The sequence below is a fragment of the Lepidochelys olivacea genome, assembly GCF_965140295.1.
Source record: "Lepidochelys olivacea isolate rLepOli2 genome assembly, chromosome: 17".
Classification (NCBI taxonomy): domain Eukaryota; kingdom Metazoa; phylum Chordata; order Testudines; family Cheloniidae; genus Lepidochelys; species Lepidochelys olivacea.
The window spans coordinates 23,354,538-23,603,454 of record NC_140427.1 but is presented as its reverse complement, the minus strand read 5'-3'; the positions used below and the strand labels follow the sequence as shown (position 1 = coordinate 23,603,454).

Genomic DNA, 248,917 nt, shown 5'->3' with positions numbered 1-248,917 from the left:
CCCTCAAACACCTGGGAGTCAGCAGTGCTCCTCTATGGCAGAGTCACAGTTGTTAAGGCAAGAAGGGATTGTTTTGATGATCTAGTCTGACCTCCTGTATAACACAAGTGAGAGAATGTCTCCCAGCAATTCCTGCATCAAACCCTTTACTTCTGGTTGGGAAAGAACAGTAATTCACGCCGTGTAGAGTCAAGCACAGGAGTTTATTACGCACAGCACTGGCGGAGTGTCACTTTGCTTATTAGGCTCAGAGACGCTGCAGAACAATTAATTACAATAGATTTGGTGCTCACTGGGTGGAGAGAAGCGACAGGGATGGGTTTTCCCAAGCCCCTGGATAGGTTCTAGCAGCAAGACAAGATAAGCACAATAAGCCAGTGGTCTAAAAGATTACATAATGGTTCTGCCCATGGCCCAAATTAATATATTGCTGACACAGAGGTAATTACCCCCAAACTATGTCTATTAAAGTGTATAGGTTAAATCTTAATTTTGGGGTCCAGGGGGATGAGGTAGCAGCTTTCCCAGTTGACCAACAGATACATTCCTGGAGATTTAAAGCAAAAGAGCAGTAATTAGTATTTAACATTAACAATTGTTTATAAGTTTACCCTTGCATTTCTGTGGGCTAGGATTTGCATACATCTGTGAGGAGAGGGTGTCATAACTCATGTCAATCATATTAGGCCTCTCCCCGAACTCTGTCTGGGATCTGAGGGGTATTGTACCACTATCTCCTCCCTGCATTAGGGAGTAACCGTGAGGCCCTTCTCAGCGCTTCATGTGTCTATAACTCACAATAAGGATGCCCAATTACATCCGGAGTTATGCTGACTCTGTTTACTGACTTGAAACACACAAGGTTATCTGTTTACCGCAGCTTTCTCTTAGCCATGTATTGTTCTCTGTTAGCCAGCCCCCATGGCCCAGGCCAAGCTGTGGGCTCCAGGCTGGTATGAAAAGTTCTTAGCAGAAACTGTAGTTAAGATCCACATCCACAGCAAATGGATTTGGCCCTTCAGCCTAGCCTCAATGTCAAGATTCATGGAGTCGTTGAGGATCCACCCTGTCCCAGGTAAACTGTACCCTGACCCTTCTTATTACAAGTTTGCACCTGATTGCCAGTTTGAATTTGTCTAGCTTCAGATTCCAGCCACTGGGTCTTGTTATGACTTTGCTAGATGAGAGAGCCCTCTAGTATCAGAAATCTTCTCAGGAGTGCTAGTAGTGAGCTCTTTGTATTCCCACAGCGCCCACAGTATCTCAGGTTTCAGAGTAGCGGCCGTGTTAGTCTGTATTCGCAAAAAGAAAAGGAGGCCTTGTGGCACCTTAGAGACTAACCAATTTATTTGAGCATGAGCTTTCGTGAGCTAGTTAGTCTCTAAGGTGCCACAAGTACTCCTTTTCTTTTCGCAGTATCTCGGAGCACTTCATATAAATGTAACAGATTATAAAGTGAGGGATCACTATAATCATTGTCTGACCCCCTGCAAACAAAGAGAACACACTGGAATTGCTGTGGTCCCCTCTGAGCAAAACACAGCTAAACTCCAACTCACAAATCGCATTGTGCCTACCTTACTTCTTCCTGCAGTTCCACAGAATTCGTTTAAATGTGCACGGCAGCGTTATACAAGAAGTTAGGACTGGAAGTGAAAACGTCTGTACCCTATTGAAAATGCAGGAGGAATTGAGGGATACAGAATGTAACTAGGGACTTGGAATTTAGCCAGAACACAGGAGTCCCTTCCTCTCATGAACAGGGCCATGGAATTTTACTAACTAGTGGGTATCTTTGTTTTGTCCCCTCTGAATGAGGAGAACACTAGCAGGAGAGCCAGCCTCATGCTCGCTCACTGAGTCTGTAATGGGAAAGATCTGCAGTGTGTCTGTGCTGAAGAAACCCACCTACAGACAGTTTGTTTTTTGTTGTTTTTTTTTTTACCATTGTACCCAGGGAGGTTATGCCTACACTGTAATTAGACACCCACGGCTAACTCTGGCTTGGGCCAAGGGGTTGTTTTAATTGTGGTATATACCTTAAGGCCCAGGCCCTTCCCACCACAGATCCTGGAGCCCAGGTTGTAGCCTGAGCTCAAATGTAATTAAACCGCGCGTGAAACAGCTGGCACAGGCCACCCTTAGGTTTTTAACTACAGCGTAGACATACCCTGGGATAGCCTCAAGACACAATTCCTCCTTAGAAGGGTCCCAGGAAATCAACACTAATGTAGTGTTATCCTAGTCTAGTTCAGCATCATGCAGATGCTTGCTCTACAGTAGCAATCATTGAGCAGGTACAGTTCCATTTACACTGGCAAAGTTTCTTAGAGATCAAATGCTTCTGAAACCCAGGCAGTGTCTAACCCTGCAAAGTGCAGCATGGGGGCGTTGAAGAACCTCTCAGCAGGATCAGGTCCAATAGTGGTGTCTGTTTTAAGCCAGTAATGCTGTAGCACATTTTGGCCCTTCCTGAATGTGAGACGTCAAGCGCGCAGCATTAAAAAACCAGGAAACACTCAGTTAAGGTCTCTTTACAAATCCCCAAAAGAATCTTAGTTACCAGAAAAAAAATACACCACAAACTTATGAAAACTAAGAAGTGCAGTTAGAGTTCTACTTCTCCCACACTATAACCACCCATCCTTAACCCGACCCCCACGGTGATGGCAGTACCCCTTATCGTTCTTTTGCGAGTGGGGAATATTTACCTAAATTGCAGGAAATTCCCTAATGCTACACAGGTCACATTGAGGTCCAAAGGCTGTCGGACTTCATGAATAGGAGTCCGACTAGAGATAGGGCCAGAGAAATGTTAGGGGAGTAAGATACTGTGATGTTTCCCATTCTTCTTGCCATCCCTAAAAGGGTAGAGTTAAGGTCTGTGAAGCAGCACCTTGCCTGTGCATTTCCTGGTTTTCGTAAGCTTGTGGTTTGTTTTTTCTTATCACACTCATATTCTTTTTGGCATTATAGAGAAAGATCTTAACTGAGCAGTTCTTTTGTTTTTTCTCATGTTTGGCTTTATCTACAATAGAAAAATGCATTGTGTTAGAAAACCGGTTAACTAACATATTAGGAAAGAGCCTGGTTGATATATTCATAGTGATAATGAAATACTTTCTATTCCAATAATAACTAGGGAGGCTGTTAAACATTTTAGAAGTGTAGGGCTAGATAGCGCACTCCCAAGAGTTTTAAAAAACTTAGCTGATGAGCCCTCTTATCATAGAATCATAGAATATCAGGGTTGGAAGAGACCCCAGAAGGTCATCTAGTCCAACCCCCTGCTCAAAGCACGACCAATTCCCAGTTAAATCATCCCAGCCAGGGCTTTGTCAAGCCTGACCTTAAAAACTTCTAAGGAAGGAGATTCTACCACCTCCCTAGGTAACGCATTCCAGTGTTTCACCACCCTCTTAGTGAAAAAGTTTTTCCTAATATCCAATCTAAACCTCCCCCACTGCAACTTGAGACCATTACTCCTCGTTCTGTCATCTGCTACCATTGAGAACAGTCTAGAGCCATCCTCTTTGGAACCCCCTTTCAGGTAGTTGAAAGCAACTATCAAATCCCCCCCTCATTCTTCTCTTCTGCAGGCTAAACAATCCCAGCTCCCTCAGCCTCTCCTCATAACTCATGTGTTCCAGTCCCCTAATCATTTTTGTTGCCCTTCGCTGGACTCTCTCCAATTTATCCACATCCTTCTTGAAGTGTGGGGCCCCAAACTGGACACAGTACTCCAGATGAGGCCTCACCAATGTCGAACAGAGGGGAACGATCATGTCCCTCGATCTGCTCGCTATGCCCCTACTTATACAGCCCAAAATGCCATTGGCCTTCTTGGCAACAAGGGCACACTGCTGACTCATATCCAGCTTCTCGTCCACTGTCACCCCTAGGTCCTTTTCCGCAGAACTGCTGCCTAGCCATTCGGTTCCTAGTCTGTAGCTGTGCATTGGGTTCTTCCGTCCTAAGTGCAGGACCCTGCACTTATCCTTATTGAACCTCATCAGATTTCTTTTGGCCCAATCCTCCAATTTGTCTAGGTCTTTCTGTATCCTATCCCTCCCCTCCAGCGTATCTACAACTCCTCCCAGTTTAGTATCTGTACGAATGATGTTGATATTTAACAAACCTTGGAAATTGGGGCATCTCCAGAGATCTGGAAAAAAGCTCAGTTAGTACTGATGGGATGACCTGGGTAACTAACTATAGGACAAAAAGAAAAGGAGTACTTGTGGCACCTTAGAGACTAACCAATTTATTTGAGCATAAGCTTTCGTGAGCTACGGCTCACTTCATCGGATGCATACCGTGGAAAATACAGAAGATGTTTTTATACACACAGACCATGAAAAAATGGGTGTTTATCACTAGAAAAGGTTTTCTCTCCCCCCCCCCCCACTCTCCTGCTGGTAATAGCTTATCTAAAGTGATCACTCTCCTTACAATGTGTATGATAATCAAGGTGGGCCATTGAGAAAATCTGGATTTGTGCTGGAAATGGCCCACCTTGGTTATCATACGCATTGTATGGAGAGTGATCACTTTAGATAAGCTATTACCAGCAGGAGAGTGGGGGGGGGGGAGAGAAAACCTTTTCTAGTGATAAACACCCATTTTTTCATGGTCTGTGTGTATAAAAACATCTTCTGTATTTTCCACGGTATGCATCCGATGAAGTGAGCCGTAGCTCACAAAAGCTTATGCTCAAATCAATTGGTTAGTCTCTAAGGTGCCACAAGTCCTCCTTTTCTTTTTGCGAATACAGACTAACACAGCTGTTACTCTGAAACCTAACTATAGAACAGGAAGCCAGACACTGATCCCAGGCAAAATCATGGAAAGGCTGAAATGGGATACAATCAGTAAAGAATTAAAGGATGGCAGCGTAAATAATGCCAATCGACATGCTTTTATGAGAAGCAGATCTTGCCAAACAAGCTTGATTTTTTTTGAGATTGCAAATTTGATTGACAAAGGTAACAGTGTCGACATAATGCACTTAAACATCTCTAAGGCATTTGACTTAGTACTGCACGATATTCTGACTAAAAATTAGCATTACACAAAATCAGTGTAGATATATGAAATGGATTAAAAACTAGCTAGCTGATCTCAAAAATTAATTGTACATGCAAAAAGAAAAGGAGGACTTGTAGCACCTTAGAGACTAACCAATTTATTTGAGCATAAGCTTTGTACATGGGGAATCGTTACCCAGTTGGGGTCTTTCTAGTGACCTGTTCTTGGCCAAATGCTATGCAATATCTTTATCAATGATAGGGAAGAAAAAAATCATTATTGGTAAAGTTTGCAGCAGACACAAACATTGCTGGAGTGGTAAACACCTTTTAAGGCTAGGGCTGTTACAAAGTCCAGTCTGGATTGTTTGGTATACTGGGTTCCCTTAAAGAATACGCATTTTAATGCAGCTAAATCGAGTCGTGCATCTAGGAATTAAGAATGGAATCATATGCGAGGAGACTGCATTTTGGAAAGTAGAGACCGTGAAAGGACAAGGACTGTGAGGATAAGCCCCTGGCTGTGGAGGCCACCTGCCTATTAAATGGCTCCAGCCCTCCATAGCCAGGGGCTCATCACTGCAGGTGGGTGTGTGTGGGGGGGGGGGTGCGCGCGTGTCCGTCCATCCGTACCACCAGGACTGTACCCTGCCCTGCACCTTCCACCTGCAGGCATTCAGTGTCACCGGCCTTGTGGCCATGCCAGACAGCCCTCTGCAGCTCCACGGTCACTCCCCTGACAGCAGGGCTGTAGCCAGCTCTCCGCAGGGCTGGTGCTACCCAAGCCCTGCACATGCAAGGTGCGCTGGATTCTTTTTGGGGGGTCGGGGTGGGGGGGTTCAGTGTGTCAGCTGAAATTGACATTTATGATACCTGCAATTTAAATCAAATCCTGTCAAGCCTAAGGTCCAGTAATGCTGTATAAAGAGAGAATACCACCTCTCATACATATTCAAGGATTTAATTTTCTCTGCCAGCCATATCACACCATCACTCTTAAGGTCCTTTCACAGTCTCTACTTTCCAAAATGCAGTCTCCTCGCATATGATTCCATTCTTAATTCCTAGATGCACGACTCGATTTAGCTGCATTAAAATGCGTATTCTTTAAGGGAGCCCAGTATACCAAACAATCCAGACTGGACTTTGTAACAGCCCTAGCCTTAAAAGGTGTTTACCACTCCAGCAATGTTTGTGTCTGCTGCAAACTTTACCAATAATGATTTTTTTCTTCCCTATCATTGATAAAGATATTGCATAGCATTTGGCCAAGAACAGGTCACTATCCTCATTCTGGCCAGGCATCTCTGTTGTGCCCTCCCAGGACTGCAGCCTTTGCCCTCATCTTGTGTCTGCCAGGATGTAGTATCACTGGCTCTGTGTCCATGCGAAGAGCCCTCTGCAGCCCTGCTGCCAAGGCCGAGCTCACTCACTCACCCGCCACAGTGCAGCGGGGTATCCCTGAGCAGAAACTGCTTAGCTGTGGGGTGGCTTCCCCCACGGCCAGGGACTCATCCTCTTCCTTGCAGCGTTGACTGGGGGTGTCTACTCTGTGAGAGCAGGACCACAGCCTCCTCTGCACCTTGTGTCCAGGTGTCTTGGACCCCATGGCCACGCAGGGAGCCCAGCTCTCAGGGCTGTCCTAACCCCAACCTTACCTGCCCTTCATTTCCCACAACTGTACAAATTAAAATTGTTAAAAATTAAAAAAATAAAATCTATATTGAAATTTCAACAAAAAAATCAAATTCTGCCAATCCTATAGATACTGTGGCAAGAACTGAGCTAAAAGGGGTTACAGTGGACGAGAAGTTGGATATGAGTCAACAGTGTGCCCTTGTTGCCAAGCAGGCCAGTGACATTTTGGGCTGTAGAAGTAGGGGCATTGCCAGCAGATCGAGGGACATGATCATTCCCCTCTATTCGACATTGGTGAGGCCTCATCTGGAGTACTGTGTCCAGTTTTGGGCCCCACACTACAAGAAGGATGTGGAAAAATTGGAAAGAGTCCAGCGGAGGGCAACAAAAATTATTAGGGGACTGGAACACATGGCTTATGAGGAAAGGCTGAGGGAACTGGGATTATTTAATCTGCAGAAGAGAAGAGTGAAGGGGCATTTGATAGCTGCTTTCAACTACCTGATCGGGGTTCCAAAGAGGATGGATCTAGACTGTTCTCCCTGGTAGTTGATGATAGAACAAGGAGTAGTGGTCTCAAGTTGCAGTGGGGGAGGTCTAGGGTGGATATTAGGAAAAACTATTTCACTAGGAGGGTGGTGAAGCACTGGAATGGGTTACCTAGGGAAGTGGTGGAATCTCCTTCCCTAGAGGTTTGTAAGGTCAGGCTTGGCAAAGCCCTGGCTGGGATGATTTAGTTGGGGATTGGTCCTGCTTTGAGCAGGGGTTGGACTAGATGACCTCCTGAGGTCCCTTCCAACCCTGATATTCTATGATTCTATGAAAAGGATTTGAAGTCTGGAAAATCTGTGTTATGTGAGAGACTAAAGAAGCACAATCTATTTAGCTTATGAAAGAGATAGTTAAGTGACTTGATCATAGCTGATAAGTAACTACATAAGAAGATGTGGGTAGTGGGAGAGCTCTGTAATCTAGCAGACAAAGGCAGAACAAGGTCCAAGGGCTAGAAGCTGAAGTTAGACAAATTCAATCTAAAAATAAGGTACAATTTGTCAATGAACCATTGGAACAACTGAGCTAGAGATGTGGTGGATTCTCCATCACTTGGAGTCTTTAAATAACTTCCAGTTAAACTGGGATTATGGGATGGATACAGTACTCACTGAAAGAAAAACGATGGCCTTCGTTATGTAGGAGGTGAGACTAGACTCCGGGGATCTGAATGGGCACTCGTGGCCTTATAATCTATAAAGAAGCACCATGTTAAAGAGGATTGTGCCCTTAGTGCTGACAGGGACACTCATGTCTGGAACATGTTAGCGTGACGTGGTTAACTGTAACGTTTTCAAATGTGACAGACCTCTGTACTCAGGACAAACCTGTGTTTTAACTAGCACAATATTAAACATTGTTTATCATGCTTTCTAACCCTTTAGGGTTTTGAAATCCCGAATTCCTGGAGCATACAGGGAGCAGAGGCCCTGTAGGGCAGCAGCAATTTAGCACTATTATAACAAAATTTTCTGTGTCAATTTCCTTTCTTTTTAACATATAATAGAGCCTGGCCGCCAGGAGCTTCTGGCATCTCTCTAACAGAAGAGTGGTTTCACGCTCTCCAGGCTAGCCTCTCCAAACATTGCAGACAGCATTCGACGTCACTCAGAGTTGGGGACTCCGAGCCACTGGACTATGGGACAGTCTGATGTAGGGGTGTCTCCATCATTTTTGTTGAAGCTGTTCTACTTTTTATTAAATAATAATTGGGCTAGAGAAAGAATGAGACTGACTCTATAGGCTGGGGGTTAGGGCACTCGTCTGAGAGGTGGGGAACCCCCGTTCAAATCCCTTCTCATCAGACAGAGGGGGCAATGGAAGTGGGGTACCTAACCACTGGGCTCAAGGGCTCATCTCCCCATCCCCAGCTAGTGGGTGGAGTTAAGCAAATGCTTAAGCTATTCTCTCAAGAAGAGACACCCCATCTGCCTGACTCCAGGAGAGGGGATCCTGGGTGTGGGGCTCAATCAGAGATCGGTGCTTCTTGGCAGCCTGAAGTGAAGAGCTGAACTGTGAGAGGGGGTGGGGCTTAGGACACACCCCTCTTGGCAGCATCTCCCATGGGTGAGCTTAGATGGCTTCCCAACTAGTAGGCTGGCTTTTGTGGATCCCTTCCTCAGATGCCTCTCTCACCCTCAGGCACTGTCCAGGGAGCCTAGGTACCTAACATAGGCTTTGTGGTTTCCCGGGGTTAGGTGTTAACACTGAACATCACAATACCTAAGTTCACTGGTGGATCTGAGCTTTAAACTTTGCAAAACGTGACTTAGGGGCCCTGCTGCCCAATGGAATTCACAACCCTGAGTTAGGTACCCAAGCTCCCTATACAGTGCACAGGGAGAGTTAGGTACCTAAGAACTGGATTATCACAAGCCAATAAAATGAGCAGGAAGCAGCCTAAGCTAGCTCGTAGGAAATGCTGATGAGAGGAGCCCCTTTCCCCGTCAGGAACTACCCTCTCCTGGGTTTAGGTGCCTAAGCCAGGTCAGCCCTTTCTCACGGGGCAGACACACCCACATCCAGCCCATATAACATTTCTGTCTGGCCTCCTCTTCCCCACCACAAGCTCTGACTCCGAGCCGCTAAATGTCCCACGCAGAGCGCTCAGGCTGCCTGCCCGCCGTGGCCCCACGCTGCTCCCAGAAGCAGCTGGCTGCTGCTAGCACGTCTCTGCACGCCCCGGCGGGTGGGAGACGGCTCCGTGTGCTGCCCCAGCACCATCCTCACAGTTCCCATTGCCCAGAAACCAGCCAATGGGAGCTGCAGGGGCAGTGCTTGTGGGCATGGGCAGCGCACTGAGACCCGCTGACTCCCTTCCCCCAAGGGGCGCACAGAGACGTGCCAGCCACTTCCGGGAGCAGCGTGGGGCCACGGCATGTAGGCAGCCTGCCTGAGCCCTGCTGCACTGCTGGCCAGGAGCCACCTATGGTAAGGGCCTCCCAGCCAGAGCCTGAACCTTGCACCCCCTCTCTCACCCCAACCCCCTGCCCCAGGTCAGAACCCCATCCCAGAGCCCACACCCCTCACCCTCTCTTGCACCCCAACACTCTGCACCAGCCTGGAGCTCCCTCCATTAATATAGTAGAAATGTGCGGCCCGTGACGACTTACTGAAAATCGTGGAGTGGCCCCCCGTGAAAATTATTGCCTACCCCTGGGTTAGAGCATTCATCGGGAAGAACTGATTTTAAATCTCTACTCTGGAAAAGGGACTTGAACTTAGGTCTGCTACCTGCCGGGTGTATGCCCTAGCCCTGGGGCTATAGAGTCCATATCTCACTAGCCCACTGAATATTTAGTTATTTAGACAAAGTGGAACAGCTTCCACAGGCGACAGAGATGTATACCCATCCCCATACCATCTTGGGGTTAGGGCTCAACTGGGATGTGGGAAACCTGGGTTTCAAGTCCCTGTTCCATATCAGCCAGAGTGAGGATTTGAAAAAGGGTCACTCACATCCCAGGTGAGTGCCCCAAATCACTGGGTTATTGGCTATTCTAGGATGCACACTTTCCCAATCTCATCTGTGACACCCAAACTAAGAGGCATGATCGGAGCATGTCTACCAGATCCAGAAAGATCAGTGGGGGAATGCTTAGCTGGAAAATCCCACCAGGGCTTAGATGGGAGTGAGGGCACTGAGCATTTCGGGGACTCAGGTGGCTACAGAGTTAGGCAACAGCAGAGTAGGGGTTTGAGGCTCTCAGTAGTCTGTAAATGTCGGCATTCTGGCTCCAGCTCGAGGTGCTTATTGTGAGTTTTTATAGATGGCTGGGATGGGAATGCTATTAACCTGGTACCACCCCAGCTCAGAAAGACCATGTGGGTAACTAAAGAACCTTACATAATACAGGCCACTAGGCCCACAATATGATCAAACAGCTCCTCCACTCCTCCTCTGTACTCTCAAAGACCCCATACAGTTTGCCTCCCTCACAGCCTTGGACCGCGCCTCCAGAAGTTCTCCTTTACGTGACCTTTTCAACATTACAAAGCAGGGAGTAGAACTCTGCTCTGGACCCAACACCTTAAACCCAAGATTACCCCCTTTGTTCCTCGTGTAGCCCTTGCCTCAGCTGCTAGACAAATCTAGCTCTTAGTGCTTTGCACAGCTGGGTGTGCAGGGGACCCAGTGTAAGGACAGTCTGGTTAAGTAAAAAGCTTTGGTCCACATGGAGGGAATGCAATTTAAAGGGGAGGACATGTGACCACCCCATGTGTTTTCCCTGCCCAGTGACTCCCCTTGGCCCTGCACCCAGCCCAGGGCCGTCATGCTCTCCCTGTCCCCTGTTACCTGTGGGGAAGCAGAGGGGTTCTGTTCTTCTCTCCCTGCACGTCCCACCCCCCTGCACATTCAGACACTCTCACTGGCAGCCAGATGGGGTGCGGGACAGAGACGTTTCTGCCTGAGAGAGACTGGCTGGGAGACAGCGGGCTCAGGGAGAGAAGGAGCCCCTCTCCCTCCACACCCCTGGCAGGCCAATGGAGGGGGAGGCACTTGACCCTACATGCAGGGGCTATGTTTTGCCTCTGCTTTGATCTGATCAGTCTGAGAAGCAGTACAGATAAGAATTAGTCCTACTATATGAGGAAGCTGGGTGTTGTTGCTGGCTGTGCCAAAAGTGACCATGTGAAACCTCTGTCAGACACCTGACTTGCCAGTTTTCAGGCCTATGACTCTTTTTGGGTAGATTACAGAGAAGATGCAATATTTGGTTTTAAAGAGAAAATTAGCTACAACCTTAAATAAACTGAAAGGAAAAAAGTTTTAGCATATGAAGCTATAATGACTCCTCACAGTGGCAATATCAGGATTTAAACATACAAGCTTCATATCCACCCTACAAAAGTTGAGTGAACATACTTTACCAAGACCTTGCTCATCTGTTTGCTAGATAGCAGGGACTGTTATGACTCAGGTTTCCCTTTCCAGAAACAGGCATTGGCAGAGGCATGCAGCACAACGGCTCTTTTAAGAGCCGCCATGTCACCAAAAGAAAGAGCGCATTCACTGCTGAAACTTTTAAAATGCTTTACATCAAGCACACACGAAGGCCTTCAGCATATTCAAACATCCCCTGGCTGTCTCCCCATTGTGTGCTCCTCAGAGCTCCCTCTGAGTGCTTTCAAGATGAGGTTATGAATGTAAAGTTCTTTCTGGTTCCCTAGCCCAAGCTAGAAGACGCCTCAGTCCCAAGTGGCTCCTGAAATGAGCCAGAATCGACTGCTCAGGCCAAACTAGTCTACTGATGGGGAAACTGATGCACAAAACACACCGGGTACGTCTCGTAATCAGGACTTGCATCAAGGTTTCCTGGGTTCTAGATCAGTGCTTTAACTGCAAGACCACTTTTCTTTCTGACGCTTTTGCTGCATGTTCTCTAAATGAACCTCGGACATCTAGCAACTTCCACCAATTCTGGTTTAAATTATCCAGAACAGCACACAGTGCTTGTGGGTCCCAGTCTATTGCCTTAACTTCTGGACCGTCCTTTTTTGTCACATGTGCATTTGCCTCACTTGCTACATGCAGTCACTATACTGGAGGTCCATCATGTTCAAGAGATGTTAGTACAAGGCACTGGTGAGACCTCATCTGGAATACTGTGTGCAGTTCTGCTCTCCCATGTTTAAGAAAGATGAATTCAAACTGGAGCAGGTACAGAGAAGGGCTACTAGGACGATCTGAGGAATGGAAAAGCTGTCTTATGAAAGGAGACTCAAAGAGCTTGGCTTGTTTAGCCTAACCAAAAGAAGGCTGAGGGGAGATATGATTGCTCTCTATAAATATATCAGAGGGATAAATACCAGAGAGGGAGAGGAATTATTTAAGCTCAGTACCCATGTGGAAACAAGAACAAATGGATATAAACTGGCCATCAGGAAGTTTAGACTTGAAATTAGATGAAGGTTTCTAACCATCGGAGGAGTGAAGTTCTGGAACAGCCTTCCAAGGGAAGCAGTGAGGGAAAAAGACATTTCTGGCTTCAAGACTAAGCTTGATAAGTTTATGGAAGGGATGATATGATGGGATAGCCTAATTTTGGCAATTAATTGATCTTCAACTATTAGCGGTAGATATGCCCAATGGCCTGTGATGGGATGTTAGATGGGGTGGGATCTGTGTTACTACAGAGAATTCTTTTCTGGGTGTCTGGCTGGTGAGTCTTGCCCACATGCTCAGGGTTTAGCTGATTGCCATATCTGGGGTCAGGAAGGAATTTTCCTCCAAGGCAGATTGGCAGAGGCCCTGGGGGTTTTTCACCTTCCTCTGCAGCATGGGGCACGGGGCACTTGCTGGAGGATTCTCTCCACCTCAAAGTCTTTAAACCACGATTTGAGGACTGGAGGGGAGGGATAGGATACAGAAGGACCTAGACAAATTGGAGGATTGGGCCAAAAGAAATCTGATGAGGTTCAATAAGGATAAGTGCAGGGTCCTGCACTTAGGACGGAAGAACCCAATGCACAGCTACAGACTAGGGACCGAATGGCTAGGCAGGGATTGTTTAGCCTGCAGAAGAGAAGAATGAGGGGGGATTTGATAACTGCTTTCAACTACCTGAAAGGGGGTTCCAAAGAGGATGGCTCTAGACTGTTCTCAATGGTAGCAGATGACAGAACGAGGAGTAATGGTCTCAAGTTGCAGTGGGGGAGGTTTAGATTGGATATTAGGAAAAACTTTTTCACTAAGAGGGTGGTGTAGAAACACTGGAATGCGTTACGTAGGGAGGTGGTAGAATCTCCTTCCTTAGAGGTTTTTAAGGTCAGGCTTGACAAAGCCCTGGCTGGGATGATTTAACTGGGAATTGGTCCTGCTTCAAGCAGGGGGTTGGATTAGATGACCTTCTGGTGTCCCTTCCAACCCTGATATTCTATGATTCTATGATTCTATGACTTCAATAGCTCAGACATAGATTAGAGGTTTGTTACAGGAGTGGGTGGATGAGATTCTGTGGCCTGCATTGTGCAGGAGGTCAGACTAGACGATCATAATGGTCCCTTCCAACCTTAAAGTCTATGATTCTATGACTCTAAGTACAGGCTAAGTCAATGCTATTGTTTGGCTCTGCGCTTTGTAAAGGCAGCACAGACAGTGCACACACACATAGAGATTTAGTCTAACCTTTGCCTGAGACAGCGTGGATCAGAATTGGCTGTGCTAAACGAGGAGGCTTGGTTCTGTTCCTCGCTCTATCAGCAACGATTTTTTTTACAGGACTTTAGGGCTGAACTGTATTTGCTTCTTAAAATTTTTTTTTTTTTAAGTTTAGTGGGGGTGAATAAATGTAACTCACCAGTTCAATGTGCCTACAGTGATAGGTCCACCTACGAGTAAAAGAACCTATTACCCCTACTTTAGCACCAACTAATGGTCGGTGCTGTGGTCCTGGAAGCTGGAATTCAAAGTCTGCTGTGAGAAATAAGCATTTAGCATTTACCCTGTCCCATCTGCATTCCTGTGTTTGCTGAGAGGGGAGCTTTGTAGCAAAAAATTTTCTGGCGTCTGTGCATAGTGTACTCCTGGGGGGATTTTGCACCACTGCACAATGCAGAATTTTGCAGATATTAATGTTGGGTGCGCAGAATTTCCATTTCCCCCCATAAAAATAGGTTGCAGAGATAGTGGCAGCCACTAGGGGCCACTAGACCTGGAAGAGCCCGGCTCACAAATAGATGACAAGACCCGGAGGAGGGAGAGGGAACTGGAAGGTTCCCAGCAGCTGCAGTTCCCAGCATGTCCTGAAGTAAGGAGGCAGTGGCCCATAGGAAACTCTGTGCAAGGCTGGGACCCAGCATCAGGCTGTTTCTCCCTCTGGAGGCTCCCTGGGCTCTAGGAGGGCAGGGTCTGTAAGTGTCTGGACTTGGGGAGGCCACAGCTGGGTTCTGGGAGGTAGGAGTAGGTGGTGTGAGTGTCTGGGCCGGGGGGGGGGGGTGTGGCTGGGCTCTGGAGGGGAGGGGGTGTGAGTGTTGGGTGGGGTGAGTGTCTGGGCTGCGGGGGAAAGGGTGTGAGTCTCTATCCCCCTGGCTGGGCTCTGCGAGGGGAGGAGGCAAAGAAGCAAGAACTGGCTTGTCATAGGGGTTTCTTTAACTCTCTGCTCCTGGGGGAAATTTTGTGTGTGTGTCTATATTGTTACAGACATACTTGCTGACAGGTATTTTGAAATAAATTATCAAAATAATTGAAATTGGCGTGATTATATAGTGTTATTTTGACAAATAAAATTTGCAGAATTTCAAAATATTGTGTTGCAGAATTTTTAATTTTTTGATGCAGAATTCCCCCAGGAGTAATGTTATTTCCAGTTAAAGTTTATCCAGCTTCAGCTTCCAGTCACTGGATCTCATTATGCATCTTTTGGCTACACTAAACAATCCTCTACTATTAGACAGCTTCTCCCAGTGTAAGTACTTACTGATCAGCGGTTCTCAACAGGGGCTCCATGGCCCAGTGGGAGGCTGTGAGCAGGTTTTAGGGAGTCTGCCAAGCAGCACTAGGGCCCAGGGCAGAAAGCTGAAGCCCGAGCAGCTTAGCTTCCCGGGGCCCCCCGTATTGTGGGGCCACAGGCAATTGCCCAGCTTGCTACCCCTAATGCCAGCCCTGGCTTTTATATGTAGAAAACCAGTTGTGGCACAGGTGGGCCATGGAGTTTTTATAGCATGTTGATGAAGCCTTAGAAAGAAAAAGGTGAAGAACCCCTGTTGTAGACCATTATCGAGCCATCTCTTAGCCTTCTCTTTGATAAGCTAAACGGACTTAGGTCCTAAAGTCTCTCACAGAAACACAAGCTTTCCAGTCCTCAAATCATTCTTCTGACTCTTTCTTGAACCCCATCCAATTTTTCAATATATTTTTGAAGTATGGACACTGGAACAAGATAAAATACTCCACTACCAGTCCCACTAGTGCCTTATAACCTCCCTACACATTCTTGATATCTATGCATCCAAGGACTGCATTAGTGCTCTTAGCCACAGCATTCAGACTCATATTCCTAAGCTAAAAAGGACCACTGTGATCTAATCTGACCTTCTGTATAACATAGATAAGGCTACGCTTTTGTCACAGATATTTTTAGTAAAAGTCACAGACAGGTCATGGCGAAAAAGAAAAATTCACGGAAGCTGTGACTGTCTGTGACTTTTACTAAAAATACCCGTGGCAAAATGACTCTATAGTCCAATGCTGAGGCACCGACCTGGGAGGTGGGAGACCCAGCACCAGCCCCCCATCTCCAATCACTCTTTCATTATTTATCCATAGTGGAACAGCTTCAACAGGAGAGTCTGAGCACCTCATATCAGACTATCCCATAGCCCAGTGGTTAGACTATTCTCCTGAGAGGTCTAGGAGACTCCTACTCAAGTCCCTCCTCTGCCTAAGTGGGAGAAAAGAATGGAATCAGGGTCATCCCAGGCACATGCTCTAATGACTGTGCTAAAAGGTCAGGTGGGCAGGGGCACCACCTGCTCTTCCTCCATTCAGATTATGAATAATACCTGGTCTGGCACATGGCCTCTGAGCACACCTAGTGGATTGAGTCCCATGGGTGAGATAGGTGCCCCTCCACTTATCTTCCCCCCAAGCCTGTGGATGCCCCTGGTGCTTAGGTAGGAGATAGGAGTTCAGATGCCTAGAGCGAGGCAGAAGCGTGATGCCCAGAGGCAGAAACAGGCACCTAGGGACCATTTACCCTGAACATTTAGGAACTGAGTCAGTTTGGGTGGCAGCCAAGCAGTTTTGTGGATCACAGTGTACCTAAAACTGGGACTTAGATGCCGAAGCTTTAGGCCCCTCTGCCTATGGCCGCCCACACACAACTGCCTGTATGCCCAGAGCTAGCAGGAAGCACCCTGGAAAGTCACAGAGAGATCAGTCTTTAAGAGCCACACCAAACAACACAGGTAAGGAAACTTGAGCTATACTTGTGACTTGCACAAGATGTTGGATATGTGACACCAAGTGTTTATTAGCCATGATTGTGGCTAGTGTGAAGGGCCTGGCTTGACAGTGGAAGGTGTGAACCATTGCTTCTGACTGGTTTGTGCTGGGACTGCAAGCCTGAGGTTAGGGTGAGCAAACAGATGATTTTGGCTTGTACACCACACTTGCTTTCTAAGCTGTTGTTCCACCCACAATGTATTAGGGGAGGAGGATGCAAGGGACTTGTGTTTCCGGATGGTGAGCAATGCTGGGGGCTACATGCTGGTGGTTCTGGTTTGAGTGATATGACAATAAAACTAACAAACCCAGTCTATGTATAGTCCATTTAAGTCTTATGAACTATGAATTGTTACACTCAAACTTAGGAGTGTGTGTGTCTTAAAATCATTGCCCAAAGTCATGGAAAGAAGAATCTGATGAATGCTGAGAACTTTGTTTTGACAGTTGAACTTTTTGGGTATGTTTCAAGGCTGTCTTAAAGGCTGATTTATTTACAAGTTTGTGTTAAATGACTACTGGAAAATTCTGGAACGGACAGTTGTAATAATTTTCCATTAACTAAGGGAGCATAATATCCAGATCTTCCTGGAAGTTAGCTTCATCTCTGCTTGCTACTTTTCCACTTCTATTGGTCTAATGGGTCCAGCTGAACCTCAGGCATAACAACATTTCTCGATGGTCCTGGATTTGGTCTTTGCCCATCTATCTGACCATGTTTCTGCTGGTTCCTGCCATCAGGAGAGAGGAGGAAACTTCATTCAGTAACTGGCCCTCAAGTCAGATCGACCAGGGAATCTGCCTGTCTAACGAAAGAGCCCACCACCCCTTTGGCCTGAAACTGATAGTAATTATAAGTCATTCACCTGGAACAAGAGACAAGAGCACCTATATTTGGTTTTGAGTGGTGAAGTTCTGTTTAGATATCTACGGTACTTATACAATGAGGAGTCCAGTGGCACCTTAAAAACTAACAGATTTATTTGAGCATAAGCTTTCATGGGTAAAAAACCTACTTCGTCAGATGCATCAGATCTGAAGAAGTGGGTTTTTACCCACCAACGCTTATGCCCAAATAAATCTGTTAGTCTTTAAGGTGCCACCGGACTCCTCGTTGTTTTTGTGGATACAGACAAACACAGCTACCCCTCTGATAAGATACTTATATAGCTCCCATCACCATGGTATCTGAATACCTCACAATCTTTAATGTATTGAGCATCACAACACTCCTGAGGTAAGAAGTACTATTATCCCCATTTTACACTTGGGGAACTGAGATCCAAAAAGGCTAAGTGACTTACTCAAGATCACACAGGAAGTTGGTAGAAGAGCAGGGAACAGAACCCAAGTTTCCTAACTCCTAGGCTACTGCAGAAATGCCAGCCTTGCTCTGAGACTTTTAGGGATGTTTATGAAAGTAAGTGGAGAAGTTACTGGAACCTCTCTCCCTCCCCTCTCCAGGTCAAAGGGGGCCTGGGCTGCGCCCCCCATTGTGTCAAACCCCCACCACCAAGGGAGAAAGGAGGATTTGCCCCAGGAAAACTGCCCTCTTATTCCCCCTAAGGTCCTTAATTACCTTGACAAGTCCTGGGCCTGGACCTCCTCCCTCTGCCGCAAAAGGGGCAGGTGTCTGGGATAGAAGTAAACCGTGCCAAGTACACGCCTGTGCTCACGGCTCCATGAAGGAGCTGCCAACTGATATCTCCAGTGGGCCTTGGGACCAAGGTGGAGTATAGGCTGGCCCACCGGGGTTCCTCACCCTCCAGAGGTAGCAGGAGGTCCCACCATTTTGTATCGGGATGGGACGCGAGGGTGAGGACGTGAAAGGTGTGGAGCATGAGCGTGTCTAGATGTTTCCTTGGCACGGTCTGGAAACAGACCGGCTGCAGCTCGTGCAGCCGGCTCACGGTGAAGGGGTAGGGGGGTCGGTTGGGTCTACGGGGCAGGAGCCTGATGAAAAGGTCCAGCGGGCCTGGGGTGGAGGGTGGGCGGGACGCGCCCTCGTGCAGGACCCGGTCGAGGTAAACCCGAGCAGTGGGCAGCAAAGCGGCCCTCACCTCCTGAAGTATGCGCCAGGGAGTACGAGGTCTGGAGAACCCCATGTGCTGAGCGAGCGTCAGGGGATCCAGCCAGTCTCCCCGGTCGTAGTCCAGGAGGTCTCCGACTCTTGTGACTTCTGCCAGGACCAACCTCTGGCGCACTGAGGGGGACTCCGCTACCTGCACGCGGAGCTGGGGGTTGTGTAGGAGGGGCTCTGCGAGGAGATCTGCCCCCTCGGTGGCCACCATGGACCTGGTCATTGAAAGCAGTTTCCAGGTCCGGAGGAGGTCCTGGTAGAAGCCCAGAAGCCCAGAGAGGTCTTGCGGAAGACCTCTCAGATGGAGATAAGGAGCTGCCAGTCGTATCGGAGCCCTCGGAAGTGGCGCAGGAAGGCTTTGAGCAAGGGTTGGACTAGATGACCTCGTGAGGTCCCTTCCAACCCTGATATTCTATGATTCTCTGAAGGCGTGCGTCAGTATGCTCCACACCACGCTACCTGCACCATAAAGGAGCCTCTGCAGGCCTGGAGGCGGAAGACATGGACCTGAGTGTGCAGACGTTTCAGGCCCTGCCCTCCCTCCTCCAGGGGTAGCTGGAGAACCCCTGCAGGGACCCAGTACAGTCCTGACCAAAAGAACTACATTAGCCTTTTTCCAGTCATCCGGGACTTCCCCCGTTCGCCACGAGTTTTCAAAGATAATGGCCAATGGCTCTGTCAACCTCCTACAGATGAGACAGAGGAAGGGCTTGATCGCCAGAGCATACAGCTGGCCCAAGAGGGGGCACCCCTGCCATACTCCTCGCCCAAAGCTGACTGGTTCGGTCAGGGTCCAGTTGAGTCTGACCAGACACTCTGCGGAGGTGTACAGCACCCGGAGAAAACCCACAAACTGGGGTCCGAAGCCAAATGCTCGCAGAGTGCTCAGGAGATACCCGTGGTCCACCCTGTCAAACGCCTTCTCCTGATCCAAGGACAGGAGGGCAAATGACAGACCATCCCGACACCCGAGTTCCAAGAGGTCCCGGACCAGATACAGGTTGTCAAGGATGCTGCAGCCCAGGAAGGTGTAGGTCTGGTCTGGGTGGACCATGTCCGCCAGCACGGTCCCTAGCCGCAGCGAGATGGCTTTTGCTACGACTTTGTAGTCCATGCTGAGGAGCGAGACAGGATGCCAATTTCGTAAATCGCGGCGGTCCCCCTTCTTCGGCAATAAGGTGAGCAGGGCTCGCCTGCACGATAGAGGGAGGACCCCGCTTTGCAAAGACTCGGCCCAGATGATGACTAGGTCTGGGCCAAGGACGTCCCAGAACACACAGTAGAACTCCACAGTCAGCCCGTCCATGCCCAGAGATTTATTGGTGGGCAAGCGAAGCAGGGCTTCCGAGAACTCGGCCAGAGTGAGAAGCAGCTCTAGCCAGTCTTGGTCACCCATGCTGACCGTAGAGAGCTCCTCCCAGAGCACTCTGCAAGCGTTAGGATAGGTCAGATCTGGGGAGAAAAGGCTTGTGTAGAAGGCTCTTACCCTCCCGCACATCTCTACTGGATCCATGAAGGGGGGGGCCGTCCTCTGCTAGAAGGCAGGTGACATACTTCTTAGCATCCTCCCTTTCTCCAGGGCGTAGAAGAAGCGGGTGCTGCGATCCATCTCCCGAAGGAGATGGATGCAGGATCAAACAAAGGCGCCCCAGGCCTGATGATCTTCGAGAGCCCAGAGCTCCTCCCGCTTCTCCCGGCACGCTCTGCAGAGGGGCGGATCCTTGGGGCTGGTGACCAGATGCCTCTCCAGCTCTAAGACCTCCCATTCCAACTGCTCTACCGCCACATCCCTCCATCGGCTGGCGCCCTGCCCCATTTGCCCTTTGCAGCTTTTGCCCCAGCCCCCCTTACTAACTTCAGTTTGTTTGCCTGCCCCACCCATTTCCCTCTGCAGCCTTTGTTTATTTGCCCTGCCCCAGCCTCTGAAGCTAGCCCCTTGGTTTCCCTGCCCTAACTCCAGCCCACTTAGCCCCTTGCTCCATGCGTCCATGCCCCCTCCCATGCGCTTGTGCCACTCCCCTTTTTAGATTAAACCCTCCTCACTGCACCCCCAATGCTCTTGTATCCCCCCCTCCCCTAGTGCAGCTAGAGGAGCTGGAATCCCACCCCGTGTGGGCCACTGACCCCCTAACCCCTGTTTTGTCCCCCCATCCAGCCGACCCCTTTTGGCGCCCTCCTCCCCTGCCTGAAGCCTAGCAGGGAGGTGTGGTTGACCTGCTTCCCCTTTCTCCTCCTCCTTCTGGTGTCTCCCCTTCCCTCCCTGCTCACGATGGCGGGGGATGAGATGGGTGGGGCCCCTCCAGCAGCCCCAGCTGCCCCTCCCCCGCCTGCCCCTCCGTCACCCCCCCAAGCTTCTACCTCCGCTGCTGCTGCCAAACCACCTGCCACCACACCCGCGATGACCTCCGCTGCGGCCGCATCCCTCGCCCCCTCAGATTCAGGGGGAGCCCCCCCCAGCCAGTGGGAAGGGCCAGGGTAAGAAGAAGGGGAAGGGCCCCACTAAAAAAACCAGGCCCTCCATGGCAGGGGCTGCCCCCTCTGCCGCGGCCCCACCACTGGCCGTGGCATCCCTCCCCGCTGTCCCCTCCACCAGCTCTGCGGGTGTCCCTCCCCCGGCCTTCAGGGTGTATGCCCAGGTGGTGGCAGCCCCCCCCCCACCTGCCGCTACGTCATCTCTCCCACCCACCGCCTCCGCTACCATCTACAGCGGCTAGGACCCCTTTCCCACGATGACCAGGAAGGACGGCGTCCATTGCCTCCTGGTGCCCGCCTTGCCCCATGTGGAGACCTATGTGCGTGCGTTGGCGCGGGTGGTGGGGCCCTCGGCCATTGTGGCGGCCTCCAAAATGTACGGGAAGGTCGTCTTCTTCTTAGCATCGGAGGCCGCCGCCCTGGAGGCAGTGGAGAAGGGCCTAGCAGTGAGGAGGGGGGGGTGTTCGTCCCCCTGGAGCCGCTAGAGGATCTGGGCGGCCGCCTGGTCCTGACCTCTGTCCCTCCCTTTCTTCCCAATGTCGCCCTGTTACCCGCCCTCTCCACCCTGGGGAAACCCATCTCCATTATCAGCCCTCTCCCACTGGGCTGCAAAGATCCTGCCCTCCGTCACGTCCTCTCTTTCTGCCAGCAAGTGCAGCTTCAACTGCCGCTGGCGGTGTGTGACGGAGAGGCGCTCGAGGGGTCCTTCCTGGTCCCCTACCAGGGGGCCCATTACCGGGTGCATTATTCCACGGGGGAGGCCCGGTGCTACCTCTGCCGGGTGATGGGGCATGTCCGGAGGGACTGCCCCTTGGCCTGGCAAGGAGGGGCATCCGGGACCCCGAGCCCCAGCAGGGTCCCGGCACCCCTGGCTGCCCGGCACCCAAAGCCTCCCCTCCTCCTTCCCAGTCAATCACTGTTCCCCCTCGGTTACACCTTCCCCGCCCCCGCTGCATGCAATCTGGCAGGGCCTGTGGAGGAGGGTGCGGCAGGGACACCGCCGGGCATGGGAGAGGGCCCACCCCAAGGGGAATCTTCCCTCCCTCGTGCTGCCCCACTGTCACCCCCTGAGTCCCTGAGCCATCGCCTCTGCCCCCTGACACGACCCCTGCTAGCCAGCCCCCAGATGATGCCATGGATGGCTGGGCCCTAGTACAGGGGAAGCAGGGCCAGCGGAAGGCTCAAGCTCCGCTCCTCCCATCTGATGCGGAGGCCCCCCGGAAGACCGGAAAGTGGGCACCGATGCCGAGCCTTCCACTTTGCCTACGGGTGTATTCCAACCACCGGTGCCAGCTAGGGAAGACGTGGCAGCACTGAAAGGCAGTATCTCCTCTCCATGGGAGTCCCTCCCCTCCGAGGCCCCCGAGGGAGCCCCTCCTGCCCTGGTACCATCTGAAGCCTCTGTGAGCCCCGAGGCGACTGTCGCGTCAGGTGCCACCGGGGAGAACCCCGGGGTGGCAGAAAGCCGTCTCCCATCCATATACAAGGAGATCAAGGCCCTAGGTCTGACCCCGGTCACATTGGGGAAGATGACCCTATGCCAGCGGGCCTCAATCTGGGCGACTTCACTCCAGCCCCCCTTTCCCCATGCTCCCTCCCCCTCACCGTTGCTTCCACTTCTGCCTCCGAGGAGCCCCTGGACTCTTCCACCAACCTGGCTGCAGATGGCACCCCGCTGATGGCCAATGAGCCTGCTGGGGCAATGGCCAGTGCCATGCGGCCAGGACCCGAGCCACCAGCGGCACCCCTCGTTGATTGCTCTACGCTCACCTCATTCCCGGTTGGGGGCCCTACAGAAGGCAGTCCATCTCCTGCTGCTGTGGCTGCCAAACCCACCACGGAGCCTGCAACTGACATTGGTGGGAGCCCTCTTCCCATCCCCCGAACCCTTGAGCCTGTCCAGGAAGTGCCACCGCCCAGTTGCTTGGCTTCTGGAGCCCAGACTCTCACCTCTGTCCCTGTCCCTGCTCCTGATAATGACCCTGTCCCTGCTCCTGATGCTGACTCTGTCCCAATCCCCTCCACCTCCCATGTGTTAGGCGGCTTATTCCTTCACCCGCTTACTTCCCTGGTCCTTCTCACATGAACAGAGAGCAACAATACCCGAAGTCCAAAGATGCAAACAATTTGATGTTTATTGGGGTGAACTTCCAGCAAGCACGATTCCAGTTTCCAATACAGAAGTTAGGATTTCACATCCCAGCTATTGATAAGTGAGTTCTTGCCAGACAGGATGCTATCAAACTAAGTTTCCTTTTACATTTTCTAGGCTCTTCCCTTTCTCTGGAGGCGATAGGCATAATCAGGACAGGATTGCATTCCTAACAGCCCAATAGCACCTGATTTCAATGTGACTAGGTTGGAATGTAAGGATGTGACCATTCACTTCCCAGCTTATGGCTGCTTCTGCTGCTTAGCTAAAGATCTGAGCCTAAGCACAGGGCCTCAGACTGTCACAGTAAGAGAAGGACCTTACACCGGCAGACAGTGATTTTGATTCTTGCTTTTATACCTCTAAAACTAGCTAAATTCTTAGAGTATAGGCCTTTACAGACAGGCCTGAATATCTATATCCTAACACCATGATGTTATTTGCCGCCCCGGGGCTGTCTCCTTCCGCTTTCCAGAAGATAACCCCGAGGGAGCGGCCTTTGTGTTTCCCTGTCCTGACCCACTACGGGCTGCTATCTTCCCTCCGCCACCCCCTATTGACCCAGGGTTTGAGGTGGTCCACGTGGCACCAGCTCATCGGGCGCCACGTTGGGGGTCCATACTGTGCCTGCCCATCTCGGTGGGCCATGGGGCTGTGTCAGGGGCCCCACCAGAGGATGGTCAGCAGTCAGTAATCCCACCCCCACAATGCGCTGCGAGAGGAGCTGCTGGAGTTTCTTGAAGACATCAGCGGCTCCCGCAACAAGGTACAGCTTGCTCTCCAGCAATGGGGGGACTTTCATCAGATCCTCCAGGCTGCAAGGGCCCTTATGGGGGAGGGTAAAAGGACCGGGAAGCAGACCACCACAGCCTACCAGCGGGTCCACGGCTTCCATGACTCATTGCTCACCTATTGGGTAGGTCACAGTTTTCTGCGTGGCCCAATGGGGGCCATGAGCGTCCATGCCGGCAAGGATCCCCCCCAGCCCTCCTCATGGCACCACTCATCATCGCAAAGTTGAACACCCAGGGCTGTAGGATGGGTCTCCGCAGGTTCCAGGTGCTCTCCTTCCTTCGGGAGGGGGGGTACTCTGTGGTTTTCCTGCAGGAGACCCATACGGATCCGGCCGCCAAAGACAGCTGGAAGCGGGGGACAGGGTCTACTTTAGCCATCTCACAGTTCGTACGGCTGGAGTAGCGACCCTGTTCTCCCCCGACCTACGGCCCGAGGCTGTGCTGGGCCGCCTGCTGCACCTCCGGGTCCATATGGAGGGGCTCGTGGTCAATCTCGTTAACATCTATGCCCTGACATTGGGCCCGGACCAGCTACGATTCTATCAGCAGGCATCCGCCTTCTTCGGCGCCTTGGATCACTCATGAGTGCCTGGTCCTGGGTGGGGACTTTAACACCACCCTCAAGGAGTGGGACCGCTCAGGGACCGAGCAGTGCCCAGCCGCTGTGGACATCCTCCAAGAGATAGTCTAACACTACTCGCTGGTGGATGTCTGGTGCGACCACCACCCAGACGACATTTCGATGTTCACCTTTGTCCGGGTGGAGGCCCATCAGTTGCGCCACTCCCAATTGGACCGCATTTATTTATCACGTTTCCACATTTCACAGGCCCACTCCTCCAGCATCTGGCTGGCCCCGTTCTCTGATCATCATCTAGCCACCATGACGGCCTCTCCCTGCGCGGAGAGGCCGGGGCCGACCTATTGGCATTTCAACAACAGGTTGTTGGAGGATGTGGGCTTCATAGCGTCCTTTTGGGAGTTCTGGCTGGCCTGGCGAGGGCAGCGGTGTGCCTTTCCCTCGGCGCAGCGGTGGTGGGACCTGGGGAAGGTGCACGCCCAGCTCTTCTGCCATGACTACACCCGGGCAAGGGGAAAAGCTGTGAGGTGGGCAGTCCGGGGGGGGAGGCACGTGCGCCCACATGTGCTTGCACAAAGTCAATTTGGCTGGCTGCTGCTGCTTCTGGCCCAAAGGGTGGAATGAGGGCATGGCAAGCCAAGCAAACGGCTGAGTCCAGAGGCAGGAGCTGAGGAAGATGGTATATAGCCAATGGGTGTGGTGGTGGAGGGGGCAGTGGTGGTGGTAGTGGTGGGTGGGGGGGACAACACAGATGGATCGGGAGGCAGCTCCACACCACACCCCCAGTGTCCCTGCAAACACAGTCAAGACCTCCACCGCAAGAGCATAGTTCAAAAGATACTCTGTTCCAAAGGCCCCCTCCATGGTGGTCTGCAAAGTCTCTAGGTGCTCCCCCACTGGTAGATCGTCCTCTTCTTCTCCTCCTCAGGGCTTCAGCAGCTCCAGGCAGCAAGCTCCACAGCAGCAGCTCCAGGAACTCCAGGTGGTGGTTCAGGCAGGCAGAAAGGACCCCTCTCAGGTGGTGGTGGTGTCCACAACAGCAACGGCTGGAGCTGGGGTCCCTCACTCCCCTCTTCTGGGGAGCGGGCCAGCAGGCTCCCCACCCAGGGGCTGCAGGTGGAGCAGTGGCAGCACCCGAGGGTGGGGGTCCAGCAGCCAGCCAGCAACCAGGTAGCAGAGAAGGGGGTGTGTGTCTGGCCCAGCCAGAGGAGCAGCTGGAGCAGAAACAACAGTAGCCCTATTGGGATCCGGGAAGTGGCTGCACGAAGCCTGTCCACTGCTAAAGGACCCCCACCCCCAAATCTAAGAGGGGATCCACAGGACCTGGACACCAAATAAATCCGGGGGACAACTAATGAAATAACAGGGACAGGAGTGTGGTCAAAGGGTCAAACGAAGGGAACCGGATGGGGACACCGAGCAGAGAACCCCGGACAGCGCCCACTACTCCTCAAAGGCGTCAAGGGAGTCAGTGGATGCCGCCCAGAGGAACTCTGCCCGGATACGTGAATGGATCGAGGATCGGAAATAGGCCTCACAGTCACAGGAGACTCCATCGGCCAACCTCCTCACTCTGGTTTTATAGATGGCCATTTTAGCTAGGGCCAGGAGGAGGCTGACCAGGAGATCCTGTGACTTTGTGGGGCCACGGATAGGGAGTGTATAAATAAGAAGGTGAGGGAAGAAGTGCAACCAAAAACGTAATAAAATATTGGTGAGGAGCCGGAATAGGGGCTGCAGCCTGGCACACTCCAGATATACATGTGCCAGGGTTTCCTTCACACCACAAAAGGGGCAGGTGTCTGGGATAGAGGTGAACCGTGCCAAGAACACGCCTGTGCTCACGGCTCTGGAGGGCCTCGGGACCAAGGTGGAATATAGGCTAGCCCACCGGGGCTCCTCACCCCCTAAAGGTGCAGGAGGTCCTGCCATTTTGTATTGGGGCAGGACACGAGGGTGAGGGCATGTAGGGTGTGGAGCATGAGCATGTATAGATGTTTCCTTGGCGTGGTCTGGAACCAGACCGGTTGCAGCTCACATAGCCGGCTCACGTGAAGGGGCGGGGGGGGGGGGGGTCGGTCAGGTCCATGGGGCAGGGGCCCAATTAAAAGGTCTGGCGGGCCTGGGGTAGACGGTGGCCATGCTCGCCTTAATGCCGAAGAAGGAGGCCCTCCCCGATTTATGAAATTGGTGTCCCATCTTGCTCCTCAGCATGGACTACAAAGTCATGGCAAAAGCAATCCACTAGGTGGATCAGCAGAGACTGCGGGGATTGTTCTTCTTCCTTTTCCCCATGCTGGCCAGTGATGAGGCTAACTGAGTGAACAGCAGATTTGAGGCATGAAAGTGGCCAAACTGGGGGCTGCTGTGAACCTCTGAGGCAAGCAAATCCACCAATAAGTGCAGGGCCCACCAAGGCAGAGGAGGAACTTTGTCACACAGGCTCACATACGCTAGTTCAAACTGGAATATCCAGAGACCAAAGGATTAAGAAAGGACTTTGGGATAAACAGCCTGATTTTAAACTGATTCAGTGCCTTCTTTCTGATCCAGCAAATGGACAGGACCTTTTGTCCAGTGACGGCCATAACCATTCCTGGGAAGAGCGGGAAGGACTTTGGCCTACTGAAGCCTCACAAGACTGATGGGTAACCTCTGGTAAGTTTTTATCATGCATATAGGAACTTGTATTTTTTTGTTTTTTAAAGTTCTCTGTAATGCTTTCACTTTAAGAATAAGGACCAGAGGGGGAATACAGATGCAGCTGGCCTGACTTGTGACACTGAACACACCCCAGAATGACATTACCCTTTTTTCCCCCAACAGTACCACATTGTTGGCTCGTATTCAATTTGTGATCCACTATAACCCCCAGATCCTTTCTACCACTATTACTGCCCAGCCAATTATTCCCTATTTTGTAGCAATGCATTTGATTTTTCCTTTCTAAGTGTAGTATAGTGCACTTGTCTTTACTGAAATTCATCTTGTTGATTTAAGACCCATTCTCCACTTTATCAAAATCCTTTTGAATTCTAATCATAGATTCCTATGTTTCCAGGCCAGAAGGGACCACAGTGATTATTAGAATCATAGAATATCAGGGTTGGAAGGGACCTCAGGAGATCATCTAGTCCAACCCCCTGCCCAAAGCAGTACCAATCCCCAACTAAATCATCCCAGCCAGGGCTTTGTCAAGCCTGACCTTAAAAACTTCTAAGGAAGGAGATTCCACCACCTCCCTAGGTAATGCATTCCAGTGTTTCACCACCCTCCTAGTGAAAAAGTTTTTCCTAATATCCAAACTAAACCTCCCCCACTGCAACTTGAGACCATTACGCCTTGTTCTGTCATCTGCTATCACCGAGAACAGACTAGATCCATCCTCTTTGGAACCCCCTTTCAGGTAGTTGAAAGCAGCTATCAAATCCCGCCTCATTCTTCTCTTCCGCAGACTAAACAATCCCAGTTCCATCAGCCTCTTCTCATAAGTCATGTGTTCCAGTCCCCTAATAATTTTTGTTGCCCTCCACAGGGCACAGTACTCCAGATGAGGCCTCACCAATGTCAAATGTTATCTTTGAAAACTCGTGGCGAACGGGGGAAGTCCCGGATGACTGGAAATAGGCTAATGTAGTGCCAATCTTTAAAAAAGGGAAGGAGGAGGATCCTGGGAACTACAGGCCAGTCAGCCTCACTTCAGTCCCCGGAAAAATCATGGAGCAGGTCCTCAAAGAATCAATCCTGAAGCACTTACATGAGAGGAAAGTGATCAGGAACAGTCAGCATGGATTCACCAAGGAAAGGTCATGCCTGACTAATCTAATCGCCTTCTATGATGAGATTACTGGTTCTGTGGATGAAGGGAAAGCAGTGGATTATTGTTTCTTGACTTTAGCAAAGCTTTTGACACGGTCTCCCACAGTATTCTTGCCAGCAAGTTAAAGAAGTACGGGCTCGATGAATGCACTATAAGGTGGGCAGAAAGTTGGCTAGATTGTCGGGCTCAACAGGTAGTGATCAATGGCTCCATGTCTAGTTGGCAGCCGGTGTCAAGTGGAGTGCCCCAGGGGTCGGTCCTGGGGCCGGTTTTGTTCAATATCTTCATAAATGATCTGGAGGATGGTGTGGATTGCACTCTCAGCAAATTTGCGGATGATACTAAACTGGGAGGAGTGGTAGATACGCTGGAGGGCAGGGATAGGATACAGAGGGCCCTAGACAAATTGGAGGATTGGGCCAAAAGAAATCTGATGAGGTTCAATAAGGATAAGTGCAGGGTCCTGCACTTAGGACGGAAGAACCCAATGCACCGCTAGACTGGGGACCGAATGGCTAGGCAGCAGTTCTGCGGAAAAGGACCTAGGGGTGACAGTGGACAAGAAGCTGGATGTGAGTCAACAGTGTGCCGTTGTTGCCAAGAAGTCCAATGGCATTTTGGGATGTATAAGTAGGGGCATAGCGAGCAGATCGAGGGATGTGATCGTCCCCCTCTATTCGACATTGGTGAGGCCTCATCTGGAGTACTCTGTCCAGTTTTGGACCCCACACTACAAGAAGGATGTGGATAAATTGGAAAGAGTCCAGCGAAGGGCAACAAAAATGATTAGTGGTCTGGAACACATGACTTATGAGGAGAGGCTGAGGGAACTGGGATTGTTTAGTCTGCGGAAGAGAAGAATGAGGCGGGATTTGATAGCTGCTTTCAACTACCTGAAAGGGGGTTCCAAAGAGGATGGATCTAGTCTGTTCTCAGTGATAGCAGATGACAGAACAAGGCGTAATGGTCTCAAGTTGCAGTGGGGGAGGTTTAGTTTGGATATTAGGAAAAACTTTTTCACTAGGAGGGTGGTGAAACACTGGAATGCGTTGCCTAGGGAGGTGGTGGAATCTCCTTCCTTAGAAGTTTTTAAGGTCGGGCTTGACAAAGCCCTGGCTGGGATGATTTAATTGGGTATGGGTCCTGCTTTTGAGCAGGGGGTTGGACTAGATGACCTCCTGAGGTCCCTTCCAACCCTGATATTCTATGATTCTATGAAATAGAGAGGAACGATCACGTCCCTTGATCTGCTGGCAATGCCCCTACTTATACACCCCAAAATGCCATTGGCCTTCTTGGCCACACTGTTGACTCATATCCAGCTTGTCGTCCACTGTAACCCGTAGGTCCTATTCTGCAGAACTGCTGCCGAGCCATTTGGTCCCTAGTCTGTAGCGGTGCATGGGATTCTTCCGTCCTAAGTGCAGGACTCTGCACTTGTCCTTGTTGAACCTCATCAGATTTCTTTTGGCCCAATCCTCTAATTTGTCTAGGGCCCTCTGTATCCTATCCCTACCCTCCAGCGTATCCACCTCTCCTCCCAGTTTAGTGCCATCTGCAAACTTGCTGAGGGTGCAATCCACACCATCCTCCAGATCATTAATGAAGATATTGAACACAACCGGCCCGAGGACCGACCCTTGGGGCACTTCACTTGATACTGGCTGCCAACTAGACATGGAGCCATTGATCACTACCCGTTGAGTCCGACGATCTAGCCAACTTTCTATCCACCTTATAATCCATTCATCCAGCCCATACTTCTTTAACTTGCTGACAAGAATACTGTGGGAGACCGTGTCAAAAACTTTGCAAAAGTCAAGGAACAACACGTCCACTGCTTTCCCCTCATCCACAGAGACAGTTATCTTGCCATAGAAGGCAATTAGATTAGTCAGACATGACTTGCCCTTGGTGAATCCATGCTGACTGTTCCTGATCACTTTCCTCTCCTCTAAGTGCTTCAGAATTGATTCCTTGAGGACCTGCTCCATGATTTTTCCAGGAACTAAGGTGAGGCTGACTGGCCTGTAGTTCCCAGGATCCTCCTTCTTCCCTTTTTTAAAGATGGGCACTACAATAGCCTTTTTCCAGTCATCTGGGACTTCCCCCGATCGCCATGAGTTTTCAAAATAATGGCCAATGGCTCTGCAATCACATCCGCCAACTCCTTTAGCACTCTCGGATGCACTGCATTTGGCCTCATGGACTTGTGCATGTCCAGCTTTTTCTAAATAGTCCTTAACCTGTTCTTTCACCACTGAGGGCTGCTCAGCTTCTCCCCATGCTGTGCTGCCCAGTCAAGCAATCTGGGAGCTGACCCTGTCTGTGAAGACAGAGGCAAAAAAAGCATTGAGTACATTAGCTTTTTCCACATCCTCTGTCACTAGGTTGCCTCCCTCATTCAGTAAGGGGCCCACACTTTCCTTGGCTTTCTTCTTGTTGCTAACATACCTGAAGAAACCCTTCTTGTTACTCTTAACATCTCTTGCTAGCTGCAATTCCAGGTGTGATTTGGCCTTCCTGATTTCACTCCTGCATGCCCGAGCAATATTTTTATACTCTTCCTTGGTCATTTGTCCAATCTTTCACTTCTTGTAAGCTTCTTTTTTGTGTTTAAGATCAGCAAGGATTTCACTGTGAAGCCAAACTGGTCACCTGCCATATTTACTATTCTTTCTACACATCGGGATGGTTTGTCCCTGTAACCTCAATAAGGATTCTTTAAAATACAGCCAGCTCTCCTGGACTCCTTTTCCCCTCATGTTATTCTCCCAGGGGATCTTGCCCATCAGTTCCCTGAGGGAGTCAAAGTCTGCTTTTCTGAAGTCCAGGGTCTGTATTCTGCTGCTCTCCTTTCTTCCTTGTGTCACGATCCTGAACTCGACAATCTCATGGTCACTGCCTCCCAGGTTCCCATCCACTTTAGCTTCCCCTACTAATTCTTCCCGGTTTGTGAGCAGCAGGTCAAGAAGAGCTCTGCCCCTAGTTGGTTCCTCCAGCACTTGCACCAGGAAATTGTCCCCTACCCTTTCCAAAAACTTCCTGGATTGTCTGTGCACTGCTGTATTGCTCTCCTAGCAGATATCAGGGTGTTTGAAGTCTCCCATGAGAACCAGAGCATGCGATCTAGTAACTTCTGTGAGTTGCCGGAAAAAAGCCTCGTCCACCTCATCCCCCTGGTCTGGTGGTCTATAGTAGACTCCCACCACGACATCACCCTTGTTGCTCACACTTCTAAACGTAATCCAGAGACTCTCAGGTTTTTCTGCAGTTTCATACCGGAGCTCTGAGCAGTCATACTGCTCTCTTATATACAATGCAACTCCCCCACCTTTTCTGCCCTGCCTGTCCTTCCTGAACAGTTTATATCCATCCATGACAGTACTCCAGTCATGTGAGTTATCCCACCAAGTCTCTGTTATTCCAATCACATCATAATTCCTTGACTGTGCCAGGACTTCCAGTTCTCCCTGCTTCTTTCCCAGGCTTCTTGCATTTGTGTAGAGGCACTTGCGAACTCGCTGATCATCCCTCTTTCTCAGTATGAGGCAGGAGCCCTCCCCTCTCACGCGCTCCTGCTCATGTTTCCTCCCAGTATCCCACTTCCCCACTTACCTCAGGGCTTTGGTCTCCTTCCCCCCGTGAACCAAGTTTAAAGCCCTCCTCACTAGGTTAGCCAGCCTGCTTGTGAAGATGCTCTTCCCTCTCTTCGTTAGGTGGAGCCCATCTCTGCCTAGCACTCCTCGTTCTTGGAACACCATCCTATGGTCAAAGAATCCAAAGCCTTCTCTCTGACACCACCTGTGTAGCCATTCATTGACTTCCATGATTCGACGGACTCTACCCAGGCCTTTTCCTTCCATGGGGAGGATGGACAAGAAGACCATTTGCGCCTCAAATGCCTTTATCCTTCTTCCCAGAGCCACGTAGTTAGTCTGCAGTGATCCGCTCAAGGTCATTCTTGGCAGTATCATTGGTGCCCACGTGGAGAAGCAAGAAGTGGTAGTGATCCGAGGGCTTGATGAGTCTCGGCAGTCTCTCCATCACATCGTGAATCCTAGGTCCTGGCAAGCAGCAGACTTCTCATTAGATGTCATTAGTCTGACATCTTTTATAACACAGGACATAGAACTTCCCCAAAAGAATTCCTAGAGCATTTTTTTTAGAAAAATATCCAATCTTGATTTTAAAATGGTCAGTGATGGAGATTCCACCAGCCATTCTAATGGTTAATTAGTTTCACTATTAAAAAATATGCCTTATTTCGCGTTTGAATTTGTCTAGCTTCAACTTCCAGTCATTGGATCATGTTATATTTTTCTCTGCAAGAAAAAAAAGTGGGTACCACCCCTCATTGAGGAGCCCATTATTAAATATTTGTTCAAGTATTTATAAACTGTAATCAAGTCACCCCTTGGCCTTCTCTTTAAGTTAAATAGAGTCAAGGAGCTCAGTCTATCACTATAAGGCATGTTTTCTAATCATTTAATCATTCTTGTGGCTCCTCTCTAAACCCTCTCAAATTTATCAACATCCTTCTTGAATTGTGAACAGCAAAACTGGACACAGTGTACCAGCAGTGGTTGGTTGCTTCAGTGCAAAATACAGAGATAATATAACTTCTCTACTCCTACTAAAGAGTCCCCTGCTTATGCATCCAAGGATCACTTTTCAGCCACAGCGTTGCACTTGGAGCTCATGTTCAGCTGATCCACCAACCCCTTTTGCCCCCTCTAAATCTTTTTCAGATTCACTGCTTCCCAAGATAAGAGTTCCTCATCCGGTCAGAATAGCCTGTAATCTTTATTCCTAGATGTATATGTGGTGGGTTTCTCATGGGGTGTCACCTGGAACTGGGATACCACTGAGCCCTTTGAATCACGAGCCTGGGCTCCCTCTCACACTGGGCTGCCGTGACAAGCTGCAGACCCACTCCTGGTCCTACACTTCCACCAGCAGTCACACAGGCAGGGACACACCCAGTTGCAGTTATATGCAGGCTCTCTGACCAGCCACTGCATGAACCAACAATAGAGAGGCTACAGCTAAGATAACCCACAGCTCCCCAGGCACCCCCCTCACTAGGATAATAACCCAAAATTATCCCGTCTTGCGCTGCACAGGGAACTGTGCAGCATAATCTCAGAGTTCGCCCCTCCCTCAATGTGGAGAGGAAATGCAACAGCTCCTGCCCCTTGAGCTACAATTCCCAAGCACTTCACTCCAAACTTACTGGTTGAGATTGAAACACAAAATAAAACTTTATAAACTATAAAAAAATATATTTTAAGTGATTATAAGTAACAGCAAACAGTTATACAACTCTCAAGTGTTACCAAACATTGTAGTGTCACTCACGGGTGTTCTTGCAAAGTCCTGTGTTTCTTTTTCCAGGTTGCCTGAAAACATTCTTTTCTGTAGCATTATTAATGCAATGTAGATATCAATATCTTTTAGAGTGTAGGTGTCTTGACATTTAGCCAGCAATGCCATGAGGTGATGTGCCTCACTTTTTCCCTCGGCAGACTAGGTTTGTTATGGTTTCCCTGCTGTGCCAAGCTCTAAGTCTGTTTACAGGTATTAGCTGAGAAGCAGTATCCTTATAGGACTTCCTTGACACCACTCCTACCATGTCCAAAAGCTTTTTCCAAAAATCATGCATTGTCTGGATTCCTTCCCAACTCTGAACTCTAGGGTACAGATATGGAGACCTGCATGAAAGCCCCCTAAGGTTATTTCTACCAGCTTAGGTTAAAAACTTCCCCAAGGCACAAATCCTTTGTCCTTGGATGGTACGCTGCCACCACCCAGTGATTTAGACAAAGAATCAGGGAAAGGACCATTTGGAATTCCTATTCCCCCCAAAATATCCCACTACAGCCTTATACCCCCTTCCTGGGAAGGCTTGAGAATAATATACGAACCAAATAGATAAACCAGATTCTTAAAAAACAGACCTTTATTATAAAGAAAAAAAGTAAAAGAAGCACCTCTGTAAAATCAGGTTGGAAGATAACTTTACAGTGTAATCAAATTCAAAACACACAGGATTCCCCTCTACGCAAAACTTTAAAGTACAAAAAACAGGGATAAACCTCCCTCTTAGCACAGGGAAAATTCACAAGTTGAAAACAAAAGGTAATCTAGTGCGCCCTGCCCTATTTACTTACTCTTTTTGCAATATTGAGACTCACTTTAGGATGGTTTATAAAAGAAGAAGTTTTCTGACCTGGTGCTTCTCTGCTTCCCCAGAGAACACACCAAACACAAAGAGCACAAACAAAGCCTTCCCCTGCCCAGATTTGAAAGTATCTTCTTTCCCCATTGGTCCTTTTGGTCAGCTGCCAACCAGGTTATTTGAGCTTCTTAACCCCTTACAGGTAAGGAGGAATTCTAGGCTACCCTTAGCTGTATGGTTATGACATGAATGTTACAACTTTTTATAGAATTTACCATCAGTACCCAATTCTTTGTCATAAGGTTTCCATGAGCAACAAACTCTGTATCATGAGATATAACACCACCAAATTTTTTTGGTCACAGGTAGGTGTTTCCAAATATCTTTATCATACCACACCTTTGATTTAGACAGTCTGGTTTGTTTAATACATCAGAGCCTTAGGCGCATGGGACCCCAGTAACGAGCGAGTGCTGAGAGAATGAGGAATTGGTCAATGCTACGCTTGGCTGATGTGGCAACTCATGGTGTTGGACGCCATTAGGTGGTCAAGGGACATCTACATAGAACACATCACTGGACATTGGCAATATCAGGAGGAATGAGCTGGAGTGCCGAAGAGAAGCATAGTCAGGAAAGTAACAAATACTTTCCTAGTGGATTGTATTTTCTAAATGGAAAACCAACCTAATTCTCAATTACTGAGGGACAATCTCCACTTATTGATATATTTTGCTTTCCACAACCAAATCTCTGTACATCTTTTCATGAGTGATGTAACCCGAGTATTTGGATTCTAATATCTAAACTGTACTGTTAAATCTATTCACCTAAATTTGGGTTACTACTGATTATGTACTCTATATATCATGTGACTTTAAAAACAAACTTTATATTTGTGGATAATCTAAGACAAAGGAGGCCAGCCTGAGAAGGAGCCAGAATTTACCAATGTACATTGCCAAAGAGCCACAGTAACATGTCAGCAGCTCCACAACAGCTTCAGCTCCCCATCCCCCAGCACCTCCCACCCACTGGCAGCCCCGCCGATCAGTGCCTCCTCCTCCCTCCCCATCAGCTGTTTCCTAAACCTCCAGGAAGAAGGCCAGTACCCCTTAGTTAAAAGGTGAAGATGAACTGGGCACGTTCCAGGTTCTCCCATAGCTCATCTGTGGGTGGCATTGGATAGTTTTTCTGGGCTAGTTATGGATTTCCCCATCTGGTTTGGCAACCAAAACCACTAGAGAGGCCTGTGCACTCTGAGGGATGGATTACACCCATCTTTGTAACATGTCCTTGATTTCCCTTTTTATTATGGATTTGGTTTGAGGAGCCATCTGGTAGGATTGAGCTCTAACTGGGCGAGCATCACCTGTGTCAATGGAGCGGTATGCCCATTCTGTCCGTCCTGGGGTGGCTAAAAACTTTGGCGCCAAGCTGGTGCACAGCTCCTGGATTTGCTGTCGTTGCTTACACCCAAGGGTCATGGAAAGGCTCACCTCTTCCACGTCACCGTTGATTTTCCATCATAGTAGACTCCTTCAGGCCACTCAGCGTCATCTGTCTCCCAGTCTGTAAACCGGAGAACCTTGATTTCTCAGGAATCAAAGGGCTTTAGAGAATTAACATGGTATACCTTAAGTTTTAGGGTAGGGTCTGGGAATGCAATGAGGTAATTAACAGCTCCCAAGTGCTCTTGGACCATAAGTGGGCCCTCCCATGACGCTTCCATCTTATTGGCCTGGAGTGCTTTCAGGACCATGACTTGGTCACCTACTCCGAAGGAACACTCTCTGGCATGTTTATCATACCAGGCCTTTTGCTTTTGTTGAGCATCCTGTAGGTTTTCTTGAGAAAGGGCTAGAGAGTCTTTGAGGGTGTTTCGCAGGTTGGTCACAAAGTCCAAAATGTTAGTTCCTGGAGAAGATATAACCCACCCTCCACCCCATAGCTGCTTTACAAACTGTAATGGCCCCTTAACTTTGTGGCCATAAACAAGTTCAAAGGGTGAAAACCCAAAACTGGGATGTGATACAGCCCTGTAGGAAGGGGCAACTGCTGCAGGTCTCAATCATTGGAGCGCTCATTCACAAATGTACGTATCATGGCCCCCAAAGTTCCATTAAACTTCTCCACCAGGCCATTTGTTTGATGGTGGTATGGGGTGGGAACCAAGTGGTTCACCCCATAAGCATCCCACAGGCTTTTCATGGTCCCCGCCAAGAAATTAGTTCCCGAATCCGTAAGGATGTCAGAGGGCCAACCTACCCTGGCAAAAATGTCTGCCAATACCTGGCTCACGCTTTTAGCCCTGGTGTTGCTTAGAGCTACTGCTTCCAACCATTGGGTGGCAAAATCCATGACAGTCAACATGTATAGCTTTCCTCTGGGTGTCTTCTTAGGGAAAGGACCCAGAATATCCACAGCTACATGCTGAAATGAAACCTCAATGATGGGGAGTGGCTGGAGAGGAGCTGTCAAGGTTCCTCCCCCACTCTGAACTCTAGGGTACAGATGTGGGGACCTGCATGAAAACCTCCTAAGCTTACTTTCACCAGCTTAGGTTAAAACTTCCCCAAGGTACAAATTAATTTTATCCTTTGTCCCTGGATCTCCACTGCCACCACCAAACTCTAACTGGGTTTACTGGGAAACGTAGTTTGGACAAGTCTTTCCCCCCAAAATCCTCCCAACCCTTGCACCCCACTTCCTGGGAAAGGTTTGGTAAAAATCCTCACCAATTTGCATAGGTGACCACAGACCCAAACCCTTGGATCTGAGAACAATGAAAAAGCATTCAGTTTTCTTACAAGAAGACTTTTAATAGAAGTAAAGAAATCCCCTCTGTAAAATCAGGATGGTAGATACCTTACAGGGTAATTAAATTCAAAACATAGAGAATCCCTCTCGGCAAAACCTGAAGTTACAAAACAGACAGACAGACAGGAATAGTCATTCTATTCAGCACAGTTCTTTTCTCAGCCATTTAAAGAAATCATAATCTAACACATACCTAGCTAGATTACTTACTAAAAGTTCTAAGACTCCATTCCTGTTCTATCCCCGGCAAAAGCAGCATACAGACAGACACAGACCCTTTGTTTCTCTACCTCCTCCCAGCATTTGAAAGTATCTTGTCTCCTCATTGGTCATTTTGGTCAGGTGCCAGCGAGGTTACCTTTAGCTTCTTAACCCTTTACAGGTGAGAGGATTTTTCCTCTGGCCAGGAGGGATTTTAAAGGGGTTTACCCTTCCCTTTATATTTATGACAGGAGCCTTGACCTGGTCTTGGGGCTTTCCCACCCTCTGGCACACCTCAGAAGACTGGACATAGGTGGAAACATCCTTACCCATCCCCTCCTAGTGGAATGACTTCCCCAAACAGTCCTTGGTCCTGTTCACCCCAGCATGGCCACTAGGGTGATCATGGGCTAAGCTCAAGAGCTTTTACCTATACTTAGTTGGAACTACCAACTGTCTCTGAGGATGCCAGTCCTCCTTGTGCCCACCAGAAAGGGTGTCCTTCTATAAGTGTCCTCCTCCTATAACAACCTGGACCTATTAGAAAAGCTGAAAGGCAGTGGGTCGCTCCGGGCCGCTGTCCAAGCTCCCTTGATTCTCTCATCTGCTTCCTGCTCTGACTGGAACTGCTCCCTTGATGCTGGAGACATTAGTTTCTTGTTGGGTTGTGGACTTGGGCTTGGTCCCGCTGGAAGCGATGAAGGTGATGGGGTTCTTTCCATTGACTGTGAACCACTCTCTGATGGTGCACTAGGTGGTATTTCAGGCTCTGGTTGAGCTTCTTGTGCCGGTTGAGCTGCTGCTGCTGCTGCAGGTGCAGGCTCTGTGGCTCCCTTTGGTGCTAGCTCCTCTGACTCTGGTGGGGTTGCAAACACAGGCTTTGGTGCTGACCGCTCCACCAGTTCTGATCCTTGGGCTGGTTCTGGCTGGGTTTCAGGAACTGGATCTACAACCGCTGTCGAAACCAGACCCCAGACCAGAGTCTACACCACCTCTAGATGGGTCCCCAGAACTGTGGTATCAGGGGACACAGACTGGGTCCTTGTAGGAAGCTCAGGAATGGAGTTAGGTGTGGAGGCCTGTTTAGCCGGGCTGCAGGTGACCATCCCCACACTTTTTGTTAGCCAACTACGTGAGGCTAAGTCTTCTCCCAGCAGCATGGGAATGGGATAATTGTCATAGACTGCAAAAGTCCATATTCCTGACCAGCCCTTGTACTGGACAGGCAACTTGGCTGTAGGCAAGTTAAAAGAGTTGGTGTCATAAACATACAGCTAAGGGTAGCATAAAATCCCCTCTTTACCTGTAAGGGGTTAAGAAGTTCAGATAACCTGGCTGGCACCTGCCCAAAAGGACCAATAAGGAAAGAAGATACTTTCAAATCTGGGGGAGGAGAGGGGAGGTTTTGTTTGTGCTCTCTTTGCTGTTCCTTCTGGTTGGTTAGAGAGAGAGAGAGAGAGAGAGAGACCAAGCATGTAACCCAGCTTCTACTGAAATGATACATGTAAAATTACAGAAATTGTAAGCAATAGCAAGGAAATGCATTATTTTATCTTTTGTTTTAGGTTGTGAATTTTCCCTATGCTAAGACAGAGGTTTATTCCTGTTTTTGTAACTTTGAAGTTCAGCCTAGAGAGAAATCCTCTGTGTTTTAAATCTTTTTATTACCCTGTAAAATTACCTTCCATCCTGATTTTACAGAGGTGCTTCTTTTACTTTTTTCTTTATAATAATAGAAATATAAGAAATATAATAATATATATAATAAATATATTCTATAAAAATAGAATATAATAAAATTCTTCTTTTAAGAACCTGATTGGTTTTTAGTGTCCTAAAAACTAAAGGTCTGGTCTGTACTTTTATTAAAGGCAGGAATGTGATATGCTGGCTCATAATGTGTTTAACATTGCAAAATAACCCCACGTTAAATGTATGCCTGGGTTTTCCCCCGTCCCATATTGCAAGCATCTATACACAACTAATAGTATAATAGAATCATAGAATATCAGGGTTGGAAGTGACCTCACCAGGTCCTCTAGTCCAACCCCCTGCTCAAAGCAGGACCAATCCCCAGCTAAATCATCCCAGCCAGGGCTTTGTCAAGCCTGACCTTATTAAAATCCTCAAAGGAAGGAGATTCCACCACCTCCATAGATAAACCATTCCAGTGCTTCACCATCCTCCGAGTGAAAAAGTTTTTCCTAATATCCAACCTAAACCTCCCCCACTGCAACTTGAGACCATTACTTCTCATTCTGTCATCTGCTACCACTGAGAACAGTCTAGAGCTATCCTCTTTGGAACCCCCTTTCAGGTAGTGGAAAGCAGCTATCAAATCCCCCCTCATTCTTCTCTTCCGTAGAATGAACAATCCCAGTTCCCTCAGCCTCTCCTCATAAGTCATGTGTTCCAGTCCCCTAATCATTTTTGTTGCCCTCTGCTGGACTCTTTCCAATTTTTCCACATCCTCCTTGTAGTGTGGGGCCCCAAACTGGACACAGTACTCCAGATGAGGCCTCACCAATGTCACATAGAGGGGAACGATCACGTCTCTCGATCTGCTGACAATGCCCCTACGTATACATCCCAAAATGCCATTGGCCTTCTTGGCAACAATGACACACTGTTGACTCATATCCAGCTTCTCGTCCACTGTAACCCCTAGGTCCTTTTCTGCAGAACTGCTGCAGAACCATTCGGTCTCTGGTCTGTAGCGGTGCATGGGATTCTTCCGTTCTAAGTGCAGGACTCTGCACTTGTCCTTGTTGACCCTCATCAGATTTCTTTTGGCCCAATCCTCTAATTTGTCTAGGGCCCTCTGTATCCTATCTACCTCTCCTCCCAGTTTAATGTCATCTGCAAACTTGTTGAGGGTGCAATCCACACCATCCTCCAGATCATTAATGAAGATACTGAACAAAACCGGCCCCAAGACCGATCCTTGGGGCACTCCACTAGATACCGGCTGCCAACTAGACATGGAGCCATTGATCACTACCCATTGAGTCCGATGATCTAGCCAGCGCTCTATCCACTGTGATAAAGTTCCTGCTCTACCTTGGTGGGTCTTGCGCTTATTGGTGGATTTGCTCGCCTTGGAGCATCACGGCAGCCCTCAGCTTGGCCGTTCTTCTGAATTCACAGTCCAAGTCGACTCCTCCTGTGTCTCACCAGGAGTTGGAAGGATTTGGGGGGAACCTGGGCCCGCTCTCCACTCCAGGTTCCAGCCCAGCGCCCTGTGGAATGCAGCTGTCTAGAGTGCCTCCTGGAACAGCTGTGCGACAGCTACAACTCAATGGGCTACTTTCCCATGGCCTCCTCCAAACACCTCCTTTAACCTCACCACAGGACCTTCCTCCTGATGTCTGATAATGCTTGTACACCTCAGTCCTCCAACAGTCCACGTTCTCACTCTCAGCTCCTAGTACCTCTTGCTCCCAGCTCCTCACACACCCACACCACAAACTGAAGTGAGCTCCTTTTTAAAACCCAGGTGCCCTGATTAGCCTGCCTTAATTGATTCTAGCAGCTTCTTGATCGGCTGCAGGTGTTCTCATCAGCCTGTCTTAATTGTCTCCAGAAGGTTCCTGATTGTTCTGGAACCTTCCGTTACCTTACCCAAGGAAAAGGCACATACTTAGCCTGGGGCTAACATATCTTCCTTCTATTACTCTCCTAAAGCCATTTGGCCCGACCCTGTCACACCACCTTATAGTCCGTTCATCCAGCCCATACTTCTTTAACTTGCAGGCAAGAAAATTGTGGGAGATCATGTCAAAAGCTTTGCTAAAGTCAAAGAACAACACGTCCACTGCTTTCCCCTCATCCACTTCCTCCAGACTCACCCTTCACCTTCAGTTTCCTTCTTGTGTATCCCTCTGTTATCTACTCATGTGTTTCATTCTTCTTTTCGTTTCAAGTCTGTTAAATATATGGCTAATAATATGATGTATAAAGTAGGACTATCTGGATACTTGGCACCATCCCCTGACAATGCTACACTAATGACAACCTTGAACTGTTGCACAAAAACAACCTATTACATCATGTGCTCCTGTTCTACCCTTTGCCCGCGTCCTCTTCCACTGTTGTGAATGTCCTTCCTCTTGCAAATGGTGAAGTTGCTGTATAAGTATCTGCTATCCAGTGGTGTTTCGTCACCACTGCATCTTATTACATGTATGGACCATTACAGTGCCAGGCAAACGCTTCCATGTGCCTGCAAATTACCAACTCATTTACCCTAGGTAACATGCACCTCCCTGGCAGTGTGTTCACTAAAATGACAACAGCTCCTTGGTAAAAGAACATCTATACCTAAACAATACACCATTTTAACTGGCCAAGAAGCTACTTCTCAAAGTGATCCTGGCTGCTGCATCTGTGTTCACTACCGTTCATAACCATGTCACCAAAGGTCGCATTCAGGTCCAGCTCTCCAATCAGACCATCACCAGACTGAAAAATTCTACTTGTAACGTATCCTACAGCCCCATTTCCTGGTGGACAATTGTCCAAACAACAGCTACTGCTGCTTCTATATTTGTGTTATTAACCTCTCTGGTCACGTGTGAATATTTTAAACACATGCTTAAAAATCTTACTAGGTTTCCTACCTTTACCCCCTACCCACAATTCCCCTCTCCCTCCCACCTTCCTCGGACAACCGTAAAACAAATCATATATATCAAAGCATTTGAAGTATTGACTTTATCTCACCTAGAAGTCTGATTTGTCAAAAGGAGGGAATTGTCAGGAAAAAGTTAAAATTTAGCCTGCAAAAAACCCAAAAGCTGCTAAAAAGCAAGGACATAGCTAAATTATTATGTATTGACAGAAACTAACAGCTAAAACAAAAACTGCAAAACAAGCAGAAATATTTCAGTAGCTCAAAAGGCACTAACAACTAACTGTAAACAATTAATAAGCGTATATGGTCAATGCCCGCCCAGTAACTCAGCTCTTAAAACAGAATAAACCCTCCTTTCACAGCCCATCGAATATCTGTAAGCATGCATCCCTTCCCCCCTCACCCCGCCTCCTTCCCCTGCAAGGTAGTCACAGACGCTTAATGCAATTAAAATAACCTCTATATGTATGTACTGTTTTTATTTTTATCTTTGTTCAGGGTTCTCTCTTGATTTGTAACAATGTTAATCTCTATATGTACAAATAAATGCAAATAAATTAATAAAAAAATGTATATAACTGGCCACTATGGCACCATATTTTTGAAGCTGCTTGTCAGTCTTCCCGGTACAGTGAATAACCCCCTTCAGTACGGTCTGTGCTTGCCTGATTCTTAGGGGGAAAAAAAAATCTTTTTGCCTAACTGCACAAACCTCTTAGAATACCAAAAATTCAATCCTGTTCTTAAAAAAGGTAAATTTTATTAAAAACAGAAAGGAAGAAAATACATCTGGAACTTAGGCTTTTGCTAGATTTTAAAAGAGCAATTCCAAAAATTAAGTACCAAGAATAGCTTTCTTGGGGTCCAGCTTAAAAGTTACAAGCAAACAAAAGCACCTGGGAGTTAGCACAGAGGAAATCCACAAGTCAAAATAAAGAAATAAACCTGATCCATCTATTTAAACATTCCCTGTCCCAATGATTCTTCTAAGTATGGAAGATGAATTTTCATACCTGGTTCAAACCTTACACAGCATTCCTGCTTATAGCATTGCTGCTCCATGTCTTCTTTTTTCCACTTTTTAAAAGTTCTAGCCTTCCCATTAAAAAAGGAGTACCTGTGGCACCTTAGAGGCTAACAAATTTATTTGACCATAAGCTTTCGTGAGCTAACGAAAGCTTATGCTCAAATAAATTTGTTAGTCTCTAAGATGCCACAAGTACTCCTTTTCTTTTTGCAGATAAAGACAAACACGGCTGCTACTCTGAAGCCTTCCCATTGGCTCTTTTGGTCAGGTGCCCACTCTCTTTTCTTTTCCTGCAGGACTTTTGAACCCTTTACAGGTAAAGCGAGTAGAGAACAGCTACGAAGAAAGATTTTACAGCTAACTGGCTGGCTGGGTGTCCATAAAAGGGAGCTACACAGGGGGTGTGTGATAAATGAAGGGGGGGTAGCTCCCTTTTATGGACAGCCAGCCAGTCAGTAGCTCTGAGATCCCTCTTAGTAGCTGTTCTCTAATTGCTCTACCTGTAAAGTCTCACTGCTATACATAGGTAAAAGGAAGTGAGTGGGCACTTGGCCAAAAGAGCCAATGGGAAGGCTAGAACTTTTTAAAAGTGAAAAAAAAAACCTCCCCCTTTTGTCTGTGGTTGTTCACCCAGGGAGAGGCACATAGGCAACAGCTATGCTGTAAGAAGCTTGGGCCAGGTATGAAAAAATCATCAGAATCATACCTAGACACTACTCATTTAAAACCCCAGATATGTAAGTAGATCAGAAAATCTCTAGGAAGACATAATTAGGTTTATCCCTTTTATTTTGTTATGGCTTGTGGATTCCTCTGTGCTAACCCCAGGTGCTTTTGTTTTGTTTGTAACCTTGAAGCTGGACCCCAAGAAAGCTATTCTTGGTGCTTAATCCTTGTAGTTACTCTTTTAAAAATCTAGCAATTGCCTGAGTTTCCAGATGTATTTTCTTTATTTTTTATTAATAAAATTTACCTTTTTTAAGAACAGAATTGGATTTTTGTGTCTTAAAAGGTTTGTGCACTTGTTTAATTAGCTGGTGGCAACAGTTGATTTTCCCCTCCCCCTTTTTCCCAGCTCTTCCCTGGAGGGGGAAGTTTGAAAGGGCTTGAGGGTACCCCACAGGAAGAAATTCCCAAGTGCGCCTTCCTGGGCTCTTAAAGGGGTTCTGCACTTGGGTGGTGGCAGCCTCTACCCGTCAAAGGTCAGAGAAAAACTACCAATGTTACAGATTAATACGAGCCTGGAGTGGCCAGTATTAATTTTTAGAATCCTTGCGGTCCCCACCTTCTGTACTCAAAGTGCCAGAGTGGGGAGTTAGCCTTGACACCATTTAATGTTTTTTCCAGGGTCCCCTTCAATAAGGATTCTCAGTTTATGTACGTCTTTGGGGTTCTGGTGACGTAAGGATGTGATGGGACCTTGCATGCTCACTAGCCGGCCCTCTGTGAAGTTGCATTTGATCTCCAGGGCTATGCCCATACAAAAAATCCACCCCCCATCTTGGGGTTTCCTTATGATTTCTACTCCCAGCACTGGGACTTTCCCCACCCCCTTTTTCTAGAGGAATGTTATGATCTTTCAGCACCTTTTCCTTAGCTGCTTGCTGTATCTTACAGATACTGCTTCCTCCTCCCCTTTCTCAGGTGGGTCATTAGCATTTTCACTGACACTCAAGTCTTTAGTAGGATTCCCGTCCTGTCCTAAAGAGATAGCGTTAGTTTCCACAAATACATCAGGAACAGAATTTTGCAAAAGAGGGACCTGGATTGGAATATCCTGTCACCCCTCTCTCTGTCCCCAAGAGGTCAGTTGTGTGACTGCTCCCATCTAGGAGATCAGTTACACAGTTCTCTCTTGCAGGTTGAGTACCTGGGTACACAGACGCTGGAGCAGCTGCTCTGTTCTGAGCAAACCCTCCCATGTAATCAGTGAGGAGACAAGTTGCAGTGGGGGAGGTTTAGATTGGATATTAGGAAAAACTTTTTCACTAAGAGGGTGGTGAAACACTGGAATGCGTTACCTAGGGAGGTGGTAGAATCTCCTTCCTTAGAGGTTTTTAAGGTCAGGCTTGACAAAGCCCTGGCTGGGATGATTTAACTGGGAATTGGTCCTGCTTTGAGCAGGGGGTTGGACTAGATGACCTTCTGGGGTCCCTTCCAACCCTGATATTCTATGATTCTATGATTCCTGTGCTCCCACTAATTCTCTCTCAGCTTCCTCCTCTGGGCCCCCCTCGAAGACACACACCTCTGAGCTCTCTAGAGTGGGATCTATCCCCTGTCCAGATGTGAAGATCTCACAGCTAACAACCTGAACAGTTCTTTCACTGGCTGGCACTACACCCTCCTCCCTCTCTGAGTTGGGTTTGATTCCAGCTACAGAGTCAATAGAAGCCCCACCCACCTCAGGGGTCTCTACGATTCCATCACCTTCTCTGTACCCTAGAGTGAGGTCTGTCCCTTGCTTAGTTGCAGCCTGCTGGCAGCCAGCAACCTGGACGGTTTTCCTCATTGCCGCAGCACACTGCACGGACGTCTTCAGAGAACTATCCACGATGACTCCAAGATTTTTTTCTTGATTAGTTGTAGCTAAACTAGTCCCCATCATATTGTATGTACAGATGCACAGAGTGAAAATTACAGATGCAGGCATTATTATACTAACACATGAAGAGAAGGAAGGGAGTTACCTCATAAATGGAGAGCCAGTGTTGACAGGGCCAATTCCATCAGGGTGGATGTAGTCCACACCCAATAATTGTTGAAGAGGTGCTTTTGTAGTGAGCCAGCCACTCCCAGTCTCTAGTCAAGCACAAATTAATGGTGTTAAATTTGGAAATGAATTTTAGTTCTGCAATTTCTCTTTGAAGTCTGTTTCTGAAGTTTTTTTGCTTAAGTATGGCTACTTTTAAATCTGTTATAGAATGTCCAGGAAGATTGAAGTGTTCTCCTACTGGCTTTTGTGTGTTACCATTCCTGATGTCTGATTCCTGGGTTAGTGTTTCTGTGGTGTGTAGTTGTTGTTGAGTATTTGCTTCAGGTTGGGGGGCTGTCTGTAAGCGAGGACTGGCCTGCCCCCCAAGGTCTGTGAGAGTGAGGGATCATTTTCCAGGATAGGTTGTAGATAGTTGATGATGTGCTGAAGAGGTTTTAGTTGGGGGCTGTATGTGATGGCCAGTTGTGTTCTGTTATTTTCCTTGTTGGGCCTGTCCTGTAGTAGGTGACTTCTGGGTACCCATCTCGCTCTGTCAATCTGTTTCCTCACTTCCCCAGGTGGGTACTGCAGTTTTAAGAATGCTTGATAAAGATCTTCTAGGTGTTTGTCTCTGTCTGAGGGACTGGAGCAAATTCGGTTGTATCTTAGGGCTTGGCTGCAGACAATGGATTGTGTGATGTGTCCTGGATGGAAGCTGGAGGCATGTAGGTCGGAATAGAGGTCAGTAGGTTTCCGGTATAGGGTGGTGTTTATGTGACCATCATTTATTTGCACTGTAGTGTCCAGGAAGTGGATTTCTTGTGTCAGTTGGTCCAGGCTGAGGTTGATGGTGGGGTGGAAATAGTTGAAATCCAGGTGGAATTCTTCAAGGGCCTCCTTCCCATGGGTCCATATGATGAAGATGTCATCAATGTAGTGCAAGTAGAGGAGGGGTGCTAGGGGACGAGAGCTGAGGAAGCGTTGTTCTAAGTCAGCCATAAAAATGTTCGCAAAAGAAAAGGAGTACTTGTGGCACCTTAGAGACTAACCAATTTATTTGAGCATGAGCTTTCGTGAGCTACAGCTCATTTCATCGGATGCATACCATGGAAACTGCAGCAGATATTATATACACACAGAGATCATGAAACAATACCTCCTCCCACCCCACTGTCCTGTTGGTAATAGCTGATCTAAAGTGATCGTCAAGTTGGGCCATTTCCAGCACAAATCCAGGTTTTCTCACCCTCCACCCCCCTACACACAAACTCACTCTCCTGCTGGTAATAGCCCATCCAAAGTGACAACTCTCTTCACAATGTGCATGATAATCAAGGTGGGCCATTTCCTGCACAAATCCAGGTTCTCTCACCCCCTCATCCCCCTCCAAAAACCACACATACAAACTCACTCTCCTGCTGGTAAAAGCTCATCCAAAGTGACCACTCTCCCTACAATGTGCATGATAATCAAGGTGGGCCATTTCCAGCACAAATCCAGGTTTTCTCACCCCCCCACCCCCATACACACACAAACTCACTCTCCTGCTGGTAATAGCTCATCCAAAGTGACCACTCTCCTTACAATGTGCATGGTAATCAAGGTGGGCCATGTCCAGCACAAATCCAGGCTCTCTCACCCCCCCTTCCCCCCTCCGGGGACACACACACACACACACAAACTCACTCTCCTGCTGGCAATAGCTCATCCAAACTGACCACTCTCCAAGTTTAAATCCAAGTTTAACCAGAACGTCTGGGGGGGCGGGGTAGGAAAAAACAAGGGGAAATAGCCACTCCCAGTCTCTATTTAAGTCTAAATTAATAGTGTCCAATTTGCAAATGAATTCCAATTCAGCAGTTTCTCGCTGGAGTCTGGATTTGAAGTTTTTTTGTTTTAAGATAGCGACCTTCATGTCTGTGATCGCGTGACCAGAGAGATTGAAGTGTTCTCCGACTGGTTTATGAATGTTATAATTCTTGACATCTGATTTGTGTCCATTTATTCTTTTACGTAGAGACTGTCCAGTTTGACCAATGTAAATGGTAGAGGGGCATTGCTGGCACATGATGGCATATATCACATTGGTGGATGTGCAGGTGAACGAGCCTCTGATAGTGTGGTTGATGTTATTAGGCCCTGTGATGGTGTCCCATGAATAGATATGTGGTCAAACTGGACAGTCTACGTGCTGCCCAGCTACGGCAAGCTCGTGCCTACCTGTTTCTACAGCGTGCTGTGCCCCAGAAGCAGCCAGTAGCGGGTCTGACTTCTAGGAAGGCGGGCCATGGGACTCTGTGCGCTGCCCCCAACCCCAAGCACCGGCTTGGCACTTCAATTGGCCGGTTCCTGGCCAACAGGAACGGGGAGGGGGGCGCGAGAGTTGCATGCCTCTGCCTAGAACCTGGACCTGCTGCTGGCCACTTCCGGGGTGCAGAGCAGTCTGTGGTGCCAGGACAGGCGGGAAGCCTGTATCTGCACCCTGGCTGTGCTGCTGACTAGGAGCCACCGGAGGTAAGTCCGCACCACAATCCCCTGCCCCCCAACCTGGAACCCCTTCCTGTACCCCAAACCCCTTATCCCCAGCCTCACCCCAGAGCCTGCACCCTGAGCCAGAGCCCTGACCCCCTCCAGCACCCCCAACTCCCTGCCCCAGCCCTGAGCTCCCCCAACCCAGAACCGCTTTCTGCACCCCAAACCCCTCATCCCAGGCCCCACCCAACAGCCCTCACCCCAACCCTCTGCCCCAGCCCTGAGCCACTCCCACACCCCAAACCCCTGATCCCCAGCTACATTGGGTTGCAGGCATCAACAATTTTCTTCCTCAGAAAAAAAGTTTGAAAACCACTGCACTAGGCCAGGAACCCTGTCAAAAAAGAAATTTTTGAATTAGCATGATTTGTTCTTGACAAATTCATGTCAGCTACCGTTTATCACTATTATTTGCTAAGTACTTACAATATTTTTTGCTTAATAATTTGTTCCAGTATTTTTCAAGGTGTCACAGTTAGGCTGACTGGTTTATAATTCTCTGGGTCCTCTTTGTTCCCCTTTTTAAAGGCAGGTACTATGTTTGTCCTTCTCCAACCCTCTGGGACCTCCCCTATCCTCCATTACTTCTTGAAGATATCACTAATACCTCCAACACTGATTCAGCTGTTCCTTAAATATCTCACGATGAATTCTGTCAGGCCTTGTTGAGTACAATGCATCTAACTAAGTATTCTTTAACCTGTTCTCTCCCCCTTGTTGTTAATAATTATGTTAAGGGTCTCATCACAATTAACTCTTTTAGCAAATCAGAAGTAAAATCAGTATTAAACAGCGTACTCATCTCGGCGTTGTTCTGTTAGTTGTTAGGTAGTGGGCCTACATCTTCCTTCAGCCCTCTCTTGCTCCTCACCTATTTTAGAGCCTCTTCTTATTGCCTTTTATGTCAAGTGCTAGGGGCAACTCACCTTGTGCCTTGGCAAGAAGCAGGGTGCTGATACTACAGCAATTTTGGCCCCAAAGTTGTGGGGGACTGAAGGCTGGGGTGCCCTCAGTCCCTACAGCACCCAGGCACACTCCAACCCAGCACACAAACCCCACTGCCCTAAGCAGGGGATGCCCCAGCAGCACCTCAAATCCCCCAACCCACCTCCCCAACCAATCCACCCAGACCCCGGCTCTGAAACTACCTGGTCAGAGCCACCGGCTCTGCCTCCCCAACCACCCCAGCCGCCCTGTCCCCCACCTCCGCTCTCGCTTCCCCATCGCTCCGGCTCCTCCCCACCTTTCCCCTGGGAGCGTGGGGGGGCTGGGAGCCCCTGCCGAGCCGGCTCCCGGCGCCGCTAGCTGTGGCCGGCGCGCAGCCCAGAGAGTGGCGCGCTGCGGGCAGGGTGGCCGCCCAGGCGCGAGGCCGGCGCGTGCCGAGGTGTTACAGGCCTCGCGGCGAGCGCTGATTGGCGGCCGCCACGGTTGGCGGCCGAGCTCGCGCGGCGGCGGTTGGCTGTGACGCGCCCCTCGGCCCCTGTCCGCCATGGAGGAGCCTCTGCTGGTCGCCCCCATCAACCCCAACAACTTCCCGGCCAAGCTGTGGCGCCTGGTGAACAGCCCGCGGTTCCGCTCCATCCGCTGGGACACCCGCGGCGAGGGGCTGCTCATCGACCAGCCCCTCTTCGAGGCCGAGCTGCTGGGCGCCGGGCCGGGCCTCGGCGCGGGGCCGGGGGGCGACGGGGCCGCGGCCGCCTCGGCCGAGCTCTTCAAGACCACCAACTTCACGAGCTTCATCCGGCAGCTCAACCTGTACGGCTTCCGCAAGGTGGTGCTGGGCCCGCCGGGCGGCTCCTCGGCCGCGCCCGGGCCCGCGGGCGGCGGCTCCTCCGGGCCCCTGCACCACTTCCACAGCCCGCACTTCCGCCGCGACCGCCCCGACCTCCTTGTCCACCTCAAGCGACTCACCAGTGCCAACAAGGCCAAGCTCGCGGCCGGCCTGGAGGTGACCAGCCGCCCGCCCAACCGGTTCCAGCGGCTGCTGAGCACCTCGCTGCAAGGCGACCCACTCGTGCCGCCGCCGGGGCCCGGCAAGGCGGAGAAGCCCGGTGAGGCTGGGGGCGGGCAGCGCCGGGGGCACGTGGTCCCTGCGGGCGCTGTATGCAGCGAGGGGGAACATGGGGAGGGCCGGTGGGTCAAGGGATTCACACTGGGGTAGTGGGCCTGATGGTAGCAAGGTACGTTTGGCCTTCCTCGCCTGAAAGGTTGTTTAGACCGCTGGTTAGCTACACGCATGAAGTTGGGAGAACCTGTGCAGAGAGAGGTGATGGTTTTGAGGGAATAGTGAATTGGCCAGTCTGAACAGACTTAGCGTTCTCCAGTGTGTTTCTGTGTTGAAAATAAAAATTGTACTTTATCAATTGATGTTTCTGTGTAGTCAAACATCTGTCTACAGACTAAAACCGCTATCATATCCATAAGCATGAGTAGCTTTATGCACATGACATTGGGTTCAGGATGGTTTCTCAGGTACATAAAGTTACTCATATGTATAAGGATCTACAGGATCAGGGAGTAAAATAAGTTTTTATACTGTTATCCCTGCAGAGCTTTCACAGATGGATCTGGATTCTGTTAGTTCTTACGCATCTTGTGTGTATTGCTTGCTAAGTTCCAGGTACACACGTACAACCTCTTGTCTTCCATGGGTTGGTCTGAATGGTAGCTAGGAGTGTGATGGCCATTTTGTGCTAAGGAACAAAGATGCTGGAGTAATAATTCTGCAAAATCTCTTAAGGAGAATTGAAAGTTAAATAACTTTCTTGAGAGGAATAAATGAGTTGGGTGGAGGTTAAATGGAGTAAATATGATTTGAAATCAGTCTTCTCAGAGGGGTTACTCACTGTCCAAGTGAAGTTTTGAAGAGCTCCCCACTTCTTGCTTTTTCCACCCCCCAGAGAGGATAGGCAAAGGTGAAAAAAATGAGTGGGTTTGATGTGAAAAGAAGCTTGAACTTCTTTTGGTCAAAGTTTTTTGTTGTTTTGGGGTTTTTTTTGGTTTGGTTTACAATATAAATTGAAATCTTGTTCATCCTGTGTTTTCTCGAAGACTCAATGGACAACTGGAAAACTATTAGGGTTACAACACCTTAGATACCGAGGAAGTAAAACTTGAGAAAGGAAGGGACTCCTAAATTAGACTTCTTGTTTAATTTTTGTTTTGTTTAACATAAAAGATCTTTGTTGAAGATTTAAAAGATAGAGGGAACCATTGTAATTATCTAATCTGATCTCCTCTATAATACATCATAGAATTTCGCATCATAATTCCTGCATCAAGCCCATAACTTCTGGGTTGAGTGCTCTTAGTTGGAAGGACAAGGACTGAGAAAGCTCCCACTGCAGGTCTCTGGTTCTCCAAGAACACCTCCAGAAAAAACAGGGAAGACAAAGCTGGATAGTCTTGATTCCTCCCCCGTCCCCCGGTAATAGATAAGCAGGATAAATACTACTTAGGTTTTCTTTGTACATCATAAATAAATAATAAAAGGGCACAAACAATCATAGAATATCAGGGTTGGAAGGGACCTTAGGAGGTTATCTAGTCCAACCCACTGCTCAAAGCAGGACCAATCCCCAACTAAATCAATCGCTAAAATCCTTCCATTCTTTTCTATCCTTACTGCTAAAATATTTTTTCCAAGCTGTTTTTTTCAGTCTTATAATTTTGCAAGTCTGGGTGGATTTTCATAGGGGCAACAAAAAACACCTGTCTTTCCTCAAGGTGTTCCCCCACCTCGACAAATTTCTAGTTCCTAAATTAAAGCCTGGGCACCCTAGAAGCTCTAAACAAAAAACTTCCTTTGCTTGAATTAAGATTCTTAGTACATTTCCTCCTGTCCTCATTTTTGTAAATGACTTAGAGGAGATTTTGGAACAAACTGATAAATAGTAATAAGTTACCAGGACCAGATGGTATTCACCCAAAAGTTGTGAAGGAACTCAAATGTGAAATTGCAGAACTACTAACTGTAGTCTGTAACCTATCATTTAAATCAACTTCTGTACCCAGTGACTGGAGGATAGCTAATGTGACATCAATTTTTAAAAATTTAAAATGGGCTCCGGTAATTACAGGTCAGTAAACCTGACTTCAGTATCTGGCAAAGTGGTTGAAACTATAGTAAAGAACAAAATTGTCAGACACATAGATGAACCTAATTTGTTGTGGAGGAGTCAACATGGTTTTTGCAAAGGGAAATCATGCCTCACCAATCTACTAGAATTCTCTGAGGGGGTCAACAAGCATGTGAACAAGGCAGATTCAGTGGGTATAGTGTACTTAGATTTTCAGAAAGCCTTTGATATGGTCTCTCACCAAAGGCTCTTAAGCATGGTAAGCTGTCATGGGATAACAGGGAAGGTCTTCTTATGGATTGGTAACTGGTTACAAGGTAGGAAACAAAGGGTCGGAAAAAATGGTCAGTTTTCAGAATGGAGAGAGGTAAATGGTAATGTCCCCCAGGGGTCTGTACTGGGCCCAGTCCTATTCAACATATTCATAAATGATCTGGAAAAAGGAGTAAACTGAGGTGGCAAAATTTGCAGATGATACAAAACTACTCAAAATAGTTAAGTCCCAGGCAGACTACGAAGAGCTACAAAAGGATCTCTCAAAACTGGGTGACTGGGCAACAAAATGGCAGATGAAATTCAATTTTGAGAAATGCAAAGTAATGCACATTGGAAAACATCATCGCAACTATACATGTAAAATGATGGGATCTGAATTAGCTGTTACCGCTCAAGAAAGAGGTCTTGGAGTCACTGTGGATAATTCTCTGAAAACACTCACTCAATGTGCAGCGGCAGTCAAAAAAGTGAACAGAGTGTTGGGAATCATTAAAAAAGGGATAGGTAATAAGACCGAAAATATCATATTGCCTCTATATAAATCCATGGTACACACCCCCTCTTGAATATTGCATGCATATGTGGTTGCGCCATCTCAAAAAAGATACATTGGAATCAGAAAAGGTTCAGAAAAGGGCAACAAAATGATTTGGGATATGGAATGGCTGCTGTATGAGGAGAGATTAATAAGACTGGGACTTTTCAGCTTGGAAAAGGGACAACTAAGGGTGGATATGATAGAAGTTTATAAAATCATGATTGGTGTGGAGAAAGTAAATAAGGAAGTGTTATTTACTCCTTCTTATAACACAAGAACTAGAGGTCACCAAATGAAATTAATGGGCAGGAGGTTTAAAACAAACAAAAGGAAGTATTTTTTCACACAGCACACAGTCAACCTTTGGAACTCCTTGCCAGAGGATGTTGTGAAGGCCAAGACTATAACAGGGTTCAAAAAAGAACTAGATAAGTTCATGACTATTAGCTAGGATGAACAGGGATGGTGTCCCTCGTGTCTGTTTGCCAGAAGCTGGGTATGAGCGACAGGGCATGGATCACTTGATGATTACTTGTTCTCTACATTCCCTCTGGGGCACCTGGCATTGGCCACTATCAGAAGACAGGATACTTGGCTAGATAGATGTTTGGTCTGCCCCATATGGCTGTTCTTATGTAACCATTTTTGCGGAAACTTTCTACACAAAATTCAGCCTGGGGCAGAGTCCCATCATTGAAAATTTCCACCTATATGTTTAAATTTAGCAAAGTTTTAAAAAAATGAAAACAAGGTTTTGTAGTGGGAAGAGTTGGATAACTGTAGCTGTAGTCACATTGCTGCCAGCTCTGCCTGTTATAAAATAAGTATCTCCTCTTTTGCAGGTCACGTTTAACAACTATTCCCTGTCTCACTATTGCCACCTCCTATCTACAGTCTATTCCTTAGATTGGTTAGTAGAGGTTGAGTAATTTGCAGCTTTCCCTTTCTGCAGTGCTGACTGTGCTTCCAAACCTTACTTGCAGAGAGCAAAAAGCTGGTATCAAGAGTCCTGGGATGTCGGACAAGAGGCAGAGTGTTGTATAATCTAAAGCCCAGTGTTTAGAGTTTATTATTAACTCTTCCATCTTTGGATTTTTCTTTTTCTTTCCATCAGAAATTTTGTGATAAAGCAATTAAGCTAAGATTTTCAAAGCCGCCTAGAGGATTTGGACACCCCGTTTCCAATGGCTTCTCTTAGGTGGCTTTGAAAATCTCATCCTAGGAATCTTGTACTCCATCTTGTCTGACATACTACTTCATGCTTGTTTGCTATACCATATGACTTACGAAAATGCAGATTCTAAATAATTCAGATTTGGTTTGCTGGCTGACTTTTCAAAGAATTACTTTCCAAGTTGTGGGGCTGGGAACTGGCTGCTGAAAGTTTTTTTTTTTTTTTTTTTTACAGGGGATTGAAATGCTGCATTGTCAACATTTAGAGCCAGATATTACTTTATTTTCATATGGTGAAATACAATCTGTGTGTGGATTGAATGTTCTATTTTATGATCCTTTATTTATTTTATAACCATGTAATCCTAGTAAATATATTCTTTTTCATGCAGGAGCACTGACAATAGGACAGTTTCATCGGTCTTTTCGGCGAGACAGTTTATCTCCTTACTCCTATGTATCTGCTTCATCCCACAACCACAGCACTTTATCATCAAAAGGTTCAGATCGGACTCCAGTCCCCCCCAGAACATGGCAGAACTCTCTTGGGATGCTTCCAGGGCAGGTGGAGACTTCCCCAACATTTTCAGACAAAGGGGTTCCATTTCCTGTACTTCAGAGGTTTCCAACAGAGGTCACGTACACTCTTCAACCCAGTGCCACCTCTGTGCACATACAACAAGGACCTCAGACAATGGCCAGTTCTTCCCAGAAATATAGCAACTACACACCTTCAGCACAGTACTCCCAAACCTACTACCCAACAGGTATGATAAGGGTCTAGCATTTGCCTTTCATCAAGATATTTTAAATCAACAAATTATTTTTCTGCAATGCACTTTAATGTATACATATTAAACAAGACTTAGAATAGAAAGGAAGAGTATCAAACCTAAAAGAACAGGGAGAACCTCCTAGCAAGGCAAGTTCTTAACATTTATTCTTTACTGTCCCTGTTCTGAAGTCTAGACATGCCTTCCAGATTTTCTGGCAAGCCACTTTGACAAGTTTCAAGGGTAGAGGAGAGCATGGTCATTCTTGGTGGGAAGTTTGGACATGTACTTAGTTTATTTGAAGTTGACTTGGAGAAAATGTATTAAAGGATCTCCTAACAATTCCAGATAGGATATTTCATCCTGCTTGAAAATCTGTGTCACCGTTTTTGCATTTTCTCAAATTCTTTCCTATTGAGCCATTCATACTGTAATCTGTGCACCTTCAGATGGAAAGTGACATCTATCCCTCCATAGAATCATAGAATATCAGGGTTGGAAGGGACCCCACAAGGTCATCTAGTCCAACCCCCTGCTCGAAGCAGGACCAATTCCCAGTTAAATCATCCCAGCCAGGGCTTTGTCAAGCCTGACCTTAAAAACCTCTAAGGAAGGAGATTCTACCACCTCCCTAGGTAACGCATTCCAGTGTTTCACCACCCTCTTAGTGAAAAAGTTTTTCCTAATATCCAATCTAAACCTCCCCCACTGCAACTTGAGACCATTACTCCTCGTTCTGTCATCTGCTACCATTGAGAACAGTCTAGAGCCATCCTCTTTGGAACCCCCTTTCAGGTAGTTGAAAGCAGCTATCAAATCCCCCCTCATTCTTCTCTTCTGCAGGCTAAACAATCCCAGCTCCCTCAGCCTCTCCTCATAACTCATGTGTTCCAGACCACTAATCATTTTTGTTGCCCTTCGCTGGACTCTCTCCAATTTATCTACATCCTTCTTGTAGTGTGGGGCCCAAAACTGGACACAGTACTCCAGATGAGGCCTCACCAATGTCGAATAGAGGGGAACGATCACGTCCCTCGATCTGCTCGCTATGCCCCTACTTATACATCCCAAAATGCCATTGGCCTTCTTGGCAACAAGGGCACACTGCTGACTCATATCCAGCTTCTCGTCCACTGTCACCCCTAGGTCCTTTTCCGCAGAACTGCTGCCTAGCCATTCGGTCCCTAGTCTGTAGCTGTGCATTGGGTTCTTCTGTCCTAAGTGCAGGACCCTGCACTTATCCTTATTGAACCTCATCAGATTTCTTTTGGCCCAATCCTCCAATTTGTCTAGGTCCTTCTGTATCCTATCCCTCCCCTCCAGCGTATCTACCACTCCTCCCAGTTTAGTATCATCCGCAATCATTCTTGTAGTACCATAGTTAAGGTTGTATGCATTCCAGTCTAAGTTTTATTTTTGACTTTTTTCTTCTTCCTCCCCACCCCAAAAAAAATTGCCTCAAAAATTCTATATGTATCTTCAGACCAGAGCAGATGTTTTGTCCAGAAAGTTTGAAGCAAATTGTCTAAGACCCTTGTTTGAATTATAGGAAAAGAGAAAATTTCTTTTTTGTAAATGTTACAAATAGAGGTATTTAATTTCTGAGTGTATGTAACTCAGACTTCTGGGTTTTAAGAGTTCCAATTTGTCGTGCTTTCATAGCCATTTAATTAATTGGGGTGCAAAATGCCCAAGCTACTGATCCCTGGTTCAGTCTCTTAGGTGGCTACTTAAGAAATTGCTTCAGAGATTTGAAATTGGTGAGGCACTTAGAGAGAGATACTGATCTGGGCTTTAATAAAAATCTTTCTAAGTATAATCACAACACTGTTAAGGCATCAAAAGTATAAAAGAACAACCCGCATTATGCATACTCACAAAACTAATCTGGAACACCTGTGTCAGGTGGGGGATTCCCAGGGTTGGGGGAAATGATTGCAGGTCCTAGCCATGCACCTCTAAACAAACACCAAACCTCCCTCTTAGGGGAGGTCAGAGTTAATTCCTGTATCAAGCACCACGGTAACAATAGAAAAACGCTTTGATCTAACCCAGGCAAAGCCAGGAATAGAATGAGGTACGGATTTCTAGCAGGAGTTATGCAGACTTCCTTGCCCAGATACAGCATGTCGTACATAACCCGCCCCACACACACACTTGGCTAGACACACACAGACTCTGCCCCATGCCAATGCGATCCTCTCTTTCTCCTCCCCACTTGGGTCAGTCCAACCTGTCTGTGCGCTCTGGTGCTTGTATACATTGTTAAGCTCAGACTGGTGAGTCTTGCTGTCTGGTCTCAGTCGAATTGTCAGCTCCAGGCTGTGCATCCATAAGAGTTGCAAGCACCAGTGCAGCAGCTGGCTGTCAAGCAGCTCCTCATTCAGACACTGCACCCTCATGTCTCTCTGCCACAGCTCAGTGCTGCTGCTTCTCAGCTCTTTCTTTGTTCTCTCTCTACATCTTCCTGGGCTTGTTCCCTGTCCCGTCCCATCTGTTCATTGGCTCAGACCATCCCAGAAGGTCCACAGTTAATTCTGTGTCCTTGTTTTGTAGTGGCACTCTCCTACCAGTTAGGTTTGTGAAGAGTAGCAGGGAGGGGAGATAAAGGGGAGAGAAAGAAACGGGAAGGGGCTCTCTACTCAGTTTCTTGTCTGCGATGAGGAAAGGAAGAAGGAGCCCATCTTTCCTGGGCTTGGTATTAAGCTTTCCACAGTCCAACCTTCTCAACTAAGTTGGAAATACACCTTTCCCTTACATCCATGTGTGTCTGGGACCATAATTTATTAAGTGTCAGTCCTCTGCCCATGTTTGGTATTCCAGGGACCAATTTTAGGGTTCTTGCATGACCAATTTGCATCAGTGATTTCAACATGTCAATGTAGTTTCAGGTGTACCCAGAAAGTACATAAAATATGCTATTTTGAGCCCAGATTATTGTTATTGTGGCTTATGTGTTTATAACATGATACATATTGCTAAATCTTATTACCTTTGTGTCAATCACTCATGCTATTCAGGCCTTCTGTTAAATGCCTCAAGTGTATTTCTAAGCCTGTTTTAAGACAGTCCTTCACTTTAGCTGTAATGCAATTAGGAGTACACATAGTGATTATTCATTACTGATTTCTTAAGCATCTTAACTTTTCCTAAAGGTATAGTCCATTGCCCACGTGTGATTGACTTCTCAGGAGACACACATCAGGGATAGACCCATAGCAGTAGATTCTGGATAGCCTAAGTACATAGAATAAGCATTATTATTAAGATAATAGATGTGAATCTTACATATTTTAAATCCGTTATGGAGGTAATACTAGATTTCTGGAAGTGAGCTGGCAGTGCCAATATTGAACAGAGGTTCTAGAAATTTGTTAACTTTTCTGTTTGGATTCTTTCCAGCTGTGTTACAGTGCTGCTCACCTACGACTCACCTAGATCCTCTTAGTTGCTGTGGCAGTCCTACAGCCTCAACCTACACACACTGCAGCTATTTCCAGGTGAGTGCACTAAGTTGAAACAAGAGGAAGCCATGTGACCTAAGTTCCCTCTAAGCCACGCGGCCGTGCAGCAGGCTATCAAGGGCCGCGCAAGTGGGGAAAGGCGTTCCTCCCCCAGCCCAGCCAGAGCTGCTGCAGCCGTGGAGAGCGCCTCTCCCCTGGCCCTGCCCAGCCGGAGCTGCCACGGCCATGGAGAAGCATCTCTCCTCCGTCCCAGCCCAGCTGGAGCTGCTGCGGCCCATGGAGAGGTGACCTGACCCGGTCCAGCTCAGCCCACGGGATCTGCCGCGGCCGTGGAGAGGTGCCCCTTCCTCGGCTTGGCCTCGTCCAGCCCAGCCCAGACAGAGCTTATGCAGCCGTGGAGGGGTGCCCCTCCCCCATCCCCCAGCTGCTGCGGCGACAGAGGGCTGGGGCACCCCAGAGAGAGGGCACCCCCAGCCAGAGCCCTCACCCCCTTACCCCAACCCTCTGCCCCAGCCCTAAGGACCCTCCTGCACCGCGAACCTCTCATCCTGAGCCCGCACTCCCAGCCAGAGCCTTCACCCCCACCAAACCCAAACCCTCTGCCCTAGCCCTGAGCCCCGTCCTGCACCCCAATCACCTCATCCCCGACCCTACCCCAGAGTCCACACTCCCAGCCAGAGCCCTCATCCCCCTGAACCCCCTCCCACACTCCAAACCCCTCGGCCCCATCGCCGTTGCACATCGCCTCCATATTGGTGCACATAACAAAATTCATTCCGCACATGGACAAAAAATTATAGGGAATGCTGCATGGAGTTACAGTACTGTGAACTCTTGGGGAGGGGGGATATAGAATTGAAAGAGGATGACTTTGAGAATACATACAATTAACTTGACTGTAAAAATACGTGCAAGGACAGCTGTATATAAATGTGTGTTTTTTGTAACTCTCTGATTAGTCCTCGGGTAAACACCAGGTCAGGTGTTCCACTCTGTGGAGCTACTTGCTCTGGGTGAGGCAACCACAATATAAAAGAAAACATAGCTGATTTCTCCAACGTTTCTATTTGTCTTTGTTAATGAACCTCAGTATTTCAGATTTCAATATTAATGTTGATAAATCTGGAGTATTAGTGGTCCTCCAGGGATTTCCTAGGTTGGACAATGAGTTTTTCATAACACTGTGAGATCTCTCTAGTCTGCATACCAAGTGGGTTTCTGATTTGCATTTCTGCAACTTTATCTTGTGCTTAGCAAAATCAAAGATGACTTATCAAGTTGGCTTCTTCTCTCTAACCAAATTAAAATGTCAATATTACCTAAAATTCCTTATTTACTGAAAATGCCCCCATCTGATTCTGACAAAGAGGGAAGTATCTGACTTGGAGGGCCTGTGTTTATTGGATATCAAAAGGTCTAAAATGGGAGGAGACCTTATACTTTTTTGTATGAGACTAGTGAAGTGAGATGTACTGAGAAAGTATATGCCTCTGTGCTCTGAAAAGGGGTTGGCTTCTCCAAACCTGATTATCTGGTTGTCTTTCTTGCCAAATACACAAATCCCCATGTATATTAATTATAATCCTCTAGTCAAGAACCTTTATATGGTCTTCTTGGGTGGCGTGTGAACTGCCACCCAGGGCAGGCTAGCCCCCAGCCATGCCCCTTCTGCCCGAGCCCCGCCCTTGTGCGCCCCCTTCCGGAGCCCCCCCACTGCATCTGCTGGCTCCAACTCCAGGCTAATGCCCTCAACCTCCCCGAGTCCTGGAGCGGGCAGTGTGGCCGCAGCGCCTCCCCCCCTCCCTGAGCGCTGGGAGGGCAGCGTGGCTACACGCCCCCCCTCAGCCTCCCAGGGCCTGGTGGGCTGCGCGGCCGCAGCCCCGGAGCACTGGGATGGTGGGCAGAGCACCTGGAGGGTGGATGGTGGGCCCCAGTTCTGAAGCCGCACTGAACAGAAGTGGGGGTGGGGGGGGGGCTAAGGGGCAGAGCATGGGCAGGGCTACACCTGGCTGTTTGCGGAGGCACAGCCTCCCCCAGTCTTCCTGCCACCAATGATGGTCTTACAGAAACTTACGTAAATTCAGGGCCAAATTGTGGTCTCATTAATGTAGTGGTGGAGGAGTATAAAGAGGCACTGGTTAATCACATTGTGGGTAGCAATGTAGAAGTAAAAGCATGTTTCGCTGAGCTGCTATTCTCTTCCTTCACTGCCCCTGACCTCCACCTCCTCGGAGCTGAGGGATCTTCTGCCCATATGGTCCTCAGTTGTAATGGGACGCTGTGGTCCATGTGTTGGTTTGGTGGTGGGGGAAGCCTGGCTCTCTTCACCCCCTTCTGCTACAGTTTCTCCAGCAGCTCACAGGTATTCTTGGTGCGTTATCTGCTGCTACTACTTTGGCGCTGGTGTGGCCCAAACTTGGAATCTTCAGTGATTTTTGGCAGGCTGATAATATTTCCCTGAGGAACCAAAGGGAAATAGTAATCTGGCAGAGACAAAGTGTGAATAGCATTTCACAGGACAAAGGACAGACACTTCTCTACCCTGAGGGGATTCTCCCTTTTGAATATTATATACCTGCTTCAAATACCTGCTGTAAACAATAGAGTTTTGAGAGATTCTCAAAGAAGAGATTCAGGGTGGATAAAAATTAATGATTTAAAAACATAAAATAAAAAAAATTGAATTTTTTTTATTTAAATCGGATTTTTTTGATAAAATGCTTTTGAGGAAAAAACCTATCTAAAGATAGTTTTAATTAAGATACATTATAGCTCAAAGATGGAACCATTATGGAATAGGTATTATACATTCTAATTCTATAGTATGAGACAATATATTCATGTAATGTTTAAGAAAAGTTTTGTAAATGAGTTCCAATAGTTCATGAATTCAGGACCCAGTTTTATGGGGTTCCCGGGGCTTCTGTATAGATTATTTAAGTTAATCTTTCTATCTACCCAATGGGACTCCATGCTCAGTCTAGAACAGGGGTCCGCAACGTGATGCCCACAGGCACAATGGCGCCCGCCTGGGCGGTTGTGTGCGCCCACAGGGCACCGCGCCGCTGAAATGCCGCCTTTGAGTGCGGCCACTGGAGAACCGCCCACTGAAATGCCGCCAAGAAGCATTGCTGTTTCTCGGCGGCATTTCGGCGCCGATGCTTCTTTCCGCAGCTGCTTCTCGGTGGCATTTCAGCAGCGGGGTGTCTGGTGCCCGCCACAGTCTTCTGGGAATAGGAATGTGCTATTCCCACAGAAAGGTTGGGGACCGCTGGTCTAGAAGATACCATCAGAGATGCCTAATTTTGCAGTTCTCAGACTGTGGATTTGTGTCTCCAGAAGTAACATGCTTGTTAACAGCAACAATGTTTTAAAATAAATAAATATAGAGAAGTGAGAAATAACAGACCTCAACCCTATTGTCCCTCTGCAAGTTTGTGTACACAGAGTCAATCCCTTACCTCTTTCTAAAAGTGCAAAGTTTCAAAAAGTTCAGTGAATTGAAGATTTTTGGGGGCGGAATAGATCTGAACAAGGAGAAGAAGTCTGGAGATAAATGTGAGAAGGGAGGGACAGGCAGTAGAAGCAAAAGTGAAACTGTTTGAGCAGCGTATTCTAGAAGTCTTGAGGTCTTTCTGAATGTAACCTTCATTGATTTGAGGTCTACCATACCATTCTCTCATTAGAAGGGAAAACCTATAATGGTAGCAGGCTGTAAAAGAGACCCAGTTTGGGAATATTTTACTGAAGTTCCTCTAACTGTGGGTAAGAGACGCATGTGTGAAAAATGCAAAAAGTGCAACAAAGAAATGCAACGCCTGGTTGCTCAAATGAAACAACATTGTGAGAAGTGTTCCATCTCAGGAGGAAGCTGTGTTGAAGATGATGAAAGGAACATGTCTGAACATGAAGGATTTTCAGGTTGGTAAACTTTTTTATTTCATACTTTTTTCTTAAGGACTGCCTGTCTTCCTTCTGGACTATTCTTGAATTCTCATGTTTGAGCAAAAAATATAGTTGTTACTCTATGGTACTATCATTTTAGATGCAGTTGTGATAAAAAATAAATAGCTAAAATAGGCAGATCTTCCTTTTACAATTTCACCTTTAAAGTAGTACTGAGTGTCAGTGAGTGCAATGAGTAATACTAAATGAGCAGGTTGGTAATAATAATTAAATGACTGCATTGACTTATTTTGTTTAGGAGAATCCATCCTCAACATACAGGATTCTGAAGACTATCCACCTTCAAGATCACCATCATTTTCTATAGTTTCAGAGTTATCTGCCAATGATAGTGTTTCAGTCACATCATGTATGTCACATAGCCACAGTATATCACCTGTAGGAAAAAGAAAAAAAAATCTCCATCATCCAGAAACAACCATAGATAAGTTTGTGATAAGAACCAGCAGATTACAAAAAGAGGTCATTGATGAAAAATTTGCTCGGTTTGTTTATGCAACAAACTCTCCTTTCTATATGATGGAGAACCCACACTTCATTAACATGGTTCAGTTACTGAGAACAGGATACAGTCCATCTAACAGAGCAGATGTTGCAGGCAAATTGCTGGATAAAGTGTATGAAAGAGAAATTGAGCAGTGTGCAAAAGGTCTAGAGGGTAAAATTGTTAACCTGAGTCTTGATGGGTGGAGCAATGTCCACAATGATCCTGTTGTACGTGCTTGTGTGACAACAGAAGAAGGGAATGTCTTCCTTACAGAAACAATTGATACATCAGGAAATGCACACATAGCAGAATATTGACAAGAAGCAGGAGTAAAAGCTATAACAAACTGTGGAAAAAAAAATTGAAATGTCTAGTACGCAGCTTGGTCACAGACAATGCTGCAAATGTATCCAAGATGAGAAGAAATTTAGAAGAGAGTCCCAAGCTAATAACATATGGTTGCAGTACTCATTTGATGCACCTCCTAGCCAAAGACTTCAGTGTTCCAGAAATAAAGGCTAATGTTGTTGAAATTGCAAAATACTTCTGTAACAACCACTTTGCAGCAGCTGCTCTGAAAAAAGTGGGAGGAACCAAGCTAACTTTCTCACAAGACGTGTGATGGAACTCCGTAGTAAGCTGTTTTGAGCACTGTATCAAGAACTGGCCTAATCTGATGACAGTTTGTGAACAAAAGCATGAAAAAATAGATGGCACTGTCACAGACAAAGTTCTCAACATTGGGCTTAAGAGAAATGTTGAACACATGCTGAGTACCCTGAAGCCTATTTCTGTAGCCTTGAACAAAATGCAGGGAAGTAACTGTTTTATTGCTGACACTGTTGAAATTTGGAAGGAACTGAGTGAGATCTTAAAAAGAGAAATAAGCAATGACAGAGTTAAATTACAAGCATTAAAAAAACAAATGGGACAAGCACTGTCTCCAGCTCATTTTCTTGCAGATATTCTCAATACTCGGTGTGACGGTGCACCCCATAAGGCTTTATGGAAATATGCTTATGAATGTGTATATATATATGGCATAACTGGAATATGTTTTATGTTACGTATGCCATATAACATATCTATGTAAAGGTTATGATCTACTGGATATATTCTTCCTATTTGTATGCATGTGTCGTTGTATTCAAAGTTATGAATATTGGCTGTATACTTGTTTCTCATGTTGACCTGGCTGACATAGTCAATTTAATTTTTTTTTTTTTAATTTCATTTAACTATTTTAGGTAAAAACAATTTTAACAAAAACAAACCTGATTTTAAAAAACTTGAATGTTTAAATTCAAAAATTCATATGCTTGTTTTGTTAAAATATTGTTTGCTGTTGAAGAAAAAAATCCAGAATACATAATGTTGTTTTAATTAAATAAAACAATTTAAATGTCTGTCTGGTGATGTTCTCCTAATACAGCATGGCAAGAAAATCCTCCAGATATTAATGATTAACCTGTTGAACTGGAGATAATTCACCTCCCAATGACTTCATAAATATCTGCTTCAGTTACCTTTGGTAAATGAAATAACCAAACAATCATTCATTTTCTGATATAGCTGTAAAAGTAATCTGAAAAGTTTTCAAAATAAATCACTTTAAAAATGTATAGTGTGTACCTTTTTAAAATGAAATCTACATCTATCTCTGAGTTGTGAAGAATATGTATTAAGGTTATAACCACCAACAAGAATACACTTTTATGTAGAAATCCATGATTAGAGTCTTCCTGAATAGTGATTTAAATCATGATTTAAATCACTAATCAATTTGGTTTAAATCAAATCCACCCTGAAAAGATTACAAGGATTCTTTATAATGGAAAGGGTTATGCACCCTAAATATAGGAGTTACTACCAGCTACTGCTAATATTTGTGTACACTTGGTGGTATTATAGCTGTGAGGGCCAGGTTTTCCAAAGGTATTCAGGTGCATACTGGGACTTTTGAAAAGTGATTAAGCAGGTTAAGCCACCTGCAGAAGTACCCACCTGCAGAAGTAAAGAAACAGATTGATAGAGCCAGAAGAGTTCCCAGAAGTTACCTACTACAGGACAGGCCTAACAAAGAAAATAACAGAACGCCACTAGCCGTCACCTTCAGCCCCCAACTAAAACCCCTCCAACGCATTATTAAGGATCTACAACCTATCCTAAAGGATGACCCAACACTCTCACAAATCTTGGGAGACAGGCCAGTCCTTGCCTACAGACAGCCCCGCAACCTGAAGCAAATACTCACCAACAACCACATACCACACAACAGAACCACTAACCCAGGAACTTATCCTTGCAACAAAGCCCGTTGCCAATTGTGCCCACATATCTATTCAGGGGACACCATCACAGGGCCTAATCACATCAGCCACACTATCAGAGGCTCGTTCACCTGCACATCCACCAATGTGATATATGCCATCATGTGCCAGCAATGCCCCTCTGCCATGTACATTGGTCAAACTGGACAGTCTCTACGTAAAAGAATAAATGGACACAAATCAGATGTCAAGAATTATAACATTCATAAACCAGTCGGAGAACACTTCAATCTCTCTGGTCACGCAATCACAGACATGAAGGTCGCTATCTTAAAACAAAAAAACTTCAAATCCAGACTCCAGCGAGAAACTGCTGAATTGGAATTCATTTGCAAATTGGATACTATTAATTTAGGCTTAAATAGAGACTGGGAGTGACTAAGTCATTATGCAAGGTAGCCTGTTTCCTCTTGTTTTTTCCTACCCCCCCCCCCCCAGATGTTCTGGTTTAACTTGGATTTAAACTTGAAGAGTGGTCAGTTTGGATGAGCTATTACCAGCAGGAGAGTGAGTTTGTGTGTGTATGGGGGTGGGGGGGATGTGAGAGAACCTGGATTTGTGCAGGAAATAGCCCAACTTGATTGTCATGCACATTGTGTAAAGAGTTGTCACTTTGGATGGGCTATCACCAGCAGGAGAGTGAATTTGTGTGGGGGGGTGGAGGGTGAGAAAACCTGGATTTGTGCTGGAAATGGCCCACCTGATGATCACTTTAGATAAGCTATTACCAGCAGGACAGTGGGGTGGGAGGAGGTATTGTTTCATATTCTCTGTGTATATATAAAGTCTGCTGCAGTTTCCACGATATGCATCTGATGAAGTGAGCTGTAGCTCACGAAAGCTTATGCTCTAATAAATTGGTTAGTCTCTAAGGTGCCACAAGTACTCCTTTTCTTTTTAGGCACCTAAATACTTTGAAATCTGGCCTATAGTGCCTAGTGACAGATAGAGTTATGATTGCCTGCGTATCTCCATTCCAAAAGGCCTGTTTTCAATTTCTTACAACTTTGTCTGATTTACACTTTTCAGGATGAAATTTTCTAGGTTTTTCTCTACCCGGAAGAGAATATTCCTGTGGTGTTTAAGCAAAAACAGTTTTACTGGTTCTTGGTTTTCATTTCCTTCTTTAGAAGGAAGTGAGTGACAAAAAATGTTGGTTGTCTAGTTTTTTTCCTTAAAAAACAAAACAAACAAAAAACAACTTCTACCAACTCATAGGGAAAGTAGAAACTTGAAATTTGGTACAGTGGTAGTCCATAGATTGGACATATGCCTTTCAGTGGTCTAGTAAAAATCTCTGATTTGGATGAATAAAAGGACCTGTTTCTCTCTCTCTCACACACACACACAGAGTTAAGTTTTTTAAAATAACAATAAGGGTCTTTTTAATAATGATATCCTAATATTCTGTTCACACTTTGTGTGTAATGATGCCGTGTCGAATTTTGTATCTCCTATCTGTGCTCAAGTACCCCTGTTTCCAAAAACTTACAGAATGTGAAGAGGACAGCTTCAGCCCTCAAGGTTTGACACTGTTTGTCCAATATTCCGTGTCCTGCATTTCACTTGTGCAAGATGATACCTTGTTTTTTCTGAGGTTATATTATGCCTGGAATGCTGAATCAACTTCCTATCATTTTACATGTTAGAAGTCTGTCTTTTTCAAAAATACAAGAGCCTATGCTCTCCTTTGTATTTTTCCACTGATGCTGAAACAGGGTTGTAAAAGTCTTCAAAAGACCAAGAACAGTGCTGGTGTTTGAAAAATATATCTGACGCCTTCTGCTAGACTTTGGGTGGATAGAGAGTAAGAGAACCTTAACATACCCATTATTGGTCAAGCCTAAGTTGTAAGTATGATGCATTCTTTCCGGAGCAAGACCTTGGAGTTTACTGACCACAAAGACTCAAAGATCTGAGATCTTAGTTCCACAGCTTTTCAGAGTGGACCTTTACACTTCCGGAGAGGGAAAGGGTGACAAGGATCAGTAGGAAGACTGTAGGTCCAGGTTACATACTGCCAGTTGTTAATTTTTGTATTAGTGAGGATGGCATCTAGCACTTGAGTTAAACCAAGATACCCCAAAATAGCTTTAAAATATTAAATTCGGGTAGGGGGAAAAATCTCAAAAGTCCTTTGAAGGCAATATGAACCCCTGTTAGGAAAATGTACAGAATGCAGATAACATAACTCTATTGTAAATACTTTTTAAAAAATATGATAAAATGGGTTAGGATGATAATATCCTTGACTGGTAGAATCACAATGGTGAAAATGACGCTTCTCCCTAGGATTACATTCTTACTGCAAAGACTTCTAAAAGAAATCCCTATCTAATTACTATTTATGATGTTACAATTTATTTGGGGGCAAACAAAATTCCTAGGTTTAATGTAATAAAAGATATAGTATAAGCCAATATTGGAAAGAGGATAAGCAGCCTCAGATATTGGGAGGTGGAGGGAATATTGGACATCACAATTATGGCCTTCATTCTGTGGTGTTATGAAGTTTTCTCTCTGCTTTAGTGACAATAATTTTCTTCTCAAACTATCTGAGACTTGCTTAAATTTCTTTTGCCTTACTGAAAAAAAGGGAGCGAGAGAGAGAGAGAGCGAGCACGCTAGCCCTCCACTAACAAAAATTAGATGCTTCCCTCCAAAGTTCTCAACATTGGGCATAAGAGAAATTTTGAATACATGCGGAGTACCCTGAAGCCTATTTCTGGAGATACAAATGGGGCAAAAGTGGACCTGCAAAGAGTAAGGCAGGTGTTTAAGGGGAAGTAATTGATGGACCTGAGACACTACTAAGAACTTGATGAGAACACAGGTTTGGCTGCTAAAGATAATAGTGTTGATGTAATAGACTAAGAGTTCTGTAAGACATTTTGCTTGGTACTGCATGACAAGAAAGATGCAAAATTAACATGGCATACATTAAATGGATTAAAAGCTGGCTAATTAATAGGTCTCAAAATGTAATTGTAAACGGGGGATCATCCTTGAACAGGTGTGTCTCTATTGGGATCCTGTAGGGATCAGTTCTTGGCCCTATGCAATTTAACATTTTATTAATGATCTGGAAGAAAACATAAAATCAACAGTTACAAAGTTTGCAGATGACACAAAAATTAGGGGAGTAGTAAACAATGAAGAGGAAAGGTCACTGATTCAGACCTCTCTAGATTGCTTGGTAAGCTGGGTTCAAGAAAACACTACATTTTTATACGGTTAAGTGTACATTTATACATCTAGGAAAAAAGAATGTAGATGTACTTACACAATGAGGGACTCTGGGAAGCAGTGACTCTGAAAAAGATTTGGGGGTTGTGGTGGATAATCAGCTGAATATGAGCTCCCAGTTTGGTGCTGTAGCCAAAAGGACTAATGCTTTCCTTGAATGTGTAAACAGGGAAATCTCAAGTAGGAGTAGAGAGTTATTTTACATATGAATCTGGCACTGGTGAGACTGCTGGTAGAGGACTGTGTCCAGTTCTGTTGTCCACACATTCAAGAAAAATGTTGATTGATTGGTGATGGTTCAGATAAGAGCCAGAGAATAGTTAAAGGATTAGAAAACATGCCTTTTTATAGTTACAGAGTCAAGGAGCTCAGTCTATTTAGCTTAAGGAGAAGGTGAAGGGATGACTTGATTAGTCTATAAGTACCTACATGGGGAGCAGATATTTGATAATGGGCTCTTCAGTCTTGCAAAGAAAGATATAACATGATCTAATGTCTGGAAGTTGAAGCTAGACCTATTCAGACTGGAAATAAAGTGTAAATTTTTAACAGCAAAAGTAATTAAGCATTGGAACAATTTACCCAGGGTCATGGTGGTTTTCTCCATCACTGATAATTTTTAAATCAAGATTGGATGTTATTTTAAAGATGTGCTCTAGGAATTATTTTGGGGAAGCTCTAGTGTGCCTTCTGGCCTTGGAACTGATGAAGCTAAGAAACTTTGAATATATCTAATATTGTAGTAATATTTTTCTTATTACAGTCCATTGCATTTTGTTTTCCCAGAATCCTCCAATGCAGTCATCATACCCAGTTGAATTTTTGCCATCTAACTGGCCATGCAATACAGCTGATGAAAACAAGAAGACAGAAGTAAACCTAGAGGCTGTCTTTCAGATTGTAGATGAGATGCATTCATCCCCCAAGTTAGAGATGGTGAAGGTGGAACCTGTGGAGAACCAGTGTCCAACCCCACAGCCTAATGCAGGCCAGCAATTGATCATTAACCCTGGGAATAATGATGCACCTTCCTCGAGTCACGCCAGCCAGCTGGAGCCTCTTACACCTGTAGGTTCTGATATTACATTTATGGTGGGAACAGATCAAGCAATAGCCTGTTCTTTGCCACAGTCTTCTGAATTTATTTATACTATCCACACCACCGAGCCTGTAGAGAACACTGCTGCACAAACGGTGCAGGAACCTGCAGACACACAGGAAGCACATGCGAAACTGAAAGAACAGATGAGCCATGCTTCAGCTCAGTCTTCAGTGGTGTTTCTTCAGGAGGGACTGCCATTCAGTCCACAGCAGGTATGGGGTAAAGGAACACTGCAATATGTGTTCCTGTACTACAGGATATTCTGCTGTGATAACTACGCTATACTACAGTGAGGGCCTGGTCCTACAAACTTCTTGTGTGAGTAGTCCCATTGAAGTAACTTACATAAAACTGTGAGAAACTAAAGGGTTGGCTGGATTGGACTTCTAGGGTCAGATTCCCAGCCAATGTAAATCCGCATCACTCCATTGTGATCTGTCCCTTAGTATTTACTATGTCTTATGTCACTAAGGGCAGGTCTTAAGGGGTTAAGTCGACCGAAGGGATAACTCAGTGGTTTGAGCATTGGCCTGCTAAACCCAGGGTTGTGAGTTCAATCCTTGAGGGGGCCAGTTAGGGATCTGGGGCAAAAATTGGGGATTGGTCCTGCTTTGAGCAGTGGGTTGGACTAGATGACCTCCTGAGGTCCCTTCCAACCCTGATATTCTATGATTCTATGATTCTAAGTTACGCAACTCCAGCTACGTGAATAACAGAGCTGGAGTAGACGTACTTTAGGTCGACTTATTGCGTTGTCTACACGGCGCTGGGTCAACGGGAGAAATTCTCCCGTCAACTTACCTTATGCTTCTCTTTCCGGTGGAGTATTGGAGTCGACGGGAGAGCGAGTGGTGGTCAATTTAGCAGGTCTTCACTAGACCCGCTAAATCAGCCCCTGGTGGATCAATTGCTGCAGCATCGATCCATGGTAAGCCCTAAGCTTTTGTTTACACTGGAACTTCTTCGGCAAAACTTTTGTTTTACTGATGAAAAGAGCCGGTGTGAACAGCTCTTTGTCGGCAGGAAGACTTTCCTGCCGACAAAGTCGCTGCTGCTCGTGGCGAGGTGGAAGTTTTTTGTCAGCAGGAGAGCTTTCTCCTGCCGACAAACAGCAGCTGCACTGCATGCCTTTTAGCAGCATGGCTGTGGCAGCACAGCCGTGTCACTAAAAGCAAGGTACTGTACACAAAGCCTTAGTGTTATTCCAAAACACTGAGCAATTAATTTGAGTGACCATTAGTATTCTTAATTTATGCACACTATTTAACTCAATTTTTTTGGTTCATTGAGGAAAGATTTCTCTGAACCTTGTGTATTGTAATATCCCATACTTGGTTTGATTGTTCTTTCTAGACATACAAAGTAAAGATGAGCAGGACAGGATGTGCAGGGGACATGTATCCTGTATTAATGAGAGTGCTGGTGTATGGCTGCCAAGTTATTTCCGCATAGAAGTGAGGCCTGAAATGTGAGATACAGGGTTAAACACCAGTTTATCAAGAGATTGTGACTAAATCCAGGTCTTTCCAGACATGCCCACTCTGTCTACTTCCATCTTTTACACATTACACTGGAGAGAAAGGCATGAGTGCTTAGGGGGCTACCACTCAAAGCAAAGATTTATCCCTAGCATTTAACCATGGCTGGTCAAAAGCTTTAATCTAAACGGTTTTTGATGGGAAATTGGGTTTTCCATTAAATGGAATTTTTTGTATTAAAAAAAAATCTGTCTACTTTCCATGGAAAACTTACATGATTATTTAACCAAAAAACTGAAATATTTTGATACAGGTATCCTATTGTGCTATCTCATGGAAGTTGAAATTTGGTTTCCTCGTGTCCCCATTCTCTATGGGCTAAGCTTCCCAGCTCAGCTACATCTCCCATGATTCATCATGACCAGAGACTCCCCTGGTGAAGCTGTCTCCCTACACCAGGAGAGGAGAGGTGTATCAGGTGAGATGTCTGACCAGGGAGCCCAGCCCTTGGAGGAGAAAGGGAGCACGACAGCACTTACAAATCAAAATATTTTGGATTTCAGATTTTCACCAGGATCTTACTTTCCATGGAAAAGTTTGCTCAAACAATTGTCTTTACAAGTTGTTGCAAAATTTTTAGCAGGGGAAAAGCCTATATTCTGTCTAGTTCTTCATTTAACCTTATTTGGACCATGAATCTGCTTCCATTTATGCTTGCACTGCAGAGCAACATCTATTCACATCTTTGCAGCACTTATAGAATCATAGAAGATTAGGGTTGGAAGAGACCTTAGGAGGTCATCAAGTCCAACCCCCTGCTCAAAGCAGGACCAGCACCAACTAAATCATCCCAGCCAGGGCTTTGTCAAGCTGGGCCTTAAAAACCTCTAAGGATGGAGATTTCACCACCTCCCTAGGTAACCCTTTCCAGTCCTTCACCACCCTCCTAGTGAAATAGTTTTTCCTAATATCCAACCTAGACCTCCCCCACTGCAACTTGAGACCATTGCTTCTTGTTCTGCCATCTGCCACCACTGAGAACAGCCAAGTGCCATCGTCTTTGGAACCCCCCTTCAGGTAGTTGAAGACTGCTATCAAATCCCCCCTCACTCATCTCTTTTGCAAGCTAAACAAGCCCAGTTCCCTCAGCCTCTTCTCGTAAGTCATGTGCCCCAGCCCCCTAATCATTTTTGTTGCCCTCTGCTGGACTCTCTCCAATTTGTACACATCCTTTCTGTAGTGTGGGGCCCAAAACTGGGCACAGTACTCCAAATGTGGCCTCACCAGTGCCGAATAGAGGGGAATAATCACTTCCCTCGATCTGCTGGCCATACTCCTACTAATGCAGCCCAATATGCTATTAGCCTTCTTGGCAACAAGGTTATACTGCTGACTCATATCCAGTTTCTCGTCCACTGTAATCCCCAGGTCCTTTTCTGCAGAACTGCTGCTTAACCAGTCGGTCCCCAGCCTGTAGCGGTGCATGGGATTCTTTCATCCTAAGTGCAGGACTCCTGCACTTGTCCTTGTTGAACCTCATCAGATTTCTTTTAGCCCAATCCTCCAATTTGTCTAGGTCACTCTGGACCCTATAGGTTCCAGGCCATTTTAGCATTACATTAATTGTGGTTAAAGAAACAACCCCTCTATTTTTGATAGTTATTAACCTTCAGAAAAACTTGTTTTCAAGCTGAAATTTTTCATGAGTGTTCTTAACACAACGGTATACCTAGTGTGAGAGGGTTGGGCCAGATGGCTACAGGAGAGTGATCGAAGGCAGGTATATTAGCCCCAGGTTAAGTCGGTCCCTTTTCCCTGGGTAAGGGAGCAGGGAAGGTTCCAGAACAATCAGGAACTTTCTGGAAGCAATTAAGGCAGACAGGCTGATTAGAACACCTGCAGCCAATCAAGAAGCTGCCAAAATCAATTCAGACAGGCAGGCTAATCAGGGCACCTGGGTTTAAAAAGGAGCTCACTTCAGTTTGTGGCGTGCGTGCAAGGAGCTGGGAACAAGAGGCGCAAGAAGCTGAGAGTGAGAAGGTGTACTACTGGAAGACTGAGAAATACAAGCATTATCAGAAATCAGGAGGAAAGTCCTGTGGTGAGAATAAAGAAGGTGTTGGGAGGAGGCCATGGGGAAGTAGCCCAGGGAGTTGTAGCTGTCGTGCAGCTGTTACAGGAGCCACTGTAGACAGCTGTAATCCACAGGGCCCTGGGCTGGAACTCAGAGTAGAGGGCGGGCTCGGGTTCCTCCCATCCCTCCATCTCCCCAACTTCCTACTTGATACCGGAGGAGTTGACCTGGACTGTGGGTTCCACCGGAGGGGAAGGTCTCTGGCCTGATCCACTGGGTAGATCAGAAGAGACTGCGGGAATTGTTCTTCTTCCTTTTCCCCATAGCCAGTGATGAGGCTAACTGAATGAACGGCAGATTTGAGCCATGAAAGTGGCCAAACTGAGGGCTGCCGTGAACCTCTGAGGCGAGCAAATCCGACAATAAGCGCAGGACCTACCAAGGCAAAGGAGGAACTTTCACACTAGATATCAACAAACAATTTTGGCCAGACATCCTGTCCCCTTATTGCATATACTCTCAAACCTGTTTATTAATAGGTTGGACAAGTTCTGGCACTTTGAGACTGCAGCTGACAACTATCTTGCTGAATGATAACATCATTTGAGATATGAGTATATGCTGATACAATGAAAAAATCTGAAAACTAGTTTTTATTTTGTAATATTTACTTAAACCGAATAATGTTACTGTGTAAAATATCACTTTGCTTAAATACTAGACTTAGAGACATTTTTAGAAATGCACATAGAATTGTGGCAGCTGTGCATGTAAGTGGCTAGTTAGATGCCTTACTAGTCATTGGAGTATACAGTTACACCTCTTTAGCACTCGTTTAAAAATCTGACCTTGAAGATTTTTTTTTGTTAAATATTATGTTAGGATGGAGCTCAAATTGCTGATGTCATAAGTGATATTACAGATCACCAAGATGCTCAGAAATACCAATTTTAAAAAAAGAGAGCTTTTATTTTTACATTTATTTTACACAGTTTATACCTTATGAAAATCAGACCAGTTTTCTTTAATGGCATTTAAGCTCCAAGTAGTGTTTTCTGTTTGTAGAATGTCCCTTGAAGTGGATGTTCCATGAGAGAGAGAGCTATTTATCTACATTAAATCCCCTAAAGTGATTACAGAAAGTATTGAGTGGGTTTTGATTTTTTTTTAAAGGTGGATCCCAGTATTAAGTGTCAAACCAACCCATCAGAGACAGTTTTGTCTTCGGAGCAGGTAGGATTCCTTATTTCAGATGTGGGACCTGTGAGCAAATCTGTCAAAGACACAGCTTCATGCATACAAACCAGGTGCAGAGAGAGAAGAAGCAGTTCACAGAAGGGCAAGTCTCCTGGTAAGAATTGGGTCCATAGCTTTACCAGTGTTTCCTGTGACTGGTGACTAAGGAGCCATGTAGTCAAGACAGAGAAAATGATGAACAGTGTAAGGCTTGGTCTACACTTGAAAGTTATACAAGTATACCTATTTTGCATAATTGTGTACTGTTTTTTTAACTGAAATAATTATACCAGTACAACCACTGATATTGCCTGTACAGTTGTACAGGTATAAAGGTGCCTTATACCAGTATAGCTTATTTTCCTTTCCATACAGGAATAAACTGTACCATAGAATCATAGAATATCAGGGTTGGAAGAGACCTCAGGAGGTCATCTAGTCCAACCCCCTGCTCAAAGCAGGACCAATCCCCAACTAAGTCATCCCAGCCAGGGCTTTGTCAAGCCTGACCTTAAAAACTTGTAAGGAAGGAGATTCCATCACCTCCGTAGGTAACCCATTCCAGTGCTTCACCACCCTCCTAGTGAAAAAGTTTTTCCTAATATCCATCCTAAACCTCCCCCACTGCAACTTGAGACCATTACTCCTCATTCTGTCATCTGCTATCACTGAGAACAGTCTAGATCCATCTTCTTTGGAACCCCCTTTCAGGTAGTTGAAAGCAGCTGTCAAATCTCCCCTCATTCTTCTCTTCCGCAGACTAAACAATCCCAGTTCCCTCAGCCTCTCCTCATAAGTCATGTGTTCCAGTCCCCTAATAATTTTTGTTGCCCTCCGTTGGACGTTTTCCAATTTTTAAAAAATCCTTCTTGTAGTGTGGGGCCCAAAACTGGACACGGTACTCCAGATAAAAAGAAAAGGAGTACTTGTGGCACCTTAGAGACTAACCAGTTTATTTGAGCATAAGCTTTTGTGAGCTACAGCTCACTTCATCGGATGCATACTATGGAAAATACAGAAGATGTTTTTATACACACAGACCATGAAAAAAATGGGTGTTTATCACTACAAAAGGTTTTCTCTCCCCCCACCCCACTCTCCTGCTGGTACTAACTTATCTAAAGTGATCACTCTCCTTACAATGTGTATGATAATCAAGGTGGGCCATTTCCAGCACAAATCCAGGGTTTAACAAGAACGTCTGAGGAACAGTGTGGGGGGGGAAGGAATAAACAAGGGGAAATAGGTTACTTTTTATAATGACTGAACCATTCCCAGTCTCTATTCAAGCCTAAGTTAATTGTATCCAATTTGTAAATTAATTCCAATTCAGCAGTCTCTCGTTGGAGTCTTTTCGAAGTTTTTTTGTTGAAGGAAAGTCACTTTGAGATCAGAAATCGAGTGACCAGAGAGATTGAAGTGTTCTCCGACTGGTTTATGAATGTTATAATTCTTGACATCTGATTTGTGTCCATTTATTCTTTTACGTAGAGACTGTCCAGTTTGACCAATGTACATGGCAGAGGGGCATTGCTGGCACATGATGGCATATATCACATTGGTAGATGTGCAGGTGAACGAGCCTCTGATAGTGTGGCTGATGTTATTGGGCCCTGTGATGATGTCCCCTGAATAGATATTTGGGCACAGTTGGCAACGGGCTTTGTTGCAAGGATAGGTTCCTGGGTTAGTGGTTCTGTTGTGTGGTATGTGGTTGCTGGTGAGTATTTGCTTCAGGTTGGGGGGCTGTCTGTAGGCAAGCACTGGCCTGTCTCCCAAGGTCTGTGAGAGTGTTGGGTCGTCCTTCAGGATAGGTTGTAGATCCTTGATAATGCGTTGGAGGGGTTTTAGTTGGGGGCTGAAGATGACGGCTAATGGCGTTCTGTTATTTTCTTTGTTTGGCCTGTCCTGTAGTAGGTGACTTCTGGGAACTCTTCTGGCTCTGTCAATCTGTTTCTTCGCTTCAGCAGGTGGGTATTGTAGTTGTAAGAAAGCTTGACAGAGATCTTGTAGGTGTTTGTCTCTGTCTGAGGGGTTGGAGCAAATGCGGTTGTATCGCAGAGCTTGGCTGTAGACGATGGATCGTGTGGTGTGGTCAGGGTGAAAGCTGGAGGCATGCAGGTAGGAATAGCAGTCAGTAGGTTTCCGGTATACGGTGGTGTTTATGTGACCATTGTTTATTAGCACTGTAGTGTCCAGGAAGTGGATCTCTTGTGTGGACTGGACCAGGCTGAGGTTGGTGGTGGGATGGAAATTGTTAAAATCATGGTGGAATTCCTCAAGGGCTTCTTTTCCATGGGTCCAGATGATGAAGATGTCATCAATATAGCGCAAGTAGTGTAGGGGCGTTAGGGGACGAGAGCTGAGGAAGTGTTGTTCTAAGTCAGCCATAAAAATGTTGGCATACTGTGGGGCCATGCGGGTACCCATAGCAGTGCCGCTGATTTGAAGGTATACATTGTCCCCAAATATAAAATAGTTAGGGGTAAAGACAAAATCGCAAAGTTCAGCCACCAGGTTAGCCGTGACATTATTGTGGATAGTGTTCTTGACGGCTTGTAGTCCATCTTTGTGTGGAATGTTGGTGTAGAGGGCTTCTACATCGATAGTGGCCAGAATGGTGTTTTCAGGAAGATCACCGATGGATTGTAGTTTCCTCAGGAAGTCAGTGGTGTCTCAAAGGTAGCTGGGAGTGCTTGTAGCGTAGGGCCTGAGGAGGGAATCTACATATCCAGACAATCCTGCTGTCATGATGCCAATGCCTGAGATGATAGGGCGCCCAGGATTTCCAGGTTTATGGATTTTCAGTAGTAGATAGAATACCCCACGTCGGGGTTCCAGGAGTGTGCCTGCGGATTTGATCTTGTGCTTTTTCAGGGAGTTTCTTGAGCAAATGCTGTAGTTTCTTCTGGTAACTCTCAGTGGGATCAGAGGGTAATGGCTTGTAGAAAGTGGTGTTGAAGAGCTGCTGAGCAGCCTCTTGTTCATATTCCGACCTATTCATGATGACAACAGCACCTTCTTTGTCAGCCTTTTTGATTATGATGTCAGAGTTGTTTCTGAGGCTGTGGATGGCATTGTGTTCTGCAAGGCTGAGTTTGTGGGGCAAGTGATGCTGCTTTTCCACAATTTCAGCCCGTGCACGTCGGCGGAAGCAGTCTATGTAGAAGTCCAGTCTGCTGTCTCAACCTTCAGGAGGAGTTCACCTAGAATCCTTCTTTTTTTAGTGTTGGTAGGGAGGTCTTTGTGGATTAGTATGTTGTTCAGAGGTTTGTTGGAAATATTCCTTGAGTCGGAGACATCGAAAATAGGATTCTAGGTCACCACAGAACTGTATCATGTTCGTGGGGGTGGAGGGGCAGAAGGAGAGGCCCCGAGATAGGACAGTTGCTTCTGCTGGCTAAGAGTATAGTTGGATAAGTTAACAATATTGCTGGGTGGGTTGAGGGAACCATTGCTGTGGCCTCTTGTGGCATGTAGTAGTTTAGAAAGTTTAGTGTCCTTTTTCTTTTGTAGAGAAGCAAAGTGTGTGTTGTAAATGGCTTGTCTAGTTTTACTAAAGTCCAGCCACGAGGAATTTTGTGTGGAAGGTTGTTTTTTATGAGAGTATCCATTTTTGAGAGCTCATTCTTTATCTTTCCCTGTTTGCTGTAGAGGATGTTGATCAGGTGGTTCCAGTACTCCAGATGAGGCCTCACCAATGTTGAATAGAGGGGAACGATCACGTCCCTCGATCTCCTGGCAATGTCCCTACTTACACATCCCAAAATGCCATTGGCCTTCTTGGCAACAACGGCACACTATTAACTCATATCCAGGTTCTCATCCACTGTAACCCTTAGGTCCTTTTCTGCAGAAATGCTGCCTAGCCAGTCGGTCCCTAGTCTGTAGCGCAGTGCATGGGATTCTTCCATCCTAAGTGTAGGGCTCTGCACTTGTCCTTATTGAACCTCATCAGATTTGTTTTGGCCCAATCCTCTAATTTGTCTAGGGCCCTCTGTATCCTATCCCTACCCTCCAGCGTATCTACCTCTCCTCCCAGTTTAGTGTCATCTGCAAACTTGCTGAAGGTGCAATCCACACCATCCTCCAGATCATTAACGAAGATATTGAAGAAAACCAGCCCGAGGACCGTCCCTTGGGGCACTCCACTTGATACCGGCTGCCAACTAGACATCGAGCTGTTGATCACTACCTGTTGAGCCCGACAATCTAGCCAACTTTCTATCCACCTTATAGCCCATTCATCCAGCCCATACTTCTTTAACTTGCTGACAAGAATACTGTGGGAGACTGTGTCAAAAGCTTTGCTAAAGTCAAGGAATAACACGTCCACTGCTTTCCCCTCATCCATAGAGCTAGTTATCTCATCATAGAAGGCAAGTAGATTAGTCAGGCATGACTTGCCCTTGGTGAATCCATGCTGACCGTTCCTGATCACTTTCCTTTTCTCTAAGTGCTTCCGAATTGATTTCTTGAGGACTTGCTCCATGATTTTTCCGGGGACTGAGGTGAGGCTGACCGGCCTGTAGTTCCCAGGATCCTCCGTCCCTTTTTTAAAGATGGGCACTACATTAGCCTTTTTCCAGTCATCTGGGACCTCCCCCGATCGCCATGAGTTTTCAAAGATAATGGCCAATGGCTCTGCAATCACATCCACCAACTCCTTTAGCACTCATGGCTGCAGCGCATCTGGCCCCATAGACTTTTCCCAGCTTTTCTAAATAGTCCCCAACCACTTCTTTCTCCACAGAGGGCTGGTCCCCTTCTCCCCATGCTGCGCTGCCCAGTGCAGTAGTCTGGGAGCTGACCTTGTTCGTGAAGACAGAGGCAAAAAAAGCCTTGAGTACATTCACTTTTTCCACATCCTCTGTCACTAGGTTGCCTCCCTCATTCAGTAAGGGGCCCACACTTTCCTTGACTTTCTTCTTGTTGCTAACATACCTGAAGAAACCCTTCTTGTTACTCTTAACATCTCTTGCTAGCTGCAACTCCAGGTGTGATTTGGCCTTCCTGATTTCTCTCCTGCATGCCCGAGCAATATTTATATACTCTTCCCTGGTCATTTGTCCAATCTTCCACTTCTTGTAAGCTTCTTTTTTGTGTTTAAGATCAGCAAGGATTTCACTGTTAAGCCAAGCTGGTCGCCTGCCATAGTTACTCTTCTTTCTACACATCAGGATGGTTTGTCCCTGTAACCTCAATAAGGATTCTTTAAAATACAGCCAACTCTCCTGGACTCCTTTCCCCCTCATGTTATTCTCCCAGAGGATCTTGCCCATCTTTTCCCTGAGGGAGTCAAAGTCTGCTTTTCTGAAGTCCCGGGTCCGTATTCTGCTGCTTTCCTTTCTTCCTTGTGTCAGGATCCTGAACTTGACCATCTCATGGTCACTGCCTCCCAGATTCCCATCCACTTGTGCTTCCTCTACTAATTCTTCCCGGTTTGTGAGCAGCCGGTCAGGAAGAGCTCCGCCCGTAGTTGGTTCCTCCAGCACTTGCACCAGGAAATTGTCCTCTACAGTTCCCAAAAATTTCCTGGATTGTCTGTGCACCGCTATATTGCTCTCCCAGCAGATATCAGGGTGATTGAAGTCTCCCATGAGAACCAGGGCGTGTGATCTAGTAACTTCTGTGAGTTGCCAGAAGAAATCCTCGTCCACCTCATTCCCTTGGTTCGGTGGTCTATGGCAGACTCCCACCACAACATCACCCTTGTTGCTCACGCTTCTAAGCTTAATCCAGAGACACTCAGGTTTTTCTGCAGTTTCATACCGGAGCTCTGAGCAGTCATACTGCTTTCTTACATATAATGCAACCCCCCCACCTTTTCTGCCCTGCCTGTCCTTCCTGAACAGTTTATATCCATCCATGACAGTACTCCAGTCATGTGAGTTATCCCACCAAGTCTCTTTAATTTCAATCACATCATAATTCCTTGACTGTGCCAGGACTTCCAGTTCTCCCTGCTTCTTTCCCAGGCTTCTTGCATTTGTGTATTGGCACTTGAGATACCAGACGCACTTTACACTGGTATAACTTGTTCATACTAGGTGGGCTATATTGCTTTAACAATATGGTATAGTTAAACTACGCTGATTCGGTTAATTCAGAACAATTTTTATCTATAAAGAAGCCCTAAATAGTTTCAATGTTTACTTTCAAGTGACTTTTTTTGGAATATTTCTTGTTGAAGTAGAATAATTAGCTCAATCTTAATTTCATGCTAATTACCACACAAACTTTTTAAAAGTGAAATTATCAGTAATTGTAATGCCTTTCAAGGATATTCAGGGTTGGTTTGGGTTTTTTTGTTGTGGTGGTGGTGTGTGTTTTTTTGTTTAATGTAAACCCCCAAAATTTGGAGTTCAAGTGCTTGCATATGTCCGCTCCACTCCAGGAATGTGCGCGACCAATGCATTGGTGCTGGAGAGTTTTCCCTAGTGGTACCAGCCCTCCTTTTCCTCCTGCTTGAGCTGTGATATAAAGAGTGTAGCTGCTCTGCCCCTCCCTCAGTTTCTTTTTACAGTGTGTGGCTGGTAGTCAGAGTGGAGCATTCACTATGCCTTTGCATATAATCTACGCTTTTAGAATTTTCATAGAATCATAGAATATCAGGGTTGGAAGGGACTTCAGGAGGTCATCTAGTCCAACCCCCTGCTCAACACAGAACCAATCCCCAACTAAATCATCCCAGCCAGAGCTTTTTTAATTTTGCTAGTGTATAGAGTAGGGCTGTCAAGCGATTAATTGCACTGTTAAGCAATAACAGAATACCATTTATTTAAATATTTTTGGGTGTTTTCTATGTTTTCAAATATATTGATTTCAGTTACAACACAGAATACACAGTGTACAGTGCTCACTTTATTTTTTATTACAAATATTTGCACTGTAAAAAACAAGAAATAGTATTTTTCCATTCACCTAAGACAAGTGAGGTAGTGCAATCTCTTTATCATGAAAGTTGAACTTACAAGTGTAGAATTATATAAAGAAAAATAACTACATTCAAAAATAAAACTGTATAAATCTTCAGCACCTACAAGTCCACTCATTCCTATTTCTTGTTCAGCCAATCGCTCAGACAAACAAGTTTGTTTACATTTGCAGGAGATAATGCTGCCCGCTTGTTCACAATGTCACCTGAATGTGAGAACAGGTATTTTCATGGCACTGTTGTAGCTGGCATTGCAAGATATTTACATGCCAGATGCACTAAAGATTCATATGTCCCTTCATGCTTCAACCACCATTCCAGGGGACATGTGTCCATGCTGATGACGGGTTCTGCTCGATAAAAATCCAAAGGATTGCGGACCGACGCATGTTCATTTTCATCATCTGGGTCAGTTGCCACCAGCAGAAGGTTGATTTTTTTTTTTCATGGTTTGGGTTCTGTAGTTTCCGCATCGGAGTGTTGCTTTTTTAAGACTTCTGAAAGCATGCTCCACACCTCATCCCTCTCAGATTTTGGACAGCACTTCAGATTCTTAAACCTTGGGTCGAGTGCTGTAGCTATCGTTAGAAATCTCACATTGGTACTTTCTTTGCATTTTGTAAAATCTGCAGCAAAAGTGTTCTTAAAATGAACATGTGCTGAGTCATCACCCAAGACTACTATAACACGAAATATATGGCAGAATGCAGGTAAAATAGAGCCAGAGACATACAGTTCTCCCCCAAGGAGTTCAGTCACAAATTTAATTAACACATTTTTTTTTTTTTAACAAGCGTCATCATCATGGAAGCATGTCCTTTGGAATGATGGCCGAAGCATGAAGGGGCACACGAATGTTTATCATATCTGTCACGTAAATACGTCACAATGCTGGTTACAAAAGTCCCATGCAAACAGCTGTTCTCACTTCTGGTGACGTAAATAAGAAGAGGGCAGTATTATCTCCTGTAAATGTAAACAAACTTGTTTGTCTTAGCGATTGATTGAATGAGAAGTAGAACTGAGTGGACTTTTAGGCTCTAAAGTTTTGCATTGTTTTGTTTTTAAGTGCAGTTATATAACAACAAAAATCTACATTTGTAAGTTGCACTTTCATGATAAAGAAGTTGCACTACAATACTTGTATGAGGTGAACTGAAAAATATTATTTCTTTTGGGGGAGGGATAACTCAGTGGTTTGAGCATTGACCTGCTAAACCCAGGGTTGTGAGTTCAATTCTTGAGGGGGCCATTTAGGGATCTGGGGCAAAAATTGGAGATTGGTTCTGCTTTGAGCAGGGGGTTGGACTGGATGACCTCCTGAGATCCCTTGCAACCCTGATATTCTATGATTTTGTTTATCATTTTTACAATGCAAATATTTGTAATAAAAATAATATAAAGGGGGAAGTATACGCTTTGTATTCTGTGTTGTAATTGAAGTCAATATATTTGAAAATGTAGAAAAAATAAAAAAAATTAATAAATATCAATTAGTATTCTATTGTTTAACAATGCGATTTAAACTGCGATTAATTACGATTAATTTTTTTGAGTTAATCGTGTGCATTAACTGTGATTAATTGACAGTCCTAGTATAGAATTATTAGAATCACAGAATCATAGAATATCAGGGTTGGAAGGGACCTCAGGAGGTCATCTAGTCCATCTGTAGATGCTCTTTAACTTTTAAGTCATAAGGACACACTTTTTTTTTTTCTCTTTTTTTTTCTTATTTTTTATGTAGTTGATTTTTTTTATTGTTTGGGCTCTGCTTGGTCCTGGGAGTGCTTATGTCAAAGTCTCCTGGATTTAAATATTACTTACAGTGTTGGGTGTTGTTGCCCATTAGTGACCCTCATTCTCATTGGTCAGGAGTGTGTCACTTAGAGGTGTGTTCTGTTTCCAGAGGTATTAAGAAAAAGACACACAAGTGGAGGGACATGTGTCTCAGGGGTTACCTAATGCAGTGATCCTCAACCTTTTTTTTTTAACCTAATTTTAAATAGACAAATCTGCAGATCCCCAACTTCCTCCTCATTATTTTGTTGCTCATAATTTGTTTTTCATGTTACTTTAATAGTTATCACACATATTACTGTAGATAAATTATTATTTGACCAGTTCAACAAAAAGATAGCTAACTTAAAATATTGATATCTTACCTGGTACTCATGATAAATTATAGCATTGCTAGGTGATATTTGGGCGGGTGCTGGAGGGGGCTTGTGTGTGTGTGTGTGTGTACTGGGACAGGTACCTGGGTGGGGGCTGGAGGAGGGACCTGAGGCGACTGCAGCGGAACATTCGGGGGGGCTGAGTGAGCCCTATGTGGCCAGGCTTAGGGAGGGAGTGCCACCTCCACCCCCGACTCACCTCAGCGGGCAGTCTGCAAAGCAGGTATCTAGAAGTGCTGGGACTCCAGCAGCAGGGAAGGAGAAGCAACCCCATGTATCAGGAAGAGAGGGGGCTCAGCCCACAGTCAGCCTCCTTGCTGCTTCCTCCTTCCCTGCACGGACACATGATGAGCGTGGCTGCCAGCGGGAGCTGCTGCCTCCTCTCTGCTAGGCATTGCGGTGAGAGGTGGCCTGAGGCCTTGTCCACCCACTGCCCTGTCGGGCAGAGTCTGCAGTAGCCCCTCTGGATGGGTCCCGTTGGAAGGCAGAAATCTGTGCGGGGGCCATGTGACCCTGCGTGCCCCTTATGCATTGTCTTTGGGAGGGACCAATCAGTTCACAGACCCCCTTGATTATACTGACAGACCCCTGAGGGTCAAGAGTCATTGACCTAATGGACACTGCACTTCAACTAGCACTGGAGCTCACTAGGTTAGTGCAGGGGAGTTCATGCACTACTCTGTCAGTAGTGCCTTGTATCTTACTGTTCTGACTATGGAAGAAACAGAAATCTCCTTCTGTGCGCTTTCTGAGTAAGAAACACAAGCATCTGGAGCACTCTGGGGCTCCAAAGCCTAAGAAGAGTACTTTTTTTGTATTGGGACAGAATTAAGAGAGTGGTTGTTATCTGAGTGTAGCTTGTTGGGAAAGTGCAACATTAACTTTGAATTTCCTAGGTTTCAGATGTTTGTTTTCTTAATTCTAAAATTTTTGAAAGGCAGTCTACAATCTGTGGACCAGATTTTTAGAGGTTTTTCAGTGGGAGATAGGCACCTTGGAAAATCCACTGGGCACCTCCTATCTGTATTTTTAGACACATCTTTGAAAATCTGGCCCTATGTTCTTTCAACCTTGAATTCACTAGATCTGGTTATTTTTTAAACAGCCTTTATAACAAAAATGGGGGAATTTTCTTTTCTGTTACAGGTCATAGAACCATAGAATTGTAGGACTAGAATGGACCTTGAGAGATCTAGTCCAGTCCCCTGCATTCAAGGCAGGACTATGTATTATCTAGACCAGGGGTTCCCAAACTTGGTTCGCAGCTTGTTCAGGGTAAGGCCCTGGCCACCGCTTCCTGCAGCTCCGATTGGCCAGGAACGGCGAACCGCAGCCACTGGGACCTGCGAGCGGCTGTACCTGCAGACGCTCAGATAAACAAAGCTTCTCACGGCCCTCCAGGGGCTTACTCTGAACAAGCTGCAAATCAAGTTTGGGAACCCCTGATCTAGACCATCCCTGCCCGGTGTTTGTCTAACCTGCTCTTAAAAATCTCCACTGACAAAGATTCCACATAATACCTTAGTAATTTATTCCAGTGTTTAAGTACCCAGACAGTTAGGAAATTTTTTCTAATGTCTGACCTAAACTGTCCTCACTGCAATTTAAGCCCATTGCTTCTTGTCCTATCTTCGGAGGTTAAAGAGAACAACTTTTCTCCCTCCTTCTCGTAACAACCTTTTATGTACTTGAAAACTGTTATCACGTCCACCCTCAGTCTTCTCTTCTCCAGACTAAACAAACCAAATTTTTTCAATCTTCCCTCACAGGTCATGTTTTCTAGACCTTTAATTATTTTTGTTGCTTTTCTCAGGATTTTCTCCTTGCCCACTCTTTCCTGAAATGTGGTGCCCAGACCTGGACACAATATTGCAGTTGAGGCCGTACTAGCACTGAGTAGAGCAGAAGAATTACTTTGTGTATCTTGCTTACAACACTTCTGCTAACACATCCCAGAATGATGTTTGCATTTTTGGCAACAGTGTTACACTGTTGACTCATATTTAGCTTGTGATCCACTATGACCCCCAGATCTCTTTCTGCGGTACTCCTTCCTAGACTGTTATTTCCCATTTTGTATGTGTGCAACTGATTGTTCCTTCCTAAGTGGAGTACTTTGCAAGTATCCTCATTGAATTTCATCCTATGGAAAAATCATGGAGCAGGTCCTCAAAGAATCAATCCTGAAGCACTTGCATGAGAGGAAAGTGATCAGGAACAGCCAGCATGGATTCACCAAGGGAAGGTCATGCCTGACTAATCTAATCGCCTTTTATGATGAGATTACTGGTTCTGTGGATGAAGGGAAAGCAGTGGATGTATTGTTTCTTGACTTTAGCAAAGCTTTTGACACAGTCTCCCACAGTATTCTTGTCAGCAAGTTAAGGAAGTATGGGCTGGATGAATGCACTATAAGGTGGGTAGAAAGCTGGCTAGATTGTCGGGCTCAACGGGTAGTGATCAATGGTTCCATGTCTAGTTGGCAGCCGGTGTCAAGTGGAGTGCCCCAAGGGTCGGTCCTGGGGCCGGTTTTGTTCAATATCTTCATAAATGATCTGGAGGATGGTGTGGATTGCACTCTCAGCAAATTTGCGGATGATACTAAACTGGGAGGAGTGGTAGATACGCTGGAGGGGAGGGATAGGATACAGAAGGACCTAGACAAATTGGAGGATTGGGCCAAAAGAAATCTGATGAGGTTCAATAAGGATAAGTGCAGGGTCCTGCACTTAGGACGGAAGAATCCAATGCACCGCTACAGAGTAGGGACCGAATGGCTAGGCAGCAGTTCTGCGGAAAAGGACCTAGGGGTGACAGTGGACGAGAAGCTGGATATGAGTCAGCAGTGTGCCCTTGTTGCCAAGAAGGCCAATGGCATTTTGGGATGTATAAGTAGGGGCATAGCGAGCAGATCGAGGGACGTGATCGTTCCCCTCTATTCGACATTGGTGAGGCCTCATCTGGAGTACTGTGTCCAGTTTTGGGCCCCACACTACAAGAAGGATGTGGATAAATTGGAGAGAGTCCAGCGAAGGGCAACAAAAATGATTAGGGGACTGGAACACATGAGTTATGAGGAGAGGCTGAGGGAGCTGGGATTGTTTAGCCTGCAGAAGAGAAGAATGAGGGGGGATTTGATAGCTGCTTTCAACTACCTGAAAGGGGGTTCCAAAGAGGATGGCTCTAGACTGTTCTCAATGGTAGCAGATGACAGAACGAGGAGTAATGGTCTCAAGTTGCAGTGGGGGAGGTTTAGATTGGATATTAGGAAAAACTTTTTCACTAAGAGGGTGGTGAAACACTGGAATGCGTTACCTAGGGAGGTGGTAGAATCTCCTTCCTTAGAGGTTTTTAAGGTGAGGCTTGACAAAGCCCTGGCTGGGATGATTTAACTGGGAATTGGTCCTGCTTCGAGCAGGGGGTTGGACTAGATGACCTTCTGGGGTCCCTTCCAACCCTGATATTCTATGATTCTATGACTCTATTTACTTCAGACCCCATTTCTCCAGTTTGTCCCGATCATTTTGAATTTTAATCCTATGCTCCAAGGCACTTGCAACCCCTCTGAGCTTGATATCCTGGGCAAACTTTGTAAGTGCACTCTCTGTGCCATTATCTAAATCTTTGATGAAGATATTGAACAGAACCTGGCCCAAAACCGATCCCTGCAGGACCCCGCTCGATATGCCCTTCCAGCTTGACTGTGAACCATTGATAACTACTCTCTGGGTACAGTTTTCCAACCAGTTATGCACCCATCTTATATTAGCTCTATCTAGATTGTATTTCTCTAGTTTGATCATGCTTGACAGTAGCAAAAGCCTTACTAAAGTCTAAATATACCCCATCTACCGCTTCCCTCCCCCTCCACAAAGCTTGTTACTGTGTCAAAGAAAGCTATTAGGTTGATTTTACATGATTTGTTCTTGACAGATCCATGCTGTTACTTATCACCTTATTATCTTCTAAGGGCATGTCTTCAGTAGCAACATTAAAGCACTGCCGTGGCAGCACTTTAACATGGCTTGTGTAGTTGTGGCATAGTGCTGGGAGAGCTCTCTACCAGCGCTATAAAAAACCACGTCCATGAGGGGAATAGCTACCAGCCCTGGGATCGCGGCTCCCAGCGCTGGTGCACTGTCTACACTGGCACTTTACAGCGCTGAAACTTGCAGCGCTGGGGGGGGGGTGTTTTTTCACACCCCTGAGCGAGAAAGTTGCAGGACTGTAAAGTGCCAGTGTAGACAAACCCTACGTGTCTGCAAATTGATTGCTTAATTATTTGCTCCATTATCTTTCCGGGTACTGAAATTAAACTGACTGGTCTGTAATTCCCTGGGTTGTCCTTATACAACTGCACCTGTATATTCCCCTTATAGTATACCACAGGCACCTGCTCTAGGCTCCTGCCTTCTCAGCAGTCACCTCTTATGGGTAGAGACCCGCATCGCTCTCCCTCCTGACTGGGGCTTTTCTAGATACACATTTCCTTGCCTACACTGTGGTTTCCCCAGTAAACCAAACTACCTTAACAGAAAACTATCTGCACTTTGCTTTCTCTTCAAAGGCTATGAACAGCATGATAGCCAGCAGTTATAAGTTACCACACAGCTGTTTCTAAACAAGCACATTTATTCTTAAAGTGAAAGCATTACAGAAAAAACATTTAAAAGCAATAAAAGAATAAAAGAACCTACATGCATGCTAATAACCTTACCAGAGATCACCCCCCTATAATCCCAGCAGGGGCTCTGAGAGGAGTAAGTCTCAGTTCTTCAGACTTCACCAAGGGTTTTTTTCTGTTGTTAGTCCCTAAAGAGTGGCCAAGTCTTTACCAAGAGTCCAATTCAATTGGACTCACTGGGCAGAGTTCATGATGTGAAACAGGAGCGCTGGAGCCCACAGGCTCAGGGCAGGTCTACATGTAAACACTGAAGTGGCATATCTGCACCGGTGCATCTGCATTGCTGTAGCATTTCACCTCCATGAGAGATGGTAGACATGTTAATGGGAGAAGCCCTCCCATAAACATAGTGCTGTCTACACGGGGGGTTAGGTTGGTGTGATAGGGCCTTTGGTGGTCAGGTGGCCTACTGACTAGATCATTAGTCAAATGGGGTGGTGGGAGGACCCGGACTCTCCCTCTCTACTGGGTCCCAGCCCAGGGCCTTGTGTAGTTCAACCCCTAAACAGGGGAGATGAGTCTCTCTCCCAGCGGGGAGGGGCTGGTCAAGATCAGTTTCCCTGGTCTATTTTCTACTAAAGTCTCTTTAGTTTTGGACGTGGCCCTGCTAGTCCAGTGTCCCTGCATTTGGGGCTTATCTGTAGGCTCCCCTTGGCAGGGGAAGGCTTACTTGCCTCCAGTGGTTGTGCCGGCTGGCAGATTGCTTCATCGGTCTCTTTGGTCAGGCAAACAGACAGCTCCTGCCTCCTCACAAGTCAGCCCCCAACAGAGCCAGGCTCCCTTCTTTTTCCCCCCACCCAGGCTTGGCATTACCTGCAGGTATAGTGGAACAAGACTAGCTGAACCCAACGGTTTTCTTTAACCCCTGCTGTGCCAGGTGGCAGTTTCTCTGCTCCCTCACAGTCGGTATAACTATGTCGCTCAGGAGTCTAGATTTTCCACACTTTTGCACAACATATTTATACCAATGTAAGCTTTATAGTGTAGACCTGGCCTCAGACTAGCAGGCAGTAAGTCTGCAGGGCCTACCCTGAAGGAAGAGTGGGATTTATTTTGGGTCTGCCTGTATGATGTGGTTCTTCCGAGAGACTACTTAAAAGCTAGGACATAGCACAAATTGTGTGGATTCGTGACAAATGACAAAACTATTCTTTTCACTCTATGTATATTTTTAAATGGCTGAACTGTTCTTACTCAACATTTTCAGATATGCTCTCTCAGGCAAAAAGTAAACCTGGAAAATTTCAGCTCCAAAAGTGAGATTTTTGACAGTTTAAACCCACTCAAAATGGCATTTTAGAATGGAAACACTTAATTAAACACCTAAATTCTAGCTGTTCCTACATGCCCAGCTCAGTGGTTTGAGCACTGGCCTGCTAAATCCAGGGTTGTGAGTTCAATCCTTGAGGGGGCCATTTAGCGATCTCGGGCAAAAATTGGGGATTGGTCCTGCTTTGAGCAGGGGGTTGGACTAGATGACCTCCTGAGGTCCCTTCCAACCCTGATATTCTATGATTCTATGATAAGTCTCTTCACTAGGAGGGTGGTGAAGTACTGGAATGGGTTACCTAGGGAGGTGGTGGAATCTCCATTCTTAGAGTTTTTAAGACCTGGCTTGACCAAGCTTTGGCTGGGATTATTTAGTTGGTGTTGGTCCCACTTGGAACAAGGAATTGGACTAGATGACCTCCTGAGGTCTCTTCCAACCCTAATATTCTATGATTCTAAGTCCTTGGTCCTCCACAGCATCTTCTTCAGTTGGGGATATCTGATGACAGATCTATTTGCAACAGGCTACAAGCTTCTTTGAAGTTTAAGAAATTCTGTTTCAGAGGAGGCAGGAGACTGGGTTCCGTCACATACTTCTTCCTTATCTCTTAAGTTTAGGTAGGTCTTATGTAAGCTTTTCTGCTGATACCCATGCTCATCAGGGTGGAGATCTGCTCGAACCTAATCTAACAGCCTGACCTGAATCTGATTAGACCACAGCTAATCCCAAACTCAACCTGAGCCCAACACCCAATCCAAAAACCTTCTCAAATATAATAATCCCAAAATACATGCTTCAAACTAAAGGCATATCTACACAGTTAGTTGGCAGCAAGCTGTGGTGTGGAACTACCCTCCACTAGCCTACCACAGACTGACTGGCTGTGTGCGCCCTGCAGAAGTCACATTTACAGTTTTACGCTTTTTGATATAGGTCCATTTTATATCAAAGAGGACTAGTTCAAAGCATATTAACTAACTTAATGCACATCAGCAGTGCCCATGTGAACAGTTATTCCATGGCACGCTAGTGTGAGGTAGATTCACACCTCAGCTTGTAGCAAACTAACATTCTTGTAGACATGACCTTGAGCGGATCACTGCAGACTACGTGGCTCTGGGAAGGAGGATAAAGGAGTATGAGGCGCAAGTGGTGTTCTCGTCCATCCTCCCCGTGGAAGGAAAAGGCCGGGGTAGGGATCGTCGAATCGTGGAAGTCAATGAATGGCTACGCAGGTGGTGTCGGAGAGAAGGCTTTGGATTCTTCGACCATGGGATGGTGTTCCAAGAAGGAGGAGTGCTAGGCAGAGACGGGCTCCACTTAATGAAGAGAGGGAAGAGCATCTTTGCAAGCAGGCTAGCTAACCTAGTGAGGAGGGCTTTAAACTAGGTTCACCAGGGGAAGGAGACCAAAGCCTGAGGTAGGTGGGGAAGCGGGATACCGGGAGGAAGCACGAGCAGGAGCGTGTGAGAGGGGAGGGCTCCTGCCTCATACTGAGAACGAGGGGAGATCAGCGGGTTATCTCAAGTGCCTATATACAAATGCACAAAGCCTGGGAAACAAGCAGGGAGAACTGGAAGTCCTGGCAAAGTCAGGGAATTATGATGTGATTGGAATAACAGAGACTTGGTGGGATAATTCGCATGACTGGAGTACTGTCATGGATGGGTATAAACTGTTCAGGAAGGACAGGGAGGCCAGAAAAGGTGAGGGAGTTGCACTGTATGTAAGGGAGCAGTATGACTGCTCAGAGCTCAAGTATGAAACTGCAGAAAAACCTGAGAGTCTCTGGATTAAGTTTAGAAGCGTGAGCAACAAGGGTGATGTCATAGTGGGAGTCTGCTATAGAGCACCGGACCAGGGGGATGAGGTGGACGAGGCTTTCTTCCGGCAAGTCACAGAAGCTACAGGATCGCACGCCCTGGTTCTCATGGGCGACTTCAATCATCCTGATATCTGCTGGGAGAGCAATACAGCGGTGCACAGACAATCCAGGAAATTTTTGGAAGCTGTAGGGGACAATTTCCTGGTGCAAGTGCTGGAGGAACCAACAACGGGCGGAGCTCTTCTTGACCTGCTGCTCACAAACCGGGAAGAATTAGTAGGGGAAGCACAAGTGGATGGGAACCTGGGAGGCAGTGACCATGAGATGGTCAAGTTCAGGATCCTGACACAAGGAAGAAAGGAAAGCAGCAGAATACGGACCCTGGACTTCAGAAAAGCAGACTTTGACTCCCTCAGGGAAAAGATGGGCAAGATCCTCTGGGAGAATAACATGAGGGGAAAAGGAGTCCAGGAGAGCTGGCTGTATTTTAAAGAATCCTTATTGAGGTTACAGGGACAAACCATCCCGATAGAATAGTAAATATGGCAGGCGACCAGCTTGGCTTCAAAGTGAAATCCTTGCTGATCTTAAACACAAAAAAGAAGCTTACAAGAAGTGGAAGATTGGACAAATGACCAGGGATGAGTATATAAATATTGCTCAGGCATGTAGGAATGAAATCAGGAAGGCTAAATCACACCTGGAGTTGCAGCTAGCGAGGGATGTTAAAAGTAACAAGAAGGGTTTCTTCAGGTATGTTGGCAATAAGAAGAAAGCCAAGAAAAGTGTGGGTCCCTTACTGAATGAGGGAGGTAACCTAGTGACAGAGGATGTGGAAAAAGCTAATGTACTCAATGCCTTTTTTGCCTCTGTCTTCACGAACAAGGTCAGCTCCCAGACTACTGCACTGGGCAGCACAGCATGGGGAGGAGGTGGCCAGCCCTCTGTGAAGGCAGAAGTGTTCGGGACTATTTAGAAAAACTGGACGTGCACAAGTCCATGGGGCTGGATGCGTTGCATCTGAGAGTGCTAAAGGAATTGGCGGATGTGATTACAGAGCCATTGGCCATTATCTTTGAAAACTCATGGCGATCGGGGGAGGTCCCGGAAGACTGGAAAAAGGCTAATGTAATGCCAGTCTTTAAAAAAGGGAAGAAGGAGGATCCTGGGAACTAGAGGCCGGTCAGCCTCACCTCAGTCCCCGGAAAAATCATGGAGCATGTCCTCAAGGAATCAATTCTGAAGCACTTAGAGGAGAGGAAAGTGATCAGGAACAGTCAGCATGGATTAACCAAGGGCAAGTAATGCCTGACTAATCTAATTGCCTTCTATGATGAGATAACTGGTTCTGTGGATGAAGGGAAAGCAGTGGACGTGTTGTTCCTTGACTTTAGCAAAGCTTTTGACACGGTCTCCCACAGTATTCTTGTCAGCAAGTTAAAGAAGCATGGGCTGGATGGATGCACTACAAGGTGGGTAGAAAATTGGCTAGATTGTTGGGCTCAACGGGTAGCGATCAATGGCTCCATGTCTAGTTGGCAGCCGGTATCTAGCGGAATGCCCCAAGAGTGAGTCCTGGGGCCGGTTTTGTTCAATATCTTCATTAATGATCTGGAGGATGGTGTGGATTGCACCCTCAGCAAGTTTGCGGATGATACTAAACTGGGAGGAGTGGTAGATACGCTGGAGGGGAGGGATAGGATACAGAGGGACCTAGACAAATTGGAGGATTGGACCAAAAGAAATCTGATGAGGGTCAACAAGGACAAGTGCAGAGTCCTGCACTTAGGACGGAAGAATCCAATGCACCGCTACAGAGTAGGGACCGAATGGCTAGGCAGCAGTTCTGCAGAGACGGACCTAGGGGTGACAGTGGACGAGAAGCTGGATATGAGTCAACAGTGTGCCGTTGTTGCCAAGAAGGCCAATTGCATTTTGGGGTGTATAAGTAGGGGCATTGCCAGCAGATAGAGGGACGTGATCGTTCCCCTCTATTCGACATTGGTGAGGCCTCATCTGGAGTACTGTGTCCAGTTTTGGGCCCCACACTACAAGAAGGATGTGGAGAAATTGGAGAGAGTCCAGTGAAGGGCAACAAAAATGATTAGGGGTCTGGAACACATGACTTATGAGGAGAGGCTGAGGGAACTGGGATTGTTTAGTCCACGGAAGAGAAGAATGAGGGGGGATTTGATAGCTGCTTTTAACTGCCTGAAAGGTTGATCCAAAGAGGATAGATCTAGAGTATTCTCAGTGATAGCAGATGACAGGACAAGGAGTAATGGTCTGAAGTTGCAGTGGGGGAGATTTAGGTTGGATATTAGGAAAAACTTTTTCACTATGAGGGTGGTGAAACACTGGAATGCGTTACCTATGGAGGTGGTGGAATCCCCTTCCTTGGAAGTTTTTAAGGTCAAGCTTGACAAAGCCCTGGCTGGGATGATTTAGTTGGGATTGGTCCTGCTCTGGGCAGGGAATTGGACTAGACGGCCTCCAGAGGTCCCTTCCAACTCTGTTATTTTATGATTCTATGATCACTAAAGTACATTCTGTGTTGACATTAACGGAGAAGTGCAACACACTTATAGCTAGAATGAGATTATAATTACAGGGTGGCACCCTTGTTAGCTGCGATGTCATTAAGGGGTTACAAATCATATGATGATATTGTCCTCTTGGTTTCCAACTCCAAAAAGAAAGTCCTTCTCTAAGACATGTCTTAGCACTAATGAGCAAAATTCTTAGCCTTTAGGAACAGCCTTTTATGGATGGGGGGGAAGCAGTACAGATAAAAGCAAAGCCAAAAGAAAGCACAAATATATCCTGCTCTTAATCATCTCAGGAAGATGTTTCTTCATCTTTATATTTTCTGAGATTAAAAAAAAAGAAACTGAAGAGTCTTATATACAATGTTGTTGTCATGTCGGTCCCAGGATATTGGAGAGACAAGGTGCGTGAGGTAATATCTCTTATTGGACCAACTTCTGATGGTGAGAGAGACAAGTTTTTGAGCTACACAGAGCTGAGGAATAACTCCCTGTAGCTCGAAAGCTTGTCTCTCTCACCAACAGAAGTTGATCCAGTAAAAGGTTTTACCTTGTCACTGAAGACTCTTGGTATTTATTAAAATTTTGAGATTCATGTAACATTCAAAGAACAAAGTTAATATTCAATAAAAACATATCCCATCTGTGGCTTTTAAATACCATTTTTTGCCATAAACTAGGAGTTATACTGTGTCCATCTACTTTCAGTAATTAAGTAATCCCAAAGGTCTTTACTGATGTATGATAAATATAATCTTGGCTTTGGGCAAGTTAGACTGGATAGGTAAAGTTATTAAATTCCTCCGAACAGAAAACAAGGCAAAATAATTAATGGAAAAAGCTTGTTTATAAAATGTCATTTAAGAAAATAGTCAATGGCTGATTGCTTGAGGATAGTCCTCTGCCGATCAGTCATCTTTCTATCTACAGTGAAGTTCCTTTTCCTGCTGCTACTGCTGGCTGGAATATGTAGAATATTTCTAGCCAACATGATCAATTTGGGGTACACAACACTGTGTTCCTTCCAGTAGTTCAACACATCCTGTTCATGTTCCATTATGGCCTTTTATGTTGTATACTGCTGCACTTCATCATCATGTAGATTCTCCCGTTCTCCAAAGTCAGACAGTGCTTTTTCATCAGCTGTTGGTAGATTATCAGTAATGTTGCATTGTTTTACAAGGTCTGTTCCATCTCCTTTCAAGTTTTTAATTAGCCTGCACACTTTGGAATTAACCTTTTTCATGTTCATGGTCAGACAGCATTTGACGCTGATTAAATTTAGGCCAGGGAAATACTTCTGTCTTGTGTAGGTCATGTATTTCTATTTATTTTTACAAGCCACTTGCGGTGACGTTGCCTGACGTATCCTAAGAAAGAGGCTGACAATGTCATTTAAGTTTCTCAAACCAAAGCATTACTGAGTTCAGTGTAGAATACTTGTCTCCTTCCAGTTCCCTCTGAGCTTCATAAAATGGTCAGAGGAATGACACCACTTCCCCTTTTCCAACCTTTAGCTTTCCCCTCGCTCTTTTAGATTCTCTTGCAGCTCATGGTAAATCTCCTGAATTGAATTTAGTGTCAGATACACCATGCTGAAACTTGTTTCTGTCATTTGAATCACAGTTTTAGACAACAGTGCTGTGATGCCAGATTTCAGAGTAGCAGCCGTGTTAGTCTGTATTCGCAAAAAGAAAAGGAGTACTAGTGGCACCTTAGAGACTAACCAATTTATTTGAGCATAAGCTTTTGTGAGCTACAGCTCACTTCATCGGATGCATTCAGTGGAAAATACAGAGAGGAGATTAATGTACACACACAACATGAAAAAATGGGTGTTGTTATACACATTGTAAGGAGAGTGATCACTTAAGATGAGCTATTACCAGCAGGAGAGCAGGGGGGAGGGGGGAATAAACATGGGGAAATAGTTTTACTTTGTGTAATGACACATCCACTCCCAGTCTCTATTCAAGCCTAAGTTAATTGTATCCAGTTTGCAAATTAATTCCAATTCAGCAGTCTCTCGTTGGAGTCTGTTTTTGAAGTCTTTTTGTTGTAATATTGCGACCTCTAGGTCCTTAATCGAGTGACCAGAGAGATTGAAGTGTTCTCCGACTGGTTTATGAATGTTATAATTCTTGACATCTGATTTGTGTCCATTTATTCTTTTACGTAGAGACTGTCCAGTTTGACCAATGTACATGGCAGAGGGGCATTGCTGGCACATGATGGCATATATCACATTGGTAGATGTGCAGGTGAACGAGCCTCTGATAGCATGGCTGATGTGATTAGGCCCTATGATGGTGTCCCCTGAATAGATATGTGGGCACAGTTGGCAACGGGCTTTGTTGCAAGGATAGGTTCCTGGATTAGTGTTTTTGTTGCGTGGTATGTGGTTGCTGGTGAGTATTTGCTTCAGGCTGGGGGGCTGTCTGTAAACAAGGACTGGCCTGTCCCCCAAGATTTGTGAGAGTGATGGGTCGTCCTTCAGGATAGGTTGTAGATCCTTGATGATGCGTTGGAGAGGTTTTAGTTGGGGGCTGAAGGTGATGGCTAGTGGCGTTCTATTATTATCTTTGTTGGGCCTGTCCTGTGGTAGGTGACTTCTGGGTACTCCTCTGGCTTTGTCAGTTTGTTTCTTCACTTCAGCAGGTGGGTATTGTAGTTGTAAGAATGCTTGACAGAGATCTTGTAGGCATTTGTCTCTGTCTGAGGGGTTGGAGCAAATGTGGTTGTATCGTAGAGCTTGGCTATAGATGCTGGATTGTGTGGTGTGGTCAGGGTGAAAGCTGGAGGCATGTAGGTAGGAATAGCGGTCAGTAGGTTTCCGGTATAGGGTGGTGTTTATGTGACCATCGTTTATTAGCACCATAGTGTTCAGGAAGTGGATCTCTTGTGTGGACTGGTCCAGGCTGAGGTTGATGGCGGGATAGAAATTGGATAGGAATTCCACCATGATTTCAACAATTTAGGCATCTGTATGGTCTTAGAGAAAGCACTATATTAGCTCTGTGATCTGTCACTCACGTTACTGTATATAAATTAGTTGGATGAAATCCAAGTGTTTTCACCAGCCGCTTTAAAAGTTCACACCTAATGTTTTCCCTTTTTTTTTTCTTCTAAAGATGTGGTCCCCAAACCTTTTACCTTGCCCCCGCCCCCCAGGGGCAGGAGCTAGGCCATGGCTCTGGGAAGGGGGACATGGACAGGGGTAAGGGGGCCAACTCTGGTGCCATAGCTTGAGGCAGGGGTGGGAGCATAGCTTCCACCAGGGACTGAGGCCGGCAGCCAGACCCTGGGTGCAGGGCTGCCAGCTGTGGCTGGAAGCGGAGCCCCAGGAGTGGGGCCAGCAACTGGGAACCTGGGTGCGGGGCCAGCATCTGGGGCTGGAGGCAGGAGTGGAGTTGGGTGGTGCTCCCTCCCCGCCCCCACTGGGCCCAGGCCCCAACCATGCCCCCCCTCTCCCCGGAGCATTCCTTTCCTGTGGGGGCACATCACTCAGACTGGGGACCTCTGTTCTAAAGGAAACAGCAGTAGCTGAACTCTGGCTTTAAGTGTAAAGTCTGGTATGGCAGGCGTATCTCAAGTGCTGTGATGATCAATACCCCACTCAACACACCTTTCAAGATACATGGGTCCTATATATGCATATCACAACATGTGGTGTACCTTTTCCAGCGTATCAGATGCCCCAGTAACAGCTGTGTGGGTGAAACCAGACAACCACTATGCTCTTGAACTCACCAAAAAATGATGAAAGACAAAAACACTCTGTCACACAGTGGCAATCATGCCATATCTGATCTATCAGTCCTCATTCTCCAAGGAAACCTGCACAACACCTTCAAAAGATGAGCCTGGAAACTTACATTCAAAACTCTGCTGGATGACAAAAATCATGGTTCTTCTTCATGAGTGATTGTTCATGTTGATTCCATTCTAGGTGTGTGCACCCCACATGCACAGTTGTCAGAGATTTTTGTCTTAGCAGTATCCGTGGTGTCGGCTGTAGTGCCCATGGAGTGCCGGGCTCGTGCATTGGTATATTAAGTGCTGCCGACCCTACTCCATCTCAGTTCCTTCTTACCACCCGTGATGGTTGGTTGGAGAGCCTTGTCTTGCATCGCAAGAGCGTTCTTACAGTCCATTGTTCTGTCTTCTTTGTTGGAGACCCTACAGATACCACTAAGGCAAAAATCTCCGACTGCATGTGGGTGCACAAACACCTAGAATGGAATGGACATGAGCAACACATCTCAAAGAACAACAGTTATGAAAAGGTAGGTAACCGTTTTTTTCAACAAAGGCACTGGCTTTATGGCTCATTACAGTTAGTAACCCAGTAACCCTCCTTTGTGCTATGACTGCAGAGGTGTTAATTACCCACTTCATTTTAAATGGTTTCTTGCAACGTGTTAATGCTGTATTCTTAACAGTCTGTCCCACAGATTAGCTGTGATATTATGGTTACCTTTTCCAGACCTGAAGAAGAGCTCTGTGAAGCTCGAAAGCTTGTCTCTTCCACCAACAAAAGTTGATCCAATAAAAGATATTACCTCTCCCACTTGCCTCTCACATATCAGTTGTCATGATACCCACCACAATCACATTTTTCAGTATGTCATCTGATAAATTTGTTCTTTCCTATTCAGCTAAATCATATTATGCCCTTGAAACTGTACTTGGGAATGGTAACACACTGTTGGCTGATACTCAGCTATAGGTATCATCTGCAGTAATCAGCTTTTGCAGGAGTTCGATGAACCCATTGTCCAAAGACAATCTGAGACGGTCAAATGTCCTTGCAATTGGGACTCAAACATTTGCTTGTAATTTCTGATTCTTCTTCCCTGTGGGTGCTCCTCTTCAGGTGTGCATGTACCCCTGTCCTATTGTTCTGTGCCTGTGATCGGAATTTTTTTGGTAATACAACCCATTTGGTCCATACATGTGCTCTACACATCTCGTGCCCAATAGCAAGGATGTATAGACTGCAGAGATGAACAGCTCTCAGTTCCTTCTCTTCGGCCTGAGACAGAGCGTCAAACGTGTCTGCTTCTACAGAGTGCTTTAGTGTGTTGGGATTCCCTCTGAGACTTCTTTCCACTACGCTTCCCCAGAAATCCGTTCAACTCCAGACTTTAACACTCACGTATCTCTATTTGGCATACAGCAATGCTATACTTAGTTGATTAGACTCAAATGTTGGAGGTGTGGATGCAGGGTACCTCACAGCTCTAAAGTTACACACAAACACTCTCCCTTTATATACATGACACATCTCTTTGCATTTACTGTGCATTGAATCACACATTTTTGGATTGGATTGGTTATTTTGCAGGAACCAATCCCTGTGCAACATTGCAAGTTGCAGTGGGGGAGGTTTAGATTGGATATTAGGAAAAACTTTTTCACTAAGAGGGTGGTGAAACACTGGAATGCGTTACCTAGGGAGGTGGTAGAATCTCCTTCCTTAAAGGTTTTTAAGGTCAGGCTTGACAAAGCCCTGGCTGGGATGATTTAACTGGGAATTGGTCCTGCTTCGAGCAGGGGGTTGGACTAGATGACCTTCTGGGGTCCCTTCCAACCCTGATATTCTATGGTTCTATGATTCTATGCTCCGTCCAAACATTGTCCACGCTCGATGTACTCTTTACCTCATCTCTAGATTTCTAACCTATCTTGTCCATTGTTATCTTGTTGATAATAAATGATTCCCTTGGTGTTCTCCCTCTTATTTTAGATGGTTCAGATATTCTGTCTGTTTAGCCTACTGACCTATTTACTTACTTTATTTAGCACAAACGTCCTGCTTTCAGCCTGAAGATTCATTTACCTCCCTATCCTGTCTTCCAAAGAATGAGGCCTCTCCTATGTGTTTAATTGCTCAGGCCAGGCCTAGCTATAAAGTGTTAGGTTAGTTAGGTTTTTTTTGGGTGTTTGTGTCTGTTTCCTTGTACTTTGTGTTTCCCCAGTTACAGGGTCATATTTTCTGGGTTATGCCATGATCCCCAGTCTTTAAATATTGTCTTTCCTGATGGGAGGCGATCCCAGTTAATGACAGGCGCTCTGTGTCTGAAGTGTTTGGGGGATACCCATATTCTCTCAAAGTGGAAGATCTGTACTTCTTACAAAATCCAGATTTCAAATGAACAGGGAGATTAGAGAGAGCCTTAAAACTGGCTTCAGACCAACACTCTCTGAGGACACCCCTGTATGTGGTGCCCTGTCTACCTTAGGATCCTGGTCACTGAGAGCTTCAAGGAGTTTTCTGCTATCCTTTCTATCTTAGGATCTCAGTCACTGAGACCTGCAAGGGAGAAGACAGCTGCTACTCTGGCCACCTCAAGATACCAGTCACTAAAACCCATGGGGGCTGAGGCACCTGCATCCATCCATGCTAACAGTACCGAGAGCCTCACATTATAAATTGATGGATAACCAACCAAGGGGAGCAGGAGTGTTAGATCTCCTTCAAAGAAGCCTTGGTCACCAGAGACCCCAAGAGGAGTGCTATTGAAGCTCTGAGTGTTTCTGGTACTGAGAATATGTCTAAGTCTGCTTCTAAGAGTCATGCTTCTACCAAGGAGGACCTGACACCAAAGTCATCCTCCTACTTCCATTGGTCATGTCCATGCAAACAGGAGATCAGTGCCATCAGACTCTTCGGTACTCTTGGGGTTATTACATCTGAGTCTGTGCTTGGGCATGTTCATCCCTGAATTCAGACTAGACAGGTATCTACCTCAGTATCAATACTGACTTCCAACATAACCCTGGTACCACAGGAATTCAGATACTCAATGGACTTCGTCTCCAATGAACCAAAGTCTCTACTGCCTACTTATACTGTGCACTTCTCGGTACCAGTATCTTCTGGGTCAACAATTACTTGTTTTTCATTGAGACCCTCTACTTTTCTGACTTCCGCCATCCAGGGAGAATACGTATCATCTATGTGGAAGAGGACTCTGATTCGGATTCATAGCTTTCTGTTCAAGAGTCTTATTTATTCAAAGATACATTACTCTCCTCCGCACACAGAGAGAAGGGAGGATAGGTGACCTCCACCTTCGAACAGCTGAGATGACCAATGGTAGTATCTCCTATGCCCTATGGTCCTCCTCAATGGTCTCACTGCGATCCATGGGCCCTATACCACCAACAATTTTTAAGGGCCCTGAGTCCCTCTCATAGGGAGCATGGCAGTCTCATTCTCCTGTGCCCTCGCCCGCTCCTCACTAACCAGAACCGCTGTAGTAGACCTTAAAAGAACAGAAGGCAAGGACTGACAAGGAAAGTAACACCTCTCACAAATATTTCATTATCATCACCAGATGAGGCTGTAATGCCTCCGCCACCTTCCGTGGTGGATGACTTTTGATAGTTCCATGAGCTGATGAAGCGAGTGATGGATACACTTCATATTCCTTTTGAGGAAATCCAGGACTCCCATCATAAACTCCTGGAGATTTTACATGCCTCAGCTTCAAGATGTACGACACTTCCAATTAGTGAGGCACTTTTAGAGCCAGCCAAGATGATCTGGCAAACTTCTGCAACAGCACTCTCTACATGCAAGTGTGCCGACAGAAATACTATGTCCTGGTCAAGGAGTCGGAATTTTTATTCTCACACCTTAAATAGAATTCCTTGGTTCTGCAGTTAATAAACATGGGAGGCAGTACAACACCAAAGATACTGTATACCAAGGACCAGAAGCATCTTGATCTTTTTGGATACAAAAGGTACTTGCCACAGGAGCACTGTGAAGGCCATCATAAATGAAGGTCAGCTCTTGGCCAAGACTTCTTTACAGGGCTCCTTAGACTCAGCTAAGACTGCATCCCAGTCCATTTCTACTGCAGTCATGGTGTGATGACCATCTTGGCTCCAGCTGTCCAGATTCCTTAGGAGGTACTATTGTAGAGGACTTTTCTTTTGACAGTCACAAGTTTTATTTTTGAATTCTACTGACAATTCCCATCACACTTTGAAGGATTTGAGGGCAACACATAGATACCTTGGGATCTATACACCTGTGAATAAAAGAAAATTTAGCAGATGTCAAACAGCTCAGAGATCTCTCCCAGCTCACTTTTCTACTTTCTGTAGACCTCCTGAACCTCCAGCCAAGAGACCAAGGTATTCCAAGAAGCCAGCTACCGTCACAGCCACTTCATCCTAGCCATCCAATTTTGATGTCTTGGTTGAGAGACTGACCCACCCACTCCACAGGGATAACTGCTCTATTCCATCCTCTCTCACCACCACCCCCCCTTTGGATACCATGTCTCCCAATTTCAACCTGTATGTCAGGCCATAGCATCCAGCAAGTGGGTTTTGTCATAAGGTCCAGTTACTCCATCCCCTTCACCTCCATCCCTTCCTCTTACCACTGCTTCTCCATCCCTTTTCAGGGACTCATCTCATGATCGATTGCTTAGACAGGAGGTTGCCTCTCTTCTACACTTAGGAGCTACAGAACCCATTCCAGTACAGCTCAGGGGAAAAGGGGTTTTACTCCAACTACTTTCTGGTTTCCAAAAAGAACAGGGGATGGAGGCCAATATTAGATCTCAGATGTCTGAACAAATATGTAAAACAGCTGAAATTCAGGATGGGGACTCTTGCAGCTATAATTTCCTCCATAGATTCTGGGGATTAGTTTGTGGCTCTCAACCTTCAAGATGTTTATTTTCAGTCATGATTCATCCCTCTCATAAGAGATTTCTTTACTTTGTAGTCAACTGTGACCACTACCAGTATTGCACCATCCCCTTTGGCCTCACCTTTGCCCCAAAGGTATTCTCAAAGATCATGGTAATTATAGCTACCCACCTATGTCTTATGGGGATAATCGTCATCCCTTATCTTGACAATTGGTTGCTCAGAAGTCCCTCTTATCAAGAGGTATTTTCAGCAGTACAAGTGACAAGGTCACTATTCCACAGTTTAGGCCTCCAACTCAATCTTGAGAAATCCACTTTGACACCAGTACAGCATATCTTTTCAGGACTTCTGCAATTTAAGATCCTCCTACCATTGTCGCACCATCAGACCCATCCTTCTTGGGTTAGGGCAGGGATCTCAAACTCAAATCTCCATGAGGGCCACATGAGAACTAGTACATTGGCCTGAGGGCCACATCACTGACACCTTTTCATATAAAGGTGCAACTGCCCCCACTGCACCCCTTCCATGAGTCCCCGCCCCTGCCCTGCCTCTTCCCACCCCTTCCCCACCCCCATTCCAACCCCTTCCCCAAAGTCCCCACCCCAACTCTGCCCCCTCCCTGCCCCTATTCCAACCCGTTCCCCAAATCCCCGCCCGTGTCCCGCCTCTTCTCCGCCTCCTCCCCTGAGAACACAGCTCCCCGCTCCTTCCCCTTCCCTCCTGGAAAGCGCTAAGCACCGCCAAGCAGCTGTTTGGTGGCAGGAAGCACCTGGAAGTAGGCAGAGGAGCGGGGATGCAGCGCTTTGTGTGGGAGTGGGGGCAGCGGGTGAGGGGAGCTTGGTGGCCGCAGGAAATAACTCCGGCGGGGCCCAGGGAGCTTGATGGGCTGCGGCCTACATACCATGTGTTTGAGACCCCTGGGTTAGGGGGTGCATCTGAGGTCAGACACAATCCAGGACAAATAGTCATCCGAAGAAAGGCTTCTTCATATCAATCTTCTAGAGTTGAGAGCAGTGAGAAGTGCTTGTTATTCACTTTCTTTCTCTGATCAAAGTCAAATCCATCAAGATCATGACAGGCCATGTGGCCTGCATATTTTACATGAATTGTTGGGGCAGGGTGTGTGTCCTCTTACTTGCACTGGAGCAGTAAACTGCTGGAATTGGTGCCTCGCCAACCAAATAGTGATCTCAGTTTCTTACCTCCCTGCTATACAGAATACCACAACCGATGATCTCAGCAGGTAGTTCTCCTGTAATTACAAATGGGGACTTATGAGTCCTCAACACCATATTCTTACCTTGGGGGTTTCCAGAGGGGGTTTAGAGCCCTCACTCACTAGGAGATGTTTTCCTTATTTCCTGGGCAAAGAGCCTACTTTACAAGTATCCACCAACACCGTTGCTCTTCAAAGTTTTGAGCAAGATAAAGAAGCACAAAGCCATAGTCATTGTGAGTGCACTGATGTGGCCAAAACAAGTTTGGTATCCTGACCTGATTTGACTCACTTCTTGTCCACTGCTGAGACATTACCTGTTGTCTCAGGAGACTGGTTTGTTACTTTATCCCGGATTAGAAATTTTGTGACTTCAGGTGTGACTCCTTGATGCTTCTTGGGGGTAAAGACTTCCTGTTCAACAGAGGTGCAACAAATATTGTTACATAGTAGAAAGACATTTACATGAAATACTTCAGAAATGGAAGAGACTTCACCACTGGTATTCCCATTATCAAGATTCTCCTTTTCACTCTCATCTTCCCACAGTTTTAGTCTACCTGTTGGAATTGAAAAGATCTGGTCTCCTTAAGAGTTCTCTCAAGCTCCTCTTGGTGGCTTTGTACCTTTCACTCACTGGTAGAAGGTTTTTCATTTTTTTTCTGACCCCGGGACCGTAAGGTTTCTGAAAGGACTGATGAACCTCTTTCCACAGATTAGAGAACCTGCTCCACTATGGGACTTGAACCTCGTTCTTAATTGCCTTATGAAACACCCCTTTGAACCATTAGCTACATGTTTGCTGCTTCTCGTAGCCATTGAAACTGCTTTCTTGATGGCCATAACTTCTGCTTGGAGGGTTGGAGAATTGGAGGCTTTAGTGGCAGATTTCTCCCCGCCCCCACCTTTTACAGTGTTTTAAAAGACAAAGTATTATTGTGACTACATCCCAAGTTCTGACCCAAGGTGTCTTCTCAATTTCATATAAATGAAACCATCCATATCCCATTTTTCCCCCTCAAAACTACATCAGACTTGGCAGGAAGCTACCTTCCATATGTTAATTGTCAGATGGGCATTAGCCTTTTATCTGAGCAGAACCAAACCTTTCCAAAAGTCTACGAGGCTGTTTGTTTCAACTGCAGATGGTTCATGGGGATCCACTGTCTCCACCCAGAGACTCCCCACTCACTCTGTATTTTAAGGCAAAGTTTCACTTACATGGGATGATTAATAGGCAAACAAGGAATTTGGTTGAGGGCTTTAGAAACCATGCCACATAGTAATGCACACAGAAGAAAAGGTGCCTTAGTAAGGAAAGACTCACTGGCTTAAAATGGCAAGCAGTAGTGCCATAGTCAGATGTTGCAGCAGCATGCACAGGGCTTGCCAACATTAACATTTATCTTAGAGGCAAGCTGGGGTGTGAACCTCTTCTGCCAGCAGCTTGCTGGGGACTATCTGTCGGTGTGGCCCCTGTTGACACACACACGGTTTGTTAATGCACTGCGATCAAGTCCCATTTCAAAGGGAATTAGATCAAAGCATGTTAACAAACTGTTAATAGGTGCACCAGCAGGGTGCACATGGACAGTTAGTCCATGGCAGGCTAGTGCAGTCAGGCTAGATTCACGCTCCAACTTGTCACAAACTAAGGCTTTGTCTACGCTATGCGCCTTTTAGCGACATGTCTGTGCCACTACAGCCATGCCTCTAAAAGGCGCACAATGTAGCTGCTGTTTGTCGGCGGGAGAGAGCTCTTTACTGCCTAGCCTGCAGATTACAGGAAGTTTGAACAGCCTGCCAATATAGCCTGTCGAGCAGTCGTTTTGGTTGGTGCACTCCCAGCTACTGGAGCCAGCAACATGGAGGCACCATTTGAAGAACTTCTCTTGCTTGCACTTACATTCCTGTGTCAGGAAACTGGCAGAGCATCTGTGAGGTGCTGGTGGATATTTCAGTGGTGTTTTCTGTCCCACCCAAGATACCTGATGGATTTCCTGATGGAGAAGGAGGAGGAGTACCCTCGCTTGGCAGACTCGCACTGGCAGATGCTGCTCAGTACAATTGGCATAGCTGCTGATGCCCCCTATGTAGAAGCACAGACTGGTGGGTCACATTGTCCTGTAGACCTGGGTTGATCAGCAGTGAGTCCAAAACTTTCGTGTGAAGAAAGCTACATTTCTGGAGCTTTGTGAGCAGCTTGCTCCCACTCTCCAGTGTAGAGACACAACTGAGGTCACCCTTGCTGGTCCAGAAGCATGTTGCCAAAACCGTCTGGAAGCTGGCTACCCCGAACTGCTACAGATCCCTTGCCAACCAGTTTAGGGTTGGAAAGTCAACTGTGAGTAAGGTGGTGGTGGAGGTATCTGGAGCAATTACGTGTGTGGTTTACCCTGTGTGTGGCGGGCATTAAAGATATTCCGGAGGTAATTGCTGGCTGAGAGAATAGGGTTTCCTAACTGCTCTGGGGCAATTGTTTGCCATAATTTTCCCTCCACAAGGAGAACATGAGTACATAAACCACAAAAGTTACTACTTCATTGTTATGTGGCCCCTTTTAGACCACAGAGGCCAATTTACAAGCGTCAACGTGGGCTGTACTGGAAAAATTCACAATGCCAGAGTTTTTTGCTGCTCAGGAGTCTACATTCATAAACAGGCTGGGACACTATTCCCACTAAATGACATTGGCATAAATGGAGTTACTTTCCCCACCATTATTCTGAGGGACCCCGCATACTCCCTTTTGCCTTGGGTTATGAAACCATACCCTGATTTCAGAGGCCCTGGAAAAAGAAGGTTTAATTACATTCTTGGTAGGTTTAGAATGGTTGTTTAATGTGCTTTTGGTAGATTAAAATGATTAGTTCTAGGCAAAAACTGACATTCTGCTTATTCTGTGGTTCATAAAATCATTTCTCTCAAGGTGGCATGGACTACCTGTAACTGAAATAGACTAGATATGGAAATAGAAGACTGTTCCCCAAACACACACAGTGAGTTCACCATTTCCAGGCAGCTCCATAGACCAAACAGGAATGGTTACAGAATGGCACATTTCAAGTCCTTACTATTGAAAGGAAAACATGAGTGACTGACTAACAAACGTCTGTGACTTCACAGTGAAAAGCCTTTTTACAGCTGTTATGAATGTTTGAAATTTCCAGTTGCCATTTTGAACTCCATGTGGTCAGGAAACCTGGTGGGGTGGGTGCGGGACATCAAGGCACTCTGATACAATCCACCATTAGCAGACACGTGCTAGTAGCCAGGGCTTGTCATAACTTTTGTGTTGCTTCTTAGAGCAGAAATCCCTCCAATTACTGTAATAATAAACTGTAAATTGGAGTCATAAACTTACCAGGCTCTGGGGCAACTTCTGACTCCATTGGGTTTGCTTTGGGCTCAGCAGCAGACATTTGGGCTCAGGCTGGCTCCTGGGCTCTAGGATGATGGGAAGTGGGAGGGTCCCAGAGTTAGGGCTGCAGCCCAGGCCCAAAGGTCTACACCGCAATTAAACAGCCCCTTAGCCCGAGCCCCACAAGCCAGAGCCAGCCACAGGTGTATAATTGCAGTGTAGACATACCTACATGGAGTTCCTTCTCAGGGTTGTCTCAGACTTTCACATTAGCCAATCTATTCATCCTCCTGTTTTTTCCCCCAAACCTCTTTCTTCCATAGCCAAAGTAAAACTCCACACACTAGGTATGCTTAGAGCAGTGTCCGTTTACATGGACTGGACTACATCACTTAGAGCCTCACCAAGACTGTTAGCTCTATTTTGCGGAATAGATAACGGGACAACCAATGCCTTCAGAGTCGCTAAGTGGGTTTTGGACTGTATACATACCTGCTATGTGCTAACAGAGATCCTCCTGAACATTTGACTTGAACCCACATAGTTTTCATCACCTCCCTCAATAATGTGCCATTGACTAAGACTTTTAGGGAGTCATAGCATGCAAGTCACGGGAGGTGACAGTACCATTCTACTGATTGTTGGTTAGGCCTCAGCTGGAGTATTGTGTCCAATTTTGTTCACCAACACATAGAAAGGATGTAGAGAAACTGGAAAGGATCCAGAGGTGAGCAACAAAGATAATCAAAGGAATGGAATGCAGCCTATATAAACAAAGGCTAAAGTAACTGGGTTTGTTTAGTTTGGAAAAGAGGAGATTAAAGGAGTGGGGGAATATGATAGCGATCTTCAAATACTTGAAAGGCTGCCATAAAAAAGATGGAAAAAAGTTCATTCTTGCCATGGAGGGCAGTACAAGAGGCAAAGGATTCAAACTACAGCATAGCCGATTTACATTAAATCTTAGATGGGGGAGGGATAGCTCACTGGTTTGAGTGTTAACTTGCTAAACCCAGGGTTGTGAATTCAATCCTTGAGGGGACCATTTAGGGATCTGGGGCAAAAATTGGGGATTGGTCCTGCTTTGAGCAGGGGGTTGGACTAGATGACCTCCTGAGGTCCCTTCCAACCCTGATATTCTATGATTCTCAGGAATAACTTCCTAACTGTAAGAACAGTAGGACAATGGAACAAACTTGTGGAAACTCCTTCACTGGAAGATTTCCAAAAGATGCTGGAGAGCCATCTGTCTTGGATGGTTTTTCCTCCAGATCAGATTGGCAGAGACCATGGGTTTTTTTCACCTTCCTCTGCAGCATGGGGTATGGGTTGAACTAGTGTAAATGCAGGTTTGAACGAGTGTAAATGGGGGATTCTCTGTAACTTGAAGTCTTTAAATCATGATTTGAGAACCTTAGTAACTCATCCAGAAGCTAGGGGTTTATTACAGGAGTGAGTGGGTGAGGTTGACTAGGTGATCATGATGGTCTCTTCTGACCTTAAAGTCTATGAGACACAACAAATCCTGCATCTTGGCAGGGGGTTAGACTAGATGACCCTCATGGTCCCTTCTAACCCTGTGGTTCTCTGATTCTGCAGCCAAGCCAGATGGTGCTGAAGGCATAGCAGAGGAAGCTGTTAGACCCACAATAGGGGCCTCCTTACAGGATGGGGAAGCAGGCAGATACCGGACACAGTGTTGGTATATAATACTGTAAGTACTCTTTATTGCTTACAAAATAAACCTCATTCACTCCACATTCATACTCCAAACATATTTCTCCAGAGTCCACAGATCAGAATGAAGTCCTGATGGCAAGTCGAGGTTCAATTAGATCAGATCACAAGATGTGGGGAGCCGGCAGAAAGACCACATCTATATCCAAACAGGGCTCTGGTTGTTGAAAGACTTCAAATTGCAAATGTTAGAAGCCTCCATTTATAGTCCATTTTGTGACGTCATTACTTTTTTGTCTCTGTTGTTTGGGCCTTTCACCCACAACTCAGTTCCAGGCAGGCCTCTAGAATCCAAGGCGTGCCATTTCCTCCAATTCTTATACATCTTTTTTATAGCAGTCCAGCTGGTGGTGTTTCTGTATCTGCTGATTCTCCATATATTTCCCAGGGACATAACAGTTGTTTTATACAATAGTCCTTGACCACTTGAAACCTCAAGGTTTTTGCTGCAGTTGCCAATACGCAACGTACGTACTCATGTCAAAACACAGTAGTTCATCCACAGTAGGCCTCCATGGCCTATAACATATTACATGGATATATGCATTATATATGCATATATATAAATCCCAACGTTTCCTCCCTTTGATACATGATTAATACCATTAATTATTGTAAAAAGAAAAGGAGGACTTGTGGCACCTTAGAGACTAACAAATTTATTTGAGCATAAGCTTTCGTGAGCTACAGCTCACTTCATCAGATGCATTTCGGATGCATTCAGTTTTCCACTGAATGCACCCGATGAAGTGAGCTGTAGCTCACAAAAGCTTATGCTCAAATAAATTTGTTAGTCTCTAAGGTGCCACAAGTCCTCCTTTTCTTTTTGCGGATACAGACTAACATGGCTGTTACTCTGAAACCTACCATTAATTATTGTATCACTTTATAATTTTGCAAGCAATTCAATTTTATATATTATTTGCTCCAGAACTTCTTGTCACTTTCTTATTTGGCAGTATAGACATAGCATAATAAAGGTTAACAAAATCATTAATGCAAATAATATAACAATAGGATGTAGCATTAAATTTAGAAGAGCTGTAGCACTGGGAGACCATCCTTTAAAGACATCATACCAGTGATGGACTGTCAATTGTTCTCCTTCTTTCCCCAGTTTTAATATTTGACCATTGTGGACCAGAATGTTAATTTTTCCCAGCTGAGCAGATTTAGATACATCTTTTGCATATTGCCTGATTTTTTTCACTTTCATCAATCAGTTTTTCCCATTGTTCTCAATGTATCCCCAAATTAAAGGACCAGTCCGCATCTTTTGGTATCCAAACAATTTCCTTTTTTAAAAATAGAGGACCTTGGAAAATAATTCCATCAATAATGACTTCTGTTACATTACATTTACATGACTCAATTGGGCTTTTTTTGGTCATTCTTCCCCAAAATACATGTTTTTCAGTGGTTGCCACACAAATACACCCATTGCCTAAATCAAACACTCTTGTGCTATTAGAGGCTAAATTTTGCATAGTACAGTGTCTGCTTCAATGGTTCAAATGACATCCCTCTAGGGACCAAGTTATCTGTGGGCACACTCATTTATTTCGCTCCCACTCCTCACAATGTTGTGTTAATTCTACTAATTTATAACTCCCTTCTTCTTGAACTAGGTGGGTCCCACTTATTTCTATTTGCCATAATTCTCCATTAATAATTTTTGGCAACCCCCAGGCCATTGCTGCTTTTCTCTGCTTCCCTGTGTTGTGTAACAGCATTCTGCCTTTCCACTCTCCTCTCAGAGTGGCTTGATTCCAATTAAACTCCTTATATTTCTTCTATCCTGCAACTCGTTGACTCCGTATATGAGGATCTTTGAACCATTCAAAAGGCCATTGCCCATTACTTGACAGATTGACCATTCTCTCTCTCTATTGTATCCCATAAGTTTGCATCTGTGCACATCGTTTTGCTAGTACAGATTTATTGTTAATTTCAGACACACCAAACAGATTTACATATAGAGACATTTCCAAGGCTTGGGCTTGTTTCAACTGGAGCTCCACACTTCTTATTCCTTGCTCTGATAATGCACCAAAATTTTGTGTTACGTGTCTGTATAACCCCCAAAATCTTACCCAAGGCTGACATTTTCCCTTGTAACGTCTCAATATCAAATGAGTTTAAAACTCCAGCACCAATGCCACTTACAATATATTCCCCTATATCTCTTTTATTTCATATAGTCCCATCTCCCCATTGTTGTTGCCACTCTTATAGTAGAGGTAGGGCATATAGCACATGCTCCGGATGTTGTGCACTTATGTTTATTTGCATTCTTTCCAACCAGATCGTTTGGTCTACAATAGTTGGGGCTTCAATTACTTCTCCCCTTCTATTTTGGTGTTCATCTGCCATGATTCTTGGTGCAATCTTCATTCATTCTACTAGATTCTCTGAGTTCAAGGACATTCCTGCCGAACTAGCGATTCCGGACAATTCACCATCCATGTCTGGCTCTCTGCTCTCATCCTTCTATTACAATTCAAGTATTCTTGAAGTTGTTAAGTCATATGGCCACATGCACTTACATGCTCCAGCATGCAAGATTGTACCTTCACCCTTTTCAAGCCTTGTTGGTTGGTCTGTCGCCCAAAATGTCAGGTATTCGACGGGCTGGTCTGAGTGCCTCCAGCAATTCTGGACTCCCTCCAATGGTGGACAGTTCAGAGCAAAGTATACTAGAGTTTTCCCTTTGCTGATTCTTTTCCAGACAGGACCATAGTCACAGATGTTTCCACAATAACACGGTTTGTGGTTGGAGCAGGAAGCATCTCTTCATATAAGCATTCTGGAGCTTCAGGCTGGTTACAATGCACACAAGGAATGTTGAGCACAGATCAGGGGCATAGTGGTTCACATGCTCACCGACAACACCACAGCAATGTATTATGTGAACAAACAGGGGAGATCACTCCTATCAGCTTTGTCAGGAGGCAGTAAAGTTCTGCCAATTCTGCATTGAAAAGAACTTCATTCTCACAGCCATTCATTTACCAAGTGCCCAGAATCACGTAGCTGATCATCTCAGCAGGAACTTTTCTCAGAATCACGAGTGGTCTCTGAAGAGCAGTGTGCTGAGGTACATATTCGGAGAATGGTGCATTCCTGTTGTTAACCTGTTTGCAGCGAAGGACAACAAAAAGTGCCATCAATTTTGCTCTCAAGTGGATCTCAGTCTGGATTCCATGACAGACACATTTCATCTGAGTTGGGGATTAGCTCAGATGTATACTTTACGCTGAGTCCTGCTCATTCCTTAGGTAATCCTCAGGCTAAGTAAGGATGGATCATGCCAGACTGATTCTCATTGCATCAGTTTGGCTGAGACAGTGTTGGTTTTCCAATCTCCTCGGTCTTTCTGTTCTTCCATCCATTCCTCTTCCTTGTCCCGATGGATTGGTTTCATTCCATGGTCAGATTTCACACCCAGCACCGAACAGTCTACACTTCCCAGCATGCATGCTGTGTGGCTAGACAAGGAAGAGAAGTCCTGTTCCGAAGCTCTTTGGCAAGTTCTACTGAATAGTAGAAAGCCCTGTATTAGGACTCTCTGTGTGGCAGAATGGAATTGTTTTTCGATCTGGTCCCTCATCTCAGGGACTCAACAATACAGTCATGTGTTCAGAACATTGTGGAATACTTGTTATACCTCAGTCATCTGGTTTGTCTTTCAGTTCATTCAATTTTGGTCCTACATTCTCCAGTTCAAGGGGAAATCAATCTTCTTGAACTCCTTGATAGTCAGATTTCTGAAAGGGCTCACTTGTCTCTTTCCACCAGTGAAGGAAGTGATTCTCAGTGGGACTGTAACACTGTGTTGGCCAGGGCTCTACCAAATTCATGGTCAATTTTGGTCAATTTCACAGTCCTAGGATTTTAAAAATAATAAATTTCATGATTTCAGATACTTAAATCTGAAATTTTATAGTGTTGTAATCATGAGGGTCCCAACCCCAAAGGGTGTAATAGGGAGGGGGGTTGTGATATTGCCACCCTTGCTTTTGCACTGCTGCTGGTGGCAGTGCAACCTCCAGAGCTGGGTGCCCAGCCAGCAGCCGCTGCTCTCTCACCGCCTCCAGCAGCACACAGAAGTGAGGGTGGCATAATACGGAGGGGGCTTCACTTTTCAGGGGGGACAGGGCTGGCCTTACAGGTGGGGGATGTTGGGGGATTCCATGATCACCTCTCCCTGACACACAGCCAGCTCAAGGCCTCTTTAACCCCTGAGCACTAGGGCACTGGGCTTGGGGAGGGGCAGGGCTCAGGGCACCCTGGCTGAAGGCTCCTACTGTACACCAGGCTCCAGCTGCTGGTCCTAACCAGGCTGGTGAGGGACAGGACTTCCTCTTCCCCTGCAGGGGCTACTCCCAGGGCTGGGTCAGACCCACCTCCAGGAATCTCCCCCAGCTGCAGGAAGCTCTGGGGCTGCTGGCTGGGAGCCCATTTCTGAAGGCAGTGCAACTGCCAGCAGTAGTGTAGAAATAAGGGTGTCATGACAGAATATTGCTACCTTTACTTCTGTGCTGCTGCAGGCTGCATCGCTACCTTCAAAGCTGAGGGGCTCTCTCATCTGGGAACTGATTAAGGAGGTCAGACTGAGGCTATGTCTACAGCCTATGTCAGCATAATTTATGGCACCTTAGAGACTAACCAATTTATTTGAGCATGAGCTTTCATGAGCTACAGCAAGTGAGCTGTAGCTCACGAAAGCTCATGCTCAAATAAATTGGTTAGTCTCTAAGGTGCCACAAGTACTCCTTTTCTTTTTGCAAAGACAGACTAGCACGGCTGTTACTCTGAAGCATAATTTATGTTGCTCAGGGTTGTGAATAAAACCACCCTCCTGAGCAACATACGTTACACTTACATGAGCCCTTGTGTGCACAGTGCTGTGTACAGCGCTCGAGCGGGTGCAGATGTGCCGATACAGCTGCACTACTGCAGCACATCTGGTGAAGACGCTCTATGCTGGAGAGTGTCTTCACTAGATGTGCTGTACATATAGACGTTTTCTGAGAGAGACAGACAGAACCTGAAAATTGAGTTTTACTACAGCTTGGCTAGTACTCAGGGCTAACCAGAATGCTTTAACCTTTATTCCTCTGTGTTGACCTAAGGGTTTTCTGTGCTGTATTCCAGTTGACTTAATAAGCCCTTCTGTTTTGAAAATACTGCTTGAGTGTCACTGTAAATGCTTGGTGAGGTGCATTAATTCCTGAAGAGTGTACAAGTCTCTACCAGGAATCTATCTGAGTTGAACTTGCTGAGCAGAGCTCACAGTGTGAAGCAGGAGTGCTAAAGCTCAGAGGTTCAATCTCAGGAGGTGGTGAGGCTGCGTGGCCTTCCCTGAAGGAAGCTTGGGACCCCTTGTGAGTTGAGCACATCAAAGAGGTTCCTCCAAATGACTGTACCAAAGTTGAGGGCATACCACTGATCCTGTTAATCCATGGCAATGGGTATTCCATGACGCACTCTCTGGCCCCTCAGCATTAGAGTCTAAATTCTTGATGTTTGGTGTGGAGGAACTGAGGGGGGTCAGCGTGGCGCCACCCTTAAATAGCCTGGGGAGTAGCTCAGGACCAGAGCATGTGTGCCACCCCTATAGATACTGCTGGGGAAGTTCTTTGGCTTTAGTGCCCTTTCGCATGCACACCTGAGTGGAATTCATTTCTGCATCCTCACCTTAAAGAACAACAATTACAGTACAGGTAAGTAACTGTCTTGTCTGCTGACTTCACTGCATCAGTACACTTGAATCATATTTTCAAGTTTTTCTTTCCTACTTTGAGGGCTAGGAAACGCTTTAAAAAAATGAAAGATGAATTTCTAATGTAATCACATGACTCAATGAGCTGGGGCCCTAGGCATTTAGAGATCCTATTCCTTAATCCATCCCCATGGATACATCCAGAATATCTTCACTCTGCTTAAGAAATGTAAGTTTCAGAGAGGAACATTGGTCCATGTTTTTCCCAAGTTAGCTTCATTTGAGGACAGTAAATTGTTGATTTTGAACACTGCTTATGCTTTTCCTAACTGCCCTCTGTGTACAGGATGGTTGTGGACACTTCATTTGTATTGTAGGAGAGAATAGGAAACAGTAGATGCATAAGGGCTAAAATTCTGGCAAGTAGCAGCACAAATAAACTAACAATCAGCTGTGAAATGTTTCACCTCAGTCTAGATGGGTGCATTTCAGATAAAAATTGTTTAGAAAGGTGCAGATGCCCAAAGTCTGAGCACTTGGCATTCCTTGGCAATGGCCAGCAAACTCTTGAAGTTTAGGCTGGCTGTGGCTACATTTTATATCAGCTGCCAGAAAGTAGATGAAAAGAGACTTGAGAACCCTGCCCTATATGTGGTTAGGTAAGAAGCACTCATGTGTACTGCATAACTGCTCCTTTTTTTCCTCCTAGATCTCCATCTACTGGTGGATGTAGCTTGCAAACAGGAGCACTTTCCAAAAGAAGAATTAAGAGAGTGAGAAGTGGGTGACAAGCATGTGAAAATGTGCATTAATTGCCAACTGGGTTCTCCATATCAGACCCCAGAGGCAGTGCTTTGCACACAATATGCACTTTGGAACTTTTCAACTGTTTTAAAAAAATCTCTTTCCTTTTGCTTTTGTTAGTTTTATGGGGAACTAGTCACTCCACTGTTTACTGCATCTCTTTTGTTACATTTTCTACTTCGACAGGTTGTAAAACATCTAGCGGCTAGGGTGTTTAATATGCAGTAATTGTTTACCTGCCTAAAATTGCTTAGAAACAAAAAGCTTGGACACTGTAAACAGGAAACCTTAAAAGCCTCTACAAGACTTTCTTACTGGGGAGCAAGCTGTTTCTCCTGTTGTATTTGGAATCTCTCTACTTCACTTTGTTGGGGAGTGTAGTCAGCACATCCCCAGTTTTGTGCTAATAGTGTGTCTCCTTTGAGTTATACTTGCCCTTTAAAGGGAATTGTGTGAGAAACAAAAACATTGGGAGGTCACTAGATTCCAGGTCTGAGTGGGTCAGGGATTCCAGGAGAGCATCTCTGGGAAAAGTGAGCTAATTTTCTAAGTGATTAATCAGGGAAATGCTCTTCCATCCAAGCACAGTGCTCTGTTTCAGCAGCAAGTGTGTCTGACCGATGAGCATCCACCACACACAACAGCCGCTGGATCTTTTACATAAATGAAACATTCTTCTGTTTTAATAATTTCTTTTAATTCTAGTGATATCTATAATGGTAAGTCATCTGTTTGTTTACTATTTTAAGTAGGTCTTCACAAGGCACTTGTTTAATATAATTTAATATATTGACAGTAGAGTTAAGATTTTTAACAGCTATGTATTTGTATTAATATTTATTAATGTTGAAATACTGACAGAAGGATAAAGGATGCATATGAAATATTTGTTGTGTTAGGATAATATATGTGAATGAGGCAGCATTGAAAACATGTAACTCTAATTGATTCCTGCCAGTTCATGTATCTTTATAGTCAGTGAGACTCAGTCCAATATAATTGGGAAAACGCACAAGGAAGAAGCAGAGCGAATAGGCCTGCTATTTGTCAGAACCCGAGTTATGGCCTCTAAATCTTCCTACAGTGTACAGCTATGTTCATTACCTCAAAGACAAACTCTGGATGGTAGGATGAACCAAGATCAGACCTTTTAAACCCCTGCCAAGGCTTCAGACCAGAAAGTTGGAAGCTGGGGGATGCTCTTGGGTCTTGGGACACTAGCAGGAGCACTACTATACTGACCTTCCTCAGAGCTGCCATTTTACATCTTTTGTCATATGCATACAGCAAGTTTTCAGAGGGTTTGAATGTTTTAGGGGGTTGCATCTTCTCAGGCCCTGCACTCAAATTAGAATATGTTGAAACCCAATAGCAAAAATGGACTTAATGCATTCAAATAGTTAAAGGGAAAAGGAGTTCAGCAATACAGCAGGATCACTGAAATCTGAGTTTGGTTTGTTGCTGGCAGGGTTTGGGACTACTTCAGAGGATGCTGTTGGAATAGGGGAGAGCTTCATTACCCTCTAGCAATTTCTGCCGTTAAGGGAATGGTGACAGGCTTTGAGGAGAGTCCTGTCTAGTTCAACTGCCCTGACTGAGAAGTGAGTATGAAGTCATAGGGATCACTGGAATTCTGCATTGCCAGACTGGAGCTGTTACATATTAAGTAAGGAAGCTTCCTGTCTTAACTTTCTCAGTCCTGTCTACACCAAAAGATGTGATGTTCTTTTGGAGAGGTGAGTCAAGGAGCCTTGGCATGGTTTAAGGTTCTACTTTTTAATGATTAATTACGAAATCCTAGTATTTATTACCTTTCTGAATTAAAAAAGGCCATGGAGCTGGATCTCCTGCCATACTTTACATGCACAGTACTATCAGCTGTAGCTTTCCTTATCCTTAATTAACTCTCAGGCACATTGTGAGAGGGCAGAAGAGAAAAGACACTCACTGTGTAAAGAAATCCATATAGTATTGCACAACTAACAAGTCTCAGGTAACCCAGCATACTGGACATCTCAATATTTTAGCACTTTTAGCATGGATGTATTTCAGTCAGTAAATCATAAAGTGTGACTGCTCCAACCAGGCACATTGTTTTACTATTTTCTTGTTAATGGGAACAATGTGGAGTTTGGTTACACTGAGATGTAAAATTACAGCAGCACATAAAGAACATAAAGTTATTAAAGTGAAATAGATGTTGCATTTATATTCTCAGTATGTGTGTTAAACTTTAAAATGCAGATATTTTAAAATAAATATTTTATCCAGTAGTTCCTGATAGCACCTTTATAAATTAAAAAAATCATTGCCACACTAATAGGCTTCTTAAAAGTATAGTCTACCAGATTTCCCCCTTGGGTAACTGCATTGATTTCTGTGGAGTTCACCAGGGATGAATTTGGCTCCATGTGTATCCAAAGGGTCACTATCTGTCATGTTTTTGAGTGCAATTCCTTTCTCATAAGCACCATGTTTTATAGAGGTTCTCTCCGAACTAGCCTAATGAGAGGCTGGATGGATAGGATAGCATATTTTCTGTATGGTATATACTAGGAAGTTTTATATGTCTTCCTCAACACAGATCCATCACATGCCTAGTTACAAACTTCCACTTGCAACCTAACTTTGAGGTTATAGGTCTGACCTATAGTATTATTTACCTCCCAGTGATGTCAGAGGAGAAAAACAATTGAATTCCAGACCTCTGACATCAACCTGACCTGAAACGTTCTTGCAGTAGCAACTAGAAAAGGGCTACTGAATCTAAATTAGCAAGAACTGAAGAAAAGCTGTGCGTGAAATGGACGGGTCCTTCCCAGGGCCAAAGACATAAGGCTGCAATAAATCAGTACATTCTACAGAGGGGAGTTGCTTCAGATACTGGCTTGACGCCATTCAGAGTGTCACGGGAAGGCTGGGAAAGTGCCTGCCATCACACTGATAAATTCCCTACTTCATTTGTTTATTGATCTGACTTTGCATTTTAATTTATTTTATTATTTATTTTTATCTTTGCTATGTTCGACACAGACTTTGCTTTAATGTCAGTTTGAAGGACCAGTTAATTACCCTGATTTATATGTGATAGGTTAATCAGTAAGATAATCAGGGATGTGTTGAATGCAGTTTAGCTGTGGATCAGGAGAGGGAGTCCAGGAGCTCTGAGAAACAGACATCAAGGGGGTGGGGTTGTTGCCTATGGCTGCTCCACCCTCACTTTGTCAGCAGGTAGAGAGAAAGCTTGCAGTCCCAGGGGAGGGAGGCAGAGAGCTGAGGAACACAAACTGCAAACCACAGGCTTCCTCCTCCAAGGAATTGATCCAGAAGTGCTTTTCTGGAGGGAAAGCTCTTCCACAACATCTACATAACTTTTCAAGTCCACCTCAGGATTCAGAGTCCTTGCTTCTGGGATCTATTGCCTACTTTGTACTGATTGCAGTCTGCCTACGTTTGCTGCTGGATTTTTGCTGATATTTCCAAACTTTGTTTTCTTTCTCACTCCCCACATTTCGAGCTGATCATTGTATGTGCTGTAAGGAGAAGAGAGACTCTTTTATTTGAACGGAGTATTCAGAAATGCTTTTGGATTCATTCTAAGGTCTTTCGATTGCATTTGGACACTTAACTTCAGCCATGCCTGGCCCAGGAACTTTCAGCCTGGAGTAAATTTCTACCTTTGATCTTGTTAGATTGTCTTTCCGGCTGTGGAATTCCATTCCTATCTACCTGCATTTTGTGTGTGTGTGTGTGAGAGAGAGAGAGAGAGAGAGAGAGAGAATTATGGGACACTTTTTGCTAAGCTGTTAGAAGTTGGTTTTGTCCAGGATTTATAGAAACATTTCCATCTGTTTCAGCCCCTGTGGATTCGTGCAGGCAGACTACTCAACAGGTTTGCAGATCTCTCTTAAAAATCCATATCTCCCTTCTCAGGAGAATGATCAGTGTACCAAGTCATTTTAGTTGCCAAATTTCCCTGTCCTCTCTACAATTATGAAGATTCTTCAGTACTTTTTATGTGACCTTTGGGTAGCTCATATGGATTTTTTATTTTATTTTGCGGGGCTTTTATTTATGATTGTATTAACATGTGCTTGAAAGCAATTACAGAAGTTCCTGGGCGTGCACAGGAATAGCATAAAACAAGGACATGTTGGTAACTTTTTGCTCAAAGCCTGTGCCTAAACTTTTAAAATGTTTTGGGGGCCTTTTTACCTCCTGGGAATTTGAAAATGGGTTGAGAAGACTCTTGTTCATCTAATGAATTTTGGAAACTGAAGATCAGAAGATATGTGTTTTAAAACAGACTCCAAACACAGATTACTAGTAATTTCCTATCCTTATGCTGAAACAGGAGAATAAATCTTGATCCCCAAGCCCAAGTGAGCGAGGCATTTCTAACAGAACAGGGATGTCAGGGATCAAATAAATTTGGAGGACAGCCCAATAACAAACACTATTATTTATACTGAACTTTAAAAATACTGCTGTAATTATCAAAGGGAAATATACTCTCTCCTCCAACATTATTCTTTAATATGTGGAGTTGATGGAGGACACTGATACTTGTAATTAATATTAAATCGGAAGAGCTCGTGCTTTTGGGAATGAGATATGTGGAAAAGATAACTAGCTGGAGAAAAGGGCAAGTACATCTAAGATTGATCCGTTCAACCTGCTGATCATCTTGAAATGTAATCCTGAAAGGGCAGGAGCTGTAGACACACTTCTTGCATGGCAGAGACTCGCTCTGTGATTAGCTCAGGCAGGACTGAAATGCTACATAGTGTTGTTGTGTGTCCTGGCTGGGTTTTTTTAATGCCCATTTGTTCAGTTTATGTTGATCTTTCTGGATTTATCCATTGGAGGAGAAGGAGAAACGCCTAATTTAGATTGTTGGTGTTTGGTTTTTATTTTGTTAAGGCCCCACAGGCCTTTGGGCACTTGGCACCAAGGAAGAGAAATGATTATGGTGAGAAACAGAAGAGGAACCCAATAAGGAGTGCCAGGAGGAAGGGGCTGTAGGTTACTGAGCCCCTCTCCCCTCCTTCCCATCTGCCCCACTTGAGTGGAAACACACAAAAGCTCTAAACTTAACCAGCTCTGTCAACTGTTGGAACCTGCTGGTGGGGTGAGGACACATTCCTGAGCGATATGTGTGGCCGAAGTGCACTGCTGCAGCTGGTAGCATGAGTGCTGGCCCCCAGCTGCAGCTGGCTGTCCTCTGGCCTTGGCTGCTAATGGCTACACTGCAGGTCAGACTTGGCCTTACTGGGCTGGCAGTGGCAGCGGCAGTGGAGTCAGAGAGATCAGCAGCACAGAAGGCTATCATTAGGGTGATCCCCTTAAAAGTGGAGCCAATCACATTGGAAGGAGTGTTTGCTGATGTTGCTGAGGTTACTCCAGCAGAAGGAAAACTGCTGCAGGTAAGAGAAACTTTATTCTATCCCATTCCATTGGCCTTATGCTCCTAGTGCTGTGTGCCTTCCCTCCCCTTCCCCCCCACATTGCTTCAACTCCTAGTGCAGTGGAATCGTCTTTATTTCCCACGTGTACATCTGTAACCAGAGGAACCATGTGTTTTTTCTCTCTGAGCTGCTCACCTGTTTGCTTTGTAGTATAGTAATGTATCCTGCTGCTCTTTAACCTTTCACACTGTGTCTCTTAAGATAATTTCTTTTATAACTGTTTTTTCGTCCTGTCATCAACTGTAGTTGTATACTAATGCTGCTAGTGTACTAATGCTGAATGTATGGACATGGTCAGTTGCTCCTATGGGGATTATTACTTTCTATCATAGTTGGTGATACAATGCAAAGTCTGGTGAGCCACTTTCCATGTTGCGCAAACACCGCTCAAAGAGGATGGGCTTTCCTCTGATAGATTTCCCCTGCCTCCCTCCTTACTTTTATATTTCTAATGGAGCTGAGGGATACAGGTGGATTCTGTCCTCCATAATTATTGATCCAGAATCTGAGTGTTGGCTCAGCTAAGGAGGCAAATTATCCTCAATTCTCAGGTTCCCCCCACATCAGTACCTTACCTGTTATAAGTGTAATCAATATCTGTTTCTAACATCTTGATCGAAAGAGAGAGGAGAGCCTCTGAACGGATTATGGCAGCAGAGGCTGTGACAGAAGCACAGTTGTGCTGGTCAGTGAGCAGGCTGATTGCTCTCATAACGTATCTGTAAAGTTCAGTTCATTGTAGCAGAGCATGGTGCGCTACTGGAGTACCTTCATGTGCCATCTTGTCTGTCAGTGACTTGCCTTGTGTGTCTTTCTCACACACAACTGAGCTCCTTGTTCAAGAACCAGATATTATAAAACTCATGAAGACAGATAATTTTTATTAATTTCAGTTCTGAAGTCGTATTTAATTCTGAAAAGCGTTTGGCTGTGGTGACTTTCCAAATGTGACACTGACTCTTCAGTAACTAAAACAGTAAATTGTTCGTACAGTGGGGGAACAGAAAGATTTTTGAGCCAGTCTTGTAATATATGGTCCTCAAGCTAACAGATTAGAAATGGACAGTAATACAAGATTGAGGCACTGAGGCATTTTGAAGCTTAATTCAGGTTTGTAAAGCAATTTGAACTCGGAATGAAAGTGCTAGAGCAGAGCAAAGTATTATTCTATTAAACCATATTCCCATTATGAAAAGTATCCTCGAAAAATATACTTGATGACCAGTTCTGTCCTCAAGCAACAGCCATGAAGTCAATATCAATGCCATACCAAAATCTACAGTAGTACAGTATGTAAGTGCTGCATTTGAGCATACAGGTCTTCAGATGTTCAGCCCAAAATATAGAATATTGAAAGGTTTTAAAAAGAGGATATCCTGTGTTGCATGGAAGTTCGAACATTTTACAGTGTTTCAAATTGTTATCCTTTTCCTATAAGAAGGAAGCTGAACCCATTCTAAGATACCATAGAATGAACTATTTTGAGAACTAAACATTGGTAGATTGGAGTGTTAAATCTATGAGAGAATAAAAATATCCACAAAATGAAAAGGTTGGAGAAACTCTCAGTAATCATATCTAATGTGTCTAGTGTATGTAAACATACAAACAATACAGTTCAGTATCTGATTTTAGGCCAAAAGAAAAGGAGTACTTGTGGCACCTTAGAGACTAACCAATTTATTTGAGCATAAGCTTTCGTGAGCTACAGCTCACTTCATTGGATGCACTTCATCGGGATTTTAGGCCCTGATTCTGCAACTAGATTTGTACAGGTGGACATTTCCCACCCTCAGAGTCTCACTGAAGTCAATAGTATTCCATCTGTTTGCAAAGGTCCATGCACGTGTAATTGGTTTCAGGATTAGGGCCTAAGATTAAATTTGTCTTCATTTACAGGATGTTTATACCACAACTGCCAGAAAAGCTCAGTCAATTTTAGCTCTGACTCATTATGTGTATGTATAATATGATCTTTAATTACGTTATAACATACTAATACTCAGGTAATACAATATAGTGCCATTTAAAAAAAAAAAGGCAGATCTTGCTGTAGGATCCATGTGGTCAGGCCCCTGTGACAACATGGATCCCATTGCAAGAGTTGAAATCTAGATACACAGTTGTAGCTTGTTGTAAGAGCAAATTCACTTTATTTCCTCAAAGTACACAATGAAAAGGGTTTAAGTAACTCAAATATAAGAAACTAATAGGATGGCCTATATATGGGTTCACATTTAAATAGGGAAATAATACATCTTAATTATGATATATTGGAATATCTTACTGTCTTTATATTAATAACATCCCGATCCTGCATGTGTTTAACTTTGGCATCAATGGGATTACTCGTGTGAATAAAGTTAAGCATGTGTGCAAGAATCTGCAGGTTCAAGTCCTTATATATGATTTAGATACTAAACGCAACATTATATTTCCATCAGCTAATGAGAAAAGCTTTTTTTTTTTTTTTTACCTCCAAGTTTAGATCTAAAGTTGTTACTACATGGGTACATTTCAAAATCAGTAACGTACAACCAGTGAGTCATCCACAACTGTACATAAACTATCAGTGTTACCACTGAAGAGAAAAATGTCTGAACGGTCCTTTGTGAAAAATTGTAGTTCTACTAATAAAGCTAAAGACTATATAACAGCCTTTTATGGATAAATGAAGTTTACTAGAAAGCTACATACTGCAAACTAAAAAATTGGAAAATATAAACTGTTAATACAATGATACAAGATTCAGCTTCAGAATTAATGTAGTAAAATGTTAAGCACTTATGTAATCCTACAGCCCTTTCTTCCATGGGTATTGCCTTTCAGTTCTGTAGGATTACTCATATATAAGGGGCCAAGGGCTGCAAAATTAGGCCTCACGCATTAAAAGAAAATTCTCTATCTATGGTACACTTAGATTGACCAAAATAATTACTGTGAAAAAGGCAGTTTATTATATAAAAGAATTTAATGTAACCAAACATGTAAATATCACTATCAGAATATTTTTTTTATTTTCAATATATATATCAGATTCTGTAGGTGCATTAAAAATGTTTAACAATCAACATTAATCCTAACGTATCAAACAGACTTTATAAATACGACTTCATAAATAAAGCTCTCCCAAGTCCAGAACAAACTCAGTCCTATACCCACCCTCCCCTTATCACAGCATCATCCTTTCTGTTTATACCAGAAAAAGCCTGGGAAAACACTGAATTTTGCAGCATGTCCCAAAGGTCACCAAATCCAGGCTCCTGTGAACAGGGAGGGTATAGGGGATCAAGATAATTCCAAAGCAAAGGATCCCTCACTGAGAAGTCCCTGCCATCAGCCCCCTCCAGTCTAAAACAGAGAACAGTTAGCTCTGGCACTCCAGAGGTAGTATGTCACAAAGAGAGAATAATCTCTCAAGTGCACAGGACCACTTTAGACATTATAGGTCAAAACCAACACCTTATACTTCAAATGGAAATAACGTGCTCTCAGCATGAAACATTGCTTAGTAAGTGGGCAGCAGCATTCTGCACTAGCTGCAATTTCCAAACGGTGTGAAGGTGCAGCTCCATGTAAAGAATGTTGCTGTAATCTATCTTTGACATGAAAAAGTCTGGGTAATTGGAGGAAGTATCTTTACTTTAAAAAGGAAAGGACATAACCTTCTAGACAAGCACATTAATAAAAGCACTTTGCAGCTAACTGGAGATCCAGAAGCATCTGAGATCCAAAATGCCCACCAGTTTCTAACCTTAGAAATGTTTGGCAGATGAGCTGCCTCAGTTGTGTTTACTAATAAAATTTCTATCACTACTTCTCGTTTTCTCTATTCTGTAATTTTTATCAGTCTCTGTGACTTGTCTCAGCCAGTTAGCTTTTTCATTCATGCCCCAATCTCCATTAGATGTTGGGTAAATCATTTAGTTTCACTGGTAGGGTTTGAAAAGATAGAAATATCAGATTTCCCAGAAAAAATGGGATAGAGCCATACTCCAGATTGACTCTGCCTACTTCTGTTAGAGATTTAGGGATAATGAAATTTATTTGAGAAATATGTGATCATGTAATTAAAGAATGTATTGAAAAGCATACATCCATGGGGTGCAGAATTAAAAATTAAACATTAATGATCATTTCTTTTTGGGATGTATAACTGTTCAAACTCATGTAGAAGTAGGAACATGGTATTGCCTTTATATATGATATTAATGAGATCAGTATTAAGAATTCTGTATCCAGTTCTGGTGTCCACATTTTAAAAAGAATGTTGATAGATTAGAAAGGGTAAAAAGAAAAAAAAAAAAGAGTGATCCAAGGTCTGAGAAACCTGCCAGATAGAGAGACCCTTAAGAAACTCAAATTATATCTATAATTTTATGCAAGAAATAGTTAAGAGGTGATTGATCATAGTCTGTAGAAACCAACATGGGAAAAAGATTTCTCATAGTTGAGAGCTCTTGTAATTTAGCGGATAAAGATATCAGTGTTGGCAACTCTTGTGATTTGACTACAAGTCTCACAATACTTGGTGTTTTTCTTAAAATCCCAGTTGCTAGAATCAGAAAATAGCATGAGAAACTCATTTTTTAAAAAAATAAAAAATAAAAATAAAATAAAATATGCTTTTAGTTCTGATGATTGCAGAGAAAAACTTGAAAACAAAAAGCAAAACATCCTAAAGGCTCAGAAGGCAAAGAAAAAACTCAAAACTTCATATCAAAAAAACTTAATTTTAAGTCAATGACATGATGGGGGGCTGACTCATGATTTTTGAACACCTAGGGTTAGCGATACTAAATAAGATCCAGTGGCTGGAAGCTGAAACTAGATTAATTCAGATTACAAATAAGGTCAAATTTAACAGAGAGATTAATTAACCAGTGTAACAAGTTACCTACAGATGAACCAGATCCAACATTACCCCCAGATTACAAAGTTTAGAAATGGAGAGGGTTCCCAGTATTGGAGTTCTTAGTACATTTGGGAGATGATAGCTCTGAGTGAAGAGGCCCACTCAGTTAAATGTATATGGATACAAATCCCAAGCTTTAAGAAAGTAAATATATTAGTAGGACTATATGGTTGATCTTTGGATCAACAAAAGGATACGGAATGCACAAAGTCTAACAAAATGATAATAATGGGTGACTTCAACTACCCACATGTAAACAGGTCAAATGGTACAATGGAATGAAGTTCAAAGAAGTAATTTCTTGATACTTTTAAATATTGATTGTTTCTTGGAATAACTAGGTATATCTAGAGCACACAAGAGGAGTTTAGGCTATGTCTACATGAGCACTTTTGTCGGTATAATTTACATCATTCTGGGATTGTGAAAAAAACATCCCCTGAGCAAGCTATGTAAGTTAAACCGACAGACACACCAGTGTTTACAGCGCTATGTCAGCAGGAGACACTCTTCCGCCAACGCCGCTCAATGTAGGTGGTTTAATTATGTCTACAGGAGAGCTCTCTCCCATTGGCTTAGAGTGGCTACGAGCGATCTTACAGCGGCACAGCTGCATTGTTATAGCTATGCCGCTGTAAACTCACTAGTGTAGACATAAAAAGAAAAGGAGTACTTGTGGTACCTTAGAGACTAACCAATTTATTTGAGCATAAACTTTCGTGAGGTACAGCTCACTTCATCGGATGCATACTGTGGAAAATACGGAAGATGTTTGTTTTTATACACACAAATCATGAAAAAATGAGTGTTTATCACTACAAAAGGTTTTCTCTCCCCCCACCCCACTCTCCTGCTGGTAATAGCTTATGTAAAGTGATCACTCTCCTTACAATGTGTGTGATAATCAAGGTGGGCCATTTCCAGCACAAATCCAGGGTTTAACAAGAACGTCTGGGGGGAGGGGGGGTTAGGAAAACAAGGGGAAATAGGTTACCTTGCATAATGACTTAGCCACTCCCAGTCTCTATTCAAGCCTAAGTTAATTGTGTCCAATTTGCAAATGAATTCCAATTCAGCAGTCTCTCGCTGGAGTCTGGATTTGAAGTTTTTCTGTTGTAATATCGCAACTTTCATGTCTGTAATCGCGTGACCAGAGAGATTGAAGTGTTCTCTGACTGGTTTATGAATGTTATAATTCTTGACATCTGATTTGTGTCCATTTATTCTTTTGCGTAGAGACTGTCCAGTTTGACCAATGTACATGGCAGAGGGGCATTGCTGGCACATGATGGCATATATCGCATTGGTAGATGTGCAGGTGAACGAGCCTCTGATAGTGTGGCTGATGTTATTAGGCCCTATGATGGTGTCCCCTGAATAGATATGTGGACACAGTTGGCAATGGGCTTTGTTGCAAGGATAGGTTCCTGAGTTAGTGGTTCTGTTGTGTGGTATGTGGTTGCTGGTGAGTATTTGCTTCAGGTTGGGGGGCTGTCTGTAGGCAAGGACTGGCCTGTCTCCCAAGATTTGTGAGAGTGTAGACATGGTTATAGTCTAAAGTAAGTAACATACAAGTTCTAATTCAAGAATTAACAGTAGTTGAGCCACTAATAGTGACCATCGTGTAGGTTAAACATCCTAAAAAAAGTACCAAAAAAGGACCCGGTGACACTAAACTTTAGAAAGAGAGACTTCAATAAAGTCTAGTCAAAAAGACCTTGAAGGAAAAGAAAAAAGTCCTTGGATGTGGCATGGATGCTACTTAAACTAAAAGTAGAATCACAGAAGGCCTGTGTAGCCACTGAACAAAAAGGAGAACCAGGAAGTAAATATGACTGTGGGTACATCTATGCAGAAAAAAAAAAAAAATCCACAGCAGCAAGTCTTAGAGCCTGGCTCAACTGTCTCAGGCTTGTGGGTCTTGTGCTGTGGGACCTAAAATAGCAGTGTAGATGTTCGAGTTTTAAAACCCAGGCTCCATCCTGAGCCTGAACATCTACACTGCTATTTTTAGCCCTGCAGCTTGAGCCCTGCAAGCCTGAGTCCATTGACTTGGGCTCTGAGACTCACTGCTGCTGTTTAAGATACCTACTGTTTAAGATACTAAAACTTAATTCAGTAATGTCTCCCAAGGATATGACAAGAAATTGCCATATGTATCATAAAGATAAATCAGGAGTCTTTGTTCTCTCTGTCCCATAACACATGAACAAGGAGACATTCAATGAAACTGAAAGATTGTAAATTCAAAACTGATTAAAGGAAATACTTTTTCTCACAACATGTAATTAAGCTGTGGAACTCTTTGCCACATGATGTCACTGAAGCCAATAATTTAACAGGCTTCAAAAAGGGTTGGGATATTTATCTGGATAACAACAATTTGTTATAATAATGCTAAAAAAAGATTGGAAATTATATAAAACCTCCTGCTTCAGGGTTTCAGCCCATCTCTACTAGGAATTAGGATGAGGGGACAGATTATCCTTCATATGCCTCTTGTGGGGTTTCTTGCACCTTCCTCTGAAACATCTGAGGCTGGCCCCTGTCAGAGACAGGTTATTGGACTATATGGACCATGGGTCTGATCCATTGTGGCAATTCCTATGTGCTGATGTCTGTTACTGAAAATTTGGTAGAAATTTCATAAACAATATGCACCAAAGCCAATTTTGAATGCAATAATATTTATCAATTATAATTTTTAGTTATTCAAGTTTTCAGAAGTAGCAAAGAACCTATTTAAGATCTAGCCACCTGCAAAGTTTGAAATTGTAAAGTTCAGCTGAGTATACTTTTGTACAAAATTATTTGTGACTGTGCTGTTTATAAATAAATAATATATATTTAGTTTACCCACTTTTATGACTCAAAAGTGGCTATAAGATTTTCTTCAAACTTTCCTAAAAAATCCCTTTCCTTTGGGTTGAAACAAAAAAATATCAACCCAAAAAGGAGAAAGTGATGCATGTGTGATACAGCATGGCCAGAAGACAGCAGGAGAGTGATATAGGAGAGATATGTAAGTCCCAGTATGAGGAGAAGCCTCATTCCCTGTAGAGGGAAGAAACATTTCTATAGATTAAATAAAAGCACCTGAAGCCAATTAGAGCACCTGAAGCTAGTCACCTGATAAAACCCCCCTGCTTCAATCAGCCAGGGAAAGGAGTTGGAGCAGAGAGCAGTCTGAAGGAGTTGAAGTAGAGGAGAGTTTGGAGACGTGCCGTGGCTGGCTAGAAGACCAAGACTCTAAGTAAAGAGACACCCGGCTTGTGCAGAGACGGGGGGCAGGAAGCCCCACAAGCTGAAGAGCAGGAGAGGGAAGTAGCCCAGGGGAAGGAAGCACTAGTTCAAGTGGTTTACCACTATCCCTAGGGCCCCTGGGCTAGGAGTAGAGGGCGGGCCCGGGTCCCTCCCTCTCCACTACCCTTCTCTGTGTTAATAGTGGGTCAGTAGATACCCTAGTTCAGGGGCAGGAAACTGCGCCCTGAACCCTCCCCCCCCAAGAAGAGGAAGCGCGGGACCCATCATAATCGGCAATTTGCCACACATGAATGAAAGTAGAGATGTCTAATTATGTTGTAGCCTTAACTGTAGTATTCACTACCATGAAACCTGGTATAACGATACAATAGCCTAGAATCAATTGGGTTTTTTAAAAAGCAAAACAGTAGACAGAGTGGCACAGCATTTTAAGGAATCCCCCAGACTGTAAGAGTTTAGATAGCATCACAGTCCCAAATGTCCTAGCAGATTACTTTTTCTTGTAGTTGATCTGTAACAAAGTACTAATCCCTAGAGAGGGGGTGTGAAATTATTTCTAGTGGGGATTGATGTGAAAAGTCCCAAGATGTGTGTATCAGCAGCAGAATGGAGGTCAACTTCAGATAGAATCTAATGCATTTGTGAGTTACAAATTAAGTGCAAATCAGGGATCATATGATATTTTTGTGTCTGCAGCCCAGAATGTAAGTATCTGAATTTAGATACAGCAGGGGTATACACCACACACTCTCTCCAGTTACATGAGAAACAAATCACAGAGTAAAAATGCAAGTTTGTCTCAAGGGGTGATGTTAAGGATCCCACACTTTCCTTTGTGCATTGGTCTGAGTCAAGAATTCTGAGCACCAAATTACATATTTTAATGAGTTGGGTTTTTTTAACCAGACTGACCTGTTTATTTTGTCTCAAACTCTTTTTCGAGGTCATGCCCCAAACATGACTTTTCTGGTGGGCTCAGAAGGGCGCCATACAGGGATGAGAAGTGAGGATTTTGTAATGGCTAAATTCATTACAAAATCCTTAGTGCTCTGAGTATTGTTGATAAATTGTATTTGAACTGAAGCATGTTCTAGTCCTGGAAAGGTGATAAGGAAGTGAGCAATCAGAAAATAAGCAGCTAGGGTGGCAGTAGGAAATTCCTGTCCTAAAGTTGTTGGAAAGGAATGAGCCCATTCATGTCATTATGGACTTGGATAAAAGAAACACTTTTACTCTCAGTCCCAAACTTAGTTCATGGAAGTCAGAATTATCTCTGAACAAGAGGACTGAAGTGGGGGGATGTTTTCAGTGTGAGGTGCTTGTGTGCACACAGTGATATTGATGCTTTTACAGCCATTCATGAACAATGTTCAAAGGAACAAGAAAGTGTTGCAGGTAAATAACTGAACAGGGCTGAGCAAAAGTGATGAGTGTTGAAGGGAAGGAGCTAAGTGTGACTATGAAGTCTCAAAGAGAGGATTGGAAGGAGCTGGATCTGTGAGATGAGAAGGGGAAGAAACCTATCATTTGTATTCTGGTAGTACCTAGAGGGCTGTCAGGATTGGGGACACATTGTGCTCTAAGCACTAAACACATCATTGCTTACAGTCTAATTAGTAAAAGTAACCACGATACCACAATGGACCAATAATCCCTCCAGTCTAGTATTTCTGGCTCCAGAAGTAGGCTGCAAGTAAAGGCAAAAACCACCATAAGATTAATCTGTTCCAAAGCCAGAAGGGACCACTGTGATCATTTAGTCTTATCTCATGTATAACACCAGCCAGAGAACCTGGCCTCCTGTATAACAGACTATAGAACTTTCCCAAAATAATTCCGAGAGCATATATTTTAGAAAAACATTGAATCTTGAATAAACATAATACACTTGCTAGTGTATTCATAGATATTAAGGTCAGAAGGGACCATTATGATCATCTAGTCTGAGCTCCTGCACAATGCAGGCCATAGAATCTCACCCACCCACTCCTGCGATAAACTTCTCACCTATGTCTGAGCTATTGAAGTCCTCAAATCATGGTTTAAAGACTTCAAGGTGCAGAGAATCCTCCAGCAAGTGACCCGTGCCCCATGCTGCAGAGGAAGGTGAAAAACCCCCAGGGCCTCTTCCAGTCTGCCATGGAGGAAAATTTCTTCCTGACTCCAAATATGGCGATCAGCTGAACCCTGAACATATGGGCAAGATTCACCAGCCAGATACCCAGGAAAGAATTTTCTGTAGTAACTCAGATCCCACCCCATCTAACATCCCATCACAGGCCATTGGGCCTGTTTACCATGAATAGTTAAAGATCAATTAATTGCCAAAATCATGTTATTCCATCATACCATCTCCTCCATAAATTTATCGAGTTTAATCTTGAAGCCAGAAATTACTTTTGCCCCCACTGCTGCCCTTGGAAGGCTATTCCAGAACTTCACTCCTCTGATGGTTAGAAACCTTCATCTAATTTCAAGTCCAGACTTCCCGATGGCCAGTTTATATCTATTTGTTCTTGTGTCCACATTGGTACTGAGCTTAAATAATTCCTCTCCCTCTCCGGTATTTATCCCTCTGATATATTTATAGAGAGCAATCATATCTCCCCTCAGCCTTCTTTTGGTTAGGCTAAACAAGCCAAGCTCTTTGAGTCTCCTTTCATAAGACAAATTTTCCATTCCTCGGATCATCCTAGTAGCCCTTCTCTGTACCTGTTCCAGTTTGAATTCATCCTTCTTAAACATGGGAGACCAAAACTGCACACAGTATTCCAGTTGAGGTCTCACCAGTGCCTTGTATAATGGCACTAACACCTCCTTATCTCTACTGGAAATACCTCGCCTGATGCATCCCAAGACTGCATTAGCTTTTTTGATGGCCATATCACATTGGCGGCTCATAGTCATCCTGTGATCAACCAATACTCCAAGGTCCTTCTCCTCCTCCGTTACTTCTAATTGATGCATCCCCAGCTCATAACTTAAATTCTTGTTATTAATCCCTAAATGCATGACCTTACACTTCTCACTATTAAATTTCATCCTATTACTATTACTCCAGTTTACAAGGTCATCCAGATCCTCCTGTATGATATCCTGGTCCTTCTCTAAATTGGCAATACCTCCCAGCTTTGTGTCATCTGCAAACTTTATTAGCACACTCCCACTTTTTGTGCCAAGGTCAGTAATAAAAAGATTAAATAAGATTGGTCCCTAAACCAATCCCTGAGGAACTCCACTAGTAACTGCCTTCCAGTCTGACAGTTCACCTTTCAATATGACCCGCTGTAGTCTCCCTTTTAACCAATTCCTTATCCACCTTTCAATTTTCATATTGATCCCCATCTTTTCCAATTTAACTAATAATTCCCCATGTGGCACCATATCAAATGCCTTACGAAAGCTAGGTAAATTAGATCCACTGCGTTTCCTTTGTCTAAAAAATCTGTTACTTTCTCAAAGAAGGAGATCAGGTTGGTTTGGCACGATCTACCTTTTGTAAAACCATGTTGTTTTTTGTACCATTTACCATTGACCTCAATGTCCTTAACTACTTTCTCCTTCAAAATTTTTTCCAAGACCTTGCATACTACAGATGTCAAACTAACAGGCCTGTAGTTACCCAGATCACATTTTTTCCCTTTCTTAAAAATAGGAACTATGTTAGCAATTCTCCCGTCATACGGTACAACCCCTGAGTTTACAGATTCATTAAAAATTCTTGCTAATGGGCTTGCAATTTTATGTGCCAGTTCCTTTAATATTCTTGGATGAAGATTATCGGGGCCCCCTGATTTAGTCCCATTAAGCTGTTTGAGTTTTGCTTCTACCTCAGATATGGTAATATCTACCTCCATATCCTCATTCCCATTTGTCATGCTACCATTATCCCTAAGATCCTCATTAGCTTTATTAAAGACTGAGGCAAAGTATTTGTTTAGATCTTGGGCCATGCCTAGATTATCGTTAACCTCCACTCCATCCTCAGTGTTAAGGGTCCCACTTCTTCTTTCTTTTTTTTCTTCTTATTTATATGGCTATAGAACTTTTTACTATTGGTTTTAATTCCCTTTGCAAGGTCCAACACTACTTGACTTTTAGCCTTTCTCACTTTATCCCTACATGTTCTGACCTCAATAAGGCAGCTTTCCTTGCTGATTCCTCCCATCTTCCACTCCCTGTATGCTTTCTGCTTTTTCTTAATCACCTCTCTGAAATGCTTGCTGATCAAGCTTGGTCTACAACTCCTGCCTATGAATTTTTCCCCTTTCTTGGGATGCAGGCTTCCGATAGCTTTTGCAGCTTTGACTTAAAGTAATCCCAGGCCTCCTCTGCCTTTAGATCCATAAGTTCTTCAGTCCAATCCACTTCCCTAACTAATTTCCTTAATTTTTGAAAGTCAGCCCTTTTGAAATCAAAAACCCTAGTCGCAGATTTATTTTTATTTGTCCTTCCATTCAGTTTGAACTGAATTAGCTCATGATCACTTGAACCAAGGTTGTCCCCTACAACCGTTTCCTCTGTGAGGGCCTCACTACTCACCAAAGCCAAATCTAAAATGGCATCCCCTCTAGTTGGTTCAGCAACTACTTGATGAAGGAATCCATCAGCTATTGCATCTGGGAAAATCTGAGCCCTATTATTATTACTAGAACTCGTCCTCCAATCTATATATGGGCGTTAAGTCTCCCATGATCACGCAGTTTCCATTAGTATTTACTTCATTAAAAACATTAAAGAGGGCTCTATCCATATCCAAATTAGATCCCGGCGGTCTATAGCACACCCCGAGCACTATCACAGGGGAGGCTCTAGTAGTTTTCTTCCCTAATGTGATTTTTGCCCAGACGGACTCTGTCTTATCCATTCCATCGCTTCTTATTTCTTTACATTCTACCTCATCATTGATATACAATGCTATTCCACCACCTTTACCTTTATTTCTGTCTTTCCTAAACAGCACATGCCCTTTGCAAGGTCCATCTTTAAAAAAGGGAAGAAGGAGGATCCTGGGAACTACAGGCCAGTCAGCCTCACCTCAGTCCCTGGAAAAATCATGGAGCCAGGTCCTCAAGGAATGAATTCTGAAGCACTTAGAGGAGAGGAAAGTGATCAGGAACAGTCAGCCTGGATTCACCAAGGGCAAGTCATGCCTGACTAATCTAATTGCCTTCTATGATGAGATAACTGGCTCTGTGGATGAGGGGAAAGCGGCGGACGTGTTATTCCTTGACTTTAGCAAAGCTTTTGACATCATCTCCCACAGTATTCTTACCAGCAAGTTAAAGAAGCATGGGCTGGATGAATAGACTTTCAGGTGGATAGAAAGCTGGCTAGATTGTCGGGCTCAATGGGTAGTGATCAATGGCTCCATATCTAGTTGGCAGCCGGTATCAAGTGGAGTGCCCCAAGGGACGGTCCTCGGGCTGGTTTTGTTCAATATCTGCATTAGTGATCTGGAGGATGGTGTGGATTGCACCCTCAGCAAGTTTGCAGATGACACTAAACTGGGAGGAGAGGTAGTTACGCTGGAGGGTAGGGATAGGATACAGAGGGTCCTAGATAAATTAGAGGATTGGGCCAAAAGAAATCTGATGAGTTTCAATAAGGACAAGTGCAGAGTCCTGCACTTAGGACGGAAGAATCCCATGCACCGCTACAGAGTAGGGACCGAATGGCTAGGCAGCAGTTCTGCAGAAAAAGACCTAGGGGTTACAGTGGATGAGAAGCTGCATATGAGTCAACAGTGTGCTGTTGTTGCCAAGAAGGCCAATTGCATTTTGGGGTGTATAAGTAGGGGCATTGCCAGCAGATTGAGGGACGTGATCATTCCCCTCTTTTCGACATTGGTGAGGCCTCATCTGGAATACTGTGTCCAGTTTTGGGCCCCACACTACAAGAAGGATGTGGAAAAATTGGAAGACGTCCAGTAGAGGGCAACAAAAATGATTAGGGGATTGGAATACATGACTTATGAGGAGAGGCTGAGGGAACTGGGATTGTTTAGTCTGCGGAAGAGAAGAATGAGGGGGGATTTGGTAGCTGCTTTCAACTCCTGAAAGGGGGTTCCAAAGAGGATGGATCTAGACTATTCTCAGTGGTAGCAGATGACAGAACGAGGAGTAATGGTCAGAAGTTGCAGTGGGGGAAGTTTAGGTTGGATATTAGGAAAAACTTTTTCATTAGGAGGGTGGTGAAACACTGGAGTGCGTTACCTAGGGAGGTGGTGGAATCTCCTTCCTTAGAAGTTTTTAAGGTCAGGCTTGACAAAGCCCTGGCTGGGATGATTTAGTTGGGGATTGGTCCTGCTTTGAGCAGGGGGTTGGACTAGATGACCTCCTGAGGTCCCTTCCAACCCTGATATTCTATGATTCAATAGTTGTTGTCCAGTCATGACTACTATTCCACCATGTTTCTGTTATCCCTATAATATCTGGTTTCACTTCCTGAACCAGTAGCTCTAATTCCTCCATTTTATTACCTAAGCTCCCCACATTGGTGTACGAACATCTTAATTTTTGCTGTTTGGCCTCACTCACATTTTTTACCCGATTAGGCACGGTCATTCTACAGCCAGTAGGACCTATTAGAGTGGTATCCACACTGCCCTTCCTCCTTATGTCCATTCTCCTACCCACAGCTGTTTCCTTTCTTACTTTGTTTTCTTCCCTCTCAATGCATCTCCCAACCATCTCCCCCAAATTCCTACTTTAAAGCTCTCTTAATCAGTTGTGCCAGCCTCCATCCTAGAAGTCTATTTCCTTCCCTACTCAGATGAAGTCCATCCCGAGAGAACTGTCCTCTGTCCATGAATGCCTCCCAGTGGCCATACTTCAGTCCTGCTTCCATCTGCAAGTCTGAGCTTTTCCCTTCAGCTGCCTCATGTCTTTGCTCCATAATCCACTCGAACCCCTTCTAAACTCAACCAGACTTTCCACTTGCGTCTCCAATCCTCTGATCTTTTCTTCCATCAGCTCTATCAGACGGCATTTCATGCAGATAAAACTCTTACCAGGTACCCCCTCCAGGATCATGTACATACCGCGGCTTCCACATCCAGTCATCTTCATTGTGTCTTCCACTACATGGGTCACTCTCACTGCTGCCTCTGTATCTGTCATAGCCTTCCCACCTAAATCCTATTAATCTGGGAAACACAAACCCACTGTATTGCTAGTGTAATGAATACTAGGATGGGAAATTTCATACTCATTTCAGCTAGGTGATCTGAGGATCGATCTGCTTTTGCACTGAAGCATAACAATTCATAGCTCTTTTAATTATCACCCCAGTGTACTGTAACTGCTTATGTTGAGCCATTTTCTCCTCTTTGGGTGACCTTCCATGAAGTAGCACCAATATGAGCAAGAGCAGTTTGTCCTGCTATTCTCCTTAATCTTACTGAACTCATAAAGCACTTTTCAGTGCTAAAAATAGATCTAAAATAAAATGTTTTGGGTTTTAAGTTTTCTCTAGGTCTCACAAAATACGTTACTTCCTACTTCAAAATAACATGAAACCACCATGTAGCAGAGATGCTCTGCTTCTGAAATAGCTTGATAACGGCTGTCTCACGCAATCTTTAGTCACTCATATAAACTAGCCGCTTCATGGCTGGGCATTACTATGGGTGCGAAAGAACAGGAGGGAGAGCTAAAACATCAGAAAATCTAGGAGGACCTAAGTAGGTTGGTTACGGAGCCGATACAAAGACAGATCAATCAGTGTTGAAAAGTGTACAAAATTGTACATTGGAGGGGACAACTTAAATATTTCTACAGAGACTTTCAGTTAACTGTAGGATTATTTAGTTTGGATAAGAGAAGTATGTGAAGTAATCAGAGATAGAGAAGGCAATTTGGGGTCTTCTGTTCCCCCAGATATGAGAGTGAATTCCTTCATTCCAAGTGTTCGAGTCCCCTCTGTCTATTTACCTCAATCCTCCACTAATTTTCAATTAAATCCATGTGTGGAAAAATAGACTAAGGGCCCCTGCAAAATCACACCAGTCTTGTATTCTGGTTTGGGAAGATAGACCTAAGCATGGCAGAAACCCATTAAATAACTTTTGTTCATATACAATCGTTGACACAAAGAATTTGTTTGTCTGTTAAAGCATAACAATGCTTCTTCTTTGAGTGATTGCTTATGTGCATTCCAATAGGTGGGTGCACGTGCCGCATGCACAATCTCCGGAAAGCTTTTCCCTAGCGGTACCCATCGGGTCAGCTGTGGAGACCCCTAGAGTGGCACCTCTATGGCAGTGTATATATGTCCCTGCCGACCTGCCGCCTTTTCAGTTTCTTCTTACCACCCGGGATGATCGTTGGAACAGTTCAGTCTCTTGCTTCTGCAAGCGCCTTACCTAGTGGTTCCCTTGTTCTGTGTAAATAGTTGTTAGTTGTTAATAGTTTAGTTTACTTCAGGGGGTTCCCCCCCATTCTACTCTCCCTGGCGTCAGGGAATGCCTCGGTCGCAGGGGTTTAAGGTGTGCGAGAGGTGTGCAAAACCTATGCCAACAAGTGATCTGCATGCTGCATCTCTCAAGGGACTCGGGAAGGGCCATCAGAAGATAAGTGTCCTATTTGCAGGAGCTTCAGACCCAGGATTAAGAAGGAGCAGGACTATCGCCTGAAGCTCCTCCTGATGGAGTCGGCCCTTCAGCCACAGCCTGAGCCAACGCAGGCATCTTCAGTGCGCAGCTCACCTGCCTTGTTGCGGGATGTCCTGGCATCGAGGAAGGACTCCACCAGGGAGCATCGACACCGCTCCCTAGCCCGCAAGGTCAGTGCCACGCGGCGGCACCATTCACAGTCCCCGGTGCCACATAGGAAAAAACAGACAGGGGACGTTCCCCTGTCAGGAAGCCAAGGAGGGATTCCAGTGGGGTGCGTCTTACGCCAGGACACCCTCGGTCTGGTCCCCAAGAACTGGCGCCATTGACTTCCAGTCCCAGTTGCAGAGCAGTTGAGTCCAGGACACACATGAGGCTGATGGAGGAGCACTGGGGGCCGATACCACCGATACTGGCCTTGAGTCTTGGGCGACTCTGATGTCTCTGGGGCTACACACCCCAGTGCCTCAGAGAAAGCCCGTTAGACCTCAGCCCCTGTCCCGCTTCTACCCCAGGGCCCCCTAGACGAGATCCATCTAGGAGGAGGGGCAGAAATAATAGGAGGCGCCCACCGCAGTCCTCCTTGGGCCAAGGCCAGGGTTCAGCCAAACAGCCCCCTGGCCACAAGCCCAACTTTTAAAGATGCATCTGAAGACAGTGCACCAGTCGCCATCTTGGATCCTTCCCCTCCCTTTGTGAATCGACTTTCCCGCTTCTACCCTGCTTGGTCTCAGATCACGTCAGACTGCTGGGTCCTCAGCACGGTAGGGGTGAGATATTCTATCCAATTCTCTTCCCTCCCGCCCTCCCACCCACCTTCTCCATCCCTCTTCAGGGACCCCTCTCACGAGCACTCCTTTTACAAGAGGTGCAATCACTCCTAGCTCTAGGGGCAATAGAGGAGGTTCCTCAGGAATTCAGGGGCAAGGGGTTTTACTCTCACTATTTCCTCATCCCCAAGGCCAAGGGCAGGCTGTGGCCTATCCTGGACCTACGAGATCTCAACACATTCATTAAAAAGATGAAGTTTGCATGGTCTCTCTGGCCGCCATCATTCCCTCCCTGGATCCGGGAGACTGGTATGCCACCCTTGACTTGAAGGATGCGTACTTTCACATTGTTGTTATCCCAGCCCACAAACGCTTTCTCAGATTCGTGGTCAGTGGCCAGCACTACCAGTTCAGGGTGCTTTCATTTGGCCTTTCAACGGCCCCCCCAGGTGTTCACCAGGTGTATGGCAGTAGTGGCGGCATTTCTCCACAGACGACAGGTGCAGGTGTTCCCATATTTGGACGACTGGCTCATCAAGGCTGAATCCCAAGCACAGGTGGCAGAGCATGTACCCCTGGCCCAGGCTACGTTTCACAGGTTGGGACTTGTATTGAACGAGCCCAGGTCCACACTGACCCCCACACAAAGAATAGAGTTCATCGGCGCTCTCTTGGACTCCACTCACGCGAGGGCATTCCTTCCAGAACTGCGTTTTAAAGCACTCGTGGACATTGTCCAGACCTTTCTCCACTTCCCCACAATCACGGCCAGAAATTATATGAAACTACTGGGGCACATGGTGGCCTGTACATATGTGGTACAGCATTCCAGACTGCACTTTCAGCCACTCCAGGTGTGGTTAGCGCAAGTACACAGGCTGGGCAGAGACCCATTGGACTCAATTGTGACCCTCCTGCCTCAGATTCTCCACTCTCTCCACTAGTGGCTGCAACCACAGATGGTTTGTGCAGGAGTACCCTTTGCAAAACCCCAACCCACTCTTTCCCTGGTCATGGATGCCTCGGCGCTCAGTTGGGGAGCACATCTGGGCAATATCGGAACCCAGGGCCTCTGGTCCCATGAAGAGCTATTGCTGCACATCAACGTGAGGGAGCTGAGGGCAGTTCACCTGGCATGCCAAGTGTTTCAGGCCCATCTTCAGGGCATGTGCATATCAGTGCTCACGGACAATACTGCAGCAATGTTCTATATAAACAAACACGTCTCTCAGGAAGCCCTCGCTCTGTGGGACTTTTGTGTCGCCCACTCCATACACCTGCTGGCATCCGGGGGTGCGGAACAAGCTGGCAGACCACCTCAGTTGCTCGTTCCATGGACACGAGCGGTCCCTCAGACCAGACATTGGTCACTCGATTTTCCAGAGGTGGGGCTCTCCCCACATGGACCTTTTCGTGTTGCGGAGCAACAGGAAGTGCCAGAGATTCTGCTCCTTCCTGAACCGTATCCCAGGCTCTACCATGGACGCCTTTCACTTGTCATGGATGGGTCACCTGCTGTATGCGTTCCTGCCATTCCCCCTCGTACACAGAGTGCTCCTCAAGACTCGTCAGGACAGTGCGTCCCTGATCCTCATAGCGCCAGCGTGGCCCCGCCAGCACTGGTTCACCATGTTACTGAACCTCTCAGTGGACAGACCAGTAGCTCTCCCTCTCTGTCCAACCCTAATTACACAGAACCACGGCAGTCTACGGCAGCCCGCCCTGGAGTCCCTCCACGTCATGGCGTGGAAACTCCATGGCTGAACCCTCTTGAGCTTCATTGCTCACACTCAGTGAGGGAGGTCCTGTTAGGAAGTAGAAAACCCTCCACTCGAGCCACATACCTGGCTAAGGAGGTCCACTTCCTAGACACCACAGTACAAATAAGTGATGGTAATGTTAACACCACCCTATACCAAAAACCCACTGACCACTATGCCTACCTTCATGCCTCCAGCTTCCATCCCGGACACACCACACGATCCATTGTCTACAGCCAAGTGCTGAGGTACAACCGCATTTGCTCCAACCCCTCAGACAGAGAGCAACACTTACAAGATCTTCACCAAGCATTCTCAAAACTACGATACCCAGACGAGGAAATAAGGAAACAGATCAACAGAACCAGACGTCTACCCAGAAGCCTCCTGCTGCGAGACAAGCCCAAGAAAGAAACCAACAGAACTCCACTGGCCATCACATACAGTTCTCAGCTAAAACCTCTCTGACACATCATCAATGATCTATAACCCATCCTGGATAACGATCCCTCACTTTCACAGGCCTTGGGAGGCAGGCCAGTCCTTGCCCACAGACAACCCACCAACCTGAAGCATATTCTCACCAGCAACGACACACCACACCATAGTAACTCTAACTCAGGAACCAATCCATGCAACAAACCTCGATGCCAACTCTGCCCACATATCTACACCAGCGACACCATCACAGGACCTAACCAGATCAGCCACACCATCACCGGTTCATTCACTGTCCACCAATGTGCCATCATGTGCCAGCAATGCCCCTCTGCTATGTACATTGGCCAAACTGGACAGTCCCTATGTAAAAGGATAAATGGACACAAATCAGATATTAGGAATGGCAATATACAAAAACCTGTAGGGGAACACTTCAATCTCCTTGGACACACAATAGCAGATTTAAAGGTAGCCATCCTGCAGCAAAAAAACTTCAGGACCAGACTTCAAAGAGAAACTGCTGAGCTTCAGTTCATTTGCAAATTTGACACTATCAGCTCAGGATTAAACAAAGACTATGAATGGCTAGCCAACTACAAAAGCTGTTTCTCCTCCCTTGGTGTTCACACCTCAGCTGCTAGAAGAGGGCCTCATCCTCCCTGATTGAAGTAACCTTGTTATCCCTAGCCTGGTTCTTGCTTGCATATTTATACCTGCCTGTGGAAATTTCCACTACATGCATCTGACGAAGTGGGTATTCACCCACGAAAGCTTATGCTCCAATACGTCTGTTAGTCTATAAGGTGCCACAGGACACTCTGCCACTTTTACAGATCCAGACTAACATGGCTACCCCTCTGATACTTGATACCGGGCTAAGTGGAAGAGTTCCTCCATTTGGTCTTCACAAAGGGGAACTGGGTCACAATCAGCCCCAGTTCCACTTATTTTGGACTATCTTTTATATCTCAAGCACCAAGGGTTAGCCGTATCATCCCCGAGGGTAAACCGTGTGGCCATTTCGGCCTTTCACCTGGGAATGGCGGGGGGATCAGTGTTCGGTAATCCCATGATGAGCAGGTGTCTTTAGGGCCTTGACAGACTTTATCCTCCAGTACGGCGGCCTGTTCCCCACTGGGACCTCAACCTGGTCCTGTCCTCACTCACTGGGCCCCCCTTTGAGCCCATGGCCGCCTGCCCTCTCTCCTACCTGACCTGTAAGGTGGCTTTTCTAGTGGCTATTTTTACCCGTGTTCTTTCCTAAACCCCATGCCACTAACAGGGAGTGCATGTTCCATTCCTTGGATGTTAGACGTGCCTTAGCACTTTACATTGAACGCACAAAGCCGTTTCGTAAGTCACCACAGCTCTTTATTGCTATCACAGAAAGAATGACGGGACTCCTGATCTCATCTCAGCGCATCTCATCATGGATCATGTCCTGCATCAGGACTTGCTATGACCTGGCTAAAGTTCCAGCCCCGCCGATTACAGCGCACTCTACCAGAGCACAGGTGGTGTCCGCAGCTTTCCTGGCGCAGGTCCCTGTCCAGGACATCTGCAAGGTGGCAACCTGGTCTTCAGTCCACACCTTCACTTCCCACTACGCCATTACCCAGTAGGCGAGGGATGATGCTGGGTTTGGTAGGGCAGTTCTGCACTCGGCAATTAGGTGAACTCCGACCCCTTCCCCGGGATAACTGCTTGGAAGTCACCTATTGGAGTGCACATGAGCAATCACTCAAAGAAGAAAAAATGGTTACCTCTCGTAACTGTTCTTCTTCGAGATGTGTTGCTCGTGTCCATTCCAAATCCCGCCCACCTCCCCACTGTCGGAGTATTCCAGCAAGAAGGAACTGAGCAGGCAGCTGGTCAGCAGGGACATATATACAGCGCCATAGAGGCGCCACTCTAGGGGTCTCCACAGCCAACCCGATGGGTACCACTAGGGAAAAGCTTTCTGCCTATCGTGCACGTGGCGCGTGCACACACCTATTGGAATGGACACGAGCAACACATCTTGAAGAACAACAGTTACGAGAGATAAGTAACCATTTTTTCCCAAGAAATTGGGAGCTATATGTGAACCTTAAAATTCAAGTTTTAGAATTCTCTTGTCCCAATTGAAACCCAGTGGGGCATCAAAGGTAGGGGAGGGACCTTTCTCATCTGGGATCTGACCTTTCTCAGGCTATCCACTTTCTGTAAAGGAAGAAGAACAACAATGGAAGCATACTTTATGATAGGCAAGTAAGAGATCAGATGTATGAAGTAAAGATATCCCCTTATATACTAGAATTGAAATTTACAGTCCTTGGTCACTGGGGCAAGAGGCAGGGCAGTCTGACACTTGTAGAAAGAGCTTTGGCTCTTTGTGCTATAAGTTGCAAATTGTTCTTAGGACTGCGTTACTGCTACAGTCTGTGCTTCATCTTTTCCTAAAAAGAGCAAAATAACCAAATAATGGAGCAGCGTAGGGATGATGAGTACTGGGACTGAATAAGGATTTTGGAAGACTGCTATATGGTAAGATAGAGAGGGAAATCTGTTCATAGTATGGTGAGTAGATAGCATCAGTCCTTTACTCAGTGCGGTGTTGTGCACAACCACCTGTAGCTCACTTACATTGCTTTATGGGGTTTTGAACTAGGAATAGGGACAGATGTTGATCCCAACAGGCCAGCCCTATTCTTACCAGCTATCTTAAGGATCTGGAAGAAAACCAAATAACCAACATTTAAGGTGCAGTATAGTGATCCCTATAATTCTTGGACTAAAACCTGAATCAGAAATTCATGCCTAAAAATTAATCATAAGATCTCTTTGGGAAATCACCCAAAGAAATACGAGATAACTAACCTTTTATCAGTCATTTGCTGAAGATGGAAATGATGAAGTGTATGTATATCCCTTATTGCTTCAGTCCGCCTATTTGTCTAAGTGTGGAGAAGGGAAGAGGGAGGAAAAGGAAATAAACTAATACAGCATCAAATGTCAAGGCAATATTAAATCTTTATTAAGTGATCTTACATCTCACTTATCATTTGGCTTACCAATTTGACCAAGACAGCAAAAAATACCCTGAAACTTGCTTATATACATATTTCAAGAGAAAGTAAACTTTCCCACTGCTGATTATCAGAACTGGAAACTGGTCATATGCCTATTGAACAGTTAAATAATGGAACCCCTTCCAGTGCTAGTGCTGCAAGCTTCTATGCTCTCCTCTTTCAAACTCTTCCTTAAAATGCACACCTGAAAAGCCATTGTCTAGTCACTTGCCATTTTGTGTGTGCATCACTGTATATATTTTGGAGTTTTTAAAATAGATTTTAAGCTTCAGGGAGTAGGGACCATGTTCTCTCTGTGGTACAGTGCAGCACTGAACACACCATGCTCAGCAAATAATAGTAATTCTATGGAAGTAATAATACTAAATATTGTTGGTAATATCTACACCATTGGTTCTCAGCCTGCAGGCCACTTGTGGCCTAATCAACACAAAGCTGTGGCTCATGTGAGATCCTCAGGGCCATAACTAGGGTGGGGTGGGAGGGACACCTGCCCCGGGCGCAGAGTTGGTGGGGAGGTGCAATAAAGGGGGTGGTGCAGGCTTGGACCCAGCACCAGCCCTCCCGGCAGGATTGGGCCCAGTGGCATTGGCAGGAAGCCAGGGTACTCGATCCCCCCACCACCACCACTCTGTTGAGTGCTGGAGAGGGCAGTCCTGGGGGAGAGGGGCTTTCTGCCCTGGACAGGACATCCTGTCTCTGCAGGGCAGGCATGTGTGCCAGCCCAATGTTAGGGGGTGGTCTGGATGCTGGGGGACAGGGGGGTTGGGTGATGGGGGGCATTCCCTGGCTGGGTGGCAGTCTAGGGAGAGGCTGGGGAGCCGTCCCTGGGTGGGAGGGGCTGGGTGCATGAGGAACAGTGCCTGGCTGCGGGTGTGCCCCATCTTTGCAGGCAGACTCCATAGCTGCGCTCTCCAGGTGCTCAGCCCAGCTGTGCCACCAACAGCAGCATGGAAGTGAAGGTGGCAATACACCATTCCACGCCACCCTTGCTGTAAAGTAATTAATTTTAACAGTTAATGTTTTTACTTATTTTGCTAATTTAAAATGCTCTTGGTAGACATTTGCCAGTGTTGAAATGAAAGGTACTATGTTGATTTGAATCATATTGCTGTCATATAACAAATACTAAACATTCTTTTTTTTGTAGATGTACAGGTAGTATATATGTTATGTGGATGTGGCCCACATAACACAGAGAGCTGCATATGTGGGCCACAATGGTAAATAGGTTGAGAACTACTGATCTGCACAGTACTACTGAACCCCTCACTCTTATTGGAGTAGAGTGAATTTGGACTTTCTCTGCTCCTGTAGAACTTAACATTAGTCACAAATCTTAAGGAAACAGGAAATGGGGGGGGGGGGAGTGACGGAAGACAGAATGTAACTTTCTGAATGTTCTGGCAGGTTGACCCTCAGCTACTTGTCATCCTTTCCAGAAAAAACACCAAATATTCCATAATGTGTAAGTGTCCAGAATTTTCTCATTCATTTCAAATTCTACTTGGCATTTTCTGTACCCAGATTAGCCCCGTATTACGTTTACATTCTTCATCTGTGGCTGTATTATATGGTCTCACTTTTGTCAGCCAACCAAAACCAGTCCCACATCCAAAATGTATAATTTGCTGTTTGAGAACTATGTAGAGTTTAGGATACCACAGAAGAGCTGCATGTCCATGCACAAATAAGTGACTTTAATTTCCAGACAGAATTGTGTTTAAGGTAATTAAAATTGTAAATTTATGTCAATAATATGTGGGAAACGCTTACATGATGGATATGTATTTTGGAAAGCAGTGACTTAAAAAGACTTAGGAGTCTTGGTGGATAATCAAGTGACCGTGAGTTCCTAGTGCAGTATGACAGGTTTCAGAGTAACAGCCGTGTTAGTCTGTATTCGCAAAAAGAAAAGGAGTACTTGTGGTACCTTAGAGACTAACCAATTTATTTGAGCATAAGCTTTCGTGAGCCACAGCTCACTTCATCGGATGCATACCGTGGAAACTGCAGCAGACTTTATATACACACAGAGAATATGAAACAATACCTCCTCCCACCCCACTGTCCTGCTGGTAATAGCTTATCTAAAGTGATCATCAGGTTGGGCCATTTCCAGCACAAATCCAGGTTTTCTCACCCTCCACCCCCCCACACAAATTCACTCTCCTGCTGGTGATAGCCCATCCAAAGTGACAACTCTTTACACAATGTGCATGATAATCAAGTTGGGCCATTTCCTGCACAAATCCAGGTTCTCTCACCCCCTCACCCCCCTCCCAAAAACCACACACACAAACTCACTATCCTGCTGGTAATAGCTCATCCAAAGTGACCACTCTCCCTACAATGTGCATGATAATCAAGGTGGGCCATTTCCAGCACAAATCCAGTTTTCTCACACACCCCCCACCCCCATACACACACAAACTCACTCTCCTGCTGGTAATAGCTCATCCAAACTGACCACTCTCCAAGTTTAAATTAAATTAAATTAAAGTTTAATTTCAGAGTAACACAGCTGTTACTCTGAAACCTATGTTTGGTAATGGAGTTTTTGTGAATTGGGGGCAGAGAGATTGCAAAATCTATGCAGGCCTTAGAAAGTCCAGTCAAGCCCATGTGGAACATATAACCACCACAAGAGTCCTTGTGTGGTTTATGAGTTCTGTAGACATGAGTGCATTAACCCAGATTTGAGAGGGAATCAAGGGGGATTATGCATGCATTTGGTCTTAGTGTGTGTGTATCCTGGTGGGAAGGTCTCATTTTTGCCCCATTCTGTACCATTTCAAAGTCTACCAGACCTTAAGGCAAGTTTTAAAAAATTCTCTAATCATCTGTGGATCATAAAGTCAGTCATCACCTTGGCAAATGCCAGCTCCTGAAAGGATTTTTTTTTAAAGGAAAAATGGCATGACCAATCATACTAGCAATCATTTTCTATTTTGAAGACTTTTCGCAAGGGAAATGGTTACAGACTTACTTGTTTAAATGAAAAAGCTTCATTCTCGTCCAATCATTTGGTAAAGATTTAGAGTCTACTGTAGCCCAAGGAATTATTCTGACAGTCCTGATTTACAATTAGTAATTCCAGTCCTCAGTTCTTGTGGCTTTTCTCTGAATTCTCTCTGTTTTTCCACATCATTTCTGAAATGTGGACACAAACACCGAACACAATATTCTAGTAATGGTGCCATGTAGAGGTTATATGGTCTATATTCTCATCCTACTTGATAGTCTCCCATTGTTGCATCAAAGGGTCACATTAGTCCTTTTGGCCACGGTATCACACTTTTTTCCAATCCCCCATCTCACCAATGTAGAGAAAGCACTGACCTGTCATGCTGACCAATACAGTCTCACTGTTTCCTTGTACTCCCCAATTGGTCTGTCTGTATCCCTCTGCTATCTCTTGTTTTATATTGGATTGGAAGTTCTTTTGGGCAGATACTGATTTTGTTCCATGTTTGTATAGTACCTAGCACAATGAGGTTGTGGTCCATGACTAGAGGTCCTATGCACTACAGTTATACAAATGTGTGTCCTACATTCTTTGTTCCTATATATATGACTTTCATAGAATATCAGGGTTGGAAGGGACCTTAGGAGGTCATCTAGTCCAACCCCCTGCTCAAAGCAGGACCAATCCCCAATTTTTGCCCTAGATCCCTAAATGGCCCCCTCAAGGATTGAACTCACAACCCTGGGTTTAGCAGGCCAATGCTCAAATCCCTGAACTATCCCTCCCCCCCCATTTGGCCATACTAAAATGCATGTTTGTTTGTGTCCAGTTTACCAGAGATTACTCAGGATCTGTGCCCCGTCTTCAATTTTATCACTTCACCCATTCACTTCCGTGTCATCTGCTGACTGTATCAGCAGTGATTTACTTTCTTTGAGAACTGATAGTAATGGTTGTATTGAACTTTTGAGGAAGTTTTTATCTTGTAGTGATAGATCTACAGGAGCAATCTAAACATCCCCATTTGATTGACTTCTACATTTAGTTCGGTAATTGTAGACTACAGCATCTCTATTTTCCATTTTAATGTTTATATTCTGCTGAGAAGACCAGAGCTGGGTGAATACTACATAATCCTTTCTGTGAATATTCACAATCAGATTCTGAACAGCTGTTCATCTTGTTGTGCCTGAAGCACCTGGGCCATCCCTTGAGGGCAACTGCTCCCTAGTTTCTTGTAGGAAACAATGGCTGTGTCAGCAGAATCGTCCTTGTCGTTCTACCATGTATGCTGTTATGTGGAGGATGTGGTATATTCACATTTTGCAGTAAATTGTGAAAATACCCATCTGACAAACTGAGATCCATGATACCTTAAATTTCATGATACCATGACTTCTTGACACCTTAAATGGCTGCTTCTTGGAGCAGCTAAGCCTGGAACCCACAAAAGGAGAGGCAATTCTTGATTTAGTCCTAAGTGCAGCACAGGATCTGGTCCAAGAGGTGAATATAGCTGAACCACTTGGTAATAGTGACCATAATATAATTAAATTTAACATCCCTGTGGTGGGGAAAACACCACAGCAGCCCAACACTGTAGCATTTAATTTCAGAAAGGGGGACTACATAAAAATGAGGAAGATAGTTAAACAGAAATTAAAAGGTACAGCGCAAAAAGTGAAATCCCTGAAAGCTGCATGGAAACTTTTTAATGGCACCATAATAGAAGTTCAACTTAAATGTATACCCCAAATTAAAAAACATAGTAAGAGAACCAGAAAAGTGCCACCATGGCTAAACAACAAAGTAAAAGAAGCAGTGAGAGGCAAAAAGGCATCCTTTAAAAAGTAGAAGTTAAATCCTAGTGAGTAAAATAAAAAGGAGCATAAACTCTAGCAAATGAAGTGTAAACATATAATTAGGAAGGCCAAAAAAGAATTTGAAGAACAGCTAGCCAAAGACTCAAAAAGTAATAGCAAATTTTTTTTTTAAGTACTTCAAAAGCAGGAAGTAAACAACCTGTGGGGCCTCTGGACAATCAAGATACTAAAGGAGCACTCAAGGACAGTAAGGCCATTGTGGAGAAACTAAATGAATTCTTTGCATCGGTCTTCATGGCTGAGGATGTGAGGGAGATTCCCAAATCTGAGCCATTCTTTTTAGATGACAAATCTGAGGAGCTGTCCCAGATTGAGGTGTCATTAGAGAAGATTTTGGAACAAATTGATAAACTTAAACAGTAATGAGTCACCAGGACCAGATGGTATTCACCCAAGAGTTCTGAAGAAACTCAAATGTGAAATTGCAGAACGACCAACTGTAGTCTGTAACCAATCGTTTAAATCACTTTCTGTACCAAATGACTGGAGGATAGCTAATGTGATGCCAATTTTTAAAACGGGCTCCAGAGGTGATCCTGGCAATTACAGGCCAGTAAGCCTGACTTCAGTAACGGGCAAACTGGTTGAAACTACAGTAAAGAAAGGAATTGTGAGACACATAGATGAATATAATTTGCTGGGGAAGAGTCAACATGGATTTTGTAAAGGGAAATCATGCCTCACCAATCTATTAGAATTCTTTGAGGAGGTCAACAAGGAGGTCAGTGGATCCAATGTACTTAGATTTTCAGAAAGCCTTTGGCAAGGTCCCTTACCAAAGGCTCTTAAGTAAGGTAAGCTGTAATGGGATAACAGGGAAGGTGCTCTCATAGATTGGTAACTGGTTAAAAGATAGGAAACAAAGGGTAGGAATAAATGGTCAGTTTTCAGAATGGAGAGAGGTAAATAGTGGTGTTCACCAGGTCTGTACTGGGCCCAGTCCTTTTTAACATATTCATAAATGATCTGGAAAAAGGAGTAAACAGCAAGATGGCAAAATTTGCAGATGATACGAAACTACTCAAAATAGTTAAGTCCCGGGCACACTGCAAAGAGCTACAAAAGGATCTCTCAAAACTGGGTGACTGGGCAACAAAATGGCAGATGCAATTCAATTTTGATAAATGCAAAGTAATGCACATTGTTAAACTTAATGCCAACTATACATATAAAATGATTGGGTCTAAATTAGCTGTTACCACTCAAGAAAGAGATCTTGGAGTCCTTGTGGATAGTTCTCTGAAAACATCCATTCAGTGTGCAGCGGCAGCCAAAAAAGTGAGCAGAATGTTGGAAATCATTAAGAAAGGGGTAGATAATAAGACCAAAAATATCATATTGCCTCTATATAAATCTATGGTATGCCCACATCTTGAATATTGTGTGCAGATGTGGTCGCCCCATCTCAAAAAAGATACTGGAATTGGAAAAGGTTCAGAAAAAGGCAACAAAAATGATTAGGGGTATGGAACAGCTTCCGTATGAGAAGAGATTAATAAGACTGGGACTTTTCAGCTTGGAAAAGAGATGACTAAGGGGGGATATGATAGAGGTTTATAAAATCATGACTGGTGTGGAGAAAGTAAATAAGGAAGTGTTATTTACTCTTTCTCATAACACAAGAACTAGGGGTGAACAAATGAAATTAATGGGAAGCAGGTTTAAAACAAACAAAAGGAAGTATTTTTTCACACAATGCACAGTCAACCTGTGGAACTCCGTGACAGAGGATGTTGCAAAGGCCAAGATTATAACAGGGTTCAAAAAAGAACTAGATAAGTTCATGGAGGATAGGTCCATCAGTGGCTATTAGCCAGGATGGGCAGGGATGGTGTCCCTCGCCTCTGTTTGCCAGAAGCTGGGAATGGGCGACAGGGGATGGATCACTTGATGCTTACTTGTTCTGTTAGTTCGCTCTGGGGCACCTGGCATTGGCCACTGTCAGAAGACAGGATATTGGGCTAGATGGACCTTTGGTCTGACCCAGTATGGCCCTTCTTATGTTCTTATGAATGGTTCACCCAGCTGTAGAGAAGCCCGTCCATTTTTGCTGTGTTCAAACTGGGGAGAAAAGAAGTTGAGCACCTCCTTAGAGCACTGCCCCTAAAACAAACTCCTACTTGAAATGTCAGAGTGAGATTCAGCTCCTGAGAGATCCTCGTCATATCATCTTCCCTGTCCTTTCTTTCTTGCTTTGATCAGGAATGGAAGAGTTAACAGTACTGCCCTTCTGAATTATCATCATCAGACTTCAGCATTATCATCCCGTGAAATGAACAGGGACACTTCACAGTTGTCAGAGCTATTGTTTCAGGCTGTATGAAGACTGCAGCAGATATCACTGTATTGGTCACATTTATTGCACATGTGCAGTGTTTTGATGGAGAATCTCCTTGAACACTTGAGTCTTCCTCATGGGAACTATTCTTGCCTTCATTTTTAGATTTTGGTATTTAAGAGGCAGTGAGTTCAGAAAATTGTTCAACAGAATTTCAAGTAAATTTGCAGAGAAGCCCAATGAAGAGAGATCCTTCATTTGTAACCATAGGCTTTGCCTGCAGACTGACCTGTTTTGGTTTATCTTCCTATTTTACAGTTTCGTCCACCATTCCCCTCAGTCCTTTGCTAGTAATAAAGCTGTATATTTCTTGACCCTTTGCAAAGATTGTCTTCCCTAGTAACTGATTCCCAGCATGTTTGTTTTTTTCATGTATTTTGTACATCCACACCAGAAAAGAAGTGGTGTTAAAAAAACCAAACAAAAACACTAATCAAATTAATACTACAAGCAAGATATGAAAAATTTCACAATCCACCAAATGGAAAAAGGACTGAGTCTCCCAGCTCAGCCCTCTAACACAGACCTTGCAGTGTGTTTGGAAGGTCGTCAAGATCAGACTCGGCGGTGGGAACTGAGTGAATTCGAAAAGCCCCTGTCTTGGAAAAATCCAGGCCCCAGAAGATTAAATCTAGGCATTGTCTTCTGAGTGCTCCTGCCTCATCTCAACTATTGAGGAACAACATGAAAAGAGGGGTAGGTCTTGAGGATAGGCAGGGCTCAAACCATAAAGGGATTTACAGGTAAAACCCAACACCTTGAGTTACACATTGAAACAAATTGGAAGTCAGTGCTGTCCCTGGAGCCAAGCTGTAATGTGCTGTCTGTGATAAGCACTGCTAAGCAAGTACATGGTCACATTCTCCATCAACTTAAAGATTTCATTTGTAAGTCTAAGTAGAACACATTGCAATGATCCAGCAAATGACTGGTGAGATCTGCGGGTGTCAGGAAAGCTCATAGCTCAACAGAGATATAAATACTCTTGGACACTGCTGCTACCTGGCAATTCAGAAGCACCCTAGGATCAGATGAGACCTCTAGGAGTATGTCTACATTGCAATTAGACACCTGCGGCTGGCCTGTGCCAGCTGACTTAGGCTCACGGGGCTAAGGCATGGGGGGACTCTCTATCCTCACAGGGTCCCAGAGCCTGGGGCCCAGCCAGAGCCCAAATGTCTTCACCCCAATTAAACAACTTAGCCCAAGTCAGCTGGCACAGGCCAGCCATGGATTTTTAAATGCAACATAGACATACCCTAAGTTGCAAACTTGAGTAACAAAAGGGAGGCTGAGCCTCAGTGATCAGGGTAGATAACACCCCTGCTCTTTCCTCCCATTGTTTCCCCATGCCCAGCAGTATCATCTCACTCTTATCTGAACAGACTTCAACCAGCTAGCTTTTATACAAGCCCTAATCCTGCCCGACATTGGCAAAGTCAAGTCAGCAAGCTGTCTGATTAATTTTTACAGCATGTCTGTGTGGTAGGCTTGTAGGTGTTATGCCGATTTTACAGGTGCAGAATTTGAAGCACAAAAAATTTACAGCCAGGTTTCAACCATCAACGTAAAGTCAAGCACTTAGATCTAACATTTGGAATCTAAAAGAGTGGTCTGATTTTCAGAGTGCTGTGTAAGCAGTGGGAGCTGTGGGTGTTCTGTATTGCCTTTGACTATCTAATGTGGATTGAAAAATGTTGACGTAAGTGACTAGCCCAGGGCCAGGCATAGAGGCAGGGTTAGAATTAGGTATGCTGGTATAGAATAAGGCACTGATCAGATGTCTCTAGCTCCTAATCTCTGCAAATGTTAATAAAAGTATTAAGCAGGCAACATGTTTCCTCTTGTTTTTGTTATGGTTGAATTTCACATGCAACCAGCATGCCATCTACCCAGTTTCCCTTGCTGTCCTTTCAAACCAGCAACCACTTTCCTGAGCCCTAGATATCATGAGCTCTGACTCTTATTCAGTCCTTCCCCAGGGAAACTTCCCAGAGTCTCACAACTATTCTCCAAAACACCGCTCGTCCTCCCTGCTTCTCCAGGCCCTGCACTTTATTCTCAGTTCCTGTCATGCTCTAATCAGGCCTTCTCTGTGCTCTCTTTGCATGTCCCCTTCCCCTCTACAGTCCTTAACAGAGGGCTGAGCCAATCCCTTACATATCCTGCTTTGCTCCCTCAAAGTCCTGAACCACTTCAGCTGGATCCCACCTGCCTCCAATCTACACACACGGACACAAATAGGCTGTTATGTAGCTCCAACCTACAAAGAAAGGCAGCAGCTGCTGGAGTTCTGAAAGAGAAGCTGAAGAGTATTAATGTACTATAGGGTCTGTACATAAACTTCAGGTGTGAAGGGAACAAGGAAGAACTAGGGGCTGCTCCTCAGCTAGAGCTGCAAAGCATTCAGTACAGGTTGGGAGGAGGAACATAAAGGTGTCCTTTGCATCCTGTCCCAATCCTGGGCCATCTGGCTGCTGTGCTGGTTCCTGGCAGGAAGTAGAGTAGCTTGAAGCTGCCCTGATTTACTGCGTGCACCAGCGACCAAAGGTGAAAGGGGCTATTGTGGTAATGATCACTTGAGTGCAGGGGCACTGTGGCACCCTGATTTTTCCTTGGCCAGGAGAGGATTGGCAAAGAAGCATCTGTATCGCCTGATAAGACTGTATATGCTGCCTCTATGGTTGCTTGTGCCGCCAGAGAACTGGGCCCATGATAAAATCATAAGTGACAAAAATTATGGTCTAGTGGACAAAATAGACACATTGCAAGAGGATTCTCAGAAGTGGACTGTCAGTGCAGATGAGGATGAGCTACACAGCATGGATAGAAAAAGCAGTGGAGAGGTGCAGGGCTTGTACTGTGTGCCAGCCGTATCTGTAGTGCCAATGAGATACCATTAAACCAAAGAGTCTGGGGGGTGGCACTCTGGGTTAGGATGCAAGGGGTGAAAAACAAAGATGTTCCAGTGCAATCTTCTTCAGACCCCTGGGCTGTGGACAAGAGCAGAGAACTCCCTAGCCAGGTCTCAGCATGCTTGAAACCGGGATAAAGGGAGAGTTCAATAATTACTTGGAGAACTGTGGGTTGATGAATACAGCCAAGCATGCCTCACCAAAGAGACTGCTCAGGTACACAGATGGCAAGGGAAGGGGTTCTCTCCCTCTGACTTGGCCCTCTATGCTGTGCACCATAAAGGGACCATAAAACCCCCTTTGTTGGTGGGGGAGAATGCCCTGGTGCAGGAACTGCATAACATGCTTTGGTGTCGGGAGAGCTGTATAGGGGTTGGTGGGGACACAGCACATGGCACTACAGAGATTTCAGGCAGTGCTTTCACAACAGGTAGCCAGGGATCATCTGCTGTAACTTAGAAAGCCCTGCAGAGCTCCCCAATTTCCATTGGGAGCCACACCAACTCCTGGAATAAAGCAGAATCAGGGGGGAACAAAGATGGCTTAAAGCCCCTGGGCTGCACCTTCAAGAGGCATAGCACATGCACCCACTGCTATGATCCAGAAACAGCATCTAACCTAAGAAAGCAGCCCCGTGGATCTGCATTTGCTTCTTACTGGCTAGTAGGAACTGAGACTAGCAGAACAATGGGGAAGGTTGGGCCCAGGGAGTATGTGCTATTATGGCACAGTGAGGCAGGAGATAGCAGAACTTATTGGTTAAGGGTGGGGGCTGATTTAAAGAGAGCCCATTTGGGGGACTTCCATTTAGTGCATAAGACTGAAGGGGGCATACAGGGCCCTTGAATGCATGTCATGCTGTTATGATTTACCCATAACTCAGGACACTTTAAATCTTCACATGCAGAATTTCCATGCACTCAAAAGATTTGTTTTGCTGTTGGATTTTTTTTAGTGTAATGTTTTCTGTGACGTATGCTTTCATTTAAAACACTTGTTTCTAGCCTTTCTGAATGTGAGCTGAATTAGTGCTGTCTGAATCTGCAAACTGAAACAAGCTCTGAAATGTGTGTGCTCGGCACTGTTCTTCTCAATTCTTAATTCTGAAACCTAATGAAGATTTCTTTTTTTTTCTCCACTGCTGATTATTTGAGCAGAAACATCATTCTAATGTTCTTATTCAGTGTGGTTGTGGTATTCATTTGGAAGGGATCCATAGGAAGAAGGTTGCAAATGATAAAGTTGCAAATAAAGTCTATCAACTATTTGATTTTTATTTTTCAGTCCTCAATTTTAGGAGTCTGTGAGGGAGACGGAAGATTTAGGTGGGGAATAGGTAGTAAGTCTGGGGGGTTGGAATGTTTCTGGTGATGGCACATACAGCACAGTGCCCCTATCATGTTTCTGGGGCCTAGGTTCAAGACTGGCTCAAAGGGAAATGTGTTAACTAGTGAATCACCAGCCTCGCTGCCTGCAGTTGCTCAAAGGGCTATAAAAGCATTGACTTTGGCCATCACTGTTTAGCTTGTGAGGTCTCCCAGAGTGGCCGTACTATGTGGTATCCTGTTCTCCTCTTTTTAGCTGGTCTGAGGGGTTCCCTGGTCAGGATAGTTGTGCCAAGTTGAACCCGACAGGCTGCGGAGCAGGCACGCCAGGCAGCCATTGGAGGATGTAAGGCAAGATTTTGGCTGGACAAGTGTGGTGCTGCAGGGGGCAGGTTTCTCCTTGGGGACATGCTCAGGGCTTGGGTACTCTTGGGGGCAGACAGGAAAAGCTGTGTGGGACAGGTGTGTGCAGTGGGGGGGAGGGGTTTGTCAGGAGCATGCCTGAGAGCTTGAGCGGGTTGGAATAGTGCATAGGGGTGGGGATAGTTCTCTGTGGGCTATGGAAATGGGGCTATTTGGTGTGCTCTGATTAGAAATGGCATGCTGCTAATAAATCCTGTACATCCTGCAATGTCTCCATTGGCAAGAAAAAGGCAAGAGGCTGGTGTGCTGTTGCCGTCAGCCATGCACACACACAGCTCTCCCAGGCCTGCTGCTCCAGCAGCCTGTACGGACAGGCCTGCTCCTTTCAAAGACAAGGGATAAGATTCTTTCCCCCAGGGGGTTTCCAACTAGCTTGCTGCTCAGAAAAGTCCTTTTTTCTCCTGCTGTTCACGCCCTGCAAAGAATGTTTTATTAATAAAAGAAATTGTTTTCTAACCAACTGCTGTTCATCCCCAGTCCTAGGATATAAACGAGGTTTAAAGGGACTGGAGAAATATGTGGGTCCTAGAATAGAATTTGGAGAAGGCATGAAAGGCAAAGCACTAACACTCTGACATGGATGGCATCTGTGCAGGGCTCCATCACTCGGGCCCTCAAAGCCCCGCAAACCCATCACCGTCAACACAGAAAACAGCAACAACCAGACAAGGAGGCAAGAAAGGGAAGGTCCCTTTGGAGACAGGAGGCGGGAGCCCTCACCTTCCTGGACTGGGTATACCCTTTGTTTCTTCTGTTCTCAGCAGGCTGGGGGATGCTGGACATTCCTTTGTATGGGCCATCCCATTGCATGGTGATGCTGGTAATCCCACTGCAATCTGACAGTTTTATTAGTATGGAATGCCCTTGGACTAGCCCCCATTGTCACTGGGGCGATGTCAAGCATATAGCACCTCATTAGAACAGCATGAGTTAGTGCTCCTGGGGCAAAAGCTCAGCAAGCTGAATCCAATGAAAGGAGCTTGCCACAGAGGATTGGCTGCTATCCGCAGACAAGGTGCAGAAGCAGCATATCCTGAGCAGCACATGAACTCTGATCTGCAGGAAGGAGCACAGCTGCCTGAGATCAGAGGGCTGGAAGAACATGCTCTCTGGAGAAAGTGCTCTGGGCCTTGCTGTGCAATGCTGCAGTATGTGGATGTGAGTGATCACAGGACTCCTGGCTGTCTCCTTAAATGGAGATGTTACAGCACTCTTCCAACCGCAGCCATGACTAAGGGATTCGGGCAGAGTTTTAAGGCAGGGTTTGCCTTTTGTGGCCTGGCAGCCGTGGATGTAAGCCCTGTCCATCCTCTCACTGGACTGGGACATGCTCTGGTCTATACAGCAGGCTCCACCTGAGTCAGAAATGGAGACCAGGGCTATGCATCTTGCGGGACAGTCACCTGTTTGGCAGCTCAGTCAGATGGGGGTGGGCAGCTCAGTCAGCTTGGCGGGTGTGTGTGGAGAACAGCCTTGTTCTACACACCATAGCCTCAGGCTAGGAGACTGTGAGTTCCAATCCCAGCTATTACTATGTTCATGCACTTTACAGCTATTATTATTAGCCAAGGCCTCAGCCCCCTCCCTTAAGGCAGGCAGCTGCCATCCACTTGTTTGCATTTCTAGGAGGAAGTTAAATATATCTTCCAGCATCCCAGGGCCCTTTAAACAACATGTACCAGGTCCGAGAGGAGAATTTGGAACTCAGACAGAGAGTGCAGTTGTTGCCACAGATTGGAGCCGTGATTGTGGCTGTAAGTGGTGCTCACCCCAAAGCTCTTGCTGCCTCTCGAAGGTAGGTTTCTCTAGGTGCAGCTGAGGGCATGGTAGGTGGCAACACAAGACTTTGCTCCTGAAATTCAGAACTTTTTGGCCATAAGTCAACTGGAGTCCAACATCAGCTTAGCATGAAGCCAGAGCCACTCCAGTGAGGCAAATTGGACAGTGCAAAGTACCAGTCATACAAACACCCTGATACAGAAAGTGCTCGAGATGATGGAGGACAGTGTGGAAGGCCCTCCCCAGTTATAGTGCCAAATGATGGCACCCAGGTGCTGACTAATTTAAATTACTACTAGGAGACTTTCCTGCTTCCCCAGCAGAACTGGAACAATGTGGGCCTGATCCAGTGGAGTCTCTCCATTGACTTCAGTGCTGGCTGGATCTAGCCTGTAGGGCCTCCTATCAGCATCAGGATGTGGTGCTATGACAGCTCCAGATCCCACAGTTAGATTGTTGCAAGGCAGCTTTCACTTGCGTTTGGGCTACAAATAGCTTCCATTAGATCTCTGATGATGCAGCCAGTACTTGTGCGAGATGAGTGGGTTCTTTTATTTAAGAGTTGGATTTACCTGGCTGATTTTGTTGGCTTCCGTAAGTATCCCAAGCAGCAGGCAAGTTTGAAAAGGACCTTACTCTGCTCAGGAAAGCTGGCTTCAAAAGCCAAGCAGCAGTAAATGATATTTTTCCTAGCAGAAAGCTGGACCCAGAATACCAAGCAGAGGAAATCAGTGAGCTGGTTGATAATGCTGCCATCTGAGACACTTGGATGATTTGTAAGCATTTGGATTTTGCAGAAAGACCAACCTCAGTGTTTGTCCTTCTACTTGGGGACTTTCTGTACAATGAGCAGAATACGCCTTTGAGGTGTCAAGTCAGAATTGCATACTCGTGTAGTTGTAAAATGACCCCATTCTTACATCCAAGGGGTCACCACATGTGATGTTCAGGAAGTGCCACTTGGTGTTCAATTTATAACAATGAGACAGCATCAGAGGTAGGTGGACAGTTGAATGTAGAAGCAGGAAATTAAATGCCAACAAGAATAAATACTCAGTCACAGCATAGAATGTCTGGCAGTGTAGAAACTCTTAAAACGCTATAAATTCTATTTATTGGTATACAGAGAGTACCAAGTATTGCTCTGTTTCAGAGTAGCAGCCATGTTAGTCTGTATTTGCAAAAAGAAAAGGAGTACTAGTGGCACCTTAGAGACTAACCAATTTATTTGAGTATAAGCTTTTGTGAGCTACAGCTCACTTCATCGGATGCATCCGATGAAGTGAGCTGTAGCTCACGAAAGCTTATGCTCAAATAAATTGGTTAGTCTCTAAGATGCCACTAGTATTTTTTTTCTTTTTAAGTATTGCTCTGGCTCTCAGGGAGTCACCAACCGGGTGTCTGTAGAGATGGCTGCTTAATCTATCAGAATACAAATTCATAAATCCAGCACGGCACACTCAGATGCAGGCACATTGTGTTGCATTGCAGCTGTACCACGAGGAAATGGCTGTGTGTTTGGGATGAATGGATGGAACAAATGAGGGCTGGTGACTCTGCAGGGGCCCACATCCTGAGAAACAACCACATTTGGACAGTACAGCCAGCCTGATAGTGCTGTCTGTGATTTAAGTGATCCATGTAATGATGCAGTTGGCAAATGAATGTTTTTCTGGGTAGACAGGGAGGAAGATATTTGTGCTTTCACTTTACTTCCACTGCTGGGGGTGCACTTTATTATGATTGTTTAATGTGTAGTTGGTTCCCAAAGTTTTCTGGGCACTTTACAGACCTATAAGAAAACAGTCTTTTCCCCAGAGAGATCACAGTCTAGGGAAGAAAGTATACAGAGTCTGGGGAGGGGTGAACTGGCTGTGATATCAGTTCACGTATATTGGACTGGGTCAGGCAGCATGCTTCCAGACTGTTATTTTTAAGGTAACAGACAAGAATCTGAATACTCCTCTGGCGAAAAAGCCACCCCCACTAAACCATGACAGTTTGTCCAAGTTGACCTCAATGGTCTATTGCCAGAAATACCTGTGAACAATAAGTGGTTGTTAATGATTTATCCCTGCGTTCCCAAGTGCTGCACCAATTTCTGACAACAGAATTGAAACTGGCAGCAGTGCTCTGAGGCACCAGGCCTTAGTTACACAGCTAAGTTAGTCTCGACTGTGTGGGGTAAACCCAGAGCATGGTATGCTGAGCAGTGTAAATGCACATTAGATGATGCTCCTTTTGGAGAACTGTTGATAGGGTAAGCCAGCGGAACCGGGATTAAAACTTTCCTCTCATAGTGTTTATGGATGACAGTATCAAACAGGTGACAACAAACTTTTCCATAGATATTTCATTGCCTGGATGTTGCTCTTGATACCATTTTCCAGGAAATGGCTGGAAAGTCAGGCATCGCAGATGTCCCTTGCATGTGAACTGAGCTCTGTGCACCTTTCCATAGGATTGGGGGGAGGGGAGTGTATCTCTAAGCATCACAGGCTCCCAGGCACAACCATAGATTCTGATGATGTTGGAAGGGCCCAGGTACAACACAAACAAGCTCAGCAATGTTCCCTGTTCAGCAGCAGGCCCTCTGTGGAGCATCACAGGTTGCTGAGCTGCGCCACAAGGAAGAATTTCTGAGGAAGATAGCAACCAGCAGTGGGGCCTCTTATAGCTGCAGCATCCTTTCCCAGGTAGACTCAGCCATATACTCTAGACAGGGCTCAAATGGAACAAGAAAAAACGGTGATGATGCTCTTCCAAGCACCACCCACAAGCCAAGCTTCACCCACTGGAGAAGCCAGAATGGGACGCTGTTCACAGTGGATTGTGCAGATGTTGTGCTGATAGGTCTAAAGATGTAATTATAAATTGAGAATCATCATTGAACCAGTATGTTTCTAATGGGGTCCCACAGAGGTTGGTTCTTGGCCCTGTGCTTTTTAACATTTTTATTAATCATCTGGAAGAAAACAAAATCATCACTAGTAAGGTGTGCAGATGACAAACATTGGGGGAGTGGTAAGGAATGAAGAGGACAGGTAATTGATTCAAAGCAATCTGGATCACTTGGTAAGCTGGGTGCACGCAAATAATGTGCATTTTAACATGGCTAAATGTAAATGTATACATCCTGAAACAAAGAATGTCGGCCATACTTACAGGATGGGGGACTCTACCTGGGAAGCAGCGACTCTGAAAAATATTTGGAGGTCATGGTGGATAATCAGCTGAACATGAACTCCCAGTGCAACACTGTGGCCAAAAGGGCTAATGCAACCCTTGGATGCATAGAGGAATGTCAAGCAGGAGTAGAGAGGTTACTTTACTTCTGTATTTGGCACTGACATGACTACTTCTGGAATACGGTGTCCAGTTCTGGTGTACATAATCCATGAAGGATGTTGATAAATTGAAAAGGATTCAGAGGAGAGCCACGAGAATGATTAAAGGATTTGAAAACCTGCCTTATAGTGATAGACTTCAGGGGCTAAGAGATTTCGTTCACTGAGTCCACGTCAAAGAATTCTTTCAAAACAATGACATCGCCACCCACAACTACCACATCCCTATTGACAGTCATAAGAAAAAAGAATAATCTGACTGGACCGCCCCACAGTACACAAAACCACAAACTTGATCATTACATTGATTGCATCAGGAAAAAAAATGACTGTGAAATCCTTAACAAACATCACATCCAGCACAATCTCTCCACCACCGAGAGGACAGCTATACAGTCTCTGAAATCCAACCACCAGATAGTGATAAAAACAGCAGACAAAGGGGATGCCATCGTAGTTCTCAACTGTGATAACTATGTCAATGAGGCCGACTGATAACTCTCCAACATCACCTACTATAAAGAACTCAAAGAACACCCCACACCACAATTCACCCAGGAGTTTAGGGTTTGGTCAAATCTTTCCCCAAATGACTGCAAGAGAAACTATACCTCATCCCCCAGGAACCCACCCCAGGGTTCTTCTACATGCTTCCTGAGATATACAAACAAGGGAACCCAGGCAGACCCATCATATCTGGTCATTGCACTCTCACTGAAGGAATATCGGAACTCATTGAAACCATTTTCAAACCACTCACCACACAAAGGGCCAGCTTCTGCCACCACACAATCGGCTTCTTCCAGTAACTCTGCAGCAAAAACAACCTACCTCAGAACACCATCCTTGCCACCACGGATGTCACTTCCCTATACACCAACATCCCTCACAATGATGGAATTGCTGCCTACCTAAAATATCTACAAGACAATGGACAACTCTCAGATATCCACCCCAAAACATATCACCAAATTCATCCATTTCCTCCTAACCCACAACAATTTTACATTTAATAATAAACACTTTATCCAAGCCATAAGAACAGCCATGGATAATAGAATGCATCCCAATACTCCATCCTCTTCATAGGCCACCTTGAAGAAGAATTTCTGGGCAAATGCACCAGGAAACCAATGATATACCTGAGATACATTGCTGATATTTTCATCTTCTGGACAGACAACCGTAACTCCCTCCTAGATTTCCATCACAACTTCAGCAATCACCACTCATCCATCAAACTCACTCTAGAAAACTCCTGTACCAGCATCAACTTCATGGACACCACAATCAGGTTCAGCAATGGAACCCTACAGAGAACTATACACAAGAATCCCACAGATCATCACACGTATCTTCACAGCTCCAGTAAGCACCCCAAACACACCAAGACATCTATTATCTACAGCCAGGCACTCAGATATCACAGAATATGCTCTGAGGAGAAAGTCTGGTATATACACCTTAACACACTTAAAATCTCCTTCACTGAATAAAGAAAAAGAGTACTTGTGGCACCTTAGAGACTAACCAATTTATTTTGAGCATGAGCTTTCGTGAGCTACAGCTCACTTCATCGGATGCATACCGTGGAAACTGCAGAAGACATTATATACACACAGAGACCATGAAACAATACCTCCTCCCACCCCACTGTCCTGCTTTTCTTTTTGCGAAGACAGACTAACACGGCTGTTACTCTGAAACCGTTCATTGAATAAGGACACTCCACCAGAGAAGTAAACTGCACCATAGAACAGGCCACCCAAATACTCCGAGAGAATTGCTTCAATACAGGAAAAAAACTCCAACTGCACATCCCTATTTATGACCTACTACCCTACCCTGGGACCCATACGGGGTATTATTAAACAATTACAAACCATACTCATTGGGGACCACATCCTGAAATAAATCTGCCCAACCCCCCTCTCCTGGCTTTCAAATGCCCCCCCAACCTCACCCAACTCATGAGAAGCAAGTTCCCCACAGACCATGACCCACCACTCAAAGTGGCACCAGATGCAACAGATGCAAAACCTGCAGACATATCTCTACTGCTGCGAGGATCAATACTCACTATGACACATCTTTCAAGATCTATGAGTCCTACACATCACAACATGTGCACTAAATATCCAGTGCACTAAATGCTCCAAAAACAATTACGTGGGTGAAACCAGACAATCACTACACTCTTGAATGAACTCACAGAAAAATGATAAAAGACAAAAACACCCTATCACCCATGGGCAAACACTTTTCCACAAAATGACCACTCCATATCTCACCTCTCAGTCCTCATTCTCAAAGGAAACCTGCACAACACCTTCAAAAGTTGAGCCTGGGAGCTTAAATTCATAATTTGGCTAGACCCTAAAAATCATGGTCAGAATAAAGACACTAGATTATGGTTTATTACAACAATCTGTAACCCACTAAACCCCCTTTTTAGTCCTATGACTGGAGCGGTGTTAATGGGATATTTCATCTTGAATGGTCTCTTAGAATAGGTGTTAGTTATGCTGAACAATCTGTTCCATTTTGTATTTAGCTGTGACACTCAGAGTCCCTTTCCCAGACCTAAAGAAGAGCTCTGTGTAGCTTGAAAGCTTGTCTCTTTCACTAACGGAAAGTTGGCCAGTAAAAGATATTCCCTCACCCACACTGTCTACCATCACAGGAGTCTGCAGCCGGTAACAAAAACACTTTTATTTAAATTGGTGCAACTTTGTATGGGGACATGGCCTTCAAAGCAGTGAAGGGAGTGAAAGGCGGCTGCCGAGCCAGGACTGGAGCCCAGGCCGCAGGTTCTTGTGTCTCCTGCAGTAGCTGATGTGCTCAACACATAAGGGAGCCAGGAGCTGCATTCCCTTCATTCCTTCAGCTTCTTAGGTGTCAATGATGTAATCAACAGCAGCGAGGGAAACGCAGAACCCCGAGGGCCTGAACTCAGGTCTTGGCAGGTAAGTGTAGGAAGAACTGATTTTATATTTCAAACAGTTTTATTGAGTCAAATCACAGTGAAATGCCCTTTGCATCCACATTTCTATCTCCCTATATCCAGCAAGACATCCACTCCTTTCTGTGGGCCATTTCAGCCATCTCCCCCCTCATTCCCATCCCAGGAAAAACAAATGCATCAGAAAAGCCAAACAATGGGAAAACAAGGATAAATGTGCAATTGAAAATCAAGTGACTTTTTCCTGTGCCTGCTCAGAAATCTCAGCCATCAGAGCCTGACTCCAGCTGCTATGGGCCATGGTACCTGTACAGCATTTCTTGCAATCTGCAATGCCTGAGTCATCGAAACCAACACCTTTTGCTCAGTCTCACAGCTCAAGGCAACTGCACCTGTATTTCCCCTTGGTGGTCCTGCAAGGGCACCCCACTAGGCTTCTGGCTCCTCAGCTGTCACCGCTCTTGGGTAGGGACCTGCGTTTCTCACTCTTCTGACTGGGTTTTTTCCCAGGATGCACAGTTACCTGCCTACACTATGATATTCCCAGCAAGCCAGACTGCCTATACAGGACAGCATCTGCACTTTGTTCTCTCTCAGAAGACTAAGAACAGCTGTAATTGGCAGCAGTCACAAGTTACCATACAGATCTTTCTAAGCAAGCACATTTATTCTTATAGAATCATAGACTATCAGGGTTGGAAGGGACCTCAGGAGGTCATCTAGTCCAACCCCCTGCTCAAAGCAGGACCAACACCAACTAAATCATCCCAGCCAGAGCTTTGTCAAGCCTGACCTTAAAAACTTCTAAGGAAGGAGATTCTACCACCTCCCTAGGGAACCCATTCCAGTGTTTCACCACCCTCCCAGTGAAAAAGTTTTTCCTAATATCCAACCTAAACCTCCCCCACTGCAACTTGAGACCATAACTCCTTGTTCTGTCATCAGCTACCACTGAGAACAGTCTAGATCCATCCTCTTTGGAACCCCCTTTCAGGTAGTTGAAAGCAGCTATCAAATCCCCCCTCATTCTTCTCTTCCGCAGACTAAACAATCCCAGTTCCCTCAGTCTCTCCTCATAAGTCATGTGTTCCAGTCCTCTAATCATTTTTGTTGCCCTCTGCTGGACACTTTCCAATTTTTAAAAAATCCTTCTTGTAGTGTGGGGCCCAAAACTGGACACACAACTCCAGATGAGGCCTCACCAATGTCGAATAGAGGGGAACGATCACGTCCCTCGATCTGCTGGCAATGCCCCTACTTATACAGCCCAAAATGCCATTGGCCTTCTTGGCAACAATGGCACACTGTTGACTCATATCCAGCTTCTCATCCACTGTAACCCCTAGGTCCTTTTCTGCAGAATTGCTGCTTAGCGAGTCGGTCCCTAGTCTGTAGCGGTGTGTGGGATTCTTCCATCCGAAGTGAAGGACTCTGCACTTGTCCTTGATGAACCTCATCAGATTTCTTTTGGCCCAATCCTCTAATTTGTCTAGATCCCTCTGTATCCTATCCCTACCCTCCAGCGTATGTACCTCTCTTCCCAGTTTATTGTCATCTGCAAACTTGCTGAGGGTGACAGCATTACAGAGAAAAGAATAAAAGAATTTACCTGCATCCTGATAAGCTCACCAGAGATCATCCCCCAACTCCAATCAGGGCTTTTGTAGGATTTAGCCCTTCCAACCCCACCTACGGGTTAGTTCTGTGGTTGCAAATTCTTAACACCCTTAGCTTAGAACAAGATCTCATGCATAGGTTAGTCTTTCCTTGATATTGCTTAAGTCTTTAGTGTTGAGACTCCATGAACAGATGATCAGCAGACAGTGGTCCTCCCCTCATGATGTAACTTCAAAAGGGTGGGTTTTTGCATAACTGGAGGTGGAGAATTTGCATTCACTTCACCCTAGGAGCAAACCACTTGACACTGTTTATCCCAAAAGTCCATTGTGTCTGGCACATTGTTCAGTGTAGTTATCTGAGGTTTATACGTCCCAGGATTTATATCATATCTCCCTTCTAGAGAGGTTACATACAATCCTGGCCCACAATAATACATAACTTTTGCATTTAATACAATGGACTCCAAGGATATTTAAACCTAATTCAATAAGGTTTTTCACTGATATTGCAGGAAATTGACATATCTGTCACGCTCAGTTTGCGTAGGTAAAATATGCACCCACATTTTCTGTTCGTAGGGATGAACTTTGGGTTCAGATCTGGACACTTGCATCCCTAAAGGCTTGGCTGTATGGGAGTTTTAGGTCGCGACATAGCTGCACTAGTACAAATCCCTAGTGGAGACATGCTGCCCCAGCATAAACTCTAACTTGTGCTCTGCGACTTCCCCAAGTTTCATGCCAGGATCAAATGCACTGGAGTGAGGCTTGTTTAGATCAGAGGAATTCCCACCAGTGTTGCTGCACTGATGTAGTTTCACTGGTGTAGACCTCAGTGGAGACCACGCACTGTATAAATTACATAAAGAATTGATCAGAATAAGCCACACCATTGCAAGCGCCATTTACAATGGAGTAGAGTATCTACACTAGAGGTTTGCACCAGGGAAGCACAGCCAACTCTAGGCATTTGCACTGGGGCAGCATGAGGACTCCAGGGGTTTGCACTAGAGAGCCATGAAGACTCCAGGGGTTTGCACCAGGGCGGCATGACTGCAGGAGTTTCCACTGGAGTGGCACAAGGACTCGTTTGCACAGGTGTGGCACAAGCACTTTAGGGGTTTCCACTGGGGCAGCACAAGGGCTTGTTTGCACCAGGGTGGCATGAAGACTCTAGGGGTTTGCACCAGGGTGGCACAACTGACTGTAGGGGTTTGCACTGCGGCAGCACGAGGACTCATTTGCACCAGAGTGGCACAAAGACTCTAGGGGTTTGCACTGGGGTGGCACAAGGACTTTATTGCATTGGGGAGGTATGAGGACTCTAGGGGTTTGCATTGGGCCTTCTGTGAGTTTAGCTAGCGTTTAGCAGGGAGTGACACAAATGCATTACAAGATGCTACATGTTTGTTTCTAGGTCGGAGAAGCATTGTATCCAACATTAGTATTTGAGTAATTGTCAGTGCTCCTGGCTGTGTGCAGTAATACCTAAGCACAAGGGGCTGATACCTCTCATCGGAGGAAGTGGCAAAACTCCCACGGCTTTCAGTGGGTGAAGGAATGGGCCCTATGGTTGAACATTCAGTCTTCGCTTTGGCATTGGTGTTTCCTGCGCTGTTCACTGTGTGGCCTCAGCACTGCCTAAATGTGCCTCTGTGTTATTCAATTGTGTCAGGTCCTTGCTTCTACCCCTGCAATTCAGTGGAATATTTGCAGAGTTTGCTCCAGAGACCAGGGACCTGGTTTTTAATCCAGACTAAACTAGTTTGTAGATGCAAGTAATGATGGAGACAGTTTTGCCTAATCTCCCATAGGTAGGGCCCTACCAAATTCACGGCCATGAAAAACACGTCATGGACTGTGAAATCTGGTCTTTTGTGTGCTTTTACCCTATACTATACAGATTTCATGGGGGAGACCAGAGTTTCTCAAATTGGGGGTCCTGACCCAAAAGGGAGTTGCAGGGGGAGTCGCAAGGGTTATTTTAGGCGGGTCACAGTATTGCCACCCTTACTTCTGCACTGCCTTCAGAGCTGGGTGGCCAGAGAGCAGTGGCTGTTGGCCAGGTGCCCAGCTCTGAAAGCAGCACCCTGCCAGCAGCAGCGCAAAAGTATGGGTGGCAATACCATACCATACCATACCATGTCACCCTTACTTCTGCACTGCTGCCTTCAGAGCTGGGCGGCTGGACAGTGGCGGCTGCTGACTGAGGACCCAGCTCTGCAGGCAGCAGGACAGAAGTGTGGCAATACCACATCATGCCATCCTTACTTCTGCACTGCTGCTGGCAGCGGCTCTGCCTTCAGAGCTGGGCTCCCGGCCAGCAGCCGCTGCTCTCTGGCCACCCAGTTTTGAAGATAGCAGCGCTGCCAGCAGCAGTGAAGAAGTAAGGGTAGCAGTATCACAACCGCCCCCCCCCACCCTTCAACCCCCACATAACTCCTTTTGGGATCTGGACCCCTACAATTACAACATTGTGAAATTTCAGATTGACTGTGAAATTGACCAAAATGGACCATGAATTTGGTAGGGCCCTACATAGGCCTGGCCACACAACCAGGCGTAAGGGTGATGAAAACATGTTTGGCAGGAATGGCTTTAAACTGTGTAACCACTTCTGCTAACACAGCAGCCCTGCCAGTGTAGCTGGGATGTAAAGAATGGACAATGCACAGCAGTCCAATTGCAGGGGCAGGACGTTGCTTGCGAATGGGTCATCTCCAGTGTGGAGAGGAATTCCTGAGGCTGGTAACAGAGGGTAGAAGTGGGAACAATGAGTTTACACTGAAAAAGGGGAAGCTTAGGCTGAATGCACGGGAAATCCTGCCACTGAGAGCTTCTCCTACAGTAAGTGGTCAGAGCCCAGGGTGGGCAGCTCTAGCTAACAGCCTGTAGGACGAGTCCCTGCTGGCTGGCCTGGGGAGGTGACCTCACTGGTGTTTCCATCTGTCCTGAGTCAGTGATTCAGGCAGCCAGGCTCAGACCCCTGGCCCTGGCCAGAGCTGACACTGTAACTTTTTAGCTTGGGCCTCCATGAGTGCCCGCTGAACACTCCTCCTTTTGTGTCGGCATCTCTGTACGGTGCTTTGGAAGGGCTCCAGGCAGGCAGTGAAGGGCTCTTTGATAGTATCTGACGGGTGGGTAGGAATTTTGGGCAGCCAGCCAAGACACACATTGCCTGTAATCGTTAACTCGGTCTGTAAACAGTTCAAACGGCACTGAAGAGGCCGTCAGTTATTACATTAGAAAAAGCCTTTCATCTCTCCGCTGGAAGGCAGCTGGACTGTAATGGCCCCTGCTATGCAGATTGCAGCTCCAGCTCTGCTGCAGGGTGTACAGTGCTTGGCCGTACAATGGAGCCTGCTCTGAACAACTGACCTTCAAACCTTCTGTGCGGGAGCAATAACTAAATCATCCGTTTCCTTTTGTTCTGCACCTGGGTTAGGCCGAGGAAAGCAGGCCTGGATGGTGGGGGTGGATGTGATGCTGGAGTCAGACAATGCATTTTCCCGCCCCCGCCACAGCCATCACCTGGCAGCTTCAGCAGAGGTTACCCCTGGCCCAGTCTCCCGCCTGCAACAAGCCAAGGTGCTGGCCCCTCCCAGCCACCCATGTTTCTCTGGTGACCCCTGGAGGCTCGTCTGTGCCATTTCCTGTATTTTTCCACATGCTGCCTGAAACGACTCCCTCCCCTCACAGCCTTGCTGGGTCCTCCGGGGTGGCTAGGCTGTGGGTGACTGCAGAGGCAACTCACACTGATACAAGGAGAGTTCACCTTGGAAACCCAGGGACAGAGGAATTCCCAGACCCCTTAAACCAGGAGCTCATCTAGCCCAGCATCCTGGCTCCAATTGTTGGCACTACGAGGTGCATTAGAGACAGATGCATTAGACCCCCGCCCCCGACCCCAGGTGGGGAGCTGGGATAACCTGCCCCAGGGGAAGTTTCTTTCTAAGGCTGTGGTTGGGACAGTGAAGCACACAAACAAATGCCTCTTAAACACCATTGCTCCTCTGCGCAGTCAAATCCCCCAGGTGCCATTATGGTACAAGTGTCCTGGTTTGTGCTAAGAGCTCCTCCTCCATATTGTTCACAGGCCTTTGCCAGCAAAGAGGGAAGGAGCAGCATTTATCAGCTTGGGGGTTGTTTGTCTAATGAAACCCTCTGCAACTCCTGCCCCCTTTGAAGCAATAAAACTCTTCCGTTTTTTCCACAGCTGACAGGCAGCTCGAACCTCTTCCCCATTCATACCTTTCCCTTCATTCTTACAGTTAGTACTGTGCCCCTTGCTCACTCTGTCCCTGCTCATCTAGCCTTGCCCTAGCTTCCCTCGCCCCAGTGCTTTGGCCACCCTCCCACAGCACCTCGTGGCAACACTGCCACTAGCCTGCTTCCCGGCAGCATGTCCCGTACCTCTTCCCCTGAGCTCTCTGTGCCCTCCTCTTCTGGAATAGTCCCTCACCCCCCCTCATCCCTGCCCCCTTCTTCTATAGCTGTCCCTCAGGGCAGAGTGACACATGACAGTTACTGACAGTGGGCAGAGGAGGAAAAATGGCCCATTGGTGAGGATGCACACCTCCCTTGGGTTCCTTTCTCTGCCCTGACCCAGACACCATCGGTCACTCAGATCCTGGCTAGGGGCGAGAGGTTTTTTTCTGCTGGGTAACTTTAAGCCAGCAAGGCCATGCTGTTATAACTCCTGTGTGGTCATGCTTACACTGGTATAAAAGGCCTTTTTTCAGTTTAGTTTGTCACTGGGAAAGGGGGTACCCACACCAAAAGAAGGCACTCTGACATCAGACTTAGCCTGCCCACATGGGGGGAGGGAGAGGGTGTCTCTGGGATAGCCAGGCCTGTATAATTAGATCAATATTACTGGACAAAGGTTACCTAGAGACAAGGCCTATGGCTCTCTGAGCCTGAGCGCCCATCTATAAAGTGCTGCTAACAGCCCTGCCCTGCCCTGCCCTGCCTTGCCTTGCAGGTGGGATGAGGCCTAACCCCAGAAAGACTGTGGGACACTCAGCTACATGGGAGCGGGAGCTGTACAAACACCTGAGGTAGAGACTGGGCCTCGGACAACCGCTGCCTAGGGTTGCCAACTTTCTGATTGCCCAAACACCCTTGCTCCACCCTCTGTCCTGCTCCTTCCCCGAGGTCCCGCCCCTGCTCACTCCATCCCCCCTCCCTCCATTGCTCGCTATCCCCCACCCTCGCTCACTTGCTCATTTTCACCTGGCTGGGGCAGGGGGTTGGGGTGCAGGAAGGGGTGAGGACTGGGGGTGCAGGCTCTGGGGTGGGGCCAGAGATGAGAGTTTTGGGTGCAGGAGGGGGCTATGGGCTGGGACCGAGGGGTTCGGAGTGTGGGAGGGGGCTCTGGGCTAGGGCAGGGAATTAGGGTGTGGGAGGGGGTGAGGGCTCCAGCTGGGGATGCGGGCTCTGGGGTGGGACCAGAAATTAGGGGTTTGGAGTGTGGGAGCTTTGGGCTGGGGCAGAGGGTTGGTGTGCAGGAGGGGGTGAGGGCTCCAGCTGTGAGTGTGGGCGCTGGGGTTGGGCCAGGGATGAGGGGGTTAAGGTGCAGGAGGGGGCTCAAGGCTGGGGCAGGGGGTTGGGGTATAGCAAGGGATGTGGGGTGCAGGCTATGGGAGGGAGTTTGGGTGCAGGAGGGAGCTCAGGGCTGGGGCAGGGGGTTGGAGCATGGGAGGGGGTGTGGGTTCCAGGCAGCACTTACCTCAGGTGGCTTCTGGAAGCGGTGGCATGTCCCCCCTTCGGCTCCTGGGCGGAGGCATCCGTGGTTTCCGGCCAATGGGAGCTGGGAAGCTGGTGCTCGGGGTGGGGGCAGCACGCAGAATTTGCTGGCTGCTCCTGAGCCTAGGAGCCAGAGGGGGGACATACCGCCGCTTCCGGGAGCCATGCGGAGCCAGGACAGGCAGGGAGCCTGCCTTAGTCCCACTGCCTGCCAACCAGACGGTTAGCAGCCTGGTCGGTGGTGCTGACTGGAGCCGCCAGGGTCCCTTTTCGACCAGGCGTTCCAGTATAAAACCAGGATGCTTGGCAACCCTACCACTGCCCTGAAACACACACACACCTCTACACATGCAGTAAATCAAACACCCCAACACAGCAAAAAGAAAAAGGCTGGAGTTTTGCCACTTATGCCACTCAGGGTTCATCTACATCACTATAAAAGTCACAGCACGGCCACAACTAGCCTGGGTCAGCTGACTTGGGCTCTAGCTATGGCGCTAGAAATTGCCATGTAGGTCTGAGCCCTGGGGCCCTCCCCTCTTGCAGGGTCCTAGAGCCTGGGCTCTAACCCTAGCCCAAATGTCTCCATCACAATTAAACAGCCTGTTAGCCCGAGCCCAGACGTCCACACGGCAATTTTTCAGCCCCAGCGCTCACACCCCACAAACCTGAGTCAGCTGACCCAGGCCAGCTGCAGGGTTATAGACTTACCTTGAAAGGTCCCGCAGACTGGAGGGATGTCTAGTCCCCTCTCCCGAGGCCCATGTCCCGAGTCAGTATTCACAATAGCTTTACTGCTCTGGCACGTCACCTGCAGGTGCACAATGCAGTTGTGTCGCCAGTTAGGCACCCAGTTGTCTTGTAGACCAGCGGTGTGGCTCTGTGGCCATATAGTTCTGCTGTACATTTCCTGCCATGGACTTGTGGTGGGCTTGCCCAGCCAGAGATGGCCAGTGTGAGCGCTCTGCTAGAAGGAAGCCTGAGGAGCAGGGAATGGTAGTGCATTCACCTGCACTTGGAAATCTATCGATTAACAGTCATATTTGCAACACAGCCAAGCGAGAGACCTCTGTCAGGGCTCAGGCCTGACCAGCTTGGGTGCTGCATGCACAGAAGCAGGGACGTTCTCTGCCGGCTCCAAGGATCTCATCATCTGGGTTAGCGACAATGGGGTGGGGCTGCGGTATTTCTAAAGTGCCTGGCACAGCGGTGTCTCAGCCCTGAAGCTTAGCTGCTCAGTGCCCCTGTGGCCAGCTGCCTGGACTTTCTGCATAGGGCTCTCTGGCGTTGGCAGGATACTTTCTGGGCTTGTCGTCCCAAGGTTCCCCTACCCCAGCAACTCCTCTGCCCCAGCCTGGCCTTTGCAATCGCTGTCCCTTGCTGCCACTGAGCACGCAAGCAGATCCCCTATCAGCAAGAGCCTTGGCAGAGGGCAGCAGGCAATGCCATTCTGAATGAGTAGCTGTAACTGCTGGCACAGGAGAGGATCCCAGGCCCAGCCTGTGAGTGCAGCCCACCTGGCTATGCAGAATTGCTGCAATGCCTTGGACATGGGCTGGAATAAAGGGGAGCAATGGCTGAGTGCTGGCATGTCCATGAGGAAGGGATCGTGGGGGAAGCCCTGGTTAGTGAACTGGGTCCAGATTCTAGGACGAGGTCCCTCATTTCTGTGACCTCTGGTGGAAATTCTGCAGCAGTTTCAGCTAAACTGATGAAGGCAGAGCATGGAGCATACAGCATCCACTGTCCTTGGGGCTATGTGGGGGGAAGGAAACTCTTCTATCTGAATGGCATCAGCATCTGGAGGCACTCAGCTTTGTTACATTCTTTATTACAGTCTTTCCTTTGTAGCCCTTTGTGCTGTGAAGAAAGGCAGCAAATGGCAACTGAGTGTGAGTGGCACAGTGACGTCTGCCTGAGCTTGCCAACAGCTCACCCCGTGCCTCCTTGGTGACTCAGCTTTCCACACTGCAGCAGACTGGACATTGACCAGAGTCATGTCTGGTCTCACTGCTGCTGTTCAGAGCCCTGTAGGCTTCCCTGAAGCAGACAGGACTCAGGTGCTGGTGTGGGGGACTCTGAGTGGCAGTGGAGCTAGTCTCTGAGGAGCCGAGCTGAAAAACCAATGCTGGGGGAGGGCACCTTAGCAGAGACCCTCCACCAAGCTTCAGTGGCCAGGAGGCTTTGGGGCGAGAGCTGGAGCAGAGAGGAAATGCTTTTTCTCCCTCCCAGCAGCCAGGGAGGGAGTGGGATGCGGCAGGGACGACACATTTATCAGACATCTCATATTGACCAGGCAGAGACTGGCATGATAAATGGAGCCCCCAAGCAGGGCTGAGGAACAGCACCCTTGCAGGAATCCCAGCACCTCCCCTTCAGCAGGGCTTGGCCTGGACCCCAGGGCCTCCTGGCTCACATCAGTCTCTGTAGTTACAGCCCTCTGGCAGTTAAATTCCCAGGCCCACCGTTTGATTGGGTTAGGGTGAAGAGATGTGTGAAAATGGGGGGGATTGGTGGGAGGGAGAGATTGGGGGGTTAAGTTATACGAAATACTCCATTGGCAGGACACAGCTGGTTTGGTCTTCTGAAATGCAGGGGGCATTGCTTTGGTGGGGGTGGAGGGCATGCTTCACCTTGGTGAAAAGGCTTAGTCTTTGGACTAGAAGGTGTCAGGTATTGTCCAAATGCTCTGGATGCCCCGGAGCCCTTTGGAGAATGAGAGTGTGAGAGTGGTGGGGAGGGAAATGCTGGCAGGAAGGTTGTGAGGGACTGGGCTGGAGCAGGGCTTTGCCCACACTATACACAGAACCAATCAGAGAGCCACCCGCACTGCCAACCCACACTGCTTGAGTCTCACAATACTCCCTGTGTGAAGGTGCCAATGAAGAGTTCCTTGAGGCACTGCCTGGCTGGGGAGCCAGACCTACCTGGAGACGAATCTGGGTGAGGCTCAGAGTGTTCAGACAGGAAATCCCCAGCTAGAGCATCAAGGCTGCAGAGCACATTCCTACTTTTTGTGCCAAGGCCATTACCTAAAAGATTAAATAAGTTTGGTCCCAAGACCAGCCCTTGAGGAACTCCACTGGCAACCTCCTTCTGGCCTGATAGTTCACCTTTCAGCTCAACTCAGTGCCCTCTTTTTTTCAGCCAGCTCCTTACCCACCATACAGTTCCTGTCCTAATTCCCATTTTCTTCAGCGTAATTAATAATTTCCCATTTGGATCTTGCTGAACGTTTTACTGAAGTCCAACTATATTAGATCTACTGCACTTCCATTATCTAGAGAATCAGTTATCTTATCAAAGTAAGAGCTCATGTTAGTCTGGCACAATCTACCTTTGATAAAGCCAGGTTGCATTTACTCCCATTTTCCATATACCTCCATGTCTTTAATTAGTCTTTCATCCACAATTTGTTCTAAATCCTTGCGTATTACTGAGATCAGACTATAGTTACCTGGATCACATTTTTCCCCTTTCTTATATATAAGTACTACCTTTGCTACTCTCTGCCCACATTACCATTCCTAATTTGATAGATTGATTAAAATTCCTTGCTACAGGATTTACAATCTCATGTGCCAGTTCTTTCAGTGTTCTGGGACAGACATTATCCGGTGCCCCGGACTTGAGTGCATACATCTCTTTGAGCTTTGCTTCCACCTTTGATATGGTAATTTCCATTTCCATACACTCATTCTCATCAGCCAGCCTGCTTTTGCCTGCGTGGGCTATATCATCATCCTTATTGAAGACTGAGGCAAAACTCACAAAGGGCCTGAATGACACACGGTTGACTCCTTAAGGTATTTAGGCACCTAAAGATGCAGATAAGTACTTAGTGAGAGTTAGGCACCTGACCTAGGTGCTTGGCACGTGTCTCCTGGGGCAAACTGCAATTGTGGCCACAACTCAGAGAACTGGGTAATTCTGAGGAAGTGAGTTCCCGTGGACACAGCAAGGAACATACTGAGGAGGAGACCACCAGTCCTAAGACGGACCTGCTGCAATGTTTCTTCAGGTGGTGTAAGCAGAAGAGTAACCAAGAGAGACATGCGTCCATCATTGGGGTTCTAATTCCTTCGGCGAAGGCTGGCCCTGGGACTGGCACTCAGCCCTGCAGTGAGCACCATGGCAGAGCGGCAAGGGCTCCCACAGGGTTCCACCTCCTTATTTCCAGTTCTGCCAAATTCACCTTGGCTCCAGCATCTTTTCTGCCTTGAAACTGGACTTTGCTTTTGAGAAGATCCTGGTTCCTCTCTCCACTCTGCCCCTCTCAACTTGCTTTGCTTTAAGAGGACACAGCAGTGATTATTACTACTGCCTTATACAGCTGCCAAGAACTTGCTTGGGCCTTGTCTGCACAGAAGTTTTGCACCTATTTCACTGGCATGGTTTTGCTACTATACAATTAAATTGGTGCAGAACCTGAGTGCAAACAACACTTTATAAGAACATATAAGTTACACAAGGGAATGATAAAGCTGTGTTTAGAATACTGGAAAGCTGCAGTGCTATGAACTGGGCAGCCCTGTAATCCTTGGGTGCTGCCACCTTGATCACTCTAAAAAGAACCAACCAGATGTTATGGTGTCACAGCAGGAAGACCTGAGAGACAGGAGCCTGCAGTCAGAGTTACTGGGGACAGTGACAGGAGATTGCCACAGCTCTGTATCTGACAAGAAATGTAAATAGTCCCTGGGTGCACACACTGAGGCAGCCCTCTGCTCCTGATAAAATACAAATCTCCCTTCCAAAGCTCTGTGGAAATCTCCTGCTGTTCCCTGTGGTGCTGCCTCCAGCCCTGCTTTCCCCGCTGTGTGTGGATGAAGGAGTTCTGGCTGCCATACGGCTGCTTCCTGCACCCCTAGTTCGTATTCAAATAGTTTCCAGATAGGGGACATACAAGAACAAATTACAAGAGCTTTAGCCATGTCTGAAGCTGGAATAAGTGAGGAGAAACTGCTTGTATCCCATTATATTTCCCTTTCCAAAGGTGGTGTCCCTAAGCCTTCTCTGCCTGCAGCCTGGGTACTCCAGGTCCAGCCTAGAAAGTTCCCTGGCTGAGTTTGCACTGAGATGGTGCGGGGTCCTGAGCATGGGGCCAAGCTTCTCCCCTGCAAGTGGATTCTGGGTCTCATTAGCCAAGAACTGGCTCTGCACAGTTTTTGTCTCACTCAAGATTGTAAGGACCAGACCCAATGTCCACCCGACCCTGACATGCTGAGCTCTGTGGAAAAACCTGCTTCTAAAAGAACAGCATAGGCTCTGCCTGGGACGGGGGATGGGCCCATCAGCCATATCTCTGCTCCAGCAGTCCTGAACCGTGACCACTGCTTGCTCAGAGAGTAAGGCAGAGGGGTGGTCAGAAAAGGTGCAAGTCATGTTCAGGGACTCTGCACCAGTGGCCACCTGGCAGCAAGTTTAGTCTCTCCTAATTTCATTTGGGGATTTGGCTAGTTCCATTCCACTAATTCCACCTGAGGTTTAGTTCTGAGCCAATCAGTCCATTCAGGGTCATCTGTTGATTTTCTTACACATATCGGTGAGTAGGTACTCACATGAATAGACTTCAGTGGGAATAGGGTGCTCTGAGCTTGGCCAATATTCCTGCTGCTTTTCTGCTGTTCATGCTCTCATGTTAACCTGCTCTGGCTAGTGTCCAAGGCACACCCTCTGTGCCAGCAGCAACCCGGCAGGACAGGGACAGGCCGACAGCAGACATTTTCAGTGCAAAGCGGCTTTGCTTGGCAAGGGAGTTCAGCCAGACCACAGGGACAAACAGACCCACAACTGGCCCCTCACAATATAGAATAAAAATGAGGGTCTCTGCATTATCCTAACCATGAATCCCACAACAACTGCCCTCCTGGCTTCCTGGCTGGATTCTTACATTACCCCTCACAGCACTGCTAGCATTTCACTCACTCGCCTAGCCCCTTTGGGAGTTGGTGAAGCAACTTGCAATTATTATTCATGCTATTAATTACTGGTATTCTGGTAAGCCAAGGAGGCCCAGACAGGCTCAGGGCCCCGTTGTGCTGAGCATTATAGGCACACAGAACAAAGAAACAGACCCTGCTCCAAAGAGCCTGCAAGCAGCCTGACCAGCGGCTACCCAAATAAGAGCATGTCGCAGCTCCTGTGCAATCCCAAAAATGTGCTAACCTCTCAGGAATTCAGCATAGCCCGAGGTGGAACCAGCACTCTAACCTTGCCCGCAGGGTCTGTCTACATTACGCAGTAAACCTGGGTCCATGTGACCCACGCTTGCAAACCTGTTCTTTGCAAGACTCACATGTGAGTACCCACAATGTATTGCTATGCATGCCTCATTCCTGTGCCAGCCGCTCCATACTGTGGTACGCAGATGTGTCAGAAGCTGAGGCTTCTGAGGAGCGTATCCTAGGGTTCTTAGCACCCTTACTAGCTCCAGAGCTTGATTTGTGATGTATTGTGGGAGAACTTGTCTGTCCCTCCCATGGCACTTGCCTGAAGTGCTCTTAGCCTACCAACACATCCAGCTGAGCCATTTTGCATATTCCCTGCAACAGGAGTCAGCAGTGTGACTCCAGCACTGGTGGAAGACCTTTTCCTGGTTGCAATTTCCTTGCTATTTCAGGATTCAGGCAGAGCATCTGTGAGGTGCTGGTGGAGATTTCAGTGGCAGTATTTGTCCTGTTGAAGGCAACTCTGAGAGGAGAGTACAGCCATGGCATCCACAGTCCAGTTGATGCAGCTGATGCCTGCTGCCAGTGCTGCAGACACTCCACAGGTAGCAGCTCCTGGAGCAGGGCCACAAGCACAGACTGGTGGGATAACATTGTTCTGTGGACCTGGTATGACCAACAGATGCTCCAGAAATTTTGCATGAAGAAGCAGATGTTCCTGGACCTGTACGAGCACCAGGCACTGACATTTCACCACCAGGGCACACAGGAGGGAAGCCATACCAGTCCATAAGCAGGTTGCTATAGCCATCTGGAAGCTGGCTACTCCAGAATGCTACCGGTCGATGGCAAACCAGTATGTTGTTGGCAAGTAAACTGTTGGGGTTCAGGTGTTGGAATCTTGCAAGGAGATCAGGACTGTGGTTTACCCAAAAGTGGTGGGCATAAACAATGCTACTGAAATAAGTGCCAGCTTTGAGAGACTGCATGGGGTACTGATGGGACTTATGTGCCCATAACTTTTTCTCCAAAAGGAGCAAATGAGTACATAACTGTAAAGGGTAATACTCCATCATTATGCAGGCTTTGGTCAACCACAGAGGCAGGTTCATGGGTGCCAATGTGGGATGTACTGGCAAGGTGCATGATGCCAGGTTTTTTTCAAAGATCAGGACTTCACCTTCATGGACAAGCAGGGAGCTTACTCCTTCTCGATGACATTGTTATAAATGGAGTAAAGCTTATGCTCAAATAAATTTGTCAGTCTCTAAGGTGCCACAAGTACTCCTTTTCTTTCTGTCTCCACTGTTATTCTAGGACAGTGACTCTCAGCCTTTCCAGACTACTGTGCCCCTTTCAGGAGTCTGATTCGTCTTGCGTACCCCCAAGTTTTATGTCACTTAAAAACGACTTGCTTACAAAATCAGACATAAAAATACAAAAGTGTCACAGCATGCTAGTACTGAAAAATGCTTATTTTCTCACTTTCACCATATAATTATAAAATAAATCAATTGGAATATAAATATTGTACTTACATTTTATAGAGAAGTATAAACAAGTCATTGTATGAAATTATCATTTGTACTGACTTGGCTAGTGTTTTTTATGTAGCCTGTTGTAAAACTAGGCAAATATCTAGATGAGTTGATCCTGGAAGACCTCTGAGTACCCCTGGGGTACGCATATCCCTGGTTGAGAACCACTGTTCTAGGGGGCCTCACATATCCCCTTCTACCAGGGTGTGGAAGTCCCAGAAGACTGGAAAAAGGCTAATGTAGTGCCAATCTTTAAAAAAGGGAAGAAGGAGGATCCTGGGAACTACAAGCCAGTCAGCCTCACCTCAGTCCCCGGAAAAATCATGGAGCAGGTCCTCAAGGAATCAATTCTGAAGCACTTAGATGAGAGGAAAGTGATCAGGAACAGTCAGCATGGATTCACCAAGAGCAAGTCATGCCTGACAATCTAATTGCCTTCTATGATGAGGTAACTGGCTCTGTGGATGAGGGGAAAGCAGTGGACGTGTTATTCCTTGACTTTAGCAAAGCTTTTGACACGGTCTCCCACAGTATTCTTGTCAGCAAGTTAAAGAAGTATGGGCTGGATGGATGCACTACAAGGTGGGTAGAAAGTTGGCTAGATTGTCGGGCTCAATGGGTAGTGATCAATGGCTCCATGTCTAGTTGGCAGCCGGTATCAAGTGGAGTGCCCCAAGGGTCAGTCCTGGGGCTGGTTTTGTTCAATATCTTCATTAATGATCTGGAGGATGGTGTGGATTGCACCCTCAGCAAGTTTGCAGGTGACACTAAACTGGGAGGAGTGGTAGATACGCTGGAGGTAGGGATAGGATACAGAGGGACCTAGACAAATTGGAGGATAGGGCCAAAAGAAATCTGATGAGGTTCAACAAGGACAAGTGCAGAGTTCTGCACTTAGGACAGAAGAATCCAATGCACCGCTACAGACTAGGGACCGAACGGCTAGGCAGCAGTTCTGCAGAAAAGGACCTAGGGGTGACAGTGGACGAAAAGCTGGATATGAGTCAACAGTGTGCCCTTGTTGCCAAGAAGGCCAATGGCATTTTGGGCTGTATAAGTAGGGGCATTGCCAGCAGATTGGGGGACACGATCGTTCCCCTCTATTCGACATTGGTGAGGCCTCATCTGGAGTACTGTTTCCAGTGTTGGGCCCCACACTACAAGAAGGATGTGGAAAAATTGGAGAGAGTCCAGCGAAGGGCAACAAAAATGATTAGGGGTCTGGAACACATGACTTATGAGGAGAGGCTGAGAGAACTGGGATTGTTTAGTCTACAGAAGAGAAGAATGAGGGGAGATTTGATAGCTGCTTTTAACTACCTGAAAGGTGGATCCAAAGAGGATCGATCTAGACTATTCTCGGTGATAACAGATGACAGGACAAGGAGTAATGGTCTCAAGTTGCAGTGGGGGAGATTTAGGTTGGATATTAGGAAAAACTTTTTCACTAGGAGGGTGGTGAAACACTGGAATGCGTTACCTAGGGTGGTGGTGGAATCCCCTTCCTTAGAAGTTTTTAAGGTCAGGCTTGACAAAGCCCTGGCTGGGATGATTTAATTGGGGATTGGTCCTGCTCTGGGCAGGGGGTTGGACTAGATGACCTCCGGAGGTCTCTTCCAACTCTGATATTCTATGATTCTATGATTCTATGATGGGGTGTACAAACCCCACACAGGGTAACAAGGGGTTAAGGAACTGCTCTGGGTCCAGCTAGCCCCGCCCCACCACACCTGTAGGAAATGCACCAACTGGAGGAGGAGTTAAAAGGCAGGGGAGAAGCTCACTTGGGGTAGACCAGGGAAGAGAACAGACCTGCAACCTGCAGCTCCAGCAGAGCAAAGCTGAGGGAAGACAGAATTTGTCCCTTAGATAACTTCCCAAAGGTCCTTTCCTGAGGAAAGGGAGGACCTGCCCCAGGAACAGCCTGAGAGAGCAGCAGGGGAAAGCCCTAAGACTGTAATGAATGGACTATAAGGTAGATAGAAAGCTGGCTAGATTGTCGAGCTCAATGGGTAGTGATCAATGGCTCGGTGTCTAGTTGGCAGCCAGTATCAAGCAGAGTGCCCCAGGGGTTGGTCCCGGGGCTGGTTTTGTTCAACATCTTTTATTAATGATCTGGATGATGGGATTAATTGCACCCTCAGCAAGTTCGCAGATGACACTAAGATGGGTGAGAAGTAGATACGATGGAGGGTAGGGATAGGGTGCAGGGTGACCTAGACAAATTGGAGGATTGGGCCAAAAGAAATCTGATGAAGCTTAACAAGGACAAGTGCAGAGTTCTGCACTTAGGAAGGAAGAATCTCATGCACAACTACAGTCTGGGGACCGACTGGCTAAGCAGCAGTTCTGCAGAGAAGGACCTAGGGATTACAGTGGATGAGAAGCTGAATATGAGTCAACAGTGTGCCCTTGTTGCCAAGAAAGTCAATGGCATATTGCCAGCAGATTGAGGGACGTGATCATTCCCCTCTATTCGGCATTGGTGAGGCTTCATCTGGAGTACTGTGTCCAGTTTTGGGCCCCACACTACAAGAAATGAAGTGGAAAAATGGGAAAGAGCGCAGTGGAGGGCAACAAAATGATTAGGGGGCTGGAGCACATGATTTATGAGGAGAGGCTGAGGGAACTGGGATTATTTAGTCTGTAGAAGAGAAGAATGAGGGGGGATTTGATAGCTGCTTTCAACTACCTGAAAGGGGGTTCCAAAGAGGATGGTTCTAGACTGTTCTCAGTGGTAGAAGAGGACAGGACAAGGAGTAATGGTCTCAAGTTGCAGTGGGGGAGGTTTAGGTTGGACATTAGGAAAAACTTTTTCACTAGGAGGGTGGTGAAGCACTGGAATGAGTTACCTAGGGAGGTGGTGGAATCTCCATCCTTAGAGGTTTTTAAGTTCCATCTTGACAAAGTCTTGGCTGGGATGATTGGGTTGGTCCTGCTTTGAGCAGGGGATTGGACTAGATGACTTCCTGAGGTCTCTTCCAACCCTAATATTCTATGATTCTGTGACTGAGCTGGCCCAGAAGGGGGGCCATGCCATGGCAGAGAGAGAGAGAGAGAGAGAGAGAGAGCACTACCCCAGTATAGGCAGCAGCCAGAAGGTGCTTTGTTGTGAGCAGACACCCTTCGCACTGCCTAGACCCAGACGGTGATGTTGGGACAATTGCAGGAAAGGGGGAGTGATAGGAAGTTGTCCAGGGAGGGCGGTCTTAAGCAACCCTTGGTTGTCAGATCGCTGACAGCCTTCAAAGGGCCCTGGGTCAGAGCCTGGTGGAGCGAGAGGGCTCACACTCCCCTACCAACAACCCCCAGCAAGTCATGGGTCTAAGCCCTGACCACTAGGTGACGCTTCCCTATCAACTACCCCTTGAAAGAGGATCATTACACATGTTTGTAAAACCGTTCACTGACTTGAGAGGCCTGACAAAGAAGGTTCAGTTACATGCTCAGTAGCTGTATGATGGTGGTGGAATGCACATTTGGAAGGTTGAAGTCAAGATGCTGCTGCCTTCAGAACCATTTGGATGCCAGTGTTGTCAAAACCAGCTGCATTATTGTGCTCTGCTGTGCACTGCACAATGTGTGCGAGATGAAAGGTGAACTGATTAACCAGGAGTGGACTTAAGGCACTGTTGGATAGCAGGAACGTTACATGAAATCAGAAAATGCACCTATCACTACGGGGCAGGATCCCCATGTGCCTGGGACAGCAGTGATGGTTTGTGCACCCACATGATGTATTTCCAGGGTGCTAAGGATAATGGAGAATGAAGTAATATAGTTACTCTACACTTAAATTACCCCACACATATCCTCTTGATTTTTAAACCAATCTCATGATTTTGGGGGGACCTAACTCATGATTTTTGAATTCTTGAGGTTGGCAATACTCTTATTCATACAAATTAGTACAAGTTTTCTATCACAATATTCATTGCAACAAGCTTCATGGGCACAGCAAAGCAAGGTGCAAAACAACTTGCCATCACATGCCTCTTCCAAGACTGGGGGCTGGCATTCCAAAATAAAGGGGGAAAGATTTTATCATTGTTACCATGGAGACTGGACTAAGAACAATAACTACTTGTTTTAATTTTCTCAGCTTCCCCAACTCCTCCACCTAAAGTACACTGACTCTCAAGGACAGTCTCTCATACATTAGGACATAGAAATTAATTCATTAAACTTTATTTATTAATATAACAGTTTGATCAAAGGGACAAGCTCTGATTTTGGTGACCCTGGTGAGGAAACGTATTTAAGTGGGTGGCACTATATTCACACTTGGGTGACAGAGAGCAGAATGTTGCCCGTAGTCTCAAAGGTTTAGACGGACAATAAGGGAGCCTTTAGCTTCAGCAGGGAACTTTACCTTGTTACGTTCCAAGTGTGGCAGCTACCAGCAGAGAGCGATAATACAGGAGTGGATTAGGCTCATTTCACCCAGAGCCATATGCTGCCGCACTCCTTCTGATCTTGCTTAAATCTCGTTCTCACCACATGGTCTCATACATAATTACATAAGACACACATAACAAAGAAGCACTCATGCAGGAAGTGAACCCGCCCTGGAGTTCTCTCTAGCTCGCACACAAGCTTCATCGGCCCCCAGGCCAAGGGACGGACATGGCAGCTCAGTTTACAGGGCCCCTCGTGTTCCATTAGGTTCCAGAGAACGGGCCAGATAAGTGCAATGGTTTCAGTGATCAGATATGAGCATGTCCAGGATAGCTGGGTTCCTGCTAATAGCTCCACCCTGTGGTGGAACTGCCTTGTGTTTTTTGCTGCACTGGTTTGGTAACAAAGCAGCTATGTAGCTCTTGGCCCAGACAGGTTATGGAAACACCTGCATGCTACAGCATCCAGGAGCTAGGGGCTGGAAGAACAGATCAGGGGCGGAGGGATAGCTCAGTGGTTTGAGCATTGGCCTGCTAAACCCAGGGTTGAGAGTTCAATCCTTGAGGGGGCCATTTAGGGATCTGGGGCAAAAATTGGGGATTGGTCCTGCTTTGAGCAGGGGTTGTACTAGATGACCTCCTGAGGTCCCTTCCAACCCTGATAGTCTATGATTCTATGATCAGGCCACAGCAAGCTTTGAACAGGCCTGGTGGGGAAAGGAAACACTATTGGAAGGGCTCCGGGGGTGAAAGCGCAATCCCCTCCTGCTCCAGTCAAAGGCACATGGTGTAAGGCCCCAGGGGACTCCCATAACAATGAGCCATACAAGCACTGCAGTGACAGTCACTGACCCACACAGCAGAGTGCTGGGCTCCAGCAGCCCCCTACCTCCCCTTGCCCTGGAACCAGGTCGCTGCTGTCCCTGAGGGGCTGAGTCAGTCAAGGGGTTGGCTGCTTGCCCTCAGGGAAGAGAGGACCTCCAGGTCACTCCGCTCAGCATTCTGTTCCCAGGGCTCTACCAGCCCCAGGGAGGATCCTCTGCATTTCCTAGGGTCGTAACTGATTTCCTGGCCCTTGCCAGCATCACCAGGCCCAGTGGAGCTGGGCCCCTCCTGGCCTGAACAAGGGTATCACTGAGGCCTGAAGGGCTTGTGCTCCCTACCTCCCAAAAGAAACAAAGAGTGAGGCCCAATGCTGCTGGGCCGGCGTTCTGGGGAAAGAGAGAAAGGCCCAGCCCTGTCTAGTCTGGGGCTGGGGGTGGTTAGTGCCATGTGGCTCTTACAGAGCTAAACACCAAGCGGGGAAACCCTCACTGCCCAGTAGACAACGCAAAGGGACTGTAGGCCTCCCCTGGCGACGCTCCTGCCTCAGGGAGCCCCCCCTCCACAGCCATCTGCCACCGCAGGAGCCTCTGTCAAGGATAAGAGAAAGTTTGGCGTGGCTCTTACTAAGCCTGTACTGTTCCTCTGCTGGGGATGGACCCATCCAGGCCAAGGCAGGTTGGGACACAAACAAGCAGGCCTCTGCACTTCCCAAATCAGTGCTGGTGGCCCAGCAGGTTTAGGATCTGGAAGGCCTTGTCCTGAATGCTGAGGTGAGTCAGGGGGTGGAGGTGACACTCCCTCCCTGCCCCCCATGGGAGCTGGCCTTGGCTCCACCGTGTGAGCCTGGCATGAGCCGCCTGGCATTGCCGCTCGCCCCCGCAAAGTTCCTCCATGCCTCCATAAGGCGGTGTGCCCCACAATTTGAAAACCTCTGCTGTAGGTATTTTACCTTTCATAGCCCATCCCCACAGTGCCCTTGGCACCCTATCCCCCACCAGTCTCAAAGTTGCCTGGAAATGAAGGTAGCTTGTTTAAATCATTAATAAAAATTGTACAATGGGCCTGTCCCAATACTTAGCCCCATGAAACTCCCCTCCTCCTGAGCCTCCAGGAGGGGCACCCCCCATTCCATCCCTCTAACCAGCCCTTTGCCTAACTAAGTGCTGTAGCATCACGCCCAGGGGTAGTTGCTGTGTGACCTAGACTACCATGTGCGGCTGTAGGTAATTCTTTGGGCAGCCCAGATGATGATGATTGATGCTTGCTGTTATTTTATTTGATTAGCTGAGGGAAGCGGTCAGGGGCCCCGCCAGGTGGGGCCGTCATCCTGGGCACAGCACAGGCACAGTCCCTGCTCCGGCGAGCTCGGGGGCATGGCGCAAGGAAATGTGACAAACGGGCATTCCTAGCTGGCAGAGGGAGGCAGTGGGGGGCAGGTGAAAAGAGAGCAAAGCCAGTAAGTTGAGAGGGGCGGTGTTCTGCATGGGAGGCCAAAGAGCCTCATGGAGGCTGCAAGGAGGAGGGTGCCATGGAGAGGCAGGGATGAGGAATCAGGTGGCAGCACGTGGAACCAATCGAATTCATTGGCAAGTTTTCTAGGAGCAAATAATTGAATCCTCAATCAAAAATGTAACTATTTGATTTTTTTTTTTGTATCCTTAACATGGGAGGAAGAGGAAGGCAAAGCCCTGGGGGAGTGAAATAGCCCTGGTTGGGACAGGAGGTCTCTGGGTGGTGTAGGGAGGGAGGGAATTGAGAGATCTCCATTGGGAGAGGTGTAAGTTAGGGGCCTGGGTGACTGTAATTTATTTCCTTTCCATTATATGGTTGGCTTTAATCATGTCCTTCCAGAGTTTGGGGTGGCAGGGATGCTGATTTCATTCTATTGTGATCCATGAGCACAGCAGGGATTGCTACACTGGATGAGCTGGTGCAGGTCTGCTTTGTTCTTTCTCCACCAGTTTTGTGGGCTGCAGCAGATGTTCACAGTTGTTTCTTTTTTATTTTTCATTCCTTGTTTCCTTACTCTAGGAATTTTTCCCATTGCACTCTCTTCTGGCAAAGTCTCACTCCCATTTTGAAGGAACATAGGAATTCCAAGCCTGGCTCACAGCTGAGTTCCATCCAATCTAGTGCCCTTTGTCTGACAGTGGCCAGTACTGTGCTTCAGAGGAAGCTGCAGAAACTCTGCAGTAGCTGCTGCAGAATACTCTGTACCCCTGAATGTGTCATCCTGATCCCTCAAAGTCAGAGACTGGGGTCATCACTGAACCAGAAGGGTGTATCTCCTGGGATTCTCTCTCTTCCAAAGCTCTTCTTTTAGCATTAACTATTGTGACTCTGGATGCTCTTGTAATACAGATACACGTCTAGTCCTTTGAATCTTGCTAAATTCGTGGCTTCAATAACTTCATGTGGCAGTGAGTTCCACAGTTTAATTATGTATTGGGTGAAAAAATATTTCCTTTTCTCAGTTTTAAATTTGCTGCCTTTCAATGTTATCAAATGCCCCCCATTTTCTCATGTTCTCTTCTGCTCCCAGTCTATTGTCTCTGCACCATTAATTATTACATCTCTTTATTATGTCCCCAATGTTGCCAACTCTGTTGATTTTTTTTTTTGTGAGTCTCACAGTATTTGGTATTCTTCTTCTTAAAACCCCAACATCTAGAGTTGGTTAATTATGTGGGAATCTCAGCTTTCATTGAAAAGTACATTTCTAGCAGCTCTCCTAGTTGCCGAGAAAAGCTTGAAAATTATCTTAGTGTAACCTAAAGGCTCAGAAATCAACAGCCATCAGGCATGTTGCAAGTTATGGCAACCTCTCTGGCCAGAGTAGAGCATGTACTGTCTATGGTGCCACCCACTTTTGCCTCTAGCTCCACCCCCATTATGCCTCAGTGTCCCCATCTGTAACATGGGAGTGATGATAGTGACCTGGTTCATGCGGAATGGGTGGTTGGAAGAACTGATAGTGGCAAAGCATATTAGGACCTTTGGATGAACGGTTCCAATCACAGCATCTGCTGCTTGTAGGGGATTAAGCCGTGCATTCCAGTTACTGCTGTGGGACCCCTTGAGCTGACTTACCCAGGTCTGACTCACCAGGTCATGGTAACCTGTGCTTTTTTACTCATCCCCCTCCCGCACTGTCGCTCTTGGGCACTCTCCCCACTTAAGAAGTGTTGTGTCCAACTCCAGCCAAACAGCAAAGGCTGGTTAGTGAGTGCAAAGCTTAAAGAGCAGCAGGCTCCTGCCCTACCTCAGGCTTCATTAGCGCAGCTCTCGCTGCACTGGGCAATGCACTAGAGTTTGCTGCTTTGTGAAGGAGTTTCTAAGTGAGACCTGATTTGCAAAGGCACCTGCACTGTCCCTGAGCTAGGCTCCTGGCTGATGGAGCCTCTCTCCCCATATGCTGTCTCAATGGCTGAGATTAGTGGGCACAGCCTGGTGTGGTGTTTGTGGGTAGGGATATGGCATTCTTGGGTAGACCTGCCTGACCCTTTTTGCTGGCCAATGGTGTAAATCCCACCTGGTCACTGGACCAATAGCCTGACCCTGCTGAGCTCCTTGAATGTTGGCTTAGGGATCCCGCACAATACCTAGACACTAGCAGGATGGACACAGTGTTTAAAATAAAAACTGACATGCCCATTATGCTCAATGAGATCTGAGTTCCCTTGTTCTTTGTGCCCACAGTTCCACCCACTGTCTCTGTGTAACACCAGTGAGGATGAGCACACCAGCTCTGGATTTGTCACTATTGTCAAACTCGAGCGACCGGATCGAGATCTCCACCCCTGTCTGTCATTGGACAACAAGGTATGTGCATGAACGCTCTGAATGGAAATGGCCTGGGCCCTTACGACTAAAGGGACAGGCAGAAATATAGGAGGATGCAGGATGGGTCTCTGTTCCCTCGGCAGGAGGACTGAGCCGGTTTCTGTTCCCATTGCAGCTGGCCCTGGTATCCAAACTTCATAGCACTTGGGACTGAACAGCCTTGTAAACAGTGTAATGTTTTCATAATCTGCGCCTTGGTTCTTTGGGAATTGGTCCTGCTTCGAGCAGGGGGTTGGACTAGATGACCTTCTGGGGTCCCTTCCAACCCTGATATTCTATGATTCTATGATTCTATGATTCTTTGGGACAGGTCAGACCCTTAGCCAGCATCGCAAGAAAACTCTGCTCCTATCCACAGCTTACCCATGCCCCACCCACTGCTGCCCTTCCACACATGCTGTGTGCTCTCCTGCCCACTCCAGTCAGTTATATGTGCCCGACATCAGAAACAGCCACTAGGTCCACACTTCACAGCACAAGGATTTTATTTTGCACCATTTATCCTGAGCACTGAATGAGGCAAGATCCCGTGGAAAATATAATCTGTGACCCTGTAATGAAAGCTGGTATTGGAATTCTTTAGCAGAGAAAGGCAGAGCAAGACTCAGGGGCTGGAAGTTAAAGGCAGACAAATCCAAATAGGAAATAAGGCACAAATACCTAACAACGAAGGTGATTAACTGTTGGAACCAATCTGGAAAGGAAGTGGTGGATTCTGTTTCTTGATATCTTCTAATCCAAACTGGACGCCTTTCTGGAAGATGCTTCAGCCAAACACAAGCTATTGGCCTTATACAGGGTAATGGGGTAAAGTGTGATGGCCTGTACTATACAGGAGGTCAGACCACGTGAACTAGTGGTCCCCTCAGGCTTTAAACTCTGTGAATCCAGCATACACAAGAGGGCAGTGTTAAGGCAGAACAGGGAGATTTATGGCGGCATTTTCTTGAATTTTCAGTGGTTCTGTCTGGAAATTTGACAGCCTCCTAAGTTAGTTTTTTATAAGGAATTTATTCTTATTTCACATTTGTGCGCAGCATTGCAGGTGTGCTTTCCACGGTGAGTGAAATGAAGGACCTGCACAGAGAACTTGCAATGTAGAGACACCCTATTTTGACAAAAAGAAAAGGAGGACGTGTGGCACCTTAGAGACTAACCAATTTCTTTGAGCATAAGCTTTCATGAGCTAAAATAAATTGGTTAGTCTCTAAGGTGCCACAAGTCCTCCTTTTCTTTTTGCGGATACAGACTAACACGGCTGCTACTCTGAAACCTATTTTGACAATGTCTTTTGCAACCTTCGAATGGACTGTTTCCCTTCTGGAAGGGGCTCTGCTTAGCAACTTATTTCTTAGCCATTATGGGCCCCGTCCTGCCACCCCTACTCACATGAGGCTGTACCGCAGTCACCAAGGCATCCCTCTGATTTCACTGGAGTAAGGTACTATCAGCATGAGTCAGGGTGGCAGCACTAGGCCTCTGATGTTTATAGCCTGTTTTCTGTAGTTTTACTCTGTCCTCAATGATTAGTGTCTGTTATGTTGTTCTTAGCTGTAAGAAGGGGAGTTACACCTTTCTGCTCCTCACCTGCTCAGCTCAGGAGTTGGGTGCTGCCCCTTTTCTTTCCCGCTTGGCCTCTTTCAGTGGGTCCTTTGCCACTAGACACTGAATATCTCGTAGAAATGCAGAGAACACCTCTTGGCTTCAGTGGGAAGGAGAGGCATCTCAGTGCTTGGAGGGGTCAGGCCCAATGCTTGCTGCTTGCTCAGTCTGTCCAGGCAGGGCTCAGAAGTTCCCCTGTGGGTCATGCCATTCACCACCAAGGAGTTCCCCATTACCCTGGAGGCCAGCTGTCCTCCGTTACTCTGCAATCTCTGCATAAAGACTTTTGTGAAGAAAGTGAAGACTTTGTCTGTGACGACTGATCAGAACGTCACCTCAGACAATGCAGAATAACCCACCAACCAGTGCACCCTGGGATGGGTACATTATGACCAAAGCTATCTGGGATATAAGGAAGCTCCACACTGGTAAGTGATGCAAGTTGTGGCAGCCAAGCCCTGTATCTAATTAGTGCAGGTAATGTGGTGGATCTTTGCAACAGAGGAGAAAGTAAACAGAGAATTTTTCTGCCCCCAGTTTACCCAGGGCAAATGTCCATCATCCTGGATCCCTCTTCTGCTCATGAGCAGTGTGCCTGAAAGGCTCTAGAGCAGCGTTTCTCAAACTGTGGTCTGCAGGCCCTGCTGATCAACTCCTCCCCTTCCCTCCCTCAACTCCTCTCCCTCCCTCCCAGCGCCTTCTGTACGCTAAAACTCTTGTGGTGCAGCGGGGCTAAGGCAGGCTCTCTGCCTGCCCTGGCCCTGTGCCGCTCCTGGAAGCGGCCAGCACGTCCCTCCCTGTGGCCCCTGGGGCGGAAGCAGGGGGTCTCCGTGTGCTGCCCCTGGCCTGAGCACTGACTCTGCAGCTCCCATTGGCCAGGAACTGCAGCCAATGGGAGCTGCAGGGGCAGTGCCTGCGGAGACCCCTGGCCCCCCCGCCTAGGAGCCGCTGCCAGAGGGATGTGCCAGTCGCTTTCGGGAGCTGCCCAAGGTAAGCTGGAGCCCGGCAGCCTTCACCCCCTCCTGCACTCCAACCCTCTGCCCCAGCCCAGAGCCTGCACCCTGCACCCAAACTCCCTCCCATAGCCCTCACCCTGCACCCCCTCCCGCAACCAAACTCCCTCCCAGAGCCTGCACTCCTTCCTGCATCCCAACCCCCTGCCCCAGCCTGGTGAAAGTGAGTGAGGGTGGGGGAGAGTGAGCGATGGAGGGAGGGGGCATAAAGTGAGCAGGGGTGGGGCTTCAGAGAAGGGGCGGGGCAGGGGCTGAGCGGGGGGCTTTGGGGGTTCCTAACATTTTTTAAATCAAAATGGGGGTCCTCGGGTTGCAAAAGTTTGAGAACCGCTGCTCTAGAGCACTAGGCTCTTCTTTCCTCTGCATTAGCTTGTGATTTTCTTTAAATCTGGATTTCTCAACCTTTTTGTGCTGCCAACCCACTTTGGATATAAAAAAAATCGTTACCTCCCCCCCTAGAAAAAGTGTGACCCCCAGGGCTCTGGGCTTCAGCTCTGCTCAGGGGATGGGACTCCAGGCTTCAGGCCCTCTCAGGGCATGGGGCTCTGGACTGCAGCCCCCTTGAGGCACGGGGCTCCAGGCTTCAGCCTCCCTTGGGGTGGGGGGCTCCAGGCTGGATGTTTGTCTACATTTTCATATATATTGTGTTCTGTAGTGTAACTGAAATCAAAGTGTACATTATTTTTATTATACATATTTGCACTGTAAAAATGATAAAAGAAATAGTAGTGTAATCTCTTTATCGTGAAAATGCAACCTATAAATGCAGATTTTTTTGTTACCTAACTGCACTCAAAAACAAAACAATTTTAAACTTCAGAGCCTACAAGACCACTCAGTCCTGCTTCTTGTTCAGCCAATCGCACAGACAAACAAGTTTGTTTACATTTACAGTAGATGCTGCTGCCCTCTTCTTATTTACAGTGTCACCAGAAAGTGAGAACAGGCATTTGCATGGCACTTTTGTAGCCAGCACTGCAAGGTATTTACATACCAGATATGCTAAACATTCATGTGCCCCTTCATGCTTCGGCCACCATTCCAAAGGACATGCTTCCATGCTGGTGACAGTTGTTAAAAAAATAATCATAGAATATCAGGGTTGGGAGGGTCTCAGTTAACCTAATGCGTTAATTAAATTAGTGACTGGACTCCTTGGGGGAGAATTGTATGTCCCCTGCTCTGTTTTACCTGCATTCTGCCATATATTTCATGTTATAGCAGTCTCAGACGATGACCCAGCACATGTTGTTCATTTTAAGAACACTTTCACTGCAGATTTGACAAAATGCAAAGAAGGTACCAATGTGAGATAAGACAGCACTTGACCCAATGTTTAAGAATCTGAAGTGCCTTCCAAAATCTGAGAGGGACAAGGTGTGGAGCATGATTTCAGAAGTATTAAAAGAGCAACACTCTGATGCGGAAACTACAGAATCCGAACCACCAGAAAAGAAAATCAACCTTCTGCTGGTGGCATCTGACTGAGATAATGAAAATGAACATGCGTCAGTCTGCACTGCTTTGGATTGTTATCGAGCAGAACCCGTCACCAGCATGAACCCATGTCCCCTGGAATGGTGGTTGAAATATGAAGGGACATATGAATCTTTAGCACATCTGGCACGTAAATATCTTGCGATGCCATCTACAACAGTGCCATGAGAATGCTCGTTCTCACTTTCGGGTGACACTGTAAACAAGAAGTGGGCAGCATTCTCTCCTGCAAATGTAAACAAACTTGATTGGCTGAACAAGAAGTAGGACTGAGTGGACTTGCAGGCTCTAAAATTTTACATTGTTTTATTTTTGAATGCAGTTTTTTTGTACATAAGTCTACATTTGTAAGTTCAACTTTCATGATAAAGAGATTGCACTACAGTAGTTGTATTGAATTGAAAAATACTATTTCTTTTGTTTTTTACAGTGCAAATAGTTGTAATAAAAAATAAAGTGAGCACTGTACATTTTGTATTCTGTGTTGTAATTGAAATCAATATATTTGAAAATGTGGAAAACATCCAAAAATATTTAAATAAATGGTATTCTATTATTGTTTAACAGTGTGATTAATTGCGATTAATTTTTTTAATCTCTTGACAGCCCTAGCAACAGATCAGCGTTCTGTTGCTGGCTCTGGCATAGCCTTTCTGTGGGACCTTGGTGAAGTTGCATGGGGCTGCATTTTAAATGGGATTAGAGCCAGACTGAAGTGGTCAGCACTCACAGCTGGACCTGGAATAACTAGGAACTACAGTATATATAAGGGTTTGATTACAGAGAAATATACAATCAATACAATATTAAAAGCTTTAAGTTACTAGAGGTCTCAATAATGCTTGTTAATTACTGAAAGCGATGCTGGCAAGCGTACTAGGTCATGTGACCACACCCTCCCCAGTGTTGCTACCCATCAGTGTCTCCCCCTCTGTTCCCTCTGACCCCCAAGTCCCAGGTACCTAGGGGGTGCACATGGGGACACGCTGCAGGCCCATGAGGAGATGCCGTTAGAAACACACGTTATCATCTAGGGAGCTGGCAGTGCAGGTCTTGTCCTGTTGCAGATGCCATGTACTTTCCTGGTGCAAGATTAAGCCCTAACGGCTGATCTCGCTGTACTACAGGGGACTCATGCAGGTTCCCTTTCTGGCTGAGGGGTCAGGAGACTGGCACAGGGCAGAAGGCCCTTCCTGGGGATCGCTGGAGAGGGACTAGCCGCCCACTCCCTCCCAGAATGGTGCTGACAGTTTGTAAAGCTTGGAACCTGCGGGCTCAGTTGCAAGCAGGTCTGGTCTCTGGATCCAAATCCTGAGCCGGTGTGAGCTGCAGGTGGTGGCTTGAGAGCTGGGCTGTGTCCTGTGCCTGGTAGGCTGTGGCAGGAGGAGCAGATTGTCCCTGCCTGAGGCCAATCTGCAGGCCGCCGTTACAGACAGGCCAGGTGCGGGGTCTGGAGCTCCTGTCAGGGCTCTCTGCTGAGAGGGAATGCCAAGCCGTTCGTGCCTCCCTTGATTTTCCTGGCACCCAGGATCTGCTCCTGGCTGGCTTCTGCCCTCTCATTGGCTGCTGGGGATTGCTGTGGTCTCCCCTCCTCCACTGGTTGAGGGAGGGGGGCTGCCAGGTTGACTGTGGGTGTCATATCCCCCTCCCCTTCCCTCCTTCTGTCAGGGGAAGTCAGCAGTGCTGGGCTCTGTCGGAGCCCACGGGGGCCACGGGGGATGTCTCTTCTCATGAGGCACTGCCCCATTTGGGGACTACATTTTGCTTTCAGGACTGAATCTGACTAGGGTTGGACTTTGCCTGAGATCCTGCTTGACTAGCTAACATGACTGTCACAAATGTCATCCCACTCTCCCCGTGCTGGTCTATGAAACCTCACTCCTGGCATTTGTCAGTGACAAGGGGTCCCACAAAGTGGGGCCCTGAATCAAAGAAGCCCAACAACAAGTGTAGCTCAGCCCTGTTGTATGGGCAGATGTGTCCACAGCAGTGTTCAGTAAATCAGGTTTTAGTTCCCCATCCCTTTCACTTTGCTGGCAGAGGTCACGTCTCTGTGTGCTGCTCAGACCATGCCTCCCCACTTCCCTCAGGCCCTTCGCTGGCTTCCACATCAGGGCCAAGCTACTCAGCCATCAGCCAGCAGGCTCTGCCCAACTCCACTGTCCAAACATCTCCCTGCTCTGCAGTCCTCCCAAGCTTCATTTTTGATCGCTCCCTTCCCCTGCTTCCCAGATCTAGACTCCTTGCATGCCACAGGTGGAACAGCCTCCTGCTCTGTATTCAACACACATCCTCTTGCCCCACGGGACTCCTTGTTCTGGGAAGCACGAAGCATCGAGTTGGTGCAAGCCGCACACCATTCTGTGTTGGGGTATTTTGTATTGTATCAGCTCACGCTGTCCGAGGAAGGGGCTCTTGCTTTTGTTTCCTGTGATGGAGCATTGCAGATATAATTGCAGCTCTATATAAATGATAAGAATAGTCCTTTGTAAAATGTTATCATAACCCCCACCCGAGCTGTCACTCAGCCAAGCAATACACAATCAGCCCTTTCAGTCTTGCCCTGTGAGTCACTCCTTCAGCCGCCTGCTCATTTCTGCTGCTCTTCTCTGAACTCCTTCCAGTAATGAGGCATCCAAACCTGAAAATCAATAGCCAAGGTGATTAAGATGCACAGGAAGAGTTAATTGAAGAGTTGGGCAGATATTGTGAGGAATTATTCACAACTATTCAGCTGCCCCTTTGCTGCACTGGTGTTTGCAGCCATTCTTGTGTGTTTCTTTTCTGTGACGGTGAGTTTTTGTTCCAAGGATGGCTACAGAAAGCCAGAATTTCAGACTATTCCTACCAGTATGGATTTGCATCCAAAGTGACTAGAAATCAGGCCATTCAGTTATGGAAACCAACAATGGAATGTGGCTGAAGGGACCAATCACATGGCATGGATAACAAACTGCCAGCACTCCAACAATAAGTTGCAGCCAACGATTTGTGAGAAGCCCATTTGTCTAAGTGTTTGCAGCAAAGATTTGTCAAATGATTTTGAATAACAAACAAATGCACAACAATCACCTTTGCCAGAGAAGCTATTTGTCAAGAATCATTTGCCCAGCTCCGGTTGCTTGCTTTTTCCATCTTCTCTGTCTTTAACAGGAGAAAATCCTTGTAAAAGTGATTGCTATCCAGTGCATGCTGACTGGTTTCCACTGGGTGAAATTCACTACCTGAAAGTCCTGTTTCTCCTCAGGTACTGGCAAACTTTGAGGATCCTTTGATGACTCCGCTCCCTGATCCAGAGCCTGCTCTGAGCTTCTTTTTCCACCGCCCAATTTCCCAATCTGGTTCTACCAAACCCTAGAGCTCCCAATCCCTTCTCTGATCCTTAGCCTTCAATCCTAATCCCCTGGCCTCTGATTTGCCACCTTAGTTCCCAACCTTGCCGCTAGCCCTGCTCTCCAGCCCCTGCAGCACCTGCAGGAGAGAAAGGAGGGATATGTGTGCCTGGGCAGGACGAAGAGGGAGCTGAACATGAACACTCTGTGCAACATCCTCTTTTGGGTTGGGGAATGCCTCTTACCTCAGGGCAGCCACAGGGCAAGAGTGCTGCCTTTGATCTTACAGCTGGGAAGCTCTGGTCTGACCTCTGGCCCCTCAGTTAGAGGCATATACTGTAATTGTGAAACCTGCTGTAGCAATTCTGGCAGATACGTGCTTGCACATGCTCTCCCAGGAACGCTCAGATCAAAGAACCCTGTGTGAGTAAGATCATCCCAGCTCTGCACTTTATTGACCTTCCTTCCTTCCTTCCTTCCTTCCTTCCTTCCTTCCTTCCTTCCTTCCTTCCTTCCTTCCTTCCTTCCACAAGAGGCAGCCATTAACTACTTCTCTGCCAAAGACAGCTCGGAAGCTGGCAGGGAACAGCTCCAAGGGGTGTCAAAGTCCCTGGGACAGTGGCCTCTAATTCCTGACTCTGGTGGCCTTCACACTCACAGGGGTGAAACCCGTAGCTGTCTCTGTCAATCCTGGGGGAAAGTGCAGCCTGCATGCAGTGAGCAGAGAGGCTTGTGCAACAGTGCTTGAAGTGTTTTGGGAAAAGTGGCAGGTCTAGCATAATCTCGGAGCATAGAATCATAAAATCATAGACTTTAAGGTCAGAAGGGACCATTATGATCATCTAGTCTGACCTGCACAACGCAGGCCATGGAATCTCACCCACCAACTCCTATAATAAACCCCTAAATTATGTCTGAGCTATTAAAGTCCTCAAATCGTGGTTTAAAGACTTCAAGGTGCAGAGAATCCTCCAGCAAGTGACCCGTGCCCCATGCTGCAGAGGAAGGCGAAACCCCCCCAGGGCCTCTGCCAATCTGCCCTGGGGGAAAATTCCTTCCCGACCCCAAAAATGGCGATCAGCTAAACCCTGAGCATGTGGGCAAAACTCACCAGCCAGACACCCAGGAAAGAATTCTCTGTAGTAACTCAGATCCCACCCCAACTAACATTCCATCACAGGCCATTGGGCATATCTACCGCTAGTAGTCAAAGATCAATTAAATGCCAAAATTAGGCTATCCCATCATATCATCCCTTCCATAAATTTATCAAGCTTAGTCTTGAAGCCAGATATGTCGTTTACCCCCACTGCTTCCCTTGGAAGGCTGTTCCAGAACTTCACTCCTCTGATGGTTAGAAACCTTCATCTAATTTCAAGTCTAAACTTCCTGATGGCCAGTATATATCCATTTGTTCTTGCGTCCACATTGGTACTGAGCTTAAATAATTCCTCTCCCTCCCTAGTAGTTATCCCTCTGATATATTTATAGAGAGCAATCATATCTCCCCTCAGCCTTCTTTTGGTTAGGCTAAACAAGCCAAGCTCTTTGAGTCTCCTTTCATGAGACAAGTTTTCCATTCCTCGGATCATCCTAATAGCCCTTCTCTGTACCTGTTCCAGTTTGAATTCATCCTTCTTAAACATGGGAGACCAGAACTGCACACAGTATTCCAGATGAGGGCTCACCAGAGCCTTGTATAATGGTACTAACACCTCCTTATCTCTACTGGAAATACCTCGCCTGATGCATCCCAAGACTGCATTAGCATTTTTGATGGCCATATCACATTGGCAGCTCATAGTCATCCTGTGGTCAACCAATACTCCAAGGTCCTTCTCCTCCTCCGTTACTTCCAAGTGATGTGTTCCCAGTTTATAACAGATATTCTTGTTATTAATCCCTAAATGCATGACCTTGCACTTTTCACTATTAAATTTCATCCTATTACTATTACTCCAGTTTACAAGTTCATCCAGATCTTCCTGTATGATTTCCCGGTCCTTCTCTGTATTGCAATACCTCCCAGCTTTGTGTCATCCGTGAACTTATTAGCACATTCCCGCTTTTTGTGCCAAGCTCAGTAATAAAAAGATTAAATAAGATTGGTCCCCAAACCGATCCCTGAGGAACTCCACTAGTAACCTCCCTCCAGTCTGACAGTTCACCTTTCAGTGTGACTCGCTGTAGTCTCCCCTTTAACCAGTTCCTTATCCACCTTTCAATTTTCATATTGATCCCCATCTTTTCCAATTTAGCTAATAATTCTCCATGTGGAACCGTATCAAATGCCATACTGAAATTGAGGTAAATTAGATCTTCTGCATTCCCTTTGTCTAAAAAATCTGTTACCTTCTCAAAGAAGGAGATCAGGTTGGTTTGACATGATCTACCTTTTGTAATAAGACCTGGCTTGAGTTTTAAATGATATTTTTGCCAGATCTGCAACCCCATTATCTCCTTCCTCCCCACACACACGTTAACCCCTGCTGTGCAGTCTGTGCAGCAAGTACTCACCAACCCACAAAGCACCAGAGGGCCAAAACTTACATCCCAATGAGAGCCCTGTCCCTCCTATAGCACCACCTTCCAGTTGTACAATCTACCCTCCTGGCTAGTGGGACAAACAACCCACCCAAAGCCCAGAAATGTTCAAGACATCAGAGCAAAACCTATAAACCTACAATACCTGGGGAAACTCCTATCCCAACCCCCCACAAGCTGATCTGGTACAGCTCCCTGCACAGGACAATTGCAAACATAGAGCCCTCACGAGAGTGACATATGCAAAGTTAAAGCCAACTCTCACCACGTGATCACAAACTAGATATGGAAAGAGGGAGACACAAAGCAGTATCAGAACCGTGTATAGACAGTCATGTTGGAGCCAGCACGTTGTGAGATATGATTTTGCCCTTAGCGCAGATAAGGACAGTCTTGTCTGAAAATATGCCATATAGTCTGGGCTAACCCTAGGGTGTAAAGTGACGGCAGAGATGACATCACATTATGGGGCAGCCTCCCATTTGGTCAGCAATGCATGCTACTGGCAAAGGAGGCAGGGAACCACATCTCAAGTGCAGGGTGAAGCCTTGGTCTAGGAAGATCCTACCCACTGCAGGCAGAGACTAGAGAGGCCTGTCTCTGTTACTCTTTGGTGACACATTGTCATGCCAATAGAACCCCCTTGAACTCAGTGGTAGGACCACCCACTAATGTATGTGTGTGTATGTACCTTTCCCCACCTTCACACGTGTCTGAATTCGCCCTGCCCCCTCCAAGTAGTCTGTGTTGCATCCCCCCATGTGTGTGTGACCCATTTGTAAGGGCTGGAGCAGAGGGAGTCCTTCAGCTCCTGACTAGTGACTCATTGCTGGGGTAGTCACCAGGAATCTAGATTGGCAAAGCAATTTGGACTCTATCAGTCTCAAGAAAACTGAAGTGCTTTACCAGCCTGCTCTAGCAAAAATGTATTCTGCTCCCAAAATCACGATGGATGACACACTGCTTAATGCTGTAGAAAAATGTTGCTATCTTGGCAGCACTGTATCTGACACGCGGTGCATTTCTAAAGCCAAGTCCGCCCGTGGTCGGCGTAGTCTCCAGCTGTGGCATGTGGGAGGCATTTGACTTCATGTCAAGATTAGTGTCTGGTGTGCAGTTGTGTTAAGCACTCTTCTCTATGGCTGTGAAACAGGGACACTCTAAAGCAGGAGCAACTAGAGTGTTTTCACAGGCACTGTCTGCATCTCGTCTGTAACATGAAATGCTTGGACAGGATACCATGCATCAAAGTCCTTGACCAGTGCTGTGTGACTACATGTAAATACAGCATGGAGAAGCCTGGTGCAGGGTAGTACAGGAGCCAGAGACACTCAGCTGTCTGGGTGGGAGAAAGGTGAATGAGCAGTGGCTGATGACAGCACAAGGTGGTGGAACAAGATGGGGGAGAGAGTGAGATTGGACCTACCAGTGTGCATGAGGGGATCATTAGCAGGATAGTATTTTTTCAGCTGTGCCATGCAACAAGTGCAGAAAATTCTGTGTCCGTAAGTACAGTGGAAAGGGCAAAGGGACATGTGAGGTGGAGTCTGACCCTCCAGAATTACGAGATGGAGGTGGTCCATGTTAAGGGGAGTGCAAATGTTATAGCTGATGCTTAGTCCCAGAGAGGGGGGCCTGAACTTCCCCAGGTCACTGGTTAAAGTGACCTCGCTCAGTTCGGTCTTGAAGCAGGGAGAGATGTGACAAAGTGGGGTTCTCCTCCTTACTATGTTGTATGTGAGCCTATGTGAGTCTTACTGTCTTGCATTGGTACCGTGTGTACCTCAGTTTCCCCATGCATTACACCAGTGCTTAGGTGGTGGGAATAAGAGTGCGTGACTTTTGCTGAGACCCTCGGGGGCAGGTGACGTGGCTCCAGCTGCCTGCATGTAAGCGATGGCCAACGCCCTTCCTAACCTGAGAACCAGGAAAGGGGGTGCGACCAGGTGACACTTTACCCGGGAAGTGAGACAAAAGACCAGAGGAAAGGCAACGCGTGTGTTGGGGGCCGGGCAGCTAGAAGCAAGTCAGTCTCTGCTAGCTTGGAGCCCAGGGGGAGGCCCAAAAAACTGGCTCTGCGCTCCCCTCCCCCAAGGATGGACTTTACTGAATGTTCCTGCTTTCTGTGCTAACAAGCTGTGTTCTATGCTGTGTTCCTGTCGACTAATAAACCTTCTGTTTTACATGCTGGCTGAGAGTCACGGCTGACTGCGAAGTTGGGGTGCAGGCCCCTTTGGCTTCCCTGGGAGTCCTGTCCAGGCTGACTCGCTGCGGGAAGCACATGGTGAGAACAGGGGGACTGAATGCTCCAAGGTCAGACCCAGGAAGGCCGAAGCCGTGTAGGCTTCTTGTCCTGGCGACAGCTCAGAAAGAGGAGGCATGTCAAACCAGAGTCGTGACTGGCTTCATTCAGAGCAATTCCAGAGCATCGGCCCGGTGACTCCATGACAACTGGTGTGGGTGGGCAATCATGTCACACACTGTGAGGATAAATTACGGCGGATGCTGTAATTCTGCATTGGGCAGAGTCAAAGCCACAATACCCTTCACAGGCCAGTGTCAGTGGTGCTGCTCCTGAATGTAGGGGAGAGCAGTTCTGAGGGGCAGATTACCACATTGCCCTTAGGCCTGTGTGCACTGAGACAGATGCCTCCTGCCTGCTGCTGAGGAGGACTCTGGATCCAAGTTTTGGGGAAGGAGCTCAGTGAGAAACCAGAGGCGATATCCAGTCCCTTCTGCAACCTTCCCCTCCCCCAAATCAGCAACCTCTGCACTGCGTTCCTTCTGAACCAGCAACCTCTTCACTGCAATCCCCCAAACCAGTAACCTCTGCACTCCACTCCTCTTCCGAACCGGCAACCTCTACACTGCAATCACTGCAAACCAGCCACTCTGCACTTCACCCCCCACCCCCCCAAACCAGTAATCTCTTCCCTGCAATTTCCTTCAAACCACCTGCCTCCTGCGCTGTGAACCCTCTCAAACCAGGCACTTCCTGCTCTGTGATCCCCCCTGAACCAGCAATATCCTGCACCGCAATCCTCCCAAACCAGTGACCTCTGCACTGCGATCCCTCCAAACTAGCAGCCTCTGCGCTTCAACCCCCAAAACAAGTAACCTCTGCACTGCAACTTCCTTCAAACCACGCTTCTCCTGGACACTATGGTGCTAATAAGCGATGGTCACATAAACACCACCCTATATCAGAAACCTACTGACCGCTATTCCTACCTACATGCCTCCAGCTTTCAGCCAGACCACACCACACGATCCATTGTCTACAGCCAAGCTCTGCGATACAACTGCATTTGCTCCAACCTCTCAGACAGAGACAAACACCTACAAGATCTCTATCAAGCGTTCTTACAACTACAGTACCCACCTGCTGAAGTGAAGAAACAGATTGACAGAGCCAGAAGAATTCCCAGAAGTCACCTACTACAGGACAGGCCCAACAAAGATAATAACAGAACGCCACTAGCCGTCACCTTCAGCCCCCAACTAAAACCTCTCCAACACATCATCAAGGATCTACAACCTATCCTGAAGGACGACCCATCACTCTCACAGATCTTGGGAGACAGGCCAGTCCTTGTTTACAGACAGTCCCCCAACCAGAAGCAAATACTCACCAGCAACCACACACCACACAACAGAACCACTAACCCAGGAACCTATCTTTGCAACAAAGCCCGTTGCCAACTGTGCCCACATATCTATTCAGGGGACACCATCATAGTGCCTAATCACATCAGCCACATTATCAGAGGCTCGTTCACCTGCACATCTACCAATGTGATATATGCCATCATGTGCCAGCAATGCCCCTCTGCCATGTAGAATCATAGAATCATAGAATATCAGGGTTGGAAGGGACCTCAGGAGGTCATCTAGTCCAACCCCCTGCTCAAACGAGGACCAATCCCCAACTAAATCATTCCAGCCAGGGCTTTGTCAAGCCTGACCTTAAAAATATTTCCTTAAAAATATCTAAGGAAGGAGATTCCACCACCTCCATAGGTAACGCATTCCAGTGTTTCACCACCCTTCTAGTGAAAAAGTTTTTCCTAATATCCAACCTAAACCTCCCCCACTGCAACTTGAGACCATTACTCCTTGTTCTGTCATCAGCTCGTACTGAGAACAGTCTAGATCCATCCTCTTTGGAACCCCCTTTCAGGTAGTTCAAAGCAGCTATCAAATCCCCCCTCATTCTTCTCTTCCGCAGACTAAACAATCCCAGTTCCCTCAGCCTCTCCTCATAAGTCATGTGTTCCAGTCCCCTAATAATTTTTGTTGCCCTCCACTGGACTCTTTCCAATTTTTCCACATCCTTCTTGTAGTGTGGGGCCCAAAACTGGACACAGTACTCCAGATGCGGCCTCACCAATGTCGAATAGAGGGGAACGATCACGTCTCTCGATCTGCTGGCAATGCCCCTACATATACATCCCAAAATACCATTGGCCTTCTTGGCAACAAGGGCACACTGTTGACTCATATCCAGCTTCTCGTCCACTGTCACCCCTAGGTCCTTTTCTGCAGAACTGCTGCCGAGCCACTAGGTCCCTAGTCTGTAGCGGTGCATGGGATTCTTCTGTCCTAAGTGCAGGACTCTGCACTTATCCTTGTTGAACCTCATCAGATTTCTTTTGGCCCAATCCTCTAATTTGTCTAGGGCCCTCTGTATCCTATTCCTACCCTCCAGCGTATCTACCTCTCCTCCCAATTTAGTGTCATCTGCAAACTTGCTGAGGGTGCAATCCACACCATCCTCCAGATCATTTATGAAGATATTGAACAAAACCAGCCCCAGAACCGACCCTTGAGGCACTCCACTTGGTACTGGCTGCCAACGAGACATGGAGCCATTGATCACTACCCGTTGAGCCCGACAATCTAGCCAACTTTCTATCCACCTTATAGTCCATTCATCCAGCCCATACTTCTTTACCTTGCTGGCAAGAATACTGTGGGAGACCGTGTCAAAAGCTTTGCTAAAGTCAAGGAACAACACGTCCACTGCTTTCCCCTCATCCACAGATCCAGTTATCTCGTCATAGAAGGCAATTAGATTAGTCAGGCATGACTTGCCCTTGGTGAATCCATGCTGACTGTTCCTGATCACTTTCCTCTCCTCTAAGTGCTTCAGAATTGATTCCTTGAGGACCTGCTCCATGATTTTTCCAGGGACTGAGGTGAGGCTGACTGGCCTGTAGTTCCCAGGATCCTCCTTCTTCCCGTTTTTAAAGATGGGCACTATAGTAGCCTTTTTCCAGTCATCCAGAACTTCCCCCGATCGCCATGAGTTTTCAAAGATAATGGCCAATGGCTCTGCAATCACATCCGCCAACTCCTTCAGCACTCTCAGATGCAGCGCATCCGGCCCCGTGGACTTGTGCTCGTCCAGCTTTTCTAAATAGTCCCGACCCACTTCTTTCTCCACAGAGGGCTGGTCACCTCCTCCCCATGCTGTGCTGCCAAGTGCAGTAGTCTGGGAGCTGACCTTCCCGTGAAGACAGAGGCAAAAAAAGCATTGAGTATATTAGCTTTTTCCACATCCTCTGTCACTAGTTTGCCTCCCTCATTCAGTAAGGGGCCCATGCTTTCCTTGACTTTCTTCTTGTTGCTAACATACCTGAAGAAACCCTTCTTGTTACTCTTAACATCTCTTGCTAGCTACAACTCCAGGTGTGATTTGGCCTTCCTGATTTCTTTACTATTCATTCTACACATCGGGATGGTTTGTCCCTGTAACCTCAATAAGGATTCTTTAAAATACAGCCAGCTCTCTCATGTTATTCTCCCAGGGGATCCTGCCCATCAGTTCCCTGAGGGAGTCAAAATCTGCTTTTCTGAAGTCCAGGGTCCGTATCCTGCTGCTTACCTTTCTTCCCTGTGTCAGGATCCTGAACTCAACCAACTCATGGTCACTGCCTCACAGATTCCCATCCACTTTTGCTTCCCCTACTAATTCTTCCCAGTTTGTGAGCAACAGGTCAAGAAGAGCTCTGCTCCTAGTTGGTTCCTCCAGCACTTGCACCAGGAAATTGTCCCCTACACTTTCCAAAAACTTCCTGGATTGTCTGTGCACCACTGTATTGCTCTCCCAGTAGCTATCAGGGTGATTGAAGTCTCCCATGAGAACCAGGGCATGCGATCTAGTAACTTCTGTGAGTTGCCGGAAGAAAGCCTCTTCCACCTCATCCCCCTGGTCTGGTGGTCTATAGCAGACTCCCACCATGACATCACCCTTGTTGCTTACACTTCTAAACGTAATCCAGAGACACTCAGGTTTTTCTGCAGTTTCATACTTGAGCTCTGAGCAGTCATACTGCTCCCTTACATACAGTGCAACTCCCCCAACTTTTCTGCCCTCCCTGTCCTTCCTGAACAGTTTATATGTACATTGGCCAAACTGGACAGTCGCTACGTAAAAGAATAAATGGACACAAATCAGACGTCAAGAATTATAACATTCAAAAAGGAGTCGGAGAACACTTCAATCTCTTTGGTCGCTCGATTAGAGATCTGAAAGTGGCAATTCAACAAAAAAAACTTCAAAAACAGACTCCAACGAGAGACTGCTGAACTGGAATTAGTTTGCAAACTGGATACAATTAACTTAGGCTTGAGTAAAGACTGGGAATGGATGTGTCATTACACAAAGTAAAACTATTTCCCCATGTTTATTCGTCCCCCCTCCCCCCACTGTTCCTCACACGTTCTAGTCAACTGCTGGAAATGGCCCACCTTGATTATCACTACAAAAGGTTCTTTTCCCCCTGCTCTCCTGCTGGTAATAGCTCACCTTACCTGATCACTCTCGTTACAGTGTGTATGGTAACACCCATTGTTTCATGTTCTCTGTGTGAATAATCTCCCCACTGTATTTTCCACTGCATGCATCCGATGAAGTGAGCTGTAGCTCACAAAAGCTTATGCTCAAATAAATCTGTTAGTCTCTAAGGTGCCACAATTGGGAATCGGTCCTGCTTTGAGCAGGGGGTTGGACTAGATGACCTCCTGAGGTCCCTTCCAACCCTGATATTCTATGATTCTATGATTCTAAGTCCTCGTTTCCACTCAAACCAGGCACTTCCTGCTCTGTGATCCCCCCTGAACCAGCAATATCCTGCACTGCAATCCTCCATAAACCAGCAACCTCTGCATTGCAATCTCTCCCCTCCCCAAAGAAACACCCCTGGAAACCTCTTACTGCAATCTCACATACCCACACAAAACAGCAACCTTTGCACTGTGATCCCTCCCAACCAGCAAACTCTGCACTGTGACCTCCTCCAGTATCAGCATCCTCCTGCCCTGTGATCCCCCCAAAGCAGCAACCGCCTGATTGCAATCCCCCCAATTAGAAATCTCTGCACTGGAATCCCCCCAAACCAGCAGCCTCCCACACTATGATCCTCCCAACCAGCAACCTCTGCACTGCAATCCTCCACAGCCAGCAACCTCTGTACTTTGCTCCTGCCCCCCCATCCAGCAATGATTTACACAACTTAACCCTTCCCATTATCCCTTGCACATAATTTCCCATAAAAGCACACCAGCAGCAGCCCCTCTGTTTCTCCAGCTGTGTCCCAGGAGATGACACTCAGATGCTTTGTGACTGTGAGGCACGTACTGGGCTCCAAAGGCAGGGGCCCCCTCCTTCCACTCCAGCGGTTTCTATTTGGCAGTGCCAAATGTACGTTGAAGCCCTGGATACATAAGAGGGAGTCACTGAAACCTCAGCACCTTTCCCACTGATGTTTAAATAATGCTGCGCACTCCATCTCCCTGCTTTCTAGCTTGATCCTTCAGCCTCTTTGAGATTTGCTGGAAAGCGTGAATTGGAATGAGCTCTCCATGTAGGTTGAGTGAGACATTATATCCAGCTACAAACAGCCAGAATTACTGTGAAAGTTGAGTTACAGTTGTTATGAAACATTCCAGTTCAAATGTACCAGAGAGTGGGGCCATTTAAAACACCTCTTAGAATCATAGAATCTTAGAATATCAGGGTTGGCAGGGACCTCAGGAGGTCATCTAGTCCAACCCCCTGCTCAAAGCAGGACCAGTCCCCAACTAAATCATCCCAGCCAGGGCTTTGTCAAGCCTGACCTTAAAAATATCTAAGGAAGGAGATTCCACCACCTCCCTAGGTAGCTGCCTGGAAATGCAGGGAGGGGACCCTGAAGAGCTCTCAATGAAATGCACGTCTGTAACAGAGCCCACTGGCTAGTCCAAAGCAGCCTTCACTCTGCCTTATGGACATCACTCCCCGGTGGGGTCTTGCTGCTCTCCTTACTCATGCTCATTGCCACACTCTCCCCTCGCTCTCTTAGATGGAGCCCTTGCTGGTGCTTTCCTGCCTGCTCTCTCAGGTGGTAGGTCAGTTCCCTATTCCTCCACCTCACCTGTTACCCTCTCAGGCACAGCAGGCAGGGCAGACAGCCAGGAGGTGGGGGTGTCTGACAATCTCTTTTCTTCTCTTTCTCCTGTTCAGGGTATGGCCCCCATCACCATAGTACATGAGTGCTTCACCAGCTTTAATGAGTGTATCCAGATGGCTCCTGGGAGCAGGGCAAAGCTGTTACCCTATGGCACAGCTAGGCACAGAGCAGCTAGGTGATTTGCCCAAGGCCACACATGGACTGTATGGCAGAGTCGGAACTTGAACCCAGGTCCTGGGCTAGTGCCCTAACCACTGCACCATCCTGCCTCCCTTCTTTTGACTCTTTGGAAGCTGAAACGCCCCATTGATCTTTTCATTTGCAATAATCCTGATGCTTGATCCAGTTCCCCCTTCGTTTTGTGGGATAAATGAGACTTTCTATATGGAAGAGGGGAAAGCAAGTGAATTCACATCCTATCACTATATCTGCACCATGTAAGCCTGCAGGATGCAAACCCAGCTCACCACTGAGGGGGTGTGTGTGGTGGACTGAAAGCATCAGAAGAAATGATGAACTCTGCGTTTGTGTGTGTGTGTGATGAGCCTCAGTGTGCAAGGAAACGTGTGTCTGTGCATGCAGACGTGTGTGTAAGTGTAGCTGTAGTCATGTGTGTGTGTGTGCATGTGTACAGACACGGGCATGGCTGTGTATGTGTGTAAGTGAGTGGGTGTCACGTGAGTCCGGTTATACGTATGAGAGCAGGAGTGTGCGCATGGATAAGTGAACATGACAATGTCTGGGTACATGTACATGTGTGTTTCCCGTGTTTGCACACGTGCTGTGATGATGTCTGAGTGAGTGTGTTTATGGGTGTGTAATTGTGTGTGCATTGGACACTGTGCACTCTAGTGTAATGGTACATTTGTGTGTGGATGCAAACATGTGAATGGGCACGAAGGAGACCTAGGAAATAACTGGGGTATATGTAACCCTGGGTGTGTCTGCACTGCAGCTGGGAGTGTGCTTCCCAGTGCAGGTAGACAGACACATGCTAGCTCTGCTGGAACTAACATGCTAAAAATATCAGTGTAGCTGAGGGTAGCATAGGCGACAGCTTAGGCTAGCTGCCAGGGGACAAACTTGCCTGGATCCCCAGACAGCTAACCCAAGCTGCCATCCCTGCAAGGCCAGCTACACTGCTATTTTTAGCGTACTACCTTAAGCAGAGCTAGCATGCGTCCATCTGCCCAGGCTGGGAAGCACACGCAAAGCTGCAGTGTAGACAAATGCTCTGAAAGATCATGCTGGAGGCACACACTGTACAAAGTCTCCTGCGGTAACAATCATAGATGTGAAGGCCGCTGATTGTCCATTCAGACCTCCTGCATGGCACAGGCCAGAGACTGTCACCCAGCACGCCCTGCATTGGACCCTCACTTGTGCGCCAGCTGGAGTGGATCTTTTAGAGACAGTCAATCTAAAGGCTCCAAGTGATGGAGACTCCTCCACGCCTGGGAAGCTACTCCAACGGGTCATTGCTTCATTGTTAAAATATCATGTCTTGTTTCTAGCTAGACTTTGCTGACTCCAGCTTCTAACCTCTGGATCTTGTTGTGCGTTTGCTGCTAGACTAGTGAGCCTTGCAAAACACATAAGTGCAGCATGAAGTATCCAATCAAGTTCTTTGGTCTGTTTTTTTGGACAGGCGAAGCTAGCAGGGGAGCGGGGGGCTCGTGCCATCCTCTTCGACATCACGGATGATGAAAGCGCTGCTGACCAGGTACAACCCTATTGATACCTTCAGGAAAACTTCAGTGGTACCATCCTGTCCTGAAATACACATAGCTCTGGTCCATGCTCCCCCTTCTCCATACGAGCCAGGAACTGCAGAAATGGAGGGACAGAGCTGGGGTTGAGGCAAGGGGTGATAGTGCAGATTGGCTCCTCCATTCAGTACACCTCCCATAGAACAAAGACCTTTCCCCAGCTCATCCAAAACACAGAGAGCTCAGTTTGCACAAAGGCTTTCCCTAATGGGGTAGCTACATCCCACAACTAGATGTTCAAGCAGGTATTTATGCCCATAATACCCGCTTTGTGCAGACAAAACCGTTACTGTTCAGGCATTGAGTTTGCCAAGGGCAGTCCCTCCAGAGTCCTAACGCTAGCAGCTGAACCATTACCCATGAGGGAACCATATAGACTATCACAACTGGTAAAACATCTAGAACACTGCCTTTACACAGGGTCACTGAGGAACATCTATTTCCGAAGGCAGTGGTGTCCAATACGTTCGCCACTAGCCACATGTGGCTAATAGGCTATTGAACTGTGGCTAATGCATGTGGCTTTTTTATAATGTGGCTTAATGTGGCTTTTTTATAATGTGGCTAATAATAAAAATTCAAAACCACAAATGTGGCTAGCAGTGTGGCTAGCATCGAATTTCTATTGGACACCACTGCCCTAAGGACAAATGAGGGGGGACATCTGGTCCCTAGAGAGAGTCAGGGCACAAGGAGGTACATCAGGTATTTAGAGAAAGAGCATGGTTGGTAGGGAGACATCTGGAGAAAGCTGTTGGTGAAGGATGGTGGGAGGGTGTGGGACAATCCAGTCTCAGGAAAGATTGCTGCTCTTCAGAATTCATCCAAGTAGACTTCTGAACTCCAGCTGTGAGACGAAGAGCTCAAAGTTCGACAGCTCTTTTCTCTACCGGTGATAAACTGTGTTGGTGATAAACTGGAGAACTGCTAACATAGTTCCTATTTTTAAGAAAGGAAAAAAAAGTGATCCGGGTAACTACAGGCCTATTAGTTTAACATCTGTATTATGCAAGGTCTTGGAAAATATTTTGAAGGAGAAAGTAGTTAAGGATATTGAGGACCATGGTAACTAGGACAAAATACAACATGGTTTTACAAAAGGTAGATCGTGCCAAACCAACCTGATCTCCTTCTTTGAGAAGGTAACAGATTTTTTAGACAAAGGAAATGCAGTGGATCTAATTTACCTAGATTTCAGTAAGGCATTTGATACGGTGCCACATGGGGAATTATTAGTTAAATTGGAAAAGATGGGGGTCAATATGAAAATTGAAAGGTGGATAAGGAACTGGTTAAAGGGGAGACTACAGCGGGTCATACTGAAAGGTGAACTGTCAGACTGGAAGGCGGTTACTAGTGGAGTTCCTCAGGGATCGGTTTGGGGACCAATCTTATTTAATCTTTTTATTACTGAGCTTGGCACAAAAAGAGGGAATGTGCTAATAAAGTTTGTGGATGAGACACAGCTGGGAGGTATTTCCAATAAAGAGAAGGACTGGGATATCATACAGGAAGATCTGGATGACCTTGTAAACTGGAGTAATAGTAATAGGATGAAATTTAATAGTGAAAAGTGCAAGGTCATGCATTTAGGGATTAATAACAGGAATTTCTGTTATAAACTGGGAACGCATCACTTGGAAGTAACGGAGGAGGAGAAGGACCTTGGAGTATTGGTTGATCACAGGATGACTATGAACCGCCAATGTGATATGGCTGTGAAAAAAGCTAATGTGGTCTTGGGATGCATCAGGCGAGGTATTTCCAGTAGAGATAAGGAGGTGAGACCTCAGCTGGAATATTGTGTGCAGTTCTGGTCTCCCATGTTTAAGAAGGATGAATTCAAACTGGAACAGGTACAGAGAAGGGCTACTAGGATGATCCGAGGAATGGAAAACTTGTCTCATGAAAGGAGACTCAAAGAGCTTCGCTTGTTTAGCCTAACCAAAAGAAGGCTGAGGGGAGATATGATTGCTCTCTATAAATATATCAGAGGGATAAATACCGGAGAGGGAGAGGAATTATTTAAGCTCAGTACCAATGTGGACCCAAGAACAAATGGATATAAACTGGCCACCAGGAAGTTTAGACTTGAAATTAGACGAAGATTTCTAACCATCAGAGGAGTGAAGTTCTGGCACAGCCGTCAAGTGTAGCAGTGGAGGCAAAAGACATATCTGGCTTCAAGACTAAGCTTGATAAGTTTATGGAAGGGATGGGATGATGGGATAGCCTAATTTTGGCAATTAATTGATCTTTGACTATTAGCGGTAAATATGCCCAATGGCTTGTGATGGGATGTTAGATGGGGTGAGATCTGAGTTACTACAGAGAATTCTTTCCTGGGTGTCTGGCTGCTGAGTCTTGCCCACATGCTCAGGGTTTAGTGGATCGCCAATTTTGGGGTCGGGAAGGAATTTTCCTCCAGGGCAGATTGGAAGAGGCCCTGGGGGTTTTCCACCTTCCTCTGCAGCATGGGGCATGGGGTCATTTGCTGGAGAATTCTCTGCATCTCGAAGTCTTTAAATCATGATTTGAGGACTTCAATAGCTCAGACATAGGTCAGGGGTTTGTTACAGGAGTGGGTGGGTGAGATTCTGTGGCCTGCGTTGTGCAGGAGGTCAGACTAGACGATCATAATGGTCCCTTCTGACCTTAAAGTCGATGAGTCTGTGGTCTCACACAAAGGGAACTGCTTCCTCCCACCCCATGTGACAGAATAATGGAATGAAGCAAGTCTCAGACCTGTATGGAGTAGCTATTATTGTTGTGTAAGTGGGTGGTCAATGCTGCTTGCTAGTGTTTGGCCTATAGTCAAAATGTCACTGGGCTAAGCAGAATGAGAAATGCAGGCTACAGGTATGAGTAGGCTCCACTTCCTGTGGTGCTAGATTCACAGGAAGTGAGTATAAAATAATGTCACTGTTGGGTACAAGAGACTTTGCTTTAGTGAGAAGAACACGAGACGCTCTCCCACTTCCATTGTGTCAGGATGTAACCCATTAAAGTACATTGCATTCTGAGACCAGCCTCATTCGTTTCATGGGAGGAAGCAGTCCTGGCTTTTGCTGAAATGGGTGTTAGGCAGGCAGTGTTAGGTATGGAAAACACATGTCAAATAATGACTAAACAGAATATAATACCAATCGAATGTAGGTGAATTTGAGGAAAAAGCTCAGATTTGGGCTAGAGAGACTGTGCCCGGATTAGTGCTTCAATATCACTGTACACAAGAAGGAATGTGGCACTGATCATGGGCACTGGCCCCATTATTTTCATAGTTGATTCATTCACTCATTCCTTAGGTCCAGCATTGTGCTAGGCACTTTACTAGCAGGTACAGATAAAGACAAAGGCCCTGCACCAAACAGCTTACAACTGAGACAGATAATGTAGGATGCAGGAGGCAGGGGTAAAGGCAGTGAGACACACCAGGGTGTTTATTATTTTGTTGCAAGGGTTATGAAGCATCATCATCTCTCTGAGGTGAAGCCTATTGGTTTTGGGCAAGGGGGTTGAAAGAGGAAAGCAAGAGACATGGTCAAGCAGTGTCTGTAGCTGAGGGAGGGATAAGGACAGGAAAGGGGCAGCCAGGGGAGCAGTAGAGACAAGAGCAGAGAGGTGGGCAGGAGCCAGGGTGTTGGGGGATGAGGTGCTTCCATCTGGTGCAGACCGAGGAGCAGAGTGGCAATAATAAATATACCATGTCACGGGTTCTGGGCAGCGACTGTAGCACTTGTCCTGGCCAGCAGTCCTCATCCCCCCACAGCTTATTTGATCGTGAGTTTTGATAAATCTCCATCACACCCACGTCTCAGGCTGTGCTCCGGGCCATCTCATGACCAAGCTTGTTTCTTTGCAGCTGAGGAAACCCAGGGGCCTGAGTCAGCCTGTGGTTCTGATCCGGGGCCATGACGCTGAGCTTCTGATGGGCGTTGTGAACAAGAATCGAGAAGCACATGTGAAGATTGAGGTTAAACAGCAGCCAGCATGGGTGAGGAACATGTCATACCTGCCTTCTCCTTTCCACTCCAAGTCAATCTTCTCAGCACTGAAGCAAAGCCGAGCCTCCCTTCTATGGGAGGTGACATCCTGGCCCTCTGCAAGAGCCAGATGGAACCCTTCTTCCTCTTGTCTCTTTATTTGGTACCAGTCCAAGGTCCTTTGCTCTGCAGAACAAAGCGTAGTGAGCTGAGACACTGAGAGGGGCTGGCTGAGATTTGCAGAGAGGACCTCAGACCAGTTTTCTTTTTCTTGTGAAGAGCAAAGAGGGTGGGTCTGGCTGGGCACTTCTCATATTTCTGAAGGGTAACAATCATGAAGAGATCAGGAGCCTGGCCTGGTCTCATTCCTACCAGGCACAAACACCAGGGTAACGGATCTTCTGTCTCTCTCCAACAGCCAGACTATGATGTGTGGATTCTTCTCACAGTGCTGAGCACTGTCATCGTGATCATTCTGATTTTTGTTGTTCGCACCAAGTGTCACTGGAACAGGACTCAGGTAAGAATCATAGAATCATAGATTAGGGTTGGAAGAGACCTCAGGAGGTCATCTAGTTCAACCCCCTGCTCAAAGCAGGACCAGCACCAACTAAATCATCCAAATGTATGGAGACTGCTCAGAACCAGGCGGTTCTACAAGGAAAAGGGAAGCAATGGGGGCTCCTTCTACACACAACTAGTCTAAGAAAGGGTGTGATGGGCCAGAGACAAGAGTGAGAGAAAGTGTGTGTGTGTTTGAGAAAGAGGAGACCTATCTACACAAGGCGAGTGTCCCATTGCAGGGACAAGCCTGCAGCCCAATGATGCAAGCACTCTGGGTTCCTGCAGTGATTCAGTGCAGCCACACTCCAGCCCTGGGTTTTGGGAACCAGTTGTGCCATATGCGGTTTGCGCTCACCCCAGACATTGCTGTACCTGTGCACTGCAGCAACTTCCCAACCAGCTCTCCAGAGCAGGTGCCATTTACACACAAATGTTGGCAAAGCACCCTGATTTCCCCAGCTCACTAACTAACCCCTGTCTTCGGTGCCAGTGGAAGTCACTGGCCTGTTCTAACATTAGAGAGGTTAAAATAATTTAGTGGAAAACCAGTACATTACATAAAGACCTTCCAAGTACAGAAATATTTCCAAATTTGGAAACCCTCCTTTTTCTACAGGATAACAAAGTCACTCCTGAGAGCCCATTTCCTGAATACCTTGTTGGTCAAGAGATCCAGAAGTGACATGTGACTAGAGACACTTGAAAGGGGCCTGGATTTCAGTGTGGGCTAAGCAGCCACCTCTGTAACCCAGGCCTGTTTAAGGCATCTGAGCTTGGGCACCCAAAGTCCTGAGTCACTTTCTTGGCCAAGACCACAATTCAGATAAAAACAGCTACATTTTCATGTAATCCACTAGAAAATGGAAAGAACAAAGAACACTGCACGCTCTTGCCCTGAGATTCAGCACTTCTCCATTTCTGACAGAACCAGTTTTTTCCGACTCAATAGAAAGATAAGCTTCCCTGTCTTCTAGTGAAATGACACAGAGCAGCAAAGATAAGCAAACGAAGGGAAAGCTCAGTCCCCAGAAAGGTAAGTCCCAGAGGAGTGGAGATTTGGGGTATTATTTGATTACTGCAAGTGGAGCAGCAGCGATGCCTAGCCTCAGGGCTAGCTCAACAGCCAGCTCAGGCAGAAATTCTCATGTCTGGGCTCTGTGTGAAAGTTGGAATGGGAACGGTGCAGCTGTTTTCCATAAAAACAATGTTAAAATTTTTGCACTGAGCCTGCGCCATGCCCCACTCAATCTCCTATAAGACGTGCCAGGTCCATAGCTAGTGCTCCAGATGGGGCTTGGGAAAAACAGATTCTCCTCCTTCTTACAAAGGGAAGCTGCAGGCAGCCAAGACCCTATGAGTGCTAGTCTCTTCTCTTCCAGCAACTGGCATTAGTAATTCTAGTGCCATTAATTCTTTGCACTTATAGCCATTCTGTACCCCTACCCTAGGAGACAGAAAAATATCTTTGCCCCTTTTATAAACAAGGTAGCTGATGTGTTGCACACCACCACCACTTACAGACCAAGGAATGGAGCCCAGGTTTTATTGTGATAGCCCCAACATCACAGTGCCACTCAGAGTAGAGTTGTATGTGAGGCTGGCTGATCAGTAAAATGAGATTGCTCCTGCATACCTTTACAAAGCCAGTTGAGACCACGTTTCTCTCCCATAGCCAGCAACAGAAATCAGGAGTCCTGCTTCCTAGCGTTCTACTGCTGCTCATTGAATAGTTGGGCAACCCACAAGCAAAGTGTGTGTTGTGACCTGCTTTGGTGGCTGGTGCATAACTACTGGAAACCCTTTTAACTCAAATGGGAAAGTAGTGTGCTGAGCTACGGATCTGGAGTTTCTGAGTTCAAAATCCCCTGATGACCCATGTGGGAGGTCATTACAGTTGCTGATGAAGGAAGTCTTTACTTTTTCAGTTTTCTAAACAAACAAACAAACAAATTAGAAAATTCCATGCAAAAATTATGTTAAAATGTTTTGAACATTGCAAAGTCAAGCACTCAAGAGTTAGGGACTGCTAAAAATAAAGTTTTGCATGCAACCGTAAATCTGCCCCTTGTACATATGTTTTATGAAATAATCTATAGTTACATCATCACAGGCAGGTTTTTGCTTTGTGGCACAGATTTTTGTGATAGTCCATCCCCAGGCTGTCTAAGTGAGATGATCTTTTCATAGTTAAGATATTCACAGCCATAATCATCAATTCTGCATCGGGGTGCGCCCAGAGGGACCCCTGCACCCAAATGGAGTCCTGTTTTTTCCAAGTCACGTCTCAAAAGCTACTTGTCTGAATCTTTACTGTTCATCATCCTTGTGTAAGTAGGGCATTTGTCCGACCATAGTAGGGGAGTTTCTCTGTGTTCACACTACCATGGCTGATCCGAGTGACGAAAGGATCTGAGTCCCTGCTCTGATTCACTTCACCCCAGTTCTGCCCACCTGCACTTCCCTCCTGGCCCTGCGTGAACAGGACTTGCATCACACAGGGAAGACTGAGACCAGGGGTTTCTGGGTGTTTACCTCAGTCTCTCCATGGGCAACTCTAAGCAGGGACGAGGCGCCCCTAGTCCAGGACACACCTACCTCACGTGTTACCCTTTTAACCTGTAAACCCTGCAATTCACTTAAACATCTGTGCACCCAAAACTGTTCCTTTGGGCATTGAAGAGCCCTTCACAGTGTCCCCATGGTGAGGAACTGGTTTGGGTACATTTCAGTGCAGCAGCCTCTAAAGTGCAACAAATTTATGAGCCTGGTGTCTTCTTCCTGGACCTGGACCTGCTGCTCTGACGCTACTGGCATGGCACTGCCCCCAGATGGGAATGGACTCTGTGTGACAGAACCCATTCTGTGCCTTTGCTTCGACCTCCCCTCAGGCCACGTCCCTCTCTAGGTCTGGCACTTAGTGCCCTCCGAACCAACTCTGTCTCAGGTGCTCAATGGCCTCCCAACCGGCCATGTCCCCCTCTGGCTCCAGTTTTCAATGGCCTCCCGATAGACTTTTGGAAGGGGCCTGTATCTTGTTCTCTCCCTAGGGCGTAGACTGATGCACCAGACCCTGCTGTGATGGTGGGAGACCCACCCCACCACTTGCTCTGGGGCTTCTTCGCTCCGGCTGATGCTCTGACTCTGGGCTGCAGCTCTGGCTCCCTAGCTCTGCTCTTCGGCTGTTGCACTCTCTCAGCTCTGCCCTGGCAGCTCCAGCTCACAGGGAACAAGGGCCCTGGGCTCTCAACTCCCTCATTGGCTTGCTCGCCCTGACCATCTAGCTGACTTGGAGTGCTGGCCTCTCCCCATTGGCTCTAGGGACCCGTCAGTCCCAGGATCCTGACTCCTCTTCAGCCCTTCCCCTTTCCCCTTGGAGGGGGCCAACCAAAAAACCACTACATTTCAGTAAGGGGCCAATAGCCCCTGATACTTGTACTCAACAGGGAGGACAAAGCATCATTCGGTTTTCCTGGCTCACAGAAGAGTCACCACAGACTCCTCTAGTTCGGGGTTCAATGCCTAGTTTGTAAAATCTCAGATTACCCCTAATTTGCCATGGGGCAAATTCCTTCTTGCATCAGCAGGTGATCAGTTTAGGCCTTTATGTGTGAGGGTTAAGAGTCCTCACTGTTTTATTGCAGCGGGTGGAAACTGTGGACACTGTATTTATTCTTATGTGTTTTAAGAACCCATTTTCATCAGTACATTAATTGTAATGGTACACTCACTGACATAGGGCCTTTCATCTGCAGACTTCAAACCCCTTCCCAAAGATGAGTAGCATTGTCCCCATTATAAGGCTGAGTCCCAGAAAGGCTAAAGCCTGAATTTTCAATCTCATGTTGGGTGCCCAACCAGAGACAATGGGTGCGTGGCATCAGGCACTCAGAATTAGTGGGAGTGTTTGGAGGGTTAGGCCCAGATCACAACCTGAATCAGGGGAGAGTTGGGAATAGAAGCCAGGTCTCCTGAAGGCCAGTGCCCTGCTCTAACAACTAGGTCATGCTGCCTCACGGTTTGCCTTGAACAGCTGCCAGGTCCATTTGTCTGTATCAGCTGCCTTTATTGCCAGGTAGGGTGCAGAGATCTGGTGCTGCAGGCTGCAGTGTGGCTGGTGAAAGGAGAGCCCTTGCTTTCACATCTGGCAATTTGGTGGAACATTTGGCTCTCTGTCCTAACTATGCAGGAGGGGCCAGTCCTCTCTTCACTCTGCCACTTGTTCAGTCTAGCACTCTTTTCCTTTCTCCCAGGACTCCTTGCAGCAGCAGACCATGCAGGCGATCAGCCAGCTGGCCATCCGGAAGTACCAGGCCCGGTGCCAACAGGATGCCCTAAGGGATTCGGCCAGCAGCTGCAGCTCAGCCCCCATCTGTGCTATCTGTCTGGAGGAGTTCAGTGAGGGCCAGGTAGGACAAGCTCACGCTGGAGCGGCTGTATGCGTAGGCTGGAAGCCGGATAGCGAGTATGGCCAATCACGGCTCTGAACTCTCTGGGCAGAGGTGCTGTTGGGAGGGGGGTGCTGCACAGCTGTTCAGGGCTCTCTGTAAATGGCAAAAGGAGCAGTGTGCTTTGTGGGGCAGGGCATTTCCTGGCCCTGTGCTTTGGAGCAAGCCTGCCCAAGCTCAGTATTGCTGCCTACTGTACCAGCATGGGAGCAGGGGCCTGTGAGCGCTTTAAACCCAGAGCCTCACAGAGATTTAGGCACCCAACTCCCATTGAAATCAGGAATTAGGTGCCTAAATCTCTTTGAGAATCTGGGCCTTGGTCCTTTGGGGGTCTGGCCTAGGCTGCTCCGGGATGCTGAGGTGATGCCTAACACCAAGAGCATTTTTCCCTGTCAGCACCTGTCAAGACAAGTGGGATCCTCTCGCTGGGTGTGTGAACCTGGCTGCTGTCCAGGTATTCCAGCCTTTGTCACCTCCAGACCAGATTACTGTGACACGCTGCCATTGGGATCCTTCAGACATGACGCTGGCACAGAGCGTGGCTCCCCTGCTGGCAGTCAGTTAACACCGTGAAGGTTAAGGGGTGACTTGATCACAGGGAACAAATATTTGATATGGGGCTCTTCACGCTAACAGAGAAAGTCTTACACCATTCAATGGCCGGGAGCTGAAGCTAGACAAATTCAGACTGGAAATTAGGCATGCATTTTTAACAGTGAGAGCAATGAACCATTGGAACAACTTACCCAGAGTTGTGGTGGATTCTCCATCACTGATGATTTTTATATCAAGATGGGATGTTTTTCTCTAAGATCTGCTCTAGGAATTACTGTAGGGCAGTCTCTGGCCTGTGTTATGGAGGGGTGAGACGAGATGATCTCAATGGTCCCTTCTGGCCTTGGAAACTATGAATCAGTTGTATCTTTCCAGGACCAGGTGACTCCAGAGCTCCATGGCCTGGCCTGGCTGCCAAGACATTTGCACGGAGAGTTGGGGGTATAGGGAAAGCTCTAATGGGTTGAGGCCTGGTTCTCTGAGCAATGCCTCTCCCCAAAGGGTACTGCACCAGTTGCACTCAGAACTGGGGCCTTTGTTGGAGCCCTCGGTGTCAGAGGGCTGCTGACAGGGCATTCCTCCAGAGGGCTTTGCAATGTGTTGCCCCACTCGGACCCCAGAGTTTGGACACTGCAGAGGCATGGGCTGGTATGCTCAGAGCCAGCTCGCAGCATTAGAGATTCTTTGGTGGTCTTGTTTTGTGCATTGGGAAGTGCCCGGAGTGTGGGATCAGGGCTGATCCAGGGGGCAGGGAGAGAGACGCCTCCCCACCCACATCCAGCTCCCTCCAGAGACCTTGCTCTGTCCACTCAAACCTCCCCTCTGTCTCTGTCTAGGAGCTGCGGATTATTTCCTGTTCCCATGAGTTCCACAGAGAGTGTGTCGACCCCTGGCTACAGCAGCACCACACCTGCCCGCTCTGCATGTTCAATATCATTGGTAGGGCTCCAGCAGGGGCCAAATCGCCCATCAAAAGCACCTCCCAGCAGGAGTGTGTGTGGATGGGGGGAGGGGAGTGTGGTATGTGTGGGGGGGTGTTTGTGGTGTGGGTGTGGTGTGGGGGAAAGGGTGTTTGTGGTGTATGGGTGGGTTTGATGTGGGAGGATGGGTATTTGTGCTGTCTTTGTGGCGGGGAGGGTCTGGTGTGTGTGTAGGTGAGTGTCTGGAGCGTGTGTGATGTTATGTGTGTGGGAGAAGGGGGGTTGTGTGCCGGGGGAAGGTGTGGTGTGTATGGGGGTGGGTGCTGTGTGCGGGGGTGGAGTGTCTGGATGTGTGTGGGGGGAGGAGGTTTGTGATGGGTGGTGGGGTGTTATGTGGGGGGGAGTTGTTATGTGCATGGGGCCATTGTGCTGTGGAGGGGCGGGTGTGGTGTGTGTGCAGGGGTGGGTGTTTGGGTGTGTGTGGGGAGGGCATGGTGTGTGTGTGTGGATATTTGGGTGTGTGGAAGGGAAGGGATTTGTGGTGTGTTGGGGGTGGTGTTATATGTGTGGGGTTTGTGGTGTGTGTAGGGAAGGTGTGGTGTGTATGTGTGGGTGGGTGTTGGGGGGGTGTGGTTTAGGGGAAGGCTCACCAGGCTGTACGAGAAGCAGTAAAAGGGTCCCCCTGTGCTGGGAGGGACAAGGAATATTTGGGTATCAGGCACAGAAGAGAGGTGGGTCAGGGCAGGTGGGAGAGTGGGAGGGGTTCTGGGGAGGGGTTGCCAGGCACTGGGTGCGTGGGGTGCTACCCTGGGGAGGGGTTGCCAGGCGTTGGGTGTCTGGGCGGGGTTCTGGGGAGGGGTTGCCAGGTAACTGTGGGATGGGATGCAGACGTGTAGTGGATATGCCCTTTCTGTCTCTCTAGAGGGGGCTGCCTTTGCCCAGCCTGCGCATTTGAGGCAGAATCCCCAGGATCTGGAACCCGGGCAGCGGCTTCACCTCTTCCGGCAACACCCAGGACACGCCCTGTATCGCCTCCCAGAGGCCCACCCCCAGGGGCGGCTCAGAAACTTTGCTTCGCAGCTCCCCCATGGCAACCCCTTCTTCCATTCCCCAGAGCTCTCCCAGTTGGATTTAACCACCATGCACTATATGCCATACAGGCCAGTGGGCTCCATGGCCACATGCAGCCATCAGCCCTCTCTAGCCCAAGGCCTAGGGAATGAGCAGCACCGAAAATCTCCAGCATGTGGGCAGATGCCATCTTCTCACAGGACCTGCCCACTTCAGCACCAGACCCGTTGCCTGGGATTCAGGACGGCGGTAGTACCAAGACAGCACCATGCTGCCCCTCTTCGTCGGGGAACCAGTCATGGGAGGCAGCAGAACAGCAGTGGCTCAGGGGAGAGCTATCTCACATTGCACAGTGGGTACCTGGCTGATGGTCCAGGCAGTGACTCCAGCTCCGGACCCTGTCATGGCTCCTCCAGTGATTCTATGTTGAATTGCACAGACGTCAGCCTTCAGGGCATCCATGGTAGCTGCTCCACTTTCCGCAGCTCCCTGAGCAGTGACTACGACCCCTGGGTGTACTGTAGCTCCACTGACAATGGCCAGGAGCAGCTGCAGTCTCCAGGGGAGCCAAGGCTAAGGTCTTTGGACTTGAAGGAGACCGGCAGCTCTGCGTTAGCCAAGAGTCAGATACTGACTCATGTCCATTATCACCACCACAGGCACCATCACTACAGGAAGGACCCAGAATGTCCGTCTGGGAGATCAGGCCAGGAACCCAGCCAGCATAAGCCCTGGTTTTCGGGGGCCGTGCACAGTGCTCGGACACAAAAGAGGACTGAGAAAACTCGTCACTGCAAACAGCCTCTTGAAAGCAGCCCAATGTCCCAGGATGCATCTCTGTCAGGACAGCCCTCCTGTGTGCATCAGGGACCTGACCACTCAAAGCACCTCTCCTCTTCTGCAGATGGGTCTGACTTCAGCTGGGTGGCCAGTAAGCAAGCTGGAACAACTGGTCCATTGCCTTTCCCAATGTTACAGAAACATGGCTTACAAAGCCGTCACCCCAGAAGGAAACGGAAGTGCCGCCCGGAGCCTGCCCTGGCTCACCTCTCAGAGGACTCAGACATGCACAAAGACTGCAATGTTCACATTCACTATGGCCACTCCCCTAGCTACTGCTGCTCCCCAGACGTTCAGCCACTGTTGCCAACAGCCCCTATGCCCTATTGCTCAGGCTCTCAGGTGGTTTGGAAGTGCCTAGTCCCGCCCTCCAACTTGGAGTCCCAGCAGCAGGACAAGGACCTATCAGAATGGGAGGGGAAACCCATGTATCCAGTTGATTTCTCAGGGACAGGCACCACAGAAGGCAACACGAGTCTTTACCTCCCCTGCCAAACTCTGCAACACAATCAGGGTAAGTTTGTTAGTCACCTCTGCTTTTAGCAAACCTCTGAACAGTGGATTGTACAATTAAGGGTTCATATATAGACACTGTGTGTGTGTGTGTGTGTGTGTGTGTGAATGTCTGCATATATACACCACGCATTGCCCCAAGCTACTGGCAACTGAGAATGGATATTTTCAGAGTTCAGACATTAGATCACAGAATCATAGAAGATAAGGGTTGGAAGAGACCTCAGGAGGTCATCTAGTCCAATCTCCTGCTCAAAGCAGAACCAATCCCCAACTAAATCTTCCCAGCCAGGGCTTTGACAAGCCGGGCCTTAAAAACATCTACGGATGGAGATTCCACCACCTCCTTAGGTAACCCGTTCCAGTGCTTCACTGCACTCCTAGTGAAATAGTTTTTCCTAATATCCAACTTACATCTCCCCCACTGCAACTTGAGACCATTGCTCCTTGTTCTGTCATCTGCCACCGCTGAGAACAGCCTAGCTCCATGCTCTTTGGAACCTCCCTTCTGCTACTGGAAGGCTGCTATCAAATCCCCCCTCACTCTTCTCTTCTTCAGACTCAATAAGCCCAGTTCCCTCAGCCTCTCCTCAAAAGTCGTGTGCCCCAGCCCCCTAATCATTTCGTTGCCCTCTGTTGGACTCTCTCCAATTTGTCCACATCCCTTCTGTACTGGGGGGCCCACAACTGTACACAATACTCCAGATGTGGCCTCACCAGTGCCGAATAGCGGGGAATAATCACTTCCCTTGATCTGCTGGCAGTGCTCTTACTAATGCAGCCCAATAAGCTGTTAGCTTTCTTGACTCATAACCGGCCTCTCGTCCACTGCAATCCCCAGGTCCTTTTCTGCAGAACTGCCGCTTAGCCAGTCGGTCCCCAGCCTGTAGCGGTGCCTGGGATTCTTCCGTCCTAAGTGAAGGACACTTGTCCTTGTTGAACCTCATCAGATTTCTTTTGGCCCAATCCTCCAATTTGTCTAGGTCACTCTGGATCCTATCCCTCCCCTCCAGGTTATCTACTTTTCCCCCCAACTTAGTGTCATCTGCGAACTTGCTGAGGGTGCAATCCATCCCATCATCCAGATCATTAATGAAGCTGTTGAACAAAACCGGCCCCAGGATCGACCCCTGGGGCACTTTACTGAATTCAGAAGGGCCTTGCTTTTGTGACCACACTACCTGATATTTTTAGCCCTGGTAAATGAAGCAGGTTTACATTTAGTAATTGGGCAGGAGGCCTCTCAGAAAAAGTTCGGTGCTATAGGAGGTGTTGCTTATTCACCGGGTAACGTGAGGCCTTCCTGTTATCAGTGCAGCATAGAATGCACTTTGCTCCCAGAGTCGAGAATGAGGTCCTTTGCTTCCATATGCAGCCCGTTAAAGACAATGAAAAGACTCCCACTCACTTCAAAAGGCTTTGGACAGAAGTGGTTATACACGGGGTAACTCCACTGTTTTCACAGGGTCCTGGTCCCGCAGCGGAAGAGGGCCATGAGAGCTTGTTGCAGAGCTGCTGCTCAGGGATGGGAACCTCCCAGTGCTCCAGCCTCCAAAATCATTCAGGCTGCACTTTCTGCACAACTATGTGCTAGCTGAGGGGTGCGTGGGAATTGGTGGCCTCCACTGCAGGTGATGGGCATCTCAGGTACTTAAAGCCTTGGCCTAGAGGAGGGAAGCACCTAACTCCAGAGTCTGCAGCTGCCTAGGGCCAGTGCTGAGGATTTAGAACCCTTAGTGCCACCATTGCAAGGTTCAAGCATGCTCAGCCTTGGAATTGCCACACCTCCCTTGCTAGCAGCTGCAGCTATCTAAGGCTGGACTCTGGCAATTGGCCCCATGGCTGTAGCCAGAGAAGCTGCAGGTGGCTCTGTGACTACTGGGGGCCATTAAGCTAGGAGTGGATAAAGAAACTGGAGTTAACCTCAAGGAACAGAGGTCACCTGTAGGAAAGGAATGTCAAGGGAAGCAGGGAAAGAGGAAGCAGATCAGGTTTGCAGGGGGAGAATAGCCCCAGCTGGCTAGGGAGCACATCCAGTGATGAGCTGCCAAAATCTTAACAACTGGTTCCCTCCTCTCCCCATGAGGGGGTCATAGAATCATAGAATATCAGGGTTGGAAGGGACCTCAGGAGGTCATCTAGTCCAACCCCCTGCTCAAAGCAGGACCAATCCCCAATTAAATCATCCCAGCCCGGGCTTTGTCAAGCCTGACCTTAAAAACTTCTAAGGTAGGAGATTCTACCACCTCCCTAGGTAATGCATTCCAGTGTTTCACCATCCTCCTAGTGAAAAAGTTTTTCCTAATATCCAACCTAAACCTCCCCCACTGCAACTTGAGAACATTACTCCTTGTCCTGTCCTCTTCTACCACTGAGAACAGTCTAGAACCATCCTCTCTGGAACCACCTCTCAGGTAGTTGAAAGCAGCTATCAAATCCCCCCTCATTCTTCTCTTCTGCAGGCTAAACAATCCCAGCTCCCTCAGCCTCTCCTCATAAGTCATGTGTTCCAGTCCCCTAATAATTTTTGTTGCCCTTCGCTGGACTCTCTCCAATTTATCCACATCCTTCTTGTAGTGTGGGGCCCAAAACTGGACACAGTACTCTAGATGAGGCCTCACCAATGCCGAATAGAGGGGAACAATCACGTCCCTCGATCTGCTCGCTATGCCCCTACTTATACATCCCAAAATGCCATTGGCCTTCTTGGCAACAAGGGCACACTGCTGACTCATATCCAGCTTCTCGTCCACTGTCACCCCTAGGTCCTTTTCTGCAGAACTGCTGCCTAGCCATTCGGTCCCTAGTCTGTAGCGGTACATTGGGTTCTTCCGTCCTAAGTGCAGGACCCTGCACTTATCCTTACTGAACCTCATCAGATTTCTTTTGGCCCAATCCTCCAATTTGTCTAGGTCCCTCTGTATCCTATCCCTGCCCTCCAGCGTATCTCCCACTCCTCCTAGTTTAGTATCATCCGCAAATTTGCTGAGAGTGCAATCCACACCATCCTCCAGATCATTTATGAAGATATTAAACAAAACCGGCCCCAGGACCGACCCCTGGGGCACTCCACTTGACACCGGCTGCTAACTAGACATGGAGCCATTGATCACTACCCGTTGAGCCCGACAATCTAGCCAACTTTCTGCCCACCTTATAGTGCATTCATCCAGCCCATATTTCCTTAACTTGCTGACAAGGATACTGTGGGAGACCATGTCAAAAGCTTTGCTAAAGTCAAGAAACAATACATCTACTGCTTTCCCTTCATCCACAGAACCAGTCATCTCATCATAAAAGGCGATTAGATTAGTCAGGCATGACCTTCCCTTGGTGAATCCATGCTGACTGTTCCTGATCACTTTCCTCTCATGTAAGTGCTTCAGGATTGATTCTTTGAGGACCTGCTCCATGATTTTTCCGGGGACGGAGGTGAGGCTGACTGGCCTGTAGTTCCCAGGATCCTCCTTCTTCCCTTTTTTAAAGATTGGCACTACATTAGCCTTTTTCCAGTCATCCGGGACTTCCCCCATTCACCACGAGTTTTCAAAGACAATGGCCAGTGGCTCTGCAATCACATCCACCAACTCCTTTAGCACTCTCGGATGCAACTCGTCCGGCCCCATGGACTTGTGCACGTCCAGCTTTTCTAAATAGTCCCTAACCACCCATCCCTGCCCCCCGGGATCCCAGCCCCATCTACCCCCATCCCCTGTCCCCTGACTGTCCCCAGAACCGGGCAGGAGGGTCTCGTGGGCCACCGTAGTGTGTGCCCACCCCACCCCTAATAGCCAGAGGGACCTGCTGGGGGGTGAGGTGGGGAGTTCCGGCGGTGCTTACCTGGGGCAGCTCCCGGGAAGCATCCAGCAGCACCCTCTGGCTCCTAGGGGCAGGGTAGCATAGCTAGGGTGGGAGCAGGGGGAGCGGCCGCTCCCCTCACTGATCACATCAAAAGTGGCGCCTTAAGCACCAACTCCCTGGGTGCTCTGGGGCTGGAGCCCCCACAGGGAAAATTTAGTGGGTGCAGAGCCCCCACTGACAGCTCCCCGCCTGGCCCCAGCTCACCTCACCTCCGCTCCGCCTCCGCCTCCTCCCCTGAACGCGCCGTCCCGCTCTGCTTCTCCGCCCCCGCACCTCGGCTTCCTGCGAATCAGCAGTTCACGCGGGAAGCCAGGGAGGGCTGAGAAGCAGGCGGTGGCTTCGCGCTCAGGCCCAGGGAGGCGGAGGTGAGCTGGGGCAGGGAGCGATTCCCCTACGCGCCCCCCGGGTTACCTGCTGCGGTGCGGGTGGCCCTTCTCGTGCCCCCCCCCCAGCTCACCTCCGCCTCCTTGGGCCTGAGCGCAAAGCCGCCACGTGCTTCTCAGCCCTCCCCGGCTTCCCGCGTGAACAGCTGATTCGCAGGAAGCCGGGGGGGGGGGGGAGAAGCAGAACGGGGCGGCACGTTCAGGGGCAGAGGCGGAGCGGAGGTGAGCTGGGGTTGGGGGGGGGCACGAGGAGGGCCACCCGCACAACAGCAGGTAACCCGGGGGACGCGTAGGGGAATTGCTCCCTGCCCTAGCTCGCCTCCGCCTCCCTGGGCCTGAGCACGAAGCTGCTGCCTGCTTCTCAGCCCTCCCCAGCTTCCCGCGTGAACAGCTGATTCGCGGGAAGCCGGGGGAGGGGAGGGGGCAGAGAAGCAGGGTGGGGCGGCGCGTTCAGGGGCGGAGGCCGAGTGGAGATGAGCTGGGGCCAGGCGTGGGGTGGGGAGCTGCCGGTGGGTGCTCTGCACCCACCAAATTTTCTCTGTGGGTGCTCCGGGGCTGGAGCACCCACGGAGTCAGTGCCTAAGGCGCCACTTTTGGCCGGTTGTTAAATTTAGAAGCCCTTTTAGAACCGGTTGTCCCGCTAAAAGGGCTTCTAAATTTAACAACTGGTTCCCGCGAACCGGCTCCAGCTCACCACGGAGCACATCCAAGGTAGAAGAGAAACAAGCATGGGGAGAGGTGGTGGTGACCAAGACGAGAGCAGGAGAAAGGCTGGTGTCTTCAGCTTCCCAAAGGCTAAGTCCTCACTTTGGGGAAATGATGTTTGCAAGCGGCTTGCTCCAATGGCAGGATGGGTGCTGAGGGAGGCATTTGTCAGAATTGATCGGGTATCTGCTGGCTGTGAAACTTTATTGAGCTGAGGCCAGAACAACATACAGTGGCTGGTGACATAGGGTGGTACTGGAGACATGGCTATAGAAGGTCTGAATGAGGAAGGAGATAAATCTGTGGGGAGTTTCCCCAGATCATTATGAAAGTTCTGCTCACTGTGGAGACTGGTAAACCCACAAGGGTACAGCTCAGTGAGAAAACCTGGGGGCTGGGGAAGCTGGGCATGGCAATGCAGATAGTCATGCAGAGGTGTGTGATCAAAATGAAAAATGTCTCTGAGATTCAGGACCAGGGACACTAGGGCACCAATGGCCCTGCCGGACCAGGCCCACACTCGGAGCCCACAATGACGACATGGGGGCCCACAAAGATGGTTGGCGCCAGAGCCCACAAAAGGTTAATCCGGCCCTGGCAGTGACTATGCAACAGCAAGTGGCAGTGGTGCTCGGGAAGCTTACAATGCCAGATTGCTATGCTGCAGTGGGCAATCAGTTCAGATTTGGACTATCCACTGTGGGGGCTGTTGTCATCCAAATGTGCAAGGTTATTAACTGTCTCCTGCTATGCAGGCCTGTGACTCTCGGCAATGTGCAGGAAATAGTAAGTAGATAAATTTGCAGCAATGGTGTTTCTAAACTATGGTGGGATGACAGTCAGCACACACATCCATATTCGGGCACCATCCCACCTGGCCAGTGAATATGTACACGGAAAAGGCTACTTTTGCATGGTTACACAAGTGTTGGTGGATCACCAGGAATGCTTCACTGATGTTCACGTGGGCTAGTCAGGGAAGGTGCCTGACACTTGAAGAACACAGGACTGTTCAGAAAGTTGCAAGCAGGGACATTCTTCCTCAACTGATTCATTCGCACTAGCAATGTTGAAAGACCCATAGTGATTCTGCAGGACCAAGCATATCCCTTGCTCCCCTGACTCATGAAACTTTACACTTTCCACCTCGACAGAACCAAGGAAAGATTCGACTCCTGGCTGAGCAGGTGCAGGATGACCGTTGGATATGCATTTGGGAGACTCCAAACTCACTGGTGATGTTTAATGCTTAGATTGGATCTCAGCATTCCTATTATTGTTGCAGCATGCTGTGCATTATATAATATCATCATGAGGTAAAGGCTCCTGGCAGGGCGGCATGAGGCGGACCAGCTGTCTGCTGAATTTGAACAGCCAGACACAAGGACTATTAGAAAAGCCAACTGTGGAGCCATAAGGTTGAGGGAGGCCTTAAAAGAACTTTATAACTGTCAGCCATAGCAATGTTGTGTGATGCTTTTGGGAAATGTTGTGCCTTCGTGTGTATAGACCTTAAATATGGGTGGGATCTTGACTCCCGTTGTGAATTCTGTCATGTGGCATGTCTGCTTGGTGTAAGCTGGTATAAAACATGGACTCTGAGTTTCAGAAAATAAAACTTTATTGGGGGCAAATAAACAGAAAACAAAGCTAAAGTGCAAATAAACAAGTTAGAAACATTGAAGCAGTACTGTTAAGAGGGTGACCTATATTTATAAAAGCTGAGTAAAATAATAAACATACACATTTACATATTGTGACGGGGCAAGGCCAGATGGCTATAGAAAAGTAGTGGGAGATAGATATATTAGCTCCAGGCTAAACAAATCTCTGGTACCAGGATAAGTTAAATGGCAGCTGCTCCAGGTCAATTAAGACACCTGCAGCTAATTAAGAACTTTCCAGAAGGCAGGGAGAACGCTAGGTTGATTGGGACACCTGAAGCCAATCAGGGGATGGCTGAAACTAGTTAAAAGCTTCCCAGTTAGTCAGGTGGGTGTGCATGTCAGGAGCTGTGGGAGGAAGTTGTGCTGTTGGAGAGACTGAGCAGTACACACCATATCAGGCACAAGGAAGGAGGCCCTGAGGTAAGGGTGAAGTGGAGCTTGAGGAAGTGGGGGCTGCTGTGGGGCTGCTGTAGCCCAGAAAATTGTATGTGTCATGTTTCTAAAAGGTCAGCTACCATAGCTGATACTATTAGGGTCCCTGGGCTGGAGCCGGGAGTAGAGGGTGGGCCCAGGCTCCCCCCTTTGCCCCCTCCCCCCTGATTAATCACTGAGACTAGGAGACAACAGAGACTGTGCAAGGGAGGATAGCTTCTCCTCACCTCCCTTGCTGGCTTATGATGAAAATGGCTCAGTAGACTGTGACCCTTGTCTCTAGAGAGAGAAGGGTTACATGGAGGGTCACAGAGAGCCTCTGAGGCTAGCAAAATCCGCCAGGAAATGCGGGACCCACGGAGACAAGGACAGAGCTTTGTCACATTATTAAAAACATTTTACAATGTTTCATTCGTGGTAAACACACGTACTGCATGGTTCTTGTTGGCTGATCCTACAGTTGTCACAGGTCAGTGTTGGTATAGTCATGATTCTCCTAGTTCCGGCTTGGATGGCGTGCTGGGAGTATGGATTCACTCTGTGCTGCCACCTGTTATGTTTGGGGCTATATGGAGCAATGCCATGGAGTTGCCATGGATTGGAAAGGCTGCTGTGGAGGGGGTCTTTGGACAGACTGTTGCTTGGGAGGTTTAGATACTGAGTGTCCCTGGGGTATGAGAATAGGGACTGTGCAGGTTGGTTTGAGCTGATATCTCTTGCTCCTGAGGATGACAAAGGCCCAGAGAACACAGCTGCTACTGGCATCCCAAGGCTTCACTGGCTCATATACCACTATCCTGTTTATTGCTCTGTTGCCAGCCGAATTCATTGCAGAGTGGCATGGGGATGTCTCCTATCCCGGGGAAGAAACAAGGCTACCATCCCTAGAAATCTTCCAGAGAGGATTGCATAGTCTCTCCATGAAAGTTTCACTGAGGTTGTTCAAGTGGATAAAAGGGACATCCCTGTTCAAACAAAGTACTGAGCATGAGGAGAACTGTGGCCCCCTGCTAGCCCAGTCAGCCAAAGTGAACACCACCTCTACCTTTCTTCTACCACTAACCGAGCACAGGACCCTGATCTGTGTGGCCTGTGGAATTTGGCCTGCTGCACTAATCCATTTGAATTTATTACCTAACATGCAGTAGTTGATTAAAGTGGCAATTCGATGATTCTATGTACTAGATATTAATTCCAAAGCATTAACTTGAATTGGATTCCCAGTGCTGGTTTTAAAAGTAAAGTGAGGAATCCAAAGTCTCTCTTTGCTTTCTAAACATGTGGATGGGGTGGGCACCACTTTAAAATGGGGAAGAAGGGCAGGGAAAGGGAGGTGAGGTTTTGGACAATGAATAGGGAAACAAACATGCCTGTGAGGAATAGATTTACATTTTTTATTAAAGCTAATGTTAAAATTATATAATACACAGGTTGAGAAAAGAGTGTCTGTACATCTGGGTATAGTGCTTAGATTATCCACAAATACAAAGTTTGTTTTTAGAAGTCATAAGATACATATCATACATAATCAGCAATAACCCAGATTTAGGTGAATACATTTAAGAATACAGTTTAGATATTAGCATCCAAGTATTTGGAGACATCACTCATGAAAAGTTGTACAGAGATGTGGTTGTGGGAAGCAAAATTTATCAATGAGTGAAGATTGTCCCTCAGTAACTGAGAATTAGGTTGGTTGTCCATTTAGAAAATACAATATATCAAGGAAGTATTTCAGTTACTTTCCTTACTGTGCTTCTCAGCGGAACTCTAGCACATCCCTCTGGTATTGCCGATGTCCAGTGATGTGTTTTATGTTAGATGTCCCTCGACCATCCGATGGTGTCCGACACCATGAGTTGCCGCATCAGCCGAGCATAGCGCTGACCGATTCCTCATTCTCTCAACACTCACTGATTACTGGGATTCCATGCGCCCAAGGATCTGACGATCAGCATGTGTGTCTGAACCTGGTAATCCCTAGCTCTCAAGATGTCAGCCAGAGGGGCGTATTTCTCCACTTTTTGAGCTCGGGTATCATGGAAGGCCGGGGTCCTGTTCTCAAAGGGCACTGTGACATCCACTATGATGATCTTCTTCCAGTCCTCGTTGGTGATGATGATGTCCGGTTGCAGTTGGCTGTCGGTTCCGGGGTTGGCGGCATTCACAGCAACCTTCCCTACGGGTGACGGGATGGCTCTGACCAGGCGATCGTGGATGGCGTTATGTCGCAGCTGCCAGGCTCTGGAATGGGGCTTGCAGTACACGGGACATGGGGTAGTGTCTCGTTGGCATAGCCGCGCTTCTTGCATTGCTTGTCCCGATTCCCATGGCGGATGGCTCCGTTCAGTGGAATGCAGTTGTGTAAGGCCCAGTGGATGAACCTCCAGTCGGCAAATAGGGTGAAGGAATTGGAATTGGCTGCTGGCGTCCCACTAGCACATCACCTCAAATGCCTTGCCCTGATCCAACTTCCGCTTCAGGTTTTCCACATACTGGCAGCAGATGGCATCCTTCAGGGTCCTCTCCAGCATGGTTCTGGCTCTCAAAGTGATGATTGTGTGGTCCGTGTTCTTCACCTGTGGCATTCCTGGCATTCCTCGCACCATGTCTAGCGGCAGCCAATACGCTTTTCCAGTTTCCATGTACCATTGTGGGCATGAGTCCAGAGCGAAGCCTTCCCCCTCTCTTCCAAATTCGCCTTCCAGGGAGCCGCTCAGATAGGTGGCTGGAGTTGGAGGGGGTCCTGGTGATTCGCCTCTTGGTGACATCCTGCATGGCACTTTCTGCAATGTTCCTCACCATGGCGTCCAGGCATGTCAGAAGGCAGAAGACATGAGTGATCACTTCAGCGTTGCATAGAGCACCCATTTGAGGGACCTTGGCACCGCCCTGCCTGTGCGAGATGTACACCAATTCATTGCTGGCTCTCTGGGGAAGAAACATCCACTTCTTCACTAGCTGCCTGATGGTGTTGTCTGCCTTGTTCAGAGGTACCTTCGGCATGGCTGATCCCCTCAGGACAAATGAGATATGGGGGATCAGGAAGGTGTTCAAGGCGTTGATCTTCTGCCATGGTGCCAGTAGGGAGGAGTCGATCCTGGCCGATCGATGGTATCCTCAGGTATCTTCAGGACACAGACACCTGTGGGTGTGCCGAGATGTTGGTATGCTTGCCTGTCCTTGAGGAAGATCATGGGTTCACCCTGGATTTGAAATGGCGTCACCTGGACCGAGTCCCTTCTACTGCCATCGGTATGCAGGGTTGCGCACGTCATACACTCAGCTAAGTTCCCTTCCCCTTCCTCAACTGACTCCTCTGTTCTTGCCTGGTGGGATTGGCTTGATTTCGGCAGAGTTTTGAACAGCTCCTTGCTTGCAGTCTGGTTTGCATCCGCCTTTGTGCCCCCTACCGCCTCCTCCTCACTGGGCATTGAAGGTGTTTCTGCGCCCAGTTGTAACAATGCATCCATAATCACATTCAGGGTGCTGGTAGGGTCCCTGCCAAGTATGGCATGCCATTCATTGTAGAAGCAGCAGGTCTGCAGAGTGGCCCCAGATTTGTTGTTGCCCTTCCATGCTTTCTGATATCTCTGCTGAAGTTTCTTGGCTTTCACCTGGCACTGCTGCTTGTTCCTTTTGTGCCAAGTATGGCATCCCCTGTGCAATGTGCATATAGATGTCTAGATTCCTTTCGCTGTTCCTTAACTGGCTTACACAGCCTCTTCTCCCCACAGGCCAAGGAGATCCAGGACTTGTAGGCAAGAGCATGTCTCAGTATAGCTCTGTCTGTGCCGAGCTGGCATGGTGAGATGCTTACAAATGTGGGTTAGTAGGTGTGCTTTCCAAGGCAGGCAACCAGAAAAAGGCATTTCAAAACATGCGGAGGTTTTTAAAGGGGAAAGGTGGGGATCTGGTATCTGTGGTCCCTGGGCAGTGGAGTGCAAAATTGTGACTATAGTGACCACTCTTGTGGGGACAGGAGCATTGTGGGACAGCTAGTGGAGCACTGTTAGGATCAACACAGGTGGTACAGTGTCTACACTAGCACTTTGTCAACGGAAGTAGGTGGACTTTGGCTCTGCATTGTCTGAGGAGGTAGTGATATTGCATCAAGGAAACAGGGTGCTTACATTGGGGGAGACAAATGTGGATCCGATTGCGAAAGAAATTGATGTAAGTTGCTCCAACTTTGTAGGATAGATCAGGCTGTAGACTGGGATTTCCAAATGAGCCTAAAAGTTAGGATGCCCAATTTTCAATGGGTTTGGGGCCTTGCTCCGTTAGGGCTGGTCTACACTACATTGGCATATCTATGTCTCTCAGGGGTGTTACGAACCCTGAGCAACGTAGTTAAGCCAACCTAACCTCTGGTGAAGACAGCGTTAGGTCAATGGGATAATTCTTCTGTTTCCACCTAGCTACTGCCTCTTGGGCAAGAGGAGTCCCTTCGCCAATGGGAGAACCCTGCCACTGCCTTAGCGAGTGGTTACACTGAAGCACCTGGGCCATCCCTTGAGGGCAACTGCTCCCTAGTTGCTCATAGGAAACAATGGCTGTGTCAGCAGAATCGTCCTTGTCCTTCTACCATGTATGCTGTTATGTGGAGGATGTGGTATATTCACATTTTGCAGTAACTTGTGAAAATACCCATCTGACAAACTGAGATCCATGATACCTTAAATTTCATGATACCATGATTTCTTGACACCTTAAATAACTGCTTCTTGGAGCAGCTAGGCCTGGAACCCACAAGAGGACAGGCAATTCTTGATTTAATCCTAAGTGCAGCATAGGATCTGGTCCAAAAGGTGAATATAGCTGGACCGCTTGGTAATAGTGACCATAATATAATTAAATTTAACATCCCAGTGGTGGGGAAAACCCCACAGCAGCCCAACACTGTGGCATTTAATTTCAGAAAGGGGAACTACACAGAAATGAGGTGGTTAGTTACACAGAAATTAAAAGGTACAGTGCAAAAAGTGAAATCCCTGAAAGCTGCATGGAAACTTTTTAAAGACACAATAATAGAATCTCAACTTAAATGTATACCCCCAAATTTAAAAAAACATAGTAAAAGAATCAAAGTGCCACCATGGCTAAACAATAAAGTGAAAGAAGCAGTGAGAGGTAAAACGGCATCCTTTAAAAAGTGGAAGTTAAATCCTAGTGAGGAAAACAGAAAGGATCATAAACACTGGCAAATGAAGTGTAAACATATAATTAGAAAGGCCAAAAAAGAATTTGAAGAACAGCTAGCCAAAGACTCCAAAAGTAATAGCAAAATTGTTGGAATTTCTAAACATTACAGATAACAATTTCTTTACTCAAAAAGTGTTGCAGCCAACATAACGGAATTCTTTATTAGACCTTGTCATAACAAATAAAGAGGATCTGATCACAGAACTTAAAATTAATGGTAGCTTAGGTACAAGTGATCATGACTTGATCACATTTATAATGTGCAAACAGAATAAAGTCCAGACCAATAATTATAGATACTTGGTGCTTGAATAGGGCTGGTTTCACAAAGCTGAAAATAATTATGGGCTAACTCAGCTGGGAGGAAGAATTTAATCAGAAATCTGTGAATGATAACTGGGAACCATTTAAGAACACCTTCCTAGATTCTCACAAAGCCATAATTCTGCAACTTAGGAAGAAGGCTGTGCTGGTTATAAAACCCAATCTGGTTTAGAGGGGAAAATTTTTATATATATATATATATATATATATACACACACACGCACGCACACACACCAATGGAAGAAAGGGAATGTTGATAGTAATGAATATAAATCAGAAGTTGGGAAGTGTAGAAAATTAATAAGGGAAGCAGAGGAAGAAATCAATCTATGAGCAGCAGAGTTAAAAAGAGTTTTTTAAATATCTTAGGAACAAAAAGCATCCTGACAATGGTATTGGTCCATTACTAGATGAAAATGGTAGGATTGTCAATAATAATGCAGAAGAGTCTTAAATGTTCAATAAATATTTCTGTTTTGTATTTGGAGAAAAAGCAGATGATATAGTCGCATCATATGATGCTGATAACGCCCTCCATTCCACTAGTATCTCTGGGGGTGTTACACAGAAGCTGCCAAAGTTAGATATTTTTAAATCAGTAGGTCCAGATAATTGGCAAACATTAAATGGATTAAAAACTGGCTAACTGACAAGTCCCAAAATATAATTGTAAACGGTGAACCATCAGCCAGCAGCATGTTTCCAGGGGGGTCCTGCAGGGATCGGTTCTTGACCCCACACTATTTAACATTTTAATCAATGACCTGGAAAAAAACAAACTGATAAAGTTTGCTGATGACTCATTTATAAAGTTTGCTGATGACACACTGATAAAGTTTGCCAATAACACAAAAACTGGGGGCACTGTAAATGATGAAGAGGACAGGTCACTGATACAGAGTGTTCTGGAAAGCTTGATAACCTGGGCACAAGCAAACAATATGCATTTTAATATGGTTAAATATAAATGTATACATCTAGGAACAAAGAAAGTAGGCCACTTACATGATGGGGGGCTCTATTCTGGGAAACAGTGACTCTGAAGAAGATTTGGGGATTGTGGTAGTTAGCTGAACATGAGCTTAAAGAGGGATGCTGTGGCTAAAAGAGCTAATGTGACACTGGGATGCATAGATGGGAATCCCGAGTAGGAGTAGAGAGGTTATTTTACATCTGTATTTGGCACTGGTGCGATGACTGCTGGAATACTCTATCCCCTTCTGGTGCCCACAATTCAAGAAGGATGTTGATAAATTCGAGAGGTTCAGAGAAGAGCTACAAGAAGATTAAAAAAAGAAATGGAGTACTTGTGGCACCTTAGAGACTAACCAATTTATTTGAGCATGAGCTTTCGTGAGCTACAGCTCACTTCATCGGATGCATACTGTGGAAAGCGTAGAAGACCTTTTTATACACACAAAGCATGAAAAAATACCTCCCCCCACCCCACTGTCCTGCTGGTAACAGCTTATCTAAAGTGATCACTCTCCTTACAATGTGTATGATAATCAAGTTGGGCCATTTCCAGCACAAATCCAGGTTTTCTCCCCCCCCACACACAAAACCACTCTCCTGCTGGTAATAGGGTTGGGGGGGGGAGAAAACCTGGATTTGTGCTGGAAATGGCCCAACTTGATTATCATACACATTGTAAAGAGAGTGATCACTTTAGATAAGCTATTACCAGCAGGAGAGTGGGGTGTGGGGAGGTATTTTTTTTCATGCTTTGTGTGTATAAAAAGGTCTTCTACACTTTCCACAGTATGCATCCGATGAAGTGAGCTGTAGCTCACGAAAGCTCATGCTCAAATAAATTGGTTAGTCTCTAAGGTGCCACAAGTACTCCTTTCCTTTTTGCAAATATAGACTAACATGGCTGTTACTCTGAAACCTGTCAAGAAGATTAAAGGATTTGACAACATGCCTTCTATCAATAAACTCAAAATGCTCAATCTCTTTAGTTTAACAAAGGAAGGTTAAGGGTTGACTTGATTACAATCTATAAGTATCTACATGGGGAATACATATTTAATAACGGGTTCTTCAATCTAGAAGAGAAACATAATCCAATGGCTGGTAGTTGAAGCTAAACAAATTCAGACTGGATATAAGATATAAATTTTTGACAGTGAAGGTAATTAACCACTGAAACAATTTACCAAGTGTTCTGGTGGATTCTCCATCACCAACTGTTTTAAAATTAGGATTAGAAGTTTTTCTCAAAGGTCTGCTCTAGGAATCATTTTGGGTAAGGTCTCTGGCCCATGTCATACAGAAAGTCAGATTAGATGATCACAATGGACCCTTCTGGCCTTGGAACCTATTAATCTTTTGTCCTAACACCCATTGGAAACCTTCTCTTTACATATCATCATTCTGGGAACCTCATAACATTAGAGGAATGAGTCCAAGAAATCCTAATGTTTGGTTATATGATCCAGTTCTACACTCCACCTCCCTCCCTCATCGATTCTCAGGGACCCTTCTCACAAGAGGTTACTCATCCAAGAGGTCAATACTCTCCTCACTCTTGAAACTATAGAAGAGGTTTATGCATGTTACAGACAGAAAGGTTTCTATTAAAAATATTTCCTCAAGAAGGAAAGAGGTTGGAGACTGTCACAGGGCGGGACTCACCCCTGCAGCACCTCCTGCTGGTCTCTCAGGGAATTAGCTCTTCCAGCCTCTGGAGTGCCCTCTGCAGGCCAGTGTCTCACTGCCACTGGCCCCTGTGTCCCTCCCAGAGCCTGATGCCCCTTTCCCTGGGGTGCTGCCCCCTGGCAGTACCCCCACAGTCTCTGGTCTCCCCTCCCCAGGGAACCCCCACCCACTATCCCCACCTCGCCTCAGTCTTTGGCTACTGCCAGTCACCATTGAGCCCCCGCACACTGGGGCAGACGGCAGTGTATAAGCCAATCATCACAGGCAAGGGAGGTTTGGACCTGCTGCCTCTGCCTACCCATGGGCTGCCCCCTGCAACCCCAGTACCCTTTTTGGCTTTCCACTAGGCCTACAGCCTGGGGGGTTTCTGGGTCGGAGCTCCCCAGGTCCTCTGGCCTACCCTTAGGTACCCAGGTATGCTCCCCAGCAGCCAGGCCCTTCTCCCTCTAAAGGCAGAGAGAGAGTCCATCTGCTCCCGGCCCACTGCCCTCTTATAAGGGCCAGCTGAGCTCTGATTGGGGCATGGCCACAGCTGAGCCTGCTTCCCCCAATCAGCCTGGGAACTGCTTGCTCCCAGCCACAGCCTTCTCTTGGGCTGTTTTAAGCCCTTTAAGGTGAAAGCAGGTGACCACCCTGCTACAGAGACCCATTCCAGACCTCTGGCTACTCAATGAACTCGATTACAATCTATACCTTCATTCAATGCATAAGGTTTGGATGGTGACTGTAGCAGTGATCATTCCAACTCTAGATCCAGAAGACTGGTTTGTGCCTCCCGTCCTTCAAAATGCCTACTTTCATGGTGCTAGCGATCTTGCACACAGAAAGTACCTCAGGTTTGTGGTAGGTTGAAACCACAACCAGTACAGGCCTATCCCCAGTGCCAAGACTTTTCATAAAGTTGTTATCTGTAGTGGTAACTTGCCTGAGAAGGATGGGGATATCAGTACACCCATATTTGGATCACAGGCTCATCAAGGAGAGGTCTCATCAGGGAGAGCAGTACAGCGGTGCATAGACAATCCAGGAAGTTTTTGGAAAGCGTAGGGGACAATTTCCTGGTGCAAGTGCTAGAGGAGCCAACTAGGGGGGGAGCTTTTCTTGACCTGCTGCTCACAAACCGGGAAGAATTAGTAGGGGAAGCAAAAGTGGATGGGAATCTGGGAGGCAGTGACCATGAGTTGGTTGAGTTCAGGATCCTGACACAGGGAAGAAAGGTAAGCAGCAGGATACGGATCCTGGACTTCAGGAAAGCAGACTTCGAATTCCTCAGGGAACGGATGGGTAGGATCCCCTGGGGGACTAACATGAAGGGGAAAGGAGTCCAGGAGAGCTGGCTGTATTTCAAGGAATCCCTGTTGAGGTTACAGGGACAGACCATCCCGATGTGTCGAAAGAATACTAAGTATGGCAGGCGACCAGCTTGGCTTAACGGTGAAATCCTAGCAGATCTTAAGCATAAAAAAGAAGCTTACAAGAAGTGGAAGGTTGGACATATGACCAGGGAAGAGTATAAAAATATTGCTCGGGCATGTAGGAAAGAAATTAGGAGGGCCAAATCGCACCTGGAGCTGCAGCTAGCGAGAGATGTTAAGAGTAACAAGAAGGGTTTCTTCAGGTATGTTGGCAACAAGAAGAAAGCCAAGGAAAGTGTGGGCCCCTTAATGAATGAGGGAGGCAACCTAGTGACAGAGGATGTGGAAAAAGCTAATGTACTCTATGCTTTTTTTGCCTCTGTCTTCACGAACAAGGTCAGCTCCCAGACTGCTGTGCTGGGCATCACAACATGGGGAATAGATGGCCAGCCCTCTGTGGAGAAAGAGGTGGTTAGGGACTATTTAGAAAAACTGGACGTGCACAAGTCCATGGGGCCGGATGAGTTGTATCGGAGAGTGCTAAAGGAACTGGCGGCTGTGATTGCAGAGCCATTGGCCATTATCTTTGAAAACTCGTGGCGAACGGGGGAAGTCCCGGATGACTGGAAAAAGGCTAATGTAGTGCCAATCTTTAAAAAAGGGAAGAAGGAGGATCCTGGGAACTACAGGCCAGTCAGCCTCACTTCAGTCCCCGGAAAAATCATGGAGCAGGGCTCAAAGAATCAATCCTGAAGCACTTACATGAGAGGAAAGTGATCAGGAACAGTCAGCATGGATTCACCAAGGGAAGGTCATGCCTGACTAATCTAATCGCCTTCTATGATGAGATTACTGGTTCTGTGGATGAAGGGAAAGCAGTGGATGTATTGTATCTTGACTTTAGCAAAGCTTTTGACACGGTCTCCCACAGTATTCTTGTCAGCAAGTTAAGGAAGTATGGGCTGGATGAATGCACTATAAGGTGGGTAGAAAGTTGGCTAGATTGTCGGGCTCAACGGGTAGTGATCAATGGCTCCATGTCTAGTTGGCAGCCGGTGTCAAGTGGAGTGCCCCAGGGGTCGGTCCTGGGGCCGGTTTTGTTCAATATCTTCATAAATGATCTGGAGGATGGTGTGGATTGCACTCTCAGCAAATTTGTGGATGATACTAAACTGGGAGGAGTGGTAGATACGCTGGAGGGCAGAGTTAGGATACAGAGGGACCTAGACAAATTGGAGGATTGGGCCAAAAGAAATCTGATGAGGTTCAATAAGGATAAGTGCAGGGTCCTGCACTTAGGACGGAAGAACCCAATGTACCGCTACAGACTAGGGACTGAATGACTAGGCAGCAGTTCTGCGGAAAAGGACCTAGAGGTGACAGTGGATGAGAAGCTGGATATGAGCCGGCAGTGTGCCCTTGTTGCCAAGAAGGCCAATGGCATTTTGGGATGTATAAGTAGGGGCATAGCGAGCAGATCGAGGGACATGATCGTCCCCCTCTATTCGACATTGGTGAGGCCTCATCTGGAGTACTGTGTCCAGTTTTGGGCCCCACACTAAAAGAAGGATGTGGATAAATTGGAGAGAGTCCAGCGAAGGGCAACAAGAATGATTAGGGGTCTGGAACACATGAGTTATGAGGAGAGGCTGAGGGAACTGGGATTGTTTAGTCTGCAGAAGAATCATAGAATCATAGAATATCAGGGTTGGAAGGGACCCCAGAAGGTCATCTAGTCCAATCCCCTGCTCAAAGCAGGACCAATTCCCAGTTAAATCATCCCAGCCAGGGCTTTGTCAAGCCTGACCTTAAAAACCTCTAAGGAAGGAGATTCTACCACCTCCCTAGGTAACGCATAACCAAGCAGAGGCCTTTGCTGAAAGAAGCATCCATTCTAGATGCCCCAAGTGGTAGCTTTACAAATGTCTGCAATGGGGACATTTTATAAAGAAGCACCTAAAGCTGCCAGAACTCTCATGGAATGTTCCCTATTATTTGGTCATTATAATTTGACTGCCTTGTAGCACAAATTGATGTACTACAAAGCTCATTTCATCAGCCTCTCTGTTGACCTGGGGTTTCCCTTCATCTTTTCAGCACAGAAAACAAACAGTCTTGGAGAAGACCAAAAGGGTCTGGTCCTTTGAAGATAAAATGCAAAGGGCCTTTTCATAGAATCATAGAATATCAGGGTTGGAAGGGACCCCAGAAGGTCATCTAGTCCAACCCCCTGCTCGAAGCAGGACCAATTCCCAGTTAAATCATCCCAGCCAGGGCTTTGTCAAGCCTGACCTTAAAAACCTCTAAGGAAGGAGATTCTACCACCTCCCTAGGTAACGCATTCCAGTGTTTCACCACCCTCTTAGTGAAAAAGTTTTTCCTAATATCCAATCTAAACCTCCCCCACTGCAACTTGAGACCATTACTCCTCGTTCTGTCATCTGCTACCATTGAGAACAGTCTAGAGCCATCCTCTTTGGAACCCCCTTTCAGGTAGTTGAAAGCAGCTATCAAATCCCCCCTCATTCTTCTCTTCTGCAGGCTAAACAATCCCAGCTCCCTCAGCCTCTCCTCATAACTCATGTGTTCTAGACCCCTAATCATTTTTGTTGCCCTTCGCTGGACTCTCTCCAATTTATCCACATCCTTCTTGTAGTGTGGGGCCCAAAACTGGACACAGTACTCCAGATGAGGCCTCACCAATGTCGAATAGAGGGGAACGATCACGTCCCTCGATCTGCTCGCTATGCCCCTACTTATACATCCCAAAATGCCATTGGCCTTCTTGGCAACAAGGGCACACTGCTGACTCATATCCAGCTTCTCGTCCACTGTCACCCCTAGGTCCTTTTCCACAGAACTGCTGCCTAGCCATTCGGTCCCTAGTCTGTAGCGGTGCATTGGGTTCTTCCGTCCTAAGTGCAGGACCCTGCACTTATCCTTATTGAACCTCATCAGATTTCTTTTGGCCCAATCCTCCAATTTGTCTAGGTCCTTCTGTATCCTATCCCTCCCCTCCAGCGTATCTACCACTCCTCCCAGTTTAGTATCATCCGCAAATTTGCTGAGAGTGCAATCCACACCATCCTCCAGATCATTTATGAAGATATTGAACAAAACCGGCCCCAGGACCGACCCCTGGGGCACTCCACTTGACACCGGCTGCCAACTAGACATGGAGCCATTGATCACTACCCGTTGAGCCCGACAATCTAGCCAGCTTTCTACCCACCTTATAGTGCATTCATCCAGCCCATACTTCCTTAACTTGCTGACAAGAATACTGTGGGAGACCGTGTCAAAAGCTTTGCTAAAGTCAAGCAGTGTCTGATACATGGCACATTCAAAGGTGTCTGATACATGGCACAGCTGACAGGCACAGACTCACTTTTTATTATTCAGTTTCAGGCTCACTAGAAATTCTCTATTGAACAGTGCAATCAGGATATGATCATGATCAGCATTAGCGTCTGCGAGGGCGTCTCCACAACCAATCCGCTACAGCCAAAATAGTCCTGCTTGAAACAGGACTATGTTAATGCAAACAAGGTACATTTTAGTTCATGACAGCAGGGTCTACATGGGGCAGTTACAGTACAAATTTTTAGTGTGCACTGCAATTCATACCCCCAGAGTCCACACTGTGGCACTGTGTAGACAAGCCCTTATATGCCATTTGCAATTACATCAATTCCGTGAGTCCCTCTAGCACTTTGTGGTGACATCCCTGGTGCTCTTCTGGAGACAGAGAAATGCCAAATGGCCTTCCCTGCCATTTATATCTGCCTAAAGAAGTCCAGATGTTTGTCAAAGAGCTGCTTTCTGATCACGTTTTACCTGCCAGAAGCCATCTGTGGTGTCTGAACAGAACAGCTCCCTTGTGAGGCTGGGCAGGATCCCTCCAGTGGCTAAGAAAGTACAATGGGAGTGTTTTAGAGCTTCACTGAGGTGTATGGGGTGAATACCAGAGTTTGTGTAGTATTTTAATAGCTACTGGACTGGTGTCCAGTCTGTCAATCATTTCACTTTTTTTAGACTCCCCTCTCCAGAAAGTTGTCAAGCTAGTATTTAAGTTCTTTCTTCACTGTGTGGTGCATGTAGCAGTTTCAGCTTAGGACTGATTTCCAAGTGATATTCTCCAGGAAAATCCAAGACCTTTACAAAAATCCCCATATTGATTATTTGCTGGAACTGTCTGCTACCTTGCAGATCATTACATCATCCATCACTTGTAATAGCTGCAGCTTATCACTTGATTCTGACCAAAGCAGAAGCACTTAACAGTGTTTCAGTTATTTCCTGGTCTGGTTTGTGAAGCTGGACTGTGTGTGGATACTTCACTGTCCTGGGACGACACTAATGGGACACTGCAGAATGTTAGCCTTGCAGCTGCTTCAGCGTTTGTCCACGAGGCTGCAGAATGCTTGCTTCACAGACAGCCTCATGCACTGGCATTGCAGACGGGCGTGGAATGTTGCTCAAGGCCTTTGCCAAAGTGACTCAGGGCCTCTGGTCAGCCACAAAGTAGAATTAGACAAGTAAAAACTTTTTAACTCCACATTGCGAACTGCATTTAAATATTACACATGAGAAACAATCTGCAGTGCTTAACAACAGGTTTTATTGGTCCTGCAAAACCCAGGAACAGTGCTACATATTTTTGAGCACTACCTACTGGCACCTTATCTATTACCTATTTATGTACATATATGCAGAGACAGAACAGTCCTTCTGCATCGCAACTGTTTGGGATTAATCTTCCCAAATCTAGCACCTTCTTTTTTCAAGCTAAATTTATTTGCTTATTTTCTGCCTGTATTTCTAATCTGTCTGGTCCCATTTCCAAAGCAATGAAGTATTTGTAGACACTGAATTTGATGTGATAGGTTTCACAACCTTTTGTATTAACTTTCCACAAATATTCAGACAAGCAACTGTTTCCTTTCATTCTTAATAAATTTGGGGCAAGGAGAATGTTGTAAAGACTCGTACAGATGTGCATTTGTTCTGGACATACTTGTGTATCTATTGTGAGAGCGCCTTGTGGGATGGTCTGAGTTGGATATTAGGAAACACTGTTTCACTAGGAAGGTGGTGAAGCACTGGAATGGGTTACCTAGGGAGGTGGTGGAATCTCCATTCTTAGAGGTTTTTAAGGCCTGGCTTGACAAAGCCCTGGCTGGCATGATTTAGTTGGTATTGGTCCTGCTTTGAGCAGGGGGTTGGACTAGAAGACCTCCTGAGGTCTCTTCCAACTCTAATCTTCTATGATTTGCGAGTCACTCAGTGAGGGGGGAGAAACGATCCCATGTGATTTATGTGCCTAGTCACACAGCAGAAATAGTGAATATTTGAAGCGATAGTCCTGGCAAATAGTCTGTGAGCAGACCATAGGCTGAAACATGTCTATGTAAACCATGCAGTGCCTGGATAATTCAGAGAGAAAGGCACTTGTCGGGCCCTATCACTACCTCAGCAGAGCACGCAAGCCTGGAGTTCATGCTCAAACTCTGCCTCTGCTGGGGCTTGACTTCATTGTCAACTCAGAAACAATTACACAACTTTCCATGTAGCTTCCCCCAGTACATTCTTGACACACAACACACCCGCTTGCACCCGCACCCAAAGAACTTGTGTACTCCTTGTACTGCAGTCAAGTTTACTCTGCTGTACAGCCCAGGGCATGGAGGGTGTGGTCGGGGCTCTCTGGGTATACAATAATTGTTATTGTCAATCACTAATAATCCAAAAATGGCTGAATATATTTTATTCAAATTAAAACAAACTCAGCCTCCCTAAAACACCAACAACCGAAACCCCTTTGATGCTGGCGCAAAGCCTGGAAAGTGTCACATCCATGGTAAGTGGTTTCAAAAAGTTCTGAGTGAACCAGGTACTTATAAGAGCACTTTTTGTTTTATCCTTAGTTGTAGCTTGGACTATTCATTACCTGGGAAGGCTAGACTGACTATGCATGTGGGGACAGGAAGGTTCCCCCAGGACATGCTGGCAGGAACCTGGGGGCATTTGTTGTTCTCCGTATTATCTCTGGATCAAGACCCGTTGGAGCTGGGCCTTGGGGGCTGGAATACCTGTGACTTATGTTTTCTTTTTTGAATGCAGGATCCAAGGAGGAGATCCAAGATGTGTACGAACATTCTGTTTAATGAAAGATGAACTCATCTGCATACTACAGAGAGCCAGAGTGGACAAAACATTCAGGAAATGAACAAGAACTGGAATCAGTGACTTATTTCCTGTATCTCTGAGCAGGTAGCGTAGTAACAGTCCTAGTCTGCCCCACACTGAGAAACAAAATGTGCTGGTAACCTCCATGATGCCCCCTCCTGCCTGCTCCCCGCCCACATTACCATATTGTGGTCACACAAAACCACCACTGCTCTCTCCTTTTAAGGCACAGACAGCACACACTGATCAGAAGGCACTCTGGGGGCATGGACTTATTCATTCCAACCCTGTGTCCAATGTTCGTTATCTGGAGAGCCTGCTGGGTAGACATAAACTGGTATTTTGGCATGGTCACAAACCTGTGGGAGTTTGGAGGCTTTTGGAAATGTTTTGGAAATGGGCAGACCTGTGAGACTAAAAGCTGAAGAGATGACATTATATAACCAAATAGCTCCTGCCTTTTTCATTTCCTCACTTAGGTCAAAGTCAGGCCAGCCTACTTCACTAACCCTGAATACTCTTATTTAAGCTTAAACTTAAGCACAGGATACTCTCTTCCATTTCTACACTGCAGGAGCTCTCTTAGGTCCTGACCCTGCAAGATGCTTCCACTGACTGCAATGGGAATTGAGGGTCCCTGCCACTTGGCAATTAACTATCCTTCAGCTGAGGCCAGGGTGGGCACAACTTGTAATTTTGCCTATCCTAGGATCTATCTGGAGGAGCAGTGAGGACATTCCAGATTCTGCTAGCATTTCCAGGAAAGAACTGGGGCTGAGAATCTTCTCAGAATCCATTACGTTACATGGAAGTGTTATTGGATTCCTCTTTCATCACTTCAGTCCTAGCTTAATTATCAAAGTAGTTATAAGGCCAGCCCTATAACTGTGCTCAGTAGCTCACTTACAGTGCATGTTTCAAAGCCTCTCTAAGCATCTTTCTGGAAAGCATGGGAATCATGGAGAAATGAGAGACTGTCCTCTTAATCCATTAGCCAGCAGGAGTCCTCCTCCTGCCTTCCTCATCATGATCATTGCCATCATCATCACCTGGCATAGTGAGACGCACACTGGAGTCCCTGGGAAAGCACCTGGGACAGTAAATGCTCAGGAGAGCCCCAGCTAACATTTCTGGAATCTTAAGATGTTTTCAGTGACCTGCAAATGAATTCTTCAAAATCAGCTGTGTCCTGTTCTAGCTTCTTTCTGGTGGAGGCAGATGGCTGGAAAAAACAAGGAGGGTTTTTTCTTGTTGCTTGCATTTACCTTAGAAATCCAGGAATTCATGGATTCACAAGTATTAAGGCCAGAAGGAAGCATTATGATCATCTAATCTGGGTTCCTGTATAACACAAGCCAGAGAATGTCACTCAGTGAGTCCTGCATCAAACCCATGATTTCTTATTGGAACATAAGAACACAGAACATAGGACTGGAAAGGACCTTCCGGGTCTTTGACTCCTGTCCCCAGCTATCGCAGCCAACCCTGTCAGATAATCCCATTCATACATGTATCAATCTACATTTTAAAACCAGTGACGTTGTTTGGCCCCACTACTCCTCTTGAAAGGCTGTTCCAGAATCACACTGCTCTAGAACTGAGCTAGAGCAGATTTGTTAGAAAGATATGCATATTAAATTTGACCTCAGTTCAGTATGCAACTGTGGTCAAAAAAGCAAACAAGATGCATACAGAATGGCACTGAGAATAATACAGAAGCTATTATAATGCCATTATAGAACTCAGTTGGTGCAGCTTCCCCTGGACATGGTGCAGCTCTGATCAGCCCTCTCAGAAAGGATTTTGTGGAAGTGGAGGGTTTCAGAGGGCAAGGGTGATGAGAATGAACAGAGACTGGAAAAACTCTCATGTGAAAAGAGATTGGAAAGATTGGGATTGTTACCTTAGAGAGGAGACAGATCAGACTAATGAATGGTCTGGAGAAGGGAAATCGGGATCTTCTGCTCTCCCTGTCTTACAGCACAAGAACAAGGGGCCATATGATGAAATTAAAAGGTGTGATATTCAAAATTGATCAAACAAAATACTTTTTCACACAATGCATAATTAATCGGTGGAACTCGCTGCTACAAAAAGTCATTTAAGGATTTAGCAAGATTCAGAATGGGGTTGGACAGTTATATGGACATGAGAAATACCCAGAGTTCTCATGCTAATGAGAATGCGGGAAGGGATATTAGTCCCCCCACCCGTGCTTCAGGGCTGAAGCCAGTTTCTAACTACAGTAGAACTTCAGAGATACGAACACCTTGGGAATGGAGGTTGTTCATAACTCTGAAATGTTTGTAACTCTGAACAAAACATTATGGTTGTTATTTCAAAATACGGCTTTGAAACTTTACTACGCAGAACAAAAATGCTGCTTTCCCTTTTTTTTAGTAGTTTACGTTTAACACAGTATTGTGTTAAACGTATTATTTTATCTCTGCTGCTGCCTGATTGTGTACTTCTGCTTCCAAATGAGGTGTGTGGATCGCTGGTCAGTTCGTAAACTCTGATGTTCTACTGTAGGAGAGACCAGGCCGAGACCTGATGTGGGGGCAGATTTTCCCACAGCTGCTACCGTGAGGTGTGTGCACCCAGGGGTGGCAGGTTTGTATAATTTTTGGTGGTGCCCAGAATGGGTCCAAGTTCCACCCCCCGACACACCTGCCTAAGGCTCTGGGAGGGAGTTTGGGTGCGGGAGGGGGTGCGGGGTGCAGGCTCTGGGAGGGAGTTTGGGTGTGGCATGCGGGCTCTGGTCTGGGACAGGGGGTTGGGGTGCAGGAGGAGGGACGGGGGGCGGGCTCTGGGAGGGAGTTTGGGTGTGGCATGCGGGCTCTGGTCTGGGACAGGGGGTTGGGGTGCAGGAGGAGGGACGGGGGGCGGGCTCTGGGAGGGAGTTTGGGTGTGGGATGTGGGCTCTGGGCTGGGGCGGGGGGTTGGGGTGCGGGAGAGGGTGAGGGGGCAGTGCTTATCTCGGGCGGCTCCCGAAAGCAACCCGCACCCCTCTGGCAGTGGCACCTAGGTGGGGGTCTGGGGGTCTCCACGCGCCACCTGCCTGCAGGCACCACCCCCGCATCTCCCATTGGCCACAGTTCCTGGTCAATGGGAGCTGCGGATTCAGCGCTCGGGGCGGGGGCAGTGCAGGGAGATACCCCCCACCCCTAGGGCCACAGGGACATGCCGGCTGCTTCTGGGAGTGGCATGGAGCGAGGGTGAGCAGGAAGTCGCCTCAGCCCCGCTGCGCTGCCAGTGGTGGCAGCGGTGGCCGGGGGCCCCCAGCCCTTTTAAATCACCCGGGGGCAGCAGGCGGGGCTGGGAGACGCTCCGGGGGAGGCATGCAGGGCAGCAGGCACGGCCGGGGGAGAGACCCGGCCCCGAACATTGGTGGAACTGGGCCCCCGGGCCCTGAGTATTCCTGGAGCACGGGCACCACAGGCCCATATAACTTGCCACCCCTGTTTACATCTTCCTTTGAGGCAACTGGGGCTGGCCCCTGTCAGAGACAGGGCCTTGCCCTGGATGGATCTTGGTCTAACTCTTGTGTTCTTTGATGTGGGACCTTTGGAGTGGATCCCAGGGAAGTTTACTGTGAATTCTGAACTCCTTAATCAGTAATAATGGCTTCCTGTCGCCCAAGTGTCCATTGCCACTGAAATTATCCAGGTGTTAATAACAGCTAACCAATAACACTGTTGTAAATAGTCTAACCAAAACCTCTTCCCCCAGTTGGTCTGCTTTCATTCTGTTGGCTCCTGTGATATCACCATTTCACTAATTCTTCAGCCAACTGCAAAGTCTTTCATCATGGAGAGGGTCTGGATTTCTAAGGGCAAAAACAAACAGATTTGTATCTTAAACCTTTCAGGCTTTCTTTCTCCATCATAAAGAAGAAAGAAAAGGACACAAGCCCAGTCCCCCTCGCAGGTCACCACTAAACTAGAAGTAAAAGCAGGCTCTGGCCTAGATTCCCAAGGTTCTGCTTACAGTGCATGCTGGCCTATGGCTCTTCTTATGCAGTTCATCACATGTCCCAGCCAAATGCTGTTCAATTGACTTAACAAAGAGGAGGGTCCTGAACTCCAAGCGGCTTTCAGACCAAGGGCAGGATCCTGCACGCTGCGGACTTCCACCCCAGAACTAAACCCCCGTTGATGGCTGCAGGAATTGAGCCCACTTGGCACCTTGAAAGACTAGGTCTCTTATTCAATAGTATTCATCTCTTTCCTTTAGGAGGACTCTGACTGGCATAAGCCCCAGGCTCAGTAGAATGTGTGCTCAGTAGTAAAGGACCCCTGCTGCTCTGTACTGCAGTATTAGGTGGGCTGCATTGGACAGCTCCCACTTTAAAGTGTTTTCATTTCCTGGCCTTATGCTGCTACTTTTCTTTCACAAAACCAACCTATCAAGGCCTCAGGATCCCTCTGGACATGGAGAGCACATCTAGGGAGTAGTTTAGATGGGGAAGGGTTTGCAGTTCTGTCCATATAGGTTATCAGATGGGAAGAAGGGGAAGAGCTCTGCCTGGAAGAGTTATTCCAAGGGACCATTAAATAGGAGGAGGAATAGATTCCTTGGCCTTGGAATCAATGAAAAATAATCCTGACGTGCTGAACACTTGCAACTCCAAAGGGACTTGTAACTTCAAGGAGATGTACAGGTGCTCAGCAGCTCTCAGGATCAAGCATTGAATGTTTGTAGTATTTGTCCAAGGCAGGGGTTCAGTTTTTAAGCTCTCTTTCCTTGCCCTAAGAGAGTGGAGGACCCCGCTGGGAGTAGAAGTGAACGCCAGAGCTTCTCAAATGAGCATTAC

The 248,917-nt window shown here is 46.6% G+C and overlaps 2 protein-coding genes across 2 annotated transcripts; both read left to right on the top strand.

The window, feature by feature from the left end:
* Positions 1–50,138: 50,138 nt before the first annotated feature.
* HSF5 (heat shock transcription factor 5) lies at positions 50,139–115,808 on the top strand (the record flags this gene model as incomplete). The annotated part of the gene is made up of 6 exons (XM_084650641.1): positions 50,139–50,700; positions 55,108–55,482; positions 58,891–58,988; positions 69,768–70,295; positions 74,809–74,986; positions 115,741–115,808. The coding sequence occupies 6 exons, from the start codon at positions 50,139–50,141 to the stop codon at positions 115,806–115,808; spliced, it is 1,809 nt and encodes a 602-aa protein (XP_084506767.1).
* A 3,301-nt stretch (positions 115,809–119,109) lies between these two features.
* Positions 119,110–246,827, top strand: RNF43 (ring finger protein 43). The gene is made up of 9 exons (XM_084650967.1): positions 119,110–121,261; positions 188,075–188,197; positions 208,308–208,382; positions 212,291–212,422; positions 212,830–212,931; positions 217,226–217,381; positions 218,812–218,914; positions 219,818–221,320; positions 244,036–246,827. The coding sequence occupies exons 1-9, from the start codon at positions 121,025–121,027 to the stop codon at positions 244,077–244,079; spliced, it is 2,475 nt and encodes an 824-aa protein (XP_084507093.1). The 5' UTR covers positions 119,110–121,024; the 3' UTR covers positions 244,080–246,827.
* The last annotated feature ends 2,090 nt before the right edge of the window (positions 246,828–248,917 follow it).

What these genes read in the sequence shown, in the direction of transcription:
- RNF43 (XM_084650967.1), top strand. Translation starts at nt 121,025, where the DNA reads ATGAGTGCTGGCCCCCAGCTGCAGCTGGCTGTCCTCTGGCCTTGGCTG. An exon ending in GTCACTGGAACAGGACTCAG is followed by an intron (nt 212,932 to 217,225) that starts GTAAGAATCATA and finishes CCTTTCTCCCAG; the next exon opens with GACTCCTTGCAGCAGCAGAC. An exon ending in AGGAGTTCAGTGAGGGCCAG is followed by an intron (nt 217,382 to 218,811) that starts GTAGGACAAGCT and finishes GTCTCTGTCTAG; the next exon opens with GAGCTGCGGATTATTTCCTG.